Source organism: Theropithecus gelada, chromosome 11 (assembly GCF_003255815.1).
Source record: "Theropithecus gelada isolate Dixy chromosome 11, Tgel_1.0, whole genome shotgun sequence".
NCBI classification, from domain to species: Eukaryota; Metazoa; Chordata; class Mammalia; order Primates; family Cercopithecidae; genus Theropithecus; species Theropithecus gelada.
The window spans coordinates 106,060,820-106,282,972 of record NC_037679.1 but is presented as its reverse complement, the minus strand read 5'-3'; the positions used below and the strand labels follow the sequence as shown (position 1 = coordinate 106,282,972).

Sequence of the window (222,153 nt, the reverse complement as noted above, 5' to 3'; positions counted from 1 at the left end):
TCATTTTTAATTGCGTCGATTTGATTCTTCTCTCTTTTCTTCTTTATTAGTCTTGCTAGTGGTCTGTCAATTTTGTTGATCTTTTCAAAAAACCAACTCCTGGATTCATTGATTTTTTGGAGGGTTTTTTGTGTCTCTATCTCCTTCAGTTCTGCTCTGATCTTAGTTATTTCTTGCCTTCTGCTAGCTTTGGAATGTGTTTGCTCTTGCTTCTCTAGTTCTTTTAATTGCGATGTTAGAGTGTCAATTTTTGATCTTTCCTGCTTTCTCTTCTGGGCATTTAGTGCTATAAATTTCCCTCTACACACTGCTTTAAATGTGTCCCAGAGATTCTGGTATGTTGTATCTTTGTTCTCATTGGTTTCAAAGAACATCTTTATTTCTGCCTTCATTTCGTTATGTACCCAGTAGTCATTCAGGAGCAGGTTGTTCAGTTTCCATGTAGTTGAGCGGTTTTGATTGAGTTTCTTAGTCCTGAGTTCTAGTTTGATTGCACTGTGGTCTGAGAGACAGTTTGTTATAATTTCTGTTCTTGTACATTTGCTGAGGAGTGCTTTACTTCCAATTATATGGTCAATTTTGGAGTAAGTACGATGTGGTGCTGAGAAGAATGTATATTCTGTTGACTTGGGGTGGAGAGTTCTATAGATGTCTATTAGGTCTGCTTGCTGCAGAGATGAGTTCAATTCCTGGATATCCTTGTTAACTTTCTGTCTTGTTGATCTGTCTAATGTTGACAGTGGAGTGTTGAAGTCTCCCATTATTATTGTATGGGAGTCTAAGTCTCTTTGTAAGTCTCTAAGGACTTGCTTTATGAATCTGGGTGCTCCTGTATTGGGTGCATATATATTTAGGATAGTTAGCTCTTCCTGTTGAATTGATCCCTTTACCATTATGTAATGGCCTTCTTTGTCTCTTTTGATCTTTGATGGTTTAAAGTCTGTTTTATCAGAGACTAGGATTGCAACCCCCGCTTTTTTTTGTTCTCCATTTGCTTGGTAAATCTTCCTCCATCCCTTTATTTTGAGCCTATGTATGTCTCTGCGTGTGAGATGGGTCTCCTGAATACAGCAGACTGATGGGTCTTGACTCTTTATCCAGTTTGCCAGTCTGTGTCTTTTCATTGGAGCATTTAGTCCATTTACATTTAAGGTTAAGATTGTTATGTGTGAACTTGATCCTGCCATTATGATATTAACTGGTTATTTTGCTCGTTAGTTGATGCAGTTTCTTCCTAGCCTCGATGGTCTTTACATTTTGGCATGTTTTTGCAATGGCTGGTACCGGTTGTTCCTTTCCATGTTGAGTGCTTCCTTCAGGGTCTCTTGTAAGGCAGACCTAGTGGTGACAAAATCTCTAAGCATTTGCTTATCTGTAAAGGATTTTATTTCTCCTTCACTTATGAAACTTAGTTTGGCTGGATATGAAATTCTGGGTTTAAAATTCTTTTCTTTAAGAATGTTGAATATTGGCCCCCACTCTCTTCTGGCTTGGAGAGTTTCTGCCGAGAGATCTGCTGTGAGTCTGATGGGCTTCCCTTTGTGGGTAACCCGACCTTTCTCTCTGGCTGCCCTTAAGATTTTTTCCTTCATTTCAACTTTGGTGAATCTGGCAATTATGTGTCTTGGAGTTGCTCTTCTCGAGGAGTATCTTTGTGGCGTTCTCTGTATTTCCTGGATTTGAATGTTGGCCTGCCCTACTAGGTTGGGGAAGTTCTCCTGGATGATATCCTGAAGAGTGTTTTCCAACTTGGTTCCATTTTCCCCCTCACTTTCAGGCACCCCAATCAGACGTAGATTTGGTCTTTTTACATAATCCCATACTTCTTGCAGGCTTTGTTCATTTCTTTTTCTTCTTTTTTCTTTTGGTTTCTCTTCTCGCTTCATTTCATTCATTTGATCCTCAATCGCTGATACTCTTTCTTCCAGTTGATCGAGTCGGTTACTGAAGCTTGTGCATTTGTCACGTATTTCTCGTGTCATGGTTTTCATCTCTTTCATTTCGTTTATGACCTTCTCTGCATTAATTACTCTAGCCGTCAATTCTTCCACTTTTTTTTCAAGATTTTTAGTTTCTTTGCGCTGGGTACGTAATTCCTCCTTTAGCTGTGAGAAATTTGATGGACTGAAGCCTTCTTCTCTCATCTCGTCAAAGTCATTCTCCGTCCAGCTTTGATCCGTTGCTGGCGATGAGCTGCGCTCCTTTGCCGGGGGAGATGTGCTCTTATTTTTTGAATTTCCAGCTTTTCTGCCCTGCTTTTTCCCCATCTTTGTGGTTTTATCTGCCTCTGGTCTTTGATGATGGTGATGTACTGATGGGGTTTTGGTGTAGGTGTCCTTCCTGTTTGATAGTTTTCCTTCTCTCAGTCAGGACCCTCAGCTGTAGGTCTGTTGGAGATTGCTTGAGGTCCACTCCAGACCCTGTTTGCCTGGGTATCAGCAGCAGAGGCTGCAGAAGATAGAATATTTCTGAACAGCGAGTGTACCTGTCTGATTCTTGCTTTGGAAGCTTCCTCTCAGGGGTGTACTCCACCCTGTGAGGTGTGGGGTGTCAGACTGCCCCTAGTGGGGGATGTCTCCCAGTTAGGCTACTCAGGGGTCAGGGACCCACTTGAGCAGGCAGTCCGTCCCTTCTCAGATCTCAACCTCCGTGTTGGGAGATCCACTGCTCTCTTCAAAGCTGTCAGACAGAGTCGTTTGCGTCTGCAGAGGCTTCTGCTGCTTTTTTGTTGTTGTTGTTGTTGTTGTGTAGCTGTGCCCTGTCCCCAGAGGTGGAGTCTACAGAGACAGGCAGGTTTCCTTGAGCTGCTGTGAGCTCCACCCAGTTGGAGCTTCCCAGCAGCTTTGTTTACCTACTTAAGCCTCAGCAATGGCGGGCGCCCCTCCCCCAGCCTCGCTGCTGCCTTGCCGGTAGATCACAGACTGCTGTGCTAGCAATGAGGGAGGCTCCGTGGGCGTGGGACCCTCCCGGCCAGGTGTGGGATATGATCTCCTGGTGTGCCTGTTTGCTTAAAGCGCAATATTGGGGTGGGAGTTACCTGATTTTCCAGGTGTTGTGTGTCTCAGTTCCCCTGGCTAGGAAAAGGGATTCCCTTCCCCCTTGCGCTTCCCAGGTGAGGCGATGCCTCGCCCTGCTTCAGCTCTGGCTGTTCGGGCTGCAGCAGCTGACCAGCACCGATCGTCCGGCACTCCCCAGTGAGATGAACCCAGTACCTCAGTTGAAAATGCAGAAATCACCGGTCTTCTGTGTCGCTCGCGCTGGGAGTTGGAGACTGGAGCTGTTCCTATTCGGCCATCTTGCTCCGCCGATTTTTGTATTCTTAATAGAGACGGGGTTTCACCATCTTGGCCAGGCTGGTCTCGAACCCCTGACCTTGTGATCCATCTGCCTCGGCCTCCCAAAGTGCTGGGATTACGGACGTGAGCCACCACACCTGGCCCTATAAAGCACATAGTTTAAACCCTATAAAACAGGCACTTTAGAAGTGTGCTATGGAAGAACGTGGTATAAGCCTTTGAAGTTCCACCTAGTGAACTGGAGTCTTGAAAATGCCCACATGTCCTGTAGGGAGACTGCCAGACTCTTACAGACTCACCCTCTTTCCCATCTCTGTCTCCACCAAGGCCCACCCCTGCCCACTCCTCTGCTCCTCTGTTTTCAGTCTCTGTGAATGGAATCACCAGAAACTTGGGAATTTCTTTGGGCCTCCACAGGAAACTTGCATACTTGACTTCAACCTCTCGTTAATTCCTCTATTTATTAAAAAATAATGAGTTCCTTATTGCTATTTTAACATGAAGTAATAAATTTTTTTTAATTTCTTATTTTAAATTTCTAATGTAGTGAATATTGATAGCTATAACCAATATAAACAAAATCTCTTTGGGTCTTCAACAATAGTTAAGAATGAAAAGGGGCCAGGCAGCACTTTGAGAGGCCGAGGCAGTCAGATCACCCGAGACCAGCCTGGCCAACAATGACGAAACCCCGTCTCTACCAAAACTACGAAAATTAGCCCGCCATGGTGGCAGGTGCCTGTAATCCCAGCTACTTGGGAGGCTGAGGTGCAAGAATGGTGTGAACCCGGCAAGTGGAGATTGCAGTGAGCTGAGATCGTGTCACTGCACTCCAACCTGGGCAATAGAGCAAGACTCAGTCTCAAAAAAACGAAAAAAAAAAATCATAAGATTGTAAAGGGTTCTAAAACTAAAACTTCATTAGCCACTGCTTTAGATAATCTTACCCTTTGTCTCAGTGATTCTACTGCTAGGATTCTATTTTAAGGCCATAGAATTGCACATAGAAATGAATGCACAGTATGCTTGTTGCAGCACAATTATCAGTAGAATCAACCTGAGTCTCTGAATAGGATTAAGTAATTCACAGAACATTCATGAAATAAAATATTATACAGTTAATAAACATTTTCAAAGAATTTTGATGATGGCGAAATGCTAGCAGGGTAATAGTAAATGAAATAGCAGTACATGAAACCATACTGAGAATGCTCACAATTTTGTGTTTATGTATATGTACAGCTTAAAATATACTATATACACCAAACTGTTCCCAGTGATTCTCCATTTTTGGGTTATTGGTCTCTGGGTGATATTTTTCTGTATTTACATGTTGTCTACAGAAAACTCCCATATCACTTTTATAATTAGAAAAACATAAAAATTACTTGAAAAACTTTTATAACACCAAATATATATATGTGTGTGTGTGTGTGTGTGTGTGTATGTGTGTGTATTTTTTTTTTTTGGAAACAAGGTCTCACTCTGTCACCCAGGCTGGAGTGCAGTGGCGCGATCTTGGCTTACTACAATCTCCTCTTCCCAGGCTCAAACCTCCCACCTGAGCCTTCCAAGTAGCTGGGACTATAGGGGCCAAGTAGCCACCACGCCCAGCTAATTTTTGTATTTTCTGTGAGACAGGGTTTCGCCATGTTGCCCAGGTTAGTCTCAAAGTCCTGAACTTAAAGCTATCTGCCCATCTCGCCTCTTTAAGTGCTGGGATTACAGTGAGCCACTGCACCCAGCTAACATTTACACTTTTAATACATAAGCTTCCAGCCTTCCAAAGGACAAGGATCCATAATTTACCTTTTTTGTGTGTGAGGACGTGAGAGGAGGAGCATTTGCTATAGCACTTATAGGTATAAAATCCTGTCTAGCCACTACTTTAATATCCAATCATATGTCTGGTGTCTGAAAAGTCTTCTCTTTCATAATCACAGAGCCCAAGCTACAACCAGGATAGGCCAGAAATCAGGCATACCAGCGGGAACAGGCAGAGGCCACTGACTCAAATGCATAGCAAAGTCAATTTTCTTTGGCATTAACCTTGGAGAAAATGATAAGACCAAAAGATAAGCCTATGAAGCCAGGTACAGTGGCTCATGTCTGAATCTCAGCACTTTGGGAGGCCAAGGTGGGAGAACTGCTTAAATCCAGCAGTTTGAGACCAGCTGGGCAACAGTGAGACTCTGTTTCTACAAAAAATTAAAAATACAAAAATTTACTGGGCATGGTGGCATGCACCTGTAGTCCCAGCTGCACAAGAGGCCAAGGTGGGAGGATCATTTGAGCCCAGGAGGTTGAGGCTGCAGTGAGCATGTTTGCATCACTGGACTCCAGCCTGGGTGTCTAAAAAAAATAAAAATAAAAATAAAAGAAATAGGCCAGGCGCAGTGGCTCACGCCCATAATCCCAGCACTTTCGTAGGCCAAGGTGGGCAGATCACAAGGTCAAGAGATGAAGACCATCCTGGCCAACATGGTAAAACCCCGTCTCTACTAAAACTACAAAAATTAGCTAGGCGTGGTGGCGCCCGCCTGTAGTCCCAGCTGCTCGGGAGGCTGAGGCAGGAGAATCACTTGAACCCGGAAGGTGGAGGTTGCAATGAGCTGAGATTTCGCCACTGCACTCCTGCCTGGGCGACACAGCGAGACTCCATCTCAGAAAATAAATACATAAATAAATAAATGAAATATATATTTTTATATATTTCTTTTTTATATATACTATTTTTATACATTATATATATACATATATATGTCACTCCTCTGAAGCAGTGTCACTGTAGCATCTCAGAGTCAGTCCAAGCAGGATTGGGAAGACAATTGGCAAGTGATTGGAAGAAGGCCAAAGAGAAAGCCCTTGGTCACTGGGGAGATCTGTCTGCAAGACCACAGGCTCCAATCTCAGGTGTCAGAACCTGTGGATGATCTGAGGCAATTAAGAAATTAGAGCCCACAGTCCCTTCGTTCGGGGTGGGACGGGGGGTACTGCAGAAAAAGTAGGTTTCAGAGACATTCCTGAAAGACGTAGGTCAGACATACTCAGTTCAGCCAAGGGAGCTGGTGCTAATTTCTACCTCACGGGGTTGTGTTCAGGATTAAATAAATCACGGCAGGCAAAATATTCAGCACAGAGCCTGCATCGTGGAAATAAAGAGGAGTCACTATTCATCATCATTACCGTCCTTACTGCTTTCTCAGGTCTCACAAAAATGGGGAGTTGGGTGTATATATTCTTGGGTGTATATATTCTCATATAGGTAAGAATCAGTGTTCCTTGGGGACATTTTCCCTAATGGACCAACCCTAGAAATTCTCCAGTAAAGACCACTCTGGGACAGATGTTTCTTCCAGGCCTGCAAGAGCTTTTGGGTGAAGGAGAACTCATAGTGACAGCTGATTGTTTGATCTTTAGGCAAGACTGTTCTACCCGAGCAACTCCTCTGCACTGCACACAGGCCCTCTCACATACAGCCTGTAAAAACGGGACTTTACTCCCTGTGCTGGTTTATCTCTGGTGTAGTGGGGAAAAGCCAAAACGAAGTTCACTTGCTTCCCTTAACCCTTGGAATCCTAACTGTTACCCAACCGAACTTGGATCTGCTTACCCAGCACACAGGAAACAAACAGACAAACGCTGATGCTGGGATTTACAGCAAGAGGAAGTGACGCATTTATTGCCTGGTGCCAGGCCAGGAGAACTGGGGAGCAAACTAATGCTGAAGGCTTCAACTCCCTAATGACTTACAAGTAAGGATGTTTAAGAAAGCAGAAGTTGGTCAGGTGGTTCACACCTGTAATCCCAGCACTTTGGGAAGCGGAAGCAGGAGGATAGCTTGAGCCCAGGGTTCGAGATCAGCCTAGGAAACATAGTGAGACCCTGTCTCTATTTTTCATAAAAATAAATAAAGAAATACACACACACACATATACGTATATATACACACATATATATGTAGACGTCTATATATATACACGTGTATATGTATACGTATATACGTATATATGTGTGTGTATATATACGTATATATGTATGTGTATATATGTATATACACATGTGTATACATATATACGTATATATGTATTTATGTACGTATATATACATATATGTGTATACATACACATATATACGTATATATATACACGACTATATATATATATATATTTTTTTCGAGACAGAGTCATGCTCTGTTGCCCAGACTGGGGTGCAGTGGCATGATCTCGGCTCACTGCAGCCTCCGCCTCCCAGGTTCAAGTGATTCTCCTGCCTCAGCTTCCCAAGTAGCTAGGAATACAGGCATGTGCCACCATGCCCTGCTAATTTTTGTATTTTTAGTAGAGACAGGGTTTTGCCATGTTGGCCAGGCTGGTCTTGAACTTCTGACGTCAGTTGATCCGCCCACCTCAGCCTCCCAAAGTGCTGGGATTATAGGCATGAGCCACTGTGCCCGACCAAAAATATTTTTTAAATGGAAAGAAAGAAAGAAAGAAAGAGAGAAAGAGAGAAAGAGAGAAAGAGAGAAAGAGAGAAAGAGGGAAAGAGAGAAAGAAAGAAAACAAAAGTTACAGGCAAAATAGTAAATCAATATATGGAGGTTATACCTTGGTTTGGCCACCAAAAAGTGCAATATCTCAAAGCAGGAGTTTACAGGTCATAATTGAATTCAGAGACTCTTTGATTTGGAATTGGTTAAGGAGATTTGTCTAAAAGCTGGGGGTCATCAGAAAGGAATGTTAAGGTTTGGCCTGTGGGCCTGACTCCCTCCAGGCCGCTCAGCAAGAAATTTAGAACAGTCAGAGTTCAGTCCTTACCTTCTCCCTTATCTGAGGTCTATGTGACAGTGGTCAGCATTTTTCATCTGGTGAGGGTCCAGCTTTCTGATAAACAACTCAAAGGACAGGCACAGGGGCTCACGCCTGTAATCCCAGCACTTTGGGAGGCCAAGGCGGGCGGATCACGAGGTCAAGAAATCGAGACCATCCTGGCCAACATGGTAATTCCCTGTCTCTACTAAAAATATAAAAATTAGCGGGGCATGATGGCATGTGCCTGTAGTCCTAGCTACTTGGGAGGCTGAGGCAGGAGAATGGCTTGAACCCGGGAGGCGGATGTTGCAGTGAGCCAAGATCATGCCACTGCACTTCAGCCTGGCGACAGAGCCAGACTCCATCTCAAAAAACAAACAAACAAACAAACAAAAAACAAAAACCAACTCAAGAACATACATTAAGATGTTATCTTTTAGTTTCTACAGGGAACCGAAACAGCTTGTGACTCTAACCTACTTAGGAGACTATTGTTTAAGTTACTGCTCCCTTCTTGGGTTACTCATTTATTTATCAAGGCTAGCTAGGTGCCTGGAATCTCCTGTGAAGGAACTCAAAACTTGTCCTTTATTTTCGTGCTTGTGGCGGTGGGGGTGGGGGCAACTGGCAGGTCCCTAAGAGGAGTCTCTGCTCCATCTTCTGACATTGACAGATACCACACATTTTATGATTAAGAAACAGAATCACACATATAGATTATGAATCATATCTTAATTCTATTGGGTATATGTTACATAACACAAGTGAAACTTTTTTGTGGGGGTGAGTATTATAAATATTTACTTATAAATGTCCAACATTATAAGATACCAACATTAACAGAAAAAAAGGGGGGAATTTCCCTCCCAATTTTTTTCCCCTTCACTCAAAGCTGAGAAAATATGCCCGACCTTTTACTGTTACCTGTATTGGATCCTGCATTCCCCAGCCTTGTTTACTTATAGATTCAAGTTCAACTTTCCCCGGGTCCTGAACTAAAATAAGACTTAGTCAGCGGCTGGGCGCAGTGGCTCACGCCTGTAATCCCAGCACTTTGGGAGGGCAAGGCGGGTGGATCACCTGAGGTCAGGAGTTCAAGACTAGCCTGGCCAACACAATGAAACCCCATCTCTACTAAAAATACAAAAATTAGCTGGGCATGGTGGCAAGTGCCTGCAATCCCAGTTACCCGGGAGGGTGAGGCAGGAGAATTGCTTGAACACGGGAGGTGGAAATTGCAGTGAGCTGAGATCACGTCACTGCACTCCAGACTGGGGGATAGAGCGAGACTCTGTCTCAAAAAAAAAAAAAAAAAAAAAAGAGGAGGTCGGGCGCGGTGGCTCAAGCCTGTAATCCTAGCACTTTGGGAGGCCGAGACGGGCGGATCACGAGGTCAGGAGATCGAGACCATCCTGGCTAACCCAGTGAAACCCTGTCTCCACTAAAAAAAATACAAAAAACTAGCTGGGCGAGGTGGCGGGTGCCTGTAGTCCCAGCTACTGGGAGGCTGAGGCAGGAGAATGGCGTAAACCCGGGAGGTGGAGCTTGCAGTGAGCTGAGATCCAGCCACTGCACTCCAGCCTGGGCGACAGAGCGAGACTCCGTCTCAAAAAAATAAAAAATAAAAAATAAAAAAATAAATAAATAAATAAATAAAAGGCCTGGCACAGTGGCTCACGCCTATAATCCCAGCACTTTCGAAGGCCGAGGTGGGCAGATCACTTGAGGTCAGGAGTTCAACACCAGCCTGATCAACATGGTGAAACTCTGTCCCTACTAAAAATTAAAAAATATTAGCCAGGAGTGGTGGCACATGCCTGTAGTTCCAGCTCCTTGGGAGGCTGAGGCAGGAGAATCGCCTGAATCCAGGAGGTGGAAGTTGCAATGAGCTGAGATCATGCCACTGGCACTCCAGCCTGGGCGACAGAGCAAGACTGTCTCAAAAAAAAAAAAAAAAAAAAAATTAGGCAGCAAGTAATTGCTGTTCAGGCCTGGTGTATGAAATTCAAGCCTTGGCCTGGCACGGCGGCTCACGCCTGTAATCCCAGCACTTTGGGAGGCCAAGGTGAGCAGATCACCCAAGGTCAGGAGTTTGAGACCAGCTTGGCTAACGTGGTGAAACCCTGTTTCTACTAAAAATATAAAAAATTAGCCGGGTGTGATGGCGTGCACCTATAATCCCAGCTACTTGGGAGGCTGAGGCAGGAGAATCGCTTGAACCCGGGAGGTGGAGGTTGCAGTGAGCTGAGATCGTGCCATTGTACTCCAGCCTGGGTGACAAGGCTGAAACTCTGTCTCAAAAAATAAATAAATAAATAAATAAATAAATAAATAAATAAATAAATACAACTTTAAAAAAAGGAACTTTAAGCCTTAGGCACAATTATATTAACTGTAATAAATATTGTCATTTTTTTTCCCCTTACCCAGTATCCTTCCACTTTTTTCTGGTAACACTATCCTACGTTTTTGTTGAGGGTAGCATATGGGACAGTGAGGGGATGGCGGAAAAGCCGGGTCCCTCCCCAGTCTTTGTATTCATGGTGGGTGCTATCATAGTCCTCTGCTTCTCCAACATGGGGATGGGCTCTGTGTTTACAAATCTGAAGGATTTTTTCAGACTCCGGATACATGGGTGGATATTTAAGCACCAGCTATATAGGCCGTCCCCTGAAATTCTGGTTCAATCAGAGCCAAAGCATCAGTATTTTTTAAATTTCCCAGGTGTGCTACTGTGTAGACCCGGTTGAGATCCACTGGACCAGCACAGGGAAGCCATGACATGTGGACCCTAAGACCTTCTACTTCTGCCCAATTCAGGGGACTCTCTTTTCCCCTGCCCTTCCTCCATCTGTTTCACTTTTGAACTTCCCTCTGGATTATCCGTATTATAAAGAAAATATTTGTGCTATAAAATTAATACAGAAGTAAAATTTTTAGGTTAAAAGAACTCCACCAGCCGGGCGCTGTGACTCACGCCTGTAATCCCAGCACTTTGGGAGGCTGAGGCGGGCAGATCACAAGGTCAGGAGATCGAGACCATCCTGGCCAACATGGTGAAACCCCGTCTCTGCTAAAAATACAAAAAATTAGCCGGGCACGGTGGCGGGCGCCTGTAGTCCCAGCTACTCGGGAGGCTGAGGCAAGAGAATGGTGTGAACCTGGGAGGTGGAGCTTGCAGTGAGCCGAGATCGCGCCACTGCACTCCAGCCTGGGCGACAGAGAGAGACACTGTCTCAAAAAAACAAAAAACAAAAAAACCCAAAAAACAACTCCACCAAAGTTGGTGGATCATTTGTGACATTTTTACTATTTTCAGACCCAGCTGCGGGATCATGCTGTCCTAAGCAGACTCCACGGTTCCAAGCGTGGCATATCTGGGTTAATAGACAGATAATTCTGTCAGTGATGCGAGAAGACAGCCAGCAGTAGGAAGCAGCAGAGACAGTTTGAGGACCTTTTCTAGGGAATCGTGGGCCTATTCTGATAGACATTTTTTTTTTTTTTTTTTTTTTTTGAGACAAGGTTTTGCTCTGTCACCCAGGCTGGAGTGCAGTGATGCACTCAGGACTCACTGCAGCCTCAACTTCCTGAGTTCAAGCAATCCTCCCTCCTTGGCCTTGTGAGTGTCTAGGACTACAGGCACATACACCAACCCTGGCAAATTTTTTTATTTTCTGTAGAGATGGGGTCTCATTTTGTTGTTCAGGCTGGTCTCAAACTCCTGGCCTCAAGCAATCCTCCCACCTTGGCCTCCCAGAGTCCTGGGTTTACAGATGTGAGCTACCACATCCAGCCATATTCTGACATTAGGAAATGTGGAAAGACATGTAGTCCAGCCAAATGCAAATGAGCCTGTAATTCTGTAAAAGAGCATACTTCTCTAAGTTTGGTGCTATCTAGATACTAGAATTTTGATTCGGATACTCACAAGAGATTACTATGGTCCGTGTGTTAGATATATCTAGACCTCCAAAACATGTTTTAATCAGGACCTTATAAAGATAACAGGTAAATGGATTTGTTTGGAAAGACTAGGCCCACGCTCTAGGGCGCAAACCATTTACAGCTTACTCTCACGGAGGTTCATGTATAGTAAACTATAATGTGATACTTTCTGTGTAACATCATTTATTATCTCTCTGGCAGCAGCAGCTGGAAATTACTGCTCAGACACTTCATGCTCAGTGATCCAAAGGCTACCGTGGCACAGGGCTAAAAGTATTTAATTTGGTGTCCCGAGGTTAGCTTTTCACCTACTTTCCAGTTTAGTGACTGAGACACCTGTTGTAAACCCAGTCTAAGCTAATAAAAGCCGGTGAACTCTGGCCAAAGTACAAATTTTGTCAGTGAAATTTGAAGGCACTTCTGTGGCAGTTTTCCTTCATTTCACTCACCCATTCAACAAGCATTTATGGGGCAACTTCTCTGTGTTAGGCACCTTGTTAGAAGCCCGGGGGCTGAAAGGCAATTAATACACAAATAACGACAAAGTGTGCCAAGCATGACCCGACAGGTATGAACAAAGTTTAGTATGGAGACACCAAGTTTCCTTAGGAAATGTAAGGACTTTTTTTTTTTAAATAGAGGAAGTCCAGTTTGAATTGAGTCTTAAAGAGTATATAGGAGTTTCCCTAAGACAGAAGTGGAGAAAAGTACAGATGGTCCCCAACTTATGATTTTTTTTTTTTTTTTTTACTTTAGAATGGTGCAAAAGTGATTTAAATTTAGTAGAATTCATACTTGGAATATCCATACAACTGTTCTGTTTCCACTTTCAGTACAGCAGTCAATAAATTATATGAACTATTCAACACTTTAATATAAAATAGACTTTGTGTTAGATGAATTTTCCCAACTGTAGGCTAATGTAAGAGTTCTGAGCACATTGAGGTAGGTTAGGCTAGGCTATAATGTTCGGTAAGTTAGGTGTACTAAATGCATTTTGACTTAGTTTCTTTCTTTCTTTCTTTCTTCTTTCTTTTCTTTCTTTCTTTCTTTCTTCTTTCTTTTCTTTCTTTCGTTCTTTCTTATTTCTTTTCTTTCTTTCGTTCTTTCTTCTTTCTTTTCTTTCTTCCTTTCTTCCTTCCTTCCTTTCTTTCTTTCTTTCTCTCTCTCTCCCTTCCTTCCTTCCTTCCTTCCTTCCTTCCTTCCTTCCTTCCTTCCTTCCTTCCTTCCTTCCTTCCTTCCTTCCTTCCTTTCTTTCTTTCTTTCTTTCTTTCTTTCTTTCTTTCTTTCTTTCTTTCTTTCTTTCTTTCTTTCTTTCTTTCTTTCTTTCTTTTCTTTCCTCTCTCTCTCTCTCATCTCACTCTGTCACCAGGCTGGAGTGCAGTGGCACGATCTCAGCTCACTGCAACCTCTGACTCCCTGATTCAAGCGATTCTCCTACCTCAGCCTCCCAAGTTGCTGGGATTACAGGCACACGCCACTACACCCAGCTAATTTCTGTATTTTTAGTAGAGACAGGGTTTTACCATGTTGGCCAGGATGCTGTCAATCTCCTGACCTCGTGATCTGCCCACCTTGGCCTCCCAAAGTGCTAGGATTACAGGCGTGAGCCACCGCGCCTGGCCAACTTATGGTATTTTCAACTTACAATGCGCTTCTTGAGAGTTAACCCCATCACAAGTAGAGGAGCGTCTGTACTCCAGGCAGAAAGAAGAATGTGTACAAAAGCATATGAGTGAAAAAGGCATGGAAACTTTGAGAACAGTGGGAAAAAGTCAGGATGGCTAGAGCAATGTGTATGTGGGGATAGGATTGTAGGTGAGACAAGTAATTGTTTTGAGAAGTGAGACAAGTAATTGTTCTGAGAAGAGTTTTGTAAGTCTCATTTAAGAGTTTAGATTTGACCCTGTGAGTGCACTGAATACAGTTGTTATTTCCGAGCATGGCATATTTTTGTTACAAAAGAAAATCTGCCAATCATATGAGAAAAAGACTAGAAGTGAGAGACAGAAAAGGCAGCTCCAAGTCCTTTCTAGAGCAATGCTTCTCAAATGGGAAATTTCTGCTCTCCAGGGGATCTTTGGCAAGATCTGAAGATATTTTTGATTGGCATGATGGGGGTGGTATATAGAGCAGAGACTAGGGATGCTACCAGCATTCTACAATGTACAGGACAGCCCTTTACAACAAAATATTATGTAGCTCCAAATGACAGTAGTGCCTAAGTTGAGAAACCCTCTACTAGAGGGTAGTGAACCTTTTCTGCCTTTTTTTTTTTTTTCCTTTTGCAACAGAGTCTCACTCTGTTGCCCAGACTGTAATGCAGTGGCAAGATCTTGGCTCACTGCAACCTCCACCTCCCAGGTTCAAGCAATTCTCGTGCCTCAGCCTCCCAAGTAGCTGAGATTACAGGCATGCACCACCATGCCTGGCTAATTTTTGTGTTTTTAGTAGAGTCGGGGTTTGGCCATGTTGGCCAAGCTGGTCTTCAACTCCTGGCCTCAATTGATCTGCCTACTTCAGCCTCCCAAAATGTTAGAATTATAGGTGTGAGACACTGCACCCAGCCCATTTTCTGCTTTTGATTACTCAATGTCCATTCCCCCTTCTTCTTTGGAAAAGCACCTTGATTTTTCATTCAGATGTCCGCTGTTCCATATAAAACTCATGTGCTTCAGGGAAGATGACCCCACTCCTGGCCCCACCCCCAGAGGTGGACCCTGATTGAATTAACTCAGTCAGCTTAATACAGGGTGGTCTCAGGAGAACAGAAAATTGCAGGCAGCAGGTTCACATGACTAGCAAAAGGAAACTGATGAAATAGCTGCAGAAGCGAGGGACTGATAAAACCCTGAAAACCAGGATGTAGACTGAGCTGCCTAAGACCTACCGGACCAAACGTGGCGCTGGATTGGACCTAGGTTTCACTGAGGACCTCACTATACACTCATTAACATACACATCACATACCCACCAGCACCAAGAGAGTTCTGGGAGCACCCATATGTGGTGTAACAATGAGTGGCACTGGAGTTCTGAGAAACTCCACCTTTTTCCAGGAATCTTCATGAATATTCCACCCCTTGGTTAAATAAACCCATAAAGGTTAGAAACCCCAAACTCCATTGCGTGACTCTCTGTTGAGTAGGACCTCACTCCCCTTTCTTGAGTGCGTATTTTTCATTTTGCAATAGATCTCCGCACTTTCACTATTTTCTGACTCATTGTTGAATTCCTTCCTGTGATGGTGTCAAGAGCCTGGACACCAGCCAGGGTCATGTCCCACCTTCCCTGTATCAAGCTCATCCCGTTCCCCACTGGTGTATTAATTTGGGTAGAGGCCGAACTATGGTAACAAAGATACCCGAAAATAGTGGTTTAAATGAAATGGAAATTCACTTCTGAGTACCACAAAACAGCCAGCGGTCAGATATCCAGGGCTAGCTAAGCAACTCTGTTCCACCTGCCACTAAGGAATAAGGATCACTTTTATCCAGTTGTCCTAAAGCACTGTCCTGCTCATGTGGTGGAGACTAGCTCAGCCCCATGTTCCGGTCGTGAAGAAGAGCAAAGGGAGCATTCGCTGCAAGCAGTTTTGTCTTTAAGGTGATGATCTCGGAGCTGCACACATCACTCTCCCTCCCATCCCATTGGACTGAACTTAGTTATATGGACATGTCCAGCCAACAGAGGAAACTGGGAAGTGGCCATTTTCTCAATGAACACGGGGAACGCGGTGATTTCTCAGTGAACAGGAAAAAGGACAGTGTGGAAAGGAGGGATGTTTAGCTTCTCTGCCATACCTAGATGGAGTCAGCATTTGGTCCAGGATCATGACTTAATATAGGCCCATGAGATATGAAAATATATGAAAAATAGGCCGGGCGCAGTGGCTCAAGCCTGTAATCCCAGCACTTTGGGAGGCCGAGACGGGCGGATCACGAGGTCACAAGATCAAGACCATCCTGGCTAACACGGTGAAACCCCATCTCTACTAAAAAATACAAAAAACTAGCCGGGCGAGGTGGCGGGCGCCTGTAGTCCCAGCTACTCGGGAGGCTGAGGCAGGAGAATGGCGTGAACCTGGAAGGCGGAGCTTGCAGTGAGCTGAGATCCGGCCACTGCACTCCAGCCTGGGCGACAGAGCGAGACTCCGTCTCAAAAAAAAAAAAAGAAAGAAAGAAAATATATGAAAAAGACATTTTCTTAGAATTTCTGGGGGAAAGCTAGTAAAATTCTAATCAACCCAAAAATAACTTATAGGGTCCTAGCATTTTTCCTTAACCTTATTAGATCTCTTCCTCCAAACTGCATTTTGATAACTTTCAGTTTCCACATTGTCCTGTTTCTATCAGTGGAGATTACCACCACATTCTCCGTGTCATAATCGGCTGAATAATTGGCATTCTCTTTGTCTCCTTCCTCTCTCTAGCCCCCATAACTAGTCACTGATGAAGTCTAAGCTACATCTTCTGTCCATTTTTTTTTTTGAGATAGAGTCTCCCTCTGTTGCTGGGCTGGAGTGCCGTAGTACGATCTCGGCTCACTGCAACCTCTGCCTCCTGGGTTCGAGCAACTCTCCTGCCTCAGCCTCCCGAGAAGCTGGGCCTAAGGGCACGAGCAACCACGCCTGGCTAATTTTTGTATTTTTAGTAGAGACGGGGTTTCACCATGTTGGCCAGGCTGGTCTAGAACTCCAGACCTTGTGATCCGCCTGCCTCAGCTTCCCAAAGTGCTGGAATTACAGGGGTGAGCCGCCACGCCCGGCTTCTGTCCCTTTTCTTTCTTTCTTTTTTTTTTTGAGATGGAGTCTTGCTCTGTAGCCCAGACTGGAGTGCAGTGGCACAATCTTGGCTCACCACAGCCTCTGCCTCCCAGGTTCAAGTGATTCTCCTGCCTCAGCCTCCCAAGTAGCTGGGACTACAAGCGCACACCACCATGCCTGGCTGATTTTTGTATTTTTAGTAGAGATGGGGTTTCATTATGTTGGCCAGGCTGGTCTCGAACTCCTGACCTCGTGATCTGCCTGCCTCGGCCTCCTCCCAAAGTGCTGGAATTATAGGCGTGAGCCACTGCGCCCAGCCTTCTTTTCCTTTTTTTAACAGCTTTATTGAAATACAATTCACACACCACAAAATTCACCATTTAAAGTGTAAGATTCAGGCCGGGTGTAGTGGCTCACACCTGTAATCCCAGCCCTTTGGGAGGCCGAGGTGGGTGGATCACCTGAGGTCACGAGTTCGAGACCAGCCTGACCAACATGGAGAAACCCTGTCTCTACTAAAAATACAAAATTAGCCAGGCGTGGTGGCACATGCCTGTAATTCCCGCTACTCGGGAGGCTAGGGCAAGAGAATCACTTCAACCCAGGAGACGGAGGTTGCGGTGAGCCAAGACTGTGCCATTGCACTCCAGCCTGAGCAACAAGAGCAAAAACTCCATCTCAAAAAATAAAAATAAATAAAAAATAAAGTGTATGATTCAGTGGTTTTTAGTATATTCACAGATATATGCAATCATCACCACAATCAGTTTTAGAACATTTGGGGTATCATCTTAAGATCCCCATGTCACCCCACCTCCAGCCTTAAGCAACTGCCAATCTGCTTTCTGTCTCTGTAGACCTCCCTGTTCTGGACATTTTGTAAAAATAGAATCATATAATATGTGGCATTTTGTGACTGGCTTCTTTCACTTAGCATAATGTTTTCAAGATTTGTCTATCCCGGCCCGCGGGATCGTCGAAGCAGGCCCTGGAGGAGGGAGTGGGAATTTGGGGGACAAGAGACACGAGAAATGGAGACAAGACAGTGCTCTGATCAAGTCTCGTTTAATGGCAGTAATGCAGTGCCTTATATACACTTGGAGGGGAAGGGGTTGGGCCAGAGGCGGAGATGATCTCATCGCGGAGGGTGTGGCTAGGTAGGTATTGGTTTCTCTGGTCGGACGTCATGTTGCGCCTGCACTGTCAGTTGGTAATTTTCCCGGGCGCAGGATGGTGCCTGCGCTACAAAGTAACAGCGCGGGGGAAAAACAGGTGAAGAAAAAACAGGAAGAGCGCCATCTTTTATGAGGTGTTGATACAAAAGAGAAACAACAAATCTAGGGAGGAGGTAGAAGGTGGAAAGGAATAGAGCTCGGGCGTTTAATCATTAATTATTATTTGCTATGGCCGGGGCACGCAGCTCCGGACAGGTCCCCCTTTTTATTATTTTATGATAAGAAATGACCCCTCGGGAACTGCGCCTGTCTTAGGTTGGGTCATCTCATCCCCATCTTCTAGGCCCGTCATGGGATAAGGCAGCAAGGGCGGCCCTCCTGTCTTAGGCTCCGATGGGGATAGTGTCCTCTTACCCGTCATTGACTGTCCAGTTCAGCACACAGGGGAGGTGGTCTTATTAAGGTAAATAAGACTCACCATTTTCCGTCATCTCAAGGCGATGATAATGGACCTGTATAGGCTTGGCCTGGAAGGCCTCGATTTGTTGTCTAACAAACGCCATAAGCTTATTAAGGATTATAGGCCCGAGAGTGAGAAAGAGTAGAAGAGTAAGTAAAGGACCAAGGAATGGCAGGAGATAGGGGAGAAGTCCATCGAGTCCAGTCCACAAGGGATTGGCGGCCAGGCCTTTTCTGCGCTTTTCTAGTTCTTCTTGTAACGTTTTTATCTTATCTCTGACGATTCCGGATTTGTTGGCGTAAAAACAGCACTTTTCCTGTAAAGCCAAACAGATCCCTCCCTGTTCTGCCGTTAGCAAATCTAGACCTCTTCTATTTTGGAGAACTACTTCTGCTAATGAATCTACTTGATCTTGTAAATCTTGTATAGTACTGGATAAGGTCTGTACATCTGAAATTAATTGATTGGATAATTTGGTATATTGGGTTAGTGAGACTCCTAGGCCTGTGGCTCCTGTAGTAAAAGCAGTGGTGATTCCTAGTCCGGCCAACAAGGGAATAAATTGTATGGCTCGTTTTGGTCTATAAATAAAATGTTCGATAGTGGGGATGGGGATAGGTTCATCTCCAGGGATGATATCAATGTCGGGGAGAAGAGTGGCCAGAACACAAAGCCCTGTCCAATTTGTAGGTAGATAAGTATATGCCATGTTGTTTCCACAGACGAAAACCGAGCCATTTACAGCACACAAAGGCTTAGTGGCATTGATTATGGAGGCACAGTTGTCAAACACAACATAGCCTAGATCAATTTCTTTCGTGTTATTATATGACGGTGAAAAGAGACAAGAGGAATTAGAAAACGTCATCGGTTGAACTAAGAGGGGAGAAATAATAGGACAGGAATTATTTACCAAGGATTCATTTGAGTAATTGACATAGGACGACAAAAGGTTAGGTATAGCTAGAGGAATAGGGGGGCCCATTTTAAGACAAAGCCAACAATCGTGGGCTAGGCTTGTATTGAACATTTGAAGTAAATTGTAAGTAGCATTGAGGATATCAAAAGTTTGAGCATCGAGCCTAAAATTATCTCTAATCTCAGGCAGGGCTAAGGGGTGATATTGAAGTTCAGGATATAGAGCTTTATGAATCTCTTCTAATTTTTTTTGGACGGTTTTAATTCTTGCAATATCTAATGGGCCTCCTCCATCAGAAATGTGAATGGGAGCGGTAGTGCTCCAACAAACAGGCTTTCCTTTTTGGCCGTTACAAGGAGATTGTACAAGTTTATTAGTGGATCCTAATACTTGTACGTCATTGGTACCTCCAGTTTGTGTTTTTAGTAACGTGGCCGTATAGTATGTCTTATTGCCTGATTTGCATTGTTGATAGGAGGTATAACAGGAACTATGTATAGAAGATTGAAAAGAGCTACAAGGGCATTCTAGGAGCGGCCCGCTAGGTGAGGTGTCTCTTGGGGTAGACTTACATTTCCATAACTGGTTTGGCATTAGGTAAGCTGTCTTGCCCGAGCAAGTCACCTGGGTGATTCTGTCTGACGGAGGTTCAGATATTTGTCCTCCGCTGCAGTCACAAGGCTGGCCGTATTGTTTTCGTATTAATTCTCTCGCTTTACGAGGGTCACCAAAACCTGCATAGACTGTCACTATGCTATATAGAGCGATTATTTTCCAAAGGAATCTCATTTTAGGCTTCATTTTCTGAAAAACAAAAAGGAAGAAACTTCTCAGGGAGATTTATCTTCCCTGGACTGACAATGGTTATGATTTATTTGTCTTACCAATCTTTCAGGCAGCCATCTGGCTGCATCATTTTTTTGCGAGAAGATGCATACTGAGCCTCTTCCCCAAATTAAAACTGGATCGGGGCCATGCCATGAATTATCAAGTGGATCTTTCCATTTTACCATTGCGAACTGTTTTTGAGATTCAGGATGCCAGAAACGGTCGGCAGCCGATTTTCCATGACTGTCCAAATTTAAAAAATTAAGGATAAACAGGGCATGATTGAGTATGTTTCTGGGGGTACCCTTCGCGGGGTACCAGCTCCCCCCTTTTAATTTTGTGATAACAGTTTTTAATGACAGATGGGCTCTTTCTACTATACCTTGTCCTTGGGGATTGTAGGGAATGCCTGTGGTATGTTTAATTTGTAGGGTATTACAGAATTGTAAAAAGGCTTTGGCTATATAACCAGGGCCATTATCTGTTTTGATTTGTTTGGGTATTCCTAAGATAGAAAAGCAGTGTAATAAATGAGCTATGACATGTTTGGTGGCCTCTCCTGTTTGGAGAGTTGCAATAATGAACCCACTATAGGTGTCTATGCATACATGGATATATTTTAATTGACCGAATTCTGAGTGGTGAGTAACGTTCATTTGCCAAATTTCGTTGGGGATGAGTCCTCGGGGGTTAACTCCTAAATGAGGAACAGGTAAATACGTTATGCAGTTGGCGCATTGTTTAACTATTTGTCGAGCTTGTTCTCTGGTAAGTTTAAACATGAGCCTTAAGGTTTGGGCGTTTAAATGATGTAAGGCGTGTGCTTTTTGTGCTTGTTGTAAATTGTCTATAGTGACTGTGGCTATGGTTTTTGTTGCCGTGTCGGCTGTTGCGTTACCTTGTGTTAAAGGTCCCGGTAATCCTGAATGTGCTCTAATATGCCCAAGGAAAAAGGGAGTAGTCCTTTTTTGAATAAGTTGTTGACATTGTAAAAATAGGTTAGCTGTGTCTGAAATATGTTTAATTTGAGGCACGGTCTCTAAGAGGGGTATTGAATGAGCCAGGTAGGCGCTGTCTGTGTAAATGTTAAGTGGCTGACAAGGAAAAGCTGATAATGCTGCAATTATAGCTTGCAATTCGACCAGCTGAGCTGATGTATAAGTGGTCTGGAATTTAACGATTACATCATTGTAGGTGTAAGCGGCAAGCCCTGTGGAAGATCCATCAGTGAAAATTAGTAATGCGTCATTGAGAGGTTCTTTACTGGTAATATGGGGAAACACAAACGCATGAAGTTTGCAAAATTGAATGAGTTTGTTAGGTGGGTAATGGTTGTCAATTGTGCCAGTGTAAGAAGCGCAAGCAATTGGCCAGGCTTCCGTATTTTGTAACAGCCAATGGATGTGTGATTGAGTGCAGGGCTGTATAATGGTAGAGGGTTCTATTCCAAAGTATTTTCTACTGTTTTCTCTTCCCAAGATAATTAGATCAGCTATTGCATCATAATAAGGCAACAAAACCTTTTTAGGGGAGGAGGGTAGGTGTACCCACATAATGGGATTGTTCTGCCAGAATAAACCAGTAGGGGTTATTGTTGTGTTAAAAATAATGAATATTAATGGCTGAGAATAATCAATACTGGTAACAAATTGTGTTGCAATGGCATGCTCTACCTGTTGGAGTGCTATTAATGCTTCTTTGGTAATGGACCTGGGAGATTTTGGATTAGAGTCTCCTTTTAATATATCGAAAAGAGGTTTTAACTCTCCTGTAGTGAGCTTTAAATACGGCCGAAGCCAATTTATGTCTCCCAGTAATTTTTGGAAATCATTTAAAGTTTTTAAATGATCACGACGTATAACGGCCTTTTGATTAACGACTTTGGGTCCATTAATTTGGAAACCAAGATAGGTGTATGGATCTTGTAATTGTACCTTTTCTGGGGCTATTTGTAGTCCGGCTGCTGTTAACTCTTGTTTGAGTTGGGCAAAACACTGTAAGACTTGTTCGCCAATTTCTCCTGCTATTAAAATATCATCCATATAATGTATAATATACATTTGTGTCCATGTTTTTCTGACTGGCTCTATAGCAGCAGCTACATATTTTTGACACAAGGTAGGACTATTGGCCATACCCTGAGGTAAGACTTTCCATTGATAATGCTTCATTGGTTGCTTAAAATTTGTAGATGGAAGACTAAAGGCAAATCTTTTTTGGTCAGCAGGGTGAAGGGGAATTGTAAAAAAGCAATCTTTAAGATCAATAATGATTTTAAAATATTTTTGAGGAATCGCAACCGGTGAAGGCAATCCTGGTTGTAAGGCACCCATAAGGACCATAGTGATATTTACTGCTCTTAAATCTTGTAAGAGTCTCCATTTACCAGACTTCTTTTTAATAACAAAAATAGGTGTATTCCAAGGAGAATTACTTTCTACAGTATGTCCTGCTTCCAGTTGTTCCTGCACTAACTGTTGGGCGGCACTTAGTTTATCATTGAGTAAAGGCCACTGATCAACCCAAACGGGCTCATCTGACTTCCAAGTAATGGGGTCAGCGCACCTTTGGGGTGCAGGTACGTCAGTGACCTGAGCTAAAAATTTCCAAACCCCTTTTTATCAAGTTGTCCTGAAACCAGTATAGGCTGTGGGATACCGTTTTCTCCTTTTCCAAGACCTTTACCAGGGGTGTATCCTTGAGTTAACATTTGTGCAGTAACTATATCATTTGGACTACACATTATAATTTTCATTTGAGCGAGCAGATCTCGCCCCCACAGGTTAACAGGTAGGTAAGGGATGACAAATGGCTTAATGAGGCCTGAATTGCTTTCTTTATCTGTCCATGTTAGGTATTTAGAACTTTGTTTAGGATTACTGCTTTGCCCAGTTCCTCTCAAGTGAGTTAAAGTCTCTGTGGTAGGCCAATGAGAGGGCCAATCTTCTTGTTTAATGATAGTTACATCGGCCCCTGTGTCTATTAGCCCAGTGAATTCCTTCCCGTCTAACCATAAGGTTAGAGAGGGTTTTTGATTTGTAATTGGTTGCACCCAATATATATCTGATGATCCGAAACCTTTTATATTTCTATTAGAGTGTTGGATATTATTATCTGTTTTAACCAAAGGTAGTAGGATTAACTGAGCTATTCTAACTCCTTGAGGGACAGTAATAATATTATCAATAGCTCTGGCCATAATTTTAATTTCTCCCTCATAATCATTATCGATAACTCCAGGGAGGACTTGTAAGCCTCTCATGGTGACACTACTTCTTCCTAAAAGTAGCCCAAAAGTGTTAGGTGGTAAGGGTCCATATATTCCAGTATTTAAGGTTTGTGGTCCCATTTCAGGTGTTAGTACTGTGTGGGAGGTGGAACTGAGGTCCAGTCCTGCACTTCCTGGGGTTGCTCTACTAAGCTTTGAAATGGATTGCTGTTGCTGGCTGGAACAAAGCTGACTGCCCCATATGCTTGTTTCGGGGCCTGGGGCTGGCCCCTCATCCCGTTTCCCTGCCTGGGGGATAAAGGATTTCCTTGACTGTCAGTTTTAGATTTACATTCGTTTGCCCAGTGCCTTCCTCTTTTACACCTTGGGCAAAGGCCTGGGATTTTCGCTTCTGGATTTTTATTTTGGTTTTCATGGCAATCTTTTGCAAAGTGTCCCCTTTTACCGCACCTAAAACATCCCCCTTTATCTTTACCTTTGTTAATGAGGAAGTCTCTTACTGTTTGGCCGCTAAAAGCGGCGGCCATTGCTAGGCCTTGTTGATATGAGGGCCCAATATCTGAACAAAGGCGAATGTATCCTGTTAAATCTGTTTTCTTTCGATAAGGTCTGATTGCCGCTTGGCAGGCGGGGTTAGCGTTTTCATAAGCTAACTGTTTAACATAATCTACACCCGTTTCTGCATTTTCAAAAATTTTACCTGTCGTGGTCATAAGTCTATGCACAAAGTCTGAAAATGGCTCATCGGGTCCTTGTTTAACTGCCGTGAGTGAGGCCCCTGGATCTCCTTTAACGGGAAGTTTTCTCCAGGCTTTTGTAGCAGCAGCCTGGATTTGTGAGAACAATCCAGGATCATATTGCATTTGGGCCCGAGTGTCTGCATAATTACCTGAACCAGTTAACATATCAAAATCCCAACCGTTTCCTGCCTGTTGATTTCTTTTAGCTGTATCTCTACAATTTTCAAAGAACTCTGACTTCCAAATTAAGTGGTCTCCCCCAGAAAGAACTGCCCTAACTAAGGTATTCCAGTCTGTAGGAGTGAGCCAATTATCGGCTACAGATTCTACTATAGCAAGAGTATATGGAGCAGTAGCCCCATACTGAGAGGCAGCAGTCTTTAACTCTTTTATAATAGTAAAGTCAAACCCAGTATGATGTCTCCAAGCCTGTCCCTGTTCATCTATGGTTTCAGTGACCGGAAAAACGTCTTTGGGGGAGGAGTCTTCTCTACGTCGGCTAGCAACCAACCCCCCTCTTGGAACATGTTGTCCAGGCCGCTGAGGTGGGCGCAAGGAACCCTCCATAGCGTTTGAGTTGGGTATTTTTTCATTTCCTGTTTTTAGCTTTTGGAGCCTAATTATCAATGATTGATGTAACTCTTCAAGTTTAATTTGCTCTTCTAGTTGAGCAATTTTTTGTTTTAATTCTTCTTTGGGATCTATTGCTGCCATAACAATGGGCGCAGAAGCCTCATTATATGTCTTATTATATGGGGGCGGGTATGAAGTAAAGGGAGGCAGATCAGGGTTGTGATATTTAGCTGCCTCTTCCTCTAAATCATCCCAATTTATGTCTGATTGATTAGGCTTATTAATTTCCTCCTCTTTTTGAAGCATCTGTAAAATTGGGTATTTTTTTGGTTTGTTTTCGTGTGGCATTTCTTTATCTGTTACTGAAGGAGACTTAATTTCCTCATGATACTTTCGAGGGAAATGAGATCCTCCTCCGTATCTTGCGGAGGCTTTGCGAGGTTAGAGCGGGAGCTAACCTTTAAAATATGCTCTGTCTGAGCGACCGCAGCCATGACTTGTGGATCGGCCTCCTTCTTATCTATTAAATCTCTAATGAGGTTCCAATAAGAGAAGGCGGTCACAGGAATTTTTTCTGGCCCAAAAGTATTATAATAGTCCTGAAAACAATCCCCTACTCTACGCCATCTTTTAATATCAATAGTTCCTTCCTGTGGGAACCAAGGGCAAGTGTCTTTTACAAAATCAAAAAACTTAAACAAATCATTACCTTTAACCTTTACTCCTCGTATCTTTAAAGCCTCTTTTAATTGTCCTACATAGATCTGATGCTGACTTAATTCTTGTCCCATTTCGGACGCGCCACTTACCTTCGATTCTGATGCGGCAGGTTCCCGCGGAGATCGGAAGAGTTTTACTCCTTTTGTCTGGGTTAGCGGTCGACCGTCCTTTGGCGTCCTCTTCCTCATGGAGTCCCTCGTTTCCAGGTCCCTGTTCGGGCGCCACGTATCCCAGCCCGCGGGATCGTCGAAGCAGGCCCTGGAGGAGGGAGTGGGAATTTGGGGGACAAGAGACACGAGAAATGGAGACAAGACAGTGCTCTGATCAAGTCTCGTTTAATGGCGGTAATGCAATGCCTTATATACACTTGGAGGGGAAGGGGTTGGGCCAGAGGCGGAGATGATCTCATCGTGGAGGGTGTGGCTAGGTAGGTATTGGTTTCTCTGGTCGGACGTCATGTTGCGCCTGCACTGTCAGTTGGTAATTTTCCCGGGCGCAGGATGGTGCCTGCGCTACAAAGTAACAGCGCGGGGGAAAACAGGTGAAGAAAAAACAGGAAGAGCGCCATCTTTTATGAGGTGTTGATACAAAAGAGAAACAACAAATCTAGGGAGGAGGTAGAAGGTGGAAAGGAATAGAGCTCGGGTGTTTAATCATTAATTATTATTTGCTATGGCCGGGGCGCGCAGCTCCGGACATTTGTCCATATTGTAGCATGTATCAGTACTCCATTCCTTTTTACGGTTGAATAGTATTTCATTTATGGACATACCACATTTTGGTCATTCATCTGTTGATGGGCATTTGGGTTGTTTTACCTTTTGGTTATTATGGATAATGCTACTATAAACATTTATGTACAAGTTTTTGGGTAGACATGTGTCCTCATTTCTTTTGGGTATACACTTAGGAGTGGAATTGTTGCGTCACAGAATAACTGTATATATAGATACATATTTTTGAGACAGAGTCTCACTCTGTCATTCAGGCTGGGCTCAGTGGTGTGATCTCAGCCCACCACAACCTCTATCTCCCAGGATCAAGTTGTCCTCCTGCCTCAGCCTCTCGAGTAACTGGGACTACAGGCGCGCACCACCATGTCGGCTAATTATTGTATTTTTAGTAGAGACGGGGTTTCACCATGTTGGCCAGGCTGGTCTCAAACTCCTGACCTCAGGTGATCCAACCACCTTGGCCTCCCAAAGTGCTGGAATTACAGGTGTGAGCCACCATTCCCCGCCATAGAGTAACTGTATATTTAACTGTTTCAGAACTGCCAGTCTATTTTCCAAAGCACCATTTTACATTTCTGCCAACAATGTGTGGGGGAACTGATTTCTCCACATCCTTGACACTATTTTTTATCATCTAATTTTTTTTGAGAGACATCTAATTACAGGCTCACGCCTGTAATTCCAGCACTTTGGGAGGCTGAGGTGGGTGGATCTCCTGAGGTCAGGAGTTCAAGACCAGCCTGGCCAACATGGTGAAACCCCGAATCTACTAAAAATACAGAAACAGCCAGGCATTGTGGCACGCGCCTGTCGTCGCAGCTTCTCGGGAGGCTGAGAAGTGTTGCCCAGGCTGGAGTGCAGTGGCATGATCTTGGCTCACTGCAACCTCTGCCTCCCAGGTTCAAGCAATTCTCCTGCCTCAGCCTCCTGAGTAGCTGAGATTACAAGTGTGCACCACCAAGCCTGGCTAATTTTTGGTTTTTAGTAAAGAAGGGGTGTCACCGTGCTGGCCAGGCTGGTCTCAAACTCCTGACCTCATGATCTGCCTGCCTCCTCCTCCCAAAGTGTTAGGATTACAGGCGTGAGTCACTGTGCCCAGCCCGTCATCTGATTTTTTGATCCTAGCCATATTCTCATGTCTCTTGCTTCCATCTCTTTTTCATTCTTGGAGGCATTAGCTTAGTCCAAGCCCTCAAATAGCTCCTTGATCCCTGACTCCAAGCCTCTTCCTGCACTACCAACTTCTGTATTTTCCTGTCCCAACTCCTTGGCTACTCATAATGAACACCTGGTATATTAGGATTTTCTTATTTATTTATTTTTGAGACAGGGTCTGGCTCTGTTGCCCAGACTGGAGTGCTGTGGCATGATCACAACTCACTATAGCCTCAACCTCCTGGGCTCAAGTGATCCTCCCACCTCAGTCTCTTGAGTAGCTTAACAGGCACACGCCACTATGCCTGGCTAATATTTGCATTTTTTTGTAGAGATAGGGTTTTGCCATGTTGCCCAGGTTGGTCCCGAGTTCCTGAGCTAAAGTAATCTGCCTGCCTTGGCCTCCGAATGTGCTGGGATTACAGGCACGGGCCACCACGCCTGGCCTATGTTAGGATTTTCTAGAGAAACAGAACCAGTGGGACTTATAGATAGGTAGATAGATAATGAGGAATTGGCTTATGCAGTTACGAAGGCTCAGAAGTCTCATAATCTACCATCTGCCAGCTAAAGCCCCAGGAAAGCCAGTAGTGTAATTCCATCCAATTCCGAAGGCCTAAGAAGCAGGGGAGCTGATGGCATAAACCCTGGTCTGAGAGCAGGAGAAGATGAAATGAGATGTCCCTGCTCAAGCAGTGAGACAGAGGGAAAAAGAAGTGGGGGGGAGGTGAATTCCTTATTTTGCTAACTTTTGTTCTGTTTAGGCTCTCAACAAATTAGACGGTGTCCATCCACACTGGGGAGGGCAAAGTACTTTTCTGAGTCTACCAGTTCAAATGCTCATCTCATCTGGAAACCCCCTCATCTGCCTGGACCCCTTGCCACTCTGGACAGGTCATCACCAAGGTTCTGACTGATGAATGTAGATGCCAGCTGGACAAATAACATCACCTATGTAGATAGACTGACCAACCACAGGAAGAGATAGTTGGGGGGTCAGGGGTCCGGTAAAGGAGACTGAGGTGTGGTCTCAGCAGCTGGTGCATTTGTGGGGCCAGGTAGTGGGATGCAGGGCCCGGAAACTACCTTCCCTGGGCTTCCAGCATCTGCTGGGTCCCTAATAAACTGTCTACTTTCTGTTGCTGCCTCTCCCAGACCACCTGGGGAGTAAGGTGGTAGTACCGAGTTCCAGACACACCTAGAAATAATGTTTAATCTGGGCATCAGATTGAACATTATGTTCCCAGTCAAGTTAACACATAAAATTAATCATCACACCTCACATACACAAGCCACATCTGGCTTGCTACCCGGCCTTGCACTCTTGAACCAAGGAGAGAAACCCATCAGATAACATGCAGGTGAATGTCCACTCCAGAGCTGCCCAGTCCTCTCCGCACACACTGAATTGGGGAGCATTAAAATACCAAGACTTGGCTGGGCACAGTGGCTCACGCCTGTAATTCCAGCACTTTGGGAGGCTGAGGTGGGTGGATCTCCTGAGGTCAGGAGTTCAAGACCAGCCTGGCCAACATGGTGAAACCCCGAATCTACTAAAAATACAGAAACAGCCAGGCATTGTGGCATGCGCCTGTCGTCGCAGCTTCTCGGGAGGCTGAGAGGCTGGAGAATCACTTGAACCCAGGAGGTGGAGGTTGCAGTGAGCCAAGATGGCACCACTGCACTCCAGCCTGGGTGACAGAGCGAGATGTCATCTCAAAACACACACACACACACACACACACACACACACACACACACACACAAACCAAGACTCACATTGTTGCTAGGAATGTAAAATAATGCAGCCATTATGGAAAACAGCATAATGATTCTTCAAAAGAATCAAAAGTAGAATTATTATATGATCTAGCAATCCCACCTCTAGATATATACCCAAAAGGATTGAAAGTAGGCCATGCAAGGTGGCTCATGCCTGTAATCCCAACACTTTGGGAGGCCTAGGCAGGAGGATCATTTGAGCCCAGGAGTTTGAGACCAGCCTGGCCAACATGGCAAAACCCCATCTCCACAAAAATATTTTTAAAAATTAGCCAAACTTTGAGGTGTGCACCGGTGATCCCAGCTACTTGGGAGGCCAAAGTGGGAGGATCACTTGAGCCCAGGAGGTAGAGGCTGCAATGAACTGTAATGGCGCCACTGCTCTCCACTCCAGCCTGGGCAACAGAGCAAGACCCTATCTCAAAAAAAGAAAAAGAATTGAAAGCAGACACCTGAACAAATATTTGTACACCCATGTGTATAGCAACATTATTCACAACAGCCAAGACGTAGAAGCAGCCTAAGTGCTCATCAACAGATGAATGATAAACAAAATGTGGTCTATACATTTGGAATGAAATATTATCCTTAAAAAGGAAGAAAATTCTGACACATAATACAACACGGATGAGCCTTGAGGACATTATGCTAAACGAAATAAGCCAGTCACAAAAAGGCATACACTGTATGATTCCACTTATATGAAGTACCTGGAATAGTCAAATTCATATAGACAGAAATTAGAATGGTGGTTGCCAGGGGCTGGGGGAGGGGACAATTAGGAGTTATTATTTAACGAGTATGGAGTTTTGGGGCCGGGAGCAGTGGCTCACGCCTGTAATCCTAGCACTTCAGGAGGCTGAGGCGGGCAGATCACCTGAGGTTGGGAGTTCGAGACCAGCCTGACCAACATGGAGAAACCCCGTCTCTACTGAAAATACAAAATCAGCCAGATACGGTGGCGCATGCCTGTAATCCCAGCTACTCAGGAGGCTGAGGCAGGAGAATCGCTTGAACCCGGGAGGCGGAGGTTGCGGTGAGCCAAGATTGTGCCATTGCACTCCAGCCTGGGCAATAAGAGCAAAACTCTGTCTCAAAAAATAAATAAATAAAATAATAATAATAATAACAATAATAATAATAATGGGTAAGGAGTTTCAGTTTGCAGTGAAGAAAAACGTTCTAGAGGTGGATGGTGGTGATGGTTGTAAATAACATGAACGTACATTACTAACGCCACTGAACCGTACAATTACAACAATATAGTACATTTTGTTATGTGATTTTACCACAATTAAAACTTTTTAAATATTATGACTGCAAATATATGTACATGGAGTATCACACAACCATAAAAAGGAATGAAGTACTGGTACTTGCTACAATGTGTATAGATAAACCTCAAAATATTATGCTAAGTCAAAGAAGCCAGACACAAAGATCATATTGTATGATTCCATTTATATCAAATATCCACAAAAGGTAAATTTATAGAGACAGAATGCAGGTTGGTGGTTTCCAGGGGTTAGGGAGAGGAAGAAATGGGGAGAAAGTGCTTATGGGCACAGAGTGATTCATTTTGTAGTGATTGAAATGTTTTGGAACTAGAGATTGTGGTTGTACAACATTGTTAATATACTAAATGTGCTGGATTGTTCACTTAAAACAGAACCCTTTTTGCTGGGTGTGGTGGCTCATGAGCCTGTAATCCCAGCACTTTGGGAGGTCAAGATGGGTGGATCACTTGAGGTCAGGAGTTCCAGACCAGCCTGGCCAATATGGTGAAACCTCCTCTCTATTAAAAATACAAAAATTAGCCAGGTGTGGTGGCATGTGCCTGTAATCCCAGCTACTCAGGGGGCTGAGGCAGGAGAAATGCTTGAACCCAGGAGACGGAGGCTGTAGTGAGCAGAGATCATGCCAGTGCACTCCAGCCTGGGCAATAGAGCGAGACTCTGTCTCAAAACAACAACAGAAATAGAACACTTTATATATCTATGTTTTATATAAATGTTATATATATATAAATATAATGTTATATATATAAAACATTTATGTATATTTCAGTCTTGAAATGAAGGAAATTCCTTTTTAGGGAATATATATATTTTTTTCTCATATATAAGAAAAAAATTTTTTTAGGGAATATATATTATCTTTATATGAATATATACACAGCAATATATATATTCTCCTTATATAAATATGTATGGAAAATACATATATTCTCCTTATATAAATATATTTTCCCATATATATATATACACACACACACACACACACACACTTTTTTTTTTAAGAGACAGGTTCTTGCTCTGTCACTCATGCTGGAGTGCAGTGGTGTGATCTTAGCTCACTGCAGCCTCAACTCCTTGGGCTGAAATGCTCCTCCTACCTCAGTTTCTCGAGTAGCTGGGATTACAGGCATGCACCACAATTCCTGGCTAATTTTTTTTTTAATTGTACAGACAGGGTCTTGCTATGTTGCCCAGGCTGGTCTTCAACTCTTGGGCTTAAGCAATTCTCCTGCCCCAGTCTCCCAAAGTGCTGGGACTACAGTCGTGAGCCAAACAGGATGTCCCTTAGTATCTGCACCTGCCGCTCCCTCAGCTTGGGAGTATTGGTCCCCTGGATGTTTACATCTCTACCCTCCCCTCATTTGGGTCTCTGTACTGATATCCCCTCCCCAGGAGGGATGCTTGTAATCATTCTTCCTAGATTTTAAATGTCATCCACCATGATTCCCCGTCTGCTTCCTCTGCCTTTTCCCCGCTTCATAGCAGTTATCACTAGACTTGTCCTATTTGCCTCAGATCTTTCTAAAATAAGCAATATGTCAAAGGCCCCTGGGATGCTTAATTTTATGTGTCAACTTGACTGGACTAAGAGATACCTAGCTAGCTGGTAAGGGATTACTTCTGAGTGTATCAGTGGGAGTGTTTCCAGAGGAGACTGGTGTGTGAGTCGGTGGATAGAGCAGGGAAGATCTACCCTTAATGTGGATAGGCACAACCGGATTGGCTTGGGGCCCCCCGAAAGAATCAAAAGGCAGAGGAAAGATACATTCTTTCTCTCTCTCTCTCCTGGAGCTGCGACATATTCTTCTGCCCCTGGAAGTCAGAACTCCAGGCTCTCCTGTCTTTGTACTCTGAGACTTATACTGGGGGCGCTCCAGGCTCTCAGGCCTTCCACCTGGGATGGATAATTACACCATCAGTTTCCCTGGTTCTGAGGCTTTTAGACCTGGACTGAGCCATGCTCCCAGTGTCCCTGGGTCTCCAGCTTGCAGATGGCTTGTCATGAGATTTTTCAGCCTCCATATCACTTGAGCTAATTCCCCTAATAAATTCCCTCTCATCTATCTATCTATCTATCTATCTATCTATCTATCTATCTATCTATCTATCTATCTATCTATCTATCTGTCTGTCTGTCTGTCTGTCTGTCTGTCTGTCTGTCTGTCTGTCTATCTATCTATCTATCTATCTATCTATCTATCTATCTATCTGCCTATCTATCTATCTATCTATCTATCTATCTATCTATCTATCTATCTCTTTTTCCATCTTCCCTGATATTATTCTCTTTTCTTCCTTCACCAGAAGAAACCACTATCACAATTTTAGTTTCTCTGACTTCATGTATTCTTTTTTTTTTTTTCCTGAGACAAAGTCTCGCTCTGTTGCCCATGCTGGAGTGCAGTGGCGCAATCTCAGCTCACTGCAGTTTCCGTCTCCCAGGTTCCAGCGATTCTCTTGCCTCAGCCTCCCAAGTTGCTGGGGTTACAGGCACACACCACCATGCCCAGCTAATTTTTCTGTATTTTTAGTAGAGATGGGGTTTCGCCATGTTGGCCAGGCTGGTCTTGAACTCCTGACCTCAAGTGATCTGCCTGACTCAGCCTCCCAAAGTGCTGGGATTATAGGCGACCTCATGTCTTCTTTTACTCTTTTTTTTTTTTTTTTGAGACAGAGTCTGGCTCTGTCACTCAGGCTGGAGTGCAGTGGTGCAATCTCAGCTCACTGTAACCTCCACCTCCCAGGCTCAAGTGATTCTCCTGCCTCAGCCTCCCAAGTAGCTGGGACTACAGGTGTGTGCCACCACGACCAGCTAATTTTTGTATTGTTAGTAGAGACAGGATTTCACCATGTTGGCCAGGATGGTCTCCATCTCTTGACCTCATGATCCACCCATGTCAGGCTTCCAAAGTGCTGGGATTACAGGCGTGAGCCATTGTGGCCAGCCTTACTCATGTTTTTATACTTCTACGACATAACGTGTAGGTAGAAACAATATACAATTGCTTTTTTGTGTGTTTTAAATATTTTTATTCAGTATCTGTCATACTGCATGTATCCCTCTAAAACATGCATGTGCACGCGTGCACAAACACACACAAATGCTTGTAATATATCCAGTTCATTCATTTTAGTGGCTGAACTACATTCTATCAATGAATATACCTCAATTTACGTAGCCCCGTATTGATGAACATTCAGGTTTTCCCCAACTTAGGGCTACTAAAAACAATGCTGCAAGACAATATTTGTGCTTGTCCTTTTGCACACGTGGAAGAGTTTCTTTTTTTTTTTTTGAGACAGAGTCTCGCTTAGTCGCCCAGGCTGGAGTGCAGTGGCGCGATCTCGGCTCACTGCAAGCTCCGCCTCCCGGGTTCACGCCATTCTCCTGCCTCAGCCTCCCGAGTAGCTGGGACTACAGGCGCCCGCCGCTTCGCCCGGCTAATTTTTTGCATTTTTAGTAGAGACGGGGTTTCACCATGTTAGCCAGGATGGTCTCGATCTCCTGACCTCGTGATCCGCCCGCCTCGGCCTCCCAAAGTGCTGGGATTACAGGCGTGAGCCACCGCGCCCGGCCTAAGAGTTTCTATATGGTGTGAAATCTAGAGTGGAATTGTCAGAGGCGTGTGAACCAGAGCAACTCCGTCTTAAATAGGAGCTGGGTAAAATGCGGCTGAAACTTACTGGAATACATTCCCAGAAGGTTAAGGCATTCTAAGTCACAGGATGAGATAGGAAGTCAGCACAGAATACGGGTCATAAAGACCTCGCCGATAAAACAGCTTGCGATAAGGCCGGGCACGTTGGCTCACTCCTGTAATCCCAGCACTTTGGGAGGCTGAGCATTTTGGGAGACCTCACCTGAGGTCGGAAGTTTGAGACCAGCCTGACCAACATGGAGAAACCCCGTTTCTACTAAAAATACAAAATTAGCCAGGAGTGGTGGTGCATGCCTGTAATCCCTGCTACTCGGGAGGCTGAGGCAGGAGAATGGCTTGAACCTGGGAGGCGGAGGTTGCGGTGAGCCGAGATCGCTCCATTGCACTCCAGCCTGGGCAACAAGAACGAAACTCCATCTCAAAACAAACAAACAAACACAGCCTGCGGTAAAAGAGCCAGCCAAAACCCACCAAAACCGAAATGGCCACGAGAGTGACCTCGGGTCGTCCTCACTGCTACAGTCCCACCAGTGCCATGATAGTTTACAAATGCCATGGCAACGTCAGCAAGTCTAAAAACGGGAGGCATGAATAATCCACCCCTTGTTTAGCATATCATCAAAAATAACCATAAAAGCAGGCAGCCAGCAGCCCTCCGAGCTGCTCTGTCTATGGAGCAGCCATTCTTTAATCCTTTACTTTCTTAGTAAACTTGCTCTCACTTTGCACTGTGAACTCGCCCTGAATTCTTTGTTGCACGAGATCCAAGAACCCTCTCTTGGGGTCTGGATCGGGACCCCTTCCCTGTAACATATTTCTGGCAACCCAGATGGGACTATAGTGCAGAAACCCTGACCCAGCGGCTACCTTTGAGGTGGTGTTGGGGTCCTGTAACAGAACTGTGGTCACGTGTTATACTGGATGTTTTCCATTTGCCCCTCTGATCTACTCTCTCTTCCTCCCTGCATTGGCCTCAGGAAGCTGACCTTTATGAACTGCTAGCAATGAATTTGCTTTCCCTCTGACTTCTTGTTGGATTTGGCCTCTGGAAGATGCCAGCAGGAAAGCAGAGGGTGGGAGGAGAGTGTGATCTGGGCATTTATTCTCCTGGCTTGCGTCCTGCTGGGCCTCTGTGGGTTGGCTGCATTCCTCTACCTAAGGCTACAGCTCCCTTCAAGGGGCTCTCCTACTGCCCCTGCTATTCTCCCTGTTTCCTGCAGTTCCGATCACCATTCCCTCTCTTTGCCCCTTCAGGTCTAGGGGCAGCAATGAAGTCCCCCAGGCTCCCCGACTATTGCTACCCTTGTTGCTTTTTAAGGTCGCCCTTAACCCTGCCCACATTTTGGTAAATAGTTCTTTTATTGAATTGTCCTCAATTACCCGGGGTGAGAGCTCATTCTGTTTCCTGCCAAGCATTGACTAGAACATATCATATGTGTGTTTTCAACTTTACTAGAGACTCAAACTAACCTTCCAGTCTCAATCTCTTCCAGGAAACTTGCTGATGAAATCCTAGATATTTTCCAGCACTACTAAAACATGATTTTCATGCTTTTCCCCATCTGAAATCTCTGCTCTGGTCAGATTGGCCTAGTCACTGCTCCATGAGCATGCCTTTGCTATTAGGTCTTCTTGAATAGAATAGTCTTCCTTCTATTTTTCCCATTTTCTCATACTGTGATCATCCAAGCCCCTCCACTTACCCTCACCCTCCCTCAGCTTCCTATGAAGGAATCTTATCTGTTTCATAAAATCATTTAAACTGCTAAGGGAACTAACGTTTAGCACTGATCACCTTCTACTGCCCCTACTCCCTCCACACTCTGCTTCTCTAAATCTCTTGTATGGTTGCTTTTTCATTATTAATGAGTTTTTCTTATGTATATGTCAAATGTCTTCCATTACACTTCCCTTTAATGCAACTTTTGGGCTCGTTCTCTCTGTATATATTTTCAGTATTCCCAATATTACCAAAGCTACCTTTTCAGTATTCACCCATATTACCTAACTGCTGTTTACAGACAGGTGCTCAATTAGTATTTTAAATGAAGCAGTAAATCAATTTACTGCACTAACATCAATAACCAAGAATTAGTAATAACATATAATCTGACAACCTGAAATCTTCTCTGCAATTTTATTATTATTATTGTTATTATTATTTTTTTGAGACGGGGTGTCACTCTTGTTGCCCAGGCTGGAGTGCAATGGCATGATCTTGGGTCACTACAACCTCCACCTCCCGGGTTCAAGCGATTCTCCTGCCTCAGGCTCCTCAGTAGCTGGGATTACAGGCATGTGCCACCACGCCCGGCTAATTTTGTATCTTTAGTGGAGACGGGGTTTCTCCATGTTGGTCAGGCTGGTCTTGAACTCCCTACCTCAGGTGATCTACCCGCCTCGGCCTCCCAAAGTGCTGGGATTACAGGCATGAGCCACTGCACGTGGTCTTCTCTACAGTTCTAAATAGATGAAACTTTCATTTTCATGTCACTTTAATTTATCATGTCACACGTATCCTGTTAAATGGCCTGTTTGTCTGAGTTCAGAGAAGCATACATTTTAGTAGTGAATGAACTAACGCCTATGAATTTACTGTAGGTATAAAACTTCCATTAAAATAAAAATATTCATATTCTCATTAGAAAACAATTATTAGCAATGAAAACAATGGTGATACCCAACCAGGTTAGTTAATAGGAATCAAGGGCCTTCTATTTTCCTCCTACCCCAATGTGAAAACCTGAGGTTGCTTTTTGGACTTTGAAGTATCTGTTAGTATCTGCAGGCATCCTAAAGGAAATTGACACAAAATGAATATATCCATCCTATTTTTAACTCCACAGGGGGAAAAAAGGCAAGGAGAAATTAAGTTTCTCTACATGAAAATAGGAAGATAAGTATTTTTCAGGCGTTTGCCTAAACAAAAAGAAAAAAAAATTAGTCCCTCAACTTTCATACCAACTCCCAAATGCAACAAAAATCACCACCACCACCAATCTCCATATAACATATGCTCAGGATACAAAATATCCCGCGTATTTATGGGACGCAAAATAATTTTCTTCCTTTTTTAACATTGGGCTTTAAGTCTTTTTTTTTTCTTTGTTCTTTTTCTTTTCTTTTCTTTCTTTTTTTTTTAATGAATCTGTGAGAAGTACCGCAATTGCATTTGTTAGAAGGTACTCAGAGTAGCAAGTAAATTCTAGAGGTGTGAGCCTCTAATCTCAACACTTTGGGAGGCGGAGGCCAGTGGATCACCTGAGGTCAGGAGTTTAAGACCAGCCTGGGCCAAGCATGGTGGCTCATGCCTGTAATCCCTGCACTTTGGGAGGCCGAGGTGGGTGGATCACGAGGTCAGGAGATCGAGACCATCCTGGCTAACATGGTGAAACCCCATCTCTACTAAATATACAAAAAATTAGCCAGGTGTGGTGGTGAGTGCCTGTAGTCCCAGCTACTCAGGAGGCTGAGGCAGGAGAATGGCGTGAACCCGGGAGGTGGAGCTTGCAGTGAGCCAAGATTGCACCACTGCACTCCAGCCTGGGGGACAGAGGGAGACTCCAACTCAAAAAAAAAAAAAAAAAAAAAAAAAGGCCAGCCTGGCCAATATGGTGAAAACCCGTCTCTACTAAAAAAATTAGCTGGGTGTGGTCGCGGGTGCCTGTAATCCCAGCTACTCAGGAGGCTGAGACAGGTGAATCACTTGAACCCAGGAGGCAGAGAGGTTGCAGTGAGCTGAGATCACACCACTGCACTCCAGCCTGGGCGACAGAGTGAGATGCTGTCTCAAAAAAAGGAAAAAAAAAAAAAAAAAAGAAAGAAAAGAAAAAAGAAAAGCACCAGCTCACAGAAAAAAATGGGGGATTATTATTTCACATAGTAACAAGTCTGAAGACAGGTAATTCTGGAATTGGTTAATTAGTTGCAAAATGATGACCCAGATGCTTCTCAACTTTCTGCTTTGGCATCCTCAGTGTGTTGCCTTTTGTGCTCAGATGTAACCCTTCATTCTAACAAAATGGCTATCACAGCTTCAACCATTCACATCTTCAGGAAAACTGTATTCAAAGGCAGGAAAGGCAATCTCTTCTTGTGCTTCTTTTTTTTAAGACAGGATCTCATTCTGTCGCCCAGGTTGGAGTGCAGTGGCGCGATCTCACCTCACTGCAACCTCCGCCTCCCAGGTTCTAGCTATCCTCCTGCCTCAACCTCATGAGTAGCTGGGATTACAGGCACGTGCCACCACACCCGGCTAATTTTTGTATTTTCAGTAGAGACGGGGTTTCGCCATGTTGACTAGGCTGGCTCGAACTCTTGACGTCAAATGATCCATCCGCCTCGGCCTCCCAAAGTGCTGGGATTACAGGTATGAGCCACCCCGCCCAGTTTACAAGTACTCTTTATAAATAACAGAGTGGCAGACAGGATAAAAGAAAGACTACAAGAGGTTAAAAAGAGAATGAATGGTGAGAAAATGAAAGTAGTCAATAAAAACAATTTTTATTTTTGTTTTTTATTTTTAATTTTTTTTGAGACGGAGTCTTGCTCTGTCACCCAGGCTGGAGTGATCTCGGCTCACTGCAACCTCTGCCTCTGGGTTCAAGCGTTCCTGTCTCAGCGTCCCGAGTAGCTGGGATTACAGGCATGTGCCACTACGCCCGCCTGATTTTTGTATTTTTAGTAGAGACAGGTTTTCACCATGTTGGCCAGGCTGGTCTCGAACTGCTGACCCCAGATGATCCACCTGCCTCGGCCTCCCAAAGTGCTGGGATTACAGGCATGAGCCACCACGCCCGGCCACAAACAATTTTTGAAGTTATAAGAAAAAGAGAGAAGTGAGGGCCGGGCACGGTGGCTCACGCCTGTAATCCCAGCACTTTGGGAGGCCGAGGCGGGTGGATCACGAGGTCAGGAGATGGAGACCATCTTGGCTAACACGGTGAAACCCCGTCCCTACTAAAAATACAAAAAACTAGCCGGGCGAGGTGGCGGGCGCCTGTAGTCCCAGCTACTCGGGAGGCTGAGGCAGGAGAATTGCGTACACCCGGGAGGCGGAGCTTGCAGTGAGCTGAGATCCGGCCACTGCACTCCAGCCCGAGGGACAGAGCGAGACTCCGTCTCAAAAAAAAAAAAAAAAAAAAGAAAGAAAGAAAAAAAAAAAAAAGGAAAGAGAGAAGTAGAGTGAGGGTTAAGGAGTAGCTCTGATGAGGGAGGGTGTTATTTTGTCCTCCCCATCCATAGCACAGATCTGAAAATGTCCAAAGGAGAATGAGTCCCTGAAAGGAGAACGAGGGATGTTATTAGCAAGGAAAGAGGCAAGCCTTGAATCAAGGACAGGCAAGTTATCCGTTGATGAGAGAGATGAGTGGGTTCTGAGGTGGTAGTCCTAGAAGCATTGGCTCCAGACCCACAGCACCATCTTGGAAGCTGTTAGACATGCAGATTCCCAGGCCACATCTCAAACCTACTGAATCAGATCTCTGAGGATGGGACTCAGCAATCTCTGTGTTAACAAGCCCTGCAGGTGATTCTGATGTACACTAAAGTTTGAGAATAAATGTGCCAGGGAATTGTTTATACTGTACCTACCTGTAATGTGTGCCTCTGCAATTTAAACTATTTTCTTGGGTCAGGAAATGTTTCCCGTTTTGTTCTTCCACGTGTGGGCTCAGGAAGACTCAGACACTGAGGCCCTTCTGGCCCTGAGGAGGGTGCACGGAACTCTAGACAGACTAAGAGGGCTTGAGTGTTGCCTCTTTGTTGCTATTCTTGCTGGGCTGGTTACCTACATTTCTGTTTTTCTTGCCCAGGCTCTTATTGAGTTCACAGACAAAGGGCCACTGATTTTTTTCTTTTTGTCCTGTTAATGACGCTCCATTGCAAAAACATGAAAGTCTGCGCCCCTAAGCATGGAAGGCAAAGCCTTCTATGATCTCAACTCTGCTCATTTCTTGAGTCTTCTACCTTGCTGCCCTGAGGGGAACCTTTTCTCTCTGGCAAGAGATCTGTGGAAGGGAACTGAGAAAAATTCTTATGGAGTCCTAGCACCATTTGATCTGCTTGCATAGCTTTATTACCTGCCTACTACATGCCAGGAATTCTACAACAGACTGGGATGAAAAGATGCTTTACAAAGAAGCATAACCTATTCTGGAAGAGACAGCCTGTTTTCATTCAGAATGCCATAACAGAATACTATAGAGCAAGTGGCTTAAAGAACAAACATTTTAAACAACAAACATATTTCTCACAGTTCTGGAGACTGGGAAGTCCAAGATCAGGTGGCTGACAGATTGGTGTCTTGTGAGGACACTCTTTCTAGTTTGTAGTTGGCTATCTTCTCATTGTATCCTCACATGGGAGAGAAAAAAAAATCACCTCTCTTGTGTCTCTTCTTATAAGGAAACTGATACCATTTGTTTTGGTTTTTTTGTTGTTTGTTTTGGATTTTTTTTTTTTTTAAAGACAGAGTCTTGTTCTGTCACCAGGCTGGAGTGCAGTGGCACGATCTTGGCTCACTGCAACCTCTGCCTCCCGGGTTCAAGCGATTCTCCTTGAATGCCAGCCCTGCCAGCATTCCATATATATATTTTTTTTAATTGAAAAAGAAATAAACAGTCTGGGTGCGGTGGCTCACACCTGTAATCCCAGCACTTTGGGAGGCCAAGGCAGGTGGATCACCTGAGGTCAGGAGTTTGAGAACAGCCTGGCCAACATGGTGAAACCCCATCTCTACTAAACACAAAAATTAGCTGGGTGTGGTGGCGTGTGCCTGTAATCCCAGCTACTCGGGAGGCTGAGGCAGGAGAATCGCTTGAACCCGAGAGGCAGAAGTTGCAGTGAGCCGAGATCACGTCACTGCACTCCAGCCTGGGTGACAGAGTGAGACTGCGTCTCAAAAGGAAAAAAAAAGGAAAAGAAAAGAAAGAAATCAGTACCTACATTTCAGAATATAGTTTTGAAGAAAAAATAGGAAGTGGCTGAGAGAAAGCAGAGGTATGTGTTTTCAATAAAAAGAACAGCATAAGGCCGGGCGCGGTGGCTCAAGCCTGTAATCCCAGCACTTTGGGAGGCCGAGACGGGCGGATCACGAGGTCAGGAGATCGAGACCATCCTGGCTAACCCGGTGAAACCCCGTCTCTACTAAAAAATACAAAACACTAGCCGGGCGAGGTGGCGGGCGCCTGTAGTCCCAGTTACTTGGGAGGCTGAGGCAGGAGAATGGCGTAAACCCGGGAGGCGGAGCTTGCAGTGAACTGAGATCCGGCCACTGCACTCCAGCCCGGGCAACAGAGCGAGACTCCATCTCAAAAAAAAAAAAAAAAAAAAAAAAGAACAGCATAAGCAAAGACAGGGCGTTGAAACAGGACAGCAATTGCTGGGACACTCAGAAGTCGGAGTTTGAGAGTGGCAGATTAGGCAGCTGGAGAAGGAGAACAAGGGTAACTGACCGCTCCACTTTGCCCAGAACTGTCCCAGTTTTAGCAGTAAAAAGTCCCCTGTCCCTCAGATCTGGGCAAACCAGGATGCTTGGTCACAGTAGGACAGAAGCCAGGATGCGGAAGGTCTTCTGTGCCATGCCAAGGAGCACACTCTTGTTGGTGTTGTTGGTTTTTTTTTTTTTTTTTTTAACAAAGTCTCACTCTGTTGCCCAGGCTGGAGCAAAGTGTCGAGATCTTGGCTCACTGCAGCCTCTGCCTCCAGGTTCACACAGTTCTCCTGCCCTAGCCTCAGCTGGGATTATAGGTGCCCACCACCACGCCCAGCTAATTTTTCTATTACTAGAGATGGAGTTTCACCACGTTGACCAGGCTGGTCTCTGACTCCTGACCTCAAGTGTTCCCCCGACCTTGGCCTCCCAAAGTGCTGGGATTATAGGTGCGAGCCACTGCACCTAGCTGAGAAGCACACTCTTGATCCATCAGGATCAAGAGCCATTAAAGGTGACAGGAGGGATCTGGAAACATCACGGGGCTACATTAGCAAGCGTAGGGGCCACAGTGGGCTAACCCTACACAAGACAGGGGAGGACAGATTAAGTCTCCTGGCTTTTACTGTCCTACTCATACGGGAAAATTAAAACATATAAATATAAAAACAAAACAAAACATAAAGAGGGAGGAAGGCAAGGCAGGAAGGCAAGGAGGGAGGATGAGACTCGACGTCTGGAGTTCCGTGTTCATTCTTTCCACTTACTCAAACAAGCTCTGGAAGCTTCAGTTTCCACATCTGTGAAATGGAATAACACCTACCTCCTTGGTTTGTTTTGATGATCAAACAACAGAGTGCATGTAAAAAAGCTTGGTACACTATAAAGCACTATATGAGTATTACTAATAGGACCACTGTCACTCAAAATGTACCCAACCACATCAATCTAGAAAGTGTGATTTTGGTTGTAATTGCATCACATTGCTTATTGCTTTCAACAGCACTCTGTCATCATTAATAACTCCTGCACATCAGCAGGCTTGAGTGGCATTGAGAGCTGCCGAGAATTGCTAGGGGAAAGGCAGTCCAGATTTTTTCATCTTCTTCCCCCACGTTATATACATTTAGGCCAGGCGCGGTGGCTAACACCTGCAATCCCAGCACTTTGGGAGGCCAAGGTGGGCAGATCACTTGAGGCCAGGAGTTTGAGACCAGCCTGGCCAACATGGTGAAACCCCGTCTCTACTGAAAATACGAAAATTAGCCGGGTGTGATGCGCGCCTGTAATCCCAGCTACGCAGGAGGCTGAGGCATGAGTATTGCTTGAATCAGGGAGGCAGAGGTTGCAGTGAGCTGAGATCGCGCCACTGCACTCCAGACTGGCTGACAGAGCGAGACTCAGTCTCAAAAAGATTAAAAAAAATAAAAAAATATTTAAACCAGGTAAAGTAGGATTAAAAAGAACAAGAGTGGGGCATGTGGACAGAAAGGAATGGGAAATATTTGTTCTAGACCCCAAAGTGTGGGTTGATATCAAGTTGACGTCAGGTCAGATCATACTCTGCTTATAGCCTTTTTTTTTTTTTTCTTCTGATACTGAGTCTCACTCTGTTGTCCAGGCTGAGTGCAGTGGTGTGATCTCAGCTCACTGCAACCTCCACCTCCTGGGTTCAAGCGATTCTCCTGCCTCAGCCTCCCGAGTAGCTGGGATTACAGGCCACCACACCTGGCTAATTTTTATATTTTTAGTAGAGACAGGGTTTCACCATGTTAGCTGGGCTGGTCTCAAAGTCCTGACCTGAGGTGATCCACCTGCCTTGGCCTCCCAAAGTGCTGGGATTACAGGTGTGAGCCACCATGCCCTGCCCGGCCTGCTTATGGTCTTTTAATAATTACCTTTTGCTTGGAAGTCGAAGCTCACACTTCCTGATCTCACCCTTATTTACTTCTCTAGGTTCTTTTTTTCCTTTCTTTCTTTCTTTGGGACAGGGTCTTGCTCTGTTGTCCAGGCTGGAGTGCAATGGTATGATTATGGCTCACTGCAGCTTCAACCTCCTGGGCTCAAGTGATCCTCCTGCCTCAGCCTCCTGAGTAGCTAGGACTACAGGCGTGTACCACCGTGCCTTTAATATTTTATTTTTTTGTAAAGATGAGGTCTCTTTATGTTGCCCAGACCCAGTCTCAAACTCCTAGGCTCAAGTGATCCTCCCATCTTGGCCTCCCAAAGTGCTGGGATTACAGGTGTGAGCCACTGCACCTGGCCTCTAGGTTCTCTTTAGTCCTTTGCTCTTGTATAGCTTACATTCCAACCACAACAAACTGCTAGCCATGGTGAAATTTGTTGTGTTCTATTCCAGCTGTTCTTGTTCTTCTCTCTTTGTCTGACCTTCCTCCTGGCATATACTTCCACTACAAGCTCAGATGCTACCTCCAACTGAAATTGACTTTGTCTTCTTCAGGCACAATCAGACACCTGTGAGCCTATAGCATGTTGGGCACTTTTCTAGAACAGGAGAGAATATCGTGTAGCAGAAGAGCATTGGGTTTCCGGTCACACTCCGGCTTTTAAGCCCAGATCTACCATTTTCTTCCTCAGATGAGGCATAACAGAAGCACCCGTGTGGATTGTGAAGAGCATGGATTCTGGGGCCAGATAGCCCGGCTGTGGGACCTTGGACAAGTTACCTAAACGCTTGGTCCCTCAGCACCCACGGATGTAAAACGAGGGTGATGATATTAATGCCCTCCTCAAAGGATAGTTGTGAAAGTAAAATGAGTTAATAAAAAAAATAAAATGAGTTACATGAAAAAACATTGAGGGCTGGGCGTGGTGACTCACTCCTGTAATCCCAGCACTTTGGGAGGCTGAGGCAGGTGGATCACCTGAGGTTGGGAGTTCGAGACCAGCCTGGCCAATATGGTGAAACCCTGTCTCTACTAAAAATACAAAAATTAGCTGGGTCTGTTGGCACACGCTTATAATCCTAGCTACTCGGGAGGCTGAGGCATGAGAAGTGCTTGAACCCGGGAGGCGGGGGCTGCAATGAACCGAAATCACAGCACTGCACTCCAGCCTGGGCGACAGAGGGAGACTTTGGTCTCAAAACAACAACAACAACAACAATTTAAAAATAAATAAATTAATTAAAACACTGAGAACAGGGCCTGACACTTGCTTGTCTGCTCTTGTTATTAATCTCACAGTTTCTTCTTTTGTGAAAAGGGAATAACACTCGCTGGTGAGAGTGGAATGAGGATGACTGGAGATAAACAGGAGCACTTGGTATAGAGAAGGACTCTTTTTCTTGCCCTTTACCTCTTGCCCTTGGAATTCCCTCTCTCTCTCTCTCTCTCTCTCTCTCTCTTTCTTTCTTTCTTTCTTATTTTTTGAGACGGAATCTTGCTTTGTCACCCAGGCTAGAGTGCAGTGGCCGGATCTCAGCTCACTGCAAGTTCCGCCTCCTGGGTTTACGCCATTCTCCTGCCTCAGCCTCCCGAGTAGCTGGGACCACAGGCATCCGCCACATTGCCCGGCTAGATTTTTGTATTTTTTTAGTAGAGATGGGGTTTCACCGCGTTAGCCAGGATGGTCTCGATCTCCTGACCTTGTGATCCGCCCGTCTCGGCCGCCCAAAGTGCTGGGATTACAGGCTTGAGCCACCGCGCCCGGCCCCAATTCTTCATTCATAAGTATTTCCATGCCAAAATCTCCCAGCTCCCCCAGGGAAGAGAAAAGCTCACATCTTTGTGTCCTCAGTCTCTGGCACACAGCAGGTGCTCAAGAAATGCTTAGTGAATGAACTGATAACAATGTAGTAGTAGAAAAACAAAATGGCCTTAAAGTCCTCTTAGCAATATCCTAAAAGGCCACCAAATAGGAATGTTAATCCCTAAAAGCCTGTGTCTTTATAAATCGGTGTGAAATTCACTGTTTATTAGTTTGTTTGGTTTTTTTCCTCTTAATTTTGTGTTTGTATTTCTTGGTGTTTCCCCCCTCCTCCCAAGGTCTTCTTTCTTCTCTGTACTCTGCATTAATATTGGACAGGGTTTCTCAACCTTGGCGCTAACAGCTTTTTTTTTTTTTTTTTTTTTTTTTTTGAGATCTCATTCCTGTCGCCCAGGCTAGAGTGCAATGGCACAATCGTGGCTTACTGCAGCCGACCTCCTGGGGTCAAGGAATCCACCCGCCTCAGGCTCCCAAAGTGCTGGGATTACAGGCGTGAATTACTGTGCGTGGCCATTTTTTTTTTTTTTTGTAGAGACAAGGTCTTTCTATGTTGCCCAGCTTGGTTTTAACTCCTGGGCTCAAGTGATCCTCCTGGCTTAGCCTGTCAAAGTGCTGGGATTACAGAGGTGAGCCACTGAGCTAGGCCTTTTGTGTTTTTTTTAGAGACAGAGTCTTGCTCTGTCACCCGGGCTGGAGTGCAGTGGTGCGATTATAGCTCACTGCAGCCTTGACCTCCTGGGCTCAAGTATCCTCCTGCCTTAGCTTCCTGAATAGCTGGGACAACCTGCATGCACCACCACACCCAGCTAATTTTTTATTTTTTTGTAGAGACGAGGTCTCACTGTTTGTCGGCCTGGTCTCAAACCCCTGGGCTCAAGAGATCCTCCCATCTTCACCTCCCAAAGCACTGGGATTACAGGCATGAGCCATTGCACCTGGCTAACTCACTTGTGGGGACCGTCTAGTATGTTGTAGGATGCTTAGCAACATCCCTGCCCTCTACCCACAAGACGTCAGTAACATCTCCCAACCCCAAGTTCTGGCAACCTAAAATGTCTCTGGACTTGGCCAAAAGTCAGGTGGCTGGAGGGTGCAACACCTCAGAAACACCTATCTAGGGAATCTGTTTAAGTGCTTTCACATGAAATAAATCTTGGCAGAATTGATTTTCTTCTCTTTATCTCCAAGGCAAAAATTGGGTTCATGTACTTCACCTCCCAGTGGAACAGATTCTGACAGGGAAGGAAAAAAACCTGTTTTCTCCTCTGACCGCCATGTTCTCTACCTTCACTCTCAGAAATGCGAGGACAGGCAGGGTGGGATCGGGACCGTGTTTTATTTATCTGGACAAATGCTCCCAAAATAGCAATGGCATATTTTTTTCATTTCTTTCTTTTTCTTTTCTTTTTTTTTTTTTTTGGAAAACTGAAAGAATTCAGTGTTTTACAATTCAGATGAAGGCTAAAAACATATCAAGCTGTGTGATTTTCTGGGAGTGAGGAGTGGGGTGGTTCCATCATGGCATAACTGCATTAAAACTTTTCAACATCGGAAAGACTTTTTACAGCATCAAAGAAAAAACGTATATGTTGAAAAAGAATATGCATGCTAAAACGCATTGTTACTCTAAATCCTTGAATCTGAGACACAGCGAACAGTGTTGCCTTACTAATAGTACAACTTTAAAACTATTTAAGCTGGGAAATTTGTTATCAGGTGACTCATACAAGTGGGGAAATCCAGTTCCTTGGTGCCAAAGATTAAAGAAAGAGATTAGGTATTGAAATGCTGAGATTCCATTCAGGCTCATGAATGAATTAAAGTAAGCTTGGACGGGGAGAAAAGAAAGAGGGTAGTTACTCATCAAGTTAAAAGATGTTAAAGAGCTCTCCGGATTTAAATGATAAAACCTTATATTTATAACAGGTTTATCTCTCAAATAGCTTGTGTACTTTTATTTTTTTATCTTGAAACATTTGCAAAGTTGAAAAAAAAAGTTAAGTGCAGTGCGAAGAACTTTTTGTTCTCAAACATTTGAGAGTGAGGACTTGGTGCTCCATCACCCCAAATATTTTTAGTGTTGTTTTCTACAAATAAAGATCTTCTACCTAACCACAGTGCAACCATCAAAATTAGAAAATCAACATTGATACATGATCACCATCTAATCCACAGATCTCACTCAAGTTTTGTCAATTGTCTCAATAAAATGTTCTGTAGCAACAGGACCCAGTTCAGAATCATGCACTGCACTGAGTTGTTAGGTCTGTCTAGTCTGCTTCAGCCTGGAACAATTCCCCAGTCTTTCCTTGACTTTCATGACCTTGATACATTTGAAGAAGGCAGGTTGGTTATTTTGTAACTTGTCCCTTAATTTGGGGTTTACTGGTGTTTTCATATGATTCAATTCAGGTTATACACCTTTTGGAGGAACACCATAGAAGTGATAACTGCTTTCTTCTTATATGCTATCAGGTAGCACATAATTTCAATTTGTCCTATTACTAATGATTTTGACTCGTTCTTTGATCAGGGCGGTATCTGTCCACCACGAACCATGTGAATATCCCATTCCTCATCAAACTTTTGATGTGTGTGTGTGTGTGTGTGTATGTATGTATGTATATGTCTTTATGTCTGTTTGAACCCATAATTCCCCATTGTATTCAATGAATTATCATCTCTTACTGCCATTTTTAATTTTGATGCTCAAATTGTTCCTGATTTGACCAGTGGAAGTCCCTTTAAGCTGGCTTCTATGTCCTTTTCACATGTTTCTGTCATTTCTTGAGACTTTCCTTGCTCTGTCACTACCAGTTGTTCCAGACTCATCTTATACTTTTCCTGCCTCAGATGTGGGATCAGCCATTTCTCTAAGGAGCCCTGGTTCCTTTTCAAGGAAAATGTTATTTAGAAGCTAAGATCTTGAGCTCATGCCTGTAATCCCAACACTTTGGGAGGCTGAGGCATGTGGATTACCTGAGGTCAGGAGTTTGAGACCAGCTTGGCCAACATAGTGAAACCTCATCTCTACTAAAAATAGAAAAAATTAGCTGGGCATGGTGGTGGGCGCCTGTAATCCCAGCTACTAGGGAGGCTAAGGCAAGAGAATCGCTTGAACCCAGGAGGTGGAGGTTGCCATGAGCTGAGATCGTGCCATTGTACTCCAGCTTGGGCAACAAGAGCGAAACTCTGTCTCAAAAAAAAAAAAAGAAGCTAAGATCTTGACACTAGCTCTGCTCATTGCTATTGGGCTGTCATCTCTTCCAGGCCTGCTGTGATAGCTATGAAATGTGTCACTCAGTTCTCCTGCTGTGGGGAGCATAATTGACAGATAGCCCCAACTACTGCCTCCTAAATCTATCACCCTATCACATTGAGGCCAACTTTTAAAGGGTTATTCCCGGTCAGTGCCTGAGCCCAGCAGGGGTACTAAAGTAGGCCTCTTCTGGCAAAATACAGGAATCCTCTAGGGGACAACTTTGGCTTGGGAACTCCCCAACTGCTTGGTGAATTCATTCTTGGAACAATGCAGTAGTCCAAGACTTGTCCTGCTCCAATCCTTCATTCTTCTCTCCTTCTGGAAATGTCAGACCTGCATCTCAGTGTGAGGAATCTCTTCCTACTCTTGCTTTCTACTTGTATTACTTACCTATTATTGTGTAACAATTACCCCCAAAATGTAGTGGCTTAAAATAAGCACAATTTACCCTTGAACAACACAGGTTTGAACTGAGTGGGTCCACTTATACAAGAACTTTTTTCAGTAAATATATTGGAATTCTTTCTGGAGATTGGCAACAATTTGAAAAAACTTGAAGATAAACCGTATAGCCTAGAAATAGCAAAAAAAATTAAGAAAAAGCTAGGTATGTCATGAGTGCACAAAATATATGTAGATACTAGTCTATTTTTATCATTTACTACCATAAAATATGCATGAATCTATTCCAAAAAGTTTAAATTTATCAAAACTTACACAAATACAGATCATATATGGCTTCATTTGTAGTCTAGATAAGTGTAAACAAATGTAAAGATGCAATATGAAATCATAACTGCATAAAATTACCCATTGTATATACTGTACTACCATTATAATTTCACAGCCACCTCCTATTGCTATTGTGATGAGCTCAAGGTGTTGTGAGTAGCTGCTTAAAACCCCATGGGAAGCTAATCATCTTTGTGTGAGCAGTTGATCTTTCCAGTAAATTGCATTTCACAGTGAAAAGTGATTTCTCATGGATCTTGCACGTTTTTTATCACATTTAGTGCAATACCATAAACCCTTGAATAACATCCTGGACCCATGCAAAGTGCCACTAGTGATGCTGGAAGTGCTCCCAAGAAGCAGAGAAAAGTCTGACCTTACAAGAAAAAAGTTGAATTGCTTGGTATGTACTACAGATTGAGGTCTGCAGCTACCATTACCCATTACTTCAAAGTGTCCATCTTTATGTAATTTTGCAGTATCGATAAGCACCTTAAAGTACTGTGCAGTACTGTAAATGTATTTTCTTATCCTTAAGATTTTTATGAAAAATAAAATTACATTTTCTTTTTTCTAGCTTACTTTATTGTAAGAATACAGTATAGATAATAAATATAACAAACAATATGTGTAAATCAACTATGTTACCAGTAAGCCTTCTGGTTGACAGTAGGCTATTAGTAACTAAGTTTTGGAGGAGTCAGAAGTTATAAATGGGCTGGTACGGTGGCTCAGGTCTGTAATCCCAGCACTTTGGGAGTCTGAGGAGGGCGAATCACCTGAGGTCAGGAGTTCAAGACCAGCTGGTCAACATGGCGAAACCCTGTTTCTACTCAAAAGAATACAAAAATTAGGGCTGGGTGCAGTGGCTTATGCCTATAATCCCAGCATTTTGGGAGGCCGAGGTGGGCAGATCACGAGCTCAAGAGATAGAGACCATCCTGGCTAACATGGTGAAACCCCATCTCTACTAAAAATACAAAAATTATCTAGGCGTGGTGGTGTGCACCTGTAGTCCCAGCTATTCCGGAGACTGAGGCAGGAGAATCACTTGAACCCGGGAGGCAGAGGTGGCAGTGAGCCGAGGTCGGACTGCACTCCAGCCTGGCGATAGAGTGAGACTCCGTCTCAAAAACAACAACAACAAAATTAGCTGGGTGTGGTGGCACATGCCTGTAATCTCAGCTACTCAGGAGGCTGAGGCAGGAGAATCACTTGAACTCAGGAGGCAGAGATTGCAGTGAGCTGAGATCGCACTGCTGCACTCCAACCTGGGTGACAGAGTGAGACTCTGTCTCAAAAAAAAAAAAAAAAAAAAAGCTGTACATGGATATTCAGCTGCATGGAGGTCAGCACTTCTAACCTCCACGTTGTTCAAGGGTTAACTGTGGTTATTATCTCCCAGTTTCTATAGGTCAGAAATTCTGGAGCAGCTTCACTGGCTTGAAATCTCTCATGATGTTGCTCTGAAGACGTCAGCCAAAGCATAGTCATATGGTGGCTTGGCTTTGGCCTCAAGGATCTACTTCCAAGATGACTCACTTGGCTGTTGGAAGGAGGTCTCAGTTCCTTACTCATCGACGACTCCATAGGGCATCTTGAATATCTCATGCTATGGAAGCTGATTCTCCCCCTACAGTGACTGTTTCAAGAGAACAACACAGATGCCGCTATGTCTTTTATTGTTTAGCCTTAAAGTCACAGGCTGTCACTGCAGCAATAGGTCAGTCCTACTCAGTGTGGGAGGGGATTTCACAGGAATGTGACTACCAAGAGGGGAGAATCATTAGGGACCATGCTGGAGGCTATCACACTCCTCCAGTAAATCTCTTGCACATTGAATTCTGTCTTGGTGCCTGCTCGTTAATAGATATTAACTAACACATTTTCTTGGTAGAGCTAGGATCTGTGCATGCATGTGTAAACAAATATATGCACATATTCATATACACATTTGCAACTATATTTATTTCTATACCTATCCACATATATTGAAAATCATGAATTTATACAAATATGTCCTATTAATATGGCATCACAGGGTCCATTCTAGTTTTCTCTGCTTCTTTATTTGTAATTCCTGTGTATTTGTTGAGCTTCTTAGATGTTCATGTATTTTATTAAATTTAGGAAGTTGACCGGGCGCTGTGGCTCATACCTGTAACCCCAGCAATTTGGGAGACCAAGGCGGGAGGATCACCTGAGGTCAGGAGTTTGAGACCAGCCTGGCCAATATGGTGAAACCCTGTCTCTACTAAAAATACAAAAATTAGCCAGGAGTGGCAGCATGCACTTGTAATCCCAGCTACTCAGGAGGCTGAGGAATGAGAATAGATTGAACCTGGGAGGTGGAGGTTGCAGTGAGCTAAGTTCATGCCACTACACTCTAGCTTGAGTGACAGAGTGAGACTCTGTCTCAAAAAAAAAATTTTTTTAGGAAGTTTTTAACTATTTTTTTTTCCCAAGTATTCTTTCTCTTCCTTTCTATCCCTCTTCTCCTTCTGGGATTCCTATTATGCATATGTTGATATACTTGATGGTATCCTACAATTCTCTTAGTGTCTGTTCATTTTTCTTCATTCTTTTTTCTTTCTGCTTCTCAGACTGGATGATTTCAATTGACCTATCTTCAGTTTTCTGATTTTTCTGCCTGCTTAAATCTGCTGTTGAATAGGTCTAGTGAATTTTTTATTTCAGTTATTATGCTTTTTAGCTTCAGAATTTCTATTTGGTTCCTTTAAATATTTTTTCTGCCTTTATTGATATTTTCTATTTGTTGAGACACTGTTCTCCTTTGGTTCTCTGTCCATGATGGCTTCCTTTAGTTATTATTTTTTTTGAGATGGAGTCTCGCTCTGTCGCCCAGACTGGAGTGCAACGGTGCTATCTCGGCTCACTGCAACCTTTGCCTCCCAGGTTCAAGCAATTCTTCTGCCTCAGCCTCCTGAGTAGCTGCGACTACAGGCACATGCCACCATGCCTGGCTAATTTTTGTATTTTTGGTGGAGATGGGGTTTCACCATATTGGTCAGGCTGGTTTTGAACTCCTGATCATAGGTGATCCACCTGCCTCGGCCTCCCAATGTGTTGGGATTACAGGCGTGAGCCACTGAGCCTGGCCGGCTTCATTTAGTTCTTTGAGCATATTTAAGAGAGTTGATTTGAAGTCTTTGTCTAGTAAGTCCAATTCCTATGCTTTCTCAAGGACTGTTTTTGTTAATTATTTTCCTATGAACAGGGCACACTTCATTGTTTTTTGCATGCCTCATAATTTTTTGTTGAGAAGTGGTCATTTTGAATGATAATGTCGTAACTCTGGAAATAAAATTCTCCCCATCCCAGGATTTTTTGTTGCTCACTGTAGGTTGTGGTTGTTTGTTTAGTGACGTTTCTAAACTATTTTATACGGTTCTTTGAATTGTATGGTCTCTGTTTTTTTTTTTTAGCATAGTAGTCAGCTAATGGTTTATCAAAGATTTTCTTAAACTCCTAGAGGCAAAAAAGAAAAAAGTACTATCAGGTCTTTGTAAATTGGCTCTGTGTTGGTGCCAATACTTCAATGCTCAGCCACACCACTTATTTATTTATTTTTGAGACAGAGTCTCACTCTGTTGCCCAGGCTGGAGTGCAGTGGCTCGATCTCAGCTCACTACAACCTCCACCTCCTGGGTTCAAGCGATTCTCCTGCCTCAGCCTCCCAAATAGCTGGGACTACAGGTATGTGCCACCACACCTGGCTAATTTTTGTATTTTTTAGTAGAGACAGGGTTTCACCATATTGGACAGGATGGTCTGGATCTCCTGACCTCATGATCTGCCTGCCTCGGCCTCCCAAAGTGCTGGGATTACAGGAGTGAGCCACTGTACCTGGCCGACTAGCCACACCATTTATAACTCTGCCTTAGCCTTCACTTCTTACTTGTGCTAAGCCTAAAGATCAACCAGAGGTGAAGCTTATGGTGTTCTCAGACCTTTTCTGAGGATGTATCCTGGCCTGGGCCTTTTTGATTCCCCTACATACCCAGGGGCTTTTCAGAGCCCCTATTCCCCAAGTATATCAATCCCCAGGTTTTCCTTCTCAGGCTTTCTACAAGTCTTTTTTTTTTTTTTTTTTTTTTTTGCCACAACTGTTATCTTTTGCTCTAGGCACCTGGGGTTTATTCATTGGCTCTCCCATGTTTTTGAGGAACCTCTTCCACACAGCAACTTTTCTATCCTGAGAGAGTTTTGAGTTAAGTGGAACAAAGGCAAGTACCCTGCATTAGTCCCCTTGGGGATCCCCTAAACAGATTAAAACCTATGAACACAATTTCTCAGGAACAAGATTCCCTCCATTCCCTTCTGATATAGTTTGGATATTTGTCCCCACCCAAATCTCATGCTGAAATGTAATCCCCAGTGTTGAAGTTGGCGCTGGGTAGGAGGTGTTTGGATCTTGGGGGCAGATTCCTCATGAATGGCTTGGGCCATCCCCTTGGTGATAAGTGAGCTCTTGCTCTGAGTCCACATGTGATCTGGTTGTTTGAAAGTGTGTGGCACCTCCCCTCACTCTCTCTCTTGCTCCTGCTCTCACCATGCCTGCTCCTGCTTCACCTTTGGTGATGAGTAAACGTTTCCTGAGGCCTCCCCAGAAGCAGATCCTGGTGCCATGCTTTCTCTACAGCCTGCAGAACTATGAGCCAATTAAACCTCTTTTCTTGTAAATTATCCAGTCTCAGGTATTTCTTCACAGCAACAAAAGAATGGCCTAACACACCTACCAAACTGAGAACCTGCACTGGGAGCATGGGCTGCTGTCTTCTAGACTGCTGCTGCACTGGGCAGGGGGATTGGACAAGGGTAAGGTAAAACATGACAAACCTCTCTTACCATGATTCAGTGCCCATTATCCTTATTAAGCATTAGCTTGGTTGCTGTAAACCTTTGACTATTTTCTAGAGTTCTAATAAAGTTCTTTCTCATGACTTTTGCCAGTTTTTTCAGTGTTTCTGCAAAGGAAGAGAGTTCCCTAACCCTAGAGTTCCCTACTCCACCATTTTCATTGCCATTGGCACGAATATATCTTCGTTGTATTTGTAACTTCCTTCTCCGATAGTTAGAAACTCTGAATCCATTATCCTTAATATATTTACTTAATAGATTAATCCTTCTGGATATAACCAATTTTTTTTTTTTTTTTTTTTTTAAATGGAGTCTCACCCTGTTGCCCAGGCTGGAGTGCAGTGGTGCAATCTTGGCTCACTGCAACCTCTGCCTCCTGGGTTCAAGTGATTCTCCTGCCTCAGCCTCCTGAGTAGCTGGGAATACAGGCACCTACCACTGCACCTGGCTAATTTTTGTAGTTTTTAGTAGAGATGAGGTTTCACCATCTTGGCTAGGCAGGTCTTGACCTCCTGACCTTGTGATCCACCCACCTCGGACTCCCAAAGTGCTGGGATTACAGGTGTGAGCCACCATGCCAGAACGGCTGTAACCAATATTCTAACACTGCCACTATCCTCTCCCCTAAATGGACTCCTTCCTCTGTTTTCTCTGGCTCTGATTCCCTTTTCCAGGTTACCCTCTACTGCAGATATCCTTTCATCCTGTTTGGGACAAATGTAAGAACTTTAACGTACAGTGTTTAATTTATTTTTCATGTTTTACTAAACTTTATGGGGGTTTATATAGCTGATGTTGAAAAAAGAAAAAATAATATTATTGAAAACAAAGTATACTTCTTTTCTTTCTTTCTTTCATTTTTTTGTTTTTTTGTTTTTTGTTTTTTTGAGATGAAGTTTTGCTCTTGTTGCCCAGGCTGGAGTGCAATGGAGTGATTTTGGCTCACCACAACCTCTGCCTCCTGGGTTCAAGTGATTCTCCTGCTTCAGCCTCCTGAGTAGCTGGGACTACAGGCATGTGCTACCACTCCTGGCTAATTTTGTAGTTTTAGTAGAGATGGGGTTTCTCCATGTTGGTCAGGCTGGTCTTGAACTTCTGACCTCAGGTGATCTGTCCGCCTTGGCCTACCAAAGTGCTGGGATTACAGGCGTGAGCCACTGTGCCCAGCCCCAAAGTATACTTATTTTGTAATTATAGTGAATTCTTCTTAGGCATCCCATGTGATATTTTCATGGTATAGCTAGGAACAAGTGTTACTCCCATTGAAGGATGGAAAAATAGACGGGCCATGTGCAGTGGCTCATGCCTGTAATCCCAGTACTTTGGGAGGGCAAGACAAGTGGATTACTTGAGGCTAGGAGTTTGAGATCAGCCCTGTCTCTATGAAAAATACCAAAGAAAGAAAAAGAAAGAAAGATAGAAAGAAAGAAGGAAGGAAGGAAAGGAAAGGAAAGGAAAGGAAAGGAAAGGAAAGGAAAGGAAAGGAAAGGAAAGGAAAGGAAAGGAAGAAAAGAAAGAAAGAAAGAAAGGAAAGAAAGAAAGAAAGAAAGAAAGAAGAAGGAAAGAAGGAAAGAAGGAAAGAAGAAAGAAAGAAAGAAAGAAAGAAAGAAAGAAAGAAAGAAAGAAAGAAAGAAGGAAAGAAAGAAAGAAAGAAAGAAAGAAAGAAAGAAAGAAAGAAAGAAAGAAAGAAAGAAAGAAAGAAAGACAGACATTAGCCAGGCATGGTGGCATACGCTTATAATGCCAGCTACTTGGGAGGCTGAGACACAAGAATTGCTTGAACCCTGGAGGTGGAGGTTGAAGTGAGCCGAGGTCACACCACTGCATTCCAGCCTGGGTGACAGAGAGAGAGACTCTGTCTCAAAAAAGAAAAACAGAGGCAAGAAGGCCACTCTTCATGATATCCACCACATTTCTGCTAGGCAGTTACAGCAGCACCCTCTGTGCTGTTAGAAGATCCTATAACCTGTCCTTTGTCAACTCCCTCTTCCATTCCCAGCTTTTCCAAACCTTTGTCACCTTCCTGACCTCCTGCCCCACCACCATATTCTTTCTTACTTCACTCTCAATGTAGACTTTACTTTCTGTTTTTATGAAAATGAAGGTGATCAAATCTTGTCTCCACTATCTTCCCCATGAAACCTATTTATAGTTACTAGGGGCAGGTTCAGGTTTTATAGTGCTGAGCATATACAACTGGAGAAGGAGATATTTTAGAGAAAATGAATACTAAAACAATCTTGGTTTTGCAAATAGTATAAAAACGTATGACTATCCTAATCATTGCCGTGGTTCCTCGCGCGGCCTCTGGAAGGAGTCCGTGAAAGTGGGCGTGGAGAAAGGGCAGCTGAAGGTCAAGCAGCCACACGCATTCTCCTCTCCTCCAGAGGTGGAAATCCTCCTGTTCCTCCTCCTCCCATCCAAGGCTGATCCATTCTGCTAGGCTCCAGATCCTCTTGAAGTCTCTGAATCACTTTCCCCACTCTCCTTCTTTATTTGATCACTTACTTCAGGTTATAAATATGATCATATTCCTCTCAAACTTAAAAACAAAGTAAGCAATCAACCCTAACTAAGTCAACTCCCAAATTCCTCCCGCCCCAAATTCCTTTCCAGCTACCCAAGTGTTCTCTGTCCTTTAACAATAAGATTTTGGAAAACCACTGCCCTCCCTCCCTGTTTCCCCTTCATTTCTCAATTCACTGCACTTCTGCTTTGGCTCTCATACCTCTGCTGAAACTGCTTTGGTTTAAAGTCACCAATGACTATTTTGTGCACTTTGTGATTTTTTTTTAAAACGCAGGCTTTAGGTTCTTTTGATTAGGTTGAACCAGGAAAACTGCCATTTTTGTAGACTTTTTTTTTTTTTTTGCTTTTTGAGACGGAGTCTCACTCTGTTGCCAGGCTGGAGAGCAGTGGCGCGATCTCGGCTCACTGCAACCTCTACCTCCCGGGTTCAAGCGATTCTCCTGCCTCAGCCTCCCGAGTAGCTGGGACTACAGGCACATGCCACCAAGCCCAGCTAATGCCCAGCGAATTTTTGAATTTTTAGTAGAGATGGAGTTTCATCATGTTGGCCAGGATGGTCTCGATCTCTTGACCTCGTGATTTGCCCCCCTCAACCTCCCAAAGTACTGGGATTACAGGCGTAAGCCACCACGCCCAGTCTTTGTTTTGTTTTCTATTATAATGTTATAATACATATCTGTGTATACATATCTCTATAAAGTTTTGTTTCTATGGATAAATACCAAGAAGTAGAGTTCAGTTTATTTTTTAATTTTTATTGTTTTTTTTTTTTTTTTTTGAGAAGAAGTTTCACTCTTGTTGCCCAGGCTGGAGTGCAATGGGGCTATCTCGGCTCACTGCAACTTCTGCCTCATGGGTTCAAGTGATTCTTCTGCCTCAGCTTCCCAAGTAGCTGGGATTATAGGCGCCCGCCACCATGCCCGGCTCATTTTTTGTGTTTTTAGTAGAGACGTGGATTTCACCATGTTGCCCAGGCTAGTCTCGAACTCCTGACCTCAGGTGATCTGCCCGCCTCGGCCTCCCAAAGTGCTGGGATTACAGGCGTGAACCGCTGCGCCAGACTTGAACTGTGTTCTAGTTTAAAGGTATATATATTTTATGCCCAGACTGATTTTATGCCCAGACTTATTTTCTAAAACACTGGCATAAAGTATCTTCTCATCAATGATGTTCGAGAAAGTTACAGTCACAATGTCCTCTTTTCAGTACTTCTCACAGCAGACTCTTTGTTGTTAACAGTGACTACATTTGCCATTACTGATCATAGCTTCTTTAGTGGTAGCAATTTCAATCAGCATTTTTTTTTGTTTTGTTTGTTTGTTTGTTTGTTTTGAGATGGAGTCTTGCTCTGTTGCCTAGGCTGGAGTGCAATGGTACCATCTCATCTCACTGCAACCTCTGCCTCCCAGGTTTATGCCATTCTCCTGCCTCATCCTCCTGAGTAGCTGGGACTACAGGCGCCCACCACCACACCCAGCTAATTTTTTGTATTTTTTTAGAGATGGGGTTTCACTGTGTTAGCCAGGATGGTCTCGAACTCCTGACCTCGTGATCTGCCCACCTTGGCCTCCCAAAGTGCTGGGATTACAGGCGTGAGCCACTGTGCCCGGCCTTTTTTTTTTTTTTCAGACACAGTCTCACTCTGTTACCGAGGCTGGGGGTACAATGGCATGATCTTGGCTCACTGCAACCTCCGCCTCCTGGGTTCAAGCGATTCTCCTGCCTCAGCCTCCTGAGTAGCTCGAATTACAGGTGCCTGTTACCACTCTTGGCTAATTTTTGTATTTTTATTAGAGACGGGGTTTCACCATGTTAGCCATGCTGGTTTGGGACTCCTGGCCTCAGATGATCCATCCACCTCGGCCTCCCAAAGTGCTGGTATTACAGGTGTGAGTCACCACACCCAGCCTCAATCAGTGTTTTACCTGCCACTTCCAGGCCTCTCTCTCTTTTTTTTTTTTTGAGACAGGGTCTTGCCCTGTGGTCCAGGCTGGAGTGCGGTGGTGGGATCTCAGTTCATTGCAACCTCTGCCTCCTGGGCTCAGGTGATTCTCCTATCTCAGCCTTCAGAGTAGCTGGACTACACACATGCACCACCACGCCCCGCTAATTTTTCTATTTTTAGTAGAAACAGGGTTTCACCATGTTGCCCAGGCTGGCCTCAAACTCCTAGGCTCAAGTGATTTGCCTGCCTTGGCTTCCTAAAGTGTTGGGATTACAGGCATGAGCCACTGCACCTGGTCTCTGGTCTCTCTCTCTCTAACTTCTGTCTGTTTGTTCCTAGATATTGTATATCATATGGTTCTGCCCTAGCTCACTTTTCTAATTACACTAACTGCTTTCCTTAGGTAAGTTCATGGTTTCAACTAGGACCTCAACCTTCAGCTCACCAGTAGCCCCCAAAGATGAGTTCACCTGGATTATAAAAGGAGCTCCCTTCTTTAAGATGTTTTACTGCATCTTCCAGAAAAGTGTGGTAATAACTAGTCAATAACAATTCAATATTCTTGAATATGACCCTTAATTATGTAATATATAGGCTTCATCATCATCGGTGATGGTTGTGTTTTCCATTCTTCTCCCGGGTCCTAACTTCTATATAAAAACTGTCTACTGTATATTTCCACCTGGATGTTTTATAGACACCTCCAATACAAAAGAGCCATTGTTAAACTTATTACCCACTCCCTCTTGAAATACTTCTTAGGTATTTCTTTTTCTTTTTCTTTTTGAGACGGAGTCTCGCTCTGTCGCCCAGGCTGGAGTGCAGTGGCACAATCTCGGCTCACTGCAGGCTCCGCCTCCTGGGTTCACGCCATTCTTTAGCCTCAGCCTCCTGAGTAGCTGGGACTACAGGCACCCGCCACCACGCCTGGCTAATTTTTTGTATTTTTAGTAGAGACGAGGTTTCACTGTGTTAGCCAGGATAGTCTACGACCTCCTGACCTCGTGATCCACCTGCCTCAGCCTCCCAAAGTGTTGGGATTACAGGCATGAGCCACCATGCCCGGCCAGGTATTTCTTTTCTTCGTAACAGAGACTCCCATTACTCTCTTTTTCTCTCTCAATTTACATCTGTTTTAATCTCGTATTCTTTAAATCCATGATCTCTTTTCACTCCTCAGTGCTGCTGTCCTGATCACGCCTTTCATAGACCTCTGTACAATGTGCAAAATTATTCAATGTCCACATTGTTAATATGCTAAAATCCAAACTTCTTAGTATGGCTTGAAAGTTTTTTTTATTAATCAATAGCTATTTAATGGTCCTGCCTCAATTCCTGACATTCTCTAAAAGCATTCCATGTGTCAGCTATATGAATCTACTTTCAAATCCCCGACATACCAAGTTCTCTAATGATTCAGCGTCTTTAAACCTACTATTGTGATTGAAATTTTTTTTCAGTCTTGTTGGCCTGGCAAAGTCTGATTTGTATTCCTCACCTCAGCGCTAGGGTTATTTTCCCTTGTTTTGTTTTGTTTTGTTTTGTTAAGACAGAGTTTCACTCTGTTGCCCCGTCTGGAGTGCAGTGCAATCGTGGCTCACTGCAACCTTCGCCTCCTGGGTTCAAGTGATGCTTGTGCCTTAGCCTCCTGAGTAGCTGGGATTAAAGTTGTGAGCCACTGTTCCCGGCCCTATTTTCCCTTCTTTGAATTGTCTAGGCAGAAAAGCATCTCTACACTTAGCAATTTTGTCTCTCTCTCTCTTTTTTTTTTTTTTAGTTGGAGACAGGGTCTCACTGTATTGCCCAGGCTGGAGTGCAGTGGCATGATCACAGCTCACTGCAGCATTGGCCTCCTGGGCTGAAGTGATCCTTCAACCTTAGCCTCCTGAATAGCTAGGACTCCAGGTACACGCTACCACGTCCAAATAATTTTTGTATTTTTTGTAGAGATCGGGTTTTGCCATGTTGCCCAGGCTTGTCTCGAACTCCCGGGCTCGAGTGATCTGCCCACTTTGACCTCCCAAAGTGTTGGGGTTACAGGTGTATGCCACTGCGCCCTGCAAATTTTAATATTTTAATTACTCACTTTATTAGTGTTTCCAAACTAGGCTGTAAGCTTCTTGAGGGTAGGGACTATAATTACTCTCATCTTTATATCCCCAACACTTAACATAGTGATTGGTATCTGATCGGCACTTAAAAGAATGAGAAACAAATTAGTTATGTAATAATAATGGCATTCTCTCTAGGGCTTAAGCTTAAGCTATAGATTTTCACTTAAGTATATTTTGTAAGTCTGTAGTAAATATATAGTACATTAAACAAAATTGAAGAACAGAAAAGCAAACTACATCTCATATTATTTTACCATCCTAATGCCTATTTTGGTGCACTTACTTTTGGTCTTTGTTCAAATATGTGCTATACATATGTGTGTGTGCATTTATGTTTGTATATTATATATATTTTTGTTTTACATAGCTATAATAAAATGTACATGCATTTTCACTTTTTAAAAGCTTAACTTGGCCGGGCGTGGTGGCTCATGCCTGTAATTCCAGGACTTTGGGAGGCCGAGGTGAGCAGATCACTTGAGGTTGGTAGTTCAAGACCAGCCTGACCAACATGGAGAAACTCTGTCTCTACTAAAAATACAAAATTAGCTGGGTGTAGTGGTGCACGCCTTTAATCCCAGCTACTCGGGAGGCTGAGGCAGGAGAATCACTTGAACTCAGGAGGGGGAGGTTGTGGCGAGCCAGGATAGCGCCATTGCACTCTAGCCTGGGTGACGAGAGCAAAACTCTCTCTCAAAAAGCAACAACAACAACAACAAAAAACCTTAACTCACTATAAACATTCAACACTCTTGCATAGTCCTCCAAATTATTATTTTTCAGCAGCGTATAATATCTCATTGCCCTACTTAGGTTGATAGTCTACGGAGATTTAGGTTGTACCGCATTTTCTATTATAAATAGGGACAGATCCAGACTTTGCGGGACTTGAAGCTTATACAATTTTGTATAATACAATTATACAGAAAAAGAATTCAAAATTATCTTTGTTTTGCAAATAGAACCATGTGAACATATCATAAGGGTCCCTTCCCAGACATTGGAAGGGGCCTGTTAAAGTGAGGGGTCCTGAAGGTTAACTTTCTTTCCTTTTTATTTCCTGAAACGGAATCTTGCTCTGTTGCCCAGGCTGGAGTGCAATGACGTGATATCGGCTCACTGCAACCTCCGCATCCTGGGTTCAAGCGATTCTCCTGCCTCAGTCTCCGGAATAGCTGGGATTACAGGCATGTGCCACCATGCCTGGCTAAGTTTTTTGTATTTTTAGTAGAGACGGGGGTTTCACCATGTTGGACCAGGCTTGTCTTGAACTCCTGACCTTGTGATCTGCCCGCCTCGGCCTCCGAAAGTGCTGGGTTTACAGGTGTGAGCCACCTGTGCCCTGCCCAGTTTTCTGCTTTGAGGAAGCCAGAATATAAAACTCACTTGGTTCTTAGAAGCAGGTTTTTGTTTTTTCTTTTTTTTTGAGACGGAGTCTCGAAGTCTCGCTCTGTCACCCAAGCTGGAGTACAGTGGTGCGATCTCGGCTCACTGCAAGCTCCGCCTCCCAGGTTCACGCCATTCTCCTGCCTCAGCCTCTTGAGTAGCTGGGACTACAGGGAGAAGCAGGTTCTTAAATCAACGGTGCATAGAGTTTCTCAGGTGAATTTGGGAGAATGATTTGGCTGCAGCACCTTTGGTTCAGTGCGCATTTCTTGGAGGGGGCTTAGTGGCTGAAGTCAGAGACCTGGATTGGGCTGAGGTACTGCTATTCACTACTTGAGTGGCACCGGGTAAGTCATTAACTTCTCAGGTTTTCATTTTGCTCCTTTGTGCAATAAAGAATAAGTAACAAAACCTGCCTTTCCCCAGGGTAGTTTTGAGTGTCAAATATGATGACGTGTGTTCAAGCACTAGTGAAGTCCAATGTCACTGAGATACTTGTAACATTGTGGTAGCAGCTCCACTTTCTTGCCCATCTACCTCCAGGTAAGGGCGTGTGACAGCTGGGCAGGATGCATCTGATGGCTCCATTAGGGGTTAACTCTTGGAGCGCGTCTGCCCAGACTGAAGCCTGGCAGGTGATTTCAGGGGGCGTCTGGGCCATTACTCCTGAATGCCCAGTGCACTGGGAGTAGCAGAGGCTGTGCACAGTCTGAGATTCTGGGGGAATCTTTTCCTTCTCAAGCTGAGAATTGATAATTAAAGCATGCCAAACATTCGTTATTATATGCAACTTGTAAAATCCTAAATAGTCTTGTCCAATTGTCCCTTTGCTCTTAGATTTTGACGCATTTATCTTGGAATTTTATCTGCCAGTTTAGAAATCTTTAGCTGTTTGGGCTTAATTCTGGGGGTAGTTTGTATTTCTGGGAAGACGGGAGAAAAATAACAATCTCAGTTTTGAATTGGCGTTTTAATATCCTTCACCAGATCCACGTTGAAAGCCAGGGTAACCAGCGTTCAAAAATTCCGCCCCTCCCAAAAAAAGGATGCTGCAACCGATTTCCAACCCCGAAGACGGAGCTGATCACCCCGCAACCGGATCCGCCGTGGCTCCCCGCGCGTTCACCGCGGCTGGGTAGTCCCAGGTGGCTGGGGGCGCGAGCCCGGATCCCCACCTGGCCCCGCCGGCGGCGGCCGCACAAAGAGCGGGGCAGACGGCTGCCGGGCCGAGCCGCAGAAAGTAGTCCCGACCACGCCGGCTCCAATGTTGTTCGACGTCGCCTCACGCCCTCCGCGGGGAGGGCCAAAGCAGCCGGTCCGGGAAAGAATCCCGCAGGAATGCGCCACCGGGAGGAGGACTTCCCTCTCAGTTCACCTCAGCTACCCCGGAACCTCTCCCGGGGTCTCAGGCAGAGGCCGTGCGTGCGGCTGCCGACTCCTTTCCCTGGCCGTGCGGGAGGCAGCCCCGGGGGAGGGGGCTCGTTGCGCGCAGGGACATGTCCGCGGCGATCCTAGGAGGCGGTGCCGACCGTATCCCTGCGCCGCTGCGCGAGGCAGAGGCTGAATGAGGAGCTGCGCGGGGGAAGCGGGGCGCCGGGGGAGGAGGTGGCGGGATGGAAGCAGACGCTGGCGTCGCGCGAGCCCGGGGCCGAGCGGCGCGGTAGAGAGGGCGGCGGCGGCGGCGCGCGCGGAACCTTGACGTGCCCCTTTCTTTCTTCTTTCGCTGGGAAGCTGGGAAGCATGAGCGTGCAGCCCTGCCGCTGCGGCGGCCGCCCCGGCTCCTCGCCTCCCCCTCTTCTGGCCACCCCTCGCCGGTGAGAGAAGAGAACGCGAGAAGGGAAGATGGGGGCCGTCCTGAGGAGCCTCCTGGCCTGCAGCTTCTGTGTGCTCCTGAGAGGTGGGAAGAGTGGGGGCATTGGAAAGTTGGTGGGGTTCAAGGGGAGGTGGCCTTGTTTTCTGTGTCTAGGGGGAGGAGAGGGACGGAGGGAGGGAGAAGGGGAGAGGAGCGGGGAGAGGCCTGGTCGTGGGGAGGGGGAGAGAAAGGGGCCCGGGAGCAGGGGCTGCGCGCACCGCCCGGCCACAATGCGGACCTGGCCTGGCTTCCCGGATCTTTCCCGGACACATCGGAGCCTCGATCCGGGCGGCTGATCTTAGGGAACCTTTGGCACCCCATTCTGTCGGGATGACTGAGTGTCTGTGTGCCTCTCTCTGCCTGGGGTCTTCCAGGGAAGAGGGTCTTTGTACGTATTTTGGCTTTTAAAATGTTTGAGCCCGAGATGCTTTAAGGTTTACCTTATCTATCGAAGCCCCCCCCCACTCACTCCCCACCCCGTTTCGGTGTTTCTTAGTTGAACTTTTAAAGCCCTCTTACTATTTTTTCCAGGCCTTGTTACAGGTAATAATTGGCTTCCGTTTGGGATATAATGATCCTGGGTGAGAGCGCAGTTGGAAAGTGACTCCGGGGTTATAGGTCGAGCGTTTCAGCATTGGGGACATTCTGAGCTTCAGTCCATAATAAAACAAAACATTGCCCTTGTAACCTCTGGCATTCACGGCTTGCCCCTATTTTCGGAGTGTGCAAGTGTACAGTTGGCATTACTAGGGAAATTCATCCTCGTGTGAAGAGGAGCCGGTCCTGGGACCAAAATGATAATTTGCTCTGCTCCCCTGGGGACTGCTTGGCACTTTGGTAAATTGCATAGGCTGTTCTAGATAATTTGCTCTGGGAATCGCTTGAATTCGAGTGTACTATGATGTTTTGAATTGCACTGCAGAGCTGACACATGCTCTGTGACTTTTGTGACAGTTCACAAAGATTTTTGACTGGCCCTTCGGCCGCTCTTCTCAAACTACTCAGTGTTGAACTTGAGATGGCTGTGGAGCATTTTTACCAGCAGAGGAATTTAAGTACTGCTTTTGGATACGGTGGCTTGTAGTTTTGGTTAGTTAAAATTCTCACTGGCGTTCATGGTAAGTTCTTTTCAGGCGTGGGACCTCTGGTCGCTGGAGATTTTTAGGTGTTAACAAGCTAAACTTTTGTTAAGTCCTCCAAACTGATTAAGTTTACAGAACACTAATAGTAACTAATAGTCTATGACAGGTGTATATTTTTGTGTGTATTGTGGATATGTATTTTGGATAAGAATGACTTTTTTTTGGAGGAGGAGAAATACTTTGTTCAGTTACTCTATAGTAATGCAGCATTGTGTTTGCATGTTATATTACTTACACTTGATACTCTAAGCATATTACAAAGTTTTCCCACATGTAAACCCCAGAAAAGGTAGTGCTCATTAGATTTTTGTGGCAGAAAATTTAATGAAGTGTTATGTACTGGAGAGGTTTAATATACTTATTTTATTATGGTATACTATATTGAAAGGGGTTTTGCTATAGCTATTAGAAACAACTGTATTTGACATAAGAATATGTATTTAAGACATAAGGTTAATAAGATTGACAAATATGAGAACCATCTGATTGGTTAGAGTCGTGGGGAAACTTACAACTTGGAATGTTTCTGGTTGTCCAGTTGTATTTCTTGGAGGAGAAATGTGTGATGTAAATGCCGTTTGTTTATTTTAACGCTAGCTTTGAGACCAGAGCTGGGTTTGTTCATTATTCGAATTTAGATAGGTTGCACTTGTTTATGTAACAAGACCTGAAAGAGGTAATAGTTTAAATTGTCTTGTTTCCACTAGCAAAGTTTTCAGAAGTGGAGCTCTCGTTTTAAATGTGGCAAAATATGGTGTCAGGTGGTCTTCTAATATGTAACAGTACTGTACTTAGCTGTGAGTACATATTATTTGAAGTAAAACTGCCTTTTGATGTAAAATATTTTTGTTCGTAATTGAGAATTCATTCTTTGAGAATGTCATCCTCTGTTACAGTAAAGATATGTCGTCAACCATGGGCTCTAATGAGAAAAATCTGATTGATTTGTTGTGTTTAGATCCTTTTTTTTTTCCTACAAAGAATTGGAGGTTTAACATTGACTGGGTGTGATGGGATATTGTGAGAGTTTGGGAGACCTTCTGTCCCGTATCCCTGTTGAATCAATAGCAGAAAGCCAGGGAACACTGTTAGTGCTGTGTCCCTATGTGTGTCATCACATGATAAGGTATAAAGACGGGGGAATTTCAATACTAAAACCTTGGATTTAAAGCCCAGGCGTCACAACTTCATAACTTTGTGATTCTGGTCTAGTTCACTTCTCTAGATCTCAGTTTCTTTACTGGTAAAATGTGGATAATGATACCTGACTAGTTTGCAGGGTTATTGGGTGTTTTAAATGAAATAATATAAAGTGCCTTGTTAATGTTACTTTTTGTTATAGTTTTTGCTTGTTCAAGGACATACCCTCAAATGCTTTCAGGATTTGAGATTTAGTTTGTATAACGTTCACAATTTTTTCTTTTCTTTTCTTTTCTTTTTTTTTTAAGAGACATAGTCCTGCTTCATTACCCAGTCTGGGGTGCAGTGGTGTGATCACAGCTCATTGCAGTCTCAAAGTCTTGGGCTTAAGTGATCCTCCTGCTTCATCCTCCGAAAGCTCTGAACTACAGGCACATGCCACTATGCCCCAAATTTTTGGTAGATATGGGGTGGGTGTGGGGGTGTCTTGATATGTTGCCCAGGCTGGTCTCCAACTCCTGGCCTCAAGTGATCCTCTCAAGGTGCTGGGATTACAGGTGTGAGCCACCATGCTTGGCCAGGTTCACGAATTGCCTTTTTGTTTGTTTGTTTGTTTTTTCTGAGGTAGGGTCTTGCTCTGTTGCCTAGGCTGGAGTGCAGTGGCATGATCACTGCTCACTGCAGCCTGGACCTCATGTGCTCATGTGATCCTCCCACCTCAACCTCCCAAGTAGCTGGGACCACAGTTGTGTGACATAACACTTGGCTAACTTCTAAATTTTTATAGAGCCAGGGTCTTGCTATGTTGCCCAGGATGGTCTTAAACTCCTGGGCTCAAGTGATCCTCCCACCTCCACCTCTCAAAGTTCTGGAATTACAGGTGCAGATTCACACATTCTTTATTTATTTTTTTGAGATGGAGTCTTGCTCTGTTGGCCAGGTTGAAGTGCAGTGGCGCGATCTCAGCTCACTGCAAGCTCCACCTCCCAGGTTCAAGCCATTCTCCTGCCTCAGCCTCCTGAGTAGCTGGGACTACAGGCATCTGCCACCACCCCTGGCTAATTTTTTTGTATTTTTTAGTAGAGACGGGGTTTCACTGTGTTAGCCAGGATAGTCTCTATCTGACCTGGTGATCCGCCTGCCTCGGCCTCCCAAAGTGCTGGGATTACAGGCGTGAGCCACTGTGCCCAGCCAGATTCACACGTTCTTAAAAGTGAAAGGGATCTTGGTCATTTGAGCCTCACCACTTTATTTGTAAGTGGGGAAACTCAGATTCAGAGATAACTGTAATTTAATAAAGGTAGGTTAATTAAAGATAGGGCAGGGATTTATTACTCATTCTTTAGCAAATATGTGTGGAATAGCTCCTATATATCAGCCTCTGGTACTGATGGTGAGCAAAACAAACGTGTTCCCTAATCTAATGGGCCTCACGGTTTAGGTTGCCATCCTTACTATTCTCTTAGTTCCATTCAGGTACTGATTAGAAAAAATAATATCTGATTTTCTACAGGAAGTATTTTTGATAAGAATATAGGTTTTGGAATACCATCGGTGTGTGTAATCTGTGAAATACTATTTCTTAGCTTTTTTTTTTTTTTTTAGACGGAGTCTTACTCTGTTGCTCAGGCTGAAGTGCAGTGCGCATGATCTCGGCTCACTGCAGTCTCCGCCTCTTGGGTTCAAGCGATTCTCCTGTCTCAGCCTCCTGAGTAGCTGAGACTACAGGTGCCTGCCACCATGCCTGACTAATTTTTGTATTTTTTTTTTTTTTAAGACGATGTCTTACCCTGTCGCCCAGGCTGGAGTGCAATGGCATGATATCAGCTCACTGCAACCTCTGCCTCCTGGGTTCAAGCAGTTCTCCTGTTTCAGCCTCCCGAGTAGCTGGGACCACAGGTGCACACCACCATGCCTGGATAATTTTTATATTTTTAGTAGAGATGGGGTTTTGCCATATTGGTCAGGCTGGTCTTGAACTCCTGACCTCAAGTTATCCACCCACCTTGATCTCCCAAAGTGCTGGGATTACAAGTGTGAGCCACCGCGCCCGGCCTAATTTTTGTATTTTTAGTAGAGATGGGGTTTCACCTATTGGTTAGGTTGGTTTTGAACTCCTAACCTCAGATGATCCACCCACCTCTGCCTCCCAAAGTGTTGGGATTGCAGGCGTGAGCCACCGCGCCTGGCCTTCTTAGCTTTTTTTGAGGAGGCTTGTTATATAAAAATTATTTGTTACTTTTTTTTGTTTTGGTGGGCTGGTGGTAAATATTGTTGGAACAAACCACTAATGTTTCGCATCTTGTATTTCTATAGAAGTGATCCTTTTCTTCCTTTAAAATCAGGTATTATAAAGTCTTGGGGAAGTAGAACAAATTTTGGAGTGGGAATCAGGAGAATTAAGTTATGGTTCTGAATTTGCTGTGTAACCTTGTGTAATCTGTATACTTTATTTGGAGATTAGAATTCGTGTTAACACATTAAGGGTTCTGAAAAGTCCTGAGGTAAAGAGAACGGTTTTAACTTTGTTTAACCTATTATTTTCCAAACTTGTCAAGTATTACGTTAATATTTGTTGACAATTTCATATAAATTAATTTGTTACTGTCATCCCTATTTACTTACCTGCTTCAGGTTTGCTCATTTGGCTAGATAATTTGTCTGGTTATTAAGTTTTAAGGTTTTAGCTTGTTATTAGAAGGGCTAATAGTGATTTCCTGTGGTTCAGTTTTTAAGAGATTTTTTTCCTTTGCTTTAATTGGAAGTTTTTCTATTTGCTGTACTCAACTACTGTGTCCTTCTATATGCTTTGGCTGTCAGAAAAGACTGTTTAAATATCAAAGGGGATTCTGGGAAGGGATATATTAATGGAAATATTTTATGAGACCGTATATTTTTTGTTTAAATATTTTGAGCATACTGGAAAAACAATGTTTAGTGCTATTTAGGCCACGTGTAACTACTCTGAGAAAGATCATTTTCATTATAGAAATTCTATTGAAAGTTTATACTTAGAGAAGACTATATAGAAGGTACTATAGTAGAAATACATGACTTGTTGTTAAACAGAAGTTAAACTCTTCTGCCACTCTGTGTTCCTTTGGACAAGTTATTTCCTTTCCTGTTAGGTGGGGTTATAACTTACAAGGCTTCGTGAGAACTGATGAAATGTTTGTGAAGGGGTAGTACAGCGCACAGTCAATAGTAGACATTGAATAAATGGTTGCTTTTATTAAGATGGCCAAATTAAAAGAAACATTATGCTCTGGAAAGACTGGTAAAACATTTTAAGTGTCTGCTGTGTCGCGGGCACTGTTGTTGGCAGTTGATAGTTTTAGGCCAGTGGTTTTGGAATTTTTTTGATTCTTCTGCAACTGAAATAAAAGCTCCATGAAATACTTTTACTTATGACAGTTTCTGTTTTAATATAAAACGGAATGACAATTACTTACTAAATTTATTTTCTAAAGGATTGCAGCCTTAACTATTTTAGGTGATGATTATTGTAAATAAGCTAGAGAATAGACAGTTCAAATGATTGTGATACTTATTAAAGAGTTAAGGATGGGCAAAATAATTTTATCAAGACATCTAATTGAGAAATTGCGTTATTTGTTCACAACAATTATTTGGTGGATTTTTTTCTGTGGAGTGGCTGGATACTATACTGAGTTTCTGCATTGCATGTTTTCGCTTTGGATAAGGGTGTTTATCTTCTGTAAAGTAAGCGTCACTTCAGTGAATAAAACACTTTTATATGAATAACTTTGAAATTTAGTCAAATATACATAAGAACAGGTTGTTTGCTCTTAAAATTATTTGTCTTAAAATACAGTTTGTCAGTACATTAATACAAGGAAACAAGGTTATTTGGTATTATTCATATGTGCTTTTGTTTCTCAAGCTGTTCGTGTTATTTGTGGCAGTGAGTATTCTCACTAAAGGTTCAAGCTGTTTGGGTGTGATGCTAGAAAATATTAAAATGTGCTTGGACTCTGGTGAAGATTATTGATTCTTTGATACTGTGATCCTTTTAGCAGTATCATAACTTGTAGTTTCTGTAATATCTTGCTTGGAAGGGCCACGTATAAGTGCTTAAATATTTTGGAACTAATTTCAGGAGGAGATTGGGGATACAAAATGAAATTATATTTTCAGGCAAAAAACTACATTAAGTTATGTAAGTTATTAACACCAGGCCTAAAGTTATTGATGAGACTCAATAACATGCCAAGCAGTAGTCTTTTTTTTTTTTTTTTTTTAAATAGATGGAGTCTCGCTCTGTCACCCAGGCTGGAGTGCTGTGGCATGATCTTAGCTCATTGCGACCTCTGCCTCCTGGGTTCAAGTGATTGCCTCAGCCTCCCAAGTAACTGGGATTACAAGTGCCCACTATCATGCCTACCTAATTTTTGTGTTTTTAATAGAGATGGGGTTTCACCATGTTGGCCAGGCTGGTCTCGAACTCCTGACCTCAGGGGATCCACTTGCTTTGCAAAGTGCTGGGATTACAGGCATGAGCTGCTGCACCCAGCTGTCGTCTTTTTTTTTCCCCAGGAAAATAGTCACCCAAATATTGGAAACCTACCTTTATCAAATTATATATGTTTGACTGGGAGGCTATTTTTCTCTAATGGTTTTAGTCATTGTTTTATCACTCCTAGACCCAAACTATAAGTAAAGGATTACAGGGATAGGAGTCTTCCTCACTATTGACTAGCTTTATTGGTAGGTATAATTTAAGTACTATATATCCATATATCCAGCTTAAAGATACTATATTGTACAAGTCTGAGAAAGGTGACAAGTGAACTTCATTACCTTGAATTTTTAGCTGTGCATTATATTGTCTTTATTTGTAACATTCTAGATCTATGCTAATGCAGAAATAGCTTTTGATGGAAAGTTTTTGAAGAAAAGATGTTTTTCCCCTTTATATGCGCCGTGTACCAGAGGTTTGCACATATTGAGCACTGTAAAATTTACATTTAAAGTAATATAAAAAGATGTGAATTTTTATGACGTTTATTTGGAATGTCATTTTGTGTTTTGTCTCAGTCGTTCATTAGCTATAGTTAAGTTATAAATTTGTAACGATTACAAAGATTTCTTAGTCTGGGTCATGGTGGCTCAGTGTGAGCCCATCTCTTTGGGAGGCCAAGGCGAGAGGATCACTTGAGGTCAGGAGTTCAAGACCAGCCTGGGAAACATAGCAAGACCTCCATTTCTATAAAAAAATTAAAAAATTAGCTGGTCATGATGGCACATGCTTGTAGTTCCAGCTGCTTAGAAGGCTGAGGCAGGAGGATCGCTTGAGCCCAGGAATTCAAGGCTACAGTGAGCTGTGATCATGCCACTGTACTCCATATGACAGACAAAACCCTGTCTTTCAAAATAGATAAAGATTTCTTAGCATAGATTAGATATATTAAATAGACTACTAAAAAAAAAATCAACATGTCCTTGTCTGAGATTGAATTCAAGGTGTGGATTACATAATGAGTTTTCAGGTTTCAGGATATAATTATTGCATTAATATAATTAGTTTTTTTTTTTTTTTTAGAGACAGGGTCTCACTGTGTTTTCTAGGCTGGAGTGTGGTGTGATGCTATCACGGCTCACTGCAGACTGCACCTCCTGGGCTCAGGAGATCCTCCTGCCTCAGCCTCCCGAGTAGCTGGGACTACAGGCACGTGCTGCCACACCCGGTTCATTTTTAATGTTTTTTTTTTTATAGAGACAGGGTCTTACTATGTTGCTCAGACTGGTCTTAAATTCCTGGGCTCACGCGATCCTCCCGCCTTGGTTTCCCAAAGTGCTGGAATTACAGGCATGAGCCACCGTGCCTGGCCTCAAGTACTTTTTTCTTTCTTTTCTTTTCTTTTTTTTTTCCATTACGCCCCTTCTATCAAGTACTTTTTTTTTTTTTTCTTGAGACGGAGTCTTGCTTTGGAGTGCAGTGGTGCGATCTGGGCTCACTGCAAGCTCTGCCTCTCAGGTTCACGCGATTCTCCCACCTCAGCCTCCCGAGTAGCTGGGACTACAGGTGCCTGCCACTACCCCTGGCTAATTTTTTTTTGTATTTTTTTAGTATAGATAGGGTTTCACCGTGTTTGCCAGGATGATCTCGATCTCCTGACCTCGTGATCCACCTGCCTTGGCCTCGCAAAGTGCTGGGATTACAGGCGTGAGCCACCGCACCAGGCCTATCAAGTACTTTTTTAAACCAAGTTTTTTGGAGATATAATTCACATACAGTAAAAATTTCCATTGTACAATGTCTAATTCAGTGACTTTCAGTATAGTCACAGGGTTGTACAACATCACCACTGTCTCATTCCGGAATGCTTATCCCTCGCTCCCTGAAAATGCATACACTTCCCATTTGTCCCTTTCCTCAGCCTATGGTAACCATGAATTTACTTGCTGTCTCTATGAATTTGCCTATTCTGAATATTTCATATAAATGGAATAAAATATGTGGCCTTTTGTGTCTAACTTCTATCACTTAGCACATTTTCAGGGTTCATTCATGTTGCATGTGTCAATACTTCATTCCTTTTTTTTTTTTTTTTTTTTTTTTTTTTTTTGAGACGGAGTCTGGCTCTGTAGCCCAGGCTAGAGTGCAGTGGCCGGATCTCAGCTCACTGCAAGCTCCACCTGCCGGGTTCACGCCATTCTCCGGCCTCAGCTTCCCGAGTAGCTGGGGCTACAGGCGCCCGCCACCTCGCCCGGCTAGTTTTTTGTATTTCTTAGTAGAGACGGGGTTTCACCGTGTTAGCCAGGATGGTCTCGATCTCCTGACCTCGTGATCCACCCGTCTCGGCCTCCCAAAGTGCTGGGATTACAGGCTTGAGCCACCGCGCCTGGCCTACTTCATTCCTTTTAATGGCTGAGTAATATTCCATTGTATGGATATATTAAATACTTTCAAATGAGTGTGGATTTGATTATTGGAGTCTTTACCTTGAGAAATTACTTCTGAATCTCAGCTTTTGAAGTTACTGAAATATATGTTAAAAAATATGTTTTTTTTGAAACAGAGTCTTGCTTCATCACCCAAGCAGGAGTGCAGTGGCACAGTCTCCGCTCACTGCAAACTCCGCTTCCCGGGTTCAAGTGATTCTCGTGCCTCAGCCTCCTGAGTAACTGGGACTACAGGTGTGTGCCACCATGCTGGCTAATTTTTGTATTTTTAGTAGAGACGGGATTTGGCCATGTTGGTCAGGCTGGTCTCGAACTCCTGACCTTAAATGATCTGCCCGCCTCAGCCTTCCAAAGTGCTGGGATTACGGGCATGAGCCATCACTGTGGCCTATGTTTGTTTGTTTTAAGCGGGGGTCTCTGTCACCCAGGCTGGAGTGCAGTGGCGCGATCATTGCTCACTGCAGCCTGGACCTTCCCAGGCTCAGGTGATCCTATCCTCCCACCTAAGTTTTTGTATTGTTTGTAGAGATAGGGTTTCACCATGTTACTCAGGCTGGCCTTGAACTCCTGGGCTCAGTGATCCACCTGCCGCTGCCTCCCAAAGTGTTGGGATTACAGTCATGAGCCACTGTGCCTGGTCTAAAAAATACTTAAGTTCCCATTTTTCTGCTGGAGAAGCACTAAATAGTTCATCAGTATCTTGTGTTTCTGTATAGCCCTGTTAGTTGTCCTGTCACAGTTAAATCTTTTTTCTAAATTCATATCTAGAGTAAGAAAATAGAAGGAATATTAGAAATGACCTGGGCCAACTCCTTTGTTTTATAAATCAGAAAGATGAATGACTAAGGCCAGAGTGTTTGTACTCTGGACAGTAATTTTACATGCAGGACTTTTTGTATGTACCTGACTTTACCTGGGCCTTATTGTGGTTTTGAAAGAGATACTGATGACTTTGATAAAGAGAAATACATATTAATGTAAACTTTGGCATTTGCCAATAGGTAGTTTGTGATAGTACTTACACTGTAAATAAAAACAAAGCTGAGGCCAAGGTGCAGTGACTCACACCTGTAATCGCAGCACTTTGGAAGGGTATGGCAGAGTATCGCTTGAGCTTAGGAGTTTGAGACCAGCGTGGACAACACAGTGAAACCTCATCTCTACAAAAACATACAAAAAAATTAGCCAGGCCTGGTGGTGTCTATAATCCCAGCTACTTGAGAGGCCGAGGAGAAAGAATCGCTTGAACCCGGGAGGCGGAGGTTGCAGTGAGCCAAGATCGTGCCACTGCACTCCAGCCTGGGTGACAGAGTGAGACTCTGTCTCAAAAAAAAAAAAAAAAGTGACCAAACCCAAAAAGCAAAAACAAAGCTAGACTTAGGTAAGGGGAGACTTTATTTGAAAGGATTTTTGCAGTAGAAGCATGTGCTCACTACAGGATCTGCAACACATTTCAAAATCAAACCAAAAAAGGCTTTTCTTTTATAGAAAGGAGAAGTAAGCAGGGCTTGCAGGAACTTTGTGGGAGCGTGGGCCAAATAGGTAGGGGTGAGCAGATTGCATGACCAGGACTGTTTAACTGGAAAGCATTTTATTTATTTATTTATTTTTTCTGCAGTCAGCTGATGGTCAGAATGAGGGAAGAAGTTGTGCATTTACTTTCTTAAACTTAGGGCAAGCCGAAGTTTAGGAATTTGTGGGGAGAAGGGAATCCTGACTAAAGTTTATTCAAGCCAAGTCAATGAGTAAGTAATGGGCAATTGTGATGAGCACTGGTCAGTCCCCCTGTGGTTTAAAACAAAATCAGTCACTGTTGACAATGCAATAAGAGTCATTGAGAAGTTGATCTCATTAGATTTGACCTGATTATTTACATAGGTGTAGCAAGAATAGTAATCTATCATATAATAGGTCTTTTAATAGTGCCTTGCTGAAAGTTTTTTTAAGAAATATGATTGGACTTTAAAATGCCTCTTGAGGCCGGGCGCGGTGGCTCAAGCCTGTAATCTCAGCACTTTGGGAGGCCGAGACGGGTGGATCACGAGGTCAGGAGATCGAGACCATCCTGGCTAACACGGTGAAACCCCATTTCTACTAAAAAATACAAAAAACTAGCTGGGCGAGGTGTCGGGCGCCTGTAGTCCCCGCTGTTCGGGAGGCTGAGGCAGGAGAATGGCGTAAACCCGGGAGGCGGAGCTTGCAGTGAGCTGAGATCCGGCCACTGCAGTCCAGCCTGGGCGACAAAGCGAAACCCCATCTCTCAAAAAAAAAAAAAAAAAAAAAAAAATTGCCTCTTAAGACTATAAAGGTAAGTCAAGAACTGACCATCAGATTTCACTTGCAATATCTATAAATTTGGGTGAATTCCTTTCCTGAAGTTCCCAAAATATTCTAGGATTTTTGAGCCTGCCGGGAAGTGATCTTTCTTAATTCACCTGCAAGGCTGGTGAATTAAGCCAGTTACCAGGCCAGTTTTCCTAAGAGGACTGTAAGCATTGGTTCATAAAGTCAACTGTAACTTAAAAGTGTCTGGTCATACTTGATTAAATGAATATCTTCAAATGTGGCATTCCAAACGCTTGGTTGCATAAGTAATGTTTCCAGCTAGGAGCAGACTCCTTGAACCTTTGCAAATAACTATATTGCCATGAAAATAAAAATACTCAATAAAAGTTTTTGAATTCTGGAGGAGTAAGGCGGGGGAAAAAGATAAATGTTTATTTCGGTTTACAAAAGCATAGTCTCCTTAAATTGTTGTCGGTTACAGATAGCTTCAGAGAAAAGAGAAAGGGGTTCCTTATATCCAGAAAATAGGACACTAAGGCATCAGCAGTATTTCAAACGAAACCCATAATCATCCTTCATCAATTTATTCAGTCCTATGTAATTAATTCTTGTTCTGCTGGATCTGTGTTAGCAGTCTCACGAACCCATTTGTTTTCTCTACTAGCTGTTTGGAAATCCTGACTCAGTCCGCTGGTGTGGTCTCAGAGTTATTTAAGTGATGCCATCAGAAGCCTGTGTTCAGGTTACCTGGCATAGTCGTTTTTCTTTTTCTTTCTTTTTTTTTTTTTGAGACGGAGTCTCACTTTGTCACCCAGGCTGCAGTGCAGTGGCGCAATCTTGGGTCACTGAAGCCTTGACCTCCTGGACTCAAGCGATCCTCCCATCTCAGCCTCCCTCGTAGCTGCGTCCACAGGTGCGTGCCACTACGCCCAGCTAATTTTTTTTTTTTTTGTAGAGAAGGGGTTTCGCCAAGTTGCCCAGGCTGGTCTGGAACTCTTGGGCTCCAGTGATATGCCCATGTCAACCTCCCAAAGTGTTGGTATTACAGGCTTGAGCAACCACACCTGGCCCATAGCCCTTTTTTATTGAAGACAAGTGCAGTCTGGCCTGTAGCTGATTTGTAAGTGCTTTCAGGGAAGCATCAGAGTAAAACAGAAAACTATCTGTAGATGATGAAAGACTTAAAACGGTGATGATTAACCTATTACTGATAATCTTAAAAGTGAAAGATCTTATGAAAATTTGTTAGAAAAGATAATGAAATTGACAAGGAAGTTTGATTTTTGTGGCACGCAAACTAAATCCAAAAATGTGTTAGACAAAAGCATATCTATAAGCATAATGATTAACCTTATTTTATTTTATTATTATATTTTCAGACGAGTTTTGCTCTGTCGCCCAGGCTGGAGTTCAGTGGCACAATTTCGGCTTGCTGCAGCCTCCGCCTTCTGGGTTCCAGTGATTCTCCTGCCTCAGCCTCCCAGGTAGCTGGAATTACAGGCACGTGCCACCACGCCCCGCTAAGTTTTGTATTTTTAGTAGAGCCAGGGTTTCGCCATGTTGGCCAGGTGGGTCTCAAACTCCTCATGTCAGGTGATCTGCCTGTGTCAGCCCCCTGAAGTGCTGGGATTAAGGTGTGAGCCACCGTGCCCAGCCGATTAACCTTATTTTAAAGAACAGTGGCTAGTACATGTCCTTTATGTATATGGATGAATGTATTCATTGCAGAGAAAAAAATCTAAAGACATACAATCCTAAGATGTAATGGCCCACGAATATGTCAAGCATGTATAGAGTATATGAAGATTATCAAGGAAAAATATTTAGCAGTCTGGAGTAGGTCCTTAACTTCTATGTAATGTCATTCCATAAGTAAATGATGTGAATTCTTAACTGAGAACCATTAGCCAAACTAGAAGATATTATATTCAAATTAAAGAAGTCAAATTATGACCAAGTTAACACTGAGGAAAAAAAATCCCTGAAATTATGACTGATGACATTATACTGTTGTCTAATACCAGGCAAAACAGCACCAGAACTCTGATTAATGGACATGGACAATGAGGGCATTGATGAATTTCTAGGAGCTTTATACCTTCATAGAACTTCCAAAATATCCCTATTAATAACATTCTACCTATACAAATTTAACTTAGGGAGGGTAAGCCTCTCTTACTTTGACAGTGCTTTCCATATGACCTATAATGTTTGATCAAATAAACTATTATTTTTAATATCTCTCTTTTACAAGGTGAAGGAAATTTTGATTTTCTAGGGCCCCTCAGGGGAAATCTCAAAGAGATTGGTGCAAAAGGCGTCTTTTAGGAGGTTTGAATATTTGATTAAATAGGATCATGGCCACTGTGGAAAAAAAAACACTTGGCTACATATTTAACCAAAAGTGACCGGAAAAAAAAAAAAGATTTTAGTTCAGTGCAGTGGCCCATGCCTGTAATCTTAGTGCTTTGGGAGGGAGGCCAAGATGGAAGGATCACTTGAGGCCAGGAGTTTGAGACCAGCCTGGGCAACATGGTGGGATCCTGTCTCTACAAAAATTAAAAAATCAGCTGGGCGTAAGATTACAGGCTTGTAGTCCTAGCTACTCAGGAGGCCAAGGCAAGAGGATCGTTTGAGTCCAGGAGTTTGAGGCTGCAATGAGCTATGATTGCACTGCGCAATGAACCATGATTGTGCCACCGTATTCCAGTCTGGACAACAGAGTGAGACCCTGTCTCTTAAAAAAAAAAAAAAATTGAAAAAAGTAAGCATAGGAAGTAATGTGATGGTAAAGAACCTTACCCCTTTCAAGGGTGTGAATATGGTTTTAGGTAATAAAGGACATGATAAAGTCAGCATTAAGCACAGGAAATTCTGGTAAGACACAGAATCTTTGCATTCTAGGGAGATTATTCAGAAGGCAAAGGAAAACCTTTAATAACCTCTTTATTAAAAGCAGACTAACAGGTGGGGCGCGGTGGCTCACACCTGTAATCCCAGCACTTTGGGAGGCAGAGGCGGGCTGATCATGAGGTCAGGAGATCAGGACCATCCTGGCTAACACGGTGAAACCCCGTCTCTACTAAAAAAATAAAAAAAAAATTAGCCAGGTTTGGTGGCGGGTGCCTGTAGTCCCAGCTACTCGGGAGGCTGAGGCAGGAGAATGGCATGAGCCCAGGAGGTGGAGCTTGCAGTGAGCTGAGATCCCGCCACTGCACTCCAGCCTGGGTGACAGAGGGAGACTCCATGTCAAAAAAAAGAAAAAAACAAAAGACTAATAACTGAAGAAAATCAGTCATTTTAACAGAAAACTAAAATCTAGTTTTACATAACTATAATATTTGATAAGCACTTAAAAAAATCTTACAAATAAACCCATCAAATCTTAGCTGGCTTTGGCTGGGCATGGTGGCTCACGCCTGTAATTCCAGCACTTTGGAGGCGAGGTGGGTGAATCACTTGAGGTTGAATCACTTGAGGTCAGCAGTTCAAGACCAGCCTGGCTGACGTAGCAAAACCCCGTCTCTAGTAAAAATACAAAAAAATTAGCTGAGTGTGGTGGCAGATGCCTGTAATCCCACCTCCTGGGGAGGCTGAGGCAGGAGAATCACTTGAATCTGGGAGGTGCAGGTTACGTTAAGCCCAGATTGTGCCACTGCACTCCAGCCTGGGTGATAGAGCGAAACTCTGTCTCCAAAAATGAAGAAGAAAAGAAATCAAGCCAGGTGGGTTGGCTCACATCTGTTACCCCAGCACTTTGGGTGGCCGAGTTAGGTGGATCATTTGAAGTTAGGAGTTCAAGACCAGCCTGGCCAACATGGTGAAACCTGCCTTTACTAAAAATACAAAAATTAGCCGGGTGTGGTGATGGGTGCCTGTAGCCTAAGCTACTTGGGAGGCTGAGGCAGGAGAATCGCTTGAACCCAGGGGGCAGAGGTTGCAGTGAGCTGAGACTGCGCCATTGCACTCCAGCCTGGGTGACAGAGCAAGACTCCATCTCAAAAAAAAAAAAAAAAAAAAAAAGTCTTAGCTGGTTTGGACTATGACAAATAAAACTTCTTTTACCGCTGGGTGCAGTGGCTCACACCTGTAATCCCAGCCCTTTGGGAAGGTGAGGTGGGCATATCACGAGGTCAGGAGATCAAGACAGTCCTGGCCAACATGGTGAAACCTTGTTTCTACTAAACATACAAAAATTAGCTGGGCATAGTGGCGCATGCCTGTATTCCCAGCTACTCGGGAAGCTGAGGCAGGAGAATCGCTTGAACCAGGGAGTCGGAGGTTGCAGTGAGCCGAGATTGCGCCGCTGCACTCCAGTCTGGGTGACAGAGTGAGACTTCGTCTCAAAACAAATAAAAACCCCAAAATATTAGTAAATATGTATATGATATTTCTGTGTGCAGTGAACTGTAGTAGGCATTGGTGGTAAAATTAGTTATAAGGTACGGTTCTTGTATACCTTGTATGGATCTAGGCTGAGATGCTAGAGGTAGAAAGTATGCTTTAAAAAAAAAAAAAGCTAATATGTACATGCTAAAGACTAAGGATTAAAAGAAGTAAAGCTGAGTCAATTAGAAAGGGTTACAGAGTAGGTAAGGTTTGACTGTGACTGGGAAGGACTTGCTTGCTGGGAGAAAAAGAGAAGTAGTATGGAGTGGGCGGGAAAATGAATATTCCATGATGATGGGTGTGATGTACTCCCAGTTTACATGTTTTGAAACCTGTGTGTATGATGCAGAGACTATAAAAGATAAATTTAGAGTCCTAGGTAGAAGTCATGGTGGTAAGGCTGAGGTATTGAGGCTTTATGTAAGTTTAGGCAAGGGGAATCAGAATGGCTTTTGAATTGGCTAAAGTAAAAGTATTAGAAGTAGAAAAGGAAAAGGGAAAATATCAAGATAACTTACTATTAGGATATTTTAAGCCTAAAGTCGTGAAGGTCTAGAGTAGGATAGTGGTTCTAAAAATGGAGAAGAGGAGGCAAATTTTTTTAAAGACATGCTTGTACAATAAGAGTCAACAAGACAGTCCATTGGCAGACTGGTGAAAAAGGGGAGGGGCTCAAAGATGGCTCCAAAGCATGCCAGTAAGGTTAGAATTGTGTACCATTGACTAGTGAGGGATTTTGTTGTTTTTGGAGAAAGGTGATGAATTTAATTTAATGGGAGGTAGAGATGGCCAACAAAAAGTTAGAGGGACAGAACTGGAGATAATGTTTTGGAAATTAGCTGCATAGAATTGCTTGTTGACCAGGTGAACTTTAATTCTCTTTCTTTCTTTTTTTGTTATAGCACAACTTATATATTTCAAATGGACAAAATATTAGTTTTACAGTATCTTAAGATAAATTTCCTTTGAATGGGAGCTTCCTTTCCAGTACTTTGAAGTCTACAAGACGTATCTAGAAAATTGGCTACTGTGGAAAATGAAGACTGCTTAAATTGAATGGGGCGGTGGGGGGAAGGGGAAGGGGAAGGGCCTGTGGTTTTTCTTTTCGATTAATTGCTGTAACACTGTCCTTCAGGTGGCTGAGGGAGTTTCATATTTTCTTTAGACACCATTACGTGCCAAAGGTCTTGCAGGACAACTTTGGTGCTATGAATTCTGCCATTTTGCTAGCACTAATGTGGCTCTTGGGTCTGCCACTCCATTAGAACTATTAACTCCATTCATATAAATTTTTTGTTACAAATCTTGCAAAGGGGGATGCTTCTGGGTGGTCCACATTCTATTTTAAGGCTGTATATTCAGTTTTCATAAATTGTTCTTGCAGACCCGGTTATCATACCTGTCCATCTTGTAAGTGTCACGTCTTTATCATCGTCTAGACCTCAGCTAACTGTGCCATCTCCTACTCCTTTTTGGCCTTCTTTGAGTTCTTCAAAAAGTGGGAAATTGCAAGAGATTTTTACTCCTGAGCCAGTGGTGGCTGCCACCTTGTGTCGCTGTCGCTTGTGAACTTTAGTTTTCTATACTCTTTCATTTGGGAACAACAGAGAGTCTTGGGATAACTATACATAGGAATTGGAAGGTTTGAAACAAGACAAACAAGAAAAAGAGGTAGTATTGTATGAGGAGAACATTCTATATAGGTAGGGATATAGTCAACAGCATTGAATGCTCTAGAGATGTCAAGAATAAAGATTGAGAAAAGACCACTGGATTTGGTTACAAAGATTTAGAGAAAGTACTTGCAGTTGAGTGATGGGTAGGAAGTTAGATAAAAGAGTAATAGCTAATGAATGGTAGTATGAAGTGTATATACCAATGTTATAAGATTTTGCAGTTAGTAGAAGTATAATTATTATTCTGATGGTAACAAGGTTAGGGTTATTAAAACAAAAGTTTTCGATAGCAAGAAACCTAGCATAAACCACTGAAAATACAAGAAATACAGAACAATTGATAGAGCAGAGTTGTAGAGAGGAGGTAAGGAGGCTGAACCGAAAGTATTGCTTTAGCCTTAAGAGGAAGGCCATCTTGTCATTTGAGGCTGAGGACAAAGTTAGGGAAAATGGGTGGAGAGAAAATTTTGAGAGGTATAAATTAAGATGTTGGGGATGTATGACATTTACCTTATTCCTGCTTCACTGAGATTGTTTTATGAGATGGTCTGAGAATGATTCAGGGCATGGAAATTAGTCTTTCAAAGTAGAAAAAGCTTAGAAATGCTGGTAGTTTGATAAAGGAAAACAAGGATTCCTGAGCACTGTGAGTGTTCCACTAAAGAGAAGTGATGGTGATTATTTGGGTTATCTGAATACTAGGCGGTCAGAAAGTAAGCTCTCCGGAATGGAAGATACTAGCACGTTCCAGGGAGCAAGTGTGTGGATGCAGTGTATCTCTTGGGTAGATAAAAACAGTGTTACAAATCAAATTATACCTATCAGATATCCCATTTAATATGTTGCTGAACAGATACTGGTGACAATGTAATAGAAAGTATTCAAGTATCAGAAGGGTGGCTGGACAGGATGAACCCTGGGATTTCCTTTCAATAGTGTGGTTTATGTGCAGCAGATTTATGTATAGTCCGTCACAAATCCTCAATTGTAGCTAGTATTGCTAACTTAAAAAAGATTAACTTGCCTCCTTCACCCATTTTCAGGAGGGAGAGGAGACTCAGAACGCTTGTGAGGTCTTAAATTACTAGAAAGCGTCTTTGGATTTTGTAGACCAAAAATATTCAGTACACGTAGAAGTGTTAAAGTTTTGCTTGAAAGCAATGAAAGACATTTGGCTGCTACCTAATGTCCTATAGCTTTGCTGTAGTTTTCCAAGGATAGTGCCATAAAGAAGGTGTCCAGTAAATATTACATTATTATCACTCTTGGATTTTAAATGTTAAGTGTTTCGTGGGTATTCCTTAGCCTTGTATGGCACTTAGCATTGTATCCTTCACTAGTAGGGACCTTTTTTCTGATGTTTATATTTGGCCCATAGTATGAGAGACTCAGTATAGTGGGCTCTGTGGGGACTGATAAGTCAGTGTGATGTGTGAAGGCCTGAAATGAATTAAAAGTGACTCTGTTAGGGAAATTTATGAATTTGCTAATAGCTGCAGCAGATACTCAGAATAAGCAGAAAGATTGGTTAGTCACTTTTTAAAAAAGCTGTCTGCCAGTTTGTTTTTGACTAAGAATGTTGGATTTAAGCTTAGTTAGGGAAGTTTATGTTGTACTTATAGTTGAAAATAGTATACATTCATAACTATTTGACAGACACAATCTATAAATTAGTGGAAACATCACTTTTTTCTTACACTTTTTTGACATTGGAGTAATTTCTTGAAAAAGGGGAAATGGTTACTTCTAAATGGTAGTTGGGCTTGGCTTCCGATGACACAGTTGTAGACCTTTAGTAAGTAATTATGAAAGAAGGTCATTTAGATTATTGCATCTTAACTCACTTTTTATTTTTTTTTAGACAGGGTCTCCCTCTGTCACCCAGGCTGGGGCACCACAGTGGTGTGATCATAGCTCACTGCAGCCTTGAACTCCTGGGCTCAAGTGATCCTCCCATTTTAGTCTCCCGAGTACCTGGGACTACAGGCGTGCACCATTATGCCTGACTAATTTTTTAAATTTATCTTTTTGTAGAGATGGGGTTTCCATGTGTTGCCTAGGCTGGTCTCAAACTCCTGGGCTTAACCAGTCCTCCCGCTTGAGCCTCCCAAAGTGTTGGAATTACAGGTGTGAGCCACCGCGCCTAGCTTGGTCTTACTTTTGCTGCCTCATTAATGTTCTGCATTCCAGCCTCTAGATGTGTGCTATCCAATACCGCCACTAGTCACACTTGTCTATATAAATTGGAATGAATTAAGATTATATAAAATTGGGGCCAGGTGGCAGCGACTCATGCCTGTAATCCCAGCACTTTGGGAGGCCAAGGTGAGTGGATCACTTGAGGCCAGGAGTTCAAGACCAGTCTGGCCAACATGGCGAAACCCCGCCTCTGGTAAAAATACAAAAAATTAGCTGGACCCGTAGTGGTGGGCGCCTGTAATTCCAACTACTCGGGAGGCTGAGGCAGGATAATTGCTTGAACCCGGGAGGTGGAGGCTGCAGTGAGCCAAGATGGTGCCATTTTACTCCAGCCTGGGCAACAAGAGTGAAACTCTGTCTCAAAAAAAAAAAAAAAAAAAAAAAAAAGGGTTATATAAAATTAAAAATTTAATTTCTTAGTCGCACTAGCCACATTTTAAGTGCTCCATAGCTGCGTGTGACTGGTGGTACTGTGTTATGCAATGGATTGGACATTTCCATCATCACAGAAAGTTCTGTAGGACAGTAGTGCTCTAGATTTTTAATTGTTGCTTGATATTAGGAAAGTAAATGTCAGAAGCTTGGAATAGATATTTAATAAAACCCAAAAAACATGGAATTTATACTACCTCACTCCCAACAGCCTTAACTTTCTCAAAGTTAAATGTTATTTCTGTAAGATTGGCTTTATATTTAGTTTCGGGTCTTTTCAAAGGTCATTTTGATAGTAATATAGAACAGAATAAAGTAGCTTTACTAATAACTATTTCAGTCAAACTGTAACAGTTTTATTAAGGTATAATTGGTAGACAATAAATTTTGCTTATGTCAAGTGTAAAATTTAGTTAAGTTTTGACATGTTTACACCTCCGAAACCATCATTATTGATAATATAGCTCATCACCTGCAAAAGTTTGCTCGTGCCCCTTTTTAATCCTCCCCCTTATTCTTTTGCATCTTCTCTCCCTATGTTGAGACAGCCATTGGTCTGCTTTATGTCATAATAGACTAGTTTACCTTTTGTAAAAGTTTATATAGATGAGAGTCATGCAATATATACCTTTGTTTTGGCCTGGCTTCTTTCATTCTGAATTGAGATCCACCCATTTTTCATGTACAAAGAGTTCATTATTTTCTATTGTATGGCAGTATTACAGTTTTTTATCCATTAGTCTGTTGATGACATTTGGGTTGATTCCAGTTTGGGTTATTACAAATAAATTGCTATGAGCATTTGCATATAAGTCTTTGTATTGACGTATGTTTTTGTTTCTGTTGAGTAAATACCTAGATGTGGAATAGGCAATACCTAGCTATTGCCTTGGATTGTATGGTAGGTTGTATGTTTAACCTTTTAGGAAACTGCCAAACTGTTTTCCCAAGTGACTGTACCATTTTACATTCACCCCAGTAGAGTATGAGTGTTCCAGTAGCTCCATATCCTTGCCAATTCTTGGTATAGCCAGGCTTTAAAATTTCATCTGAGTTATTTTAACAAGAAAAGACTATCATGGTGGAAATAGTTCCCCCCCCTTTCCTATGTCTTATTTTTTAAATGCTGCAAAAATATTTTGTGTGTGAAAGTATTTTAGATGATCTCCAACTGATTTATTTACTCTTTTCTTATCTTTGACAATCACTAATACTGATTTGAAACCCAGTTTACAAGAACCAATACCTTTTCTTCCTTTTCACTTACATATTTTTCTTTTTTTGTTCTAGCGGCCCCTTTGTTGCTTTATGCAAACAGACGGGACTTGCGATTGGTTGATGCTACAAATGGCAAAGAGAATGCTACGATTGTAGTTGGAGGCTTGGAGGATGCAGCTGCGGTGGACTTTGTGTTTGGTCATGGCTTGATATACTGGAGTGATGTCAGCGAAGAAGCCATTAAACGAACAGAATTTAACAAAACTGAGAGTGTACAGAATGTTGTTGTTTCTGGATTATTGTCCCCCGATGGGCTGGCATGTGATTGGCTTGGAGAAAAATTGTACTGGACAGATTCTGAAACTAATCGGATTGAAGTTTCTAATTTAGATGGATCTTTACGAAAAGTTTTATTTTGGCAAGAGTTGGATCAACCCAGAGCTATTGCCTTAGATCCTTCAAGTGGGTAAGTTTTTGTACAGTGTACGAAGATCATCGTACCTCCTCCTGGTTTTTCTCCACTGACATACACCACCCTGACCCCTATGAGAAGAGAAAGATCGAAAACAGGAATTTTAGATTCTTTGGGCTTCTTTGTTGAGTAGACTTGAATGTAGAAAGTTATGTTGTGTTGTTATTATTATTGTTGTTATTATTTTTGACAAGGTCTTGCTCTGTTACCCAGGCTGTAGTGCAGTGGTGCAATCAAAGCTCACTGCACTGTCAACCTCCCAGGCTGAAGTGATCCTCCCATTTCAGCCTCCCACGTAGCTGGGACTTTAGTTGTGTGCTACCACACCTGGCTAACTAAAAAAATTTTTTTGTTAGCTGGGCGTCGTGGCACACGTCTGTAATCCTAGCTACTCGGGTGGCTGAGGCACGAAAATCGCTTGAACCTGGGAGGCAGGGGTTGCGGTGAACTGAGATTGCACCACTGTGCTCCAGCCTGGGCAACAGAGTGAGACTTTGTCTCAAAAAAAATTTTTTTTGTAAAGACGGAATTTCACCATCTTGCCCAGGCTGGTCTCAAACCCCTGGGCTCAAGTGATCAATCGCTCTGCCTTGGCTTCCCAAAGCGCTGGGATCGCGGGTGTGAGCCACTGTGCCCAGTGTGTTGTATTCTTAGTGTTTCTGTAAATTGTTTTGGGTTTCTAATAACCATGTTTATATTTCCTGGGTTTTCTTCTGTATTTATTTTTTGTGATATCAGAAGATAATTTGAAGGAATGAAAACTTAAAAAGAGAAGGATTTGATAGCTCAAGATGAGGTAGACTAGATGTTATAACTTTTATTATATACACAATGATATTGTGATAACTAGTGTTTTTTTATGTTACACTCTGAAGAGTTATTTAATATGTCAGCATTGAATGAAAAATAAAAGTTACTAAATAACTCATTTCCAGTTAGCTAAACATATATTTGCAATAAAGGTTAATTTTCTAATGAGAAGGAAAACTTAAAGCTCTGAGAAAATCTCATTTCAAAGTGTGAACTATATTCCCCACATTGCTTCTGTTACTATGCCTCATTTCTACTATTAGCGTATACCATTTTATGATATTTCTTTATGGAATAAATTGTCATGGCCAGTCTGTCATGGCTAAGTATAGGTAACTATCTGAACATGAACCTAAAATGACTAATATTTGGTTAAAATCCAAAGATAAATAACTTGTACTATTTTAGTACTTTGTTTTTTTTAGCTTTCAATTGTATTAGAATGCTTTAAAACTCATTTCATTTATGGAAAGGAGTAGATTCTTTTTATGTAATAAATGAGAATTTGGGGAGAATGGAGGAAAGGTTTATGTGCTTCTTTATCTTGATATCAGGCCTGATTTGGTTACAGAGGTTGAACAGGATGCCATGTTGTAGAAAAATGAGAAGACTGATTTGACTGTAAAGGATAACATGGGCAGTAGTGTAGTGAAATTTTAGAGGGAGATGTCTGGAAATACAAATACGTATTTTTTTAGAGTGGAATTAAAACGTGTTTGTTGAGAGAAGATGGTGCTCTTAAAGCACCGGGAAATATTGTAGCGGCTCTGATGGTACGAAAAAGCATTGGATGTCCTGAGGAGGAGGTCTCAGATGTAACTGTAGTTATCAAATAATTTGGTTGTTGAGAACTTTACAGATATTTTTTGAGAAATGGAGTTTGTCTTTTGCTAACAGAGTTCGTAAGGCTCAGGGATTGCTGAAATGTTTCTGAGGTTACTGCTTTGTAGAACACATAGGGTTTTGGTACTTTTAGTCGTCATTAGGGAAGAATACTTTGGTGAAAAGATAAAGTTCTTTTTTCCCCTCTTTTTCTTCTTGACAAATTAAGGCTTACCACTGTAAGAGTGATGATTGAAATTTAATAAAATATCTATTAAACGGTTATTATGTTCAGAGTTCTTCATTTTGTACTCTGGTTGGAGAGAGGGGGTTTAGTTTATCTTTACTGTTTTATTTAAGGAGAGAAAACTTGGGAGAGACAACTTTTTCTTCACAGCATGTTTATTTGCATTATGTAACATGTATGTGAAGAGAGGAAGAGTGTTAAAATAATCAGAAGAGACACAAGAGCTGTTATGAGCTTCTTTGCCAGATTTTGGAATGGGATCTTGATCATTTCTGTGAGGGATTAATGATTACATGATTGTACATTATTAAAGGGAACTGAATGTATATAGTTCCTCTTGACTCTTCAGGATCTAACAGTTTAGTGAGTAAATTAATCATTTTCATTTTGTTCCCCAAAACTAATGAGCTTTACTTCTGGGTAGCAGGTCTGATAAGTATCTTCTGAAGTAATTTTGCCATTTGATTAAAAAACACTTTAGAGTTTCTGTGGCTTTAATTTATCCTTGTTACTTCTCATTATTGAATGTGAGAATTCACCAAAGACTTAGCTGATAAAAAAGATTATTGGAAGAATCAGTAGTAATGTACTTTGAAGGTAGAAGGTAGTGTTATGTAGCTTCTGAAGGTGGTTCAGTGAAGAATAACTCTTTCTGTGGACTAAAGACTTGGTCAAACACCCAGTGAAATATTTTTTATTATTTTTGATGTGTGTGGTTAATGTGAGAGGCAGAGGAGGGTAATATAGGGGAGAGAGAGTGGGTAAATTCAGCCCCCTCCCCCAGCTTTAACAGTCCTCTCAAAATTTCTTTTAATTTCGAGAAGTCATTTTGTGTTATGGTTATTTTAAAAATGACTCAACTGGAAACAAATAGAATCTGGTCAAATGTTATATATACATATGATATATGTACATATGATGGAGTGTATTTAAAATTATGTTTTAAACTCCTGCACTGAAAAATATATTCAGATAATCTTTCAGTGTTAATGATCTTGGATTTGTATCGTGCATTGTGGTTTTAGCTGAAAAGTAATTATAGGTAGAGTACATCATTTGTCAAACAGAATAGATGATTTCCAGATTTATTTTTTGGGGGAAATATGAAGTTTGAGTTCCAGGCAAAGTACGTGAAAACAGTGCTGAGGAAAAATGTAGACTTTTCAGAGTTCCAGGATCCTGGTTTATGAGGTTCACAGGAGCTGACTGAGCTCTCTCACAGCAACTTACGTAAAAGGAAAGCTATTGAATGACTGGTATTGTTTGAGCCCTGGGAACTAGTGCAGACATCTGTGTGCTTTCGGATGTATGGAGTTCTTTGTGTAATCAGTCCATTTAGCCTACACTGAAGGAAGATTTTTATTCCTCTCTCTAAATTTGGCCTCTATTATATTAGTCTGAGATTTTTTTTTTCTTATAATAGTGACTAGCAGTGTACAGTTTGGACTAAGAAACGGGAAGATTTGTGTATGAAATTGTTACAGAATGAACAACCAGAGTTACAGTAAACTGTAGTCTTAGGTTATAGTGAGTAGAGGTGATTCCTACGTGGCTGCTCCTAATGCTGGAGCCCTTCACTCTGATTCCACAGTTACCATGCTAAGCAACTGTACTAATCTTGGTGATGTTGAGGGCCTGTGTTAAGTTTAAGGGTGTTTTGTTTGTTCGTTTAGGATCCTTCCATATTCCAAATCATTTTAGATGTTTTTTTATAAAGTTAAACTTCAGTGATTCAATTTGAGGTGAATTTATACTAAAAAGCTTTGAATATTTATATTTTTAAAATACATATTTTTATTTATTCATTATTTGTTTATTTATTTATTTTTGAGACGGAGTCTCGCTCTATCGCCCAGGCTGGAGTGCAGTGGCGCGATCTCTGCTCACTGCAAGCTCCGCCTCCCGGGTTCGTGCCATTTTCCTGCCTCAGCCTCCCGAGTAGCTGTGACTACAGGCGCCCGCCACCATGCCTGGCTAATTTTTTGTACTTTTAGTAGAGACGGGGTTTCATCATGTTAGCCAGGATGGTCTTGATCTCCTGACATCGTGATCTGCACGCCTCTGCCTCCCAAAGCGCTGGGATTACAGGCGTGAGCCACCGCGCCTGGCCTATTTTTTATTATCATTTTTATTTTTTGAGACGGAGCCGCACTCTGTTGCCCAGGCTGGAGTGCAGTGGCACAATTTCTACTCACTGCGACCTCTGCCTCCCAGGTTCAAGTCATTCTTCTGCCTCAGCTTCCCCAGTAGCTGGGATTACAGGCGCACACTACCATGCCCAGCTAACTTTTGTATTTTTAGTAGAGACAGGATTTCACCATGTCGGCCAAGCTGGTCATGAACTCCTGACCTCAAGTGATCCACCTGCCTTAGCCTCCCAAAATGCTGGGATTATATGTGTGAGCCACTGTGCCCAGCCAAAAATATGTATTTTTAAATCATTGTTAAATATAACATTAACAACACTAAAAGTTCTGCTTTAAAAATGCTTGCGCATCTACCTCAGTGGAAAAAAATGATTTGTAATTTTTCTATCAGTTTTATACATATGATTATCATATTTTGAATATGTTTAAAAGTATTTTCTACACTTATATATCCCAGGTGACTAAAATAGTTCCTAAATCTTTTTTTGTGACTGAACTTTAAGAAAAAAGCTTTTCTTAAAGGAAAACTTTTAAGTTTTAAAAGTTAAAGGAAAATAATATTTTCTATTACAGTATTAGCTTTCTTTTTTAGAAGAAAGCATTTTCTAAGCAAATGCAAATTTTAGCATGGTCTTCTATGAATTCCAAATGAGTATGACTTTGATTACAAATGTTTATTTAAAACATAATTAAGATTTTTAGTCCTTAGTTGTTTTTCACAAAAGTTATCAAGATCATATTTTATAAAAATATATTCACTGGAGCTTGTTTTATGTTATACCTAGCTCTACTGTTATTATTTTTTTTTCTTGAGACAGAGTCTTGCTCTGTCGCCAGGCTGGAGTGCAGTGACGGAATCTTGGCTTACTGCAACCTCCACTTCCCGGGTTCAAGTGATTCTCCTGCCTCAGCCTCCCAAGTAGCTGGGACTACAGGCGCATGCCACCACGCCCAGCTAATTTTTGTATTTTTAGTAGAGACAGGGTTTCACCATGTCGGCCAGGATGGTCTCAATCCCTTGACCTCATGATCTGCCCACCTCGGCCTCCTGAAGTGCTGGTATTACAGGCGTGAGCCACCGCGCCCGGCCAATACCTAGCTCTGTTTACCAGCAAATTACTTCAGTGTCTTGGATCTAAGTTTCCTTATCTCTAAAATGATGGGTTTCTTTCAGTTTTGACATTATTTTAAGTTTAAAAACTGAGATATTGGCTGGGTGTGGTGGCTTATGCCTGTAATCGCAGCCCTTTAGGAGGCCAAGGTGGGCGGATCACTTGAGCACAGGAGTTTGAGACCAGCCTGTGCAACATGATGAAACCCTGTCTTTACAAAAAAATACAAAAAATTAGCCAGGCATGGTGGCACACGCCTGTGGTCCTGAGCTACTCAGGAGGCCGAGGTCGGAGGATCACTTGAGCCCAGGAGCGGAGGTTGCTGTGGGCCGAGACTGAGCCATGGCGCTCCAGCCTAGGTGATGGAGTAAAGACCTCGTTTCCAAAAAACAAACAACAACAAAAAAAAGTGAGATATTTAAAGAAAGAACTATGAACAGCTATTTAAAAACTTTCATTTTACAGAACTCTGAATAGCTATTTAAAAAATTTTATTTTACGGTTACACATTTGAGTCAGTGGTTTAAGTATGTTACACTTAGAATTGTGTTTTTGTGGAGCAGATTCTTAAACTTTTGTTTTTACTACCTTGCATATATCATCACTCTGGGCCTCCCGTTTTACTCCACAGTTGAAACCTTTTTTCCAGTTCCATTTGATGTAAACGGAAAAATACTTTGAGATGACAAAGGATTCATTCTTTTTTTTTTTTTTTTTTTTTGAGACCGAGTTTTACTCTTGTTGCGTAGGCTGGAGTGCAGTGGCGTGACCTCGGCTCACTGCAACCTCTGTCTCCCGGGTTCAAGCACTTCTCCTGGCTCAGCCTTCCTAGTAGCTGGGATTACAGGTGCCTGCCACCCCACGCCTGGCTAATTTTTTGTGTTTATAGTAGAGACAGGGTTTCTCCGTGTTGGCCAGGCTGGTCTCGAACTCCTGACCTCAGGTGATCCACCCGCCTCGGCCTCCCAAAGTGCTGGCATTACAGGAGTGAGCTGCTGTGCCAGGCCATAAAAAGATTCTTTTTGTATAGAGAGTGGAAAATGTAGCCAGTTACTTTTAGGCAGATTATATAGATTCACATATGTTTGGAGGTGAGTCTTTTTGAGATCATTATCTAAAAATTAAGAGTGATGTGTTAGAAGAACCACTAATCTGGTCAGGAAATCTGAATTAGATGTTTAGCTTGAATGGCATATGAATCAAGGCCTTGGAAATTAAGAAACAACAAACTCGTGGTGTGTGTCTGTGTGTGTGTGTGTGGGGGGGTGTGTGTGTGTGTTCTCAAATGTTAACGTAGGGCTTTTTTCTTAAAATTATCTTAACTCTCATCCAGTTTTAGTTTCTTCATATCAAGTGATGTCCATCACTGTGTCTCAAATTAATATGTTTCAGTTGCGTTGTCTACTTTTTTATGCTTCGTATCTCTGAGCATTTATTGAAGGAATTTTGAAGAGGAGTAGTTGTAGTATAACTGAATGCCTTTACATAACACAGTATTTTAATAGCTTTGCTTTTTAATAAAAGCTTTCTTTGCATGTAGTGTTGAGCTTTTCATTCATCCTTAGTAGAAGACTGAAACTTGGTGATGACAAAGAATAGGATACCTTCCTCTGTATGGTTGGAGATGAAAAAAAAAAAAAAGGAATAGGGTATCTTTATGAGTGTAGGCTGCCTGCATTTGGGGATTTTATCTACCTTTGATGTATTCCAGGGTTGATGACTCTTCAGAAATTATAGTGAATCTTTAAGATTTTGGAAGGAGGGGTTTGTCAGCTAGTTTGTGAACTAGGGATAAAATATGATTGTTTTTATTTTTGTACCAATTGATATTGATACTGTATTTCTTTTAGAAATTTTCACTTAAACTTATTGAGTTTTATACTGTTTTGGTTTTCCTACCACTTGGACTGTGCCTTTCCTTCCTCCATTAGCTCTTTAAAAATGGAACAGTTTAAAAGTGCATTATTTTCTTTGTTCTTTTTCTGAGATCATATCTGTTTCCAGTTGACTTTTGCATAGAAGCAGATAGCCAATTATTTAAAATCTAAAGCTTCAGATTAGATCTTGCTTTAAAACACTGGCCCTGTATATGAAGGATCTTGGTGTAAACAACTTATAGTTTTGAAAGATGTTCTGGTAAATTGGGAAGGTCTGTTTTCTATCCCTTGAATCCTAGAACTGGAAGGGAATCTTAAGGATCTTCTAGCTAAATGTCTTCCTTCCCTTCTTTGGGTGAAGAAACCAAGGCCTTTGACCAAGATAAAGTCAGAGGGAGCTATATTCTTAGTTGAAATTTTTGGATTCCATGTTTAGTCCTTTTTTTCTTTGTGAAAGGTATCTTACTGAAGCCATGGTTTTTTGTTTTTTGTGTTTTTTTTTTTTTTACAAGTTGAATTACTTAAAAAAATTCAACATGGTAGCTTTGTTTAAAGGACCTTTTAAAATAAGTTTTATGTTTTTAGGTTTACTCAGTGTACCAATTTCTTATTTTACCATTGCTTTTTGCATCCCAATTAATCCATTTGAATTCAGCTTCCTTTTGTTTGAAGTGTGCCCTTCAATGTTTCTTTCATTGAGGGTCTGTTAATAGTAACTCTTGGTCTTTGTCTAAAAATGTATTTATTTTGCCCTCATTCTTGAAATCATAATTAGAGTATAGAATTCTGTGTGATTATTTTCACTCAGACCTTTGAGAGTGTGTGGCTTTAATTGTTGGTACGATTAAGTCTGTGTTGCTTTATAATTTATCATTTATCTTTTTAATATTTTTCTGGTTTTTAAAAGCTTCTCTTGATTTTTGGTATTTTGCAGCTTTGTCTACCCTGTGTCTAGATGTGGATATATTTTTATTTATCCTGGTTGGGATTCATATTTCTAGAATCTAAGCATTTTTGTTGTTTGTTAATTCTAGAGAATTCTTACCCATTTTTTTCTTAATTTTCCTTCATTCTCCTTAGTCTTCTTTGGAACTCTTGTTTGATGTGTTCCTTTCTAATTTCTTGTTCCTTTCCTCTTAATTTTGCTCTTTTATCTTCTCTCTCATTATTTCTCTGAGCCACTTTCTGGGTTTTTTTTTTTTTTTTTTTTTTTTTTTTTTGTACCTGCCATTTAGATAGCAAAATTCTTTCTTCAGCTGTGCCTAATTTTGCAGTTTAATATGTTAATTGAGGTTTTAATATCAGTGACTATATTTTAATTTTTTAGAAGTTCTTTGTGTCCCTTGTTTAAAAACTTATGAGGAAATCTCAGCTACATAAAAGTAGAGAAAACAGTATATCAATAATTTTAGACTTGGAAAAAAGTTGCAAAAATTGTACATAGTTCTGGTATAACTTTCACCCAGCTTCCATAAATATTGACATTTGTATAACCATAGAACAGTTATCGAACCAGGAATTAATGTTGATAGAATACTATTAACTAATCTGTAGACCATATTTGAATTTCTCCGTTTTCCCCATTAGTCCTTTCTCTGGGCCAGGATCCCATTTTGTGTTTAGTTATCTCCTCAGCCTTTTCTAATCTGAGATGTTTTGGTAGTCTTTCTTCATTGTTCATAACCTAGACGTTTTTGAAGATTATCGGTCAGTCATTTGTAGAACGTTCCTCAGTTTGGCTCTATTTGCTGTTTCTCGTGATTTGATTAAAGTTACACATTTTTGGCAAGAATGCCACAGAAGTGATATTATGCCCTTCTCAGGGCATCCTGTCAGCAGGCACATTATGTGGATACTGGGTGATGTTACAGTTGATCACTTGGTTATGGTTTTGTCTGCTAGTTTTTTTTCACTGTAGTTATTATTTTTTTCCTTGCAATATATATTTGAGGCTGTGCAATTATCCTGTTTCTCATCATACTTTTATCCACAAATTTTATCATTCCTTGATAGTTTTTGCCTGTAGTAATTACTACTGTGGTGTTTGCTTTTTGCCAAATAGCAATTTTTCTAGTTCCATTATTCCTTCTGTGTGCATTATTAGTTAGACTTCTCCCTTAACATACAGCTGTCCTGTCTCTCTCATTTATTTATTCAGTTACTTATATGAGTGTGATATTGTGAAAATGTATTTGGTGTCTGTCCCCTGGTTCTTGGCACAGAGCTTCTAAAACCCTTGTAATTTCCTGAGCAGTAGGGGTGCTAGGTGCATCTTTTGTTTTAATATTTGGTCTTTGACTCCAGTGCCTGACATGGAACTCCTAATCCGTTGGAATTTCCTGGGTGATAGGAACATCTTTTGTTTTAATGAGGCAACTCTTGGTAGGCTTCTGGATGGGGGCTGGTCACCAGAAAGACCAAGCCATGATTAGAAGCTTGGAACTTTCAGCTCTGCTTCACATCCTTGGGAAGGGGAGAGGGACTGGAGATAAAGCTAATATCAGTCATGCCTATATAAGAAGCCTCTCTAAAAAAAAAAAAAAAAAAGCCCAGAACTACGTGGGTTTTTGAGAACTTCTGGGTTGGTGAACACATCGATTTTCATGTTTCATTAGGATGGAATCTCCTGTGCTCGTGACCCTTCTAGATCTCTCCCTATGTATCTTTTCCATGTGGTGGTTCATCTGTATCCTTCGTAATATCCTTTATAATAAACTGATAAATATAAATAAAGTGTTTCCCTGAGTTCTGTGAGCTACTGTAGCAAATGATTGAACGTGAGGACGGGATTGTGGGAACCTCCAGTTTATAGCTGGCCAGTCAGTAGCACAGGTGCCTGCAATGGAGGGGGCAGTAACCGAGCCCGTTACTGGGATCTGATGCTGTCTTCACATAGATAGTGTCAGAATTGAACTGGCCTGTAGGACACCCAGCTGGTGGTGTAGAATTGCTTGGTGTGGGGAACCCCCCTGTTACCCCGCCCAGCAATCTGGTGTCAGAAGTGTTCAGTTATGTTGACTCTGTGAGAGAAGGAAAAGTGTTTTTCTGATACAATTAGTATGGATTCATGGGCATTTATTTTATCCTGTAGGTTATAATCCAAAACTGTCATGATTTTCTTGCTCAAATTGTTGCAGATTTGGCCACTGGGAGCTCCTTCAAGTTGGTTCCTGAGTCATTTTACATGCCCTCGTTGTTTTATTTATTTATTTTATTTATTTTTTTTCAGATGGAGTCTTGCTCTCTCGCCCAGGCTGGTGCAGTGCAGTGGTGCAATCTCAGCTCACTGCAAGCTCCGCCTCCCGGGTTCATGCCATTCTCCTGCCTCAGCCTCCCAAGTGGCTGGGACTACAGGCACCCACCACTGCGCCCAGCTAATTTTTTGTGTTTTTTAGTGGAGACGAGGTTTCACATCGTGTTAGCCAGGATGGTTTGGATCTCCTGACCTCGTGATCCACCCGCCTCGGCCTCCCAGGGTGCTGGGATTACAGGCGTGAGCCACCGTGCCTGGCCACCTCATTGTTTTTTAAGTACTTTCTTACTTTCTGGCAACTCCAGACCGTCCAGACTCATTGTGTCCTTCTTCTGTTCCACCCCTTGAATCAACTATTTCTCCAAGGAGTTCTGGCTCCTTTTATTAGAGAATGGTATTTAGAAATGAAGATGTGGAAACTAGGTATGCTCTTTGCTACTGGATTTTCTTTTTTTTTCTTTTTCTTTTTTTTTCTTTTAGCCAGAGTTTTGCCCTTGTTGCCCAGGCTGGAGTGCAATGGTGCGGTTATTGCTCACTGCAGCCTCCGCCTCCCGGGTTCAAGTGATTCTCCTGCCTCAGCCTCCCGAGTAGCTGGGATTACAGGCATGCGCCACCACGCCTGGCTAATTTTGTATTTTTAGTAGAGACGGGGTTTCTCCATGTTGGTCAGGCTGGTGTCAAACTCCCAACCTCAGGTAATCTGCCTGTGTTGGCCTCCCAAAGTGCATGAGATTACAGGTGTGAGCCACTGTGCCCAGCTGCATTTTCTTTTATTGTATTTAGTACCTCTCAGTGGACAGAGTTAGGAAATGCATGGTGTATGTAGACACACATACTCCTAGTTCTGTGTCTTTGCTATATGTAAAAACAAATTCATGTTATTGCGAATTCCAATCTACTACCACAAAATTATCGTTGTGGCCTTCTCCCTTTTCTTACTTGGGATATTTACTTCTATTCTGTGATGGTGAGAAACCTGGCTCTCATTATTCATGATATATTTTCTTATTTGCCCATCTTAGTATACATACACATTAAGAGTTTTAAAATCATTAGCCTATACCACCATTGTGAGAAACGAATTTACTTTGGTGTTACGTGAAACAATTTACATGTTCCTAAGAGTTAAAAATAACATAAAAATTTATACTCAGAAAAGTGTTCTTCTTCCCCATCCCTTCTATCGTAGTCCCATCCCCTACCCTTTTTTATCCAGTCTTTCCCCACCCCTTTCTATAGGTATCTTAGTCTTAATTTCTGCTTTTTTCTTGTGAATTCGTTTATGGACAAATGAGTTGATACATGTGTATATTCTTTTTGTCTTTTATTATACCTCTATTCTCTCAGAATATGAATGTGTATATTCTTTTTTTTTGAGACATAGTCTCTCTCTGTCGCCCAGGCTGGAGTGCAGTGGCATGATTTTGGCTCACTGTAACCTCTGCATCCCGGGTTCAAGCGATTCTCCTGCCTCAGCTTCCTGAGTAGCTGGATTAACAGGTGCATGCCACCACATCTGGCTAATTTTTGTATTTTTAGTAGAGGCGGGGTTTCACCGTGTTGGGCAGGGTGGTCTTGAACTCCTGACCTCGTAATCTGCCCACCTCAGCCTCCCAAAGTGCTGGAAGTACAGGCGTGAGCCACCGTGCCCAGCCGTGAATGTGTGTATTCTTACAATCCTCTTTTCTTACATGAAAGAGTAACATACTATAGATGTTCTTTTGCACTTTCTTTTTAAACTTTTTTTTTTTTTTTTGAGACGAAGTCTTGCTCTGTCGCCCAGGCTGGAGTGTAGTGGCATGATCTGTGCTCACTGCAACCTCCCGCCTCCTGGGTTCAAGCGATTCTTTGGCCTCAGCCTCCCAAGTAGCTGGGACTACAGGCGTGTGCCACCATGCCTGGCTAATTTTTTAAAATTATTATTATTATTTTTTTGAGACAGAGTTTTTTACTCTTGTTGCCCACGCTAAAGTGTAATGGTGCGATCTTGGCTCACCACAACCTCCGCCTCCTGGGTTCAAGTGATTCTCCTGCCTCAGCCTCCCGAGTAGCTGGGAATACATGCATTTACCACCATGCCCGGCTAATTTTGTGTGTTTAGTAGAGACGGGGTTGCTCCGTGTTGGTCAGGCTGGTCTCGAACTCCTGACCTTGTGATCCACCTGCCTCGGCCTTCCAAAGTGCTGGGATTACAGGCATGAGCCACTGCACCTGGCCAAAACTTAACATTTTGAACGTCATTCCATATCATTTCATAGAGCTCTTCCTCATTTTTTGCCAGTGCATAGTGTACCATTGTGTGAATGTACCATAGTTTATTCAACCACTCTCTATATGTAGGCTTTTAGGCGTTTTTCTTTTTTTTTTTTTTTAATTAGCTGAGATATTTTAAAGCAGATTCACATATCGACATCTCACTTGTAAATATTTTATTTTGCATCTCGAAAAAATACTTTTTTCTAGAATCATAATGCCATTGTCTTTGACATACCTTGCAATGAACAGTTCTTTAACGTTACAAATTAGTCTGTTGGTACTCAGATATCTGTGTCTCAGAAATGTTGCTTTATAGTTGGTTTGTTTGAAATCGGGATCCAAACAGGTTTACAAGTTGCACATGGTTTTTCTAGAGCAGTTGAGTTGGTCCTCCCCTTTTCCCTTTTTATCTCTTACCCTGTTGACTTAATTGAAAAGACTGGGTCAGCTGTCCTGTAGAATGTCCCAGATTTTTTATTTTCTTTCATTCATTCATTCATTCATTCATTCATTTTTTTGAGATGGAGTGTGGCTCTGTTGCCCAGACTGGAGTGCAGTGGCGTGATCTCGGCTCACTGCAACCTCTGCCTCCCGGGTTCACGCCGTTCTCCTGCCTTAGCCTCTCAAGTAGCTGGGACCACAGGCGCCCACCACTACGCCCAGCTAATTTTTTGTGTTTTTAGTAGAGTCGGGGTTTCACCGTGTTAGCCAGGATGGTCTCGATCTCCTGACCTCGTGATCCGCCTGCCTCAGCCTCCTGAAGTGTTGGGATTACAGGCGTGAGCCACTGCGCCCGGCCAATTTTTTATTTTCTAACAAATTATTGTGGTATTTGATTTATTTTTATCCCCCTGTTACTTGGAAAATGAAATTAGATTTGAAGACTTGATTAGAGACAGAGTTAACATTTTGGCATGAATGCCTCATAGGTAGTACTGAGTACTTTGTATTTGTCACATCAGAAGTTGTCCTATATTGTAGTGATGCTAAGATTATTCAGTAGGTTCAGATGGTCAAATTTTCTGGCAGTTGGGATGCTAGGGGCATCTTTTGTTGTAATATTTGGTTTTTGACTCTAGTGCCTGAAAGTTACTATCTTTATTTGTAAGTTGAGCCCTTTCCTCTTGTGTCCTTATTTGTGGGATGATCCTTTTGTATTTTGCCAAATACCTAGTTCCTTATTAACCACTCATCTATTGATTATTTTAGCATGCACTGAGGATTGCTTTCTTGTGTTTTCTTATTAGGGATATCTATTATTGTTTGATGATGTCTTTCCTTGTGTCATGTATTTTATTCCATCTTTTATGTGTTTTAATAATTTAAATTATAATCTCTATCAAGTTGTTCAGTTTTCTGAAGTTCTTAAAAATCCACTTTTTTTTTTTAAATTTATACCTGCTGGATTCTTGCTTAAGGTTAAATGTTTCCTTGAGTGTTTTATATAGTTTTGGATTGTGAGCTGATCTTCAGAGAGGCTATCCTTGAGAATTCTGAGTGACTTGACTCTCCTCCAGAGAGATTTTGGGTTGCTTTTGCCAAGTTCACTGGAGGTGTTTCCAGTGACCACTTAACTTTTTTTTTTTTTTTTTTGAGACAGGGTCTGACTCTGTTGCCCAGGCTGGAGTGCAGTGGCGTGATCTCGGCTCACTGCAAGCTCTGCCTCCCGGGTTCATGCCATTCTGCCTCAGCCTCCCGATAAGCTGGGACTTCAGGTGCCCACCACCATGCCCGGCTAATTTTTTGTATTTTTTAGTAGATACAGGGTTTCACCGTGTTAGCCAGGATGGTCTTGATCTCCTGACTTTGTGATCCGCCCACCTCGGTCTCCTAAAGTGCTGGGATTACAGTCGTGAGCCACCGTGCCCAGATGACCACTTAACTTTTTAAAGTATAATTTATATACAGTAAATTGCACAGATCTCAAGTGTGAAGTTTGAGGGTTTTTTTGTTTTGTTTGTTTGTTTTGAGGCAGAGTCTCACTTGGTCAGTGGCGCGGTCTCAGCTCACTGCAACCTTTGCCTCCCAGGCTCAAGCAATCCTCCCATCTCAGCCTCCTGAGCAGCTAGGACTACAGGTGTGTGCCACCACATCTGGCTAATTTTTGTATCTTTTTTAGAGATAGGGTTTCGCCGTGTTGCTCAGGATGGACTTGAATTCCTGGGCTCAAGTGATCTGCCCACCTTAGCCTCTCAAACTGTTGCGATTACAGGCATGAGCCACTGCGCTGCTCAGCCTGAGTTTGTTGTTGTTGTTGTTGTTGTTGTTGTTTAAACAAAAAAACCAAAACAAAAAAACTGTTTCCTGGGCTGATCTAAAAACTTCTGGGACTACAGGCATGAGCCACTGTGCCCAGCTTAGTTTGAGTTTTGGTAAATGAGTTATCAAATGTTATCATTGCCCTATTCAAGCAGAAATAATTTTTATATTTAATTTCTGAAGTTGGGAGTTTCTGTACTATGTGGATAGAATCAAACTCTAAACCTACCTAGGGGCGGTCTTATGATTATGAAGTCTTTGGTGATCTTTCCTACCTTTTCAGAGCCTAGGGCAAGACAAAAAAGACTTCCTTGTCTCCCTCTGTCGGTGGGCAGATCTTTCTACTTCATTGTTGAGGATCCATGCTTTGTGCAGGAATCTTACTTCTAACACTGTGTCTTGTGTGCCAAACTCTTCCCTGGTTTGCCATTGTGATCGACGTTCCTCAGTTTCTGAGATCAGAAAATCCAGGGTCATCATAGCATCAGATCAAACATGTACTGCTTTTTTTTTGAGATGGAGTCTTGCTCTGTCATCCAGGCTGGAGTGCAGTGGCACGATCTCAGCTGACTGCAACCTCTGCTACCCGGGTTCAAGCTATTCTCCTGCCTTCGCCTCTCAAGTAGCTGGGACTCCAGGCACCTGCCACCACACCTGGCTAATTTTTGTGTTTTTAGTAGAGATGGGGTTTCACCATATTGGCCAGGCTGGTCTCGAACTCCTGAAGATCTGTCCACCTTGGCTTCCCAAAGTGCTGGGATTATAGGCGTGAGCCACTGCGCCCGGCCATGCACTGCTTTTTACTTTCTTGTTCATTTTTGATCTCAGGAGATTTTCCCTACTTTCTTGATAAGTTCTACATTTAAAGAGGTGTTTGTATATTTTATTTTGTGTATATGTATAAATCAGATAAAAAGATTCACCATTAGTTCTATTTGTTTTGTAAAAGAAGTATTTTCTGGTTGTCTTTTTACCAAATTACCGGAATAGAAACTCTAACTTACATGTTTTAAAATATTGTCTATTATTTCATGTACCATGTGCATGATAGTTGAGAATTAGTCACATGTATATTAATGACTTATTTTAATTATGGGTAGGATTATATAAGTAACTTCAAAGATCATGACATGATTTATGACCTAGTATAGATCTGGGTCACTTAGTTTTTATAGCTCAAGTCTCAATGTCTTAATTAGTCACCTTTGTATGTAATTACATCTTGTAAAAGGTGAAATTTTATCCCTTTAGTCTAGATTTATTGAAACTGAACATTCCTGAACATTTTCATTATGGGAAACTGGATTCAAATTGAGTATACATTTCAAATTAGGGCGTGTGAATATTTTGGAAGATTTGTTGTTTTATCCTTACCTAATCAAATAAATGCTTTGGATTATGATAAAAATGTATAAAGTAAATTTGTAAAAATGGCTTGTGTGTCTAATCTTATTATCATTTTGAGATATTTTTATTTTCCTGGCATAAGAAATTGTGACATCTTGAAAACTTAATATATGTTTACTTGCTTTACTTCTCTCCCAGTTAAAATGAAGCCCATCTTCTACCTTTAACTGCATTTAAAAATTATTTTCCAGAAAGCATTACAAATGAATATCAGACCAGACACAGCAATAAGATTACATTTATGTGGACACTAATGAACAGCATATAACAGCCTGGTCCTGGTTTTCATGATTTTTGGATGAATAGCAGATGTGTATACTATTGCAAAGTGGAGCTGTGACCACATATATTTATTTAATTATTCAGTATCAAGTACATATGTTCATTCTCTCTTAATTCAAAGCCAAAATAAAGCTAATTGAGGCCAAAATAAATTAGAGGCCAAATAGATTACATAACCAGAGTTAATAAAGATTATTGCTGAAGTGAGATTTCTTCTATATAAGCCTATAGCCTAGCTTTTGAGAAGCCAAGGGAGATATTTATCACATGCTTTCTGTTTCCCAAAGCATACTAAAATTGACTTTAAAATATGTTGCTGATAAAAGCCCCTGCAGAATATATTACACAACTAGCTGAATTAAGCAACTTCATTGTTAAGTGCTTTTATGTATCTACAGGTTTCTAAGGTAGATTCTAAGGTTGATTAAATAAACAAAACCAAAACTGCTCTTTAATATGTGCACACCATTTTTATTTTTTGAAAGAGTCTAAAATAAAATGAAGTAGTCAAGGCATGTACCTCACAGTTTAATGTTTTTTTTTTTTTTTTTTTTTTGAGACGGAGTCTCGCTCTGTGGCCCAGGCTGGAGTGCAGTGGCTGGATCTCAGCTCACTGCAAGCTCCGCCTCCCGGGTTCACGCCATTCTCCTGCCTCAGCCTCCCGAGTAGCTGGGACTACAGCCCAGCTAGTTTTTTGTATTTTTTAGTAGAGACGGGGTTTCACCGTGTTAGCCAGGATGGTCTCGATCTCCTGACCTCGTGATCCGCCCGTCTCGGCCTCCCAAAGTGCTGGGATTACAGGCTTGAGCCACCGCGCCCGGCCTCTTTAATTTTTAAATGGCTGAGTTAAGCGAGAGATTTTCAAGTCTCAGTGTGAGATATTCTTTTTTTTTTTTTTTTGAGACGGAGTTTCACTTCTGTTGCTCAGGCTGGAGTGCAATGGCACAATCTCGGCTCACAGCAACCTCCGCCTCGTGGGTTCAAGCGATTCTCCTGCCTCAGCCTCCCACGTAGCTGGGATTATAGGCATGCGCCACCAGGCCGGGCTAATTTTGTGTTTTTAGTAGACAGGGGGATTCTCCATGTTGGTCAGGCTGGTCTCGAACTCCCGACCTCAGGTGATCCGCCTACCTCGGCCTCCCACAGTGCTGGGATTACAGGTGTGAACCACTGTGCCAGGCCAATGTTCTTCATTTTAATAGAAAATATTTGTGTCATATCCTAGCAGATCTTGAGAATGTTTTTTCCCCTCAGGACTTTTCCTGCATCACATCCCTGCACCGTGTCCTCTGAGCAGGCCTCAGTAGCTGCCGCTCCTCTTGAGTCGGCTTCAGTGCTGCATCCTTGAATGCAATGAATGCCTCTTTCCTGGCTCGCTGGGGCCTGTTGTCATTTTTCTGCTTTCCCTAGAGCAGTGGTGCCCAAACTTTTTGGCACCAGGGACCGGTTTTGTGGAAGACAGTTCTTCCACAGGAACTGGGCAGTAGTGGGCTGGGTGGGATGGTTTCCGGATGAAACTGTGCCACCTCAGATCAGGCATTAGATTCACATATGGAGGTGTGCAACCTAGATCCGTTGCATGCGCAGTTGACAATAAGGTTCGCACTCCTGAGACTCTAATGCTGCCACTGATCTGACGGGAGGCAGAGCTCAGGCAGAATGCTTGCTTGCCTGCTGCTCACCTCCTGCTGTGTGGCCAGTTCCTAGCAGGCCACTGACTGCTACTGGTCCACAGCCTGCGGCTTGAGGACCCCTGCCCTAGAGAAGGGCACAGGCTCATAAAGCAGATCCTGAGACTAAAGACTCACTCTGCTGCTGGGTCACTGCATAAACTGAAGACACCTACTTGTTACCTTTTAGGCATAGCATTTACCTCTTCCTGTTAGGTCTCTTTCTTCTCTTCCTTGATAGAGCCTTGCTCTGTCACCTAGGCTGTTGTACAGTGGCGTGATCTCGGCTCACTGCAACCTCCGCCTCCCAGGTTCAAGCGATTCTTGTGTTTCCAGCCTCCCCAGTAGCTGGGACTACAGGCATGCATCACCACACCCAGCTAATTTTTGTATTTTTAGTAGAGACAGGGGTTTCACCATGTTGACCAGGCTGGTCCTGAACTCCTGACCTCAGGTGATCCCCCTGCCTTGGCCTCCCAAATGGCTGCAATTACAGGTGTGAGCCACTGTACCTGGCCAGGCTCTCTTTCTCTTAATCCTTACCTTGGATACTTGATTTAGCTACTCTTGGGGAAATGTGCCAAATGAGGATTTGGTACCCGTCTTATTGACCACTGAATACTAAAAATGAGTGCCAAGCTTTACAGAACTGCAAACTGGGCCGGGCGCGGTGGCTCACGCCTGTAATCCCAGCACTTTGGGAGGCCGAGGCGGGCGGATCACGAGGTCAGGAGGTCGAGACCATCCTGGCTAACATGGTGAAACCCCGTCTCTACTAAAAATGCAAAAAATTAGCCGGGCGAGGCGGCGGGCGCCTGTAGTCCCAGCTACTCGGGAGGCTGAGGCAGGAGAATGGCGTGAACCCGGGAGGCGGAGCTTGCAGGGAGCCGAGATCACGCCACTGCACTCCAGCCTGGGCGACTAAGCGAGACTCTGTCTCAAAAAAAAAAAAAAAAAAAAACAAAACAGAACTGCAAACTGAAGCAGAAAGGGCTCTCCCCTCTTGACTTTTTTTTGTTGGTTTTTTTGTTTGTTTTTTGTTTGTTTTTAAATAAAAGACCGTTTTTTAGAACAGTTTTGGGCTTACAACAAAATTGGCTGGAACGAAATACTCCTAATTTCTCCCTGTATTGTTGCCATCATTCATTTCACTTATATGTAAGCTAAAATCATTGACTGCATTGTTGCTGTTACTATTTTGAACAAACTGTTACCTGTTAGCTCAACTAAGAATAAGGCCGGGTGAGGTGACTCACACCTGTAATCCCAGCATTTTGGGAGGCCAAGGTGGGTGGATCACCTGAGGTCAGGAGTTCGAGACTATAAATTTGCATGTCATCCTTGCGCAAGGGCCATGCTGATCTTCTCTGAATTGTTCCAGTGTTAGTATGTGTGCTGCTGAATTGAACGCAGTTCTTAGATACTCTGTTCCCTTTTTTTCAGTCTTTTTAAAAAATTTGCTTTTCAGCTTTGGAAGTTTCTATGAACATTCTCAAACTCAGATTCCTCAGCCACGTACAGTATACTAATGAACCCATCAAAGGCATTCTTCATTTATGTTATAGTGTTTTTGATCTCCAGCATTTCTCTTTGATTTTTCCCCTAGCTTACATTATCAGTCTATTCTTCCATGTTGTCTGTTTTTTCCCATTAGCACCCTTAGCATATTAATCATAGTTGTTTTAAATTCTTGTCTGTTTATTGCAATATTCTTGCCATATTTGAATCTGGTTATGATACTTGCTCTGTCTCTTCAAACTGCTTTTTTGTCTTTTAGTATGCCTTGTAATTTTTTGTTGAAAGCCAGATATGATATATCAGATAAAAGGAATTGTGATATATAGGCCTTTTGTAATGTGATGGTAGGCTGTAGTTCAATGACTATATCTCAGTTGTTTAGTGAGCCGTTGCCCTGGGCTGTGAGCTTCACAAGTGCTTCTCAGTTCTTTTCATCCCCTTAGGTGGGACAGAATGGTTAGAGGAGGCTGGAGTTAAGTATTTCTCTTCTTCTGTGTAGACAGAAAGAGGGAGGTTGAGCTAGATATTTTCCTTCCCCCAGGTTGGTTAGGCTGTAGTAAGATGGGTTTTCTTGAGGGCAGACCTTACCAGAACTATAGCTTTACAAGAACTCTCCTTGCACAGGCAGCAGTGGGTATTTTTCTTGGATCTCTCTCTCTCTCTTTTTTTTTTTTTTTGAGACACAGTCTCACTCTGTCGCCTAGGCTGGAGTGCAATGGTATGATCTTGGCTCAGTGCAACCTCCGACTCCCGGGTTCAAGTGATTCTCCTGCTTCTGCCTCCCGAGTAACTGAGATTACAGGTGTCCTCCACCATGCCCAGCTAATTTTTGTATTTTTAATAGAGAGAGGGGTTTCACTATGTTGGACCGGCTGGTCTCAAACTCCTGACCTCAAGTGATCCACCTGCCTCGGCCTCTCAAAGTGCTGGGATTACAGGAGTGAGCCACCGCACTGGCTCAGATCTTACCATGAGAACCCGGTAGGGCTTCTGGAGGTAAAACTGAAAAAAGTGTCCCTAGAGTTTTTAACTTTCAGATTTGTCCATACCAAGCCTCCAGTAAGTCATCGGTTGCAATTTAGGTTTTCCTACTTGGGTGCTGGCTCCGATAGAGAGGTTTTTGTCTATGGATTTCTGCTTTGATAAATTATGATCCTTTGTATCACCTTGTCTGTCTATCCAATTGTGGGGGAGTGGTTTGCCCTGTGACCTTACCTCTCTGATGGATCTAAGAAGAGTTGTTGATCTTTGTTGTTGTCGTTCAGCTTTTTACTCACTATTAGGATAGAGTATTACTCACATTAGGATAGAGTAACGATTTTCAAGCTTCTCCCCCCACCAGATGGAGTCTTGCTTTGTTGCCCAGGCTGGAGTGTAGTGGCACGATTTTGGCTCACTGCATCCTCCCATCCTCCACCCTCTGGGTTCAAGCGAATCGCCTGCCTCAGCCTCCCAAGTAGCTGGGATTACAGGTGCCTGCCACCACAACTGACTAATTTTTGTATTTTTAGTAGAGATGGGGGTTTCACCATGTTGGTCAGGCTGGTCTAGAACTCCCGACCTCAGGTGATCCGCCTGCCTGGGCCTCCTAAAGTGCTGGGATTACAGGTGTGAGCCACCGCCCCTGGCCATTCAGAGGTTTTATTTTGGATTCAGGCAGGCATCCAGGGAATAAATATGTTCTTACCTTATTTATATCCTTGGTCTTAGTCTAGTTCCCTGTGTCTTGGTGTTGCGCTACTGATACTGTTATTTATTATGAAAGACAGTGTACCTACAGTAAGCTGATACTGTTCAGTGGACTGGACTGATTTAGTTTAAAAATCCTTGTAGTGAGACTGAGCTGGGTAAGTGAACCCATATCATATCAGTTTATATATAGGAGGTTTGAAGTGGATGTGAAAGCAGTATAATGAATTCATAACTGTTTTCAGGCTTTCATTAATTTATTTTTGATAGACACATAAGTGATAGAGAACTTGGTTGTAAAATAAGGATATGAAATCTGTTTTTTATATAAATAACTCTGACATTTTTCTTTTGAAGCCTAATCATGAGCAGACAACTGTTAGTAATCTGAAAGTGAAGTTTTCTGAAATGAGTCTCCTAGAGATTGTGGAGAAAAAAAGGCGGTATGTGCATGGAGATAAGCCTGCAAGCATGTAGACTCTGCACTCTGTTTAGTAGAATTGAAGATGACTGTGGAAATAGGTATGTTTGTTTGAAGAATGGTGGTAAAATTGTTTGTAAGATGTTATATATGTAGAAGATGAGAAACATAGGAAAAAAGCATACTACACAGTTGTCAAAACCCATAGGACTTGATAGCAGAAAGCGTGGACCTTAATGAATACAAATTTTAAAATACCATATTTTTAGGAGGCTGGGGGATTCCAGGATGGAATGCAGATTGAGACAGAAGAATCTGATTGTATTAGAGATGTATGAAACAACCTCCTTGAAGTGGGTGATGGGGAAAAACTGTTGATCTAATTTATTTTGGAAATGCGTAGTGCCTGTTATACTAAAGGCAAAAAGCACTGCACATATTCTATACTTGTAGTGTACGTTAGTTGATAATATTGCTTCATATAAAGGTATAGTTAACGATTCTGATACCTCTGGTAATGTATACTAGAGTTAAACAGTTAAGTAAAGTGGATGGTGGATTGTGGGAGTCAGATTTCTCACTGTTGGAATGGATTACAAGGAAGGAGAAGGGGGCTAGAATGATCCATGTGGTAAAGGATTAGAATTGGAGACATCAGTGTTTAGTTCATGTTTAGCTTAATATATACAGTGTATACTTTAAATAAGATTAGTTGATTAACCTTAAAACAATGAAAAATAATCTCAGCTTTGGAATTTATACACATTAAAAATTAAGATAGGAGTAGTAGAAAACTATAATTAATATTTTTAGCATTTGATTTAAAAAATACTGTAGGATTTTGTAGGACTGGGAGAGGGTCCTAGGCCCATACCTGTGTATTACCAGTCATATTGTTGAATGACCCTCAAGATGAAAGATTGTATTGATATAAACAAGTGCAGATTCCTTCATCATACAGTAGTGGTTGTATTTTACAGTATTTGTAATTTTATATAAATTATTGTTTGAATACGTGTGGCATGGCTGTACCTTAGCCATCATTCCCAAGGGGAAACACAGCAACAGGGTTTCAGTGTAGCTAATACCTGTACCTAATTTTCTGTTAAACACTTGGTTTGTGGCAAGACTTGTAGGATGTTCATTTCCCAGTCATTCTGGGAGGCTCAGATAAATGACCATCACATGCATCTAAATGGTTTGGGGAAATTCAGGTCTTAGGTCCTCCTTTTTTTTCCTGATGAAATGAAGAACTTGAGTGAAATAATTAGGGAGGTGTTTCTTAAAATCCTTGGAGCATCTTTATAATTGTTATTATTCTTAACTAATGGTCTGTGTGGAGATTACCACATAGTCTGGGAGGATGATTTAAAGTATTTTATTTTGGTGTTGGACTGTGTCATCTATAATTTTGGCTTCAGAGAATAGAGTAAAATATGATTGAGATTTAATTGGTGGTTTTTCTGAATTGATCTAGGAGTGATTTGCTAAATGCTTTATATACTTATCCTAGAAATATTCGTTAGTGTTTTTAGGATTGTATATGTAACTTTTGTTACTATACATTTACTATGTATTTTCTGATGTTACAAAGACTAATGTAAGGAAAGATAATATTTTGGTTTTATTCTCTCATTACAGTGCAGATTCTGATTTAGTAGATCTAGGATGGCGCTTGATTGGTTCATGGACCACACTTTTGTCATAAGTATGTATACATAGGAAAAAACATAGCATATATAGGGTTTGGTACTATCTGCAGTTTCAGGCTTCCACTGGGGGGTCTTGGAATGTTTCCCCTGCAAGAATGGAATCTTTCTTTATATATATAGAGGGTTATCGCTATAAATATATAAAACTGGGTGCCAAAAGCTTGAAAGGTTATAGAGGAAATTTGAAAATCTACTTATTCTCACAGATGTGTGTATTTTTACTTAGTAAAATTTACTGCTTAGTAAAATTTAAGCAGTACTTGTGAACTTTTCAAATCCCCCTTCTCAGTTAGTAGAGCTTTTGAAGGAAATGTGGAAAGCCATTGTGTGAGAAGGGATTTTATTTGTTGCTTTGTTCCCTTATATGGTCTTGTACAGCGGAAGGGCTGAGTACCAACTGGGGCTTAATGATTAGCTAATATTTAGGGTCAGTGGTTAATGAGTTACATACATTAACACCACCTGTGCAAGAATAAATGCTATGGATAAACAGGTGCTTGAGAACATCACGTTCCTCTTCACTGGTTCTAAGCCCTGTCTGAGTGCATTAGAATTCCTTGGGGAGCTATTTATACTGATTCCTGAGTTTGAGCCCAGACCAGTTTAATCAGAATCTCTGATGAAAGAACCCACATAATAGATATTTTAAAATAAGTTTCTTAGATCATTCTCAAGTGCTGCCAGTGTTGAAATTTTTTGCTGTAGGTATTTCATGATGTTGCTGATGCTGTTGATGCTGTTATTTGTGTGTGTGTGTGTCAGGGAAGAGGGGGAGGTGCACAGTCTAAGAAACATACTAAAGCAACAATTCTGGTTTCTTAATATTCAAGAACTGGTTATCTTGTGATCATTATGTATTGATGATTATTGGGTTTTGAAGTTATGAAGTCTTGGGTAAAGCAAACTGTTCAATTGGGTTTTCTCTTACACTTCATTGTTCATGGTGATATAAGTACCAAAGTTTAATGTTAAGTTGGCTTTTGCATCTGTAATAAATTGTTCCTTTTATATCAATTTGCATCAAGATGTTGTTTTAAATGTGTGTACAGAAAGAAGGGTCAGGATGTGATTTAGCTGACAGTTTTCTGCTAACCAGTCTCATGAATATTGACACTGGTTCTCAAGGAGAGAGGGGTCATAATAGATTGTGGGAAGAACTGTGACACTTTGCAGACGTGCCATTTGTAGAAGGTAGGGAGTTCTAACATATGAAACTGTCAGAGCAAGGGTTGAAGTTACTTTATCTAAACTTTAAAGTGATGCTTTGGGATGCCGTTGTGATCTAAGAATATGTGTTAGGCTGGGCATGGTGGCTCATGCCTGTAATCCCAGCACTTCGGGAGACTGAGGTGGATGGATCACTTTAGCTCAGGAGTTTGAGACCAGCCTGGGCAGCATGGTGAAACCCTGTGTCTACTAAAAATAGAAAAAATTAACCGGGTGTGGTGGCGCACTCCTGTGTTCCTCCCATTTACTCAGGAGGCTGAGGTGGGAGGATTGTTTGAGCCCAGGAGGTGGAGGTTGCAGCGAGCTGAGATTGTACCACTGCATTCCAGCCTGGGTGACAGAGCGAGACCCTGTCTCAAAATAAATAAATTAAATAAATAAATAAATAAAACTAAGAAAAATACATGTCAGTGTTCATAGTCTTAAATAATAGAAATCCCTCTACTTTAATCATAAATGGCTTTGTGATTAAAGAGGATATTGGGCTACTCATAGAATTTCCTAAAGGGTAGAAGAACCAGTCTTGTGCAGGAACAGTGCTACGTACTATACTGCAGAGCTGGTCCAATGAAGGCATCACTTTTAGGTGACATGTTTACACTGTTTGTACTTTCTCTGACATAAGGTGACAGATACTGCTAAAACTGTTGTCATTGTTCTCTTTTAAAATTGGATGAAGGAAGAATTTTTTTTTTTTGAGACAGGGTCTCGCTCTGTTGCCCAGGCTGGAATGTAGTGGCATGATCTCAGCTCACTGCAACCTCTGCCTCCCGGGTTCAAGTGATCCTCCCACCTCAGCCTCCCTAGTAGCTGGGACTGCAGGCGTGCACCACCATACCTGGTTAATTTTTGTATTTTTAGTAGAGATGGGGTTTTACCATGTTGACCAGGCTGGTCTCGAACTCCTGACCTCAGTTGATCTGCCTGCCTCGGCCTCCCAAAGTGCTGGGATTACAGGCGTGAACCACCGTGCCCAGCTGGAAGAATTAATTAATTCAAACTGGAGTAAATTAGCTGTTACTGTTGCCTTCAACCTTGCCAGAATGGATTGCTTATGGGGCTTGCCTCTGTCACTGCCTCCTCTTTGACCTCTACATCCTCCTCCTTGAGTTGCTTCAATTTTTCAAAGTTGGGGTTGGTTTGTTTGACTGGAAAAGCTCAGGACTTACACATAACCCTGTCCTAGTTAGGAGAGAGATGCGGAAAACAAATACTTAGTTTTCAGTTTCTTTAGTTTTAGGGCAAGGTTCTGCCTTATAAAGTGAAGAATTCTCCAAACATAGGAAAGTGGATTCGATAAAGCTGGGTAGCCCCCTCCGGTGCCATATATCCATGAAAGAACATTTGTGAATGAAAGGGAATGGTTACAGGATTTGTGGATATCTTTGCTGTGATTTGAGTCTTGTTTGTATTTTTTTTCCCTTTCTAATGTTGAAAAATGAATGAGGTGCAATGGTAGATACAAAAGCAGGAGACAGTTGGCCTGGCGGGGTGGCTCACGCCTCTAATCCCAGCACTTTGGGAGGCTGAGGCGGGTGGATCACAAGGTCAGGAGACCGATACCATCCTGGCCAACATGGGAAACCTTGTCTCTACTAAAAATACAAAAATTATCCGGGTGTGGTGGCGGGTACCTATAGTCCCAGCTACTCGGGAGGCTGAGGTAGGAGAATTGTTTGAACCCAGGAGGTGGAGGTTGCAGTGAGCCGAGATGGTGTCACTGCACTCCAGCCTGGACAACAGAGTGAGACTGTCTCAAAAAACAAACAAACAGAAAACAAAAAGGGGTGGACAGTTAACAGTATTTTTGTAAGAGTAAATTTGTAACTGAAGTGGGCCCTACAAGTAATCTGCTGTTTATTTTATTTTATTGTTTTGTTTTGTTTTTTGTTTTATTTGAGATGGAGCCTTGCTCTGTTGCTCAGGCGGGAGTGCAGTGATGCGATCTCTACCTCCCAGGTTCAAGCAGTTCTCCTGCCTCAGCCTTTTGAGTAGCTGGGATTACAGGCACCTGCCCACCACGACTGGCTAATTTTTGTCTTTTTAGTAGAGACGGGGTTTCACCATGTTGATCAGGCTGGTCTCGAACTCCTGACCTCATGACCTGCCTGCCTCAGCCTCCCAAAGTGCTGGGATTACGGGCATGAGCCACCGCGCCTGGCCTCCTTTATTTTATTAAAAAATTAAGGAAATACTTCAAATGTATCAATATCTGGCTGCTGCTTTCCAGATTACAAAATCAAAGCCCATCTCTTCTAAGTGACTTGCCTGAAACTAGAAAATAGCAGATCCGTGATAAATCAATCAGGTATTTCCTTTAATTATTTTTACTCTGTCTTTACTCACACTTAAAACTTAGTTGGGAGAGAGGAATACGTATATGAAACAATCACAAGACAACCCTAAGGAAGCACATAAGTAAAAGAGAGTGATGAGATCCAGTTGCTGCATGAATTAATAAAGAATTGAAAGTGAATTGATTAGGGAAGCTTTCTTTATAATAATGACTTTGAAACGACCTATAGGCTCTGGAATGAGAAAAGGGAAAGGCATTTCAAAGGAAGAAAAAGTACCTTTATTACCTTTATTGAGGTAATAAAGAAGTTATGTATGGAGGCCAGTAATGGATTAGAGAATAGGACTCATATGTTGTGGTCGTGTGCTTTTGAGGTTGATCATTTGGTCGTGGTCCTTAAATATCTGGTTTAGAGTTTGAATTTGCCTCCTCTGGAGTTCCTATAGCTTAAAAAAATTTAGATATAATTCACATGCCGTAAAATTCATTTTTTTTGGATATATATAATTCAGTGATTTTTAAGTATAGTCATGAAGTGGTATAGCCCTCACCACTGTCTTAATTTCAGAGTATTTTCATCACCCCATAATTAAACTCTGACTAAACCCACTAACAGTCTCTCCTCATTTGTCCCCTTCTCCTAGCTCTTGGCAACCATGAATCTACTTCCTATCATTATAGATTTGCCTGTTTTGGACAATTCATATATGTGGAATCATTCAGTATGTAGCCATTTGTGCCTGGTTTCAAGGTTCTTTCATGTTGTAGCATGTGCCAGTACTTCATTCCTTTTGATGGCTGAAGTCTGTATAGAAGTAACCACCTTTTGTTTGTTCATTCATCAATTGATGGACACTTTGTTTACATGTTTTGGCTGTTACGAATGATTTTGCTATGAACATTTGTATACAGGTTTTTGTGTAGACAGATGTTTTTAATTTTCATGAGTATCTAGAAGTGGAATTGCTAGGTCATATGGTAACTCTGTTTAAGTTTCTTTTTATGAACTACCAAATTGTGGGGTTTTTTTAAGATGGAGTTTTGCTCTTGTGGCCCAGGCTGGAGTGCAATGGCGCAATCTCGGCTCACTGCAACCTCCGCCACCCGGGTTCAAGCAATTCTCCTGCCTCAGCCTCCTCAGTAGCTGGGATTACAGGTGCCTACCACCACTCCCGGCTAATTTTTGTATTTTTAGTAGAGATGGGATTTCAACACATTGGCCAGGCTGGTCTGGAACTTCTGACCTCAGGTGATCCACCCTCCTCGGCCTCCCAAAGGGCTGGGATTACAGGCGTGAGCCTCCGCACCCAGCCCCACATTGTCTTTTAAACTTGCTCTACCATTTCTGTATTTCCACCAGCAGTGTATGAGGGTTTCGGTTTCTCTGTTTCCTTCATTATTTGTTATTCTTTGTCTCTTTCTTGTTTTTTGTTTTTGTTTTTAAAGAGATGGGGGTACTGCTCTGTCACCTGGGCTGGAGTACAGTGGCATGGTCATAGCTTATTGCACCTGGGCTCAAGTGATCCTCCCTTCTCAGCCTTCTTAGTAACTGGGATTACAGGTGTGAGCCTCTGCACCTGGCTCTCTCCTTTTTAAAAAATTTATAACCATCCTAGTGGGTGTATAGAAATATCTTATTGAGGTTTTGATTTACATTTCCTTACTGACTGATGTTGAACATGTTCTGTGCTTTGACCACTTGCAAATCTTGATTTGTGAAATACCTATCCTTACCCATTTTAAAATTGTATTATTATTATTATTATTATTGAGAGAGGTCTTGGTCTGTTCCCCAGCCTGGAATGCAGTGGCATGATCGTGGCTCGTTGCAGCCTCAACTCCCTGGGCTCAAGCAGTTCTCCCATTTTAGCCTCCTGAGTAGCTGGGACCATAGGTGGGTGACACCACACCGGGCAAATTTTTAAATTTTTTTGGTAAAGATGGGGGTTCTCGCTATGTTGCCCAGGCTGGTCTTGAACTCCTGGACTCAAGTGATCCTCCCACTTTGGCCTCCCCAGTTGCTGGGACTACAGATGTGAACCACTGTGCCTGGTAAGTCCTTTTATTGTTGAGTTCTAAGAGCTCTTTATATATCTGGAAACCAGACCCTTCTCAGACATACGATTTGCAAATACTGATTTCCTGTTCTGTGGGTTGCCTTTTCACTTTCTTTGTGGTATCCTTTGAAGCACATATATAATGGAGTTTTGGGATGAAGTCTGATCTGTTTTTTTCTTTTGTTGTTTATGGTTTTAGTGTTATATCTGTGAAACCATTCTTTTAATTCTGGATCACGAGTATTTACTCATTGTCTTCTAAGAGTTTTATGGTCTTAGCGTTTACAATCAGGTCTTTATCTTTTTGAGTTAATTTCTGTATGTCCTGTAGAGGTCCAGCTTCATTGTTTTGCATGTGGATATCCAGCTATCCCAGCACCATTTGTTGAACAGACTGTTTTTCCCCACTGAATTGTCTTCATTGAAAGTCAGTTGACCATAAATATAAGGGTTTGTTTTTGGACTTTTATTTCTTTTTCATTTATCTAGATGTCTGTCCTTATACTAGTATCACACTGTCTTGATTACTGTGGCTTTATAATACGTTTAGCAATAGGGAAATCTGAGTCCCTATAGCTTTTAAAGCTAAAAGTATCTTGTAAAGCAGTGGTCCCTTACCTTTTTGGCACTAGGGACTAGTTTTGTGGAAGACAGTGTTTCCACGGACTGGGGTGGAGGGATGGTTTCGGTATGACTTAAGCACATTACCTTTATTGTGTACCTTATTTCTATTATTACTACATTGTGATGTATAATGAAATAATTATATAACTCACCATAATGTAGAATCAGTAGGAGCCCTGAGTTTTTTTCCTGCAACTAGATGGTCTTATCTAGGGGTGATGGGAAACAATGACAGATCATCAGGCATTAGATTCTTATAAGGAGCATGCAACCCAGATCCCTTGCAATACACAATAAGGTTTGTGTTCCTATGAGAATCTAATACCTCCACTGATCTGACAGGAGGTGGAGCTCAGGCGGTAATATGAACGATAGGGAGCTGCTGTAAATACAGATGAAGCTTTGCTCACTTGCCTGCTGCTTACCTCCTACTGTGTGACCTGGTTCCTAAAAGGCCATGAACTGATAGTGGTCTCTGGCCTGGAGGTTGGGGACCCTAGTCATAAAGGATTTGTGTTTACATGATACTGTATTTTATGAAAGGCAGTCTGGTAGCAATAGGCGGGATACTAGAGCCATGAGAAATGAGGAACCAAAAGCAGAGAAACAAATCAGAAAGGCTCTTATATGTCATGCTAAGAAGTTTGGGATTCATGCTGAAAAGTAAGGAAATTACATAACCCTAGATTGCGGGGGGCGGGGGAGGGGCGTGTGGGGGGGGGATGTGGTGGTAATACAATCATTAATTTCAGAGTATTATGGAAAAGGGCCTTAAGGGTAGGGGATGGGAAGTCTGGAAAGAGGCTGTTTGGATTATCCATTAGTTTTATTGGGGCTTGAGAAAACCATCTTTAACAAGGCTTTTTTTTTTTTTTTTTTAAATTTTAAGTACAGAGAGAAGATCACATCCAACAAAACCCTGTAACAAAATACCAGAATTTGTGAACAACCGTCATTCTACCTAACTTGGTTGCAGAAACTAAAAATCCTGAGTCATTCTAGCCCCCCAACTTCCTCACTCCTCACATTCAATCAGTTACCAATTCTTGTTTATTCTGCCTTCTAAGTAGTTCTTGGATTTGTCTTCTCTTCTCAAATACTATTCACATTGTTTTCAGGCCCTCATATTTAAAACTTCAATTTCAGATCATTATAAAACAATGTTGCATTATGGCCATTGTGGGTAACAAAGTCACTTTGAAATGTGCTGGAAGATCCAAGACATTCAGAAATCTAATAGGTTTTGGCTAATGATAGAGTAGTCTGCAAATCTTTCTCTCTTCTCCCTGTTTGTGTGTGTCTGTGGGTGGATTTAATTAAGACAGAAGAAAGTGAAGTGAAAGTCTGTTTCAGTGAATAGGAGTAGAGGAGAGGTGTAGAAGACCATAACCGCTTTGAAGATTTTGAAAAAGATGAAGCAATTAGGCAGTTATATTAGTCTGTCACACAAATAGATTCTTTTTTTTTTTTTTTTTTTTTTTTGGAGACAGAGTTTCACTCTCATCGCCTAGGCTAGAGTGCAGCGGCCAGATCTTGGCTCCCTGCAACCTCTGCCTTCTGGGTTCAAGGGATTCTCCTGCCTCAACTTCCCAAGTAGCTGGAATTACAGGTGCTCACCACCATACCTGGCTAATTTTTGTATTTTTAGTAGAGACAGGGATTCACCATGTTAGCCAGGTTGGTCTCAAACTCCTAACCTCAGGTGATCCACCCCCCTCAGCCTCTCAAAGTGTTGGGATTACAGGCATGAGCCACCACGCCCGGCCACAGATAGATTCTTAAAAGAAAACTCTGATCTTTAATACCTGAAACCACTACTGAAATCTTAAATCTTAGTCCTTGGCCAGGGGCGGTGGCTCACGCCTGTAATCCCAGCACTTTGGGAGTCCGAGGCAGGTGGATCACCCGAGGTCAGAAGTTTGAGACCAGCCTAGCCAACATGGTGAAACCCTGTTTCTACTAAAAATACAACAAATTAGCTGGGCGTGGTGGCGGGTGCCTGTAATTCCAGCTACTTGGGAGGCTGAGGCGGGAGGATTGCTTGAACTCCTGAGGCAGGGGTTGCAGTGAGCCGAGATCGCGCTATTGCACTCCAGCTTGGGCAGTAAGAGTGAAACTCCGCCTCAAGAAAAAAAATAATAAAACAAAATCTTAGTTCTTACTGATTAAGACCTTTAGTAATAGTAAACAACAGTACTGTTTTTATCAGACTATTTTTATTGCCTTTTTTTTTTCATTATTTCTGCACAGTTTGCTATTCCCTCAAATCTCAGGGGTCAGTGGGAGAGCCTGTGATATTTATTTCCCTGTGATGTCCCTCCCTTCTCAAACTTGCGCTTATTAGGAAGTGTTTGTAAAAACGTTAACTTTATGTTTATTTGTAAGGATGTCAGAAACTGCAAATAAAAATGAGTTACCAAAACCTCAGGGGTTTGGTCTAGGTCATGCTACTCACTGCAGAGAAAGCCAGTGACTGAGACAAGTATTGCCAAGGAAGAAGGCTTAAACTGGGTGCTGCAGCCAAGAAGATGAGAGCTCAGTCTCAAATCCATCTCCCTGAGTGACTAAAACGAAGGGTTCACATAGCAGGGAAGAAATGTAAAAGAAACAGGACCTAAGGCGGGCCAAGGAAGCAATCATGATTAATCAGTTGTCTAGCATCTTATTGTCTGTCTGGATGTGGGGATCTGGTGAGTTTCGGTTCTTTGATACTTTGAGAGACCTAAAGGTCATTTCCTGAGGAAGGAACTCAGATAAAACAAATATAAGATTCAAGCTTTAAGACCAGAAGGGTCAACTTCTATGTTTATCCAAAAAACTATCTAGGGAAACTAATGGGTTGGTTTCAAATGGAGAAAACGCATTCCATATTCCCCCAACCGGTTAAACTGTTTTTTCTATGCTTGCTTACAGAAATAGGCTCTGATAGTTCAAGGAAAAAGAAAGTTTTCACATGAGTTAGAAATTTCAAAAAAATGCAACCAAAAGATTAGTCTTAGCATATTTTACAAATCAGATCATGAATTTTAAGCTTTTGCCTTTTAAGAATTAAGCTTATGTATTTATTTTGCAGGAATGTGTTTTTGATGATTAAAGACTTCAGATTCTTACTATATAACATAGTTGATTTTTGAGATATCTGAAGAATGGGTTTTTAGTAAGTTGAGTGGGCCTTTGAATGGCACATTGTATTCACCTGTTAAGAAAAGGAAGCTTATCTTTACTGTATAAGGGGGTGTTAGGTTTAACATAAAGGAAGTATTTGTATCTAGTGCTTGCAAATATTAACTGAGATGTTTTGTTAAAGAATAAAGGAATTTTTTTTTTTTTAGTAAATGCTATTTTGTCCTAAATTTTCTCTTGTAATATACCTGCATCCAATATTCTTTTACTTATGACATATTTTTGAAAATCTATTTTGAGAGTGGGGTGCTACTTAGCTTCTTGGTTATTGTTATAAAATAGTAAGTAGTGTGTCCAGAATTGGTGGGTTCTTAGTCTCACTGACTTCAAGAATGAAGCCCCGGACCGTTGCGGTGAGTGTTATAGTTCTTGAAAATGTGTGTCCGCAGTTTCTTCCTTCTGGTGGGTTCATGGTTTTGCTGGCTTCAGGAGTGAAGCTGCAGACCTTCACAGTGTTACAGCTCATAAAGGCAGCGTGGACCGAAAGTGAGCAACAGGCTTTATTGCAAATAGCGAAGGAACAAAGCTTCCACAATGTGGAAGGCGACTGGAATGGGTTGCTGCTGGATGGCTGGGGCTGCCTGGTTTTATTCCCTTATCTGGCCCCACCCACGTCCTGCTGATTGGTCCATTTTATGGAGAGCTGATTGGGCCACTTTACAGAGAGCTGATTGGTCCATTTTGACAGAGTGCTGATTGGTTCATTTTGACAGAGTGCTGATTGGTGGATTTACAATCCTCTAGCTAGATATAAAAGTTCTTTAAGTCCCCACTAGGTTAGCTAGATACAGAGTACTGATTGGTGTATTTACAAATCATGAGCTACACACAGTGCTGATTGGTGTATTTACAAATCCTGAGTTAGACACAGAGTGCTGATTGGTGTGTTTATAATCCCTTAACTAAACATAAAGGTTCTCCAAGTCCCGGCTAGAATCAGGAGCCCAGCTGGCTTCACCTAGTGGAGCTTGCACTGGGGCCGTGGGTGGAGCTGCCTGCCAGTCCTGCACAATGCACTGGTACTCCTCAGGCCCTGGGCGGTTGATGGAACCCAGCACCTTGGAGGGTGCTCCTCTGGGAGGCTTCGGCCCCGTGGGAACGCACCACGGGGGAACCCACCCTGGTGGAAGTGGGGAGCCGGGGGGAGCTGGTTTGGGCATGGCGGGCTGCAGAGCTGTGATCTCTGCCCCGCAAGGTGGCAGCTGAGGCCCGGTGAGAATTCGAGGTGCATGCAGGCGGGCAGTGCTGGGGGACCCTTCACAACCTCCACAGCTGCGGGCCCGGGTGCTAAGCCCCTAGCTGCCCTGGGCCGGCGGTGGCGGCGGCTGGCCTTTCCAAGTGTGGGGCCGCCAAGCCCGAGCCCGCTGGAACTCTTGCTGGCTAGTGAACACCTCAGGAAGCCCGGGTTCCCGCCCGCGCCTCTCCCTCCACACCTCCCCGCAAGTGGAGGGAGCTGGCTCCGGCTTCAGGCAGCCCAGAGAGGGGCTCCCACAATGCAGTGGCAGGCTGAAGGGCTCCTCAAGCGCCACCAGAGTGGGCGTGGAGGCCGAGGAGGCGCCGAGAGCGAGGGCTGCAAGCACATGGTCACCTCTCATCAGCAGGGAGTTTAGATTACTAAATGACCCCATGGGGGTGTGTAATGGTAGAAGTCTAAGAGAAGATAAATGTGAAGAACTGTCCTGCAAACAGATCAGAGCAGAAGGGTCAAAGCCAGTAGGAAAGATATTTTTATTTTATATAAAGTATCTTATTTTAATCCTTACATCCACTAGTGAAGTATTCATTGTGCAGATGAAAATAAAACTATGGTCCCATGATTATCCAAGATTGGTATTAATAGAGCTAATATTAAATCTGTGAGACATTATTGGTATTAAAAAGATGTTAAACCAATAGATTAGGAAAATCTGTACGTTACAATTTATAATGTGATAAAAGGAGTGGGAATCAAGAGGGAAGGGACTTCATACTAGAAGAATTTACCGTTAGGAAAGAAAAAATCAGTTTATATCAGTATCTCATGTCATACTTCAGATGCATTTTAGACGGATAAAAATTATTAAGTGAAAACTTAAACATTAAATGAAAACGTGAATGTTTAATCTTTGAAGAGAGAAGGGCTTTTTAAGCATGAAAGCAATGGAAGAGATTGCAAAGAAAAATATTGAGTCAACTAAATTTTGATTCAAGCAAAAAAAGACAAAAATATTTGTAACAGATATATTAATAATAGACATAAAAAGTGCATACAAATTAATAAGAAAAATGCCGAATCCCCAATAGCTATACTGAAAAAAATAGTAAATGTTTTTCCTACTTTGTCTCTAAAAGGATTTAAGATGTTTTAGGAAGATACAAAAAAAGATGCAAAATAAATATGTTAATTTTATAAAATAAAATTTTAAAAATGAGATGTGAATATAAGAGTATAAATGTAAGATGAGACCAGGAGTGAAAATTCGTATACCAAAACATATGCCATTAATTCCATTATACTTCCGCATACATTTGAAATTAAGCCAAATTCTTTAGGGAAGAAAATATCAGGTATGAGTTAATGTCCTTTAGATAAAAGCTGTTCACTGAAAACTATCTTTACTCCAGGTGATGAAACCAGTTTCTTCTCATTAGTCCTCTAAAGAAGCTGCTATATGATATAATGAAAAATATATTCAACAGCATCTTTATAATATCCACAGTGACACATTTCTTTAGCATTTGTCCCTGCAGCATCCAGGCAAAGTGCAATTCAGTTAAAGCAGGTGAGGTGAGCTGGATAAGTTCTGATTCTCAAGATCAAGAATTCTCAAGGTCAAGGACAAAATTTTCCTCAGAAACTAATTTTGATGTATTTATTAGAAAGGTAGTTGAAGTTCTCATAAAGCATGACTGAAATAAAATTTACCTAAAAAAAATAAAATTCTCTCTATGAGACCATTTAATGAAAAAGTGAAGCATATATAGCTTCCAGATTTGAGTGACAGGATATTGTAGTATACCTTCTGAGACAAACTAGTTGCAAAATATATGAAGAGACTGATTATATAGAATCATAAATAAACCAGTAAAACTTTGTAAGTGTTGCTGTGGACATCTGTATGGTGGGGACACAAAGGAGAGAGTATTCACTTTTACTTGGCAGGGAGGCGGTGGGGAGGCGCTATTTTAGGGTGCTGCTTGTTAGCTGAGCAGCTATTGGCTAGAGGGACAAGGTGTGGAAGTGGGTAATAATTTTTAGTAGAAATATTATGTGCCAGGCTCTCTTATGCTTTTGCACATTCAAAGAAAAGCAAGCAGCTCGTAACTGGAGCATAGCAGAATAATAATGGTAATCAGTAAAATGAAATTTTACCTGTATTTCTCAAGGATATGGCCTTGGTAATAAGACAGATACAAGATGTCCCACGAGCAGGTGAGTACAGACCATTATTAAGTATTTGAGTGCTGACTGTGTACTTGGCATTATGCTAGATTGTTTTAGGATAGGGGATGCAAGAAAAAATAAAACAAGGTTCTTGTTCTCAAGGACCTGGAATCTAGAGTGGTGGAAAACATGTGGATACACAGTCCTAATACTGTATTTGAAATGTACGGAGATGTAGTTTGTACCTGGAGCATAGTATCAGAACAACGTGCAGGAGCACGGAGGAGAGAGTGTGCTTGAAGAGGGGCATTCCTGACAGTTAATATTTCATTTTTATTAAACTTAGAGGCGCTCAAAATGTGTCACCTTTGATTCTTTGGAAAGAGGAAAGACGTATAACAGCAATTTTGAAAAATTACTAGAGTTAGCATTTTCTTTGATGATCATTGGGAATTAAATTGATATAATCTGTTACCCACTTTCAGGTTATAATCTTTAACTTCTAGTAATGGTTTACCAATATTATTTATGAATTAAATATATTCTTTGCATTATGTCCACTATTTAAAATTAATCGACTAGACTGGGTGCTTAAGGCTCTTCATGAGGTTCTTATTTTCTCCGGGGCAACCAGTTTATACATTCAGAATTTCATGGTGATGCATACTGTCACAAGCAAGTAATTAAGTAGAATTATTATCTCTATTGAGGGACAGGTGAAAACATGGGATAACATAGCCATCCCTACTCTGGATACAGAAGGAAAAACAGTGAAGTTAGGATGCTTTAGTTCATCCATATTTGAACTCATCATCTTACCATCCCAAACCATGTGTATCTAATTCCATTCCAGATTCTCTTTTTTTGGAGATGAAGTGTTGGTCTGTTGCCCAGACTGGAGTGCAGCGTCATGATCTTGGCTCACTGCAACCTCCACCTCCCAGGTTCAAGCGATTCTCCTGCCTCAACCTCTCGAGTAGCTGGGATTACAGGTGCCTGCCACCATGCCCAACTGATTTTTGTATTTTTAGTCAAGATGGGGTTTGGGGTTTCAGCATGTTGGCCAGGCTGGTCTCAAACTGCTGACCTCATTATCCGCCCATCTCGGCCTCCCACAGTGCTGGGATTACAGGTGTGAGCCACTGCACCTGGCCCAGACTCTTTTATCTGTTTACTCTATGTTCTCTGTAAAAACAACCACAGAAACCAACCTGCTAACATGAATGCTTTCACTATCCTCTTTTATTAATTTCTACTTATTTTAAAAATATGATACCAACACATGATCAAGTAGAGGGGAAGTGTAGAAGTATGTCCGATTTCTTCACAATTCTTTTTTTCTTTTCACTTCTATTAGGAAGCAGAAATCTGTAAATTCTTCAAACTCCTCTTCACTTAAAGCCTAATCTAACCAGAGTAAGATGGGAACATGGGGTCAGGAATCAAGTTCAGGGATTAGTAACTGGAAGGGTGTGAATTTTACACGACACTTTTCTTTTTCACATTAAAATCAGAACTATTTTCACTGGCTGCATTTTCAATTTGATTAATGATGTATGTGATTTTTGAAGTTTCCCCCAAAATACATTTGATGGCAACAAAATGTTTTTGAGGACCTGTGGCTTTTTATAGGTCCTTTCAGAGTTACTTACATATATCACATTAATGTTCTTAGAATTAGCACGGCTCAACACTGTTGGATTGACTTAGTTTCATATGCAACTCCTAATTGTGATTTATTTTGCCCTGTTACTGTAGACCAACTTCTTTGACTGTTACTGTCCTTTTTACTTTATTTACCTTTTCTGACCAACTTTCACTTATTTTTACACTGATTTTTCTGTTATTCTATTGACTGGTGGTCTGGATACAGAAGGAAAAACAGTGAGGTGAGGATACTTCAACTCATCCTTATTTGAACTCATCATCTTGCTATCCCAAATCACATCTAATTCCATGTTATGTTGAATGAGACCAATACACACACATTCACATTTGCAAATCTTGGGAGCCATCATAGTATGCTCTCTCGTTCTTCTTTCATGTTGATCCAGTCCTCAACTTTTGTTGCCTTCATTAGTTCTTATTTGGAATATTTCAGTTTTCTGGCTTTTTCTCGTTTCTTCTTCCTCTAGCCAGTCCCTCAATGTTATTGTCACTGGAGTCCAAGTTTCTTAGTATAGTGAAATAATACACGTAGGATTTCTTTCATTGCCAGCGTACCTCACAGTGTGCTGCAGCTCTATTGATCTTCTTGCTGTTTATTGAATATATCATGACTTCATATGCTATGTCCTCTTCCTGGAACACTATTTCTTATTTTGGCAACTGCCTAAGTAAAATACTTTCTCTGGTATGTTTTATTGACAACTCTTACATTCACTGACTTGATTGAGTGTCACTTATCTATACTCTCAGAGCCTCCTGTTTATACCTTCCTCAATATACTTGCCACTCCTTGTCTACATTGCAAATTTTGTAAGGGCAATAGTTTTGCCTTGCTTATTTTCATATTCCCTATATCAGGCATGGTGCTTAGCTCCTAATAGGTGCTCACCACTTTAATAGGTGTTCAAAACCTTAAGAAAATTGAATAGTATCTTGGTAACTTAAAAAATACTTTTTAAAAAATTTTCTGTGTCCTAATCACTTTCTTGGTTACATTTGTAATGAGCTTTTTAACTTTAAAGTTAATCAAATAATGAAAATGTTTAATATTTACAGATGAAATTTATTCCTTTATATTTTAAATATTTGCGCAAATGAAGGCACATCTGTAATCTGTTTTAAAATGCTAAATTATCAAGTTCTCATCTGACAAATGCCTTCGTTTCACTTATTGTAGTTGGAATCTTTATCTGGGTCTTATCCTTGAAAAAACATGACTTGATTTATTTTTTAGAGTTGAATAATGAAGGGATTATCCATTAGCTTTGGTACATAGTAGCATGCAAATACTTTTATTCATTACTAAAATCTTGTTAGGCTGACTCACTCATTTGTAACATTTTATTTCACTATAAATTAGACACCAAGTTACAAAGTTAAATGCTTAGATTAGTTACAGTTAGGAAACCTACCTAAATTATATTATACAAAAAAGACAATAGTTCTTATTGCATTTTCCATCTTTATAGTGTGCAAATTGCTTCTGGTCACCCCAGCCTGCGATGGCAACATTTCAAACTTCGTATCACGTAATCTCAAGTATATGCATTTTGCACACACAATGCAGAGTATAGGTTAGTAGATACTGCAGTGAAAATAACTTCTTTTCTACACTTGTTTGTTTAAAGATACTGGTAGTTTTCATTTTATGTATTAATAGAAGACGAGGGGGGCTAATGGATTGTGCTGTGGACTTGTTTTTAACTATATTACTCTATCAAGATGGAAATATCAGTTGATTTGTGCGTTAAAGATATCCTGAGGAGAAATCTAGTTCATGTAATAGACATATGCACACAAAACCATTTCACTGTTTCTGGCTATTGCTATGCTTAGGTTATTAACCTTCTATACTTCCTTTCTTTTCTTGTAGCATCTCATGTGTCTTACCCATTTCATTGTGCATTGAATTGGGGGTGAGAGGAGAAATTGAAAATGGAAAGCACAAGGTCTGGATTCATCTTTATTTAAAAAAAAAATACGTGCAATGTGCCAGTCATTGTGATGTGGTATAACACCTAGTCTTTACCTTTGAGTTCTTTATAATTTATCTACAAACTCTGATTAAGTCCTGTAGTAAAACAAAACATGCCAAGAGCTCATAAGAGGGAATAACTTTGCCTTAGTAAGCTGGGAAAGATTTCTAAGAAAAGTTACCTTTGAATTAACTTTTAAAAATAGTCTATGTTTCTTATTCATATTTTAAGCAACTTTACTGAGTTAGAATTTACATGGAAAAAATTCATATATTTTTTGTTGACTGTTTAATGGACTTTGATAAATATGCCTAAGACAAACATTCATCCCTCCACTTCAGAAGGTGCCTTAAGCCCCTTTACAGTCAATCCCTTACTCCCCAGTAACTGTGAATCTGGTTTTTATCACCATAGATTAGTTTTTGTGATTTTACATCTATAGCTTCATATAATGGGATCACATAGTAGGTACTCTTTTATGTGTGGTTTCTTTTGTTCAACATAATTTTAAAAAGTCATCCTTGTCATTGACAAGTAGTTCTTTTATGTTGCTGAATAGTATTCCATTGTATGAATATATTATAGTTAATATGGATTGTGGATTCTGACCCCTCCCTGGGCTTGTTGCCATTGTTGTGTGTGTTTGTTTAATGACTTTCCTGGATTAATTCTGTTGTCTGTTTTCCTTTTAAAATATTTCTTACGCCTGGCTTTCTAGGGATTGCCTCTGTGTCACTCTTATCTTAGTGGTCAGCTAATGATTGCTTAAAGGTTGTTCCTAAACACCAGCAAGTTAGTGTTCCCCCATTTTCCTGTGGACCTGTTTATGGTTTGGAGAATGTCTTAAAATTTTAGGCAATTTCAAATTTGACCCATATTCAGTCAGAAACTAGCTTGCAAATGTTCTTTCTGGTGTAGTCTTATACATGCACACAGCCTTCCTGACTACTAAGAATGAATATCCACTTAAGGCTCTTATTGGCAGTCTTTTTCCTAGGATCTTCCTGTTAGATTTCTGGCTAGTTTGCTATTTTGTTGCTTGCCCCCACCAGAGTCACTTATCACTTAGATAATGGCCCTCCTGATGCCTGCCACTAAAAACATTGTTATTATTATTTTATTTTTTTTTGACAGAATGTCATTCTGTCGCTGGAGTTATGTGGTGCGATCTTGACTCACTGCATCCTCCGCCTCCCAGGTTCAAGCGATTCTCCTGCCTCAGCCTCCCGAGTAGCTGGGACTACAGGTGCACACCACCATGCCCAGCTAATTTTTGTATTTTTAATAGAGACAGGGTTTCACCATGTTGGCCAGGACGGTCTTGACCTCTTGACCTCGTGATCTGCCTGCCTCAGCCTCCCAAAGTGCTGGGATTACAGGCATGAGCCACTGCACCCAGCCCACTCTTGCTTTTAATAACATTCCTGGGTACAGATTTTTCCATGCGTTGTTCCAAATAAGGTCAGTCCCATCTTGCCTGAGAAGGTAGCTACCACTCTTTATGGCCTGCCATGTTTGCCCACAGTAGAATGTTTATGCCACAAACCTGGCAGTATAGATGGGGATACGAGTAGCCCCTAGCTAAAATACCACAGTTCTTAGTGAGATGCAGTGTATTTTTCTTGAATAAAAGCTTCTCATTTTGTTGTATGACCTTTGATCAGTTTTTGGAGGCTTTGGTGGTTAGTTTTGACAATCTTGTCTTTTCTTCATTGCTTCGGGGAGAGAATTTGCTCAACTCACAGAGCCTATTTGGAAGACCTGGCCTTAGGATTCTTTCAGTTTTCCTCTAGTTTTTTCCCAAACCACAGACATTTTTTTCTCCCTCCTGAAAACACAAACCAGTCATTTCACCTCCAATTTTATTTTATTATGATTTTTTCATTTTAAAAATTAGAGACAGCATCTTGCTGTGTTGCCCAGGCTGTTCTTGAACTCCTGGACTCAAGACAATTCTCCTGCCTTGGCCTTCCAAAGTGCTAGGATTTACAGCATGAGTCACCGTACCTGGCCATCACCTTTAATTTTAAAAGTCTCGAAGTGCCTTCATGTTGTTCTCAGAATAAAAATGAAAAATTCTTTTTTTTTTTTTCCCGAGATGGAGTCTCGCTCTGTCACCCAGGCTGGAATGCAGTGGCGCAATCTCTGCGTCACGGGTTCACATCATTCTTCTGCCTCAGCCTCCCCAGTAGCTGGGACTACAGGTGCCCGCCACCACGTCTGGCTAATTTTTTTTGTATTTTTAATAGAGACGGGGTTTCACCATGTTAGCCAGGGTGGTCTTGATCTCCTGACCTCGTGATCTGCCCGCCTTGGCCTTCCAAAGTGCTAGGATTACAGGTGTGAGCCACTGCGCCTGGCCAAAATGAAAAATTCTGATGTGGTCTGGTTTACCTTCCTATATATAGTCATGTGTCGCTTAACAGTAGGGACATGTTCTGAGAAATGTTGAGTGATTTCATCATTGTGTGAACATCATGTGTTACACAAACCAGATGGTACAGCCTACTATACACCTAGGCTATAGAAGATAGCTTATTGCTGCTAAGCTACGAACCTGTACAGCATGCTACTATACTGAGTGTGGTGGCAGTCATAACACCATGGTAAGTATTTGTGTATCTAAACATAGAAAAGGTATAGTAACAATACAGTATTGTAGTTTATAGAACCACCATTTTATAGATAGTCTGTTGTTGACCACATTGTTACACAGCTCATGGCCACAGTTATATCCTGTATTAATCTAGTCCATACTGCTCATTCTGGATAGTGTCCAACTGCTGTCCCCAGTCTAGGGAGCATTTTGTTTTCTCTTCCTTAAAAATCAAGGCTCTAACATATGACATACACATTGACTTTAGAATTTAAGAGATGTAGGTTTGAATTTCTGTTCTTCATTTGTTAGCAATGTGACTTGGAGTGACGTGCTTACATTTCTCAGTTTTCTCATCAAAATGTGGTGATGAACAAATAATATTTTGTAAGGTTGCTTAAGGTTTAAGTAAGATAATGTAAGTAAAGCCATTAGCACAGTGCCTTGTATCTAGAAGGTGTATTTATTCCCCTACATGATATTCTCCTCATCATTCCTTTGAGTAAGCAGTTTATATGAAATAGTGGAGATACCAATATGCATAAGTAGATTCATTTCAGTGTTACCATTCCACCAATTATTTGAGTAAAACTTATACCTGAATTTCATTTGGGTTTCAACACTTTTATTAAGTGCCTGATCTGTTTCATAGCACCTTCATTACTTTTTTTTTTTTTGGAGACAGAGTCTTGTTCTGTTGCCTAGGCTGGAGTGCAGTGGCATACAATCTCAGCTCACTGCAACCTCGGCCTCCTGGATTCAAGTGATTCTCCTGCCTCAGCCTCCTGAGTAACTGGGATTATAGGCACCTGCCACTACACCTGACTAATTTTTGTATTTTTAGTAGGGATGGGGTTTTACCATGTTGACCAGGCTGGTCTTGAACTCCTAACCTGAAGTGATCCACCCGTCTCGGCCTCCCAAAGTGCTAAGATTACAAGTGTGAGCCACCACTCCTGGCCCCTCATTAACTTTTGAAAATATGCTTTTAAGTGAAGTATAACACATTAAGAGTTTTTCTATTTTTTTTTTCTTTTTTCCTTTTTTGAGACGGAATTTCATTCTTGTCGTCCAGGCTAGAGTACAATGGTGCGATCTCGGCTCACTGCAACCTCTGCCTCCCAGGTTCAAGCAATTCTTCTGCCTCAGCCTCCCTAATAGCTGGGATAACAGGCGCCCACCACCACTCTCGGCTAACTTTTTTTTTTTTTTTTTGTATCTTTAGTAGACATGGGGTTTCATCATGTTGGCCGGGCTGGTCTCGCACTCCTGACCTCAGGTGATCCGCCTGACTCAGCTTCCCAAAGTGCTGGGATTACAGGTGCCTCGACCCTCCGAAAGTGCTGGGATTACAGGCGCCTCGACCTCCCAAAGTGCTTGGATTACAGGTGCCTCGACCTCCCAAAGTGCTGGGATTACAGGCATGAGCCACCACGCCCAGCCCAAGAGAGTTTTTCTTTTACATCAAAGAAAAGTTTCTTTTCTGTAATGAGACTATTAGGTGTTTCATTTTTTATTTTGAAAAATCTTCAAACTGGTGGAATAAAAGCAAAAGTAGTATAGCAAACCCCTCTATATCCTAACTACAATATAATTAGCATGTTTAGGAAATTAACATTAGTACAGTGCTATGTAATTTGATACTACATCAGTTTTGCCTCTTCCCCCCAGTGATGTCTGCATAGCATTTCTTTTTCCTACTTCATCAGTTCAAGATCATACACTTGATGTAGTTATCATGTCTCTTTGCTCTCCTCCAATCTATGTTGGTTCCTCACCCTTTTATTTATTTATTTATTTTTGCTTTTATGACATTGCTGTTGTCAAAGGCCAACTGTTTTGTAGTTTTCTCAACTTGAGTCACACTGTTTCCTCATAATTTTATTTGGGGTATGCATTTTTGGGGGGCAGGAATAATATGGAAGAGAGACCATATAAAAGACACTATGTTCTGTAAAGGTGTATCATATGAAGAGGTGTATAATGCCAGTTTGTTCTCTTATTGGTGATGTTAATTTAGGTGACTCAGTTAAGGTGGTATCCACTGGGTTTATTTTCTCTAATGTTATGACTTTCTTCTTGGTTGTTAAGAAGTAATCTGTGGGGAGATACATTGAAATGGTGTAAAGTATCCTTTTTACCAATTCATTTTGATTCAGTGGTTTTTGGATCCTTGATGATACTTGTCTGAATCAGATATTACCAGGGTGCAAATGGTAGATACTAGAATTTCAAAATACTATTTCTAAGACTTTTAGTTTTGTGTCCCTGAAATGAGGTGGTGTTTTTTTTTTTTTTTTTTTTTGGAAACGGAGACTTGCTGTGTTTCCAGGCTGCAGTGCAGTAGCACGATCTCGGCTCACTGCAACCTCTGCCTCCCAGGTTCAGCCAATTCTTCTGCCTCAGCCTCCTGAGTAGCTGGGACTACAGTCACACACCACCACCATGCCCAGCTAGTTTTTGTATTTTTAGTAGAGATGGGGCTTCACCCTGTTGGCCAGGATGGTCTCAATCTCTTGACTTCATGATCTGCCTGCCTCGGCCTCCCAGAGTGCTGGGATTACAGGTGTGAGCCACCGCGCACGGTCTGAGCTTTCTTTAATAGTAATAATTACAGAGTATTTGATTGATATCTGCTCTGTCATGGCTTTAATTATTTTTATGATTTTTAGGTTCATGTACTGGACAGACTGGGGAGAAGTGCCAAAGATAGAACGTGCTGGAATGGATGGTTCAAGTCGCTTCATTATAATAAACAGTGAAATTTACTGGCCAAATGGACTGACTTTGGATTATGAAGAACAAAAGCTTTATTGGGCAGATGCAAAACTTAATTTCATCCACAAATCAAATCTGGATGGAACAAATCGGTAAGATTATAAGATTAAAAAAAACTTTTAAGAAAACTTCATGAAACCTTAATATATTAAAAGTACAAAGTCTAATTTTATTAAGAAATATGTTTATTTTTGATTAAGTGCCAGAGGGGAAGAAGAATAGTCTTTTAGTTAGCTTTTTAAAAGTGCTTTAAAAGTAATTACATTTATCATCCATCTTGATAGCATTTAGAATTTGCAGGCTGTACTTCCTCTTTCCTTACTCTGAGCTAATTTAGTTCTTCAGTGGTTCTCCACCAGGGGTAGCATCTTTACTCCCTTTGTTTGGAAATGTGTGGAGAATTTTGTTTAACCCAAGGACTGGGAGTGCTACTAGTATTTTAGTTCTGGTGTTAGGGGAAGGTCCAAGGTTGCTAAACATCCTGCAGTGTGCTGGGCATCAGTACAACAAAGAGTGTCCCACGCAAAATGACCAGGAAAGCCCCCAAGTCCTGCTAATGGAACTTTGATAAATCTCTTTACTAGGATGGGGTTTGGCCAACATTTTCTGTAAAGGCTCAGATAGTAAATATTTTAGGCTTATGATCTCTGATTCAGCTACTTCTGCTACTGTAGTTTAAAAGCAGCTATAGTAATGCATACGGGAATAGGCATGACTGTGTCCCAGCAAAACTTTATTGATCTATTTACGTATTTATTTTAGACAGTCTCGCCCTGTCATCCAGGCTGGAATGCAGTAGCGTGATCTCAGCTCACTGCAACCTCTGTCTCCTGGGCTTAAGCGATCTTCCTGCCTCAGCCTCCCGAGTAGCTGGGACTATAGACACACGCTATCACATCGGGCTAATTTTTGTATTTTTTGTAAAGATGGCATGTCACCATGTTGCCCAGGCTGGTCTTATCCCTGAGCTCCAAGTGATTCACCGGCCTCGGCCTCTGAAAGTGCTAGAATTATAGGCATCAGCCATAGCACCCAGTGTAAAACTTTATTTGTAAAGCACAATGAGCCTGTGGGCTGTAGTTTGTTCATCCCTGGGCAAGGAGAAAACCTACTGCATGTACTATACATTTCAGTGTTCAATGAAGACAAAGTCTATAATACATAAACACGGAATTTCTTCTCAGATTATGTTCAGATTTTTAAAGACATTTTATATTTGGATTCTTGTGTTTTAATGATAATTTTGGTTTTTGGTCTCAATCTGAGACCTCACCAGATGAGAGGTTTTGGTGATTGAAGGATTTTTTTCAATGTGTAAACATGTGTCAATTATCTGAACTAAGAATAAGGGACGTTTAGAAGTACTGAAAACCAGGAAAGATTTAGAGAATTCAGTTAAACTTTTTGTAATCATGGAGTTGGAGTATTTTTTGCCTTCTTTCAAAAAAGAGTGAAATGATATATAACAATATGGTTTAAAGTAAATTTAAATGTCAAAAAGTAAGTATATGATGAATATAGAAACAACTGCTGTTTTTGACCTCAAATCTGGCTGTGAGGGGGATTCGAGGAAGATGGATGTGACCATGTCATAGTATTTTTGTTTTTGTTTTTAACTAAAACCTACAGAAACTAGATGGCAAATCCAAATCTATGGATAAAGTTGACCATAGCCTTAGGCATTTGAAAATAAAACTAGATAAGGGCAAACCACCAACAGAAACTAGGTAGCAAATCCAGAAACATGGATAAAATTGACTATAGCCTTAGGCATTTGAAAATACAACTAGATAAGAGCAAATCACCAACAGCCACAAGACCTCCATGTTATCACTGTCTATGCAAGAGTAAGCAGGGAGATTTAACAGGGTATCTCATAAGACTTGAAAGCAGGGGAACGCCAAAATAGCCACAACTATTTGCTGGACAAGATGGTGGGTTATTTTAAGAACAGCAGCTGAAATGGGAGGGTGGGAGGGTTGCCCACTCCAATATTAGGCAAGTGCAGTGTGACCATGGTAAAGACAGAAGAAGCTAGAGTAGTCTAGCCCCAGCGAACTCTCAAAATGGAACTACTGAAATGAACCTGCCAGAGTGCTCATCCAGGACAGAGCACCACACTGATTAAAACAAAATTGAATAGGACAGAATAATCCAAATTGAGCAGGATAGGGACAATAGAATAGAGAAGAACAGGAGGAGAAGGAAAGAGAAGGTTCAGATAAGGTTGGGAAGATCAATGGCTAGTAGATCTCAGAAAGCAAGCTACCAGGTTTTTGAACATTATGTGAAAACAACGGAGGAATGAATTCTGTGACATCAGAAAAACTACCTTGAACTCTACATTATTTTAAAAGTTCAGGAACACTAATTTTACATAGACAAGAGAAACAGAAAAGTATCAAGGTAAAATCCCATTTAAAGTTATTATAAAGGAAAAAACAAAAGCTCTTATAAATAAAAGCACCCCAGAAAAACATGACCGCACAACAGATCAAACCTCTATTATGAAATGAGCTGGAGAAGGAGGAGGCTGCGAATCACTTACAAATGACGTGGAAGCAGGACCCAAACCCTGAGTTCCAGAAGGGTGAGCGAGTGCTGTGCTTTGATGGACTGCTGCTTTATGAAACAAAATGTGTAAAGCTTGCCATAAAGGACAAACAAGTGAAATACTTTATATATTACAGTGGTTGTAATAAAAATTGGGATGCATGGGTTCCAGAGAGCAGAGTACTCAAATACATGGACACCAATTTGCAGAAACAGAACTTCAAAAAGCCAATCAGGAGCGGTATGCAGAGAGGGAGCTGAGAGGCACTGCCCCAAGAAAGAAGACATCTGGTCTGCAACAGAAAATGTTGAAGTGAAAACAAAAAAGAACAAACAGAAAATACCTGGAAATGGAGATGGTGGCAGTTCCAGTGAGACGCCTCAGCCTCCTTGGAAGAAAAGGGCCCAGGTAGATCCTACTCTTGAAAATGAGGACACATTCATGAACAGAGTTGAAGCTAAAAAGTGAAAATTCCTGAAGACCTGAAACCATGGCTTGTTGGTGACTGGGACTTAATTACCAGACAAAAACATCTCTTTTATCTTTCTGCCAAGAAGAATGTGGATTCCATTCTTCAGGATTATGCAAATTACATCATGGAAAAACAGATAATGAGTATGCTGTTAATGAAGTTGTGGCAGGGATAGAAGAATAATTCAATGTAATGTTGGCTACCCAGCTACTCTCCAAATTTGACAGACCACAGTATGCTGAAATTCTTGCAGATCACCCTCATGCACTCATGTCCCAGGTTTATGGAGCACCACATCTATTGATGTACAAATTAAAGCAATGTTGGCCTATACACCTCTGGATGAGAAGAACCTTGTGGTTTTTTTTTTTTTTTTTTGAGATGGGGTCTCGCTCTGTTGCCCAAGTAGGAGTGCAGTGGCATGTTTTCAACTCATTGCAACCTCTGCCTCCCCGGTTCAAGCGATTCTCCTGACTCAGCCTCCTGAGTAGCTGAGATTGCAGGTGCGCACCACCACGCCCATCTAATTTTTGTATTTTTAGTAGCAACGGGGTTTCACCATGTTGGTCAGGCTGGCTCGAACTCCTGACGTCATGATCCACCCACTTCAACTTCCCGAGTGCTGGGATTACAGGCATGAGCCACTGTGCCTGGCAGAGCCTTGTTTTATTACTGAATTATCTTCACAGTTTCCTAAAGTACCTGGCAAAGAATTCTGCAACATGTTTTAGTGCCCAGCAATTATGAATGGCTCCTCCAGAGAACCATCAGAAAGCTGTGTGAGAGGCACTCTCACTCATGTTTGGATCTCTGTAAACATATTTTTGTTTTCAGTCTTTCTGTTGTACAAAGGATGTACTTTGAAGATGTTATTGTACAACAATTGATGTTTTTCTGTTTAATTTTAAACAGAAAATAAAAGGAGTAATAGCTCCTTTTTTCCTATCTTACCTTTTTTTTCACTTCAAAGTTGCTGCCAGTGTATTCAACAATGGACAACAGAGGCACATGCTGTAGAGTGTTTTATTGCCTAGTTGACAGAGCTGCCTTTGAATGCTGGTGGTCCTGTTCCTTTGACCCTACGTACTTTTATAATATGTGTTCATGCTGTATGACAAAATGCTGTGATTCCTAGTGCCAAAGGTTCAGTTCAGTGTATATAACTGAACACACTCATCCATGTGTGCTCCTTTTTGTTATGGTTCTTAAATAGCCCATTCTTTGCAAGTCATCCATGTTGTTCCTTAGGCATTTAACTTTGCTCAAATTGTTGAAGAATGGTGTCTTGTTGCATGGTTTTTGTATTTGTGTCTAGTGCACATTTTAACATGGTAGATGCGATGCATTATATAGCTAGTTTTCTGAAAAAGTCAGTCTTTTAGGAATTATTTTTCAAATCTTCAATAAATTTTTTCTTTAAATTTCAAATAAATAAATGAGTCAAAAGTCATTGAGAAACCAATATGACATGTGAAAGGACAACATAAGATTAGAAAAATTCAGAAATGACTCACACTTATAATGCCAGCACTTTGGAAGACCAAGGCAGGTGGATCACCTGAGGTCAGGAGTTTGAGACCAGCCTGGCCAACATGGTGAAACCCCGTCTCCATTAAAAATACAAAAATTTGCTGGACGTGGTGACACATGCTTGTAATCACAACTACTCGGGAGGCTGAGGCAGTAGAATTGCTTGAATCTGGGAGGCAGAGGTTGCAGTGAGCCAAGATCGTGCCATTGCACTCCAACCTGGGCGATGAGAGCAAAACTCTGTCTAAAAAAAAAAAAGAAAAATTCGGAAATGAAATGATAGAACTTAAGAAATAATTTTAAAAATCGCTTCAGAAAAGAAAACTAGAAGGGACACTAGGTTGAATAAACCAAACAACCTTTAAATAGAGGTTGAAAAGAAGAAAAAATTTAAAGACCAAAAAGAAATACAGAAAGACAAAAGATGATTTGAGAGAAAATGATAAATATTGAAGATAGGCAAAGAAGAAACAACACACAGATAATAAGACTCTTTAGAAAGCAAAGCAGAGCAAGGGAATAGAACAACTATGAACAACTATAGAAAAAGTTTCTTACAAGAAGATTTGTGACTGGGCATGGTGACTCATGCCTGTAATCCCAGTACTTTGGGAGGCCAAGACGGGTGGATTGCCTGAAGTCAGGAGTTTGAGACCATCCTGGCCAACATGGTGAAACCCCGTCACTACTAAAAATACAAAAATTAGCCGAGCATGGTGGTGGGTGCCTGTAATCCCAGCTACTCGGGAGGCTACGGCAGGAAAATCGCTTGAATTCTGCAGAGGTTGCAGAATCTGTTCACTGCAACCTCTGCCTCTTTGGCACAAGCTATCCTCCCACCTGAGCCTCCCAAGGTACTGGGACTACAGGTGCACACCACCAGACCTGACTAATTTTTTTGTATTTTTAGTAGAGACGGGGTTTTACCGTGTTGCCCAACTGGTCTCGAACTCTTGGACTCAAGTGATCTGCCTGCCTCGACCTACCAGTGTTGGGATTACAGGTGGGAGCCACCATGCCTGGCCATAAATTTAATTCTTATAGTAACTACATTGGTGTGGTCATAATAAATATCATTATTCTGAAGCTTTATATTGTTGCATCAAGTGAGTGAGTATTAGGACATATTATATTGCTCCTGCATATGCTAGATTCTTGTGTGCAAGAGAGGAAGTATAGATGTAATACTGCAGAGGTTAAGTCAAACTGATAATTCCATATTTTAATGGAAAGTTACTTACTAGTATGCACTTACTAGGTATTTTATCTTTCAAAAATACATCTACCCAACTGTGTTGGTTCGTTTCCTGACTATGAACACTGAAGAGGACTAGATCAAAAATGACCAATTGAGTAGCAGTTGAACATTTACAGTGCTGTGAGCAGTGAACTTCTGTAGCACCCAGATTGTGGTGTTGGGAAAAACCATTCCACCTTAAAAGAAACCAAGCCTTTCTGGCAAAATTGTTGATTCTAGGTTTGGGGCAAGAAATGTACATGCTGAGCTGGAACATTGTCATAACAGATAGTAAGGAGGCTGTTAAAAGACTATTTAGGTTCGTTTCAGAAAGACTGGAGAAATGACTGCAGAACGCCCACCGGCCAGAGATTGGTAGAAACCTGTGAAGTATGTTTAAATTCTTGAGTTCATAATGATATTTTAAAAAGGAATTGGTTACTCTTAGATTAGAGCATGATAGGAACAAATTTAGTGCCTTGAATATTGATAAATACAAGAAAGAAGCAATTTATCCTGCTTTTCCTATGTGAGTGTACCTCTGGCTAACAAAGTAGTAGATATGAGAGAGCTATTTCAATTGATAAATGAAAAAGAAATGACAGAATTGCAATACCACCATTTTATAACTTTGGTGAATGAATGGGTCTAGGCAGTGAGCGTCGATGGCTACTAACATCACAAGAAGGAAAAGAACAGACATTATTTGCCTTTTGGTGTAAGAACATACTACTACCTACTATTTTGTCAAAGGAATCAGTTCAACATGAGTCTGGTCAAGGCTCCATATATCAGCTGGCCATTTGTAGGAAATACAGAGGACAGAGAAACATTGAACTGCACCATGAGAGTACATCAGCAGATCTGGACATATAAATGAAATATCTTAGGTACTTTAACAGAGAGATTGTAAGGGACAGGAAAAGAGCCTTGAATGCTCTACCAAAAAAAAAAAAAAAAAAAAAAAAAATTCTTAGAACTGATCAATAAATTTGGTAAAGTTGCAGGATACAAAATCAACACGAAAAGATCAGTAGCATTTCTGTACACAAACAGCAAACTAGCTGAAAAAGAAATTAAGAAGGCAGTGTCATTTACAATAGCTGTAAGAAACTAATAAAATACCTAGGAATAAATTTAACCAAGGAGGTGAAAGACCTCTTCAGAGAAAGTTACAAAACACTGATGAAGGAAATTGAGGAGGACACAGACAAATGGAAGGACATTTCATGCTCATGGATTGGAATAATTCCTATTGTTAAAATGACCATACTACCCAAAGCAACCTACAGGTTAAGTGGAGTCCGTGTCAAAATACCAATGACATTCTGCACAGAAATAGAAAAAAAAATCCTAAAATTTGTATGGGACCATAAAAGACCCTGAATACTCAAAGCAATCCTGAGCAAAAAGAGCAAAGCTGGAGACATCATACTAACAGACTTCAAAATATACCACAAAGTTGTAGTAACCAAAGCAGCATGGTACTGGCATAGAAACAGAAACACAGACCAATGGAACAGAATAGAAAATCCGGAAATTAATCCATGTATCTATAGCCAATTGCTTTTTGACAAAAGTGCCAAGAACATAGATTGGGGAAAGGATAGTCTTTTCAATAAATGATGCTGGGGAAACTGGATATCCACATGTGGAAGAATGAAACTAGACACCCACCTCTCACCTTATACAAAAATCAACTCAGAATGGATCAAAGACCTAAATGTAAGACTTGAAACTATAAAACTGCTAGAGTAAACCATAGAGGAAATGCTTCAGAACATTGATCTGGGAAAAGATTTTATGAATAAGACCTCAAAAATGCAGGCAACAAAAGCAAAAAATACCAGATGCATTATATCAAACTAAAAAGCTTCTACACAGCAAAGGAAACAGCACAGTGAAAAGACGACCTACAGAATGAGAGAAGATATTTGCAAATTACTCATCTGACATGGGATTAATATCCAGCATATACAAGGAACTCAAACAGTTCAACAGCAAAAAAAGTTTGTTTAAAAAATGGGGAAATGATCTGAATAGACATTTATCAAAAGAAGGCATATAAATGGCCACAGACATATGAAAAAATGCTCAACATCACAAATCATCTGGGAAATGCAGATTAAATTCACAATGAAATATCATCTCACCCTAGTTAGGATATGGCTATTACCAAAAAGACAAAAAATAATACTGTCAAGAATGCACAGAAAAGGGAACTCTTATACACTGTTGGTGGGAGTATAAACTAGTACAGCCACTATGGAGAATAGTATGGAAGTTCCTCAAAAAATTACAAATAGAACTACCATATGATCCAGCAGTCCCACTACTTGGCATTTACCCAAAGGAAAGGAAATCAGTGTATGAAGATGTTTGCACCCCTATGTTTATTGCAGCACTATTTACAATAGCCAAGATATGGAATCAACCTAGGTGTCCAACATCAGATGAACAGATAAAGAAAATGTGGTAAATATACACAATGGAATACCATTCAGCCATAAAAATAATGAAATCCTGTCATTCCTAGCAATATGGATAGACCTGGAGGACATTATCTTAAGTGAAATAAGCCCAGGAACAGAAAATTAAACCATGCATGTTCTCACTCATATGTGGAAGGTAAATGTTGATCTCACAAAAGTAAAGAGTAGAATAGGGGATACTAGAGGCTGGAAAGGGTAGGGGAAAGGAGGAGATAAGAAGAGATTTGCTAAAAAATACAAAATTACCGTTAGAAAAAGCTTGAGTGTTCTGTACCACTGTAGGATGACTGTACTTAACAGGTAAAACATTATATAGTTTCAAAGAGGATACTGAATGTTTCCAACACAGAAATGTTAAATGTTTGAGATTATGGATATGCTAATTACCCTGAGCTGATCACTGTACCTTATGTGTATTGCAACATTGCTGTGTACACCACAAATATGTGTAATTATCATGTACCAGTTAAACATTTTTTAAAAGAGAGACTTTAAAAGAAATAGCAAATGAAAATGGGGCTTAAGGCTAAACTGTTTTTCTGTGGATGCACACTTATAGAAAGCAGTGAAACTATAAAGGCAAGAAAGTGACTAATAGAAAATCAGAATAGTTGCTACTTCTGTGGAGAGGGAGGGATTGGGACAGGGTTCATGCAGGGCCTTTTGAAGTCGTCTGGGTGATTCACCCAGATCACGTTTTTTTTCCTTCATCTGGGTGAATTCATGGTTGCAAGAGTGTTTGCCTTATAGTCACTTCTTAAGCTCTGTTTCTCTGTATTGGCTTTATTTTTTAAAAAAAGATTAAAAATAGTCTTGAGCAGATATTACCTGTAGGTTTTTTAAATAAAGGGATTTTATCAGGTTGAGGAAGTTCCTTTCTATTCCTAGTTTACGGACAGTTTTACCATGAATAATTACTGGATTCTGTCCAGTCCTTTTTCTGCATCTATGGAAATGATTATACGGTTTTATTCTTTATTTTATGAACATGGTGAATTTCAGTAATTGGTTTTCAGTTGTTAAACCAATCTTGCATTTCTAGGATAAGTTCTACTTGGTTGTGGTTTATACTTCTTTTGAAACGTTGTTAGATTTTGTTTGCTAATATTCTGTTGAGGATTTTTATGCCTTTAATAGTGAAGGATATTGATCCATAGTTTGTTTTTCTTGTGTTTATTTGGTTTTGAGATTAGCATAATATCAGCCTCCTAGAGTCAGGAGATATTTCCTCTTTCTTTGTTTTGTGGAAGAGTGTGTGACCAGTTGATACAATTTTTCCTGCGAATATTTGGTAGAATTCGCCATCGAAGCCATCTGGGCATGGGGATTTCTTTTTGGGAAGTATTAATTATGAATTCAATTTCCTTGTATGCTGTAGATCTGTCAGATTTTCTGTTTCATCTTGAGTCAGTTTTGGTAATTTGGTTTTTTTCCAGGAATATTTTTGTTTCATAAATTTGTGTAATTTGTTGGCATAAAGTTGTTAATGGTATTTCCTGATAATCCTTTTAATTTCTGTAAGGCAGTGTTTCTCATTCATCACTTTATTCACGATTTTCACAATTTGCGTCTTTTTTTCTTGGTCAGTCTAGCACTAAAGGGTTGTTAGTTTTGCGGATCTTTTCAAAGAACAACCAGCTTCCGGTTTTACTGATTTTTTTCCCCCCTTTATTGTTTTTCTGTTTCATTGCCTTTTTTTTTCTTTTACCCTAATGTTTTTATTTTCTTCCTTATGCTTGCTTTGGATTTAATTTACTCGTCTTCCAGTTTCTTAAGGTTAAATCTTAAATAATTGACTTGTGATCTCTCTTCTTTTCTAATATAGGCATTAGTATTCTATATACATTTCCATATTTTGCATTTTCATTTTCTTTTAGCTCAAAATATTTAAAAACTTTTATTGTAATTTCTTCCTTGACCCATTGCTGATTTAGAGGAAATTGAGAAAGAAATTTCAAAAATTTAGAAAATAATTTTGATTTCCCAAATTTTCTTCTGTTGATTTCTTGATGAATTTCATTATGGTCAGAGAGTAGTATATTTTATATGAGTTCAGCCTTTTAAGATTAATTCTGTCTCCTAGCATGTGGTGTCCTGCAGAAAGTTCCACGTGTACGTGAAAAGATTGTGTATTCTGGTGTTGCATGGAATGTTCTATAGATAGTAGGTTAAGTTGGTTAATAATGTTCAAATTTTCTATATCCTTGGTAATTTTCTATCTGGTTGTTCTTTCCTTTAGTGAGAATAGGGTGCTGAGCTCTCCAACTATATATATTGTTGAACTGCCTATTTTTCCCTTCATTTCTGTCAGATTTTGCTTCATTTGTTCTGGGGCTCTGTTTTTAGGTACCTGTATGTTTCTAATTGTATCTTCCTGATGACTCTTTCTCATAAAACCTGCCACTGTATCTCTAGTTACCTTTTTATACTTAAAATCTATTTTGTCTGATAGAGCTGCTCCAACTCTCTTATGGTTACTGTTTACTGTAACCCTTTCTTTTCAATCTGTTTGTATCTTTGAATGTAAAATGTGTCTTTTATAAACAGCATATAGTGTAATCTTTGTTTTATTCAGTCTAACAGCCTTTGCCTTTTGATTGGTATGTTTATTCACATTGAATGTCATTAATGATATGGTTGGGTTTATGTCTGACATTTTGGTGTTTTTTTAAAAATTTGTCTTATGTCATCTTTGTTCCTTTGTCCTTTGTATTAAGTAGGTATTTTCTGGTGTGTCATTTTGATTCCTTGGTTGATAATTTTAAAATGTATTTTTGGGATTGTAAAGGTAATTATTTTAGGGATTGCAACATGCATTTTGTTAAAATCTACTTTGTGGTGATATTAACTTAATTATGTAAAGTACATACATTTTACTCTAAGTATATTCCCATTCTCTCCCATCCTTTGTGCTATTACTGTCATTTGTATTACATTTCTATTGTATCTAACACAGGGTTATACTTATTGCTTTATATAATCTTTTGTCTGTTAAAAAGGTTAAAGAAAAAAGAGAAAACACTATTTATAGAGTCTTTTGTATTAACCTGCATGTTTACTGTTTCTGGTATTCTTCATTTTTCCTGAGGGTTCAAGTTATCATCTGCAGTCATTTCCTTGTTCCAGTATAGTTCTGTTCTCTCCCTTGTCCTTTGTCCTTCAAATATTTCATTTTAAAAAAATATTTTTCTCTATTCTGTAATATTTCTTCCTTTTCAGTATTTCTTTTTCTTTATGTATTATGTTTATTGATTCTTATTTCTTAGACTTCATTTCTGAAATGATGTATTTTTGTATTTCTCATTCTTTCATCAAGTTCTGTCACTTCACTTCTGAGTTGTCTTATTCTAATTTGTGTTGTTCGTTTATGACTAGTATCTTATTTTAAAGATTTTGACTGTTTTGAAATAAGTTATCAGTTTAATTTGTTCTATTTCCATACCTTTCTGGCATACTTTTATTGTCTGTAGGGATGTTATTCTTCACTTTATCCTCTTCTTATTTTTAATATTAACTTATTAATGGGATTTGGCATTAGTACTTTGTTTTCTTATTTTCAGGTGAAACTGTTTTGCTTGAACATATAGAAGAAGGCAGAGTTCATAAGTTTTCCAGTTTCATAGAACTCTCATGTCTATGTGTGTATGTTTAAAAAATAATGGCAGTTAGCTTTCTGGAATTTCCTGTCTCTCCCACTTTCCTTCTCCTGCTTTATTCTATACCTTATTTTTTCATTGTTTCTCCTGTACCAATCATGCACACTTTTCAGTCTGCTCCCAGTGATTTCTCTTCAGGATGAGGCTTTGTCTGGAAGGGAGCCCAGGAAGGACAATTTTGAGAGTTCACAATAGGTTAAAGTATAGTGCTAGACCTTTCAGTGCCTGACGATGAATTCATTGTATTCACTTACTCTTGAAGTGGCCAGAACGAGTCATAGCTGGTTGCTATTCTCAGATTGGTTTACTAAGCTTTCCGGTGTTGTCTGTTTTATGTGTTCTGTCCTGCCAGATGTCCTATTGTTTCTTTCTCATATCCTGCAGAGGTCCCAATATCAGTCATATCTTAATGGCTGTTGGTAGTTTTCTGTACCATTTTGTATCCTGGGTTTTACCTAGCTTTGTGTTGTGAATGTTGTCCATGGGGTTTGGGGTTCATTACCTAGTTGTTCTCTGTTTTCATGTGGAGGATTTGTGGAGATTTTTAAAAAGCTTTGCCATCACTGCTGATGTTGTCTTCTTAGATATTATTACAACCTCACTGTGGTGAAGGGAGGCTTCCTTCCAAGGTTAAGTTCAGATGTCAGAACTCATGACAGGAGTCCTGTGGTATGATTAAAGAAAGATTTATTACTCACACAAGTGTGCAGTTCTGAGAGAGGGGCAGAAGATGGCTATCTGGGAGGAGATCCAGAAACAAAAACTAAATGAGGGCATGCAGGTGTTTTATAAAGGATAAGTCCAGTTGGTGCAGAGTTCAAAAGAACCACCTTGCAAAGTTCAAAGAATCTCAGAGAGCTAGCAAGAGGTGCCTGGGAGGTATTGGCAGTGGTGAGCTTTATCAGTAAGTTGCAGAACGTGACAGACATAGGCAGGAGATGATGCTCAGAGATTGCAAGCACTATATGAAAACTTCAGTCAGGTTGGGGGGAGTCTCGGTTTCTTTTCTGTGGTCTCCAGGATGGTGATCCATTTTTTAGTTTCTGTTATTGTTGTGACCTACTATTGAGGAACTGGGCTTGGATCTTAGCCGCCACTTTGGTTCTTAGCAGCCATGATCAACTCCTCCTTGAAGTAACTTATGTTTCCAGATGGGAATCAGGAGGTGGGCTTACTTGATAATCTCAGCCAGAGAGAAGAAAGGGGAAAACTATATGTGGTTATCCCTACTTTGAGGAACAAGTCATAGTTGGCTGGACAAATCATTATATCACCCTTGCATGATAGTGTTCTTAGTTCTGCCTTTTGTTCAGCTCTGTTAATTACATATTTTCTTAAAAACATTTAATTTTATCAAGCATCCCCAGAGCATTTAGTAAGTGTACCTAATTTGTGCACCTTACCATTGTGTGAGATCCTTGGTATATAAATAAGCTAGAGTTCTACTCTCAAAAAGGTTATCTGTTATAGAGTTGTTGGATAGGTAAACAGTTATAAAACAGTTCACTAACTGCTATGAGAACATAGAGAAAGAAAACTAACTTGGCTTGTGGCGGGAGGAAATTAAGAATGGCTATGAAAAGAAAGTGACATTTAAATTTAATGTTAGGGCCGGGCGCAGTGGCTCACGCCTGTAATCCCAACATTTTAGGAGGCCAAGGTGGGCGGATCACCTGAGGTCAGGAGTTTGAGACCAGCCTGGTCAACATGGTGAAACCCCATCTCTACTAAAAATACAAAATTACCCAGGCATGGTGGTGCACGCCTGTAATCCCAGCTACTTGGGAGGCTGAGGCAAGAGAATCGCTTTAACTCTGGAGGCAGAGGTTACAGTGAGCCAGGATCATGCCACTGCACTCCAGCCTGGGTGACAAGAACGAGACTCTGTCTCAAAAAAAAAATTAGTATAGTATTTACTGATTCTAGTAAGCCATTGATTTTAAGAACTTACTGATTTATAAAACTACCACATGAAATGTTCACATTGTAAATGTTATCCTTATATCAGAAATATTAAAATATTGAAAATATGTGTCTTAAAATTGAGGAATCATTAATGAAAGTGTTAAGTAGCAAGCATAGTGCTGAATGGCTTTTGCATATGTTGTTTAATCTTCATGGTAACTCAGTGAAGATAGATTATTACCTTCCGTTGACAGATGAAGAAATAAAACTTGCAGAAATGGTGTCAGTAATAAGTGTCAAGGGGGGATTTAAGCTCACCTCTGGTTTCTAAGTTTATGCATTCAGTTAATATATAAAATGAATATAGCTTTTAGGGATTTTGCCTTTTCCATTTGTTTATTTTCCTATGTTCAGTAGAGTGAATTTCAACTTTTCACTTAATGGTATACAAAGAACTTTTTGAAAGCTTTTTTTTCCTTGAGTTTTTCAAAGCAGTTCTTTAAGATGGTGAAATGCCAAGTAACTTAGTTTTAACTACTCTTTATTTTTCATTTGTGTTACTTGTCTTTTTTGGCAGCTTTCTCAGTTCTCTCTGTTTCCACTATGAATTTTGGAAGACTTTAGTGTGAAATATACAGGCCTCTTTAAAATTGAACATAAACTGTGCCATCACCCTGTAAATAATATAGTCTCTTTAGTAAATTTAATAAAACTGTCCATTTAAAAAGCAGAAGAAAGCACTTCAGGAGAAGGCATTGTGACAGTTCTCTTTGGGAAATGAGAAGGAATAGTAGGCTTTTTACTTAGGGAAGAGAGGATTAAGGAAAATGAGAAAACTGGTGATATGGGTTGGCAGTGCAGGTACCTTGTCTGAATTTATAATGCTTTAGACTAAGACCATTCCATGTGCAATCACAGATGTTAATCCTGCTTACACATAAACATGATCTCAATTGCCTTTAATTTAATATGCTGGTAGTCTGTTAGTAGAAAATGTCAGTTAACCTCAAGGACCTGAAAATTGAATCATCTTTCTTTTTTTTATTTATTTATTTTTTTGAGATGGAGTCTCGCTCTGTCGCCCAGGCTGGAGTGCAGTGGCGCGATCTCGGCTCACTGCAAGCTCCGCTTCCCTGGTTCACGCCAGTCTCCTGCCTCAGCCTCCTGAGTAGCTGGGACTACAGGCACCCGCCACCATGCCCGGCTAATTTTTTTGTATTTTTTTTTTTAATAGAGATGGGTTTCATCTTGTTAGCCAGGATGGTCTTGATCTCCTGTCCTCGTGGTCCGCCCGCCTTGGCCTCCCAAAGTGCTGGGATTACAGGCGTGAGCCACCGTGCCCAGCCTGAATCATCTTTCTTAAGATATATGATACTTCTAATTTCTCTTCAGTAACTTATGTTTTCCCCTCCCTTTTCCCTTCATTTTTCTTTCCCTTCCTCCCTCTCTACCCATCTCTGCCTCCTGGGTGGGCTATTGGGAAATTGGGAAACATGAATTTATGAAAATATCAAAACATGTATTTTCTTGAATATTATTTTGACTCAAAACGTGATTTGTTCATTATTCCAGAGCATTTGCTTATTCTATAACTCTGATACTCTACAAAGTTCTGTGCCTTAAGTGCTAACCAGGCTGTCTGCTTTTCCTTTTAAACAGTGTGTATTGCTTGTGAACATTTTGGGTCTGCTTTGTCTCATGAACATATTCTACCAGTGACAGGACTTCTTTTTGGCTCCTGAATAGAGTGAAAAGCCAGCTAAGATGATCATTTGCTGGAGCTAGACTGGGCTTTGCAGGGAGAGTGCCATTTTGGCCTCATGTTTATGTTTCATTCTCAGTTATCAAAACCATAAGAAGTGATGGACAAAACAGGCTCAGGTTCTTTGTTCTTTCACATCAAGAAGGAAAAAACCTATTGCTGATATATATCTACTTCAGTGCCAACTGTAACCCCTGTGATTTTTCTCATTACTTACCTTTCTCTGTCTGATGACATGAATTATGTGAAAGGATGGAAGCTGTGAGTCCAGAGATGGTAGCTGAAGAGGAGGATTTGACAGCAGTGCAAACAATGAAAAAGCAGTGCTGCCTCTCTGCCGGGTGTCTTGTACTGAACTTGAGGCCTGCTGCCAAGTTAGGGACTATTCCGAAGTACTTGTTTGGGGCTTTTGGATACCTTAAAAATATATATGAATTCATTATGTAAATTATTTTTTATAGGTGTATTTGACCTAATGGTATGTATTACTCAAGATTTGTATGTGTTAATGTGAACTAAGATCATTTTAATGGGAGAGGTGATGTTATGATAGAAGAAGAAAATTTAGAAATAAGTTTAAATTTTTCTCTTTGTATTAATAGACAGGCAGTGGTTAAAGGTTCGCTTCCGCATCCTTTTGCCTTGACGTTATTTGAGGACATATTGTACTGGACTGACTGGAGCACACACTCCATTTTGGCTTGCAACAAGTATACTGGTGAGGGTCTGCGTGAAATCCATTCTAACATCTTCTCTCCCATGGATATACATGCCTTCAGCCAACAGAGGCAGCCAAATGGTAAGTGATCCTTGATTTTTAAATTGCAAGTTGGAACAGCTTTGTAACACTCTAATGTCTGGCTTTAGTGAGAATCAGGAGGAGGGAGGGCATATCCAAAGATAATTGGCGGGAATAAAAATGAGTTAAAATCCTACTTGGGAGGCTGAGGCAAGAGAATCACTTGAACTCGGGAGGCCGAGGTTGTGAGCTGAGATTGCGCCATTGCATTCCAGCTTGGGAGACAGAGCAAGACTCGGTCTCAAAAAAAAAGAAAAAAAAAAGAGAGAGAGTTAAAATCCCAGCACTTTGGGAGACCGAAGCAGGCAGATCATATGAGGTCAGGAGTTTGAGACCAGCCTGGCCAACATGGCAAAAACCCTGTCTCTACTAAAAAATACAAAAATTAATGGAGTGTAGTGGTGTGCACCTGTAGTCCCAGCCACTTGGGAGGCTGAGGTAGGAGAGTCACTTGAACCTGGGAGGTGGAGATTGCTGAGATTGTGCCACTGCACTCCAGCCTGGGCAACAGAGCGAGACTTTGCTCAAAAAAAAAAAAAAAAAAAAAGGGAAAATGTAAAAATATAATTCAGGTTAGGCAATAACCTAGACCATTTGTAGCCTTTCACTACAGAACCACCTCAGCCTTTTTGGGTCAGCAGTTCTAGAGGTGGAGAAGAGAAAGATAATTTAAAAATTGAGATAGCTTATATGCTAGGCTTATAACAAATTAATTTTTTGTTCATATTATTTCTTTCAATGTGTAGTTGAATGTGTTGATGTGAGTGTGTTTAAAAAACAAACTCTGGCCGGGCGCGGTGGCTCAAGCCTGTAATCCCAGCACTTTGGGAGGCCGAGACGGGTGGATCACGAGGTCAGGAGATCGAGACCATCCTGGCTAACATGGTGAAACCCCGTCTCTACTAAAAAATACAAAAAACTAGCCGGGCGAGGTGGCGGGCGCCTGTAGTCCCAGCTACTCAGGAGCCTGAGGCAGGAGAATGGCGTGAACCTGGGAGGCGGAGCTTGCAGTGAGCTGAGATTTGGCCACTGCACTCCAGCCTGGGCGACAGAGCGACAGAGCGAGACTCCGTCTCAAAAACAAAAACAAACAAACAAACTCTTGGGCCAGGCGCGGTGGCTCATGCCTGTAATCCCAGCACTGTGGGAGGCCGAGGCAGGTGGATCACTTGAGGTCAGGAGTTTGAGACTGGCCAACATGGCGAAACCCCGTCTCTACTTAAAAAACAAAAATATTCGCCAGGTATGGTGGCGCATGCTTATAATCCCAGCTACTTGGGAGACTGAGGCTGGAGAATCACTTGAACCCAGGAGGTAGAGGTTGCAGTGAGCCAAGATCGCGCCATTGCACTTCAGCCTGGGCAACAAGAACGAAATTATGTCTCAAAAAAAAACACAAAAAAACACACAAAAAAACTCCCTCTTCTTTTGAAATGAAAACTCCGTTAATCTAGAATATATTTGAATTTAAGTACCTCAGCTTGCTAAATAAAATACCTACTTAAACTTTTCTGCGTACTCCTCCCACCTTGTTTTCCTTAGTTTTGGTTCTATTTTTGGTCAGCCTTTACAATGACTTGGGCTATGACTGCTGAGAACTTTTAAGAGATGACTGGAATTAGGTTTAAAAGGAATATGAGAATGTTAAGGGTTTGGCACTTTTGTGTAAATAAATGTCTGGCATCTGTCTGAGTGTATTTCAGATTTTATTACATAGCCAAAAATGAAGAGTTTTTGCAACATGTGTTGCTTTATATTAGCTCTTTCAATTTAGGGGGAGATAATCAAATATTGAAAGTGTTATGTTGGAATCTGATGATCATGAGCCCATAAAAATGTTTTTAAATGTATGTGTTACTCTTCTGTACAAAAGAAAACATTCAGTCACTCGTATGAATTTTTTTTATTCTTCATAAGTCTGAAAAGAGAATTTTCCCTGTTTTTTGTTTGCTTTTTTGAGATGGAGTCTTACTGTGTTGTGCGTTTATGTGATCACGGCTCCCTGCAGCCTCCAACTTCCAGGCTCAAGTGATCTTCCCACCTCAGCCTCCCGAGTAGCGGGGAGTACAGGCATATGCCACCACACCTGGCTAATTTTAGTATTTTTTATAGAGGTAGGGTCTCACCATGTTGGTGACCCAAGCTGGTCTCAAACTCTTGGGCTTAAGTGACCCACCTGCCTTGGCCTCCCAAAGTGCTGGGATTACAGTCATGAGCCACCATGCCTGACCTCCTGTTTTTCTTTTTAAATGGCATTGTTGGTCCTTTGTGTTTTACTAATTTGAGAATTTGCAGTTATCTTTCATGTTGGTTACTTTTATCTTTCATGTTCCATTGGTCTCCATCTTATGTTGATTTTTTTCTATGAGTATTGTTTGGACATACCCTTTTCCATAATTTCCAAAGTTTGCTAATTAGTTTTCTCTGCTTTTCATTTTCTCCTTTTTTCTGCTTATCCCTTGTGTTAATCTTCCCAAGGCATGACTTTTCAACATAACTACTTTTCTTGGCTTTCAGTGTCCTTCACTTTAATCTATTCCCATTCTTTGTACTCATTCAGCTTTAGTTCCTTTTAGTTAATAGAAATCTTAACCTCCAGTTACACTGTTCACCTGATTATCTTACCCAGTTTGTAGTCCCTAAAGTTTTATTCAGATAGCTTTACCATACTTGAAATGTCCTCTTATCTATCCATCCTATCCTTGAAGGCTCCTGTGCTATATACACTCCACAAAGCTCTTCAATTCTTTAAACCTCAGTGGGTTTTTTCCCATATGACTCTATACTTATTGTCTATAATGTGCAAAATAGCACTTAGTTTTATTGTTTTTTTTGTTTTTTTTTTTAGTTTTGCTTTTTGTTAATTTTGTTTAACTGACTGAATTGTAACCTCTTTTAGTGCGGGGATCTCCTGCTTTACTTCTTGTGTATTCCTCTTTGAATACAAAATACTAAGTAAATTCACACTGATTAATTCCCATCTTTGCAGATGGTTTGATAGTCAAGCACCTGCGTGACATTTGGTAATAATTTTGGCTTATCACAGTTGTTCATGTTATGGTTGTTAACCTTTGTGTACTTAGTAATCATTAGTATTAATCAATGTGATTTATATTTGACAGCCACAAATCCATGTGGAATTGACAATGGGGGTTGTTCCCATTTGTGTTTGATGTCTCCAGTCAAGCCTTTTTATCAGTGTGCTTGCCCCACTGGGGTCAAACTCCTGGAGAATGGAAAAACCTGCAAAGATGGTAAGAAGATATTATCCAAAATGAAAAACTTTATAACTATTGGAATTCTTTATGATTTGTTTTCTCTATAATCAGCTCTCTAGGTTATACTGCTTTGGGAGACCAGTCACTTAATTTCACACATGGTTGTAGAATAGGAGTGTTTTGTTCTGTGGTATCACTTGAATGCTATTTTTTAAAGTACTTTAGTGTTTTAAATAACATATTTTTGAAAAAAGTTACTTGTATCTTTTCTGTCAAATCTCATAGTCATTGATACCACAGTTGATACTTATGGAAATGAGTATTCTCATAAAGAATATATTGTTAACAGGTAGCATTTGTGAATAAAGAACCTGTGAAAGAAAGTATGTTTATTAAACTTTTAGCTACAAAGAATATCATGAGATATATTTTATAACAAATTATTTAAGGACATTTTAAATTGCTTTTTAACAACAGAGAGATTCTTTCAGAGCTAGAAAAAAAAATCCATATTGTACTGTTTAAAACAACTTCTTTTTATACTTAAGAAACACACTTTGCCTCTTCTCCTTACTCTTAATTCCCTATAGAGAGAGGGCATATTGGAGAAAGTATACTGATTTAGGACATTTTAAGGGACTTCCAGTTTGGAAGAACACCAGTTCTTCTGTTTTTCTTCTTAATGAGAATGTTATTCTTCATTATCACCCCTATGGATCACCATCTGGTTCTCTAGCAACCAGCAAGACCTGGTAAGAAAATTGTTTTATTTAGCTGTGGCTTCTTTATCTAACTCTGAAAAGCAGAAGCCTGTGTTTTGGAGTGTGTTAGAGTCCCTGGCAAGGGGGCCAGGGAGTCAGAGAGATGGAATTGAGTCTGTGTACAGGATGTTTGTTATGACTTGGCATTGATAAATTACCCTCATAGTAAAAGGTGAAGCTGGCTGACTCTTGTCAAATGGTTTCCATGGCAGACAACAATTTGGTTTCAATTTAAAACAAAAGGTTTTTGTAATGTTGCTTTTTTCTTTAAAAATGTAGCCTGACTTTAAAACAGAGGATTTATTTTAGCAATAATGGTCTATCTGCTCCCTCACAGCAGTGCAAGTGTACATATTTAACCGGTTTTGAATTTCATATGTGCATTTGGCATGTAGTAGTCTTAAGTTAACTGTTATGTTTTGATCACCTTGCTCAAATTAACAGCTCTATGACTTCTTTGTGAAGTTCTGGGCTGGCTCCTTTTGGCTGTTAGCTGGGGCAGTGAATTGTACAAAGTTATTCCTACTTGGTTCCTGCAGTGGCATTTGGGCTGTATTTTCTTCAAGTTGGATTCATTTATAATTAGCTCTAGAGTGAAAGAGCCGATATTGAGAAGCTTCACTCCTCTTCTCAGTTTTTTAACTTGTAATTGCAGGTTGATTCTTGAAGTTTATATGCCAGTATTTTGTTTTGGACTCATTTATTTAGCTGGGAATCTTTTCTTGTTCTTTCAGTTGTCAATTTGCTTACTGTCTTTTATTAGCTTCTTATAGTTAGATGATTTTTTGCTGGTGGTTTACTTGAACATTTAAAATGAAAAAAAAATTGAGCTCAGTATCCTCATTCTTAGTTATGTGGTTAAATATTTGGGGCTTGGGCTTAAAACAGTTCGTAAATAAACCTAATTTAAAATTCAGTAAAATAAAAATCTGAAAGTCTTTATTTTTTAATACTGTTGGTAAGTATTAGTTAATATTTCTTGAGTACTTACATGTTCAGTACCTTCCTGAGTTTTAGATTTATCTCCTTTAATCCTTACAGCAGCCTTACAAGGTATAGATGAAGAAACTAGGCTTAGAGGGATTAGATATTTTCCCAATGTTTGTGTAGCTTCTTGAATCAAATTATATTGGATCCACAACTCTTAACCACTGTGTTATGTTTATCTGGTTCCTTCCCCCTACTGCAGCTGTTTGCTTCTCTATAGCTTGCTTTGTCCTCAATTCTGTGAGGTATTGCCCTGTATTTCTCTTTGTTAAGACAGCTTTACTGAGATGTAACTTATATACCATATAAAATCCATCCATTTTTTAAATTGTACAATTCAGTGACTTTTTAGTAATTTGACAGAGTTATACAGTTATCACCATGATCCAGTTTTAGAACGTTCCTGTAAACCACAAAGATTCTTGTCCTAAATTTCTTTATCTTTTTTTAAAAAATGCTTCTTGAACAAAGGATCTATATCCTACATCTCCTTCTCCTTTAATACTCAGCTACTTAGCTTCTTAGTCATTACATAGTCATTATTCATTGTACTTTTAACTGGCTGGATTAATTCCAGTGAAACCATAGAGTGTATCACAACTTAATTTGAAGAGTTAGCCATTAAACAGTTTGACTTCAGAGTAGATTCTTCCTATTTCACTGTATTACTTTCCATTTCCACTGTAAAGAGAGCTCATATATCCTTTTGTGTTAATTTATGTATATTTTATATTAATTTTATATTTATTTTTCAGTTGTTGATTCTTTATCTAGAGCAGGTAAATTTTACCTCTGGGTTTCAAACTATTCTTCATTTCACTTTGTTGTTCTAGGTGCCACAGAATTATTGCTTTTAGCTCGAAGGACAGACTTGAGACGCATTTCTTTGGATACACCAGATTTTACAGACATTGTTTTGCAGTTAGAAGACATCCGTCATGCCATTGCCATAGATTATGATCCTGTGGAAGGCTACATCTACTGGACTGATGATGAAGTGAGGGCCATACGCCGTTCATTTATAGATGGATCTGGCAGTCAGTTTGTGGTCACTGCTCAAATTGCCCATCCTGATGGTATTGCTGTGGACTGGGTTGCACGAAATCTTTATTGGACGGACACTGGCACTGATCGAATAGAAGTGACAAGGCTCAATGGGACCATGAGGAAGATCTTGATTTCAGAGGACTTAGAGGAACCCCGGGCTATTGTGTTAGATCCTATGGTTGGGTAAGAAGCTCTACTGATAGCAAATTCTGTGTGGTGTTTCTGCTTTACACAGGTTCCTAAAAACATTGACTAAGATAACATGACATATATATATAAAACATGACATACATATATATATATAGGTTTCCAGTAAACAGCTCTTTAATGACTGTCTATTTTTAGGGTATGGTGATTGGAATACAATCTCAAGTTTAAAAATTGCTAGTTTTTTGCATTGGATGTCTTAGATATTTTTTCTTTCTAAATTAAGTCCATGTTTGCTGACTTTGGGTGTTGTCTGCAGATTTTGCTCGGATTGCATCATTACCATGAAAAATGTGGAAAGAAATTGTTTTCAGAACTCTTTCCCTTCCCCTAGAAGCTTTAATTCCATTTTCAGTACTTTATAGTAAGAATATAGCTTACTTTTATTTCCCTAAATACATGAATAACTTGATTTCCAAAACTTTGTCAGCCCATGCAGCTTTACTTCTAGTTTGTTGTTGTTTGTTTGTTTGTTTCGTTTTACCATGCCACCCGGATCATAGTCCAGGGAAGTACAACTTTTTACATACTCAACAATTTTATTATTACTATGAGATTTATTCTGAGGATGAGCATAGTGACAAATTACACCTCAGTATGTACCAATGCCTTAGAGCCATTTAAACATCCAGGAGCCATAAGAATCACTTAGCACTGCGGCAAGAAACAGTTATTTTGAGAATTCAGTTTGCCATCTGACTAATACTGCTGGGATAAGCCTTTTGTGCCAGAGATGACAAGCCACCAAGGAAAAGAGAGAAAGTTCATGGAAAAGGGCACACAATGTTTTTTTTTAAAAAAGAAGTAAAACTGTAATCTCATTATTGGGAGGCATTTTCAGGATTGGCTCTAGAACATGCTGTTTGATCTGGAAATTTCCCATAATCTTATATACTGCTGTGATAAATGTCTTAAACACACTCTTCATATGCTTTTTTTTCCCTTCTATGCCATTAACTGATGATACCAGTGTAATAGGAGGGGTGGATCTCACCTTTAGAATATCTGAAAGTTACATTTTATTATCTATTTTTAGCTCATTTTCTGTATACTTCTATAGGTACATGTATTGGACTGACTGGGGAGAAATTCCGAAAATTGAGCGAGCAGCTCTGGATGGTTCTGACCGTGTAGTATTGGTTAACACTTCTCTTGGATGGCCAAATGGTTTAGCCTTGGATTATGATGAAGGCAAAATATACTGGGGAGATGCCAAAACAGACAAGATTGAGGTTTGTTTTTTGCTTTTTCATTTTCAAGCCACTTTTATAATGGGTTTTGAGTTGACAGTATAATAATTTGAGTACAGATATTCTTTCTTCTTAACAGTTGTCTGGGGTGCCAAAGGTACGTTTTACAGAAATTTTACTCAACCTTCATGATTCTAGGGATAATATATTCTCTTCCACATAATCCTGGTATAGAGAAATGTATTGGTATGAGAAATGGCTGTTGATCAGTTTCTGGTCTTAAAAGGTTATATAAGTGATTTTCGTCATTTTGGGTAAAGCCACTGCCTGAATTTCCTAGGGGTAATTTCTGCAAACCAAAATTATGCAAGCTCTATACTGGAAGAACTGGCTGTCCTAAGTTAGGAAAACAAAGTCCATATGTATGCGTGTGTGTGTGTGCATGTGTGTGTGTATATATATATCTTTTATTGCTGTTACTGGTGTTGGGGTGGATGGTAGAATATGTTAAATAATATGCTGATTACATGCAAACAATTTTAAAATTGATTTATGGGCTGTGTGGGAGCAAGACTAATTAACCAATGGTTGGCAAAAAAATATTTACCAAGTGGTAGAATTAAGTTTGTGGCAATCAAATAGATTATGGTGAAAATAATCAGTGATTAATATTTTATCAGAATGTTTTGTTAGTGGCATATATCTCTGATATTGGTGTTAAGTCTAAAATTAACAACTTCGAATTAGACTTTGCTACAGGTCTTATGGATCACATAGATAAAACAGAGTTAGGATCTCAATTTTCCTTTGGGGGAAACTTCTCATACAAGGATGGCTTTAAATGACTCTTCAGAGAGACACTGTACACATCTAATGGACAGAAAATTCAGACTCTAGAACAGTTGTTTTAGAAAGGTGTTCTGTAGAGTACCTATGACTCTGAGGGAATAATGACTTAAAGGGCCTTGCTTCCAAAATGGAAACTTGGAATAGAAGAAACCCCGTTAGTATTCCACCAGGCTCAAATACTGAAAACGGCATCTGTTGTTCTTGCAGCTGGTTTTCATTAATAGAAACTTTTGCATAGACTCCATAAATTTTCTCCCTGTTAGTATTTCACTGCCTCCCACTCTTTTCAAATCCAAGTTGATGTTTGAATCTTTTAACAGTTGGAGTGCATTGCTAATGAGACAGAGGTTATGAGTTCATGTTTCAGACAGGCTTTTAGCTTCATTTTGGTCTGCTTGAATATAGATTGCCTACCTAATCCCATCTAGTCCACACCTGTGGATTATGAACTATACATGAGTGTATAGGTATGGGTATGCTTAGGAAAACAGTTTAAAGCCCGTATATTTTAGAAGAATATCTGCAAGAAAATTTACGTAAGGAATGCATTCAATTTATTATCACACAAGGTTTTTAAAATTCCATATTTGGTTTTGCCCATCTTAGCCTGTTATAACTGACTGATTAGCCTGAAAATAAAATCATGTGTTTCTTACTGGGAAATATGTCAAGGCTCATTTTTCCCACTTTAGGTATAATACTTTAGATACAGAAATTTATTCAGAATAACAAATAGTTCAGAAGGGATTCAGATAACGACATCACAATTTATGGAGCTCTGAGTGACTGTCTTTAAGAATAAAAATTAATACACTTTATATAACAATATATAACAGTGAATAAATAGGATGTATTTTCCTAGTTTGTAGTGAGTGCAGTAGATTTTAAAATTAGAATTCCTTTTCTGGCCACTTTGTTATGTTTTCTTGAGCTATGCTCATATATGTATACATACACACACACAATATAGTGGCGTCATTGGCTCCTTCAGCCTTTCTTTCCTTCTTCCCTGTATGGTACCAGCATCCATAAACCTGTTTTTAATTTTTTTTCATTCGTTCATTCATTCGTTCATTTGTTCCTTCATTCATTCATTCTTTTAATCTGCAAAGGCTCTGTCACCCATAAATCTTGTTTTTAGATCCATCTTTCTCCTTCTAGGTTTGCTGGAACACAACTGCTGTTTGATTTTTATCCCCTTTTTATAGATTGATATTTGTGGTAAATTTACTTCTGTATACATGAAGACCTCCCTTTATAATTTCCCCTGGAGATTCTGATGAGTTTTCACTATTAGGACATCAGAGCCTTTGCCATTTTATTTACATAGGCACATCTAGGAAATAAAGAGAGCATATAGTTATTTATTCCCTTCTTATGTTGATGTAAAATCTGATACTTGGCAAACTAAAGAAAGAGTGCAGCTCTTCGTCTAAATTAGTCTTGCATAACTGGGGGAGAAAAACTGGGGTTTCCCATCCTGAGACTAGTAGTGATTCTAGGAGCAACTGCTGCTACCAGCTTTTCATCTCCCTTGACTTGATAATACTGAACTTGAAAACTTTTAGAAAGATATGTAATTTTAAAAATCCCTCTTTTTCCAAGAAGTGTATTTGCTAGCCTTTTGTTAGTGGCAGCTGATCCTAGATACTGATCTAACCCTAGTCTGGGTGACATTGTCCCTTCTAGTCCCATTTTCCTTAGAAAGCTTCCTAGCTTTTGTCATGCCTAAAAATGAAAGCTGCTTTTCGCTGGGACTATAAGAGAGTATCAAATTATGGTTGTGTTAACCCTGGTCTCTTCTGAAAGACTTAAGAGTCTGGTTGGCCAGGCGCGGTGGCTCACGCCTGTATTCCCAGTACTTTGGGAGGCTGAGGCGGGTGGATCACGAGGTCAGGAGTTCGAGAACAGCCTGGCCAACATGGCAAAACCCTGTCTCTAGTAAAAATACAAAAATTAGCTGGGCTTGGTGGCGGGCACCTGTAATCCCAGCTACTCAGGAGACTGAGGCAGGAGAATCGCTTGAACCCTGCAGGCGGAAGTTGCAGTGAGCCAAGATCATGCCATTGCACTCCAGCCTGGGAGACAAGATGCAAGACTCCGTCTCAAAAAAAAAGAGTCTGTTTGGGATCACACTGTTGTATATGTGTTTATAGGACATTTGGAAAGAAAAGATAATTATTTGGTAAATTATTATGTAGCAAGATAAGACATAGTAAACCTATTTGTCTTGAGTGGATCACATGGGAAAGTCTCATTGTGTTCACTCATTTATGCTACCTGCTCACTTAGTGGAAATTCTTTAGATCAGCTTCTCACTTCCTCTTTTGTAAGTGGCGATGTGCCCAGATGCTGGCTACATTAGGGAAACCAGGGAGAAGGAATGGGGAATTCTAGGTATTAGATGTGTTTTTATGTTATACAGAGTTGTAGAAAGAATGACTAGATTTAACCTAAGCTTCTGGAAGGAGGGATTGAGCATAGGGCATTGCTAATGATGTCACATTTTTTTAAAAAAATGGTTGTGGGCCGGGCGCGGTGGCTCAAGCCTGTAATCCCAGCACTTTGGGAGGCCGAGACGGGCGGATCACAAGGTCAGGAGATCGAGACCATCCTGGCTAATACGGTGAAACCCCGTCTCTACTAAAAAATACAGAAAACTAGCCGGGCGAGGTGGCAGGCGCCTGTAGTCCCAGCTACTCGGGAGGCTGAGGCAGGAGAATGGCGTGAACCCGGGAGGCGGAGCTTGCAGTGAGCTGAGATCCGGCCACCGCACTCCAGCCTGGGCGGCAGAGCGAGACTCCGTCTCAAAAAAAAAAATGGTTGTGGTATTTGGCTCCTGCTTTAGTAGAATAACATATATGTGAGGGTATGTCTGTTTTCCCTACTTGTCAGGTGATAGTGGCCACCTATCTGTAGGTGTTATTTAAAAGGTGCTTGCTAGTACTTGTTTATGTCTCTTCTTCATTATGCTGAAATGACTGCATTGCCTTTTGTGGACAAACCTAGTTTACTTGTCTGCACTGTACTTCTGCCACCACCCCCTCCCCGCCTCCCGATTTTTACTATATTGTTGTGGGGCCTTCCCATAATAAGTACTAAAGCATTAGCAGAAAGAATAATTTTCATGTTTTTGATAGGGGAAAGATCAAAAGCCTTTATTTCGATTTTATATGACCCTGCAGGAGGCAGAACAACATTGTCCTAACAGCATTCCTTTTTTTGGGGGGGTCAGGTTTTACTGCTGAAAACGTCTGTTGCACTGAGGGCCTGTAGTACTTCTTACTAATAGCAAAGATATGTCATTGATAATTTATAGGTTTAAAGCATTTTTGCCATGGTGTAAAATTCAGAATGTACTATTAGCTTATATTTTCTTGAGGTTACTTTTCTTGTTGTATACCCATTTAACTGATTGACAAAAATCAACGTTTCTAATCTTTGGTTTTATTGAAAACAGTAGTGTTGTCATAGCTAAATTTTTTTCAGAGTTTCTTTTTTCTTTTTCTTATTTGTTTATTTATTTATTTATTTATTTTGAGATGGAGTCTCACTATTTTGCCCAGGCTGGAGTGCAGTGGTGCGATCTCAGCTCACTTCATGCAAGCTCCGCCTCCCGGGTTCACGCCATTTTCCTGCCTCAGCCTCCCAAGTAGCTGGGACTACCGGCGTCTGCCACCATTCCTGGCTAAGTTTTTGTATTTTTAGTAGAGATGGGGTTTCACCGTGTTAGCCAGGCTGGTGAGCCACCTGCCTCGGCTTCCCAAAGCACTGGGATTACAGGCGTGAGCCACTGCACCTGGCCTTTTTTTTTTTTTTTTGAGACTTGGTCTCACTCCATCGCCCAGGCTGGAGTACAGTGGCGTGATCTCAGCTCACTGCAACCTCTGCCTCCTAGGCTCAAGTGATACCCCTGCCTCAGCCTCCCGAGTAGCTGGGATTACAGGCGCATGCCACCATGCCTGGCTAATTTTTGTATTTTAAGTAGAGATGGGGTTTCTCCATGTTGGCCAGGCTGGTCTCGAACTCCTGACCTCAAATGATCCACCCACCTCAGCCTCCCAAAGTGTTGAGATTATAGGCGTGAGCCATCGTGCCCGACCTGTTTTTTCATTATATACTTTTTATTTTGGTTTCTCCTCCCCACTTTCATTTCTGAGTTTCTACTGACAATGCAGCAACACCTGATAGCATAGGTAAAAAGATTTTCCTGTCTACTTTAAGAACATGTGTATTTGCTTTAAATCTTAGAGTAAGCTTCCCTACTTTAAGAGGATACAATGTCCATAGCTAGTTTTGTACAAACCTAATTTTACCTGGCACAACTTTGTTGGGAAACAGAAACGAAGATTATTAGACCTTTAGTACCAAGAAATTTTGAATAAAGAAGGTATTATTTTGTATAATGTGTACTGAAAACTTGGCATTTGGTGAATGTTCTGTTTCATATTCTAAGCCTGAAATTGCAGGGCTACATTTTCCTATGATAACTTTCTTTATTTCATCAATACCCTAATAAGGAAATTTGTTTCCCAAGTATTCAAACTTCTTTTTTAAAGGAATTTCTTTGTCTGGTATCTTAGCCTTTGTATTGTTAAAAACATATAGGAACTTGTTGATAATTTTTTTTACTGTTGGTTTGTGAGATTAATTCCTCCTTAAGAAATTATAATAAAAAAATCTATTGTTGAGATGAGGCTGTTCTGATAATATGACAAGTATCAACAAGTACTTTTGAATCTTTGCCAATTTATAACATTAAAATTGATTATACCTTCAGTTTGAGGCTGGTCACGGTGGCTCACGACTGTAATCCAGCACTTTGGGAGACTGATGTGTGCCGATCGCTTGAGGCCAGGAGTTGGAGACCAGCCTGGCCAACATGGTGAAACCCCTTCTCTACTAAAAATACAAAAATTAGCCCAACCTGATGGCATGTGCCTGTAATCCCAGCTATTTAGGAGGCTGAGACACAAGAATCATTTGAACACAGGAGGTGGAGGTTGCAGTGAGCTGAGATCAGGCCACTGCATTCCAGCATGGACAACAGAGCAAGAGCTCTGCTTTAAAAAAAAAAAAGAAAGATTGATTATACTTTCAGTTTGAGAAATATTTAAAATAATTAATTTAAATACCTGAATATTTGCCCATATGTGCTATTTTACCACACAATATGTACTGTATGTTAGTGTGGATATATATTTCTCCCCAAATCTTCATAACATATGATCACGGAAGAATTATATTGATAAACTCCATCATTAGATTGCTCAACTCAGCAGAGCACCTGGATTTTGGATTTATGTTCATTGAGTTGTAAACATGGTGCTGTCCTGTTGTGTTATTTTGTGTCTGGGGTACATCGCATAACAATAAATTTGTGAACTCCTATTTGAAAATTGCCAGTTGATTATTGGGCACAGTGGCTCACACTTGTAATCCCAGCACTTTGGGAGGGTTGAGGTAGGAGGATCCCTTGAGGCTAGGAGTTTGAAACCAGCCTGGGTAACACAATGAGATACCTGGCTCTACAGAAAATAGAAATTAGTTGGGCATGATAGTGCACTCCTGGAGTCCCAGCTACTTGGGAGGCTGAAGTGGAAAGATCACTTGAGCCCAGGAGTTTGAGACCAGCCTGGGCAACATGGCAAAACCTTGTCTCTACAAAAAAGTGCGAAAATTAGCCAGGCATGGTGGTATGCAACTATAGTCCCAGCTACTCTGGAGGCTGAGGTGGGAGGATCACTTGAGTCTGGGAGGCAGAGGTTGCAGTGAGCTGAGATCATGCCACTGAACTCTAGCTTGGGCAACAGAGCAAGACCCCGTCGCCCAAAAAACAAAAGAATTTATTTTAGCTGTGCTTAAAAAGAATGAGAGCAAAGAGGGCGGTTTTCCCTTGTTGACATGTTAATCTTTTCCCTATTAGGTTTTTGGGGCCTCAGGACAGTGAGGCTTTCAGAAGTGTCTTATGAAGCAGTTGAGTATAATTGACCAGGATGTTGACATTCATCATCATGATGCCTTCATCTGGAACTCTGTTCTCAATTTTTTCGTTTCCTGGAGTAATTCAGGTTTTAGAAAGCTTTGGTCACAGTAGTAATTTTTAGCTCTAACAGAAAAAGAGCATAGTAATTGTAAGTGTTTAATATTCAATGCAAAAAGTATTATATAACTACCCAGAGTAACTATGATACTTTAATTCTTTTCATATTTAAAATCACTTATATGTACTCAGACATAATATATCTTGAAATAGGTTAAAAGGCTTTGAATATAGCACTGTAATTGCCCCTACCTCTCTCAAACAGGTGCATGGTGTCCCTTTACTTCACCTAGTGGGTCCAAAGCCATTCTTTATACTTGTCACCTCAGTGAGATTTGGCATGATTGAAATGTTGTTTCCGTGGATAAATATTCTATGTTTTAAAATCCCTTTTATGTGAAATTATATTTTATGTTCTATGAATTTGTATCAGAAAAAATATACTCCCCAACCCTCAGTCGTATCTGTCTCTCTTATGTGTAAGCTTTTAATTAACTACTTGTTTTGGATATTGTCTGGAACATTAGAAGAGGATGGTTCATATTGGGCATAATTTGAGTTTCTCTTCTAGAACTTTATAGCATTCCCACTCTAGCACATTTTATGGTGGGTGCTTGGTTGTCCTCCTGCATCTATTCCTTGAACTTGTCTTGTCAAGTGAAGTTGCATAGCAGCAATTTTGGTAGTAGACTGGCTGCATTCCAAGATTGCATGGGCAATCCTGTCTTGACATTTAATGAGCTGATGAAATGATTCAAAGACTGGATGTGATGTCTGTAGAAGATTTGCCATTACCTCTTCTTTGTGCAGATAATGTTATGGTTAACCCACGTCTATTTCCTCTTGTAGCCTATATTCTCAGTGTGGTTTAGAATATTTCAGAATGTTAAACCAATGCCACAGTGTAGTCAAAGCAGCTGAAACCACTGGAGACTCTGGTTCAGATTTGGAGTTAGATTTTAGAAGTGACAGAAGCCTAATTTCAGTTTAACTAATTAAACCACTCTGAGGTAATACAGTGAAGTAAACCCTTAAGAGTTGCCAGATTTAATTAACATTGGCACAGTTTTTAAAGCATAAGTGTAATCTTTTGGAATTGCCTAAAGTGGTTCATTTGTTCTGGGTTCAGAATATACAAACAAGCTTTTGCCAGGATTTGTGTTATTTTAAACATAAGGGGCTTAAGCTGTATTTATAGAACTAGTAACCTGTCCAAAACTTTTACAGGAATATGAGAAATGGAATAGTGATTTCTTTAAGGCAGAGCAACATGTTCTTATTTCACTATGGTAACTTGTGCCTAGTAGAAAAAGATTGTGTGGCTGGTACATGAAAAATACTTAGTGGAGAAGTCAGTTTTCTAATAGTGTCACCTCTACAAAAGTAATGGAAGGAAACATTTCAGAAATTGGACTTTGTGTGAAGGAAAATACATTATCTGTGTGTTTAGATTCAAAGTCTCACAGTCAGATATTGTTTTAGCTGGTGATCCCTCAATCTTTTCAGAGGGTCCTTATAATTCCTTTCTATATCATATTAACAAAAACGATAATAGTGTTTAATTTAATTTAATTTTTTTTTTTTTTTTTTTTTTTTTGAGAATGAGTCTCACTCTGTCGCCCAGGCTGGAGTGCAGTGGGGCGAGATTGGCTCACTGCAAGCTCTGCCTCCCGGGTTCACGCCATTCTTCTGCCTCAGCCTCTCGAGAAGTTGGGAGTAGTCCTGGGACTACAGGCGCCTGCCACGACACCCGGCTAATTTGTTTGTGTGTGTTTTTAGTAGAGACGGGGTTTCACCATGTTAGCCAGGATGGTCTCGATCTCCTGACCTCGTGATCTGCCTGCCTTGGCCTCCCAAAGTGCTGGGATTATAGGCGTGAGCCACCGCGCCTGGCTGATAATAGCATTTGTTAATAACAGCAGTTATCATCATCATTATTATTTGTGTGTCCTTGGGCTTGCTCCTTAGCTTTTTCTCTTCATTTTTCAAAAATTATGGAAAATGTCAGAGTATAGAAAGCAGAGTAGAGATGACCATGCACTACCTAGTTTTAACCATTGTTAGTACATGGCTGATCTAGACTGTAGTATGTCTTAAGTGGGAGGATTAAGGAGATGGCAGAAATGGGTTTTCTAATAATATATCTATGGTCTTGATACTTCCTTTTTGACATAGCCTAAAAGAAATGAAAGAATCAGGTCTTTGTCGCTCCTTCTGACCTCTTCGCTAATGTTTTATATGTAAACTTGCAAATGTGGCAAGAAGAAAAAAAATAGTTTGTTTTTATTTTTCCATCAAAGACGTGTGTGTGTGTGTGTGTGTGTGTGTGTGTGTGTGTGTGTGTGTGTCTGAAATAATTTCAACTTCATATTAGAATTAAATAGTATATAGCTGGGAGCAAAGAAAGACCAAATAAAAGACATTTGTTGGAAGCTTTACTGAGCCTGATCGATCTGAGGTAAGCCTGAAGGTGACAGGTATAGAGGGGACAGTGATGTAAACTAAAAAAGGAGCCAGTTAATTTTCTTATATGCTGTGTATAGTAACCACTCTGAAGACTCTAATCCAACACAGTGCAATATGTAGCCACTAATTACATGTGGCTCTGCAGAACTTAAAATGTGCCTAGGTTGAATTGGGATGTACTTTAATTGTAAAACAGATACTAAGAAGACCTAGTATAAAGAAAAAAAAAAACATAGATGTCATTAATAAAATTTTAATATTGATTACATGTTGAGAGAAAAGAATTTTGGATGTGTTAGATTAAATAAAGTATATTATTAAAATTCTGTCTACTGTTTTATACTGTTTTTTACTCATATTATTTCTTTTATTCTAGAAAATCTTTTTCTCTTTCTCTTTGTCAAAATTCTAATTCTTCAAGATGAATTTCAACTCCTATTATTTCCTGAAGTTTTTCCTGATTACTTACAGAGAGGGGATATTTGTGTAATTTTAGTGTAAATATCGTTTACCTCCCCAATTAGATTGTAATATCTTAGCTGGAAGAGGCCCTGTTCAAACTTCTCAGCATTCATCATGTCTATCATGGTGATTTGCATTTACTAGATGTCTTTACTAATATTGTTTGATTTGCGGGGAAGTGAATTAGGGGTCTGGTAGAGCAGCAAAAGTGTACTCGTATGAAATTGTCAAATATTTGCTTTTTTTTTGTTTACTGTTTTAGTTACTTTATATCTAACTAGCAAAAGTAAACAATAAAAATGGGAGTAGGAAATGGGAGGCTGTAGCTGTGTAGTTTCCTACTGGTTTCAGGATAGATAAAGGTCTCTTGGTTTTTCTCTCCAGTTTAACAGTGAGTGGTTGTTTTGGTCTTTTATTTTCATGTATTCTTTTATATTTACGTATTTTTATTTTGAAGCACTACATTAAATAAATACAATCATGTAGCTGTTTACATTTAGGAACTAAAGCATTTTAATAAAATGATTTTAAAGGGCAGGAACCAGTGTTTGCCAGGTAGTGCACCTAATACTGTGCTATATATTTAGCATTATTTTATTTGATCCTTAATTAATTCAGTGATGGCAGTGGCACTGTCCCTATTTTTTTTTTTTTTTTGAGACAGAGTCTCGCTCTGTTGCCAGGTTGGAGTACAGTGGCACGATCTCTGCTCACTGCAGCCTCAGCCTCCTGGGTTCAAGCAATTCTCCTGCCTCAGCCTACCTAGTGGTTGGGACTACAGGTGTGCGCCACCACGCCCAGCTAATTTTTTGTATTTTTAGTAGAGACAGGGTTTCACCATGTTGGCCAGGATGGTCTCCATCTCTTGACCTCGTGGTCCGCCCATCTCAGCCTCCCAAAGTGCTGGGATTACAGACATGAGCCACCGTGCCTAGCCCGCTGTCCCTATTTTATTTGCGAGAACTTGCTTAAGGGTACCCACTGAGTGATAAAGCTTATATTTGAATCTGTTTCTGCCACAGTATTACTTGCTGATCATGAGAAATTTTTTAGAGAATAGAAGAATGAAGGGAAACTGGTAAATAGACACAGAATTATGTTTACTAAAAAGGTCTTGGAATTGTGGTATTTATTATTTTTCTCACAATGATTTTTAATTTAATTCTTACCTATTTTCTTTCTTTTTTAAAATTTTTTTCCTAGGCTGGAGTTACTTAGGCTGGAGTGCAGTGGCTTGATTATAGCTCACCGCAGCCTCAAACTCCTGGGCTCAAGCGATCTGCCTGCCTCAGCCTCCTGAGTAGCTAGGACTACAGGCTTATCCCACCATACCTGACTAATTTTTTGGTATTTTTTGTAGAGACAGGGCCTTGCCATTTTGTCCAGGCTGGTCTTGAACTCCTGGGCTTCAGTGATCCTCCTGCCTTGGCCTTCCAAAATGCTGGAATTATAGGCATGAGCCACCATACCCAGTCCCATTTTCCTAATTCATACTTAATCATCCATCTTTTGTTTAAGCTATTTATCAAAATAAACAAAAATGTTGTAAAGTGATATAGCTGAAACAGAAAAGATTTTGTTAGTTGATCCTGTAATAGTTTTGAAGTAGAAATATAAGTGTTATTCTTTAAAAGTTTAATATTGGACATCTAGTTTATGCTTTTACACCAGCAAATTTTAATAGGAAGGCCAACATTTGAATGTAAAGATCAGCAAAATTAGTGTAATTTATTACATGTAAGATAATGCAAAATAAGATAGAACTAAATCTAAGAATAAAACCAAGTCAGGCATATTTTAACATACCACAAACTTGGAAGAAAGTTATATTTTAGTGTTGTATAATACGGAATATTTATCACTCTGTGTTGGGTGCTCCCTGATAGATGATTGAACTGTCCCTAATGCAGAACATAGGTTCACTGTTAAGTATATGACATTTTAGATGAGGTAGCAGTACAGTTAAGTATATGACATTTTAGATGAGGTAGCAGTACATGTTCCTGGAAATGCAGTTGGAAATGCTGCAATAGAAACTGAGAAGACCTTGTTCTGTTCTGAAAGATGGAGCAAGCCTTCCAGAGTCCCATTGTTCAAGTCCCTACCTGAGACCATTTCTGCCACTTAAAGGGGCCTGTGTGCTGGGCAAATTAGCCTTTAGAAATGTTATTTCATACTAAAAACATGTACATGTGAACAATATCTGCTCCTACCCCGCAAAAAAAGTATCAGATATAATCTTACATGCAAATATTAGTTATATTATGTCAATAAAGGTATCCCAAGTTAAGTCAACACTGAGTAGTGCATGGTGAATGCACTGTGAATGCAATATGAATGCCAGAGTGAATTTAATAATGTTACTATTAGGTAGTTGGAAAGAGAAGTTACATCCTAGTTTCTTGAAACTTAGATGCAGAGAGGGTGTCATATAATCCAGATAGACTTTTGTGATTATAATCTCAGGAATGAGAGATAGTTATTGAGATCCGTTTTATCTGTTGGTTGTTGTTACTGACAATAACAACAAAATAAAAAGCACGCTAAGTGGAAAGAGTCCTGAAAAAGACATCAACTGTGTTTACAAGCTCTGTGACCTTACATGAATCTCAGTTTCCATAGGCAAAGCTCTCAGGATAAAATAAAATATGTTATAAAACAAAACATATGATAAAAAAATGTATGTGAAGGTACATTATAATTTGAAAATAAATGTGCAAACTTAAGGTGATGATACTGTATTTTTAATTTTGCCACAGTCATTTAATAGAAGAGTTGCATAATCTAAAGTTGAATTTTTAGAAGGACGAATAATATGAGATTGGGGGGAAAAGTGGTCAAATAGAGGCTTATATGGAATATTTGAAATCGTTCTTATGAAATCATCATGTCATTTTGAGAAATCATTGTAATAGGAATACCAAGATGACTCTTGGATTTTTATACAACAGGCAGTTGGATTTGTTATTTTTGCATGAAGAATAAATACATGGTTCATCCTCTTCTCTTTTGAATTTAAACCTGAAGGTTATGAATACTGATGGCACTGGGAGACGAGTACTAGTGGAAGACAAAATTCCTCACATATTTGGATTTACTTTGTTGGGTGACTACGTTTACTGGACTGACTGGCAGAGGCGTAGCATTGAAAGAGTGCATAAACGAAGTGCAGAGAGGGAGGTGATCATAGATCAGCTGCCTGACCTCATGGGCCTAAAGGCCACAAATGTTCATCGAGTGATTGGTAAGTAACTCCAAAGCTTTCTTAGAAACGGAAACCAGGAATGAAAAAAGATGGAGATAGTCAGCAGTGTAAATTATTGATGTTTTGAGGCAATTTAGAAATCTTCTTTACCCCCTTCTTTTTATACTAAGAAGGGACCTTTTAAACGTTGACTTTACTACTCTAGCTACCCAGGTTTGAATTGAAGGACTGAATACATATGCACAGGCACACCTTCATCCAAAGAATTCAGTCTGATAGTATGAATAACATACCTTATTTTAAAGCTTACTGTGGATATTAAAGGAAAATACTTCACCATGCTTTTACTCCCTATTAATCTGCATATTACTTGTTTGTGATATTAGAATTGAAACTTGAGATTGGGAGCAGATAGGCATTTGTGAACCAAAGGCTTAAGTAATTTAAAAGTGAAAATATGTTGAATGTGTCAATGTGTGTGTTCTTCTGTGCCCCTTTTATAATTAATCTTTTAGGTTCCAACCCCTGCGCTGAGGAAAACGGGGGATGCAGCCATCTCTGCCTTTACAGACCTCAGGGCCTTCGCTGTGCTTGCCCTATTGGCTTTGAACTCATCAGTGACATGAAGACCTGCATTGTCCCAGAGGCTTTCCTTTTGTTTTCACGGAGAGCAGACATCAGACGAATTTCTTTGGAAACAAACAATAATAATGTGGCTATTCCACTCACTGGTGTCAAAGAAGCTTCTGCTTTGGATTTTGATGTGACAGACAACCGAATTTATTGGACTGATATATCACTCAAGGTTAGCAAAAGAGTTGGAATATTAAAGCTAGGGACTAAAAGGGAGAACTTCTAGAATTTCTGAATCTTCATGCTGTGACGCACCTCCCTCATTGCTTGACAGGCAGAGTTCAAGAAAAACCCTCAAGTTTTTTTTTTTGGTTTTTTTTTTTTTCGAAACAGGAGCCTCGCTCTGTCACCCAAGCTGGAGTGCAGTGGTGCGATCTCAGCTCACTGCAACCCCCGCCTCCCAGGTTCAAGCGATTCTCCTGCTTCAGCCTCCCAAGCAGCTAGGACTACAGGTGTGTGCCACGACGCCCAGCTAATTTTTGTATTTTTAGTAGAGATGGGGTTTCACCATGTTGGCCAGGCTGCTCGAACTCTTGACCTCGTGATTCGCCCTCTTCGTCCTCCCAAAGTGCTGGGATTACAGGCGTGAGCCACCGTGCCCGGCCAAAACCTTTAAGTTTTTAAGTGAAGGGAAAGACCCATTCAGTATTTTATTTAGATGCTTTTTAATATAAGATACTTTGCCAGAGTGTTTTAACTCTCCTAGCCGTGGTCTTCCTCTACTTTCTTCCATTTGAAAATGATAAATGACATTTTCTGCAATTAGCTGAGTAAGGAAATGTGTGCTTCACATAAAATGGCTATTGATTTACTTTATTTATTTATTTATTTATTTTTTTGAGACGGAGTCTCGCTCTGTCGCCCAGGCTGGAGTGCAGCGGCCGGATCTCGGCTCACTGCAAGCTCCGCCTCCCGGGTTCACGCCATTCTCCTGCCTCAGCCTCCGGAGTAGCTGGGACTACAGGCGCCCGCCACCACGCCGGGCTAGTTTTTTGTATCTTTTAGTAGAGACGGGGTTTCATCGTGTTAGCCAGGATGGTCTCGATCTCCTGACCTCGTGATCCGCCCGTCTCGGCCTCCCAAAGTGCTGGGATTACAGGCTTGAGCCACCGCGCCCGGCCTATTGATTTACTTTAAACAAAAATTCTTGATTTACTTTAAACAAAATTTTAGGGTCTGACTGAGGCGGAAAAGGCCGACAATGAGTTACTCTTTATTTTCTTCTTCCTAGAATAGTTACAGAAAAGAATACCAGGATAGCCAGAGAGAGGAAGCTCCAGACCTATAAATCTGAAGAAGAATCTTTTCTTCTTCCAGATTGTTTTGGGCTTGTTTCAGATAACTCATGTAAACTTTTTTGTAATGTGCGAAAACATGGGGTGTTGGAGTCAGAGTTGGATTCTAATGGTGTTCAGTTAAATTTATTAAGTGAATAAATGAAATAAATATTGGTTTGCATCGGGTGACCTTCTAAATTTCCTCATCTTGAAAATGGGGGGTGGCCGGGTGTGGTGACTCATGCATGTAATCCCAGCACTTTGAGAGGCTGTGGCACATGGATCACCTGAGGTCACGAGTTTGAGATCAGCCTGGCCAACATGACAAAACCCCGTCTCTACTAAAAATACAAAAATTAGCTGGGTGTGGTGGTGCACGCTTGTAATCCCAGCTACTCGGGAAACTGAGGCACAAGAATCACTTGAACCTGGGAGGCAGAGGTTGCAGTGAGCTGAGATCATGCCACTGCACTCCAGCCTGGGTGACAGAATGAGACTAATTCTCAAAAAAATAAAATAAAATAAAATAGAGGTAATGCCATACTTGCAGGACTGTTGTATTAAATGAGAAAATCTGTGGACAAAACGTACTTAGGATAATACTTAATAAGATGTAGTATCTATTAGTTCGAATTATGATTTTTAAAACTTTTATGGGGCTCAAAGCTATGATGGTAGTATAATGGTTACATTCATTTATATGGTAGGCATGATGACTTGCCATAATCTTAAGCACCTTTTGAAAATTGACTACTTGTTCTGTGAAATCCCGTCTCTACTAAAAATACAAAAAAATTAGCCGGGCGCCTGTAGTCCCAGCTACACTGGAGGCTGAGGCAGGAGAATGGCGTGAACCCGGGGGGCGGAGCTTGCAGTGAGTGGAGATTGCGCCACTGCACTCCAGCCTGGGCGACAGAGCGAGACTCCGTCTCAGAAAAAAAAGAAAATTGACTGCTTGTTAAGATCTGTAGCATTGTGGTCACAGCTTTTCCACTTGATTACTGATAAATTTTAAAAGTAAAGTCATTCTGCTGTTAGTAGAATAAGTTTTTGGTTCTTTAGAGTTTTAACATTTCCCCCCTGAGTTGGCAGTAAAACTTGAAGTTGCATTTATTAGAGATTCACATCAAATTTTTCTGCACTTGCAAGTTATGTGAATTTTATTAGGAAATAGTATGCCTCTTGTCACTTCTGGATCCTCTTGCCCCTGACAAAAACCAAACCAAACCTTCTTTCTGGATTGGGTTTTGACTTATTCCATGTGACTTAGTTGTTGATGTTATTTTACAGACCATCAGCAGAGCCTTTATGAATGGCAGTGCACTGGAACATGTGGTAGAATTCGGCTTAGATTATCCAGAAGGCATGGCAGTAGACTGGCTTGGGAAGAACTTGTACTGGGCAGACACAGGAACAAATCGAATTGAGGTGTCAAAGTTGGATGGGCAGCATCGACAAGTTTTGGTGTGGAAAGACCTAGATAGTCCCAGAGCTCTGGCGTTGGACCCTGCCGAAGGGTAAACAGCTTTACATGTGCATTCTTTGCAACTGCAGTGTACATTTTGGGGAACATGGCATAGTTATAGATGATATTCTTAATGTTTTAAATAATACTTCTTAGGAATCTGAGAACTAAATGATAGATGAGCTTTTAAAAACACTATTAATTGATATTTTGCTGATTTGAATAAATAATTATTAGCTAATTTTACTTTTGTCATAATTAACTTTAGGTGAGGAAAGAGGGAAATGGATAATCAAATGTTACTGATGAGTATACTGATATGTTAAATATATATACCAACAGGTATTATGCATCTATAGTTGCTTGCACTCCTTCCCAGTTATACTAGATTTCAAGCCTATTGAAGTAAACCCACTGAAACAATGTTGTGAGCTAAGAAAAAACTACATTTAAAAAGCTTTATTTTGGAGTATTTATTAATTCAAAATGGATAGTTTGGTTTGATCATTACTATAAACTGGCAGTGGCGTTGTTATTACAAGATAGACTAAACTGTTTACAACATGATGTTTTTCAAGAGCGGGTGTTCCTTTTTACAAGAGTCAGCATATTTTTTAAAGCCAGCAGCTAAGAAATCTGAAATTTGAAGAAAAATTCCACTTATAAAAGAAGTCAACAGGCTGGGCGTGGTGGCTCATGCTTGTAATCCCAGCACTTTGGGAGGCCGAGGCATGGGCGGATCACAAGGTCAGGAGTTTGAGACCAGCCTGGCCAACATGGTGAAACCCCGTAACTACTAAAAATAAAAAAAAAGTAGCCAGGCATGGTGGCATGTGTCTGTAGTCCCAGCTACTCAGGAGGCTGAAGCAGGGGAATTGTTTGAATTCGGGAGGTGGAGGTTGCAGGGAGCCGAGATCATGCCACTGCACTCCAGCCTGGGTGACAGAGCAAGACTCCGTCTTGGGGGAAAAAAAAAAAAGTAGTAGTAGTAAACAATGTGAACATATAAATATGTTTAGTATATTTGCTACTTAAAATAGTTTCACTGAAATGACATTGATTCCATGATTAGCTAGTAATTCATCTAGTCAGCACTGACATATTGTGGTGATCTTTGCTCTAAACATTAGCTGCCCGACGGATAAATTTAATAGTTGAGACTAAAGACTCTGGTATTGGTTGCTGCTGGGAAGTATGACATTTCTCTCTCAGTTGTTTCTCTTTGGCTTTTATGGTGTGCACATGCCTGTCAATTGACAAATGCATATAAAGGCAGGACACCTTCAGTTTTCAGAAAAGCATGTTCATGCTTTGCTACCAAGTCAGCTATCAGCTGACAGGCTGATGAGTGAATATCTGTCCTCAAGTATTTCGTGAGAGCTGGCATGTGAAGTGCTTTTTCAGTTCCAATATTCAAGAGTCTCAAAAACTAGCACCTCACTAGTTGACTTGAAAAGGGCATTTGGCCAAGGATTAGGTTCTAGTTCTAGCTCTGTCATGTAACTGGCTTGAAGACATTAGATAAATTGTTCACATTTCTTGTAGTGTTTTGGTCTGTTCATCTATTAAAAGCCTGTAGGATTACTGTAAGATTAAAGTGCAGAACTCAAAAATGGAAAATAACAGCACAATAATTATTCTAAAATTTCACGGATTGTTGTAGTAGTGTAGTGTTCATTGCCCATTGGACACATCGAGGGGTAATGTGTTGTTCTTACTATATAGTATGCTTCCTTGGACTATATGACCAAATACATTTTCAAGCTTTGCTTTTGACTTCAGTTAAAGGGTTAGTATTTATAATTGTCTTTCATGTACTTCTGCAACTTATTTTGAGGAAAAGTTGATTACACAAGTCAAAAAGTAAGTTCAGCATATTAAAAACTCAAGTTAGTTAATATTCAAAAATATATAAAAAATTTTTCTCAGAAGTGAACCAGATTCTGAGACCAGAGCTTTAAACCTTTGCTGTTTTCTTGAATATTAGTTTTATAAATGCCAGTACTGCAATAAACTATTGGTTTATTTCCAATTCCTAGGTTTGGATGGAACAAATTCATTGGAAAGACTAAAGAAAGCTGACTCACTTCCTTTTTGGGATACGGAAAAAAATATTTAGTTTAGGGTGCCAAAATAATTGAAAGCATTGTAGCCATGATTTTGTTTTACCCATTTCCTTGATTTGCTATATGTTTTCTTTAAATTTATTTAGTTACTTTGCATAAATATGACCCTTTCCCCCAGATAATAAAAAAAATGAAATGTTAAATATTTATTGTTTTGAATTTAGATTTATGTATTGGACTGAATGGGGTGGAAAACCTAAGATAGACAGAGCTGCAATGGATGGAAGTGAACGTACTACCTTAGTTCCAAATGTGGGGCGGGCAAATGGCCTGACTATTGATTATGCTAAAAGGAGGCTTTACTGGACAGACCTGGACACTAACTTAATAGAATCTTCAAATATGCTTGGTAAGCTTTACTACTTTTTACTCAGACAGTATATTCTTTCCATGCAAAAATCAGTGGCTGCTATTTATCATTGGTTAGATACTTTTAATACAAGTGTATGTGTATGTATCATATGAATGTGTCCACTCTTCTTCTGTTCTGGAATTGTATCCTATTTTTTATTATTAATAGTGATCCAGGTACTTGGATTCATCTCCTTATTATGTGAAAGTTTCATTATTATTGGACTTGTAATGAAATTTATAACTCCCTAGATACTCCTGAAATGACTTTTGTACCAGTAAAATATATATATTTCCATCTTTTCCTTTTATAGTTCAAGAAGAAAAAATGAACTGTAGACCCTTATATAGAGAAAAGAAAACCACATTTAAAGTAGACCATTTGCAAGAATTTTAGGAAACTGAGTGATTTGTAGCAGGAATATAAGTTTGAAGCATGGGGTCAGAAGATAGATTGATTCAGAGTACTGGTCTGCTTTTAGAATTGCTTTTAAATGAATTTTTCTATTTTAAATTGCTTACAATGTAATGTTTTATATGTTAGGGCTTCTTTTTTTTTCTTTTTGCCAACAAGACACTTGTATTCTCACATATTTTATCACTCTGCTTCTCCCCTGTCTACTGCCTTTCTGAAAATAGGACTCAACCGTGAAGTTATAGCAGATGACTTGCCTCATCCTTTTGGCTTAACTCAGTACCAAGATTATATCTACTGGACGGACTGGAGCCGACGCAGCATTGAGCGTGCCAACAAAACCAGTGGCCAAAACCGCACCATCATTCAGGGCCATTTGGATTATGTGATGGACATCCTCGTCTTTCACTCATCTCGACAGTCAGGGTGGAATGAATGTGCTTCCAGCAATGGGCACTGCTCCCACCTCTGCTTGGCTGTGCCAGTTGGGGGTTTTGTTTGTGGATGCCCTGCCCACTACTCTCTTAATGCTGACAACAGGACTTGTAGTGGTAAGCTGCATTTCCCTCCAAAGCAAGCTAGAGTGAGAGAAAGCAGCATTTTCAAAGTACTTTAGCGTGTGTTTTTTCTGAAGTAAAATATTGTGGGAATCCAGAGGGGGTCATTTGTTTGGTTAAAGGGTAGGGGAATGCAAGTTTTTGTTACTTACTACTTGTTTGATGATAGCAATTTGATGTTATAGAAAAATTAAGTCTTATGCTAGTGCATTGTCTTATGTCCATAACCCAACACTTTGGGAAGCTGAGGTGGGAGGAGTGCTTCAGCTCAGGAGTTCGAGACTAGCCTAGGCAATATAGCGAGACCTTGTCTCTACAAAAAATAAAAACATTAGCCAGAGTAATGGTGTGCACCTGTAGTCCCACCTACTCAGGAGGGTGAAGTAGGAGGATTACTTGGCCCCTGGAGATTGAGGCTGTAGTGAGCCATGATGGCACCACTGCACTCCAGCCTGGGTGACACAGAGAGATTCTTTCTTTAAAAAAAAGGAAAAATTAAGTCTTTCACCCTTGGACGTTAAATATTAAGTGTAAAATTTGCATAGTTTCATGCATCATATTTATTGTAAAGGAGTAAAACAGAATCCCAAAACACAACTTACTTGTCCTTTGAAGTGCATAGAGTAGGACAGTCTTGAAAAATTTAAATGTTTAATAGGCCATACAGAAAATGCATATGAGAACATGTAATGCAGTATAAAGTAATAGTTGATAAGAAACTAAAGAGAAAATGCAATGAACATAGTAGGCAGTTGCAGTTTAACTGAAGCTGATGTTACCAGATCTTTTCATTCGGTCCTGAATCTAGATTTTTTTGTGTGTGACTCCCTCATCTCCTGATTTTTAAATACCGGCAAGTACACACACAACACTAACAACAAAGTGTGTAACAAAACATTGTTGACTAGGGGGAACCTGGCTTATAACTTAAATATATATGAAGGCCCATTTCTTGGTGGATAGACAAGAACAAATTGGTAGATACGATTAAGAAATAAGTAGATTAGATCAGAAAGAATAGATTATGGGAGAGGTAGAGTTTGGGTCAACATGGTGGAAAGTAACAAACTGCTAAGGATATTAGAGATAATTAACTATTGACCTGACACATTCTCTCAAGCACAAAAGAAAGTCATAATTCCCATAGGAAAAATTTGATCTATTCTGATGCCAACTTCAGTTGTGAAAGAGAAAGAACACAAGCATATGGTGGAATGATTAAGAGGTTATACTTTGGAATCTCTGCCACACATTAGCTTTTTTGCTTTACACAAGTAATACATTTTTTTAAGCCTTTATTTTTTCTCATTTGTAAAATTGGAATAATAATAGTAATTGCTGTATAGGGTTGTTGTGAAGATAGAAGATAATACATGGTCTGATTTCTGGGGAGAAGAACCAGTACCAGGGAAGTCAGTGAGACCAGTGTGGTAATGCAGGTAGACCTGGACAGTGGTGGTGGCAGCAGCGTGTGTGTTGAAGAGAGGTTGATAGATTCAAGATATATTTTGAAGCTGGAACAAGCAGAAGTTATTAATGAGTTCTGTGTGGGAAAGAAAGGGAGGAAGCAAGGATGATCTCTAGATAATGTGTCTTAGTTGATGGCCTATCATCAGAGAAGAGACATGAGTTTGGAGATACAAATTTTGGAAATACCAGAATGTATTTAAAATGAATGAGGTTACCTAAAGAGAATGTATTGTTCAAGAGCCAGCAACTTTCTCTCATAGGCTTTGTGGGTGTTTAGGCCGTGTCACACCTGCTGAACTCTGCCCAGCTCTCGCCATGGTAGTGTGACAGCAGCCTCAGGCAATACATTTTAAAAATGGAAGTGGCTGAATTCCAGTAAAACTTTATTACAGAAACAGGCAGCAGGCCAGATTTAACTTGTGGGCCATAACCCCCATGAGTGGGCTAACTCTGATGGAGAGAAAAGAAGGCACTTGGTAAACTATGCAACTCTGGTTGAGGAGGAGAAGTTCACAGAGCACACAGCAGTAGCAATCAGAGAGGTAAGAGAAAAAGGAGGACAGAATAGAGGCACGGAAGATAGAGATAAGGTTGTTTCAAAAATGAACTCTGTTGAATGAGTAAGGGGAGGTCTAAAATAGCATACATTGGATTTTTGGGTAAGGTGGTTATTAACCCTGAAGAGAGTAATTTCAGGGAAGTAATGGGGAAACGCAGAATGCAGTACATTAAAACGTGAATGGAAAAAAGGAAAGGACAGTAACATATATAGACATGTCTTTTGAGAAGTCTGGCTTCTCATTTCACACAGAATAAAAACCTAGTTCTTACAATGGCCTGCTGGGTCCTACATGACCTATACCCAACATTTCATAACCCCTTCTTCCTTCTCACGCCCCACCACTCAGTTTTCTTCTCTAACCTCAGCTTTTACTCTTGTCTCCCTTGCTTTCTTCATGACAGCCACACTGGCCTCATTGCTGGTTTCAGATAGGCTGGGTACCCCCACCTCATGACTGTTGAACTGCTTGTTTCCTCTGCTTGGAGTGTTGTTCTTGCATTTTTTCCTTCATAGTGACACCTGGTCTATGCTATTTAAAATTAAAATTATGCTGCTATTCTATCCAGCATGCCAGTGCCCCTTATCTGTACTTTTTCTTTTTCCCATAGCACTTTCACCCCTTTATGTATTATGTCATTTATACGCTCTACTATTTATATAACTTCCTTCTTTGTTATATTTATTGCTTATTGTCTGTCTGTTGGAATATAAACTCCATGAAGCAGCAATTTTTTTTTCTGTTTTCGTCATTGACATACCTTACATGCCTTAGAATAACGCTTAGTCTGTGGTAGACACTCAAGAAATTATTGTTAAATAAATGAATGAAGAAGCAAGGCAAGGCCTGGAAAAACACATACGCTGTTTTACCCAACAGCTTCATGACCTTGGGAAAATCATTTAACTCTTTTTTTTTTTTTAGCAGTCCAGAAGTCTTTTATTTTTTTAACACCTACTATGCCATGAATTCATAGGGAATAGGTTCCAGCAGCTGAGGCTCCTTCCCATTGGTTCTCACAAAGTATGCTTCTCTGGGTGGAGCAGGCTGGCGCTTCAGCCGAACCCAGGTACCTTTCTCTTTGTCTTCTTTCTTTTTCTGATCACTTTCCATTTTCTGATAGCTTCCTTTCAGGGATATCTCTTACCTCTTCCTTTCAGGAAGCTATCACGGGTCTTAGAGTGCTTAACGTGCTCAATATGCACGTTAATTCTCTTGGCAAGAATCTTACCCTTAACTTGTTTGTTTACAACAGTGCCAACAGCATGCTGGGTACCATCATAGACTCTCCCAGTTTTGCCATGGTGACATTGTGGGCATTCCTTTTTGAATAGTACCCATTCGCTTGATGTCTACAATATCACCTTTCTTATAGATTTGCATATAGGTGGCCAAAGGAACAACTCCATGTTTTCTGAAAGGCCTGGAGAACATATATCGGGTGCCTCTCCTCTTTCCCTTTGTGTTTGTCATTTTGGCGAATTACTGGAAAATGGCGGTTCCGGCCGAAAGACTTTTTTTTTTTTTTTTTGAGACAGTCTCACACTGTCACCCAGGCTGGAGTAAAGTGGCGCGATCTTGGCTCACTGCAACCTCCGGCTCCCAGGTTCAAGTGATTCTCCTGTCTCAGCCTCCTGAGTAACTGGGATTACAGGGGTGCACCACGGTGCCTGGCTAATTTTTGTATTTTTAGTGGAGAGGGGGTTTCACCATGTTGGCCAGGCTGGTCTTGAACTCCTGACCTCTGGTGATCCACCAGCCTTGGCCTCCCAAAATGCTGGGATTACAGGCATGAGCCACTACACCCGGCCTGAGCTTTCTGATCTTCAGTGCATTCGCCTATAAAATAGAGATAATAATTTTGTGGATTAAATAACATTTAGTATGATAGGTAATATATTGGAGGTCCTAAATAAATTTTTCTTTTCCTTTCCTCAGATTTTATTCTCTTACTTTCAAAATCATAGCTACAAGACTCTCCTTGTCACCCAGTGCTTCCTTCTGGCTTTTTTTCCTCTTTTTAAGAGATCAGGTCTTACTGTGTTGCCCAGGTTGGACTTGAACTCCTGGGCTCAAGAAGTCCTCCCACCTCAGTCTCCCTAGTTGCTGGAACTACGAGCACATGCCACTGTGCTAGGCTCTATTGCTTGTTTCTTCATATATTATTGTAATGAGTATTTATTTATTGAGCACCTATTACAAGCTGCGCATTACTTCAGCCGTTGGAAAATACAGCATGAATGAGATTCAGTGGGACAGATAATAAACTGAATAAATTATGTCAGGGGTTAGGTGGCAATAAGTATAATGAAGAAATATAAAGAGCAAGAAAGGGTGATGGTGGCAGGGACTGCAGTGTTAAGTAGAGTGATTAGGGAAGTTCTTACTGAAAAAGTGACACTTAATGTCAAGAACTGAAGGAAGTGAAGAAATGAGCTATTCCCAGGTATCTGGGAAAACACCTATCAAGCAAAAGGGGATAGTAATGCAAAAGGTCTTGGGGGAACGTGTCTGACATGTTAGAGGAACACCTAGGAAGCTAGTGTTGCTGGAATGAAGTGAATAAAGAGATTAGATCAGAGAGTAAATGGGAAGCCAAATTGTTGTAATCCTTTGTTCAGTACTGAAGTGGCCTCTGTGGCATCTTTGTGCAAATTGGAAAAAAATGTTTCCTCTGAGCAGATTTAGCCCTGCAGGTGCATGGCGTGGCTAAGGAAGTGTGGACTGGATTTCAGTTCCTACTCAATGCCCCTGGCACAGTGCACAAATGGTACAGTCATACATGATAGGCTTGGCCTTCTAGTTTATTCTATTCTTAAACAGGAGCAACACCTTTGTCTAAGCTACCGGTGAACACATATGCCTTCAGAAGAGAACTGAAAAGCTCCCTCCTACGTACACATCTCATCCTCCAGCTTCTCTGATGTCTTCATTGTGGGAATGCAAGACTCAGACAACCAGATGAGGTCGTTGTTAAAGCACCATTCTGAAGGAAATGTGGGAGAGGTGGTTAAAGTTTACATAAATTTGATAGGGTGGATTTAGGCTTTTAAAATGGCATATTCTTTGTCATTTTAAGCACTTACTGACTTGAAAATAGGTCAGAATATTGGCTGCCTTTTAGAAATAACCAGTTAATTTGTAATTTTTAATATATTTGAGTAGATTTTTTGGAACAGGCATTTATTTGGAGCCACATGTGGCTTTATCTTAATCCACATTTCTAGAACAACAAGATCCACAACTAATGTGGAATCTTATTGAAGGTTAAAATTTTACTTGGAAAAGAGAATACCCAGCAAAATATCCTAGGAGCCAAATATGTATTTGATTAATTGCTTCCCAGGCAAGAAAATGTGGGAACGAAAACTCTGGGATCTTTCTTCTAAGTCTTTTAAACAGAAGGGGGTCTTGCTGTGTTGTTCAGGCTGGTCTTGAACTCCCAGCTGCAAGTGATCCTACTGCCTCAGCCTCCCAAAGGGCTAGTATTACAGGCATGAGCCACTGTGCCCAGCCAATTTAGAACCTTTAACATTTTTTTTTTGCTTTACTAAGAAAGTAGTACTGCCAAAATATTCTTCTAAAATAAAAATTATAAAGGGAGACTTTTTAGCTATTCTGTGTGATGTGTTTTTACTACTTGAAGCATGGACTCCACAAAAAATTGCTAAAAGTTGTTAAATCAATGTATTAGTATGATGGACTCCAGATAATGGAGATTTGTAGTAGGATCATTGGGATAACTTTCTAAATCTTCCAAGCTGAATGTGGGTTTTTAACTAATGAACTTAAAGCAGAATTACAGTTTTGTAAATACCAAGTTTCTTTGTGAGTACTGATTTCCTTTGGTTTTAAGCCAGTATTCATTTGAGTGTAAATGTAAAATAAGCTGAGAGACCACTAATAATGGAGCTGTGAAGAATGGGGAATAGGAGGAAATAAAGCAAGAAGTTGTGGCTTGACTATTTATGTTTTATATTCCTGAGAAGGACAAAATTCTCCTGGATTTAGGTGATGTCTGTGAAATGTATACAGATATTTTAATGAAGATTTTAAAAATGGCATTAGACTTTGAAGTTGTTGTAATCTCTCAGAAGTCATTCTTGGCCGAGCATGGTGGCTCACACCTGTAATCCCAGCACTTTGGGAGGCCAAGGTGGGTAGATCTTGAGGTCAGGAGTTCGAGACTAGCCTGGCCAACATGGTGAAACTTTGTCTCTACTAAAAATACAAAAATTAGCTGGGCATGGTGGTGGGCGCCTGTAATCCCAGCTACTCAGAAGGCTGAGGCAGGAGAATCGCTTGAACCCAGGAGGTGGAGGCTGCAATGAGCCGAGATCGCGCCACTGCGTTAGTTCATTTTCATACTGTTGATAAAGACATATTGGAAACTGGGAACAAAAAGAGGTTTAATTGGACTTAACAGTTCCACATGGCTGGGGAGGCCTCAGAATTGTGGTGGGATGCAAAAGGCACTTATTTCCTGGCAGCGGCAAGAGACAAATGAGAAAGAAGCAAAAGTGGAAACCCCTTTAGATCTCGTGAGACTTATTCACTATTATGAGAATAGCACAGGAAAGACTGGCCCCCATGATTCAGTTACCTCCCCCTGGGTCCCTCTCACAACACATGGGAATTGTGGGAGTACAATTCGAGATTTGGGTGGGGACACAGCCAAACCATGTCATAAAGCATCTATTATTATTAGTTTTTGTAATTTTTACCTGCTCTCTTTCCATGCCGTCATCACATACACAAAAAACAAAATGATATCTGCAATCCATGAAGGTTCAATGCCTGTTAATACCAAGTTTATTACTGCTACTACTGGTAATAAATAATTATTTTAAATTTATGGCTGGGCACAGTGGCTCTGCCTGTAATCCCAGCAGTTTGGGAGGGAGGCCGAGGTGGGAGGATTGCTTGAGCTCAGGAGTTCGAGACCAGCCTGGGCAACATGGCGAGACCCCATCTCTATTAATTTTTTATAAATAATTTTTAAATTATTAAAAACATATTAAAATTTACATTTATATAGTGCCTTACAGTTTTTAAAGTATTTTCATATATGTTGTAAAATTCTCATAGTAACTCAGTGGGAGGGACAAGATGGCTATGACTTTTATTTTACTGCTGAGTAAACTTTGGCCTAGTGAGGCTCAGTGACTTACTTCAGATCAAATGAGAAGGCTGAGACCAAAATCAACCTTCTTTTTTTTTTTCCCTTGAGATGGGTCATGTGTAAAATCAGTCTAGAAGTTTCTGCTTTAATTTATATAAGCCCAGGCTTCCTGCCATCTACCAGACAGAATAGGTTAAGGGTTATTCACTTGGTAGACCAGGAGAATTTTGTGTATTTTTATCAAATACCTCATGGAAATGAAGTGGTGGTATCTCTGTGGACAAGATGGAGAAATATAGGGTAGGTGGCTATGTCATTAATTAGGTAAGTTCGTAACTGATTTGGTAACCAGGGAGCTGATTAGTGTTACTCTGAAGAGAGTTTTTGAGGGCATGCCAAAGAATTTTGTCCTCAGCCTTAGCTTTTCAATATCTGTGTCTGTTTTGTATGAAATACATACAACAGGCTGATCAAATCATTGATGATAGAGGATATAGGGTAACTAGATTTCAGATTTTCTCTTTTCTTCCTTTTAAGCTCCTACCACTTTCCTGCTCTTCAGTCAGAAGAGTGCCATCAACCGCATGGTGATTGATGAACAACAGAGCCCCGACATCATCCTTCCCATCCACAGCCTTCGGAATGTCCGGGCCATTGACTATGACCCCCTGGACAAGCAACTCTATTGGATTGACTCACGACAAAACATGATCCGAAAGGCACAAGAAGATGGCAGCCAGGTAATTGAGAGCGTGGTTCAAAATTCATTTCTCCTGACTAGTAATTGGACTCACCAACCATTCTGTTTCACTTAAGTCTTGACTCTGCTTAAGTGTGTTTGTATGTGTTTATGAAACTGAAAATCTGAACCTAGTAACTTATTTTTTCCTTCTGACGATATTTTGAGTAAGCAATTGTTTGATGATGATATGATGATGAAAATTGTTAGGCTTACTTAAGCTGTTATATCGGTAATGGCTTTGTGACTGCCCCCTACATTTCTTTATGAAGCCTTTTTCCTTACATTTCTCTTTGTATAGAGTATTAGAAGCCTTGAAATAGGCCTTGGTTCTGATTCCAGCTCTGTCCCTCACTTAGAATTCTTACGAACTTTTTTAGCTGAAAAGAATGCAAAGCACATAGCTCTTATGTGTTATTTAACAGGAACTCTACAGTTACATTACTAATTATTATTTAAAAGGTTCAGAGGATATGGAACATGTAACACAATCTCAGTAAGGTTAAAAACATCTAACATGTTATTAATCCAATGGGTTTTTTTGGTCATAATTATTCGGTGACTGTGGGATGGGAATGAGGATATTATCAATAAATCTTACCCATTTACATGCCAATTATGGATTTACATATCACTCTTGATACTTCTTTGCTTTCTTTCTGTGGCCAAGCCCTGTTAGACTGGGATTATAATACTATAAATAATTACTTGTTGTCATCCTTATAGCAGTGATAGTAAGTTATATCTTGAATTTATTAAAATTTAGGGAGGTTAGAGTACCGTTTTTCACTATGTCTCATCTTACAATAAAGAGCAAGGAGGTGATATATTTAGGGCTACTGAGAGATCATTAGGGTATAGTAATAGCTGTATATTCCAGATACACTTTCTGCCATATAGGCCAGGACTGATGGGCTGATAACTAATAGATAGAAATTAAGGAATATGTTACTTCAGAGATACCCAGTAAGATACAGTTCAGATGTCACAAATGGACAAAGCCTATCTTTTTGCTTCACTTTATTTTTAAAAAATTACATGTGTAGACTGGAGGATCAGAAAAGAAGATGATAGATTTGATTTGTAGCCTTTACTAGTTGCTCTTATCTCTAGAGCAGGGTTTCTTAAGCACTGTGGTCATTTTGGGCTGGATAATTGTTGTTGTGGGAGTCTGCTCTGAATATTGTAGGATGTTTAACAGCATCCCTGGCCTCTGCTCGCTAGATATCAGTTATATTCCCTCAGTTGTGACAGTAAAAAATGTCTTCATACATTGCCAAATGCCCATGGCGGGGCAATATTGCCTCTAGTTGCAATCGGTTGCTTTAGAGATATTTCTAGGGTGTGGTTTTAGCCACAGTTGTCTCCAGTTTAGAGAAGACAGTTGCCACCTTTTCACTCCCATCTCCTAATCAAGGCATTATCAGGTTCTTGGAGCAACTAATCTGACCTCAGCTCTTTTTTCAGCAGCAGGATAACCCAAGGAACATTGGAGATGTGTATTAACAAAGAAGCACATTACCCATAAAGAAAGGTATCAGTAAGAAATACTCCTTAAGACTTGAGAGAGCCTTCTCAGCTGTGTGCCCATGTAGGTGTAAGCATTGTGAGTGATTGCCTCAGGGTTATCTGCCCCTGGAGTTTAATTTTCTGTGTATTTCTTTTTTCCCGTAGGGCTTTACTGTGGTTGTGAGCTCGGTTCCAAGTCAGAACCTGGAGATACAACCCTATGACCTCAGCATTGATATTTACAGCCGCTACATCTACTGGACTTGTGAGGCTACCAATGTCATTAATGTGACGAGATTAGATGGGAGATCAATTGGTGTGGTGCTAAAAGGCGAGCAGGACAGACCTCGAGCCATTGTGGTAAACCCAGAGAAAGGGTATGTTACTAAAGTGGCGTTCAGATACTGTGGCTTCTGAGACCCTCCTCACCCTTCTTTTTCAGCCTGTTATTTATTTACCTTTAAATGTCCTGTGCTCCAGCAAACAACTCAATATTCTCTATCCATTTGTCTCTGCATTATCTTAACAGTTGTCTTATACTTTCTCTGATTTCACTGCCCAGACTTTCTGTCCTGAGCCACTGTTGCTTTTTAATTCTAAATCTTTAACCATACCTCCAGGACCATTTCAACTGCCACATGCTCCAGGAAGTTTTCCTTGATCTACCTCATCGCAGTCAGATGTGATTTTTTTCCCCCTCCTGAATACTTAACACTCTGTATCTATGCCTCTCTAAGTTATACTTAGTCCTTTCCAATTTACCTTACATTTAATTATTTTTTAGTCTTGTATTTACCACTAGTTTTCTTTATGATGAGAACTAATATGCTTTCTTTCATTTAATAAATACTCAGTACACAGTTGTATCTGAGTCAATGATAAGGTATTCAGCAAGGAAAGTAGCTTACTTCAAAAAAGAAGAAAAGGATGAAATCTATAAGTTAAATATAAGAAGTGATTTATATATAACTTCTTTTTAGTTATTAAATAGATTAATTAGGAAGAATTTAAACTTTTGTGTTCAGGTCTCTAGTTACTGATCTTTAATTTATTGTATTATTCTGAAAACATATGTGTGCCTATGTCTAACACTATTCTGTTAATCTGTGAAAACTCCCTAATAACTTCTGTGTACCTTTATTGCTACTATTAAAAGTAGTAAAATATCCCATTACCTTTTAAAAATGTAAATATATAAATATATGTATATATTTTTATAAAAGAGGATTTATATACATATACATACATATATATTTGGATACAAAGTTTGGCTCTATCAGCCAGGCTGGAGTGCGGTGACACAATCTCAGCTCACTGCAACCTCTGCCTCCTGGGCTCAAGTGATCCTGCCACCTCAGCCTTCCGAGTAGCTGGGACTATAGGCACATGCCACAATGCCTGACTAATTTTTGGGGTGTGGTATTTTGCCGTGTTGCCCAAGCTGGTCTCTAACTCATAAGCTTAAGCCATCCCCCCGCCTCGGCCTCCCAAAGTGCTGAGATTACAGGCATGAGCCACTGTACCTGGTCAAAAAATACATATTTTAAAACATTGAAAACCAGTATTTAAAAATATTCTGCCTCCATTTGTCTTAATAAGAATATTCTCATTTTATGTGGTTTCTTACTCCAGTAACTTTTTTTTTCCTCCTTTCCCTCTAGGTATATGTATTTTACCAATCTTCAGGAAAGGTCTCCTAAAATTGAACGGGCTGCTTTGGATGGGACCGAACGGGAGGTCCTCTTTTTCAGTGGCTTAAGTAAACCAATTGCTTTAGCTCTTGATAGCAGGCTGGGCAAGCTCTTTTGGGCTGATTCAGACCTCCGGCGAATTGAAAGCAGTGATCTCTCAGGTACCCAAGAAATATGTTTCCTTATTTTAATTTGAGTTTTTAAGATGATTCATCTATTGTGTTTTTCTTGCATCGTATTGTTTTTGGCGCATTTCTTGGCAATTTTATTCATTAAATGTAGTCAGCATCAAGTTGGTTGGTGAAGAGCTTTTTCTTCAACCGTCAACATGATTACTCCTCTGTTATGTAACTACCTGCCAGTTTTCTTGATCTTGGTTCTGTAAATAATATTTTTCTAATGCATCCTTTCCGAACTCTTCTGCTCTAGTTTATGTTCTTGTCATCTCGGGCCAAATTCTAGCCTCTGGTTGATCTCCCTGCCAATTTTTCTCCATGAAAGTTTACACATGGCTCCTAAATTTTCTGAAGCATGGTTTCAGTATCACTGCTTTACTTAAAAAGAATCTTCAGGGTAGTTTCATAACCTGTAGGAAAAAGGTCTAATTGTGCTCTTAAGTTGGTATAAGTTAGTATTCACCTTTCACAACCTCATCGTGGCCTTTACCTTTCTGATATTTTAACCAAATTAAATCATTTGTTGGTTTTAAGATATACTTTTACTTATACATTTCTCTGCAGTCTTATGTCTGTAATTATAGTTAACCTCCTCTGTCCCCAATTTCTGATGTCCATATGCTCTGTGTTGGCCTCCCTAGTGATCAGGTAAATGAAATTAAAATATTATACTATTTGTGTCTGTCAGCATGGCAAAAAGAAGTTAACGTTGATTATTGCCTAGCATTGGCCAGTATGATAGAAAATGACATGCCCTTATGTGCTTTGGTGGAAGTGGAAATTGAGAGAGCCTTTTTAGAGGACAATTTGCCAGTAATAATCAAAATTTAAAATATGTATTCCCTTTGATCTGGTGATTTCCTTTGTAGATAGCTGTCTTAGAGAAGTACTGATCTAAGTGTACAAGGGTATTTGCTGAGCATTATTTGTGATAGTCCTTCATGGAGAAATACATTCTATTATATCAGTATATGGAATATTACATTCATTCAAAAGAATAAGGTAGATCTATGTGTACTGACATGATTTTTTAAAATTAAATTTCATAAAAATGCTTAAGATCTAGTTTTGTTTAAAATTTAAAACCGTATAGTAGATACACTGTATATACACATATATGTATACATACTGTTAAGAAATGTGGGAACTCAGGCCAGGCGTGCTGGCTCATGCCTGTAATCTCAGCACTTTGAGAGGCCAGAGCAGGTGGATCACCTGAGGTCAGGAATTTGAGAGCAACCTGGCCAACATGGCAAAATGCTGTCTGTACTAAAAATACAGAAATTAGCCAGGCATGGTGCTGGGCATCTGTAATCTCAGCTACTCAGGATGCTGAGGCAGGAGAATCGCTTGAACCCGGGAGGCGGCGGTTGCAGTGAGCCAAGATCACGCCATTGCACTCCAGCCTGGGTTATGGAATGAGACTCTGTCTCAAAAAAGAGAAAAAGAAATGTGGGAACTTCAGATCTCAGGTTCTTCAACAAAGAGAGAGAAGAAACAAAGAAAGGGAGGGAGGGAGAGGAAAGAAGAGAGGGGAGAAGAAAGAAATAGGCATATATGTCAGTATTTTCCTCAAGAAATAAGCAAACAAATCTCAAGTCTGGAGCATTAGCATTCTAAAACGTTAAGACTACTTACTCCTGTAATGTACTTTTTGTATGTTTGAATACATTTTTAATTATTTTAATTTTTTTTTCACTTTTTTTTTTAATGTTGTCTTCAGGTTCAGATGCCTCCATTCCATTATGTATTCTCTGATTCTAGACAGTTATGCACACACTTATGCATGTATAGTTACATGCCTGGTGTAGTATATTCTTTCCCTCATCTTATCTCCTCTGTCTCATACATCACCTCTAGTGTTTTTTTCTGGGTTCCTAATGCATTTATGTCTTTTGAACGATTTTCCCCCCTGAAATTCACCATCTGTTGCAATCTGAATGTATTAGGTTGGTGCAAAAGTAATTGCAGTTTTTTTTTTTTTTTAATACTTTAAGTTCTAGGGTACATATGCACAATGTGCAGGTTTGTTACATATGTATACATGTGCCATGTTGGTTTGCTGCACCCATTAACTTGTAATTTACATTAGGTATTTCTCCTAATGCTATCCCTCCCCCAGCCACTCACCCCTCAACAGGCCCCGGTGTGTGATGTTCCCCGCCCTGTGTCCAAGTGATCTCATTGTTCAATTCCCACTTCTGAGTGAGAACATGCAGTGTTTGGTTTTCTGTCCTTGTGATAGTTTACTGAGAATGATGGTTTCCAGCTTCATCCATTTCCCTGCAAAGGACATGAACTTTTTTATGGCTGCATAGTGTTTTATGGATATCACCTCTAATTTGTACATTAGTTACTTATGTCAATATTTTTAACCTTTTTTTGTTTTTATTTTTGTTTGAAACAGGGTTTTGCCCTGTCGCCCAGGCTGGAGTACAGTCGTGTGATCATAGCTTGCTGCAGCCTCAAACTCCTCAGCTCAAGCAATCCGCCTGCCTCTGCTTCCTGAATAGCTAGAACTATGGGCACACACCACCACACGTGGCTAATTTTATTTTTGTAGAGATGGGTGTCTTGCTGGGTTGCTCAGGCTAGTCTCAAACTCCTTGGCTCAAGTGATCCCCCTGCCTTGGCCTCCCAGAGTTCTGGGATTACAGGCGTGAGCCACCATGCCTGGCAGGCGGGTCTGTGATAAAGCTCTTCATGAAAATGTTTCATTCATTACGATTAATTTTGTCCCACTGCTGCAGTGAGCCATGATCATGATTGCACCACTGCACTCCATCCTGGCCAAGAAAGCTGAGATCCTGTCTCAAAAATAACCAAAAACTGGTAACTTGAAAGTTTATTGATGTATAGGAGTTCTTTATACATTCTGGATATGAATCCTTTGTCAAGATATATACTGCGTAAATCTCCCAGTTTGTGATTTACCTTTTTTATTCTCCCAGTGGTATCTTTAGATGAAAAGAAAGGTCTTGATTTTAATGTGGTGCAGTTTATTAATTTTCTTTTTATGGTTAATGCCTTTTATGTTGTTTAAGAAATCTTCATGGGAGTTGAGGGATGAGAAATTACTTAATGTGTACAATGTACACTATGGTTTTACACTAAAAGCTCACATTTCACACTTGTGCACATCATAGATACATAGCACATATCTATGTAAAAAAACTTGATTTGTACTACATAAATGTATAGAAATACGAAAAAGAAATATTTGTCTTCTGCAAAGGTACTAAAAGATACTTTTTTTTCCCTAAAATTTATTCATTTAACTTTTCTTACTGAGATCTATAATGTATCTGGAATTGATTTTGATGTGTAGTGTGAGGCAGGGTTTAAAATGCAGTTTTTTTCCACATTACTATTTGATTCAGCATCATTTATTGAAAAGACTGTCCTTTCCCTACTACTCTGTAGTATCACCTTGATCATAAATGAGGTGACTGTATTTGTGTGTTTGTTTCTAGACTCTGATGTTCCCTTGGTCACTTTGCCTTTACTTATATGATATTATACTGTCAATTATTATAACTCTAATAGATTCATCTATGTCTTTAGTGTTTTTTTCAGGATTAACTTGGCTATTGTTAACTCCTACAATTTCCATGTACATTGTAGAATCAGCTTGTGAGTTTCCCCTTCCAAAAAAAAAAAAATACGTACTAAGATGTTCATTGGGTTTGCATTAAATTGATAGTTTAGAGAGAATTATTATCTTTATAATATTAATTTTCTAAACCATGAACGTGGTAAGTCTCCCCGTTTATTTAGATCTTTAATGTCTCTTAATGTTTTATAGTTTTCAGCATAGAGGTCTTGCCTATCTTTCATTAGAGTTATTATTCCTTCTTATTTGGTGCTTTTAAATGCTAGTGGTAAAGACTATTCTAAACAATATTTTATTTTCTAGTTGTGTCTGGAATATGGAAATACAGTTTCTTTTTTTCTCCTTCTAGCATATTGAGCTTGTACCACAGGACCTTGCTAAGTATACTTATCTTTAGGATTTTTTTATGTTACAGAATCATGTCTCTTCAAATAATGAGAGTTGTGATTTTTTCTTTCCTTATACTGGCTGGGCTCCCCAGTACAGGGTTGAAATAGGATGATAATAGAATCCTTTTTTTTTGTTTTGTTTTTTTCTTGGTCTTGGAGAAGCATTCAGTACTTTTGTGATTAAGTGTTCTTTGCTAAGGCTTTTCTGTAGATAACCTTTGTCAGATTAAACTTTCCCCGGTTTACTGGGATAAATAAAATCTAGCGTCATATATTATTCTTTTTATTTATTGCTGGATTTGATTTGCTAATGTTTTAAGGTTTGTTTTCTAATCTACACTCGTGAGAAGGATTACCTTATAATTTTCTTTTCTTGTCAGGTATTTGTTGGTGTTTTGCCATCAAGGCTTTGTTGGCCACATAAAAAGAAATGTTTCTTCTTTTTCTATTATCTGAAAAAGGTTACTATCAAGTTGATTTTTTTTCTTATGTATTCACAGATAATTATGCTTTTATCCTGGGACCTTTTTCTGTGTCATATTTGTAGCCACCCACATAGCCTTTTATAGCGAATTGCATCCAATGCATGCTTAGTTTGTTGAATAAATAAGCATATCTTTTCCTTGTTGGTTCCAGTAGCTTACTTATTTTTCACCAGCATCGAAGTAGATCAGGTCCTTACCCCACTGTCTGGGGGCCTGCAGTGACATATTGCCTTCCTTTTTTACCCAGTTGTCTACCTCACACCATCCTTTCATTACCACCAGCTAATCTTTAAAAATCATTCTTTTTTATTGTTTAAAATTAATTTTTTCATTAAAGTAATACATGTAAATATTATGGATATCAAACTGTTCTACCTGGCTTATAACAAAAAACAATTCTGCTGCTCTACTCTGCTGCTCTCAGCTCCCATGCTTAGAAGCATTCACATCTACTTTCACTTATTTTAAAATAAACTTGCTTACAAATGCTATTTCTTGATTTTTCAGTTTTAGATATTAAACATTGACTTCCTTTGGAAGATAAAGATTTTGCTATCTTAGACCATATGTCCCCGAAATACACATGTGAATTTTCCTTCCATCCTCCCAGCATAGTTATGAACTTTCCAGAATTCGAGGCACAAGTTTGCAGATAGAAAGGACCCATCTGTAACTAGTGCCATAATTTTTTAAGTGCAGACTTAATTATTTATTATTTATGGCTATGAGCATATTACTATTAGGTACATTTCTTTCTAAAACTTTCCCCCCCTGCAGTTAATACTTGTGTAACGTAAATATTGTTTCAATAAATGCACATGCATCAAGCAGTCCATCTATTTGTCTTCATAATTAAAATCACATCTCTGGGATTTCTTCATCATCTTGCTCCAGTCTGGATTTGCTTGATTTCTAGGCTAACTTCATTTCTCCATTGTCGTGGGAGTGTACTTACCAGTCTCCTTGGTGCTGAACCTGCTATTTCCTGGACTCCATTTCTTCTGGTTTTCTTAGTAGAGACCATTTTCTAGCAGCTTCTTGAAAGGGGCTCATCATAAAAAGTTGAATTCTTGATCTTGTTTGCATTTTTTTTCCTCCTCACACTTAGTTGATAATTTGCTTTCATGTTTTGTAGCTGTTTTCTCTCAGAATTTTGAAAATAGAACTCCATTATCTTTGAGCATCTTGTGTCATTGGGAAGTTTGATGTGACTGTAATTTCACTCTTTGTATGCCATCCTTTTCCTTTTTCCTTCAGAAGCTTTTAAAATGTTCTATCCCCTCAATATCCTAGAATTTGATAATGTGCCTTTGTTTGATTCCTCCCTTCTTTCCTTTTTTCTTTCTCTCCCCTCTCCCTCCCCCAGCCCTTTCCTGTTCCCCTTTCTCATCTTTCCCTTCCTTTCCCCTTCTCCTTCCCCTTCTTTTCCTTCTTCTTCCTTTCTAGTCCTTTTCCCCTTGATCTTGGGGGAAGCATTCAATACTTTATGATTAAGTATTCTTTGCTAAGGTTTTTCTGTAGGTAACCTTTGTCAAATTAAGGAATTTACCTTCTTTTCTCAGTTTGTTGGAATAAATAAAATTTAGCATGATATATTCTTTTTATTTATTGTTGGATTTGATGTGCTAATGTTTTGTTTTAAGATTTTTTTTAACTGGCCGAGTACAGTGGCTCATGCCTGTAATCCCAGCACTTTCAGAGGCTGAGGTGGGCAGATCATGAGGTCAGGAGTTCAAGACCAGCTTGGCCAACATGGTGAAACCCCATATCTACTAAAAATACAAAAATTAGCCAGGCGTGGTGATGGGTGCTTGTAATCCCAGCTACTGAGGAGGCTCAGGCAGGAGAATCGCTTGAAACTGGATGGCAGAGGTTGCAGTGAGGCGAGATTGAGCCACTGCACTCCAGCCTGGGCGAAAGAGCGAAACTCCGTCTCAAAAAAAAAAAAAAAGAGAGATTTTAAAAATCTATGCTCATGCTTTCCCTTCCCCTTCCCTTCCTTCTCATTGAACTAGTTACTAGGTTGATCCTTTCTGTCTAGAAATCTACACCTTAAATTCTGAAATGTTTTCTTGTGTTGTTTCTTTGATAATTTGTTTTTCATTTTCCTATTTTGGAGCTTTTTATTTTTATGCTGGACCTTCTTGACTATAGCTGTGTTTTTCTCACCTATTATCCATCTCTTTGTGTTTTTGTTATACTTTCTGAGGAGAACTTCTCAAATTTGTCTCCCAACCCTCTTGTTGCATTTTTCTTTGAAATTTTTGGATATCATGTTTTTAATTTCCAAGGGCTCTTTTTTGTTCTCCGAAGCTCTGCCCCTCTAAAGACAGCCTATTTAGTTTTTTTTTTTTTTTAATTATTGGTATTTATTTTTTTTCTTCTGCTTTTATGTCTTTTTCTCCAAGTTCCTTTGTTGTGTTTGTCTTGGGCTTCAAATTTAAAGATAGAGGTTTTCTTTAAATATTTGGTGATCCTTAGCTGTTTGTATTTAGTATGAGGCTTTAAAAATACTGAGAACATTGCCGTGTAACTTCTTACACGTATTTTCAATTAATAGTGCTCTTTCAGCCCCAGCCACATAACTCCTACCTTTGTTCCATTCTGGTACTTCCACTTCCTGAGCTAATTGATTTCACTGTTAGCTTCACCGGCTGTAGGCATTTAGCTTTCTTTGGGCTACTGTGTCGTTATCCCTGGTCTATCTATTCTCCAGCTTCCAAAATTTGTATCCCTTTCCTGCTCTCTTCTGTTATTCTGACTTCTTTGTCCTTATGGGTTTATACCTTAAAAATTATTTTCTTTTTGTTTCTTTCTTTATCTTTATTTATTTATTTTTTTTCTGAGACAGGGTCTCGCTCTGTCGCCCAGGCTGCAGTGCAGTGGTGTGATCTTGGCTCACTAGAGCCTTGACCTCCCTGGCTCAAGGAATTCTCCCACCTCAGCCTCCTGAGTACCTGGACTACAGGTGCATGCTACCATGCCTGGCTAATTTTTGTATTTTTTGTAGAGATGGCGTTTTGCCATGTTGCTCAGGCTGATCTCGATCTCCTAGGCTCACGTGATCCTCCTGCCTCAGCCTCCCAGATTGCTGAGATTACAGGTGTGTGCCACTGCACGCGGCCTAAAATTTTTTAAATCACCATATTAGTAGAGTTTTAGGAGAGAATATATAAGTAAACTTGTGCTTAGCCTACCATCTGAATGTTGGCTTACTCAGTGCCTTCCCATCTGGAATATCTCCTCACTTTTCTTTATTTATGCATTATGCTTGTCTCTTTCCTGGAATTTCCCTTGATATTTCCAAAATATCAGCTAATGTCTTTCTTTGACTGAACTCATGACTTAGGAACCATGAAAACTTTCCATGAATATTTGAAGGACTGTTACAAAAAAGACAGAAGAAATGAGTGTATTTTTTCTTTTTGAGTGAGGGAGAAACTATGAATAAAGCAGGGAGGGTATGAACACAGATTTTAGCCCACTGTATAAAAGAACTTTCTCACTGTCCAACAATAGCAGAAGTTGCCTCCTCAGAGTCTAGATGGCCCGATGTCTGAGATGATTGGAAATAATTCTTACCTTGGGGTGAGTCAGTCATTTTTTCTAACTGTGTTCTGAGAAGCCAGGTGGGGTGAGAATGAAGCTGTTCTTCATAGACACCTCAGGTATACTCAGAACTCTGGGTTCACCACCACTGCTTCTCCAGAGAAGTGCCATTTTTATCTGTTGTATATATAAATTAGGGTTTTTCAAACTGCCGTTCTAAGTTCTTTTCTACATTTCTATGAACTAGAATATTTACCACATATTGGGCACTACCTTGCTCTTGATTGCATATTAGTATCTAGTTTATTAGCTGTTTTCTAGTGTATGTATGTCTTAGCATGATTTTTAAGTTTTGTGGTAGAGAGCTTGTTATTTTTTCTTTTCTATACTTGTAGAATCTAACTGGTAGTCAGTAAATAATTACCAAAAGTATTACTTGACCCACATGAGTCATTTCTGTTGAATTTTCTCCTTTTCCAAGGTGCTAACCGGATAGTATTAGAAGACTCCAACATTTTGCAGCCTGTGGGACTTACTGTGTTTGAAAACTGGCTCTATTGGATTGATAAACAGCAGCAAATGATTGAAAAAATTGATATGACAGGTCGAGAGGGTAGAACCAAAGTCCAAGCTCGAATTGCCCAGCTTAGTGACATTCATGCAGTAAAGGAGCTGAACCTTCAAGAATACAGTAAGTGTTCATGGGATAAAGCTAATTGGAAGAATCGTGTTATAATAAATTAATATGTACTTCTGTGTATTTTTAAACTCTGTTTCCTTTAAGACTTTCATGCACTTTCAGTTTTGACATTTTTTTTGAACTCTTCATGTTTGTGTGTGTGTGTTCTTTTTTTTTGGGAGACAAAGTCTCGCTCTGTTGCCCAGGCTGGAGTACAGTGTCACGATCTTGGCCACTGCAGCCTCTGCCTCCCGTGTTCAAGCGATTCTCATGCCTCAGCCTCCAGAGTAGCTGGGATTACAGGTGCATGCCACCATGCCTGGCTAATTTTTTTTTTTTTTTAGTAGAAGCAGGGTTTCACCATGTCCAGGCTGGTCTCGAACTCCTGACCTCAAGTGATCCTCCCACCTTGACCTCCCAAAGTGCTGGGATTACAGGTGTGATCCACCGTACCCAGCCTCTTCATGCTTTTAAAGCCTTATGTCAACCTTATCCAGGAACTTTTCCAAATTAAACATGATCTCATAAACCAGAAACGGGGGAAAGGCATGGGTCTTGCTCGTTAAAAAAGAATATTTCCTGGTTCAACAGTGACTACTTATCATGCCTTGTTTTTCTCTCCTTCAATTGCTTTGAGAATACTGAGAACATACAGCATCTATTTCTTTTCTTCCCTCTCTATACTTCCCCCATAGCTTGAAGAAAAGTAAAAATTGTATAATGATGAATATAGTTATAATGGGTTAACCTTATTCTTAAGCAAAACAAACTAAAAATTAGTGTGTAAACATAGAGAAGACTGTTTAATCAGTAAGTGCTTGGTTTTTTCCCCCCCTTTTGGATAAATATTTCAATTCCCAGCTTAGAAAAATAGCCATCTCCATGAGCCCCAGGAAGAAAGAAAAGTAGCCAGAAATATTTTCTTATTTTTTTTTTTTTGAAAATGACTAGTCATCTTGCCCTAGTTCTTAATTCATATCTGTCATCAAAATTACCCTAATAATAGAGAGGAATAAATGAGTTTATATATGTAAAATGTTGTTTAAAAAGTGCCCTCCTAGCAATCACTACTGTCGATCTTACGTGATGGTACCAGGAATGCCAATGTTAAATTGAGTACGAGAGAGAGAATTATCGAAATTCTGTAACTTCTCAGCTCAGTGCTTTTAAATTGAATTTAAGCATGAAAGGAGAATGAGGAAACAGGAGTACCCCTGTACAAGTGTTCATTATGTTGGTACAGTTCCTGAATTTAGAAGTAAAGTTACAAGTATTTGAGAATTAGAAAGTTAAAAATTATTGTCATTTTATGGTATGACTTGTAGCTCAGGCTGAACATTTAATTGAAATATCATAATGATATCATACCTAAGTTATTTATTCAGTCGATATATGAATATTTCATTACAGAAAATCTCAAGGTTTTCAGAATTTCAAGGGAGAGGTTTTATTTAATAACTCTAATATGATTGTATATTAGGTAAATCATTTTTTAAAATTTTTAGTATTAAAGAGAATGGGATTTTTATCAAAAACGTCATGGAATTAAAGGTTGAGAAACACTGCTGCATAGGCTGTATATTCTATATAATGTGTGATGTCTGTTTTAGACAGTATGCTCATTTGTAGATAGCCGACTCCCTCAGTCTCATCAACACAAACTGAAGCAGGACCAATGTTATTGTGGAAGAGAGTCAAATAATAAATGGTGGCTTATATTAGATGTTCATATTTTGTGATGACAGATGTCAGGTTGCTTTTAACACAGGCTAAATAGAAAATTCCAAACAATGATTCTTTAAAAATACAACTTGTGAAACAGACTTTGAAAAGTTGCCTGGTGGTTTCTTTAGTTGACCAAATAATTTTGTTTCTGAATTGTTCCGTTACATGTGCCTTTTAAGTTTTTTTCTTCTAATAACTCTTTAATTCTCAATGGATTCCTCATTAAGATACACTTTTTGACTGAGATAGTCTTTTAGAAATGTGGATTTTCTGAGTTAAAAATCTTAATATAGGAGAATTCTTATATTTTAAATAGAATAATACTCAAGTTTCAGCATTCTCCCTAGCAATTTGTTGTTGTTGTTGTTGTTGTTTATAGAGATGGAGTCTTGCTCTGCCGCCCAGGCTGGAGTGCAGTGGCACTATCTTGGCTCACTGCAACCTCCGCCTCCTGGATTCAAGCAGTTCTTCTGCCTCAGCCTCCCGAGTAGCTGGGATTACAGGTGCATGCCACCACACCCAGCTAATTTCTTTTGTGTTTTAGTAGAGACGGCGTTTCACTGTTGTGCCCAGACTGGTCTCAAACTCCTGAGCTCAGGCAATCTGCCCGCCTCAGCCTCCCAAAGTGCTAGGATTACAGACGTGAGCCACCGCACCCGGCCTCTCCGTAGCAATTTTTCAGTTTCAGTAAACATTTTTTCATATTCACAAAAATTAACATGAGCTTTACCATTGCCTTAAAATATTTTATATATAAATTATAAAGACAGTGGTTAGAAGTAGTTTCTTGTAGGTTGTATAGAGATTGAGTGAAGAATCATATTGTGTGGAAATAAAAGTCCAAGCTGGACCAGCCTGGCCAGCATGATGAAATTCCATCTTTACTAAAAATACAAAAATTGGCCAGGCGTGGTGGCGCTTGCCTGCAGTCCCAGCTACTTGGGAGGCTGAAGCAGGAGAATCACTTGAACCTGGGAAGCAGAGTTTGCAGTGAGCCATGATCACACCACTGTACTCCAGCCTGAGCTACAGAGCAAGACTCTGTCTCAAAATAATAATAATAATAAAAGTTAAAAAAAAAAGTCCAAGCTGATTATACATTTGATTTTCATAAATAGTTTTGACGTGGTTGTCCTTTTCTCTTCTCCTCTCCCGCTTGTCTCCCCCTCCACTCTTCCTCTCCCCATCCTCACCTCTTCTCTTTGCAGGACAGCATCCTTGTGCTCAGGATAATGGTGGCTGTTCACATATTTGTCTTGTAAAGGGAGATGGTACTACAAGGTGTTCTTGCCCCATGCACCTGGTTCTGCTTCAAGATGAGCTATCATGTGGAGGTAAATATGTTGTAATTTTCTTGTGCAACCCTAAATGCAAACATATTCCATATCTTAAGCCTAGACTTCTATGACTAGGCATTGAAGTTGCTCTGTCTACTAACTTGATTGGTTACTTATATTCCATTCATTTGTACTATATTAGGCTTTTCAGTTATTCTTCTCTGCCACCCTGCCTAGCCTCATAATCATCATTTTACTCTGTTTCTTTGACTCTTTTACACTCCACATATAAGTGAGATCATGTACTATTTGTGTTTCTATGCCTAGTTTATTTCACTTAACAGGATGTCTTCCAGGTTCATCTGTGTTGTTGCAAATGACAGGATTTCCTACTTTTTTTGACTGAATAGTATTTCATTGCGTATATATTATCACACTTTTCAGCCTGTGAATGAGTATGCTTCCTAATACTAAAGTAGCCTCTCCCCTCTCCCAAAAGGTAACAAAATGAATTAATTCTGCCTCCTGTAATCTCTCTCCACTAAATTCTAGATTCTCTAAGTTTATGTGTCATTGTTGGGAATGTGTCTGATGGAAAGAATATTCTTTTGTTCAAATCCATCAGCAAATTCCCATTGCTTCTTTATCTAGTAAAAAAATGACTTTTAAAAAGATATCACTGAGTATAGTGATACTGTTGTAGTAAAGTTGGTTTAATCACTCAGTGGGTATAACAAATAGATACATTCCTTTGTTAAATTATAGTATGATGGTATCAGGCGCCGTAATAGTATTCATACCCTTAATTCAGATATCCTCCTTTTGGGGATAATTCTAAGTTAGTTCAACTGAAGGAAAAGACTACATCATACTATTATCTACAGTGGCAGAAATTTTTAACTAATTTCTAATGGTATGAAAAGTATTAAGTAAAATAATTGAGTTATACAGCTATTAAATGTTATAATTATGAAGGTGATGTAAAAATGTTGCTAAAATGACAACTACATAAAATATATATTTCTGTAATAAATATTGAAAGAATATGCATTCAACATATAAAAATTGTTGATCAGGGTGGGGTTACAAGTAAATTTATTCTTTGGACTATAAGTTTTTAAAAAAATAAATAATGCATGTATTCAGTAGCAGCTATGGGCACTGTGCCTGCACTGTAGGGGATTTGAAGAGCTTTGAGATGGCATACAGCATAGTCAGGGAAATCAGATGTGTACACAAAGTTAAGCTCTGGTACTTGAAATTTTTTAAAATAGGGATTGCACAATAATATGAATGTACTTAATGTCATTGAGCTATGCACTTTAAAGTGGTTAAATTGGTAAATCTTATGTTTACTTTACCACCCCCCACCCAAAGAAAAAGCATGTGTTTCCCTATCAGGGTGCTAGAGTGTTACTTTAAGTGAGGCAAATCCTAGAAAAATTCCTCTTTATGTTAATGATAACATGGATAAAACTGAGTCAAGGATCTCATCTTCCATTTGAAAATATCTTTTAAAGGGCCTTTTTTCTTGCTTGCATATTTAACAATTATTTTTAATGTACATATTAAAACGAGTTTTGACAGATGTATACAACTGTGTATTAGGCCATTCTTGCATTGCTATAAGAAGTACCTGAGTCTGGGTAATTTATAAAGGAAAAGTTTAATTGGCTCAGGGTTCTGCCGGCTGTATTGCTCAGCTTCTGAATAGGCCTCAGGAAACTTTGATGGCTGGGGTGAAGAGTGAGCAGGCAGGTCACATGGCAAAAGAGGGAGCAAGAGAGAGAGTAGGCTAGAGGGAGTGCCACACACTTTTAAACAACCAGGTTCTCCCAAGAATTCATTTACTATCAGGAGGATAACACCAAGGCATGAGCGATCTACCCCCATGATCCAAACACCACCCACCAGGCCTCACTTCCAATATTGGGGATTACATTTCAACATGAGATTTGTTGGGGACAAATACCCAAACTATATCACACAGTTCGCATGACATGCAGTTCAAAGTAGTGTCCTTTGTTTTATGTTTATTAATTTCTTTCTATCCCCAACCAAATTCAAAGCTCTTTAAGGACATGGATATATTTTATCTACTTTAATTCCCCACACAATATAGATAGTGTAGGGCTGAATACATAATAGACTCTTATTAAATAATCCCTAAAATTCCCCATGTAAAATGTTCACCTGTAATCTGCAATATTCTGTGTTGGAAAGTTACAGGGTTTTCTGACCCATGGTCATATCATAAGTTTATGGGTTCTCTTAGATAATTCACTAACAGACAAGTGTAAATAACTACTGTATAATTTACCTGTCAGTCATTCTTTCAGGTAAAAATGACATTCCATTTTGAGTTGCATTTACAACTCAAAACAAATGCTTTCCCATTAGAAACTGTCATGCTTAGGTTTGCAACATGAGCTTTATGCATAATTGCCATTTGATTGATCAGAACATTAAAGAGGCATACACTTGGGTTGATTTTAATATAATTAATTTTCTATTGATTCATCAATAACATTCTTAAGTGAAGTTGGTCTTTTTGTGTGTTTGTTTAAACTGTGCATGTGTGGCTGTGTATAGTACCGTGATTACTAATAAAGTTTGTTGTCATTTCCCTGAGTCTGCTAAGGTACCAAGTTTTATTCACTATTCCTTTTGTAGCATCAGTGCAAACATAGCCAAAAAAAAGCAGTGACATCTTAATGTTATTATAAACATAGTTTTTACCTAGTGGGTCACCTGAAAGAGTTCTCAGGAACCCCTAAGGGTTCATGGACTATCCTTTGAGAACCTTAGAGCTAGAAAACTTTTGAGTGCTAGGCTAACTTTAAAATATTTGGTAATTATAGTGATTATTCCTAGGTTATGTGTGAGATTGTAATGGATTGCAAATACTATAATCCTGTTTGGATTACAATATATGAAAAAACTTTTGCCTTATAGTTTTGCAGGCAAAAGTTTATAGTGAATGTAAAGGAAGTAATGTGAAAACCTTTATTTCTCCTTTGAATAGATGAGATAGTTATAAATCATATTTATTATAAAGTATTTTGTGTATGTTAATTATTAAATGAGCTTCACTCAGGTATGTGTTTGTACTTCTGTGTGACCATGATTGTGTTTTTGTCACTCCCCTCCTCCTTGTTCATTTGAAGAACCTCCAACATGTTCTCCTCAGCAGTTTACTTGTTTCACGGGGGAAATTGACTGTATCCCTGTGGCTTGGCGATGCGATGGGTTTACTGAATGTGAAGACCACAGTGATGAACTCAATTGTCCTGTATGCTCAGAGTCCCAGTTCCAGTGTGCCAGTGGGCAGTGTATTGATGGTGCCCTCCGATGCAATGGAGATGCAAACTGCCAGGACAAATCAGATGAGAAGAACTGTGAAGGTATCCAGAATTCCTCAGTGCCTCAGCATGCAATCCTTTTTTCCCATTCAGTTGTTTAAAATTCAGTATTACTTGGCTTAGTGTCAGTGGGGTTTTTCCGGTACATATGACTGTATCACTTCTGATCATAGTACCATGTTTCATATTATTGTTTTAGTTCACTTCATATGCATAAGATTTATACAAATTAATAAGCTTTGAAAATTGAGAAATGAAACTAAAAGATACCAGGCTTTCAGGATATAAAAATAGTCCGTTTCCAATGAGCTCTGAATTAGTGGGTTTATTAATTACACTCTAACATGTTTTATATTCTTCACTTTCCTTTACTAACCTTTCCCATGGTAAAAACAACCCAGCCAAGTTCTCTAGAATTCTTTAGTGAAAGAGGAGATTTAATGTAAAGAATAGGCCAGTCGCAGTGGCTCACGCCTGTAATCCCAGCACTTTGGGGGACTGAGGCGAGCAGATCACGAGGTCAAGAGATTGAGACCATCCTGGCTAACACGGTGAAACCCCATCTCTACTAAAAATACAAAAAATTAGCTGGGCGTGGTGGTGGGCGCCTATAGTCCCAGTTGCTTGGGAGTCTGAGGCAGGAGAATGACGTGAACCTGGGAGGCGGAGCTCGCAGAGAACCAAGATCGCGCCACTGTACTCCAGCCTGGGCAACAGAGCAAGACTCCTTCTTAAAATAATAATAATAATAATAATAATAATAATAAAATAGGAAATTTCCTGCTGGATTTTTTCCCCCACTCTTTTTTTCTCCCTCTCAACCAGTGGAACTCCAGAGAATAATATTTAAATTACAGCTGAAAGTCTAATTTGTTTTTCATTTGTATTCAGAAAGCACCTTTTGACTATTGCCAGAGTTTGACTTTACATGATATTAAAAATAAGAAAACTATTTACATTTTTTTTCCAGTGCTTTGTTTAATTGATCAGTTCCGCTGTGCCAATGGTCAGTGCATTGGAAAACACAAGAAGTGTGATCATAATGTGGATTGCAGTGACAAGTCAGATGAACTGGATTGTTGTAAGTAGGACTGAGATCTATAAATTACTCTTAACAGAGAATTTAAACAATTTTTTTCTTATGTGTGAAGTTTACTTATCAAGATTTCCTTTCTAAGTAATAAGTATTAATATTAAGCTAATTATTTGTGCGAAGGTTTTTTTGTTTTGCTTTCAGTAATTCTTTAAACATAGCAGTTCTCTTATGCACAGAAATCATCACAGAAACATTTAATGAAGTACTAGAAAAGAATAAATATTATTTTACTATAACCAAAGTTACAAAATTCTCAAATCATTTAGACACATAGAAATCGGCCAGGCATGGTGGCTCACACCTGTAATCCCAGCATTTTGGGAGGCCGAGGTGGGCAGATCACTTGAAGGCAGGAGTTTGAGACCAGACCCTATCTGTACTAAAAATACAAAAATTAGCTGGGCGTGGTGGTGCATGCCTGTAATCCCAGCTACTGGGAGGCTGAAGCAGGAGAACCATTTGAACCCAGGAGGCGGAGGTTGCAGTGAGCCGAGATCACGGCATTGTACTCCAGCCTGGGCCACAGAGCAAGACTCAGTCTCAAAAAAAAAGAAATCAGTTGGTCTGAACTTAGTTTCTGAATGTTAGTCCGTGTTTAACTGTATTCCATTGTTTTCTTGAAGTGTTTCCACCAGTTTCTCGATGGCTGGAAGATTTTAAGAGCTTTCTTAAAATGCAGCCTGAAGGCAGGCTAACGTTTACCCCTGGACTTAGGGACCTTTGGCTAAATAGCCTATAGTTTCTTAAAGGTTCATAAAAGGTTCATAACTATTGACAAGTGCCCTAAAACAGTAGTCCCAACATTTTTAGTACCAGAGACTGGTTTCGTGGAAGACAGTTTTTCCAAGTGGGGATGGATAATGGTGTCAGGATGAAAATGTTCTACCTCAGATCATCAGGCATTAGTTAGATTCTCATAAGGAGCGTGCAGCCTAGATCCCTCACGCGCACAGTTCACAACAGGGTTCGCACTCCTATGAGAATCGAATGCTACCACTGATCTGACAGGCGATGGAGCTCAAGCAGTAATGCTTTCTGGCCTGCCGCTCACCTCCTGCTTTGTGGCCCAGTTCCTAACAGGCCGTGGACCAGTACCAGTCCGTGGCCAGGGGCTTGTGGATCCCTGCCTTAACGTATAATGTATCCCAAATTGATAAACTTAATTCTGAGTGGAATTCAGCCTAAACCAGGTCTACGCTGTCAAATATATTTGATAGAATTTAGATAGGATTAATTTAAAAGTTCTTTCACCTGTAATGAGTACTTTAAGCTAGTATTTTTACAAAGTTCAAGTGGAACTACTCAGTAAGACTTAGACTCCATTCATTTATTCAACAAGCATTTACTGCCCTTTTGTAGACACTCTGCTATGTATGCTGAGGATACATGCTACCTGCACCAAGTTTCTCAAAGTCCCCCTATCGTTGAAATAGTAGTAAGAATAGGAATTCTGGAACTAAGCAGAGCTGGATTTGAATCCTACCTCCTTCCTCCAACAGATGATTTGTTCTTTTTAAACTTTAGTTTCCTCACCTTTATTTTTTATTTTATTTATTTTTTGAGACAGGGTCTCACTCCCATCACCCAGGCTGGAGTGCAGTGGCACAGTCATAGCTCACTGCAGCCTCAACCTCCAGGGCTCAGGTGATTCTCCCACATCAGCCTCCCAAGTAGCTGGGACTACAGGTATGCACTGCCACACCTGGCTAATTTTTTGTATTTTTAGTGAGTCGGTATTTTGCCATGTTGTCCAGGCTGGTCTCAAACTCCTGAGCTTAAGCAATCCACCCACTTCGACCTCGCAAAGTGCTGGAATTACAGGTCTTCATCTTCAAAATGAAGAGAATGATGCTTAGCCTGATGCCTGCAAGAAAATTAAATGATTTAACATATATATCATTTAGCCTAAAAAACACATAGCCTGACTCATAATAGATAAATTGATTATGGAGTGTAAGTGCTGTAATAGAAATCTACACAGGTAGCAGTAGAAATAAGAGAGAAGTCAGCTTTTTAGGGACAAAGATGGACTTGATCAAGGAAAGCATCTTAGAAAAACTGTATTTAAGATTGGGTGTTGTGCCGGGTGTGCTGGCTCACACCTTTTACCCCAGTACTTTGGGAGGCCAAGGTGGGCAGATCACGAGGTCAGGGGTTTGAGATCAGCCTGGCCAACCTTGTGAAACCCCATCTCAACTAAAAATACAAAAATTAGCTGGGCTTGGTGGCGGGCACCTGTAATCCCAGCTACTCAGGAGGCCGAGGCAAGAGAATCGTTTGAACCCAGGAGGTGGAGGTTGCAGTGAGCCGAGATTGCACCATTGTACTCCAGCCTGGGCCACAGGGTGAGACTCTATCTAAAAAAAAAAAAAAAAAAAAAAAAAGATTGGGCGTTGATCAATGAATAGTGTTCATTATGTAGATAAGTGGAGAAATTGCATTTTTGGCAGAGGGAATATACTGTTCAAAAGCAGAAAGGAGCAAAACAGGCACCTTTGGGAAACTCCATGTAATGGGACTGCCAAAATACAGGCTCTGTTGAGGAGTGTCAGCAAGAGATAACATAGGTAAAGGTACAATCATGGAAGACTATGCTTTTCTTCTAAAGAAAATAGACAATTTTAACAATGGAGAGTGGAGAGTCACTGAAAATTTCAAGAGAAACACTAGCATGGTCAAGCAATACAGAAGCTGTAAAGCCAGTGGGTTGGAGGTGATAAGCTTATAGGCACGGAAATCTGTGAGGTTGGTTGCTTTCAAACTTCTTTTGATCACATCAAGAGGAATACAGAGATGTGAGCTCATGCATTTAAAAAGGTGTCACACAGCACTTCAATATTTACCCATATTATATAGAATGCATTCTGACTTTTTCTGTTTCATTTTTTCAAAGCTAGTTGTAACCCACTAAATCATTCTCACCATTTATGAATGATTTGCAGCCTGTAATTTAAAGAGGAAGCTATTAGAGTTTAGGCAGAAGATTGATAAAGATCTAAACCATGAGGAGGAGGAGTGGGGGTGGCAAGGAGAGAACAGATTTCGGAGTTATTTCAGAAGTAGAATAAAGAGGAATTGGTAACCACTTAGATATAGTTGATAAGTTTAAGTTGGCCCACAGATCTCATTGAGTGACTGGAGGCATTAAATGGGATACATAGCAGGAACTGAAAACCAAAGTACCATACCACATCTTGGCTGCAGATGTAATGTTTGATTGATGTGATGTTTAATTTACGTGAAATGCCTTTAGGCAGGCGTGTACTTTGCCACAAGCCCCGTCACTTTTTATTATCTTATACTAGATGACTTCATTTATGGTCTCTTTACCCCTGGAATCTAGGAGAAATGGCTGATGATGGTGACTGATGATGTTGCCTGAGAGGTACTTATGGAATATCCCACTGAAGCTCTTCAGGAAGTTGACTATAAGGAACTGTGGCTCAGAAGAGAGATGTGGTGCTCTTTAGTTTATTGATGATAATTAAAGCTGTGGCAGTAGATAGACTCTCCCAGGACAATAAGCCGAGGAGGAAAATAGTAGGTGATAGATAGAAATCTCTCTGGGAAGGACCTGCACTTAAGATGCTGGCAGAAGAGAATGAAGCCAACAAAGGAAACAGAGAAAGAATAATCAGAAATAGTAAGACATTTTTTTAAGAGAAAACAGGAACCAGCAGTATTGTGTAAAGAGGTCAGTGAAATGAGGAATATATTGAATATGGCAAATAGTAGAACTTTGTTGCCAGAACAGTTTCAGTGCAGTGGTAAGGGTGGAAGTCTGATTTCAGGGAGTTACAATGTGACCCAGAGACTAGGAATTGAGGGTAGTGAATGTAAACTTTTCTTTCTTGAAGTTTGGCATTGCAAAGGAATGTTAAGGCACTAAAAAGGAATGAAAAGATGAGACGGTTGTTCTCAAGGACTAGAAAGAGTCTATGCCTCAGATTCCACAGACTAAATTTGTAAATGATAATCCCTACATATTATGTAACTTAGAGATGTCATTTTCACGCATTTCTTTCATATAATCTGTCAGAGGATGAGTTTAGCTATATGGATGGGAGATTTGAGGTAAGATGAAGCAGGAGGAAGTTTTTTAAAGGATCTGCAACTGTGAGATAAAATTTAACTGTTCAGAATGGAAGAATTTTCCCTCTGAATAGAAAGAGTAATGCTCTAATTTTGATAAGCTCACTTTCTTTCCCTCTACCTCTGATATTGATGGCCTCTGCTTCTTAAAGCCTCAGGTAGCTCAGGGATGCAGCGAAGGTGAATCCCTGGGGCAAGTGTCCTCTTCTGGCAATCTGGCCTTTCTTTGTGAGTCCTCCATTAATCAGGTATTAAAGACCTTATGTTCCTTGGTCTTAGGCAACTAGACAGCCTGAAGGCCAGCAGCATAGGGGATTTGAGAGCTAAGGCTCATCTTTAGTTTCCAGTTGTCATTCATCAGGCCTACATGTCACTATTCAAATCTAAAATCTAACATGTGCTCAGAGCTGATTTTGGCTTCTTCACCATTCCAGGTAAAACATTTGATGACTTGCCTAGGTTTATCCCTTCTGGCCATAAATTTTTTCCTGAAATCTTGGAATAACCTTGTTCATTTGTATGGTATATAGAATGAAGTAGAATGGATTTTATCTGTTTATTTATTTAAAGCTTCTTAATGGTGTTTAAATCTGTACTTCATTTACCATCTTTGTTTCTGTCAGTTTATAATTACACTTTGCAACCTGTTGTTTTATTTCTGTCTTCACTCAAGGGTAGTTCATTTTGATTCCTTTTTTTTTTTTTTTTTTTTTTTTTTTTTGAGACGGAGTCTCGCTCTGTCGCCCAGGCTGGAGTGCAGTGGCCGGATCTCAGCTCACTGCAAGCTCTGCCTCCCGGGTTTACGCCATTCTCCTGCCTCAGCCTCCCGAGTAGCTGGGATTACAGGCGCCCGCCACCTCGCCCGGCTAATTTTTTGTATTTTTTAGTAGAGACAGGGTTTCACCGTGTTAGCCAGGATGGTCTCGATCTCCTGACCTCGTGATCCGCCCGTCTCGGCCTCCCAAAGTGCTGGGATTACAGGCTTGAGCCACCGCGCCCGGCCCCATTTTGATTCCTAATGATGACATTTATTCCATATGTCCTTGGGGCGTGGTGTGTATGTATTCATAAAAAAGAAAAGTGCTTATGAGTTATCTTCATTAGGCTTATAGCTTCACATTCCTATTAGCAAGCCCTCTTTTTGATTACTATTTTGAATGTACAGTTGTTTTTTCTATTAAATAACCATACTGCATTCTTCATTGTAGATCCAACTGAAGAACCAGCACCACAGGCCACCAATACAGTTGGTTCTGTTATTGGAGTAATTGTCACCATTTTTGTGTCTGGAACTATATACTTTATCTGCCAGAGGATGTTGTGTCCACGTATGAAGGGAGATGGGGAAACCATGACTAATGACTATGTAGTTCATGGACCAGCTTCTGTGCCTCTTGGTTATGTGCCACACCCAAGTTCTTTGTCAGGATCTCTTCCAGGTGAGTCAGAATGGATCCATTGAGAATCAAGTCTTTGGTCCTGCAAGACTGCCAGGTTTCCATTGTGGAAGAGAATACTACCTAGAGTCTGTTTGAAACCATATTACTCTGAGTTTAAACAATTAGAAGAACAAATGTTCTTTTTTACTATTAGCACCTTCTCTTTACACAGAAGGCCTTAGATATGGTTTGGTAGAAATTGTCAGAGCATATAAAGCAAATACATATGCAAGCTCTAAGCCTCTCTGACTACAATTCTGGATGCGTGCTACAGAAGGTGAATCAGCCAGTCATTTAGTGAAAGAGTTATAAACCACAGGTTCTTTAAGTTCACCACCAGGGAACTCTAGTACTATGGAGCCCATGAATAAAAGGAGACCAAAAATTATGTAAGACTCCCTTCAGCCAACAAAGATTTGTAAAAGCTGGATGATAGAAGGGAGGAATATGTCTTATGTTTTCTCCTGACTTCATGTGCTAACAGGGGACAAAGGGCTAGTTTGGGCATAGCTGAGTGGCCAGAAGTTTTACACTTGGGTAGGCCATGTTGCTCTAGGGAAGTGGCGTTCTTTTTAATGTTTTCTGGTGCCCTTAGTTAAAAGAAGCCTTCCTTTTAATGAATATGGAGAAGGAGGTGCCTTGCAAAAACCCTCTAAAAATAGGAACTTACTATGGGTGTAACTCTTAAGTAGACAAACATGGTTTTTAAACTGTTAATGGTAATGTGTCTTTGTTGCCATACCTATTTTCAGTTAGTGGAATTTGGGAAGCTTCTTGGAAAAAATAGAATTTCTTCTTTAGCACTGGTAGTTTTGATTCTAGAAACATTTATATTCATTAGATGAAAAAATACTCTTTCATATGTTGTTTGTACCCTAAAAAATGTTTTTTGTTTTCTTTTGAGCAAGTCTGTTATTTAACATACCCTGCTTCACAACCTCTACCCTTTACAATCCTTTCAAATCCTCCAAGACGTTGAAAAGCCCTTATTTTAAATAGCTGTGCTTCTACTAGGGGAGGGAGAAGGTGGGAGCTGTTCTTGGCTTTGTTCTAGGCCAGCTTTTTCAGTGGAAGCATTCACTTCTAGAGAACATTCATTTCCTTTCTCCATTAAATGTTTTCAATTATAGGAATAGAGTGTAAGTTATTTTAAAATCAGACTACTTGACTATTGATTGATATTTGTCATCCTACTGTTGAATAAAATTGCTTGATACATTTTTATAGATCTTACGCGTCTTCAGTTTTTATCCTCCTTTTGTTTTAGGAATGTCTCGAGGTAAATCAATGATCAGCTCCCTCAGTATCATGGGGGGTAGCAGTGGACCCCCCTACGACCGAGCCCATGTAACAGGAGCATCATCAAGTAGTTCTTCAAGCACCAAAGGCACTTACTTCCCTGCAGTGAGTAGTCTGTTTTCCTTTGAATGCAACATACATAGGATCTTAGATATTTAACTCATTTAAATGTGGGTGATCAGTGATAGTAATGTAAAAGTCGTTTTTGAATGTGAAATTTAGGCATAAAGGGCTCAAAGAAGGATTTACCACATCCCGCCCCCCAATGCTTGTGAGTCTTTTAAGTTACTGTGTAATAACCAGAATATTTGAAAGCATTGGGCATTACTTTCACATTTCAAGTAAAAGTGGAACTACTGAATGGTACCTCTTGAGGGATTAGGACCTTCATTTTATGACTTCCCAAAAGAGGAAGCACACCTGGAATTTCTCCTAAATCAATAATTTTTCTCTAAATACTTATAATTTTAAATAACCAGGACTTAGCTGTGCTGACCAATGATTTTTAGGTTACAGATTTTCGTTTTTGTCACTTTGCACTTTTTAGCCATGATGAGGTCTTAGGGAATGAGGAAGCCATAGTCCCAAAGTACTGTTTGAGGTCAATTCTTTGGAAAAGAAGAATTGTGCTAATAATGTATTGTTAAGAAACACTAATAGAGATAAGGAAGAAAAGTTGAAAGAAAGTCTAATCGTTTCTGTGTTGTTACTTTAATGTTTTAATTATTTTTCTTTTAGATTTTGAACCCTCCACCATCCCCAGCCACAGAGCGATCACATTACACTATGGAATTTGGATATTCTTCAAACAGTCCTTCCACTCATAGGTCATACAGGTAATACACATCCTCCTCTAAAATACGTTGCAGTATTTATTAGAAAGTGTTTTAGTTGTGGACCTGATGTGTCTCCAAATGAGCAGACGATGGTCACCAGAGAGAGGCTAGTCATCTTGTCTTGGTAGTACTGACATTGCCTCTACCACAAATCCTTTCCTTTCAGGACGTTATACTTTTTTTAAAAATTTTTTGAGATGGAGTTTCACTCTTGTCACCCAGGCTGGAGTGTAATGGCATGATCTCAGCTCACTCGTGTAATGATATGACCTCACTCGTGTAGAAATAAAGTGGGAACCACTTAAAGTATCTCACTCAGAATTCTCATTTCAGTTCAGATAAGACTGTTTGAAATAGCCTTGGCTTTGAACTGATTGTTTTAACGATTTGTTGTAATGCTGCTTTCCCTGACACAAGTTTCTTCTAGGAAGCCAAAACAGAGAAAGCAGAAGCCTGAAAATTGAGAAATGAGAAAAGATATAAAATATTATTTTTAAAAAGTCATGTCTTTAAATCAAATTGAATGAGGCAGTCATCAGAATAAACATGATTGCATAAAAAACTGTTCTTGCTTAACTATTTTCCAGATAAGCCCAATTTCTGTTCCTCTGAGTCAAAACTTTCATCATTTGTTGAGATTTTGGTCTAAACTGGGACATGAAAGAATTTTGTTAATTCAGTTTGTTTTATTTTTTTCATGAAAATAGAAGTATTTGGACTTTTAAATGTTAACCTTAGAAATTTCACCAAGGATTGACACCTGATTGGACAAAAAGTTAAGACCAAAAACAAAACAAAACAAAACAGTAACTGTGACACCATGTCAGTATTGATAGTAAAAGCCTTTGAGAACTCGCTCAGTGTGTCACATAACTTTTGGTCTCTGGCAGCCTTTTTATTTTTATTTTTATTTATTTATTTATGTATTTTGAGACAGGGTCTTGCTCTGTTGCCCAGGCTGGAATGCAGGGGCACAATCACAGCTTACTACAATCTCCGCCTCCCGGGCTCGAGCAGTCCTTCTGCCTCAGCCACCCAAGTAGCTGGGACTATAGGTGTGTGTCATCACACCTGGCTCACTTTTTTTAATTTTTTGTAGAGACAGAGTCTTGCTATGATGCCCAGGCTGGTTTCTTTCTTTCTTTCTTTGTTAAAGACTAATCAAATGCAGTAGTAAGAAAGGGAGACAGAGTAGAACAAGGAGTTTGATCTGTACCTGTGAACAATCATGGCAGCCATTTCTTTTGAAGTCAGTCCAAGTGATAGCAAATGGTTTGTATCCTGGGTTCCTGGGATATATTATCTTGTGGTGCTGTATATCACAAGGTATTTTATGAATGGTTGTATCACTTTTTAACTTGCTTTTGCCCCTTCTCTTGTAGTCAATCCTATCCTCTTGATCCTTTGATGAGAAAGCTTATGAAAAAATCTTTGGGATAAGTTTAAGATCAGCTTTACCATATTTAGAGTAAACAGGTATAAGAAGTTACAAATAGAAGTAGAAATGACAGAAAAGCCAGAACTTAGGTCAAATCTTATTTTCACTAGTATGTTTCTCTCTTTGCAATGCCTTTTTCTTTAGTTAGCAATGCTACAAACCTAACAACTGTACATCCCTTATAAAGATAAATAAGTGTAAGAAATAAGCTAGGCCTCTGAAATATACATTAGAAAATTCACTGACTCTTTATGGGCATTTAAATTTTATCATTTTGATGTTTAAAGCTGCTCTTATGACAGGTACTTATCTATACACAGGGAATGAAAACTGTTTCCCCCAACCACAGCAATTTCCCTTTGCTAAGGTAACAGTAATGGAATAGTTATGCCCCTGAGGCTGTCTACCAAAATCCAGCCTGGATTGTACAGAAATTGTACAGAATTGTACAGAAGAAAGAAATAAAGTCTTCAGATGTCATTAAATTAATTATTCATCAGGTTAATTTTGGAGTAAAGAATGTTGAGGAAATACTGACATGTTTGAGCAGTATAAAATATGTAAAAACCCATTCTTCCCATAGGCTATGAAACTGCAAAACAAATTTGAATAGTCATTTTTTGTTCTGTGATACAGTTTAACTTGAAGAGCACACCCAGAGGCTAGATTGAATTCACCTCTGCATTTCCATCCTGTTCATTTTCACTTGCCACTTTCTTATTTGCAAATAAAGTACATGCTGTCTTCCTTAGTGAATCTGCCATTGAAAATTGCCTCTTGGTCTGTGTAAATTTAAATGGCAGTAGCTTATTGTTTTCATAGTGTAGTTTACATCTAATACCTCTATTCTGAGAGGGAAAATCATTTTTTTTGTAAAACTAACTGCTTCTCTTTATTTTCTCCCTATGCCAGCTACAGGCCATATAGCTACCGGCACTTTGCACCCCCCACCACACCCTGCAGCACAGATGTTTGTGACAGTGACTATGCTCCTAGTCGGAGAATGACCTCAGTGGCAACAGCCAAGGGCTATACCAGTGACTTGAACTATGATTCAGAACCTGTGCCCCCACCTCCCACACCCCGAAGCCAATACTTGTCGGCAGAGGAGAACTATGAAAGCTGCCCACCTTCTCCATACACAGAGAGGAGCTATTCTCATCACCTCTACCCACCGCCACCCTCTCCCTGTACAGACTCCTCCTGAGGAGGGGCCCTCCTCCTCTGACTGCCTCCAACGTAAAAATGTAAATATAAATTTGGTTGAGATCTGGAGGGGGGGAGGGAGCTATTAGAGAAGGATGAGGCAGACCATGTACAGTTAAAATTATAAAATGGGGTAGGGAATACTGGAGATATTTGTACAGAAGAAAAGGATATTTATATATTTTCTTAAAACAGCAGATTTGCTGCTTGTGCCATAAAAGTTTGTATAAAAAAATAAATTTGTACTAAAAGTTTTATTTTTGCAAACTAAATACACAAAGCATGCCTTAAACCCAGTGAAGCAACTGAGTACAAAGGAAACAGGAATTATAAAGGCATCACTGACCAGGAATATCTGGGCTTTATTGATACCAAAAACAAAAAAGAGGAAGAAGAAAAATTAAGTCCATCTCAGAGTAGCAAACCATAGATACTTGGATGTAGCCAGCTAGCCTTCAGTTAACTAACATTTGAGGGCCAACAAGTACGAAATCATGAAAGGAAAAAAAAGGAATTAATACTAACCTTGGACGAAGGGCTTTGTTTTCTCTAGGAATCCAACAGTGTTAGTGAGGAAGATAGATACTTCTAAAAACCCATTCTGGGTGTTGCTGTTGTAGGAGAGATCAGCCAGAGGTAAGATGCCATGAAGCTGTGTGTGTGTGCAAGTCTCTGTCCCTACCTTTAGAATCCATACCTCTGTTAAAATGAATTTTTTCTCTATGTTTACCTTGCTGCCTCCCCCAGCTAGGTCATTTGGCTAAGATACCATGATTTTTTTAAGCTGAGGCATTGACTAAATGGAATTTTCTAAATTCAAGTTGATTTTAATATTTCTTCTAGCTCCATTCCCCAGTAGGCTTAGCTCTTCAATTTGACAGCTGTTTTTGCATAATGATCAAAAGTTAGACATATTATTTCTCTTCTTCCAAGATTGTTTTAATGCTCATTAAAATGTCTTTTTACAACACATATAGACAATGTTTAAGAATTAAAAACTTAACCATTATGTTTTTGTTGTAAATTAATCATATATCCTTGCACTACTTTCAGCATATATCACAGTATGAAATCATTTATATATATATATATATTTTTTTTTTTTTCTGAGTAAAACATTTAAATATGTTCTGGTTAGAGACAATCTATTTAAAAATAATTTTTTCTTATTAGGGTTTGCCCTATATTAAACAGTTTGTGACGTTTTCATGTTCTTTAGGCCGGTTTTTCTCAGAATGATGTCTACATACATACCTCTTCTAATGTGTGACATGAATTTAATATCTTTCTGTTACCCACTGTGAATGTTAGGCTGTTTTCAAATTATCCACAAATTATTCTTATAATCACCTCATATTTTTATGTGGATCCTCTCTTACCCATTATGGATTAAGATAATTTAACAAATTTAACAATGAGAATTAAATGAGAAGGCAAACAACTTTTCAGCTGTCAGAATTTGGGTGGAAGGGAATAATGGAAGCCTCTTTTGTGATCTGCCTGACCTGCTGTCATGTATGGTACTAGGGCTGCTACATCTTCAGCTATCAGGGCTGACCTGTGGAATGATTCTAGCACTTGCTCTGCCACCTTGCCAGAAGTCAGTTTCCTGCTTTTTACACATGTCTAGCACTTCTCTGCTAAAATTGAATGGTTTTAAACTAATGTATTTTTAGCTTAAGAGGTGTTGGTCAGTTAATTATTGAATTTTTTTTTTCTTTTTTAATTCTGTCTTGCCAAGGCTTCTCTGGGTTTCAGGGCCCAAGAGAAAACAGTGGAAGAAAGGATTCAGAATTTTGGCAAGGGTGAAGTAACTGTTCATGAAATACCTAAGTAAAGTTTTTGAAGATAAAATTGTGGTTTCAGAATAATGCTGACTGTTGGAGACTGTAAGAATCAGGTGCACTTGATTTTGCATAGAAGCAAATGGTAAATCTGTCAGAGTCCTGCTTTTCAGTTAGACAAGCATGAACTCTTGCTGTTGCTGGAACTAAGTGCCTACAGTGTCAGACAAAATGGACATTGAACTTGGGTTCTGTGATTCACGGGGGCACTTGGTGCTTAAATGAAGATGGAAAGGTTAGCAATACCTGCGTGTCAGTTAGAATTTGACAGTTCTGTATGTTTACATTTTTAAATGTGCATCTTAATCTGGTGGACTTCCCATGTGGGGACTTGCACTCTAATAAACTAAGAAGAATATTGCCTTGTTGGATCTCAGTCCACACGCCTGCACTGCGATGGCAATGACCTCTTCTTCAAAATACTAATTTGTGTGCCAATTTGTTTAAAATTATTTGAAGGCAGTTCAGCGTAATCTCAGTGTTCTCTTTCTGGGGTAGATGAGATGGATTCTTAATATTTCTGGGAGTACTTTTTAATGAGAGAATTGTCAAATTTGGAAAGATTTATTCACCCTTAGGTTACATGGACAGTTAAGCTTAAGTAAACTGTATATTGATTATTAAACACGCACTGTAATTGGAAAAGTCGAGAGGAAATACATGAGACCACAACTTAGGGGGGAAAAAGAAAAGGGATTTTTAAATTTGACATATTAAATTCATTGTGCAAGGGGGAAAATGAATAATGTTTCCTTAGATTCGTTATATGCAAAAGTATTTATTTTGAACATGTGTCCTAAAATATGTGCACTAACTGATGTGATTAAAATTATCCAAGAAATAAACTTGAGCATAACATACTCTGTGGGCACCACAGTAAGCTATTTCTGCATTGAAGTGGTGTTTTTTAACTAAGGCCTGGACTTGGTTCCAACGAGTCGTGATCTTCTGAATAGTGACTTAACGAGTTCTGTTTGCTTAAGTCAGATAATGGCACATTCACAGGAAAAAAAACAGAGTTGGTGGATAGAATTTTCTCACTATTAGTTTTTCTTCCATGAAATTTTATTATGCCTTTGGCACTTTCTGCCACTCTTACAGCATATCACAAGATGTCTGTTTAGCAGAAGATTATGTACTTTAATTTTAACATAAAAATACCTTGTGATACATTACCAAGAGATCTCTGATTCTTCAGTAAGTTTGAGAACAGCTATTCTACAGAGATGATAGGTATTTAGAAATGAAGACTTTAAAGTACATTTTCATCTAATATAGGCCAGTAATTGGGGGAAGGGGCTTTGGGCAGTACAATTTTAAGATGATTTTGAGGGTTGTATTTCTTTATCATTTAAAAATACCCTGAAGTCAGTAATTTATATGAAGGAAACTCATTCATTATTGAAGGTATAAAACTAGCCACCATCTGTATTAGGTAGCAGTTTTGGAGGATCATCTTTTTCTTTTGCTATAAAGCCCTATTAATGAAGAATACTTCCTGCAGAGTTACTAGCTGTGGCTTACCTAGTGTGTTAATGAAATGTGTTTATTTATGTGACTTGATATCAGTAGTCATAATAGAGACTAAAAGAGGTATGCTTTAAGCAAGCCTACTTCTATGCAGTGAACAGGCTGCCGCTGCCTAGATTAGATTCTTAGAAATGTCATATTTTGAATTGTTTTATTTCTTGTAGGGGAAACTTTGTCCCACTTCATTGATTTGCATGCCATAGGAATTACATATTGGTTATCATTATGTATCTAACAAGATTCAGAAACAAAAATCTTGGACTTTTCACATCCGAAATATGTCAGCTCTTAATAAATGAGTGGTGCTTCAGTCTACATACGGCATCCATAGTTTATCTAGAGTAAGGATGTGAGTGTGTTGACCAGTTGTCAGTGGTTGGACAAATATTTGGGCACCTACAGATGAGACCATACACTAAGTGTGGACTGAGTCCTAAAGAAGCTTATAGTCAAGTGTTGTTTAAAACAGTATCAAAATTCTTAAACTCAAGGAATTTAATTTTATTTGGTATTTCTTAAGCCTAAAATGAGCCAAGAGAAAGCTGATTTTATAAAGTACTTGTCGTGCATGTGTGGCTTCTGACTTTTGGGAAGGTACCATTTTATAATAGTCTCAAAATTTAGCTTTTGAAATTCTCAACATTTTACAGTAGAAGACTTTGGACCTCAAGTATAAAATTATACCATTTATAATTTTAAAAAAATTAAATTATAAGTATTGTAAATGCATACTCTCAAGCTATTGTCTGACTTGATCTACATCATAAAGCCTGTACCTGAGTGGAGTGGAAGGTGGAGTCTTACGTTAATCAGTTACTGACTCTACCTTCACCCTCCTTCAATTGAGGTAAACTTTGCTGTTTTTCTTTTTCATAAAGCATTCGAGTTTATTGCTGAAAAAAATCTTCATGACTATACAGATAGAATTACAAACTAAATGATTTCTTTTACTTAGAAGCAGAGTATAGACCTAACAAATGGTTAGATTTCCCACCATCACTTAGAGTTTGCCCAGAAGCAACACCAAAGAATTATAGACAACATGCTTTTGCTTAACTGTCCATTTTGGTTGTTTTGTTTTTTAATCAAATATAAGCAGGATGGGCGATAGAGATATTTATATAGAGATATATATTCTATATATCTAATGCCTAAATATGGGTATTAAAGGGAAAAATTTTAAAGTCTGATTAAATCCAATATTACATGAAATTAAGTATATGGGTTAGTAAGGAAAAATGTTAAAAAGTAGAGAGAATACCGAGAAGATGAAACTGGACTAGCCTTATTTGCAAGTGAAGGATCTGGTGCTGCTTTCAGATGTTTTTCCTTTATTTTTTTTCCCTTAAGCTTTAATCTTCGTCATTGTCTGAAAGTCAATTGGTGTTTCTTGTTCATCGACTTTGGTACGATGGTGCTTTGCAAGGATGTATTTATATTATAATGGCCAACATTTGGTCAGCCCTTGTCCACTTCTTCACTTCCCTCCTTTTGTAAAATAAGTGCTTTAATTATAAACTGTATAAAAATACCTTGTATAAAACCCCTTTTTTGATTGTTACGATAAATAAGCTGAATTGTAACAAATGAAATGTTGATTTTTATAATAAAACTGGAAAAATAAAAGTGTCTGTCCTTTCTTTTCAGCAAGAAATTTAGACAGTAGCTGGTTGTGCTTTGCTGTGATGTAAATAAGACTGTTTCAGACACAACAAAACCCAGCTTTATTGTTTGCATTTTAAATAATACTCTGCTAGCACACCTATAGTCCCAGCTAGTTGGAAGACTGAAGGAGGAGGATCACTTAAGCCGGGGAGGTTGAGGCTGCAGTAAGACTCGTGATTGCGCTACTTGCACTGCAGCCTTGGGCTACAGAGTGAAACCCTGTATCTAAATCAATCAGCCAATCACTCTGTGCAAGAGATTTGCGAAGGGCTGTTGCTTCGTTCAGTGCTGGCAGCATTTGTGTTTGGGAACAAGAATAAGAAATAGCCTGTGCTTCAGAACTGGTCTTGTTTTCAGTAAACTGGAAGGAGTTCTAGTATGGACTCTGAGCACTTCCCTCTCTTCCAAGATCTTAAATTAGCTTATAAAATGCACATTGCTTTCCTGGTGAAGAGCCCAGTGCGATGCGATGATTCTTTTTCTATGCGGGTAGGACATAGTGAAAACCAGTGAAATATCAGGTCTCTGCTTGATACTAAGCTTACTAGTTTGATAGGAAGGGAGAAAAGCTGCTTTTGTATTTTGCAGTATTTGAGCCCAAATACCAATTAAAGGGAAACCAAGTTTTAATATAATGCTTTTCCTTAGCCAGTGCTCTCAAATAAGTGAACTTACTTTGGTCTTTGCTGACTCCTCCCATTCTTTCCCCTGGAAGGAAAACAAAAACTCCCAAGTTGTGCCATTCCTAGTTAAATGAAAGAAAGAAAAGGCAGAAGATGGGTTTGCCTGATTTAAAGGCAGTCTCAGGAATGGGGAAAACACTGCAAACTGTTTTGGGTCCTTCTTTCCCCAGATAGGTTTTCAGCTAAGTAAATCATTAAGTAGTTTTCATTTTAATTCTTTGCCTTGTATATGATTGCATTGCTGCTATAAATTTAATTCAAATGATGAATTACTGTCCTCAGATCTCTGGCTCCATCCATTTATATCATTATGTAATCTGCACAATCCCCCCTCCCTCCCACAGAGAATCTGCTTAAGATTTGCATTTGCAAATTCATATTTAGTCAACGTACAAAACCATCTTCTCCAATGCAGAAGTTAAAATGAAGGATAATTTGATTAACATTCTAGCCTGCATTTACTGTGTACCAGGCACTGTGCTGCCTTTCCCCGCCTCCCACCCTCCGACTTAAAATAACCAAATGATTGCCAGCTGTGGTAGCTTGAGCCTGTAAGCTACTTGGGAAGCTGAGGCGGGAAGATCTTTTGAGGTCAGGAGTTTGAGACTAGCCTGGTCAACAGAGAAACTCCTACCTCTAGAATAAAAAGAATAATAAACTGATTAATGACCAGGCTTGACAGGAAATGCCCAATTTGAGTATGAAAAGCTCCACTGCAAAATTTTGATTAGAAATGGGTTATCGCCGGGTGCAGTGGCTCACGCCTGTAATCCCAGCACTTTAGGAGGTCAGGATTGCCTGAGGTCAGGAGTTCGAGACCAGCCTAACTGACACGGAGAAACCTCGTCTCTACTAAAAATGCAAAAACTAGCCAGGCGTTGTGACAGGCGCCTGTAATCCCAGCTACTCCGGGAGCTGAGGCAAGAGAATTGCTTGAACCCAGGAGACAGAGGTTGCAGTGAGCCGAGACGGGACCTTGGCACTCCAGCCTGGGCAACAAGAGCGAGACTCTCAAAAAAAAAAAAAAAAAGAAAAAAGAAAACGGGTTGTCTCTGGGTAGAGGGAAAAGGACATGGATTGAGGTCTAAATTTTAATCTTTATTCCATAGTAATTAATTGTCAAGGCATATCTGGACTCATTTATATCTCAGTATTTATTGGCATTAGTCTAATGTAGAGTTTTCAGAACCTTGACTCTAATGAGCCAGTTGACTCTTTTTTTTTTAGACTGAGTCTCGCTCTGTCGCCAGGCTGGAGTGTAGTGGTGTGATCTCGGCTCACTGCAACCTCTGACTCTGGTTGAAGCGATTCTCCCGCCTCAGGCTCCCGAGCCACCACACCCAGCTTTTTTTTTTTTTTTTTTTTTTTTGTACTTTTAGTAGAGACGGGGTTTCACCATTTTGGCCAGGATGGTCTCGATCTCCTGACCTTGTGATCTGCCCACCTTGGCCTCCCAACGTGCTGGGATTACAGGCGTGAGCCACCGTGCCTGGCTACCAGTTGACTCTTTTAATAAGTCAATTCCAATACCTGTTCTAGAGAGGTACTTACACATAATGCATTTGAGGCAATGAATTGTATTACAAGGTAGAGTCCATTGGAGCCCAAACACGTATGTGGTATCCTATTCCATGGAGATTCCTATTAGATGCTTCATTTCCCCTAGGCACTTGCTTTCCTTTCTAAAGAAAATAACTGTCGAAAAGGAGACAGCCCAATGCCCATCTTACATCACGAGCTGCATGGCAGACAGAAGTGATTATCCTGAGGTCTTTTGACTTCTGGTCGTCCTACCAAAAGCTCCCCCACTACCATTACTCAAGTGAACAGCCTTGAAGATTCTCGTCTTTTGTCCAGTAATTGAAGTTCCTTCTTGGGGATTCCATGGGAAAGAAAGGGTTAGGGTCTCAATATGCAGTGCTGTGATTCTTAACTGCAGATACATATGTAACAGGAAAAATTTTAATACCTCAGTTTCTCTAGGTTATTCATATTTTCTCTTCTTATGTCCGCTTTAGATACTTGTGTCTTTCAAGGAATTTGTCCATTTCATCTAAGTTGTTGATTTACTGACATAAAATACGTTCTCTATCCTTTTAATGTCTGTTTTTGTTTCTGACATCGGTAATTTGTGTCTTCTCTACTGGGACTCAGAACATAGTACCTAAAATATGACACCTTGGAATACTATTTTGAGCTGAAGGAATTTGATAAAAATCACAGAAGCAGGATTCCCTCATCATTCTCACCTGAAGCAGATTATAAACCTGGGATAAGTTTTCTGATCTTCCCCTTAAGCAGGTCCCTCGTGTGAGAGGTGCCCTCTCTGTGCCTGGAGCAAAGGAACATTCTTATCTCTAAAGACAAAGGGTCAGCCGGCGCAGTGGCTCACGCCTGTAATCCCAGCACTTTGGGAGGCTGAGGCGGGTGGATCACCTGAGGTCAGGAGTTTGAGACCAGCCTGGCCAACATGGTGAAACCGTCTGTACTAAAAATACAAAAATTAGCCAGCTCTGGTGATGGGTGCCTGTAATCCTAGGTACTCGGGAGGCTGAGGCACGAGAATGGCATGAACCCAGGAGGGGGAGGTTGCAGTGAGCCAAGATCGTGCCACTGCACTCCAGCCTGGGAGACAGAGCAAGACTCTGTCTCGAAAACAAAAACAAACAAACAAACAAAAAGGATCACAAAGAAGAATCTAAACTTAGGTCTTGCTAAGTTTCCCCCAGTTATGATGAGATCATACCCTTTATGTCCTATCATATTTCTCCACAACTGTCTACTCTTCATCAAACTTAATACAAAACACACACCTGTTTCTTCGGGTCTTCATTTCAATATGAAGACTCCTGTACCACATAAAACATACTAAATTTGATAGTTTTCTGTCTCTTTTTTTTTTTTTTTTTTTGTGGAGACAGACTCTTGCTCTGTCATGCAGGCTGGAGTGTGGTGACACGATCTTGGCTCACTGCAACCTTCACCTTCCAGGCTCAGGTGATCCTCCCACCTCAGCCTCCCAAGTAGCTGAGACTACAGGCACGCACCACAACATCCAGCTAATTTTTTTGTAGTTTTTGTAGAGATGAGGTTTTACCATGTTGTCCAGGCTGATCTTGAACTCCTAGGCTCAAGCAATCTGCCCACCTCAGCCTCCCAAAGTGCTGGGATTACAGGTATAAGTTACCACGCCTGGCCAAAAAAATCTACTTACTTATAGCTCCATCCCCACCCCATTTGGTTGGTTGTCACAAAGTTATATCTTTATCCATGTGCCCCCAAACATAAACTAATAATTATTTTAAACACATTAGAATTTTAAATTATGTAGAAAACAATGTGGAGGCCGGGCACGGTGGCTTATGCCTGTGATTCCAGCACTTTAGGAGGCTGAGGTGGGCAGATAACCCGAGGTCAGGAGTTTGAGACCAGCCTGGCCAACATGGTGAAGCTCCATCTGTATGAAAAATACAAAAATTAGCTGGACATGGTGGCGCATGCCTGTAATCCCAGCTACTCAGGAGGCTGAGGCAGGAGAATGGCTTGAACCCAGGAGGTGGAGGTTACAGTGAGCCGAGATCACACCACTGCACTCCAGCCTGGGCAACAGGGTGAGACTCCATCTCAAAAAAAAAAAAAAAAAAGTAACAAAACTAAAACAATACTAGTGTTTAAATTAGTTTTTAAAAATGTATTATTAGTCTCTTGGTTGGGCATGGTGGCTCACACCTGTAATTCCAGCACTTTGGGAGGCCGAGGTGGGTGGATCCTTTGAAGTCAGGAGTTCGAGACCAGCCTGGCCAACATGGTGAGATCCTGTCTCTACTAATAGCAAAAATAGCCACGTGTGGTGGTGCATGCCTATAATCCCAGCTACTCGGGAAGGTGAGGCAGGAGACTAGCTTGAGGCTGGGAGGCAGAGTTTGC

The 222,153-nt window shown here is 40.5% G+C and overlaps 1 protein-coding gene, 1 non-coding gene and 2 pseudogenes across 3 annotated transcripts; 2 read left to right on the top strand and 2 right to left on the bottom strand.

Moving 5' to 3' along the window:
* Window positions 1-63,867: 63,867 nt before the first annotated feature.
* LRP6 (LDL receptor related protein 6) lies at window positions 63,868-213,513 on the top strand. 2 transcript variants are annotated; one of them, XM_025402140.1, is made up of 23 exons: window positions 63,868-63,999; window positions 85,436-85,829; window positions 130,981-131,178; window positions 147,297-147,493; window positions 150,616-150,747; window positions 153,293-153,689; window positions 154,774-154,945; window positions 167,751-167,967; window positions 168,444-168,733; window positions 171,129-171,355; window positions 173,594-173,778; window positions 174,420-174,746; window positions 182,442-182,644; window positions 184,318-184,529; window positions 185,814-186,004; window positions 194,537-194,746; window positions 197,668-197,793; window positions 200,904-201,140; window positions 202,069-202,179; window positions 207,495-207,725; window positions 208,993-209,129; window positions 209,763-209,860; window positions 212,211-213,513. In XM_025402140.1, the coding sequence occupies exons 1-23, from the start codon at window positions 63,945-63,947 to the stop codon at window positions 212,503-212,505; spliced, it is 4,842 nt and encodes a 1,613-aa protein (XP_025257925.1). In that variant the 5' UTR covers window positions 63,868-63,944; the 3' UTR covers window positions 212,506-213,513. The 2 variants fall into 2 exon arrangements, with proteins under 2 accessions (XP_025257925.1, XP_025257926.1); XM_025402141.1 differs by having other exon boundaries at window positions 63,911-63,999; window positions 201,039-201,140; window positions 212,211-212,538.
* On the bottom strand, window positions 80,948-83,699 carry LOC112634186 (annotated as a pseudogene).
* On the bottom strand, window positions 105,281-105,388 carry LOC112635640. Its single transcript, XR_003121984.1, has one exon. It is a non-coding gene; the product is annotated as a U6 spliceosomal RNA (small nuclear RNA).
* Window positions 133,637-134,895, top strand: LOC112634559 (annotated as a pseudogene).
* Window positions 213,514-222,153: the final 8,640 nt, after the last annotated feature.

Excerpts from the sequence above, each read along its gene's own strand:
- LRP6 (XM_025402140.1), top strand. The coding sequence starts at position 63,945 with ATGGGGGCCGTCCTGAGGAGCCTCCTGGCCTGCAGCTTCTGTGTGCTC. Across the intron at positions 131,179-147,296 it reads AATCTGGATGGAACAAATCG|ACAGGCAGTGGTTAAAGGTT; the intron begins GTAAGATTATAA and ends TTGTATTAATAG. Across the intron at positions 150,748-153,292 it reads TGGAAAAACCTGCAAAGATG|GTGCCACAGAATTATTGCTT; the intron begins GTAAGAAGATAT and ends TTGTTGTTCTAG.